We start from the raw sequence: 269,920 nt of genomic DNA, 5'->3' as shown, positions 1-269,920 counted from the left end.
AAGCCAGCTGGATGATCTTGGGCAAGTTACAGTTCTGTTAGAGCTCTCTCAGCCCCACCTACCTCACAGGGTGTCTGTTGTGGGGAGGGGAGGGGAAGGTGATTGTAAGCTGGTTTGAGTCTCCCTTAAGTGGTAGAGAAAGTTGGCATATAAAAAACCAATTCTTCTCAAATCAGAGAGAGAGAGATGGATGGGCCATTCTTCTGCATTTGACTGAGATACAATTCTGACTTAATGGGGAGTGTGCTTGAAGGAGGAGGTGTATGTAAAGATGCCTGAGACCAATTGACTCGCTCAGAGAAATGTCATCATCATTAGGATGCTGCCCAACTAGTTAAAAGCCAAGGTTGGTTCACCACCCAAGCAGATGCTCGTGGGGCCAAACCAGTGGAAGGTGGCTATGTGGGAAGTGGAGGTGTGTGTGATTGGCACCTCCCAGATCTGTGCTACTGCCACTTGGATTCAGAGTGGGAGGAGCATCCTTGGACACAGCAGGGGTGGAACAGGAGAAGGGCACTTGAGGTGGCAAACTGCCTTGACCCAACCCTGGCTGAAATTTGGTATCACCATATCCAAAAGTCCAAATTAATTGTTCAAGAGGGGAATCAAACCCGGTTCTCTAGATTAGAGTCTGCCACTCGTGGAGGAATGGGGAATTAAACCCGGTTCTCCAGATTAGAGACCACTGCTCCAAACCACTACACCACGCTGGATTGGGGGCTTGTCTCTGCATGCATGGGAAGTGATCCTAAACTACCAGTATGCCCAGGAGGTCCTGACCCCACAGCCGGCTCTCCCCAGGCATGGTTCTGCCTAGGTCCCACTCCCCATTCCCAGATTCCCCAGCATTCCTTGCTTCAGCTGTGTAGCCCTCCCATTCACAGTCTTTGTTCAATAGCATCTCACATATAGGGCTGCCCACCTCCAGGTACTGGAAAAAAAATAAGCACCACTGCACTCGTATCAAAAAGATTAAGAAATCAGCACAGGGGCGAAATCCATTTAAAGTGAAAAAATAGACTTTTATATGCTACTAATCTTAAACTAATTCAACAATGTACACACATATATTCAAAACACGACAAACCCAACAACATATGAGACATACAGTGTGATAACTATACACCAAAACGGGGATTAGTATGAAGGAAAAATTAGTAGAGATATAAAAAAATGTCTCTAGAGGAGTTCATACATCTTCAATTTGCTTTTTCTTTTGTAGGTTTGTGCAGGAGAAATCAAGTTGCCAAGGAGGAAAATTCACAAAACATATAGTTATCACACTGTACGTCTCATATGTTGTTGGGTTTGTCGTGTTTTGAATATATGTGTGTACATTGTTGTGTTAGTTTAAGATTAGTAGCATATAAAAGTCTATTTTTGCACTTTAAATGGATTTCGCCCCTGTGCTGATTTCCTAACCTCCAGGTACTAGCTGGAGATCTCCCGCTATTACAGACGATAGAGATCAGTTCCCCTGGAGAAAATAGCCGCTTTAGCCATTGGACTGTGTGGCATTGAAGTCCATCCCCTCGCCACACCCCTCTCTCCTCAGACTCCGCCCCCAAATTCTCCAGGTATTTCCCAACCCGGAGCTGGCAACCCTACTCGCGTATCTGCTCCTGTAGCCGTTTCCTGGCTTGCTCTTTCTTCAGGCCTGTAGCGTGACCGCCGGCGGTGCCATCTCTGTTTGACAATTGCCCAGGTTTCTCTCCTACCCAGGCATCTGGAGCGCCCTTTGCTAGTCCCCTCTGCGGTTTCCAGCCTCTGGCATCTGTTCAGAGGCATTTCGTATTTCCCCTTCTGCCGCTATGAGTCCCATCCTCGGCTAATTTGCTCCCTTTGATCTCTTTAGAAAAACCACGCAACTCTTGTTTGCCATCCCGATCCCCGCCGATTGTGTCGCAGAAACGGGCGGCTTGTTTGCCGTGAATATCAGGAGAGCTCTCTGGAACGGAGGACATTGGGTTGGGCTCTTGGATAACAGGGTGCCCTCTGGACAGAGATAGCTCTAGTCAATAATGCATGTTATCTCTTTCCTCCCCTTTACGATTCAGGCATGTGACAGACAGAGCATTGGGGTCTGGCAACTGGATCCTTGGAACTCCTCCCCTCCGATCTGGCATCTTAACCTATCCCGCCTGATCTGTTTGATTTCGCAACCTTGCTCTAACCGTGGAGCTTACTCGGCGTGGTCTGTTTTCCTTATTGCGAGCTGTCCTGGTTGCACGAGGAAAGGCTGGTTATGCGTATTTTTAAATACAGCAAAACAAATCCCAAGGCAATCTCCTAAGGGTTAAGATTAGTTTTAAAGGGTTTAGAGCAATATGGTCAAACGTACAGCCCTAAGCTGATTAAACCAAGAGAAGAGTGACAGAATTAAAGGGCAGGCAGGCAGCTGAAGTTAAGTACTTTGAAAGTCCTAAAGATGTCAGTGGCAGGACAAAACTCGTGCTTATCTTTGGCTGGATCTGGCTAATTTCATATTCATTTTTGGAATATGAAACATGTGAAGTGCTGTCAAGTCGCAGCCGACTTATGGCGACCCCTTTTTGGGGTTTTCATGGCAAGAGACTAACAGAGGTGGTTTGCCAGTGCCTTCCTCTGCACAGCAACCCTCGTCTTCCTTGGTGGTCCCCCATCCAAATACTACCAGGGCTGACCCTGCTTAGCTTGTGAGATCTGACGAGATCAGGATAGCCTGGGCCACCCAGGTCAGGGCAATATGAAACATGCCCACTCGGAAAGATGAAGTAGAATTGTTCTCTAGGGTGCCAATTATGGTAGAGGCCTGCTTGTCACAGAACTCTTCCTTTGGACAAAAAGTATTTTCCTACTCTGTAAAACTAAAATAAAAAACAGAGTGATGGCAATGTGGTGTAGTGGTTAGAGCGCTGGCCCAGGAGCTGGGAGACCCTGCTTTGAATCTTCACTCTGCCATTGAAGTCTACCGGACGATCATGGGCCAGTCAAAAAACGTCATAAAACTACTCTCCTGTAAAGGGATGCAACTCAGATAGGCACCGCATCCAGAACTTCTAGGCTTGCCATCTCCCGGTTGGAAATTTCCTGGAGATTTAGGGGTATTGCCTGGAGAGGGTGGGGTTTGAGGAGGGGATGGATCACAGTGGGGTATAATGTCATAGACTCCATCCTCCAAAGCAGCTGTGTCTCCAGTAGAACTGATATCTGTCCTCTGGAGATCAGCTGTAATGCTAGGAGATCTCCAGGCCTCAACTGGAGGTTGGCAGCACTAGGAACCTCTCACTGCTCAAGGAGGTGTGAGGCACTTAAACATATTTTTCCTGTGGATTAATTTTTTAAAAATCAAGAACAGATTTGAACGGCTCCCATCCTACTGTTCCTCTTGAGTAATCATATGATGATTTTTGGCTTCCCCAAAAATGTACAGGGGAACTTATAGTACCAATGACCCCTCCCTTTCTAGCATGAGAGCTAGCATGGTGTAGTGGTTAAGAGCGGTGGTTTGGAGTGATGGACTCTGATCTGGAGAACCGGGTTTGATTCCCCACTCTTCCACATGAGTGGTGGACGCTAATCTGGTGAACTGGATTTGTTTCCTTGCTCCTACACATGAAGCCAGCTGGGTGACTTTGGACTAGTCACAGCTCTCTTCGAGCTCTCTCAGCCCCACCTACCTCACAGGGTGTCTGTTGTGGGGAGAGGAAGGGAAGGTGATCGTAAGCCAGTTTGATTCTCTCTTAAGTGGTAGAGAAAGTTGGCATATAAAAACCAACTCTTCTTCTCCCCACTCCCCTCCCGGTAGATGGAAATGATCCGCATATCATTTTTGCATAGTGTTGTGGTGTGACTGAACTAATTAATGTACATCACAGTTGAGAATGACTCAGAAAAAGGCGCGACTTTGTTGAATCATGAACGCTGAGCTCTTGAAATAGCTGTGCATTCCTCGGAGATGTCCCATCCAGAAATCATTTCAGGCCTCATTTTGCCCTACATGCAAACAACTTATTTATGTCGGCGATGAAGCGGAGGTATATCTCCTCAAGGAGTCCAGCGAGGCTGAATATATCAAGGCAACAACCTTAATGTCTTCCAGTTGCGGCATGATAAGTCGCAAAGCCAGATTGTAAAGAAGTTTTGGATATGAATAGCCGAGTAGTCTTTAGTTTTCCCCTTTGTATTGATCCAGAAGAGTGGCGCAGAGTGGTAAGCTGCCGTACTGCCGTCCGAGCTCTGCTCACGACCTGAGTTCGATCCCAACGGAAGTCGGTTTCAGGTAGCCGGCTCAAGGTTGACTCAGCCTTCCATCCTTCCCAGGTCAGTAAAGTGAGTACCCAGCTTGCTGGGGGTAAAGGGAAGATGACTGGGGAAGGCACTGGCAAACCACCCCGCAAACAAAGTCTGCCTAGGAAACGTCGGGATGTGACGTCACCCCATGGGTCAGGAATGACCCAGTACTTGCACAGGGGACCTTTACCTGTTATAGATCCAGAAGTATATATATGGAACACATGAGTGTCACTCACGTACCTACTACCACCACTTCATAATTTGATGGGACTGAACATTATTGTAGTGCTTTGGGAAAGCATCAATTGTTCAAGGCTTAGTATGTCAGTAAGAACATAAGAAGAGCCCTGCAGGATCAGACCAGTGAGAATCCATCTAGTCCAGCATCTTTTCTCACACAGTGGCCAACCGGTTCCTCTGGAGGTCCAACAACAGGGCATGGAGGCCGAGGCCTCCCCCTGGTGTTGCCTCCTGGCACTGGGATTCAAAGGTTGACTGCCTCTGAAAGTGGAAGCTCCCTTCAGTGACCATGCCTAGTAGCCACTGATAGACCTATCCGTAGTAACTGGATATGTATATCCCAACTGCAGAGCTGTGACTAGCCCAAGATCACCCAGCTGGCTTCGTGTGGAGGAGTGGGGAAACAGATCCAGTTCACCAGATTAGCCTCCGCCGCTCATGTGGAGGAGTGGGGAATCAAACCTGGTTCTTCAGATCAGAGTCCACCGCTCCAAACCACCGCTCTTAACCACGCTGGCTCTTAACCACTACACCACGCTGGAAGGGACGTTGGTGCTTTCATCTCTCTCCATATTGCCAGGGCACAGATTCAAATTTTTGATGCAATAAAGCTTCCCTGTGTACATTTTCATGTGATCACTAGTACCCCAATTGGGAGATTTGGGGGTGGAGCCAAGAAGGGCAGGGTTTGGGGAAGGAGCTCAGTATGGTTTTGGTTTTTGGTTTTTTTATATGCCGACTTTCTCTACCACTTAAGGAAGAATCAAGCCGGCTTATAATCACCTTTCCTTCCCCTCCCCACAACAGAGATAGGTGAGGCTGAGAGAGTGTGACTGGCCCACAGTCACCCAGCTGGCTTCATGTGTTGGAGTGGGGAAACAAATCCAGTTCACTAGATTAGCCTCCGCAGCTCCTGTGGAGGAGTGGGGAATCAAACCCGGGTCTCCATTTTCTCCTGGATCTCTGTAGTTTGGAGATCAACTGAAATTCCAAGAGATCTCCAATCCCCACCTGGAGGTTGGCAACCCTATCTATCAGTCAGTCTTTTCTATTCATTTGGTGCCCTTGCAATTCATGAGCCCAGACTGTTAAAAATAATAATCTACTTTCAGATTTGGAAGAGTTTAGGAAGAAAGTTGCTAAAGAGACTTTCACCCTGCTCCCATTGACTTGTGGAACTCACTGCTACATGATGTTGTGATAGCCACTGGTATGGTGGCTGTAAAAGGTGCCTGAAAACATTTATGGATGCATCTCTCCCTGGTTATTAGATATGATAGCTAAATAGGACCTTTGAACACCAAAGAGGCAGAATGCCTGATTGTCAAATGTTGGCCAACAGTCAGCAGGTCAGGCATCTGACTGGCATCTGACTGGTTGGAAACAAAATGCTGGACTGGATGGGATATTGGTCTGACCCAGCATGGCTTCTCTTATGTTCTTAGGAGGGATAACCAAGACGACTGTTTTAACAAATGGAGGCCTCTGCACCCAGTGTGGTGTAGTAGTTAAGAGAGGTGGAGAGGTGGACTCTGATCTGGAGAACTAGGTTCAATTCCCCACTCCTCCACATGAGCGGCGGATGCTAATCTGATAAACTGGGTTGGTTTCCCCACTCCTACACATGAAGCCACTGGGTGACGTTGGGCCAGTCACACTCCCTCAGCCCCACCGACCTCACAGGGTGTCTGTTGTGGGGAGGGGAAGGGAAGGAGATTGTAAGCTGGTTTGATTCTTCCTTAAATGGTAGAGAAAGTCGGCATACAAAAACCAACTCTTCTTCTTATATTGGATCCACCTGCCAGAGGCTGAGAAATGCCATGATTGAAGTCTGCAATAATTCCCCCTGTACTACAACTTTAGTGTCTTTCCGGTGAGTCACTTTTTTATTTTTGTGAAGGACATTTCATGTTATTGCCCCTTAGAGGAGCTGTTTGACACAACAACAAACAATTAAAAAGAGGAGGAAAAATGAGACTCTTTCCCCAAAAAGAAAAAGAGAGAAACCCCCCACGGAACGTACAAGCAATAAAATGTCCCCAGTAATGAAAGTTTGCAAAAGTTCTCAAATCCCTAGAGATGCTTCCAAGAACCAGTACAGGCAAGTGAATGAGGCAGGAGCTGGATGGATTTTATCAACTTTCAGCGCTGGAAGGTCCTTACGGTTTGCTTAGCTCAACCCCACTTCAGCTGGACAGTCTCCCTCAATGTATGGAGCCTGGATCCCCTTCTAACCTACCTTTCAGGGTTGTCATGAGGACAAAATGGAGGAGCAGGAAAGGTACCCTGACGTCCTCGGAAGAAAGGCGGGATGAAAATGACCGAAACACAAATTCTAAAATTTACTACACCGTCAGCATGCCGATTCCAGTTAAGCACCACTTCGGCGCATGAGCACATGAGGAATCCTCGCATGCCGTGATGCGTGATTATCTGTAGATCAAGAAAAAGGTAATCATTACTCTCACTCGTGGCAATGCTGAAATTAATAGGATAATTTCATATGACCTAGAATTAGGGTTGCCAGCCTACCCACCAAACAGCTGTTGGCAAGCAGGGGCAGGAATCGCTGGGAGATTGCCCACCATTAGTTGGCACTAGAGTTGCCAACCTCCAGGTACTAGCTGAAGATCTCCTGCAATTACAACTGACCTCCAGCCGATAGAGATCAGTTCCCCTGGAGAAAATGGCTGCTTTGGCAATTGGACTCTATGGCACTGAAGTTCCTCCCCTCCCCAAACCCCGCCCTCCTCAGGCTCCGCCCCCAAAACCTCCTTTTAAAACTATCAATGTGTATGGCCATCACTACATCCCCTGGCAATGCATTCCACAGTTTAATTGCTTGTTGAGAAAAGAAGTACAGTACGTCCAAATGAAACCTTTACAACTTGGAATCACAATAAAAGTTGAACAAAAACACGTATAGTAGTGAAGCTTGCTTTATTGAAGAGAACACATCTATAACTTTATTTTTACATACAGTGATCCAAATTCCACTTCGACATGAGCTCCCCCCCTTGTCACGTGGAGGATATCAAGTCGATATTCTAACTCTCTCCAGCTTCAGTCACACGTGCTTGCATCTGCTGTTGCCACAGCATCAATGATCTTCTGTGGTAGCATTGTTCACTTATCTCCAGTCACCTAGAACACTAAACATGCTGCTGTAATAAACCTTGTGAGTTACTTTACCATATGCAAAATAACTGTTATGTTATGTGACCCCAGAAGTTCTACTTATTCAAAGTTGTAATGGTTTCATGTGGACACCCTGCATTTCCATTTGTCTACCCTGAATCTATTGCCCATAAGTTATGCTCCTAGGTTCTACGGAGATGGAGAAAATGTTCTTCCTATCTACTTTTTTCTGCCCCATGCATGTGAAGGTTGCAGCAACCTAGCTCTCCCTGGTTCTTTGAGAAGCTTGTTCTTTGGGGGAAGAAACTTCAAAACAGAGCAGGCTGCTAAGTTAGGGTTGCCAGGTTCCCCCTCTACTCCAGCAGGAGGTTTTTGGGGGAGCACGCAGCTTCATGTTTAGGGGAGGGGCTGTGGCTCAGTGGTAGAGAATCTGCTTTGCATGCAGAAAGTCCCAGGTTCAATCCCCGGCATCTCCAGTTAAACAGACCAGGCAAGTAGGTGATGTGAAAGACCTCTGCATGAGACCCTGGAGAGCCGCTGCCAGTATGAGTAGACAATACTGACTTTGATGGACCAAGGGTCTGATTCCGTATAAGGCAGCTTCATGTGTTCATGTGACAGGGGTACAATGCCACAGAGTCCACCCTCCACATCATCCATTTTCTCCAGGGGAACTGCTCTCGGTAGTCTGGAGATGACCTGTAATTCTGGGGGATCTCCAGGTTCCGCCTGGAGGCTGGCATCCTTCCCCCAGAAGTCCACAATGTAAAATGTAGTGTAAGATCTCCCTTCTGTGTTTGTGCACCTTTTGATCTACCCTTGCTGCTATTTCAACAGCACTGCCTCGATAATGATGCAAACACCATTAATTGCTTGTACATCCCTTCACTGCGGTCGCCGCATTGAGGGTGAGTTATAATTGTCTAACCTTTCGTTTTCTCAAAGGGTTCTACACCACAGAGGCTTCAAATGCGAGCGCCCTACTGTCTGGATTTCCGTATGTCGCGCTAATTGCTCATAACCCCAAGTGCAAAAATAGTTACCAGCAAATTACTCGTCATGTATGCTAATAAGATCTGGGTTCACCATCCCCTCGAGGGATAAAAAAGAAACACTGTCAACAGATCCCCAAAAGCGCTGTTGGGTACACCCAAAACCTTGGGCATGCTCAAGGGGATTTTTGACTTTGTTTCTCTGAAGTGTAAGCTCCAAGTCATATCACAAACTGCAGGTAAAAGGCCCCCTCGGATTCAAAAGCAGTTTGCCACGTGGAAGTGGGGACTGTTACTCAAGAAGCGCAAGTCCAATGCACGCAGGGCAGTGCCATCAAGTTACAATTGATTTATGGTGGTCTCAGCAAAAGGCTTTCAAGGCAAGTGAGAAATGGAGGTGGTTGGCCATTGCTTTCCTCTGCCAGAGTCTTCCTTGGTGGTCTCCCATCTAACTACCAACCCCACTTAGCTTCTGAGATCTGATGAGACAGGGCTATATCGAGCTGCCTTCCTTCCCACACGTCCTATCCCCCTTGAAATTGCTCGTAATTGAATGTAAAAGGAGCCTGATCTGGAGAACTGGGTTCAATTCGCTGCTCTTCCACATGAGCAGCAGAGGCTAATCTGGTGAACTGGATTTGTTGCCTCACCGATCTCACAGGGTGTCTGTTGTGGGGAGGGGGAGGGAAGGTGATTGTAAGCTGGTTTGATTCTTCCTTAAGTGGTAGAGAAAGTCGGCATATAAAAACCGACTCTTCTTCTGCTGTTGCCTGATAGACTGGATCAAACATAGCTTCTTGTTCTCCAGTGGCCAACAAGATGCCCCAGGAAGGCCTGCAAGCTTCCTTTCTGTTATTGACCACATGAACATGTGAAGCTGCCGTATACTGAATCAGACCATTGGTCTATCAAGGTAAGTACTGTCTGCTGTGTCTGACAGAGTAGATTATTACTGTTGTTTTACTTCATTTATACCCTGCCTTTCTACCCAGTCAGGACCTAATGCCACTTACCAGCATGGTGTAGACAGAGTCAGTCTGATGTAGTGGTTAAGAGCGGTGGACTCTAATCTGGAAATCCGGGTTTGATTCTCTACTCCTCCACATGAGCGGTGGTCTCTCATCTGGTGAACCTGGTTGGTTTCCCCACTCCTTAACATGAAGCCTGCTGGGTGACCTTGGGTTAGTCACAGTTCTCTGAACTCTCTCAGCCCCACCTACTTTACAAGGTGTCTGTTATGGGGAAGGCAAGGTGATTGTAAGCCAGTTTGATTCTTCCTTAAGTGGTAGAGAAAGTCAGCATATAAAAACCAACTCCTCTTCCACCTCCTCCACCTCCTCCTCCTCTTCTTCTCTTCTACATTTTATCCTCAGAGCAACCCTATGAGGTAGGTAGCATCGGGGTCCCATGCTCCTGGCAGTCTAGCCGCAGGGCTGTACACTAGCTGCAGCCTCTGAATGCTCTTCAAGTAGAGCATGTTGTAGTAGTCCAGCCTAGATGTAACTAAGGCATGGATCCCTGTGGCTAGGGAGGAGATTGTACCACAACATTAGGGTTCCTTGCAGAACCCTATATCATACCTGTTGTGCGGATTTGCCTATCCGCACGAAGCCCAGCCCTTGGGTATTAGATATATAGATAGCAAAGTCTCATTTTCCCCTTCCTGAATTTCTTTTATAGATTATCCTGTATACTTATACCAGATATTTGCATGAACTGGCATTTGCCTTCCAACGCATGGCTCTTTTATAAGGATCATGATATCCTGTTGACTTGGTAACTGTATCATCGGGATGACATGCCCCAGAGACCATGAAAGCATATTAAGCGAGCCGTGTTTCGCCTTGGCTTTTGAAAGGAAAACAGCTCAGAAGAAAGAACCAGTTTGCTCTAATGCTGATGAGCTGGCTGCCTTTATCAGGGGAGGACTCCACAGTGAAACAAATGTAATCCAGGTATGTTAGTGAAAACACATCTTGAGTTACCCAGCAAACCTGCCCAGCCTGCCTTCTTGAATTAGCTAATGCAAAATAAAGTTTCCAAAACAATCTAGCAAAAGGACACCTATTGATATATGATCTAATGACAGGGCTGAACAAAAGTCTGCTACACATGGCAACTGGCACAGATTTTAGATTCCTGGCCTAGCTACACAATACGTTTTTCCTTGAGTCTTCCCTAGGGTTGCCAACCTCCAGGAACTAGCTGGAGATCTCCTGCTATTACAACTGATCTCTAGAGTCCCCTGCATGTTTATACTCAAAACACAAGACCCATGGAAAAATTGGGATAGTTCAGTCTGACGTATATATGGCTCCCAGTTTTGGCATAGTAACTCTCAGACAAAGGAAGGACGACAGGTAGACAAAGCACTTAACCGGCATGTAACTTTATTACCTTAACAAGATACCAGACTAGAAATAGGAAAGCAGCGTGGGAGACTGAGATAGTAAGTAGTTGCATCATGAAAACCAAAAGAAACCAGTCGATTCCCACAAACCTAATGAGTTGTTGTGTTACGTTAAGCCAAATACCCGCTTAAAATTACTTTCAGTCTGGATGAGGTCCTTCCCACTCGCCTAGTCCAGAGGAAACCAAACTGCAGAGAAGAGTCGGGTGATCGGCTGCCCAAATTGGGACCAGAAGGTGTGGTGGGGGTATATAGGAACAGAGCGAAGGACGGAAGAAGAAAGTCCCTAACCAATAGGGTTGCCAACCTCCAGGTACTAGCTGGAGATCTCTTGCTGTTACAACTGATCTCCAGCCGACAGAGATCAGTTCCCCTGGAGAAAATGGCCACTTGGACTCTATGGCATTGAAGTCCCTCCCCTCCCCAACCCCCGCCCTCCTCAGGCCCTGCCCCAAAAACCTCCTGCAGGTGGTGAAGAGGGACCTGGCAACCCTACTAACCAGGATACAGTGGGGCAGAGCCAGCTGTAAGTAGGACAAGCCAGGAAGAGCCGGAAGAGGGGGACTGGGAAGAAGAACATGATATAAATTTGGGAAGGCAAGCAGAATGGGAGAGAATAAATCATACTCTGCTTGTTTCAAAGAGAAAGGGTCCAATTTTGTTGTGTTTATAGTGATGGGAAAAGGTTCTGGTTGGGATCCATCTACAAAGGATGAAGGGTTTGGGAAACCCTCCTTATGCACCTGAATTTACATTAGTGGGGAAGAATTGCTATTGGCCCCATTTGGTGTAGAATTGAGAGCCAGCATGGTGTTGTGGGTAAGAGCGGTGGACTCTAATCTGGAGAACTGGGTTTGATTCCCTATACCTCCACATGAGCGGCGGACTCTAATCTGGTGAACCAGGTTGGTTTCCCCACTCTTACGCATGAAGCCAGTTGGGTGACCTTGGGCAAGTCACAGTTGTCTCCAAACTCTCTCAGCCTCACCTACCTCACAGGGTGTCTGTTGTGGGGACAGGATCCTCCTCCTCCTCCTCCTTCTCCTCCTCCTTCTTCTTCTTCGACATTTTAGTGCACTGAAGAATTACTGACTTGGAAACTGCCAAGAGGATCACCGTTTTTATATGTTGACTCAAAGAAACAGGTTCGGTCAGTTGATTTTGGAATACAGTGAGGTATTAAATGTAAAGGCGATGGGTAGTTTTAGGATATGGGAGGAGAGGTAAAAAGTTACACTGCCATTTTAGGAGAAGAGTTCGACTATAGGTCAAAGGCTGTGGTTAACCACAACAATATTTACATGAATTGGTTCACAAGCTCAAGGATTCCTTCGTTTCCCTTCCTTAGGGTGGAGCAGCACAATCTGACAATTGCTGTTTCTTTTCACGTGCGGCTTGTGTATATGAAAGGATGAAATCAGCTTAGTTCTGGCAATGTGTCTCTAGATGCCCATGCAGAGCAGCCCAGCATAGTGAACATGGACCCAACGCAGATGGAAACAGAATGTGTGAATCTGCCCGAGGCTGGAATCACACGGTTCATTTCCCTTCTGTGCTAGGGTTGCCAACCTCCAAGTGGGGGCTGGAGATCTCCTGGAATTACAACTGATCTCCGGACTGCGTGAATCGCTTATTTATTTGTTTAAAACATTTGTTCCACATCTCCGGTAGAAATCGGCTGCTTTTGAAGATGGACTGCAGGACATTATACCCTACCAAGGTCCCTCCCCTCTCTAAACACCACTCTCCCAGAATCCACCCTCAAATCTCCAGGTATTTCCGAACATGGAGTTGGCAACCCTACTCTGTGCACATCTTTGGAACCTTTGCCAGGTATGAACCCACTTGCACAAATGTAATGTGTGCATCAACAGAGGCATAACATCCAAATCGCAAGATCTCATCGTTCCGCTGTACACTGCATTGGTCAGGCTGCACCTGGAGTCCTGTGTGCAGATCTGGAGGCCTCACTTCAAAAAGGATGTGGACAGAATGGAGCGGGTGCAGAGGAGGGCGATGAAGATGATCAGGGGCCTGGAGGCCAAGCCCTGCGAGGAAAGGCTGAGGGAGTTGGGAATGCTCAGTCTGGAGGAGAGGAGGTTTGGGGGGGGGGAACCTGATTGCTCTCTTGAAGTATTTGAAGGGCTGTCCCTTAGAGGAGGTCAGGGAGCTGTTCCTGTCGGCAGCAGAGGATAGGACTCGCAATAATGGGTTTAAATTGCAGGCGGAAATGTACCGGCTGGATAGTAGGATTTTTTTTTTTTACAGTATACTCCTAGAAAGGGAAGGTAGAACTCATAGCAAAATAGTACCAATGGGGGTAAAAATCCACTTTTGTTTCAAATAGCAATCATTACATTTTTGATCATCAGTTTTTAAAGTACCTCTTAATATTAACTTTAAAATTAAGATGACTTTCGGTACAAGGTTGAGTATCCTTTCTCCAGACTGCTTAGGACCAGAAGTGAATTCAAGCTAGTACCTGGAGGTTGGCAACCCTAGCTGCTTCCCTCCAATTCATCCTTTCAAGGGTGCTTCCCGAAGGAGATGGGTGTTGGCTTCTTATCCTTGGCCTCAATTTGTGCTTGCCCCAGGGCATCCAGATCGGCTGTTTGCTTTCCTCCGTCTCTGTTTCACTAGGTTATTGGGTCAGCTTCCTAGACTAAGAACAAAAGTGATCCAGCCCGAGCCAGTTCAATCACTTGTTCGGTTTTCTGGCTATGCAGAGACAGATGAAGGTTGACCTTAGCTGGTTCACACAGAATCAGGGTTCGACTGGGTGACTCCCGAAAAGAAAACTCCCAAAAGAGAGGAGGCCAAGACAAACGTGTATTCATGAACTGCTCCCCCACCTTGTACATTAAGGAGGGAAGTCTGCCAAAATCAACGCAGCACCAGAAATCCTGGTTAACCCCCAAAAGTAATAAAAATAGATGTGGGTTATTGTACTGCAAAGGGGAAATTGAGGAAATAATCAAGTTGAACCAAATGAGAGTTATTATTTATTTATTTATTTATTTATTTTAAAAAAATGTATGCTGCCTTTCCACCCAATCAGGGCCCACAAGGCGGCAAACCTAAAAAACATTAAAACATTTAAACAATTAAAAATACAGTTAAAACCATAAAATAACTCAGTTGAAACACATGGGCCATTAATCTATGTACTGTTGTTTTATTGGTGTATTTATGAACTACTGTATCTGTGGCAAAGGTTCTGCGTTCTGCAATGAGATAGCATAAAGTGTATAATTTACTGAGATTCTAACTTTGAACCTTTTAGACATATTAGGATAGGTAATGTATACAGAAATTTTATGTAGATAATTATTTTATATTAGTGTTTTTATTTATCTGTTTCACTCTGCTTTTGAATGGCCCTTAGGCTGTAATAAAGACTGACTGACTGACATAGGCCATTTATGCATGGCGGTTTCCTTGCGGTCACCCCGCTGACTACTTCGGGGCTTTGCTTTGATTATGCTTGCATTTTCCGACTGTCAGAAGTCGCCTCGCTCTCCCCCTGTGTTTCCCTGCGTTTTGAAGGACCCGTTTTATCTCGAATTTGAAAATGCAGGCAAAGTTCTCTCCAAACTCTCTCAGCCCCGCCGGCCTCACAAGGTGTCTGTTGTGGGGAGAGGAAGGGAAGGCGACTGTAAGCCAGTTTGAGACTCCTTAAAGGTAGAGAAAAGTGGGGTATAAAAACCAACTCCTCCTCCTCCAGTGGCCCAATCACCTCCCTATCCCATTTCCGGCTCCTGATATATTTAAAGAAATCCTTATCGTTTGTCCGAATGTTTTCATCAATAGGTTACTCCAATTTCTCTTTTTCCGTGCCTTATTGCCCGCTTTCATTTGTTTGGCCAGAACCTGTGCTCCTTTCCGGATGCCGTATTTTTTTGTTATCACCAATGCAGTCCGTATTTCAACTGTCTTTCTCGTCTGCTGCCACGCACAATATGAATGATGTCGTCTCTGTAACAACTGGGCATGCTGAACGCTGCATGTTTGAGCGAAGAAGAAAAACAACCCACCACCCTGCTCTCTTTCCACCTGTGTTTCCCTTCCAAAACAAACAAATTAAGACAATGTTAGGAATGGTTTAATTACTTAGGATCCTCAAAGGATCATCTCTTATCTCCCCTCCGGGAAGACTTCCCCTCGTGGAGTGCTTTGAGGATTGTGTAGGGATAGAAGTGTGCAGTCCTAACCTATAATTACCGGGTGGAAGCTTTGCCAACATGCGTTGGAATTGACGTGGACAATTATATTTTAAATAGTTATAAAAACAGTTGGGAGCAGGTGGCTCTTTGGCTGCGTCTGTTACCAGACATTTCATCTTGGCGTGCTGGTTGGTTGAAGGGCTCGGTGGCCAAGTGATGTCATCCAATTTTGCCCAAAGTAACATCCAAGGCACGTTTCGAAGTGCTGGATCAGGTGAAACATCTGTTGGAATATCTGAAGGATATGAACCTCCTCATTCATTAATAGCTGCAGGGGAAGGCTTTATTCATGTTCCTTTCCTTCGATTTCTTTCTAGGAATCACCAAGAACTCTTATGCTTTTACTATAGTTTTGGCCATTTCCTAGAAAGGTGTGACCAGTTCCGTGTGATGGATAGGGTTGCCAGCTCCGGGTTGGGAAATACCTGGAGATTTGGGGGGGGCGGAGCCTGAGGAAGGTGGGGTTTGGGATTTGGTGAGAGGAGGCACTTCAATGCCATAGAGTCCAATTGCCAAAGCAGATAGCAAATTGCCAATATGTACATATGCTAGTGCTGTTAGGTCGCAAACGACTTATGGCAGTACCAGCAAAGGGCTTTGAAGGCAAGTGAGAAGCAGAGGTGGTTTTCCATTGCTTTCCTCTGCACAGCCTTCCTTGGTGGTCTCCCATCCAAGCAGCAACCCTGCTTAGCTTCTGAAATCTGACAAGATCGGGCTATACCATGCTGCCTTCCCTCCAGTGTGGTGTAGTGGTTAAGAACAGGGTTTGGAGAGGTGGACTCTGATCCGGAGAACCTGGTTTGATTCCCCACTCCTCCACATGAATGGTGGACCCTAATCTGGTGAACTGGATTTGTTTCCCTGCTCCTCCACATGAAGCCAGCTGGGTGAGCTTGGACTAGTCAGAGCTCTCTTAGCCCCACCTACCTCACAGGGTGTCTGTTGTGGGGAAGGGAAGGGAAGGTGATTGTAAGCCGGTTTGATTCTTCCTTAAGTGGTAGAGAAAGTTGGCATATAAAAACCAACTCTTCTTCTTCTTCCCCAAACTGCCAGCAGTGCAGTTTATTATGATATTTTTGTACCATGTAGATGGCATCTGGGATTTCTTCCTCAGGAACCAAGATGTTATGGAGCTGCTGCTGCTCCAAAGATGGGCTTGCAGATGTTAACAGCCGCAGATAACATCTGGAGTTCTAGGACCTCACCGTGGCTAAACTGTTTGAGTCACTTGAGACTGCATAAGAAGTGGCAAAGCTGAAGCGCTCAACACTGCGCCGTGTCCCTCGCACATCTGGCAAGCATCTGAATAAGCACCGAGTGATATTTTTCAGCTGTGCTATTATTACCAAGTCTATATTATTTGCTCTCCCTTTCCTATTGCAGCTTAGCATTCCATTTTCTGTTTTGGCTGCTTGGGCATGCTGAACAGATGGTTTCAGTGAGTTTACCTACCATGACACTCAAATCTTTTTCCTGAAGTAGTAACGGTTAATTATAACCCAGCAATGTCTGTCTGTGTGTCTGTGTTTCTGTCTATTTATTAGGGTTAACTTGGAGCCGCTTCCCACGTTATGATTATTCAGTCACCCAGGATGACTCCTGAGAGACACGCCTTGGCCAAAAGAGTACCCTAAACCTACACCTATATCCTATTTTTTTTGGCCATAAAGTCACAACTGACTTCGTAGAATCATAGAGTTGGAAGGGGCCAGACAGGCCATCTAGTCCAACCCCCTGCTTAATGAAGGATCACCCTAGAGCATCCCTGACAAGCATTTGTCCAGCCTCTGCTTGATGACTGCCAGGGAGGGGGAGGTTCACCGCCTCCCTAGGTAGCCCATTCCACTGTCAAATAACTCTCACTGGAACAAAATTTCCCCCTAATATCCAGCCGGTACCTTTCCCCCCTCAATTTAAACCCATTATTGTGAGTCCTATCCTCTGCTGCCAACAGGAACAGCTCCCTGCCCTCCTCTAAGTGACAGCCCTTCAAATACTAAAAGAGAGCAATCAGGTCCCCCCTCAACCTCTTCTTCATAGAATCATAGAATCGTAGAGTTGGAAGGGACCACCAAGACCATCTAGTCCAACCACCTGCACAATGCAGGAAATTCACAACTACCTCCCCTCCCCAGTGACCCCTACTCCATGCCCAGAAGATGCCAAGATGCCCTCCTTCTCATGATCTGCCTGAGGTCATAGAATCAGCATTGCTTCTCCAGACTAAACATTCCCAACTCCCTCAGCCTTATGGCGACCCTGGTAGGGTATTCAAGGCAAGAGGCATTCAGAGATGGTTGGCGATTCCCTGTCTCTGCATCACACCCCTGGTAATCCTTGGAGTTCTCCCATCCAAATACTAGCCAGGGCTGGGTCTGTGTGACTGGCTCGAGGTTACCTATATCTACACCTATACTCTGTACCTATACTTAAAGGTAAAGGTCCCCTGTGCAAACACCAGGTCGTTCCTAACCCATGGGGTGACATCACATACTGACATTTTACTAGGCAGACTTTTGTTTACGGGGTGGTTTGCCAGTGCCTTCCCCAGTCATCTTCCCTTTTCCCCCAGCAAGCTGGGTACTCATTTCACTGACCACGGAAGGATGGAAGGCTGAGTCAACCTTGAGCCGGCTACCTGAAACCAACTCCCGTCGGGATCTAACTCAGGTCGTGAGCAGAGCTTGGACTGCAGTACTGCAGCTTACCACTCTGTGCCACGGGGCTCACTAGTACCTATACTTACACCTATTTTTTTTGCCATCAAGTCACAGCTGACTTATGGCTGGGGGGGGGGGAGCAAAGAAAGAAGCAAAGCAACCTCTGCTCCTTGTCTGGGCAAGTTCCCTGGAGAGGCAGCGCAGACATTTTCTAAATACATAAATTCTCCCTGAGAACTTCTTAATTGGACTTGTCAAGCAGATTGGGCAGCAGAAGCACCAGTTGTCTCTTGCATCCAAAAACCTCCAATGTACGCACCAGGCAGGGTTTTCTTTGCTAGCATACTGGTGTCTCCACTATGCAAAGGGGGGGGGGGGGAGATTCCCTGAAGATTTAGATCCGTCCTTTGTTAATATTTTGATGCAATTTAAAAAATCCTCGTTTTATCAGGTTTAAGCTCCGCAGAATTCAGCTGCTCTTTACTCGCGCTTTTATGTGCCTTTTTCAAGTGGAGCAACAAGTGACTCACAGAGGGGAGGGGGCCGTGGCTCAGTGGCAGAGCATCTGCTCGACATGCAGAAGGTCCCAAGTTCAATCCCCAGTATCTCTAGTTCAAGGGACTATGCAAGGAGGTGATGAGAAAGACCTCTCTGCCTGAGACCCCAGAGAGCCGCTGCCAGTCTGAGTAGACAATATTGACTTTGATGGACCAGCGGTCTGATTCAGTAGAAGGCAGCTTCATGTGTTCATGTGTTTGACCCACACTTACTCTCACTCTGCCTGCCTATCTTGTGCTGGCACAGACTCGTTGCACAATATAGTTAAATCATTTGCCTAATTGGACCAAGACTAGGGTTGCCAACTGTAGGTTGGAAAATTGTATTGGTGGCGGTGGTAGTAATAGTTAAGGTTGCCAGTTCTGGGTTAGGAAATACCTGGAGATTTTGGGGGTGGAGCTTGAGGTGGGTGGGGTTTGGGGAGGGGAGGAACTTCAATGCCATAGAGTCCAATTGCCAAAGCGGCCATTTTCTCCAGGGGAACTGATCTCTGTTGGCTGGAGATAGGGTTGCTAGTTCTGGGGAAATACCTGGAGATTTTGGGGGTGGAGCTTGAGGAGGGTGGGATTTGGGGAGGGGAGTGTCACTTCAATGCTGTAGAATTGCCAGAGCGGCCATTTTCTCCAGGGGAACTGATCTCTGACACCTGGAGATCAGTTGTAATAGCAGGAGATCTCCAGCCACCACCTGGAGGTTGGCAACCCGAGTAGTAATAATATTAAAATAACAATATCGAATGCATATGCTGTTATTTTGAAACCCTTAAGGTGGTCTATCTGGATTTCCTTTTATCTGTTAATTAACTTGTCTCCCAGATCCTAGTCCAACACTCCAACCACTACGCAACACTGGCTCTGTAACCACCCCATCCTCAAAAAGTGCATTGTGGGAACAACTCAGCTGCCATCCACTTTCACTGTGGCCAATAAAGAGAAGTCCGTGGCTGTCAAAAGGGAAGCTCGGACGCAGCGCTTTGCGGGCGAGAGGAATCGAGAGCCACCCCAGATGTGGACAATCAATGCACATTTCCGACCAGCCCCAAATGATGTGTGAGATCTTCCAAAGGAAATATTTTTTCCCTGGTGCTTTGAGAACCTGCGATGAACGCCTGCCCTTTGACAGCGCAAATGTTTTCGTACAGCATGGGAGCCCGGAACACTCTGTCTTCTCTCCGCACGCCTGCCTCCCGCAGCTCCTTGTTCAAACCCCGTCAAGGCGACAGAACTGAGCCGCTGCTCCAAGACAACGGTCCCCCATTGCTATGTGAACCCGGAGGTGAAGCCTGGTGTTGATTCTTCTGAAAAAGGAGGAGACTCTAGGCCTGCAGCTCATAAAAATGCATACGTGTTTGCTGTTATGCCAGCAGACGGTGGTGGCCTTTAAATCAATGTGTTTTGTTAAAAGATACTGGCATAACTACTTCCAGATGTTTGCGGTGACGGAGAACGTGTTGCAAACTTTTGCATATGTCAATCTTACCAAAGATGATCGTACTCAACAATAGGTAGAGTTGCCAGCTCTGGGTTGGGAAATACCTGGAGATTTTTGGGGTGGAGCCTGAGGAGGGCGGGGTTTGGGGAGGAAAGGGCCTTCAATGCCATACAGTCCAATTGCCAAAGTGGCCATTTTCTCCAGGTGAACTGCTCTCTATCGGCTGGACATCAGTTGTAATAGCAGGAGATCTCAGCCACCACCTGGAGGTTGGCAACCCAATCCATAGGATTGTCTGTGTAAGAACATTGCCTCAAAACCAAACTGTGCTACTGAAGAAGAAGAAGAGTTGGTTTTTTATATGCTGACTTTCTCTACCACTTAAGGGAGAATCAAACCAGCTTACAATCGCCTTCCCTCCCCCTCTCCACAACAGACACCCTGTGAGGTTGGTGGTGCTGAGAGAGCTGTGACTAGCCCAAGGTCACTCAGCTGGCTTCATGTGTAGGAGTGGGGAAACAAATCCAGTTCACCAGATTAGAGTCCACCACTCCAGACCACCACTCTTAACTGTTACACCATGCTGGCTACTGGGGAAGGAGTGTGTGTGGGAGGACGACACATACCCCTATTTTTAGACGTTATTTATAGTCCGCCTTTCTCACAGGGACTCATGGCGAGTTACATATAGGCCTTTTATGCATGGGCTGTTTCCGTCGCCATCACCCCCCGACTACTTGGGGGGTTTGTTTTCATTATGCATGTTTTCTCCCACCTTTAGAAGTCGCCTCGCTCTTGCCTCCCATTCTCCCCATTTTTCTGGATGCAGTTTTATCCCGAGTTTAAAGTCTGCCTCGATCCCAAATCGAAAGCTGATCCTGTGCATACATGTCAGTTTGGGTTTTTCTCCCCATTCTCGCTTCTCCCTCCCACTTGTCTAACCCCAAGTACTCCAGGAATTTGTTAGGGGGGAAAACTCTTTTGCAGAGTGATTTGAGAATTCAATTGCAAATACTGTACATCGAGAGTGCAACATGTTGGGGAGGAGGGGGACTTCAACAGGGTATTATGCCATAGAGTCCATCTTCCAAAGCATCCATTTTATCCAGGGGAAGTAATTTTGGTCATCTGGAGGCCAATTGTAATAGCAGGAGACCTCCAGGTGCCACCTGGAGGTTGGCAACCCTACAAGTAATTTTAGTGTTACTGCTCTCCTGCAACTGCTTGTAAATCTTGGCAATAAGAAGAAGAAGAGTTGGTTTTTATATGCCGACTTTCTCAAACCAGCTTACAATCACCTTCCCTTCCCCTCCCCACAACAGACACCCTGTGAGGTAGGTGAGGCTGAGAGAACTCTAAGAGAGCTGTGATTAGCCCAAGGTCACCCAGCTGGCTTCATGTGCAGGTGTGGGGAAACCAACCCGGTTCACCAGATTAGCGTCCAATGCTCACGTGGAGGAGCGGGGAATCAGACCCGGTTCTCCAGATCAGACTCCACCGCTCCAAACCACCGCTGTTAACCACTGTACCACGCAGGCTCTGCATGCTAGCAAGGGTGGAGAGGCATGAAAATGCCAGAATTTCTCCATCCCTGGAGGTTCTAGATCAACGTCCTTGATACTAAGGCTCCATCTACACACTACAGAATCTTCCTGTTTGTTGGGGAATGACAGGAGGTCTTTGTATCACATGTGCAACGGAAGTTTTGTGCCCTCCCAGATGCTCTGGGGCTCTTTTCCATTTGTGACCACTTGCCCAGCTCCAGTGAGACACGAACGAGAGAAATTCCCAGTGCATCCTACTCAGTATCATTGAATGGGCCCTGGAAATTAAAACATGCATTTCTAAGCTTGTTTATCCTAAGTCTGTTTGGGGAGCGGGGAGACCGGTGTGACCGGCAAGCATCCCCCTGTTTTAAGTGTTGTCTTTAGAACATAGAATGTGCAAGACAGCCAAAAAGAAATGTGAGTGATGCATATGGAAAAAAGGAAACATAAACTATATCGATGCTATTTTCAGCCCTGAAGAAGGAGATAACAAACATCTGAGTGAATACGAGATGGAAACAAGTCCCAGGGAGGTTGACATCAAAGGTGCGCATCGCTGTAATAACCAAAACACAAATGCGGATCCAGCAATCATCCGGCAACGTAGGGCCCCTTGCGTGCAGATCAGCTGCTCCTTGCATGCAAAAACACAAAACGGCGTTCAGCAGAAAAGAGGCAGAAAGAAGCCGATGCAGCAAATGCATGAAGATAATTTGCGATGGTAGCCGTCTTGGTCTGCAGTAGAACAGCTAGAGTTGACTCCAGTAGCACCTTAGAAACCAATGAAGTATGTGACGAAGGGAGCTTTGACTCTAGAAAGCATAGACCCTGAAAATCTTGTCGGTCTCTAAGGTGCTACTGGCCTTGAATCTAGCAAATGCATGGAATCCATGGTTCTCTTCCACTACTAGTGGCACCTTTCCCCCCAGTGGAAGACCCTCTTGTGTTGGGCAAAGGTACCTTGGGCCGAAGTAATGTGATGGAAAGTGCCATTGGTGGTGGAAGGTTGCAGGTAACTTAAAACCCCATAGGGTTTTCAAAGCAAGAGACAAACAGAGGTATACATCAACACATGAAGCAGCCTTATACGGAACCAGACCCTTGGTCCATCAGTATTGCCTACTCGACCAGCAGCAGCTCTCCAGGGTTTCAGGTGGAGGTCTTTCATATCACCTCGACTGGATGCTACCAGAGGTCTTTCACATCATGAGAGGGAGGGCATCTTGAGAGGGATGGCATCTTGGCCATCTTCTGGGCATGGAGTAGGGGTCACTGGGTATGTGTGTGGGAGGTAGTTGTGAATTTCCTGCATTGTGCAGGGGGTTGGACTAGATGACCTGGTGGTCCCTTCCAACTCTATGATTCTATGATTGCCTAGTCCCTTTAACTGGAGATGCCGGGAATTGAACCTGGGACCTTCTGCATGCCAAGCAGAGGCTCTACCACTGAGCCACTGATATTGCCTGCCTTTGCATTGCGACCCTCTGTTTCCTTGGTGGTCTCCCACCTAATTACTAACCAAGGCCAAGCCTGCTTAACTTCCAAGATCTTATGAGATTGAGCAACCCAGGGCAATCCAGGTCAGGGCATGTCACCCTTAGCAGAAGATATGTGGGATCCAACCCATTGAGTGGGATGTGTATACGTGTGGGCTGGATGCTACCATGCATGGGAAAACTGAGCCACCATACCTGTTCCTAGTAGCATTTATATCATCCATGGAAGGGCAAGGTGTTTTCACATCTCCGCCCAACAAAAGATCAAAATAAGTCCTATTCTTGTTAGGGTTAAGGGAGGCAGCTGGTGGGGCAGTTGAAGAAACAGACATTTGGTTGCCATCATATGTTGTAAGTCTGCTCTGTTTCAGAGGAGCTTCCCCTATCTTCAATAAATTCTTCCTTAAACTTCCAGTCTGTTGGTAATTGCCTCTTGATCCGGCCTTGAAAGAATTGGGAAGGTATTTATTAGCTGAGCCACCCATACAAATTGAGAAACAGATGCACAGACCCCACAGAAATAAGACAAGAGGGCACTTTACTGCTGAGTAACAACCAAGTGGCTCTCGAGATTGCTCGGTTACTGCTAAATTTGGGACGTTGGAAGAACAGGAGGGAAACTATTTTCTCCCTGAGTGGAACCGAAGTGTGTGGATCCTACTACAAGCAGAGAGGCTTCAGGATTCTTCCTCCGGGTGGAGATATTGATGACTTTCTCACAACCTACTATTCCCCTTATGTTACTCAGAATGAAGAGATTCCTTGCCTCCTTCAGCATCCGCCCAGTGAGGGTGTTTCGGAGGAAGGGTATGATCCCTTTATTAATGGGGCTTAGCACCAGTTGCTCCCATTTGGCTCTGAACCATGAGAGTCCGGAACATATCGACGATAATCCAGCGAGAATGAAATCTTCCCTAAGTGAAAACATTCCATATGAGATGCATGGTCAGGTGCGTGTTGGCCAACGCATGATAGCTCCCACAAACGATTTACCAACGAGACGGCCGTATTAAAAACGCATTGAAAACATATGATTAGGAACAATGTAAGTATGCACGAAACAACACTAAGGTAAAATCTCAGAACGTGCAAAAAAAAAATTAAAAGCCGAAAAAGAAAGCTCCAGAACAACAAAAATAACAACCTATGCTGAAAGGTAACGAAACTCAAACAAAATACCCAGAACGATGGCCAGGGTTAAATAATGTATCGAAAGCAACGTAGTATGCAAACAAAGTCAAAACAATTGAAAACCCCAAGCCAAAAGAAACTCTTAAGCACTAACAAGCAGCTGGATACATAGTTAATAAGATGCTAGGAAAACGCTCCGCAGAAAAAGGTGTTTGTGTGCTTGTGTGTGGGAGAGTGGTCCTTTTGGAAGCGCTCCAGACATTTCACACAGCACACTGCAGCAGTTCAGAAGCACAAGGAAAAATGGAAAACAGGATGGGCTCCGGGATGCCTACGGGACACAAGCACCTTTGTCGGAAAAGGTAAAAAAAAAAAAAACCCGTTAGCAACCGGATCCTAAAACGGATTATAAGGGCAGTTTGAAATAGGGTTGCCAACCTCCAGGTAGTAACAGGAGATCTCCTGCTATTATAATATTATAGAGATCAGTTCCCCTGGAGAAAATGGTCGCTTTGGCAATTGGGCTCTATGGCATTGAGGTCCCTCCCCTCCCCAATCCCCACCCTCCTCAGGCTCCACCCCCAAAATCTCCCGCAGGTAGTGAAGAGGGACCTGGTAACTCTAGTTTGAAAGGGTCCCCAAAAGGGGGGGGGGGACAAAACAACCCTATAAACAGAATTAAGTACCTCGAAGGTCAAGCAAAAAAAACAGCTAACAAGGCCAACGATATAATTAAAAGTTAAACCAATAAAAAGTTGTCTAAGTACATATAGGTTTATTACAAGCTAAAACCAATGATGCCTTTAACAGACAAAGAAGCTCTGCAGTTCTATATTTATTGAGACCTTGCTAGTACAGCGCCCAAAAGACACAAAGATTTGTAGAAATTTGATATATAATTTACAGTCTGGTGAGCTAGTTTCTTTTAGACCACTGAAGAGGGCAAATCCCCCATAACGCGTGTGGTCTACATGTGATTGTATGTTTATGGTTTGTGTATGATTGTATGTCTTATTGTATATTAAGCCAATTGTGTTATTTTAATACATGTGTTTGGAAGGCTTCTTGCAAGGCCATATAGGAGTCAGTTTGAAATGGGCCAGAGAGAGAGAGAGAGAGAGAGAGAGAGAGAAGACAATTTCTTGTGGGTCCCCAATTGTCTGTATGGATAAGCAGTAGTCAGATTGGGTCCATTTGAGTAAGTTCTGTTAAAATCTTTGGAGCTTGTTTGCAAACTTTCTACACAAAGCAACACTATACAACCCACTTTTTGGGCAGTAGGCTTGGAGTAAGTGGCTTCTCAATGTTTACTCAAGTCCCATTCAGCGTTCTCTTTATTATTTTTAATAGGTAGCATAAAAATAGAGGAGGCATAAACTAAGAGATTAGTTCAAAACATAAAAGATCACCCCCTGATACAATAGAAAGGAAGTATTTCTTCACACAACGCATAGCTAAATGGTGAAGTGCCCTGCCCCAGGATGTGGTGATGGCTGCCAACTTGGAAGGCTTTAAGAGGGGAGTGGACATGTTCATGGAGGAGAGGGCTATACATGGTTACTAGTAAAAATGGATAGTAGTCATGATGCATACCTATTTTCTACAGGATCAGAGGAGCATGCCTATTATATTAGGTGCTGTGGAACACAAATAGGATAATGCTGCTGCAGTCGTCTTGTTTGGGGGCTTCCTAGAGGCCCCTGGTTGGCCACTGTGTGAACAGACTGCTGGGCTTGATGGACCTTCGTCTGATCCAGCATGGCTTCTCTTATGTTCTTATGGAGGACAGGGCTATCCATGGCTACTAGTCAAAATGGATACTAGTCATGATGCATGCCTATTCTCTCCAGGATCAGAGGAGCATGCCTATTACATTAGGTGCTGTGGAACACAGGCAGGATGCTGCTGCTGCAGTCGTCTTGTTTGTGGGCTTCCTAGAGGCCCCTGGTTGGCCTCTGTATGAACAGACTGCTGGACTTGATGGGCCTTGGTCTGATCCAGCCTTTCTTATGTTTAACAGAAGTAATATCAGTAAGACAGATCACAATGGGTAGCCGTGTTAGTCTGTATGTAGCAGTAGAAAAGAGTAAGAGTCCAGTAGCACCTTAAAGACTAACAAAATTTCTGGCAGGGTATGAGCTTTTGTGAGTCACAGCTCACTTCTTCAGATGCCGGCATCTGTGACTCACGAAAGCTCATACCCTGCCAGAAATTGGTTAAACAAGAAAGAAAAAATTAACAACAATTAACTACTGAGTCATTAATTTGCTGAAACGGAATCCAATAACACACCATCATAAATATTATTATATATAACGGAGTGAAAACTCAATATGAGCATAAATAAAGAAACATTATTTTATAACAGGACGCAAATAGTGAGAAAACCACTTTTCTTAGTTATCTTCCCTCCTGTAACCAGAAGGGGGCACTCAGTTCAGATTCAGAAGTAAATGAAGTTTGTAGAAGGACATTCTAATTTTTAGAAGAATTACTGATGTAGGTTCGTTCAAGATTGTCCCAGAACAAAGAGTTATATAGCCGAGTCTTCACATATTTTTGTGGTACTCATGATAACCTGTAGTGGTATCAGATTTCAAGTTTGTAACTTATGGGGACATATCCGGGCAATATTTATACCATCTTTCAATTACTCCAAAAGGGTCTTCAGAAATAGATGGAAGTCATTCTTGGATTGACTGAGAGGTGTATCATAATTTTCAGGATACTCCCCCTGAGGAACTAGCTTGAAATTTGGCACACAGATAGAACATCATGATTATTAGAAAAATCTTTTTTAAAACCCCGAACGTGTATATTTTTCTTTTTAAAAAGGGAGACATGGCATATACCCTAAAACTAGGGTTGTCAGCTCCGGGTTGGGAAATACCTGGAGATTTTGGGGGCGGAGCCTGAGGAGGGCGGGGTTTGGGGAGGGGAGGGACTTCAATGCCACAGAGTCCAATTGCCAAAGCGGCTATTTTCTCCATGGGGACTGATTTCTATCAGCTGCAGATCAGTTGTAATAGTGGGCTGTGGCTCAGTGGTAGAGCATCTGCTTGGCATGCAGAAGGTCCCAGGTTCAATCCCCGGCATCTCCAGTTGAAGGGACCAGGCAGGTAGGTGATGTAAAAGACCTCTAGCTGAGACCCTGGAGAGTTGCTGCCGGTCTGAGTAGACGATACTGACTTTGATGGACCAAGGGTCTGACTCAGTATCAGGCAGCTTCATGTTTTCATGTGTTCATGAGATCTCAAGCTAGTACCTGGAGGTTGGCAACCCCACCTAAAACAAGAGAATCACCTAAAACAAGGTATTTTTCTATTTACTCAAACCTCATAATAGGTTGCTTCATAAATGCCAAAACAAGGAGATAATTTTCACATTAGATGGGCTTCTGAAATATCACAATAGTGTATGTCACTACATCAGATATGGAGTAACGTCATAACTGAGAATGACCCAGAACAAAAACTTTTTTGGGGGGTGGGGAATGGTTTTTCTGTAGTAGCTGGGAACGTTTATCCGCATTGGCAGGACACAATAAAATGTTACTAGTATTTCATATAACGACTGAGTCCTATTAATTAATGTAACTGAACTAATCATGAATACGTAATGATTATCTTTGTTGACATAGATTAACCGCTGATTCCAAGAGGCATTTTACACATTACTGCGCCACGGTGCGGGCTGTGGCTAATCCCCTGAAAGCGATGGATTATCGCTCAGGTCACTAGGGTAGCTTCGGGCCCTTGGAGCTCCTCCCTGCGGAGAGCCTCTGGCACCAAATTCTCAAGCGTCCGGACGCCTTTTATAACCGCCAGGGAATTTAATGGGGATCTCTCAGCCCTTGGCGATCTATGGAAGGTGTTATCATTATGCTGATGGTTTAGCTTTTAAGCCTTTCTCACATGCTTTATCTGATGCCACTTGGACTGTTTTATGGACTCTGCCTTTATCGTGTGTGTGTTTTTTTAATACCTTTTAAATTGCTGATGCAGTTTTTATTGGTTTAGATGGGCCGATTTCCTTTTATATTGCCTTTCCATTGGGGTGGATCCAGCCAGCATTTTCACTCAGCTTCACCTAATTCCCCTGTTTAGTAAAGCTCGTTCTATGTGGTTTTTATCCATGCAAAACCCATGATCCTCAATATATAGAGATGCCAACCTCCAGGTGGTGGCTGGAGATCTCCCGCTATTATAACTGATCTCCAGCCAATAGAGATCAGTTCACCTGGAGAAAATGGCCCCTTTGGCAATTGGACTCCGAGAGATCTCTGTGCCCCACCTGGAGGCTGCCCACCCAAACTCAATCTTTCTTCATTTCCCCCACATATTCTCATCTTTGCTCATACAAATCTTCCTCCTTTTGCCCTTTATGGAGGCACATAATCAACCACCTTGTGATGGGCTATACCACAGCAGGAAAGGGATCACATATTTCGATGCTCCCCCATTTTTTAAAAAAAAATTCTCTGTATGCTTACAAAATGTGTATCAGAGAAAAGGCTAGGTTATGCTGGATTGTATGCAAGCTTTTATAAAACATGCAGCCCCCACCCCCCGAAGTCTGACGTGTTACAGTCCAACAAGAGAGAGTCATGGGATACTGCTGCATTTTCCTGCTTTTGAAGGCAAGATTTGCTTCTGTGTGTTTGGAAACTGGTTTGCTTCCAACCTTAGGCTCACAACCGTTCAGAGCTTGAAGATGGGATTATGGGACAAGCAATTGTTTGGCTGGCGCGATGCAAAAGGTCACGCACAGATTAACATAGCCGAGACCCTCCTGGCATTAATATTTATGAGTTAATGGAAAAAGAGAGCATTTTTCCTGACTCTGAATTGTTTACAATCTGGAGGTGCTGGCGTGGGAAAAATGTCAGCAGCGCAGCTCATTACGTTGGTTGTTTGACTGTTTCAACAGACCGTTCATTTCTCCTTGACTAATGGCCACTTTCTGATATCCGTCAGGTTTTAAATGATGTCACAAATATTTTCATGTGGCTCTTTTTTTGTTAAATTTTTCATTTTGTAAATGTTTAATGGATTGCTTCTTACATGATAACATTTTTGTACAGCACATACTTCAGTGTAAGAACAACTGGACAACTTACATGAAGTTTACATAAGAACATAAGAAAGGCTCTGCTGGATCAGACCAAGGCCCCTCAAGTCCAGCAGTCTGTTCACACAGAGGCCAACCAGGTGCTACCGGGAAGCCCACAAACAAGACGACTGCAGCGGCATAATCCTGCCTGTGTTCCACAGCACCCAATATATTAGGCATGCTCCTCTGGCACTGTAGAGAATAGGTATGCATCATGAGTAGGGTTGCCAACCTCTAGGTGGTGGCTGGAGATCTCCTGCTATTACAACTGATCTTCAGCCGATAGAGATCAGTTCACCTGGAGAAAATGGCTGCTTTGGCAATTAGACTCTATGACATTGAAGTCCCTCCCCTCCTCAAAGCCCACCCTCCTCAGGTTCCACCCCAAAATCTCCAGGTATTTCCCAACCTGGACCTGGCAACCCTAATCATGACTAGTATTAATTTTTTCATTTCATTTTGACTAGTAGCCATGGATAGCCCTAGCCTCCATGAACATGTCCACTCCCCTCTTAAAGCCTTCCAAGTTGGCAGCCATCATCTCATCCTGGGGCAGGGAGTTCCACAATTTAACTATGCAAGGCAAGAGATGAGCAGAAATGGTTAGCCATTGCTTTCCCCTGTGTACCAACCCTTGTCTTCATTGGTGGTTTCCCATCCAAGTGGTCACCATGGGGGGGGGGGGCTCAGTGGCAGAGCATCTGCTTGGCATGCAGAAGGCCCCAGGTTCAATCCCCAGCATCTCCAGTTAAAGGGACTAGGCAAGAAGGGGATGTGGAAGAACATCTCTGCCTGAGACCCTGGAGAGCCGCTGCTGGTCTGAGTGGACAGTGCTGACTTTGATGGACCAGGGGTCTGTTTCAGTATAAGGCAGCTTCATGTGTTCATGTGGTTGACCCCGCTTAACTTTCAAGTTCTGACGAGCTTGGCCAAAACTTGGCTGGTAGTGTTCCAATGCTAAGCATGATGACATGGGTTCTGAGTATCAGATGCAGGTGATAAACAATAATAGATAACTGTTACACATTATGCGTTTTCTAGGGGTACTGGATGGGTCTCTTTTGTAGAGGAGGGGGTCCTTCAGCCTGATCTTGCAAGGTCAGTTTTATGCAGTTTTGTCTAGGCTTTGAACTTCATCACACCATGGCCTTTTATGCAGGGATGTTTCCCTGCGGTCACTCCTGCCGACTGCTTCGAGGCTTCCTTTGGATTATGCATGCCTCTTCCACCCATCAGAGGTCGCCTTGCTCTCCCCACGCATTTTGCCTGCGTTTTCCAGATTCTGGCTAAAACAGTATCTAGAAAACACGGGCAGAATGCGCGGGGAGAGCGAGGCGACCTCTGACTGGCAGAAAAGGCATGCATAATGCAAAGGAAGCCCCAAAGCAGTCGGTGGGGGTGACCGCGGGGAATTGTCCCTGCATAAAAGGCCCATGTTTGCTATACCAGGGATTTTCCATCTGGTGTTGCTGTAAAAAGCGCAAAGGAGGCATCGGCCAGAACGTCTTATTCTAAAGCAAATTGTACTTCGGTGTGAAAATCTGCTGGAAAAAAATGTGCCAATCTTTCCAAACGGGGTCTTTGCTTTAACCAGGAATTGGTTTATCAATACATTCTTTGTGCTGTTCACAGTTGATCCGGTAATAAGATTTGGGATTTGTGTGTTAGATAATTGAATGTGCATAAACCAGGGTGCTTGTTCTCCAGAAGAGGGCTCCAAAATAGCAAAAGCAGAGTCCAGGTAGTAGAGACGCAGTCCTGGCTGTCTCAGGATTGCAAGAGAAGGCTGTAAGGGATTGATCGGTTTGTCCTACTTCAACAGGGAAGAAGTTGCAGGGATAACACTGAGGTTGGCTCACTATGGAGGAGACAGCACAGACTTACAGTCTTTTGGGGGTATTGGCTTTATTTACAAATGCCTGAGGCTGAAGAAGGCAATGGCAAACCACCCCTGTTCGTCTCTTGCCTTGAAAACCTCATTGGGGTCTTTTATGCATGGCTGTTTCACTCACCGTCACCCCTTCGACGACTTCGGGTCTTTGCGTTGATTACACCTGCAGTTTCCGACCGTCAGAGGTCGCTTCGCTCTCCCCCTGCATTTCCCCACGTTTTCAGAGACCTGTTTTATCTCGAATTTGAAAACACGGGCAAAACGCGGGGAAACGCTGGGTGGAGAACAAGGTGACCTCTGATGGTTGGAAACGGCACGCATAATCAACACAAAGATTAGCCTCCCCCGCTCATGGGGAGGAGTGGGGAATCAAACCCGGTTCTCCAGATCAGAGACCACCGCTCTTAACCAATACACCACGCTGGCTGATGGTCAGAAACGGCACGTATAATCAATGCAAAGACCTGAGGTCATCGGAGAGGCGACGGCAAGTGAAACAGCCATGCGTAAAAGACCTGGGTTGCCAGAAGCTGGCTGCGACTTCGCGGCATGTTAGGCACACACACACACAAGCAAAGTGCAGGTGGAAGCAACGAGGAATTCCTTCAGGGCAGCAGATCCTGAGAGAGAGAGATCCTGAATCCTCAGGATACTTCAGCCAACTGACAGCAGTGTCTATCTCAGGGCCCCCCAACCTTTTCGAGCTTAAGGACACCTTTGGAAATCTGATACAGCATGGTGGGAACCGCCACAAAAAGGCTGCCACAGAAGGCGGGGTGTGAGGGTTCCCAACCTCCCTGTGCAAACTCCATAAAATCACTTGCTCAGACGGTCATGCAGAAACAAGGAACTTTATTGGAAGCTTCAGGTTAGTATAGGCCCTACAATGGCAAAGTTGCAAGTGCTAGCAATTTCACAAAGACAGAATTATAACCCCTACAGGGAAGCAGATGTCAAATGCATGTTAAGGGAATCTACGAGATAATTGTGCATGGTTCAGGAACATCAAAGATCTCAGGAAGCTCGTTATTGCTATCTACACACCAAGGCCATAGCTGGTGGGAGGGAGTCGGAGAGAGCAAGGGAGGTGGATGGTGGGAAGAGACATTCCAACCTGGGGCCTGCTGGACGCAGCGCCTGAACCAAAGAAAGGCAAAAGGCCTGGACTGCTTTTATGAGCCCAGGGGGGGAGCACACAAAGCAAAAGCTTATAGACCCTTACACGGGGCTTCCCTCCCCAGGCCTATTTTTTCTGACCGGACATCTTTCAGCGAGCTGCTTATCCCACTCCTAGGGAATAGATGCAAGTCTTGCATCTGAAGGGAGGAGAGAGTTAATTATCTGTGCAATATCAGGCAGATCTTCCTGGATAGGTTACACAACATTACGAATGTAGCAACTGCGGAGTTGGGTGGGGCTGCCTGTCCATCCCATGTCTTGGCCAGCGTCTGCTTGTGGATACCTCAGGAACAAACTGCACCCGGTGGCCGAGGAATAACTTCCAGTCCAGGGTACATTTTCTCCCAGCCGTGTGCAGGTTAAAGTAACAGGAGCATTAATATACGTAATGAAAAATTTATTACCCTTTTCAATGCACGGCCTGTTGTTCTGAGTCGGCTAGTGAACGGCACAAATCTTGGGCGTATAATTAATAGTTTGTGTACATCTTGTCTTGTGGCACCTTAAAGACTAATGCGTTCGTTTGATTTGGATTCTATATCCATTTGCTCGCTGCGTAGGTGCTGAGATACACTCATGGCTCAAGTTGGTCTTTTATGCATGGCTGTTTCACTCACCATCACCCCTCTGACGACTTCAGGTCTTTGTTGTGATTATGCATACCAATTCTGGCCATCAGAGGTCACCTCGCTCTCCCCCTGAGTTTTCCCGTGTTTTGCCTGCGTCTTCAAATTTGAGATAAAACGGGTCTCTGAAAACGCGGGCAAAATGCGGGGAAACGCAGGGGGAGACCGAGGCGACCACTGATGATCAGAAATGGCATACATAATCCACACAAAGACCCAAAGTCGTCGGAGGGGTGACGACGAGTAAAACAGCTATGCATAAAATACCATTATGTAAGAACAACTCTGCAGGATCAGACCAATGGCCTGTTTCTAGGATCCAGCATCCTGTTTCCAACAGTGAATGACTCCAGAAGGCCCAAACCATGTGCGCAAAGACCAGCCTCCTCTTGTTGCTGCGTCCTGAACCTGGCATCCAGAGGTACAAGTGGGAACCCACGATACTCAAGCGCAGGGAGGAATCCCTTCCCTCTCTTACTTTTATCCCCCATCGTGGAGGCTTCTCCCCCGCCACCATCAACGATGATGATGGTGGCGAGCCCCGCATGGATCCTGGCCTCTGCCACCAGACCTGCCAAGGCTTCTTTCCCCTCCCATTAAAAAGAACGGTGACGGTGAACCCCGCATGGCTTTTTAAATGTAGGAGACAAACACAGCTACTCCCTTTGGAATTTGTCCGTTGTACTGTCAGCTATCTTCTCTGTCTCCTTATCATATGATGAGACCAAAGGTGTCTTCTTTAGTGTTTTTAACCAGCGTCCTTCATCGTGAAAGATATCTATTTTCCATTTTTAAAAGTTGGCTGTAGCTTCATTGCTGGGTTGCAGAACTCCCCGAAGAAGGCTGGCAGAACCTTGGTCAGACAGACACACAAGGCCGGGTGGGATATCCCACCTGAGCATGGATTCATCCTACCTAAGCGCCAAAATGGACATTCGTGGAGTATTCTATGCACGTGGAGCAGCAAAAAGAAGGAGTTGGTTTTTATACCCCAATTTTCTCTACCTTTAAGGAGTCTCAGACGGGCTTACAATCTCCTTCCCTTCCTCTGCCCGCAACAGGCACCTTGTGAGGTAGGTGGGTAGGTTCTCTCCCAGAGAGTTTGGAGAGAACTGTGACTAGCCCAAGGTCACCCAGCAGGCTTCATGTGGAGGAGTGGGGACTCAACCCCAGTTCTCCAGATTAGAATCCAGCTCTCTTAACCACTGCACCACACTGGGAAATAACTCCTCTAGAGCTGTTTTGGAGCGTAAAACGGATTGAGGGAATGGCAAGAGCCCGTGTGTTGTAGTGATTAAGGGTGCCAGCCTGGTATTTGGAAAACCCAATTTTGAACCCCACTTGTGCTAAGGAAGCTTGTTGGGGGGCCATGGGCCAGTCATACCCTTTGAGTCTAGCCTACCTCAAAGGGTCGTTGTGCGAACAAAACGGAGGCAAGGAGAGTGATGTAAACCACTCTGGAGAAAGGCTGGGTATAAACGAATGAATTAAATAATCAATAAACTCCTCCCCCCCTGTGGTGGTGTTCTGAGCACAAATGGGCTTTATTTTATAATAGCCACTCCACACAAACACACCACCCGCGCTGCTACAGTCTCCAGCCACCTGACTCCTGCAGCTTTGCCCAACCGTCGCACCCATCCCGCTCGGGGTGAAGGTGAGATAGAAACATTTTAAAAAACAATTTAAAACTTGTTTTATTGCAGCATTAAGCTTTTCTAGGCTCACCAGAAATACGAAGTTCCACAAATGTGTGCATCCCAATCGATCTGTTTTGTCTTTAAATTGCCAAAAGCTGCTTTCTTGTTTCCAGGGGGTCAGGTGTAACTAGGCTTGCCATCCTCCAGGTGGCACCTGGAGATCTCTTGGTATTACAATTCATCACCAGGCTACAAAGACCTGGAGAAAAGGGCTGCTTTTGAGGCCTTTCTTATGTTCTATGGCATTGTATCCTGCTGAGGCCCCTCCCCTCCCCAAATCCCACCCTCCCCAGGCTCCAGCCCCCAAATCTCCACGTATTTCCGAACCTAGAGTTGGCAACCCTAGTACCGTATATCAGCTAGATTAGAGTCCATTAACACTTTAAAGACCAAGACTTTCAGGGTATGAGCTTTCGAGAGTCAAAGCTCCATCCATCAGATATGGGACAGATATGATTACCTTGGGACAAGTATGATTCCTTCAACAACGCCATCCCTGCAAGGGATGCTGTAGTAAGCCTCTTGGACCCTGTGGTACATCTGCTTGTGGTAGCAGACTGTGGTGGGTGTGTCCCAGACGTCTATCAACAAATCTAACATTTGTCACAATTCTGTGCCGCTGTCGGAAACCCGCTATTTCAGCTTTGTAATATTGTCATAGTAGAAGTCTGGTTCCGTCCTCACACCTGCTCTTTACCCGGTAAAAGGTCTTTCCTACAGGTGGAAAAGGGGATTTTGTTTTTAAAGAGGCATCACTGAAAAATGAAAGAAGCTGACAGGAAGAAAGTAGATTCCTATGAAATGTGGTGTCGGAGGAGAGGGTTATGGATACCCTGGACTGCCAAAAAAAAACACACACACAAAAACAAATCAGTGGGTTCTAGATCAAACCAAGCCTGAACTGACCCTAGAAGCTAAAATGACCAGAGGCTGTCGTACTTTGGTCACATTATGAGAAGTCAAGAGTCGCTGGAAAAGACAATCATGCTAGGAAAAGTTGAAGGCAGCAGGAAAAGAGGAAGACCCAACAAGAGATGGATTGACTCTATTAAAGGACACCACGGCCCTCAGTGTGCAAGATCTGAGCAAGGCTGTTAAGGACAGGACACTTTGGAGGACATTGATTCATAGGGTCGCCAAGAGACGGAAGCAACTTGATGGCACTTAAAACACACACACATTGAAAATTATTTTAACAAATGATGGATAGGGGTAAAGGGCATACTCATGAACAAGAGGCTTCTATAACAAGGCGATACTGAGTCTTTGCATTGTGCGTTTTTAAAATGTGGGGCAGGTGACAGGCTATTGTGTTTACAGTGTGGGAGGGATCAGAAATGTAAAACTTTTATGTTAAAAGAATTCTCAAGCTAAGCAAACAAGCAGAAGAGGATTTTTAAAAAGGTTATAGCTTTGTCCCACAATTGTGAATGGATTTGTTGCCACGGCTCAGAGAAGTGACAGAGACGTGCTCCTTTTCTAGGTTAAACCTGGCATTCCAAAATGCACATGTGGGTAGTGGGGTTGCCAACATCCAGGTGGGGCCTGGAGATCCCCCAGAATCACAGATGATCTCCAGTTGACATAGATCAGTTCCTCTGGAGAAAATGGCAGCTTTGGAGGGTGGACTGTATGGTATTATACCCTGCTGAGGTCCCTCCCCTCCCCAGACTCCACCCCCAAATCTCCAGGAATTTCCCAACCCAGAGTTGGCAACCATAGTGGAGGGTGGTGACAAAGCACAGCCTCTACTGAACTAAGTCTCTTGACACTGAAATAAACCAGCGGCTGATAGTTCTCAAGTTACACCGATTTCTGCTGGTGGCTTCTGTATTAAGGTAATCTGAGGACGCTGAAGTAATTTCTAAGACCTTTGTTGGCACAACGCAGGATCAGCAATGAAGAGCTTAAATGTAGTTTTTTTTTAAATGTGTCTAAAAAAAAAAAGTCGCAACCAACTTACGGCAACCCCAGCATGGAGTTTTAAAGGCAAGTGAGAAGCAGAGGTGGTTTGTCATCGCCTTCTTCTGCAGAGCCTTCCTTGGTGGTCTCCCTTCCAAGTACCAACCCTGCTTAGCTTTGAGAGATCTGACAAGATCAGGCTATACCATGTCACCTCCCCTCTTGTTTTTTTTTTTTTTTTTTAAGAAGAGGAGTTGGGTTTTTTATGCCGACTTTCTCTACCTTTTAAGGAGAATCAACCCGGCTTACAATCTCTTCCCTTCCTCTCCCCACAACAGACACCTTGTGAGGTAGGTGAGGCTGAGAGAGTTCGGAGAGAATTGCAACTAGCCCAAGGTCACCCAGCAGGCTTCATGTGGAGGAGTGGGGAAACCAACCCAGTTCACCAGATTAGAGTCCGCTGCTCATGTGGAGGGTGGGGAATCAAACCTGGTTCTCCAGATTAGAGTCCATTGATCTTAACCACTACACCACGCTGGCTCTACACTTTATATTGTATGGATCCCTGACCTGGATAGCTCAGGATAGCCCGATCTAGTCAGATCTCAGAAGCTAAGCTGAGTCAGTACTTGGAAGGGAGACCCCCATGGAAGACACTGCAGAGGAAGGCAATGGCAAACCAACACATAATCACTTGCCTTGAAAACCCCACCAGGGGTCGCTATAAGTCAACTGCGACTTTACAGCACTTTACTTACATACGCACACACACACACACACACACACACAATTGTCAAAAGAATCATGACCAAGAATGTCATTGCAGGATTGTGCTAGACACCAAATCGAAGTGACATCATTTGACACTTGCCATTAAAAAAGTTATGTTGAAATGATGGCATATTTTGGACAAAGTACCAGGAGGTGCATTTCTTCCCATTCTGGCAGACAAACATTTGAGAACTATTTATTCAGATGTGCCCAGGAATGTGTTTATTTATATCTTGACTTTCTTCCATCGTGACGCTCAAGGCAGTATTGGGGGTGGAATCCAAAGCTCATCTTTTTTCTCCAGATTAGAGTCCACCACTCCAAACCACCGCTCTTAACCACTGCACCCAGTTGGCTGGTGATGTTACTGTAGGTTCAATGGAGGATTTTCAGGAGGTCTCCCATCTAGGTACTGATCGGACCTAGATTTAGATGTGGCAAGATTGCTGGGTCATGTGTCCTCCGAAGAAAAAAAGGGAGGGGGATGTGTTGAGGGAACATGATCGCTGTGGTGGTGGTTGCCAACAACCATTGCAGATGATGCCATTCATTAAACCTTTCGGCAAGAAACAATGCAGCTGGAATCACTTTGCTGCTTGTAAAAGCGAAAAATGTAATCTGCGGAGTTCTTCGCACATGTCACTTTCTCCGTGTAGGGAAAACAAAATTAAAAAGATCTCTGAAGAACAGAAGAACTGTTGCTCATAAAAGTGAGATGAATCAGTTGCAGAGCATTTTTAGACCACAAACATCTGGAAATGTGACCTGAGAGTTGTCACAATTGAACGAGCTTTTGATTACCAGTGTAATGCCATGAATTTAGATCCTGTGATTGTTAAAGATAGAATCTTTTTTGTATATGCACATTAAACACAGTTGTCTCTTTGGTTTTAAATGGGAAATCGGTTGGTGTGATTGACTGGCATCGACACTCCGCCCTGCCAGTCAGAAATTCTGATCTTTAAGTAATCCGTGACTTTTAAAAAACCTTCATACGAGTGGATCAGCTTTCTGAGTGAATTGCTCAGCAGGGGGACTTCGCATCGGAGTATTTATGATCTGCTGTTTGAGTCAGCCATAGAGTTGTAGAGTGAAAGCTGAACTGTGTATTGCATCCATTTCCACAGCAAATCGTACACGAAATTTTGAAACTCTCATTGAGGATACATCAAGCCTTGCCGGGAACTCATCCATCACTTAATGGATAGATTTTCATTATTTTGCCTTGGATTCTTGATATAACCTGCATTATTCATGCAATCTGTATTATTCAAACCATAGCCATCAACATAAATGTTTCATATTTTCTTAGCTTTTGGGATGGTAACGTAACATTTTGAGAATGCCCCTCTCAGGGAGAAGCTCGCCATCTGGAATATTTTGGGCAACATCAACAAGAACTGACATGGTTGGAAGAGGTATGCAGTGGAGGTTTGGTGTGTGTGTCGGAAGTATTCCCTTCCAGGTGTTCATAGGTGCCATCTGCATGTGTGGTATACATAAGAAGCCCTGCTGGAGCAGACCGAGGCCCATCAAGTCCAGCAGTCTGTTCACACAGTGGCCAACCAGGGGCCTCTAGGAAGCCCACAAGCAAGACGACTGCAGCAGCATTATCAATCAATCAATCAATTTATCTATCTTTATTAAAAACAGTCATAGACCAGCACAGCTCTTCACAATTTACCATTAAAACCCTTAGTGTTACACTCTACCCACAGGTTAATACAAATAGTAAAAAAAGTTGTTTGGACTCTTTGCAAACTATATAAACTACCCATTAAAATTATTGACACACCAGTGTCCTCAGCAGCAACTGGGGGATTCTACAGGCCGCTGCACAAAACTTAGCAGTTCCTAATGTAACCTGTAAGTTTTCGTCTATAAGCAACATTTTCGCTTGCTCCTGACTTGAATGGCTGGATGCATCAGCATTATCCTGCCTGCGTTCCACAGCCCCTAACATAATGGGCATGCTCCTCTGATCCTGGAGAGAATAGGTGTGCATCATGACTGGTAGCCATTTTGACTAGTAGACATGGATAGCCCCATTCTCCATAAGATCATACGAAAAGCCATGCTGGCTCAGAACAAGGCCCATCAAGTCCAGCAGTCTGTTCACACAGTGGCCAACCAGGGGCCTCTAGGAAGCCCACAAGCAAGACAACTGCAGCAGCATTATCGTGCCTGGTTTCCAAAGCACCTAATATATTCAGCATGCTCCTCTGATCCTGGAGAGAATAGGTGTGCATCACGACTAGTATCCATTTTGATTAGTAGCCATGGGTAGCCCTCTCCTCCATGAACATGTCCACTCCCCTCTTAAAGCCTTCCATGCAACGCTGTGCATCAGTCCTCCGAAAATACCTCTGCTCTTCCTTGAATCCTCTCCTTCAAAGAAAAGCGAGATCTGAATTTAAGTCAAACTTATGGCAGTACTGACAACTCTGTTGCTAGGCCCAACAGGATTGCAACGGGTGACATGCGGAGCCTCCTGAAAACTAGAGAATCCGGTTTTAACTTCTCCAACCGAAAACAGAAAACAAATACTTGAAGATGTCCACGGGCAGGTGGAAGTACGGAAAATAAGACAGCGAGGGGATCACGGGGGCCATGGGCTTGATTTATGGGCTGCTGTGGAAAAGTGCCCTGAGAAACAAAATCGGCAGTTTTGCCAAAGTCGTTCCTTTCTGCTTCAGAATGGACGGCCATTACAAGTGACTGCTTTGAGGATTGCATCAAGGGTTGCCAATTTCCAGCTGAACACAAGAACATAAGAAAAGCCCTGCTGGATCAGACCAAGGCCCATCAAGTCCAGCAGTCTGTTCACACAGTGGCCAACCAGGTGCCTCTAGGAAGCCCCCAAACAAGACGACTGCAGCAGCACCATCCTGCCTGTGTTCCACAGCACCTAATATAATAGGGCAGGGGTATCAAAACTGCGGCTCCAGAGCCGCATGCGGCTCTTTGGCCCATTGAGTGCGGCTCTCCGAACTTGGTTTGGAGCCCCTGCTCTTGCCCCTGCTCTTGCCGGCAGCCGGGCTGCGGAGCCGGCGCTGTCTCTCCCCCCCCCCCCGCCGTGGAGAATGGCCGGGTCCCCCTTTCCCTTGCCCTCAATGGTTGGGAGGCTAAAGCCTCCCCTCCCCTCTAGCCGCATGATTGCTGGGTGGGCAGCTCGGCGGTTCCTGCCCCCCCCGCTTATCAGCTGTTGGGTGGGGCGGGCTTCCTTTGGTAGACGTGGCCTCCGGCTGAGTCCCATTGGGAGGCCATGTCTACCCACTGGCTTTCTTGGCGGTAGACCTGGACTCCGAGGAGGGGAAAAAGTCCCCCTTCAGAGGCCAGGTCTACCAATTGGCTTCTAAGAGCCTCCGGAGGCCAGGTCTAATGCCAAGAAAGCCAATGGGTAGACCTGACCTCCCAGTGGGACTCAGCCGGAGGCCAGGTCTACCAATAGGCTTTTATGGAGGTAGACCAGGCCTCCAGACGAGGACTCTGGATGGGGAGGGGGAAATGGCAGGGACTTACAATTTAATTTTTATCAATAAATAAGATCACTGTTAAGTATGATATCAAGTTTTATTCAGCGTACCTTTAGTTTAATTAAGACTTAAAATTTTAATTAAAGTTTATTAAGTTAATAAACAGTGTACCTACCTATATATAGTTTAAGTTTAAGAAATTTGGCTCTCAAAAGAAATCTCAATCGTTGTACTGTTGATATTTGGCTCTTTTGACTAATGAGTTTGCCGACCCCTGTAATAGGGCATGCTCCTCTGATCCTGGAGAGAATAGGTATGCATCATTAGTATACATTTTTACTAGTAGACATGGATAGCCCCATTCTCCATAAGATCATACGAAAAGCCATGCTGGCTCAGAACAAAGTCCATCAAGTCCAGCAGTCTGTTCACACAGTGGCCAACCAGGTGCCTCCAGGAAGCCCACAAACAAGACAACTGCAGCAGCATTATCCTGCCTGCCTTCCACAGCACCCATTACAATACGCATGCTCCTCTGACCCTGGAGAGAATAGCTATGCATCCTGACTAGTAACCATGGATAGCCCCGTCCTCCATAAGAACAGCCCTGCTGGATCAGACCAAGGCCCATCAAGTCCAGCAGTCTGTTCACACAGTGGCCAACCAGGAGCCTCTAGGAAGCCCACCAACAAGACAACCGCAGCAACATTGTCCTGCCTGTGTTTCACAGCACCTAACAGGCATGCTCCTCTGATCTTGCTTTACCAGGTTGATACTTTCATGCACACTTTGTATGAGAGACCTATATAGCCCAGTGTAGAACAACTAACAGGTATTCTACCTAGAGGGATTTTTAATTTGAAATTTATTATACATCCTATACACTTGCCTGGGCTTGTATAATATTGTCTATCTATATATGGTCATACATTTGTATATTACTTGTGTGTGCATTATAGGTGTTTTTATTTGACCACTGATGAAGGCATGTAGGCCAAAACGTGTATGGTCAGTGTGGTTTAAATCTATCAGCGTGGTGTGGAGCCAGCGTGGTGCAGTGATTAAGAGCGCTGGTTTGGAGCGGTGGAATCTGATCTGGAGAACCGGGTTTGATTCCCCACTCCTCCACATGGGCAGGCAAACGCTAATCTGGTGAACTGGATTTGTTTCCCCGCTCCTACACATGAAGCCAGTTGGGTGACCTTGGGCTAGTCACAGCTGTTAGATCTCCCTCAGCCCCACCAACCTCACAGGGCATCTGTTGTGGGGAGGGGAAGGGAAGGTGGTTGTAAGCTGGTCTGAGTCTCCCTTAAGAGATAAAGTCGGCATATAAAAACCAACTCTTCTTCTTCATCATCATCAACCTTATGAGTTGCCACTGTGCCTTGTTTCATCATTTTTTAATGTTTTTGACCTGATTTAAGCGCCTTAAAATAATTTTTTTCCTATTATATAATTTTACCTTTTCCACCCAACCTTGGGTAGCTAGCTTTCGGTTTTTTAAGGTTTGGTCTCTTCCCCACTTTTTTGTTCAGTGAGAAGGAGATTGTAAGCCGGTTTGATTCTTCTTTAAGTGGTAGAGGAAATCAGCATATAAAAACCCAACTCTTCTTCTTCTTCTTCTTCAGACACTAAACAAGTTATAAAAAAAGTATATCCTTAGAACAGAAGTCACAAAATGGCATGGGGGGGGGGGAAAGTGTGTCTGTGAGGGTCTCTGTCTTTGTGTCTCTGCTTTCCATCACCTGCGGTGTTATCAGTGAACTCGTAAAAGCAGTTCACACCTTCTGGTCTCAGGCGCCAGGCCTGATGGCCCATGTATCTTCCCCCCCGCTGTTCTTCCTGCCAGTACTCCCTCAGGCCGGTGCGGCCTTGGAAGTGTGATAGCCGCACCAGACTTCCTGGGATCCGTCTGATGTTTTGTATTATGCCAAGCTTGTAACTTCCCATAACAATAAGTGTGAACCCCAGTGCCCCAGTGCCCTGGAGTCAATATATTCTGTAAACCCGTATAGCCCCTCACTTGCAACTTTCTACCTGTGCCTGTCTCATCTCCTGAAGGCTTCAATAAATCTATTGTTTCTGTATCAACGTCTGAGCAACTGATTTGGAGAAGCAAACTCAGAGAGGGGGATCTCTCACATTAAGTTGCAAGTTTACTGATGTTTTCGATGTTAGAGAGTGCGACGAACTGCCTCCCCACAGAGAAACGGACTGTGCCATCGAGATTGTAGGGGAAGGCAAACTGTCTAAGGGAAAGGTTTACCCCATGAGCCCTATTGAAAAGACTGTATTGCGAGACTATCTGGATGTCAATCTGGCGAGGGGTTTCATACGCCCCTCCAAGGCTCCTTATTCAGCCCCAGCTTTCTTTGTAAAGAAAAAGACGGGAGATTTAAGACTGTGTATTGACTTTCGCAGACTGAACGCAGTCACCCAGTCTAATGCTTACCCCCTCCCTCTTATTCCTGACCTTCTAGCACAATTAAAGGAGGGCCGAATCTTCACCAAACTGGACTTGGTAGAAGCCTACCACCGCATTCGCATCAAAGAAGGAGACGAACCCAATACGGCCTTTTCCAGTTGTTTTGGGATGTTTGAGTACCTGGTCATGCCGTTCGGACTTTCGGGGGCTCCGAGTGTCTTTATGCAATTAATTAATGAAGTTTTGCATGATTTACTGTTTCGGGGGGTGGTGGTATTTCTCGATGACATTCTTATTTACTCTGAGACCATGGAAGAACATGTGCGCCTAGTGCGAGAAGTGCTCCAGCGGCTGCGGGAGCACAAACTGTATGCTAAGGTGTCCAAGTGTGAATTCCACCAACCTTCTATTACATTTCTGGGGTATGTGATTTCCCACCAAGGGTTGGAAATGGACCCCGCCAAGGTCCAGGCGGTGCGGGACTGGGAAACCCCCACTACCCGCCGCCAACTTCAACAGTTTTTGGGGTTTGCCAACTTTTACCGGAATTTCATTCCCAACTTTGCCCAAGTTGCGCTTCCCCTCACTGCCCTGTTGCGTACCAAGGACAGGGGGGCTAGCGCCGCACTCCCCTCCGCCCGTCTGCAATGGTCTCCCCAGTGCCAGCAAGCTTTTGAACGTTTAAAGCTACTTTTTTCATCCGAACCCGTTTTGGCTCACCCGGATTGCACCAAGCCCTTCGTGGTGCAGGTGGATGCCTCGGATGTAGCCATGGGCGGGGCCCTATTGCAGAGGGATGAGGGGGGACGGTTGAGGCCATGCGCCTACTTCTCCAAGAAGTTTTCCCAGTCCGAAATCAACTGGGCCATTTGGGAGAAGGAGGCAGCAGCGGTCAAACATGCCCTTACCATATGGAGACACTTCTTGGAGGGGGCCGAACTGCCGTTCGAAGTGTGCACAGATCACAAGAATCTTGAGGCTCTCAAGGGAGCTAGAAAACTCAATGCCAAACAAATTCGGTGGGCCCAATTTTTTGCAAAATTCCGGTTCACCCTCAAACATGTCCCTGGCAAAGAAAATGCCCTAGCTGATGCTTTGTCACGACTTCCCCAGTATCGCAACGATTTCGATCGCCCCGTCGACTCCCTGTTCACTCCCGAACAGCGAGGGGAAGTCCCTGGCTTGGCCGTCACCACCCGATCCCAAGCCCGCCAACCGGAGACCCCCCCTACGCTCAAAGGTATCCCGGAAGCATTCCAACAGCGACTCCGGGACGCCTCCTTACAGGAGGAGGAGCACCATCTCCTCCCCGCTGGCTTGGAACGAACCAACACTTGGTGGGTGCAAGGGGGGAAACTATATGTCCCATCTTCCCTTCGCAAAGAAGTATTGGGACTTGTACATGGGGCCAGGCTTGCGGGTCATTTTGGTTTCATAAAGACGCTTCACCTGGTTCGAAGGCAATTCTGGTGGCCCGGTATGAGATCGGATGTAGAGTTGTATGTGCGCAGCTGCCCCACCTGCGCCACAGCCAAGAAACGGATGGGAAAACCCCCGGGGCTTCTCAAACCGCTTGAGAACCCCTCCCGTCCCTGGGAAGTCATCGCCATGGATTTTATCACCGACCTACCTCCAAGTCGGGGGAAAACGGTTCTCTGGGTTATCACAGACCTCTTTTCCAAACAGGTTCATTTCGTTCCATGTGCAGGTCTTCCTTCAGCCCAGGGCTTAGCTAAACTGTTCATCACGCACGTCCTCAGGCTACACTCGATCCCGAGGAAGGTCCTCTCCGACCGGGGGGTCCAGTTTGTTGCCAAATTCTGGCGGGCTTTCCTAAAGTTAATGGGAGTGGAGGAACAGGGCCTTTCTTCCGCCTATCACCCCCAAACGGATGGTCAAACGGAACGAGTAAATGCGGTAGTAGAATGTTATTTGCGTTGCTATGTAAATTTCCACCAGGACGACTGGGTCGACCTGCTGCCATTTGCCGAATATGCGTACAACACTGCGCCTCATTCCTCTACCGGCTTTAGTCCCTTCCAAGTTATATACGGGACGGGTTTTGGCCCTTTCGGTTCTGCCCCCGTCTCGCCAGAGCTCCAGTCTACCCCTGATCTTCAGGAGTGGATTCAGGTGGTTAAATCCACCTGGCCGTGGTTGCTCAAAAATCTGGAAAGGGCAAAAAGCAAGTACAAGGAACAAGCAGACAAACACCGGTCTCCGGGGTGGGAACTCAAGGTGGGGGAGCAAGTTTATCTGTCCACCAAAAACCTCCGCTCTCTTCGCCCCTGCAAAAAACTGAGCGACCGTTATGTAGGACCTTTCCCCATTACCAGAGTAATCAACGAGGTTACCGTGGAACTGAGTCTCCCTAAGACTCTCAAGGGAGTTCATCCAGTCTTCCATATAAGCCTCCTCAAACCTTATGTAGCGGCTCCCCAGTTCCACCCCCCTCCCGCTCATGAGATTCCTACCGTAGTAGGAGGGGATACCCATTTGGAAATATCCAAGGTTTTAGATTCCAAATGGAAGAAAGGGAAACTGTTTTACTTTGTTCGCTGGAAAAACCTTGGCTCCGCTCATGACGAATGGGTGGCCGCACCCCACATGGCAGCCCCTCGCTTGGTCCGAGAATTCCACCTCGCTTATCCCGATAAGCCTCGTCCTCTCGGAGGGGGGCCTTAAGGGGGGCAGAATGTGAGGGTCTCTGTCTTTGTGTCTCTGCTTTCCATCACCTGCGGTGTTATCAGTGAACTCGTAAAAGCAGTTCACACCTTCTGGTCTCAGGCGCCAGGCCTGATGGCCCATGTATCTTCCCCCCCGCTGTTCTTCCTGCCAGTACTCCCTCAGGCCGGTGCGGCCTTGGAAGTGTGATAGCCGCACCAGACTTCCTGGGATCCGTCTGATGTTTTGTATTATGCCAAGCTTGTAACTTCCCATAACAATAAGTGTGAACCCCAGTGCCCCAGTGCCCTGGAGTCAATATATTCTGTAAACCCGTATAGCCCCTCACTTGCAACTTTCTACCTGTGCCTGTCTCATCTCCTGAAGGCTTCAATAAATCTATTGTTTCTGTATCAACGTCTGAGCAACTGATTTGGAGAAGCAAACTCAGAGAGGGGGATCTCTCACAGTGTCATTATCACTGATAATGTCCTAGGCATGGATTAAGAGCATCTTTGACATATGCACAAGGACATTCATGATGCAATCATATTAGCAACTGATATCCAACTGGGGATTTAAAACATAAAAAAGTGCATTTTCCCCAACAACAAGCTACGCATGCTTGAGCATAGGGTGCCACAGCAATGAGAGCTGGGAATGGGGAAAGAAGTTTCAAGGGGTATTGAGGGGGGGGGGAACGAGAGAAGCATTAATTGTGCTTATTCATCTCTTTATTTTAAAATTTGTACCCTGCTTTTCTCCGTTTGGGACCCAAAGTGGCTTATCACGCTGTTCTTCCCTCCTCTAGCTTAGCCTAACAACAACCTTGTGAGGTAGTTGAGGCTGATTGTGAGCAGCTGGACACAATCTCTCAGCCTCACCTACCTCATGAAGTTGTTGTGAAGTGGGTTAGGAGGCAGAGCAGGGATTCAAACCAGGCCTTTCGACGCTCTAAACACTATGACACACTGGCTTTTTATCTAAATATAGATAGCTCTGGAGATAACATTCTTGTTCATATTGAATATACATCCATTTGATAAGAACCAGAATTGGGGTTGCCAGGTCCCTCTTCACCACCGCTGGGAGGTTTTTGGGGCGGAGCCTGAGGAGGACGGGGTTTGGGGAGGGACTTCAATGCCGCAGAGTCCAATTGCTAAAGTGGCCATTTTCTCCAGGTGAACTGATCTCCATCGGCTGGAGATCAGTTGTAATGGCAGATCTCCAGCTAGTACCTGGAGGTTGGCAACCCTAACCAGAATAATGTTATCAGTGCAGCTGAGGGAAGTGCTTTGCATGCGGAAGGGCCAAAGTCCAGTCCTTGGACTTCCACAGAAAGAGGCGGCTGTCAAGGCCAGGAAAGACCTCTCTCTGCTAGAGACTTTGGGGAGGGGCTGAGAGCCAGAGCAGTAGGAGAGGGCTGACTCAGTAAGTAGAAGCCAGCTACTTCTTTAAAGCAGCCAGTGCGGGATAGGGGCTAATGTGACTAAAAGTGGGATATCTGGCTTCAAATCCATTCTCAAAGAGTAGCCTTGGGTTAGTTTTTGTGCCTTTGGCTTACAGACCTATACAGTTATTAGTAACAGTGGATGTTCAATGTGTAGAGATCGCAGAAGAAACAGAAGCGCCCCCAAGGAACAATTCCCTGCAGTCTGGAATGGAGGTTGTTTGTGCTGATATTCTTGCAGGTGTTGCCCTGTGTGAGCACTGGGAAAGCAGAAACGCTTCCTCGAGAGAAGATGCTCAGATCCCCCTTTAACAGATGGAACGTAGCTAGCATTTCTCGCCAGGTTGGGCAGCCCCATTCCAGCCTTTGAGGAAATGGAAGATGACTGATAAGTAACTGGGATGTCCATAGTTGCTGAGGGTAGCCGCATTGGTCTGCGATAGAACAGCTAGATTCAAGTCCGGTAGCACCCGATGAAGGGAGCTTTGATTGTCAACCGCTCATGCCTGGAAAACCTTTTGGGTGTTTACGGTGCCATTGGACTCAAATTTAGCTGTGGAACGTTTTTGACTCACTTAAGAACATAAGAAAGGCCCTGCTGGATCAGACCAAGGCCCATCAAGTCCAGCAGTCTGTTCACACTGAGGGAGCTTACTAATCCCTTTCCCATAATGCTAGAACTTAATGGGGGGGGGGGGAATGAAATAATTAGTAAACAGGTTCAGGACAGACAAAAGGAAATACTTCTTTTCTCAATGAGTAATTACATTGTGGAATTCATTGCCAGTGGAGGTAGTGATGGCCAACAGCACAGATAGCTTTAAAAGGGGTTTAAACAGATTTCTGGAGGAGAGTTCCATCAATGGCTACTAACCATCGAGAGTAAAGGGAACCTTCATATTCAGAGGCAGTCAGCCTCTGAATACCAGTGCCAGGAGGCAACTGGTATCAAGGGAAGGTCGGCCCCTATGCCCTGAGAACCAGCGTGGTTTAGTGGTGAAGAAGAGTTGCCTGATTCAGTAGAAGGGTCTGATTCAGTAGAAGGCAGCATCATGTATCAAGGTGGGCAAAGCTGGGTGGGTTAGATGAAGTTTGGGTCACCCGATGGGTGAAATGTGGGTTTTCTGCTTTTTGGGAAGGTACCAGCTGTGCTTGTCCTTAACTGGAGATTTTCCTGTTCTAAATAGCATTATTTAACTCAAAGCTGTCATGTCATAAATTAATAAGCCTTTAAAAAAATATTAGGCAAGGTGAATCAGTGCTCCAGGTAGGGCGGTACACCAACTTGGCTCTGCCCTGGTCGTGACCCTGTGCCACACATACACAGAGTAAGGGAAAACTACAACCTTGAACTGTCTTTACTTTGTTATAGCCCTGGAGTTTTCCCTTTAACGAAACATCAGGTAGGAATCTTTGGTTAAGGTCTTGTAGAGGAGGGTGTAAAGTTAGTAACAGCCTTGCTCGAACGCATGTCTTTCGGGGAGGGTCTGCAGGAAGGGTCCCCACGTGGTGCCTGTGGGCACCATGGCACCCGTCGACACCTTTTCTGGCGCCCAAGTCTTTTTAGGAAGTGGGCGGGGCCAGGTAGGGCTTTTGCCCAGCAAGGCTTCTGACCGACGACTGGAGATTTGAATTGGCTGTGCAGATTTAAAAAAAATGTTGGTTCGGCAGCAGCTGCCACCACGGCGCAAGGATCTGCACCATGTCAGCGACATGGATTTGATTCCCCACTCCTCCACATGAGCAGCAGATGCTAATCTGGTGAACAGGGTTGGTTTCCCCACTCCTACACATGAAGCCTGCTGGGTGACCTTGGGCCAGTCACAGCTCTCTCAGCCCCACCTACCTCTCAGGGTGTCTGTTGTTGGGAGAAGTTGGGAGAGGACTGGTCCTTGGAACTTGCACGGGGTTTGCCACTCAGCCACAGCTACAGTGAAAGAGACTGGTAGTGAGCTCAGGGCAGATGAAGGGACTCTTTCATGCATAGCTTATGGAACTCACTGACACAAGCCAGAGCGAAAGCTACTGGTTCAGATGGCTTTTTAAGATAAGAGAAGGCAGAACTCTTGATTGCTGTTAACCAAATGGAGCCTCCATGTCCACTGAAGGAAGGCAGCTAGGGTTGCCAACTCGGGTTGGGGGATTCCTGGAGATTTTGGGGGGGGCAGAGCCTGGGGAGGTTTGGGGTTGAAGGGAGGCAGCTAGGGTTGCCAACTCCGGGTTGGGGGATTCCTGGAGATTTGGGGTTGAAGCTTGGGGAGGGTGGGGTTTGGGGTGGGAAGGGACCTCGGTGGGGCACAATGCCATAGAGCCCACCCTGCAAAGCAGCCCTTTACTCCAGATGACCTGATCTCTTTCACCTGGCGATCGGTTGTAATTCCAGATCTCCAGGCCCCACCTGGAGGTTGGCAACCCTCAGGCAGCAGTGTTTTCACACCCTGCTGCTCGCTGCTTTCCTATAGGTGCGGTTGGACTCTATACTATATAGGATAGAGGCTAGTTGGATTTTTGCTCCGATCCTATCCCTTCCGGCATTTTGAGGGATCGCACGTGGATGCATTCAGCTTCCACTTGTAAGAGAGCCAGCGTGGGTGTAGTGGTTAAGAGCAGTGGTTTGGAGCGGTGGAGTCTGATCTGGAGAACCGGGTTTGATTCCCCACTCCTCCACATGAGCTGCGGAGGCTAATCTGGTGAACTGGATTTGTTTCCCCGCTCCTCCACACGAAGCCAGCTGGGTGACCTTGGGCAAGTCACACTCTCTCAGCCCCACCTACCTCACAGGGTGTCTGTGGCGGGGAGGGGAAAGGAAGGTGATTGTAAGCCGGTTTGATTCTCCTTAAAAGGTAGAGAAAGTCGGTATATAAAAACCAACTCTTCCTCTTCTTACCAGACCTGGGCAGCGGAAAAGTTTTAAAAACTTAAGTCGGGAGGTGAGGGCGTGGTGGGAAGAGTCGCCGCCCAGAGGCCCCAACACGGATCTGCCGGCGCACGTCTGAAACCAGACCCGGGCAGCGGAGTTTTTAAAGAAAAACTTAAAGAGGAGGGGGGGGAGGAGAGTCGCCGCCCAGAGGCCCCGACACGGATCTGCCGGCGCACGTCTGAAACCAGACCCGGGCAGTGGAGTTTTTAAAGAAAAACTTAAAGAGGAGGGGGGGGGAGGAGAGTCGCTGCCCAGAGGCCCCAACACGGATCTGCCGCCGCACGTCTGAAACCAGACCCGGGCAGCGGAATTTTTAAAGAAAAACTTAAGGCGGCGGCGTGGGGAGGGGGGGAGAGCCGCCGCCCAGAGGCCCCAACACGGATCTGCCGCCGCACGTCTGAAACCAGACCGGGGCAGCGGAATTTTTAAAGAAAAACTTAAGGCGGCGGCGTGGGGAGGGGGGGAGAGCCGCCGCCCAGAGGCCCCAACACGGGTCTGCCGGCGCACGTCTGAAACGCCAGGCGGGAGAGCGAGCCTGCAACCAGCCACCTGCCCAGGAACAGACGGGGGAGGCAAGGAACGGAGCCGGCTCCCCTCCCCGCGCCGCCCCCGGACCACCTGCCGCGCGGCCCCAGCTGCCTGCGCCCTGACTCCCGAGTAAGCCCAGCGGGGGGGGGGAGAGAGAGGGGAGGGGAGGCGGGCCGGGCCGCCGGGCTCCTCCTCTCCGGCCGGAGCGTCGAGGGGGCGGTCGGGGCGGTCGGTGGGGGCGGGCAGGCGGGGCCACGAGGGGGGCCGGCCCCCGGGCGGCGAGTCACGGCTTTAAATCTTGCACGGGGCCGGGGAGAGGGCTCCGAGCGCCGGAGGAGACAGACAGCCGTCCAGCCAGCCGTCCGGCCGGGCAGGAGGAGGAGAAGAAGGAGGCGGCGGCTGCTTCTGCGGCGAGGGGGTCTCTCCCGCGGCCGCCCCGGAGGGCAGAGGGAGCCCCCCGCGCTCCTCCCGCCCGGAGCTCGCCGCCCTTCTCCTCCCGCGTCGGAAGGAAGACCCCCCCCACCCCAACCCGCCAGCTGCCCCCCAGCCGCGCCGCCCCCGGACGGCGCGCCCGCCCGGCCGCCGCCGCGATGGAAGAGCGCCGCAAGGCGGACCCCCGGAGGTGAGGGCAGCGCCGCGGGGCTTGGGGGGGGGGCGATCGCCGGGGAGGGGGGAGCCGGTCGGCTGGGGGCGGGGGAGCGGCCGGCTGAGCCCCGGCACCTCTTGGACGGGGCTGCCTGCTTTCCACCCGGCGCCCGCCCGCTTCTTGCCTGCCTTCCTTCCTTCTTTCAAATGAGACTTGACTATATTAGTGTGTGTGTGTGTGTGTGTGTGTAAAGTGCTGTCAAGTCGCAGCCGACTTACGGCGACCCCTTTTTGGGGTTTTCATGGCAAGAGGGGGTTTGCCATTGCCTTCCTCTGCACAGCAACCCTGGCATTCCTTGGAGGTCCCCCATCCAAGTACTAACCAGGGCTGACCCTGCTTCGCTTCTGAGATCTGGCCAGATCAGGCTAGCCTGGGCCGTCCATAGCTATGGTTAGTGTGCGTGGAAAGTGCCGTCAAGTCACAGCCCACTTATGGCGACCCCTTTTTGGGGTTTTCGTGGCAAGAGGTGGCTTGCCGGTGCCTTTCTTCGCTGCCACCCTGGTCTTCCTTGGAGGTCCCCCATCCAAATGCTAGCCAGGGCTGACCCTGCTTCGCTTCTGAGATCTGGCCAGATCAGGCTAGCCTGGGCCTTCCATAGCTATGGTTAGTGTGCGTGGAAAGTGCCGTCAAGTCGCAGCCGACTTATGGCGACCCCTTTTTGGGGTTTTCATGGCAAGAGGGGGTTTGCCATTGCCTTCCTCTGCACAGCAACCCTGACATTCCTTGGAGGTCCCCCATCCAAGTACTAACCAGGGCTGACCCTGCTTCGCTTCTGAGATCTGACCAGATCAGGCTAGCCTGGGCCATCCATAGCTATGGTTAGTGTGCGTGTAAAGTGCCGTCAAGTCACAGCCGACTTATGGCGACCCCTTTTTGGGGTTTTCATGGCAAGAGACTAACAGAGGTGGTTTGCCAGCGCCTTCCTCTGCACAGCAACCCTGGCATTCCTTGGTGGTCTCCCATCCAAATACTAACCAGGGCTGACCCTGCTTCGCTTCTGAGATCTGACCAGATCAGGCTAGCCTGGGCCATCCAGGTCAGGGCTGAATATATTAGACACTTAAAGAAAAAACCACACCATTGGATATATGCCTTTAAAAGTTACCCGTTTTCACTGCCGGGGTGTAGAGCCTTGTGCAGGGGCGGTCCAGGACGGTTTCTCTGGGCATGTGCAAAGGGCCCTCGCGCCTGATCTGGTTTCTGTATGTTTGGGGCTGATGTGGGCGTTGTAGAATTGGGTAGCCCTGCTTAAGCTCCTGCCGGAGAGGTTCTGGGGCTCAGGCACGCACCTTTCCATCTGGCCTGTCTCCGTACCAGGCTGGTGGGTTGCACTTTGTACGTGGTCTGAGGAACTCGCGTCTCTCCTGAGGCTCATCCCGAGCACTGAGAATAGGTGCTGGGGCTAAGCCGGGGTCATCTCACATACAGTGCTGCGGAAAGTCAAAATGACACAGAGAATTTGAGGGGTTTGGCTGGGTGGGATAATATTCGTGGGTTGGGGGGAGAATAGGAGCACAGATTAGCTGGGCAGGGGCTGTTTAGAGGCATGGCAGAGTTATGGGACCTACAAGTTAATCTGGACAGAGCTGAAAGGGGTTTTCTAGATTATTATGGTCGTTGCTATTGTTGTTGTTATTATTATTAGGAAAAGGATGCTAAGTGTTTCCCCAACTTTCAGGCTGGATGGTACAGGACACAGCTTGTGGGGCAGGACAAGAGTTGTGGATCAGGAAGCAAATTTCCTCCAGGCCAGATTGGCCAGGGATCTTGGAGGGTCTGCCCCCCCCCCCATCTTCTGGGCATGGAGTAGGGGTCACTGAGTGTGTGTGGGAGATAGATGTGAATTTCTTGCATTTTGCAGGGGGTTGGGCTAGATGACCCTGGTGGTCCCTTCCAACTCTATGATTCTAAAAGAGGTCAGTGGGTAGCGTCTGATGATGGTCAGAGGGCCCGTTTGTCCAGTTAGGACCGGTGGGTGATCTGTGACAGGGTGAAGGCTTTTGAAGTGGGGAAAGAGCGACAAAAATCAAGTCAGATGGTGGAAGCTTTTCGGAGTCTGTGCACAGTTAGGGAAGGATTTTGGGGGCAGAGAAAGGCAAGCATACAGCCCTGGCTAGGCACATCTGTGCAGATGTGCTTCACACATCTTACGAAGCGGGCTTTGGCTCACGAAAGCTTACGCCACCATCTGTGTGTTAGCTTTAAGGCGCTTGTTGGTTGTTGCTGCAAGATGGCTATTCCCTCTGGAACATGTGGACAGAGTACTCTGCAGTGTGAGTGTTTATTTATGGTATTTATAGTCCACCTTTCTGTGGGACTTCAGGTGGATTACACAATCCATTCAGCCAATAGGATGATGCATCTAATACAGAGTCAAGACAAGTCCTTCCCTGCAAGGACAGTTGCGGTCTAAATTCACAAGGTCGGGATCGGTTTTAGGGAAATGAAGATAGTGAGGGAGTCTTTGGGAATTAGTATCTTGCGGGGTTGGGGAGGGGGATTTGGTTCGTTCTTCAAGCAGCCAGAGAGACTGTAGTTCGAAGGCCAAAACAGAAAAGATACGGGCAACTGTAGTATGGAGGAAGTTGTTTATCTTCAGAAATATGGCCGGGGTCGGGGAGCGTTAAGCAGGGGTCACTGGAGGTGTTTGGGCGGGAGGTAGTTGTGAATTTCCTGCATTGTGCTAGGGGGTTGGACTAGATGACCCTGGTGGTCCCTTCCAACTCTATGATTCCCTGGTACTCTAGGCAGTATTACACCTCCCAGGACTGCTTTTCATTTTTTAAAAAAGTTTACAACTGAGCAATCTACAATTTTGGTGTGATCGGAGTAGTTTGGGGGATGTTAGAATCTGGATGGAGGGTTACTTAGATGGGGGACGATTCGGGAAGGAGGAATCGGCTGGGGGTGATATAGATAAAGCGGTTGGGTTGGAGGGGCTGTGGCTCAGTGGTAGAGCCTGTGCTTGGCATGCAGAAGGTCCCTGGTTCAATCCCCGGCATCTCCAGTTAAAGGGACCAGGCAAGCAGGTGATGTGAAAGACCCCCGCCTGAGACCCTGGAGAGCTGCTGCCGGTCTGAGTAGACAATATTGACTTTGATGGACCAAGAGTCTAATTCAGTATGAGGCAGCTTCATGTGTATTCTGGAGCTGGCTTTGGGGTGTGGGGAGATAGCGGTGCTTGTTGTTATCCCCAAATAAGCTCAGTGATGAATATGGGTCAGAATCACTTTCTGGTACTCGGGTCCCATTTTGTCCCTTCTTGTCCATCGCTGTTCGGTTTCACCGCTGTGGCATGCTAGAGCTTCACTGAGGGATTGGTAGAGATTGCAAGCGTTTGGAGTTAACACTGGTGATACAGCAGATTGGCTGGACAAACCAGGGTTTGTCGCTGGTGGGTGGCAATCTGAACTACTGTTTGAAGGGCCGCGTTGGTATTACCATTGGTGCGGAGCAGAAGCAGGTACCCTTCCCGGCTGGAGCGTGCTTTTTGATCACAGCCCTGGAGCATAGGCTTGCCTGTGAGATGCAGCATTGATCATGCGTCTTGTACACAGTTGTGTGGGGCAGAAGAGTACACCTCCAAGCCCCTACATCTATCTGAAGAAGAAGAGTTGTTTTTTATATACTGACTTTCTCTACCACTTAAGGAAGAATCAATCCGGCTTACAACCCCCTTCCCCTCCCCACAACAGACACCCTGTGAGGTAGGTGGGGCGGAGAGAGCTGTGACTAGCCCAAGGTCACCCAGCTGGCTTCATGTGTAGGAGTGGGGAAACAAACCCAGTTCACCAGATTAGCCTCTGCCGCTCATGGGGAGGAGTGGGGAATCAAACCTGGTTCTCCAGATCAGAGTCCACCGTTCCAAACCACCGCTCTTAACCACTACACCACGCTGTCTACACTTTTTCCTATCTGAGTGATTACAACAGTTTGGGAAAGTAAGTCAGAAATTGCTGGCCTTGAAAGGGAAAGAATGATGATAGCTGAATATTCTGCAGTTCTGGTTTTTCAGGGAGAAACTAGTCATTTTGGTGGGGTAGAAAACTCTCTCTTTTGGATAGTTTCGGCTCTGCTCTGGGAAAACCCCGTGGAACTGACACACTTGCTAAGGTGTTACCTGCCCATGGGAAAGTGCGTATGAGTACATATTTATAGGCTCGAAAGTTTGTGTAGGAGCCAGGGGAAAGCAAATATGCATTTCATCTCAGTTTACTCGAGTTTGGGTTTAGCTTTTTTATGTATAGTAGTTACTCAAGGCAACACTTGATTTCCCCCCCAGCGATACTATCCTCCCCCTCCCAAAAAAGAGGGGGGGTCATCTTATATTTGCGCACAAAATACAGTTTTATATGGTAAAAACATATTTTTTTGGTGTGTAACAATTTTTAGGGCACCCTTCCCTTTTGGTTAAATACGGTAGGATCTGCTTCTTACATTACATTTTATGATCATGCACAGATATCCCAGTACAAAGTGTGCACATGCTCCTTCCGATATGAACAGGTCATGCATGTATAAACCAGAGCATTTCCTCCTCCAGATATACATGAATGGCAGCCAGGAATGCACATTGGTGTGTGCTTGTGACCCCTAGTTTGCCCTGGTTCTAGGGCAGATTCACACGGGTTGGAGTCATTCATACCAGACCGTGTGACTTGTCTTCAGGACCCGTAAACCACCACGTGTTGTTTTAAGTGATATGAAACTTGTTTCTTATCTGTCATGGCAGTTTCACCCATGCACAAACTGTTGGCCTGGTGGTTTACTGGTTGAGCGATGGAACTCGTGTATGCGCACCTGCTCTCGGTGTCGCCACTTGGATAGTAGTTGTACGCATTTGTGTTCTGGTTGAGTGCCACGGGGTTTGTGCAGGGCAAGCAGATGGACTTTCATTGCTCTCCATGGGTGCGCAATTCACATCGCACAGGAAGCTGCTTTATAATTTACCCAGACTGGCAGCAGTCCTCTAGGGTCTCAGGCTGAAAGCCAGGGTGGCTTAGTGGTTAAGTGCAGTAGACTGTAATCTGGAGAACTGGGTTTGATTCCCCACTCTTCCACATGAAGCCTGCTGGGTGACCTTGGGCTAGTCACCATTCTATCCAAACTCTCTCTGCCCCATCTACCTCACAAGTTGTCTATTGTGGGGAGGGGAAGGGAAGGTGATTGTAATCCGCTTTGAGACTCTTAAAGGTAGAGAAAAGTGGTGTATAAAAACCAACTACTACTACTTCTTTCACAACCCCTACTGCCTGGTCCTTTTCACTGGAGGTGGCGGGGATTGAACTTGGGACCTTCTGCATGCAAAGCAGATTTTCGCCGTTGCATCACAGCCTTCCACTGATGTTCAGCTCCATGTACAATTGCCTGACCCATAGGTTGCAGTGTGCACAATGGCAACAGAAACCGTTGCTTATTGGAGTGAGGGGAAGGAGGTGGTGGAGGGAGCCTGTGAATCTGGGGCTGCGGGGTGTAATACCACCCTGTGGTTTGGCATTACAAGTAAACCGGCTCTGTGTCGGTTCTCTTGTCAATCCGCCGAATGGATTTCTATGGTGTTCTCAACTCCTTTATTATTTATAACCTGCCTGACGCTGCGCTCTCTTTGGAAAGCATGGCGGCAGGTCAACGCAGCGCAATATCGGAGAAGTTGAAAAAGCACCCATCCAAGAGGCAAGCAGCCCCAAATGAAATCTGGACCCACAAGTGGATTTAATATCCATGCAATCGTAAGCTTTGCTAAGAGGAAATATTCCACACCCATACCATCGTGAAATTAATTTTCTGGTCCGCCTTCTTTGCTTTCTTTGAATGAACTTCCTGCTAACTCCAACACTCGGCTTGTTATTTCTCTCTCTCTCTCACCCGCTAAGCTTTATGTCTAAGCATCCTTTTGTTCCCTATATTTTCCCCCCTCTGTGACATCATTATAATGTTGTAATAAGCCCGTCCTTTGTTCCTAGTCTCTCTCCCCCGCCCCAGCTTTGGTTCCTGTTCATTTTAGGATTCACTGGTGGGTGTGATAGGAGGTAATATATGGGAATGGGTCGATTTGGAAGATCATCGGGGAGGAAATTGAACATCTGGCCATATTTGGAATTAGGGACACATTTTGTATTTGTCTTTTTAAAATTTTTTGTACTGCTGGTGTGGCATAGTGTACTCAACCTGAGACATCTGGTTTTGTGACTTCACAGATGAGAGCCAGCATGGTGTAGTGGTTAAGAGCGGTGGTTTGGAGTGATGGACTCTAATCTGGAGAACCGGGTTTGATTCCACACTCCTCTACGTGAGCGGCGGACGCTAATCTGGTGAACCGGGTTGGTTTCCCCACTCCTACACATGCAGTCTGCTGTGTGACCTTGGGCTAGTCACAGTACTCTTAGAGCTCTCTCAGCCTCACCAACCTCACAAGGCATGTGTTGTGGGGAATGGAAGGGAAGGCAATTGTAAGCCACTTTGAGACTCCTTAAAAAGGTAGAGAAAAGCGGGGTATTAAAAACCCACTCTTCTTCATCTAGAGTGTTACCAGCTCCTCAGTCTTGGCTTGATCTCTTGACACACCATAACATAACATTTGAATAAACATAGACTGCGTCCTTCCATTATGTGGGCCAATCTCAATTTATTTATTTATTCGGTACATCTTCTATCCCGCCCTTCCTCCGGGGAGCTCAGGGCAGCGCACATTGTTTATTTTTCCTTTCTACCCCACTCTTCTCCCTAGTGCGGACCCAGAGCTGCTTCTGACATCATTATCCCCTGTTTTATCCTCGCAACAGCAGCCCTGCAAGGTAGGCTAGGCTGAAAGGGACTGACTGGCCTTGTGAGCTTCCTTGGCAGAGTGGGGATTTGAACCTGGGACGCCCAGATCCTAGTCAAGCACTCTAACCACCACATCCTCCCCTTCCCCTAAGCTGTAGTTTACACTGTCAGGAAATATACCGCTATCCATAGGCTGCCTGGAGGTTTGCCCTCTGGGCTGAAGCGTGGCTCCAAGCGATATTGACTTTGCATAGGAAAAATGGCACATGGAGGAAAGGGTTAACCCACCCCCAACCCTGCACTACAAGACACTGACCCACCCTGTCCCCCCTATTTTTGTATCTAAATCTGTGCATGGATCTCTCACTTCGGCATCTGATTCGGTCCTTAGTATGGAAGTGTAATGCACTGTGCTTGAGGACCTTGATTACTAGGATCCCCCCCCCCGCAATATTGTATGGCCTGACCCCCTCCCTGGACTTCAAAGGCCACAGAAGGCATAGAAGAAGAAGAGGAGTTGGTTTTTATACCCCGATTTTCTCCACCGTTAAGGAGAACCAGAGCGGCTTACAGTCAAACCCGGTTCTCCAGGTTAGGGTCCACAAAGCCACGATTAACCACAAAGCCACGCTGGGAAATAACTCCTCTGGGGCTGTTTGAGAGTGTAAAGCTGAAGCAACGATGGAGCGAAACGGTTAACGGCCGGAGCCGGGCTCCGCGTTAGGCAGGAGACGCGGGGAGTTAAATACCCAGCATACTGTTGCGATGGTGTGTGCAAAGCGTGGCTGTATAGACGCAAAGGCTTATGTGTGTTTTTGTTCAGGGGGCAGCGCCGTTTGGTTTTGTACGCCCAGGACGTGTCTAGAGAATTAATGCCCCTCTGCCTCGGCGGGTCATGTTGCTGGCAGATCCCGTCGGCATTCCATTCAGCTGATAACTCTGGACATTTCCGCACACCCCCCCCCCGGTCTGTACATAGCAGCTTTCAAGATTTAAATCTCCTGTAGGATCAGTGGACTATCCTCACATGCTGCGCTGGCATAATCCGAAGCCGGCTGTAGCATACTGCTGCAGGATATCGGCCTTTGGAGCTGCCCAATGCCACCACTGGCTGGTCTGCTGTGATGTCATGGAAGGTTGTAATTGTTCGGGGTGAAAAGTGTTCGCCACCAAAACACAGCTACTGGGAGGGAAGAGGGAAAAGATGGGCAGGAGGGGACATATGCTGTGGGGAGGAAAGGGATGCTTCTCGGTCGGAAGACTTAGGACTTGTAAAGTTAAGGGACAGGGAAGCTGCCAAGGCGGAGCGATGTCGGCGTGCTGAGAGAAGGGAGTTGGCAGGAAAGTTAGATATCCACTTGGCCCTTGGAAACCAACCACTTGGCCCTTGGAAACCAACAAGGTATAAGCTGGCAAAGGGAGAGTTGGCTCTCGAAATCTCATACCCTGAAAATCTTTTTGGTCTCTAAGGTGCTACTGGAGTCAAATCTAGAGTAAAAACCCAGTATCTGATGAAAATTGGTGGAAGAGGATGGCCAGGTTAACGGAATTTCTGCATGGAAAGGATTTGGGAGAATTAAAAAAAAAACATGGGTTAAGGCCACCTCATATTGGGATAAGTTGGCAAAAAATGGACTTTACTTTATTAATTAATGAGATATAGAAATCAATTTTTTAATAATTGTGATTTATAATATTAATGGATAAGATGACACTGTTAAGACACTTCTGCGGAAGTCGGGTGAAGGGTCACTCTTTAGGTGGGTGGAGGGGAAAGGGTATCTTTGTTAACATTATAAATTAGTAATTATGAATGTATTAATTATGGTATATGAATACCCTTTTACAATTTCTTGTATTTTTTGTATGTTTTTATTTTTTCTTGTTGTATTTGTTTGTATGTTTTTCTTAAAGAAACAAATCTAATAAAAATTATATAAAAAAAGCAGAGGCTCTACCACTGAGCCACAGCTCCTCCCCATAGAGTCAGTTCAGAGGGAAGGAGAGGGCGTACTTTTGGTAATGCAATGGCCTTTTTTCTTTCTGGCGCAAGGCAGACACTTCGCTAAGCGAGAAGCAGTACCTTCAGTCTGAGACAGAGTTTGCTTGTAAAATGCGTTGTTCTCCCGCTCACCTGGCTTCTGGTGAGGGCGCTAGAACCTAATTGGAGAAAGTTTGATCCGGTGTGTCGGTCCGTGAGTGAGCCAGGTTTGCTTCCAAGAGCTTCCTGGCAGCTGTATTTGAATAGACAAATTAATAATAATAGAACCTAACAATGTGTTTGAGGCTTTTTTTGTTTGGCTTTTGTTTTTTGCTGTGGCTTGGTTAGTGCTTATCAAGTGTTTTGAATTCATTGGCCGGCGGGGGTTTGTTTTAAAATAAAATTTAATTTTGTTTTAAAATAAAATGCAATAGACGAAACCGACCAAGCTAAATTAAAAAAGGAGGGAAAGGAGAGCCGAACGCCCAACGCACCCTTTTGTGGGGAAAATAGAGTTTTTATCAAGTGCCTCCTCCATTTAAACCGGGAATTAAGGAGAATAAATCGATGCACGCTTCTTGGCAATCGCTGCCCTCTCGGGTTCTTTTGAATGCAAATTGCTGCAGCTTTTGTAGCCGTTTGCATTGTTTAAAAGAACATGTAAATATTGGTGCAAAATTAATGGTTTGCTTGGTTAAGGCGGTAGCTCCCATGCATGGACATTGGTTGCATCCGGGGGATCTCAGACGTTCAGGCACGGACTATAAAAAATGTAATTCCTAGTTCAGGATCCAGGCTCATCTTCCTTTTTGAATATACAACATCTAGGAAATTCCCAACCGAGTTCGCAGCCGTACATGAGAGGGGCTTGATAACTAGGGTTGCCCACTGCAGCCTGGGAGATTCCTGGAGATTTTGGGGGTGGTGCCTATGGAGAAGGAAGTTTAAGGAGGGATTTCACTTGGAATCTATGGTATACTTATAAAGTCTGCCCTCCGAAGCTGCCATTTCCTCCAGGGGAACTGCACTCTGTAGCCTGGAGATCAGTTGTAATTCCAGCAAAACTCCAGGCCCCACCTGGAGGCTTGTAGCATAATACAAACCCAACTATTCAAACATACAAAATACACAATCGTGTAACAACCAGGTATAAACCTATAAATCCACTATAGGGAAACAACATGAGTCCAACACGACGCTGTAGGATTTCAAAGCTTGTCCGGCGTTGTTCACAATCTTGCCAGGATACAATCAAGTTGTCAAATAGAAGGTGGTAGCATTTCCACTCATGAAAACATAGGCTGTGGAAAGTTCATAAACCCATCAAATCAAAGACAGAGATCCGGTATTCATCCTGTTTCAAAATGCCTCTTCATCAGAGTTCAACACTGACTGCATAATAGCTAGTTCTGTGTTGAATGGAACAGCCAGCAGCGGGTTTGCCAAATTTGCTGGGCTGGGTTTGACATCTTGGGTCACAGGTATTTTACAAGCTTACTGTAGGTTAGCCACACTGGAGTGATCCCTTTTGGGAATAGATTTAGCAATGCTAACAAAGGCTCAGATGGTCATCTATGGAGCAGGTTATACAGTTCATGTTGAACCTTCCTGTAGATATTCTTAGATGACTGTTTGTCTTAACAAACAGCTAAAAGGCATGGGAAAAACTAGCGTACAGCCTGTCTTTGTATTCTGTGGCCAGTGCCAAGATAGAATCATAGAGTTGGAAGGGGCCATACAAACCATCTAGTCCAACGCCCTGCTCAATCAGGATCAGCTTAAAGCAGTGGTTCCTGAAGTGGGCAGTACCACCCCCTGGGGCAGTACCACCTAGGGGGGCACTAAGAGGCAAGGGGGCAGCAGAAGGGGTGCTAGAGATGGGCCCCTTCAACTGTGTTGTTCCCTAATTTACAATAGATCAAGCTTTGGCACCATGATGGCAAATTTGGTGGGAACTATCAGAATTCCCCCCCCCCAGACTTTGAAGAGCTGGTACCACTGGATCAAGTGCAACAGTTTTGGTGAATAACTTTCAACGAAAAAGTTTTAATTTGATTTTGAATAGATGTGCAATTGTTGCTTTTTTGAAATTTTTATCGTTCTTAGCTTCTTCAGTTCGTCATGCGAACCCCTATTTTGAATAATGCTTTTTATAGGATCGGGTAGGGGGCGCTGGGGTGGAGTTTGTGGAACCAAGGGGGAGGTGGCCCGAAAAATTTGGGAACCAGTAGCCTAAAGCATCCCTGACAAGTGCTTGTCCAGCCTCTGCTTAGAGACAGCCAGCGAGGGGGACGGTTGATTCAGAGCTGTGCCATCTTCCTTCAGCTGTAGGCATAACTCTGTGTTGGAAAGTTCCTGGAGATTTGGGGGTGGAGGCTGGGGAGGGTGGGGTTTGGGGAGAGGAGGGTCGGGTCTGTAGAATGGTATAATGCTATGGAGCCCACCCTTTTTCTCCAGGGGGACTGATCTCTGTGGTTGGGTAATTCCGGGAGATCTCCAGACGCCACCTGGAGGTTTCACCGATTCATGTGGTTGTGAATCTATTCTGAATTGGTTTGAGGACTAGTCAACTTTCCACCCTGCAGCAGTTTCCAAAGCCCTTCCCCTTTGCTTTTACGTGGGCTGATTTCTTTTTGTGTTTGTGCCAAGCCGCCAAGGGACTGACAGTGTGTTGTGTATACAGGTAGTTAGGCCAGTTGGGCAAATACGTAGAGTAACTTATGCTCTGTTACATTCTGTGAGTAAACGTGTAGATTGGACTCCACGTCGCTTATTGTTGTTCATTGTTTTCACCGCACCCAAAAGGTCGTAGTTACCCCTGGAGTGGGGATTCAAACCTGGGTTTCCCAGATCCTAGTCTGACAACTTTAACCACTACACAGTTCTGGTTCTCACCCATTGTGTCCTATTGAGTTATTAAAGCAGGGGTGGGGAACCTTTTTTCTGCCAAGGGCCATTTGGATATTTATAACGTCATTCGTGGGCCGCACATTCTGGCCCTGCCCCCTTTAACCCCTCCATTGTCGCCACTTCTGCCCCCAGCCCTCTTGTAGTGCAGAGGAAATAACGTTTCTCCACAGCCCAGGTGGGAAAGGGTTAACATAGTTTCTTGGGTGGTCCTAGCAGCTCCATAGCTAATGACTCTTCTGCAAGGGGGAAAGAAGATTCCTTTTCTCGGCAAAACAAACATCCACCTTGAATAGAGGCTATTCCTGGCCGCGGGAGGGGGCGGATCGCCAGTCTTAGATCCTTAGAGCTAGAGATCTGCCAGGACCCATGAAGGGCCAGACCAAATGATTTCGCGGGCCTTATACGGCCCCCGGGCCTGACGTTCCCCACCCCTGTATTAAAGGGTTTGATAATTCAGTGGATGAAAAATATAGCACAATTTAATTAAAGACCCCTCTGAGAATCAGCGTGGTATAGTGGTTAGAATGTTGGACAGAGCCAGGGAGACGGGTTCAAATGTTTGCTTGCCATGAAACCTCTTGGGTAGGGTTCCCAACACTGCCTTAGCACATGCTGGGGGAGGGTGGAGTTTGAGGAGGATGTGATGTCACTTCTGGGTATTACTGTAGGCTGCCCTCTTCTACTCCATGTTTTTTTTACCATGGAGAATAGGGGAAATTCCTAGAGTGTCACCATGGGGAGGCCATGTTTTCTCCTCAGTTCCTCAGGGATGGGAAATTGGGGCTGGAGACGGGTAATTCCGTCACCTGAATGAGTACATGGGAAGCCTACTCTTGGGTGGCCTTGGGCCAGTCACGCTCACTCATCTTAGCCTACCTCCCAAGCTTGTTGGGAGGGTAAAAACGGAGGAGGATGTTGCCAAGAGCTGTTTGGAGGAAGGGTGGGAGACAGGTGGCACAGGATAAAAGTAATAACAGAAATGCATAACTTAAGTGCCAGTTCAAAGTCTGATTGCGCGCGTCACTAAATCATTTCCTCTCCTAACTTTTCAAAAGTGGGAAGTAGTTCAAAAGTACTCTCACAATAGCTAATCCACATGCGCATCATGGATCTTGAACGAGTTAATGAGTCTAGGTGGGCTCAGAATGGGTTGGGTAACCGATAGAAACCTTTTCCCCCACACTGGGTTAACCTGTGTTGGGTTGATTTAGAAAGCTCCTGCCTAGATTACAGCACTGTTTGCTCACAGTGGCCTGAACATGGGAGAATGCACTCCATTTCTCCTTCGTCTCTGGCTCTTCTTTGTCTTGACATCCCTAAAGAAATTAAATCAGAAGAGCTTCCGTCTAGACATTAAGAAGAATTTTCTAACAGAGCGGTTCCTCAGTGGAACAGGCTTCCTCGGGTGGTGGTGAGCTCTCCTTCCATGGAGGTTTTTAAGCAGAGACTAGATGGCCATCTGTCAGCAGTAGGAGTAAAATTTATTGCGGCGTTTCGCCAATAGAAAGTTACAACAAACAGTACAAAGATATTTCAGAAGGTAACTTAAAAACTATATAGGTTATATCATAGTAGTTTAACAAGAAACATACATTTACACTGTTTTGTAGTAAGATAGAATACAATATCAATTTGCGCCCTATTTGCAGGTGAAATTTAATATTTTCTTTGGGAATTCACTTAACAAGACTTTGACGAACTTTATAAATTATAGCACAGAATTTGGCAGCCTCATTAGTTAGGTATGGATTCTCATCCGAAATAAGCTTTCTGATCTGAAGTTTGTCAGAGTATCCTGAAATTTTATCTGCCAGAGGTCGAATTAATTTAAAACGGGCAATGCTGATTCCATGACCTTAGGCAGATCATGAGAGGGAGGGCATCTTGGCCATCTTTTGGGCATGGAGTAGGGGTCACTGGGTGTGTGTGGGGGAGGTAGTTGTGAATGTCCTGCATTGTGCAGGGGGTTGGACTAGATGACCCTGGTGATCCCTTCCAACTCTATGATTCTAAATCACTATTGGATTTAGGAGCATCAAACAGGTTCTTCTAAACAAAGTTACTGTTTTCTGTATCGCAGTTCTCTTCATGGTAGAAATGAAGATTAAAAACCCTGAAGGGAACTCTCTTCATTGGTTTTTTATCTGCTCTGGGGCTTCCTGGCCTTGGTGTTCTAATTTTAGCCTTTAATGGAAACTTTCTGATCAAGCTATACTGCTTTTATTGGGTTGGTAGCTATCAAGAGTTCCCAGGACCGAGAAGGCCCTCTCCTGGATTGCCAGCCGCCTAATATCAGAAGGTGGGGGACATCTGAAGCACGACCTCCGAAGAGTACCGTTTGCTCCTACGTGGCATTATGGGGTGTGCCATCAGATAAGAGGACACGGGTATCCCGAACAGGCTGAAGCCTGTGATTTCCTTTTATAAATTGGTCTCTGAACTCTGCCGTCTGACTTTCATGGGGTACATAGGTTATGTCTATTACACAAAAGGCCATAAAGATTGAACTGTGGTAACGGTGCCTCTTGGAATATAAGGCAAACGATGGTCGGAAAGATAACAAAATGGGGGGGGGAATGGTGCAGTGTGTCACTGAGATATTTCTATTGGGAAGTTATTTAGTCATGATGGTGGAGAGCTGCAGAGTTTCTGTGAGAAAATGCATGAGCTTTGAAAAAGGTTTGATGATAGAGAAGACGAAGAGTTGGCTTTTACATGCTGACTTTCTCTACCCCTTAAGGAAGAATCGAACCGGCTTACAGTCACCTTCTCTTCCCCTCCCCACAACACACCCTGTGAGGTAGGTGGGGCTGAGAGTGTGTGACTAGCCCAAGGTCACCCAGTTGGCTTCATGCATAGGAGTGGGGAAACCAACCCAGTTCACCAGATTAGCCTCCGCCGCTCATGTGGAGGAGTGGGGAATCAAACCCGGTTCTCCAGGTGAGAGTCCACTGCTCCAAACCACCGTTCTTAACCGCTACACCACGCTGGCTGGTTAAGAGGTGTAACTTATGCTGGTATTGAGGTGGAAGAATGAGTGTTTTGTGCTATCATAAACCCGGTGAAATGTATTAAGGAACTGAGAGTGCTGTGTGTTTTCCCTGGTTTTTGCTTCCACAATTTGAAGCGAATAAAAAATTTCAGCCTTGGGTTTGTTTCGTTCAAGAAGGCTGTCGGTGGCACGTGGGGCCTCGATGAACGGCTGAAGAGGAAATCCGAAACATACGTCCGAGGAAGTAGATGGCCCAGAGGTTTGCTAGGCTTATTGCTAAAACAGGCATGTGGACAAAGGGGTTGCTGGAAGTCTTTGGATTTCTGCACCCTTAACTGTTGGTTTAAAACCCAGTCCTGGGGCAGAATGTTCTATCAATTACAGGTATTTCCATAGCTTGTACAACCTACTGTGCTAGATACAACTAGATTCGACTCCAGCAGCACCTTAGAGACCAGCCAGATTTCCCTTCTGCCAAGGGAACTTTGACTCTTGAAAGCTTATACCCTGAAAATGTTGCTGGTCTCTAAGGTGCCTGGACTTGAATCAAAGCGGTCGACTGCAGACCAATACAGCTGCGCTCTGAAAATATCTGCTAGAAGCGGTGAATGGCAAGGAGATATCTAGAACTGTCAAGCCCCCTTCGGACTTTTGGAAATCCTACTGAGCCCCCTAACCCTTCTGGGTTTGGAGGTTTCCCCTGATATTGTTCCAAACACTTCAAAAAGGATGTGGACAGAATCGAGCAGGTGTAGAGGAGAGCTACAAGGATGATCAGGGGCCTGGAGACCGAGACCAAGCCCTACAAGGAAAGGCTGAGGGAATTGGGAATGTTTGGTCTGGAGAAGAGGCGGTTGAAGGGGGACCTCATTGCTCTCTTGAAGTATTTGAAGGGCTGTCACTTAAAGGAGGGCAGGGAGCTGTTCCTGTTGGCAGCAGAGGACAGGGCTCACAGTAATGGGTTTAAATTGCAGGTGGAAAGGTACTGGCTGGATATTAGGAACATTCTTTTTACAGTAAGGTGTGTTCGACAGTGGAATCAGCTGCCAAGGGAGGTGGTGAGCTCCCCCTCTCTGGCAGTCTTCAAGCAGAGGCTGGACAAACACTTGTCAGGGATGCTCTAGGCCAGTGATGGCGAACCTTTTAGAGACCAAGTGCCCAAACTGCAACCTAAAACCCACTTATTTATCGCAAAGTGCCAACATGGAGCGGTTCAAAGTCCAGGGAAGGGGGGGGGGGCTTTGAACTGCTCCGCACTGCCTGCACGGCTTGAGGGCGGCGAGCCAATCGGGGCTTATTGTACAAAAGATGGATTGACTCACTAAAGGAAGCCACGGCCCTCAGTTTGCAAGTTCTGAGCAAGGCTGTCAAAGATAGGACATTTTGGAGGACATTGATTCATAGGGTCGCCATGAGTCGGAAGCGACTTGACGGCATGTAACACACACACACACAACTCCAAATGCATGCTAGATTCGAGTCCAGCAGCACCTTAGAGAGGAACAAGGTTTTCAGAGTATGAGCGTTCAAGAGTCAAGCTCCTTTCATGTATCTGACAAAGGGAACTTTGACTCTTTAAGGTGTATTACCCCCCCACCCAAATCTTGTTGGTCTCTAAGGTACTCCTGGACTAGGTGTCCTACTGCCGACCAGCATGGTCACCCTCTGAAACTATCTAAATTCCTGTATTGACTTTTACTAGTGGCGTAAGCAGTTTTGGGGAGAGGACAGAAGGGGGAAAGTGCAGAAGAGAGCATTTGGGGTCCTTAAGGGGCATGCTTTGACATGCATGTGTCATGCCAAGCAGATGCTCTGCCACTGAGCCACGGCCCCTCTTTTCTACAGATTCCTATCGACAGGTTGCGAGTTGTGGGGAGGGTGGGGGAAAGACCTGGGAGCCCTGTGCCCATGTGGACACGGGCGGGTCTCGGGGCGGGGGGAGGGGCTGGTCTCAGGGCCGGGCCAGCACCTACCGGTCGTGCCTGGGGGATGCCGGCGAGCCGCGCGCAGGCGTCCCTCTGCTGGGCCACCAGGGTCTTGGTGGGGGCCAGGAAGACGGCGTGGCCGGCGGGGAACCAGAGGTAGAAGTTGCGGAGCACCACGGCCGCCACCAGCGTCTTGCCCAGCAGCGTGTTGGCCGCCAGCGCTGCCCGCGCCACCTGCACCTGGTAGCCCCGCTCCTCCAGGCCGTGGCCCCACGGGAACAGCCACAGCCCGTCCGCTGGGCCCCCCACGAAGCCCGCCGACCAGGAGAGCGCGGCCAGGGACCCGGCGCCGCCCTCGCCTGCCTCCTCCTCCTCAGCCTCCAGCACCGCCCGCAGCTGCGCCTTGTCGTCGCCGTCCCGCCGGCTGCCCGCGGAACTGCATCGCCCTCATGACAGCCCTGCCGTAGCCATTGAAAGCCCCGCCATCGCGCCGCGCCCTGATTGGCTCACCACCCTCAAGCCGACACGCGCATGTGCGCTCCCCTCCAATGGCAGCCTCTCTGGCTGCACCGCCGAGTGCCTGGATTCAAAGCCCCCACCGCCCAGCTGGGTGGCAGGGAGTGCGGGGAAGGGGGCGGGAGCTTTGAAGGGAAGGGGGCGGGAGCCATGCATGCCGGCAGAGGGCTACGCGTGCTGGAGTTGGCACACGTGCCATAGGTTCGCCAACACGGCTCTAGGCTGATACTGCATTAAGCAGGGGGTTGGAATAGATAGGGTTGCCAACCTCCAGGTACTAGCTGGAGATCTCCTGCTATTACAACTGATCTCCTGCCGATAGAGATCAATTCCCCTGGAGAAAATGGCCGCTTTGACAGTTGGACTCTATGGCATTGAAGCCCCTCCCCTCCCCAAACCCTGCCCTCATCAGGCTCCACCCCCCCATCTCCAGGTATGCCCCAACCCAAAGCTGGCAACCCTATGCATTGGGGTTCCAAGCTGTTTGGGCTCTCCTTTATTTTTATAAAGCCATTCCCACAGCTGCTGGGAAGAAACTGGACCTTAAACATCCGAACATGTAGTTTGGCCCTCAGGATGTCAACTTCCACGGTCTGGGCCAGATCCTGTAGCTTTTCCAGATGTGTATGGAAACAGAAAATAGATATGACCTGGACGTGGCTCGTTATTTTTAAAAAGTTTCCTCTGCTTTGTTTCCCTTTCATCCAAACACGTTTAGATGAACTGTCTTCGTTTTCTGCCCACACGCGAGGGAATGGTCAGACCCCCCCAAAATACATTTAAACCAAGTGCCTTCATTTTCTGCTTGAGCGTAAGGGAATGGTTGGACCCCCTCTCTCGGGCCTGGACGGCTTAACCGGACCAGAAATCATATGGGAAAGAGGAAGATGTCTTGTCTCCTCCAGCCTGCATTTTGGCGTGTTAATCCTGACTCTGCTTGGGTGTCCTGAGGGCAGCTTTATTTATATTGTTGAGTGTCTCATGACCCGCTTGGTTTGTAACAGAGGGCTGTAAAAATGTCGAGCGTGAAGGTTTGAGTTCTTGGTGTGTTGCGGACAGGGCGTCTTCCTGTCTGTATGGCCAGCGTTCCCTTTCTCTGTCTGAAGTGACGATGTCGGTTGCCTCGATTAATTCTGGTCATCTCGGCAAACCCTTCCACGTCTACGAGGAATTTCCTACGGCTGATATATTTAAAGAACTTTTTTTATCATTAGTTCTGATCGTTCTAGCAATATTCCCTTGTGGCCTGCCTTTCCCCTGGAAATGCAGTGAACTGGGTTGTGTGCGAAGCGACGAATATCGGATTGATTCAGGAGAAGGCAGTTGCATGTGTGGGTGTTAATTGTGCTCCACTATGTTCTCAATGTGAAGAAGTGAACATAAGGAAGGCCATACTGGATCAGACCCAGGTCCATCAAGTCCAGCAGTCTGTTCACACAGTGGCCAACCAGGGGCCTCTAGGAAGCCCACAAACTACACGACTGCAGCAGCTAGGGTTGCCAGGTTCCTCTTTGCCACCAGCAGGAGGTTTTTAGGGCGGAGCCTGAGGAGGGAGTTTTGGGGGGGAGGGACTTCAATGCCATAGAGTCCAATGGCAAAAGCAGCCATTTTCTCCTGGTGAACTGATCTCTATCACCTGGAAATCAGTTGTAATAGCAGGAGATCTCCAGCTAGTACCTGGAGGTTGGCAACCCAAGCAGCAGCATTATCCTGCCTGTGTTCCAAAGTGGCAGGAAGGTAGGCTGTGTGAGCTCTCCCCTTCTCTCTTGTGTCCGACAGAAACGGGTGGAGAAGAAGAAGAAGAGTTGGTTTTTATATACTACCACACAAGGGAGACTCAAACCGGCTTACAAGCACCTTCCCTTCCCCTCCCCACAACAGACGCCCTGTGAGGTAGGTGGGGCTGAGAGAATTGTGAGTAGCCCAAGGTCACTCAGCTGGCTTCGTGTGTAGGAGTGGGGAAACCAACCTGGTTCACTAGATTAGCGTCCGCAGCTCATGTGGAGGAGTGGGGAATCAAGCCTGGTTCTCCAGATTAAAGTCCACTGCTCGAAACCACCGCTCTTAACCACTACTCCACGCTGGAGGTGGGGACAGGACAAAACAGACAACAGGAGTACAGAGAATCTGCTCCCAACATTTATTTTCAAGGATGCTCTGAAAACTTCATCTTCTTTGCCCTTCAGCTGGCTGATGTAGTATCTTTGGTTAATTTTGCCCAAGGGTAAAAACATGGCTTTTCACACCTTTCTGGGCGCTGATTCCGAACGCTGCCTCTAGCCGAGCCAGAAGCTTTAATTTTAGTGACTGCAGTGCAGAAGGGGAAAAGGTGACTCCGTGCTCTTGTCTTTTTGGCTTGGAAATGGCTTTCTTTAATTAGAGTATTAGCAAAGAGAGGCAGGCTGGCTATTTCTGGTTTAAAGTCGAAAGCTGGTGTAATCCGTTGGAAAGAATGAATCTAAAAAGTGTTTTTTTTGGGGGGTGGGGGGTGGGGCAACGCATCCATTTGAAAAGACAAATTGAATTTTTCTGCATTAGACAGTCAAGTGCACAGTTCGCACGGATCTGTTCCGCTAATGGCGATGCTGTCTGCCAGGACAAGAAGGCTTTCCTCATACAGGTGCATAGAACAGTGTGACAGATCCGTGAGATTTGGCCCTATGCTATAGGGATTCCAGCCTCCATATGGGGCCACGGAGGTCTCCCAGAACTACAGCTGATTCCGGACTACAGCGATCAGTTCCCCTGGAGAAAATGGTTGCGTTGGAGGATGGACTCCAGGGGGTTATACCCCACTGAGGTCCTTCTCCTCCCACTAAACCCTGCCCTCCCCAGGCTCCACCCCGAAATCTCTGAGAATTTCCCCACCTGAATTTGGCAGCCACATCTGGGGTCGCTTCCCATGATGCCACTCTCACCAAAGTGTGCGGTCCAAATAGGGTTGCCAGGTCCCTCTTCGCCACCGGCGGAAGGTTTTTGGGGCAGAGCCTGAGGAGGACGGGGTTTGGGGACAGGAGGGGCTTCAATGCCATAGGGTCTAATTGCCCAAACGGCCATTTTCTCTAGGGGAACTGATCTGTATTGGCTGGAGATCAGTTGTAATAGCAGGAGATCTCCAGCTAGTATCTGGAGGTTGGCATCCCTACACTGGTGGGAGGTTTTTGGGGCAGAGCCTGAAGAGGGTGGGGTTTTGGGGGGAGGGGCTTCAATGCCATAGAGTCCAATTGCCAAAGCCGCCATTTTCTCCAGGGGAACTGATCTCTGTTGGCTGGAGATCAGTTGTAATAGCAGGAGATCTCCAGCTAGTACCTGGAGGTTGGCAACCCTACACTCATCAAATTGTTCTGTCCAAGCAACCGTGTGGGTTGCTCGGGAGGATAAACTAGCCCCGATGGTGCGAGGAGGACAGTTTTGATTGATTAAATTGTACAGGGCTAGAAGGGTTAAACCCTTCCCCCTTACATGCTGGACCCCCGAGTTAATCGGGGCCCTGTACCCTTGCTGTATCGCATCTACTTTGGACCTCCTTGCTAAGTAGGGCACGGCCCTGTTGAGTCAGTTGCAAGATCTTGACTTGTCTACCCAGCATTACGGTTCCTCGGTGCCAGGGTCGTGGTTTTGCTTGCCAAAGCTATAAAGAAATGGCGAGATAATGAGCGTAGATAACTAGGCATTAGCTGCTATTTGCTTCCTGTTACCTTTAAGCAGCTATAGATTGTGCGCAGAAATCAGGAGTAAAGGAACTCTTTGTTAATCTTCTTCTTGCTCAAAACCTGTTTGATCGGCTAGCAGGTTGCGTAGCTCGACGGGGTTTGTCGCCGGCTGGTGGAAAATTTTGTGGCGGTGTGTGTGCGTGTAATTGGAGGCTGATTTATCAGACAGTCGCTCCTGGCGTGCAAAGTCTGTTGTAATCATTTTACCATTTGTCTTTGTGATAAAGCTTGGAGGCAGGACTTTTGCCAGTGGGGGCCTGATGCCCGGAAAGAAATGCTCGGAGGGACGCCCTGTGCAGATTTGGAACTAAATCTCTGATCCATTAGGAAATTCTGATACGACGATGCGGCGGGTTCCGTACGGGCAGCTCTTTGTGCTAAAAAGACAGATGAAAATAATCTGTGCTGAATTTTATTTGCATATTCATTTCCCTTCTGCCTATCGTGGGGGAAGATACAAATCTGTGCAAAACCCTAAAGCCCTGCCCCCCTCCATAGAATCATTCAGAGTTGGAAGGGACCACCAGGGTCATCTAGACCAATTCCCTGCACAATGCAGAAAATTCACAACTACCTCCCCCCCACACCCCCAGTGACCCCCACTCCATGTCTAGAAGATGGCCAAGGTGCCCCCCCTTCCGTGATCTGCCCAAGGTAATAGAATCAGCATTGCTGACAGATGGCCATCTAGCCTCTGCTTAAAAACCTCCAGGGAAGGAGAGCCCACCACCTCCCGAGGAAGCCTGCCCACTGAGGAACTGCCCTAACAGTTAGAAAAGTCTTCCTAATGTCTAGACTTCATCAGTCTCCTGCCTCGACCTTCTGAGATTTCGCAAGGCAATTTTGTCTTGCACTCTTACCCCTATTTTTGTGCAGGTGGTTTGAAAACATAACCAGATTGCCAATATTGATATTTTCCGCATGCGATGCACATTTTGAATGCCCGCCTTATGGATCTTGGAGCTGGTTCTTGAGATACACCGAGACGGGTGCTTTTCTAAAAGAAAGCTCAGACAAGAGATTTATTCACGGGAGTTGTAAAATGTGGGAGTCGTGAACTTTCTCATGATCACCCTCCCTCTGGCAGCCATCCTTGCAATGGCGGGAGGAAAAAACTACCCGTCAGTGCCTCGTGCACTGTTATGACATTTTCAGGTTTTACCACAGAGTTTCCGCCCACTCCTAGAGCCACCCTCCATCACTTCTGGGTTCTCCCCAGAAGTGACGTAGCTTTGCACAGGGTGTTACCCCCCCCATTTCCCTGTCCCCAAAACTCCCCTCCTTATAAGAAGAAAATCACACACACTCCCTCAACTTGCAATCCTTCAGGTTGCGGAAACAATTGAGGCCCACTTGCCATGAGTTTTCTGTCCCCATGTCATAGTGCTTGCATGAGTCAGCTGTTGGTGTGAACAGATGTTGGTGCAACAGATGTTGGTGCAAGATGGCTTACGACTAGGGTTGCCAAGCATGGGAGATGGGGGAGAAGAAGAGTTGGTTTTTTTAATATGCCAACTTTCTCTACCACTTAAGGAAAAATCAAACCAGCTTAGTCACCTTCCCTTCCCCTCCCCACAACAGACACCCTGTGAGGTAGGTGGGGCTGAGAGAGCTGTGACTAGCCCAAGGTCACCCAGCTGGCTTCATGTGGAGGAGTGGGGAAACAAATCCGATTCACCAGATCAGAGTCCACCGCTCCAAACCACCGTTCTTAACCACTATACCATGCTGGTTCCCCAGGTGGGTACTTACTGCTGCTGGGGGCGGGGTGGTGATCTTCGTTGCTGCTCAGCGATGTCACTTCCGGTGCGACCCAAAAGTGCTGGCACTGCACTGGTGTGACGGTCTAGCTGTTACCTGGTATGACGGTCTAGCTGTTACCTGTTTCTGAGCGAGTACTAGAGCGTCACCCCAGTGCAATGCTGCCGCTTCTGGGTAGTGCCAGAAGTGATGTCATTGCACACCAATGAGTGCCCCCCCCCAAATTTGCCAGCCTGCTTCCGCCTGCCGACCAGATGGTCGGTGGGCATCGAAAAGAATTAACTGGAATTTGCCTGCCATTAGTGGGCATCTGGTAAGCCTATGTGATGCTTTCCGCAGAACTGCCTGACAGTTGTCTGAAAGAAAAAGTTACTGCCCTGGTGTAAACATCTGTCAAGTGACGCTACATCCCACCAGCTATGATGTGGCTGTTAAAACTTTTTTTTTTTGAACCGTCAGCTCATCTCTGCTTTTAAAGCCAAAGTACCGGTTCTGCTGAAGCCGTTTCTCAGAGAGATGTCTAAACACACATATCAACAAGGGCTTAAATAGACGTTTTTGTCTAAAGGCTCTTTGTCTTAGGTTAGCATCTAAAAGCCTCTTTTAACAGTCGGAAAGCAGCGAACAGAGCACTAGGAGATGGGCCACTTCCCCTTTTCTGTTTATACAGTCTTAGATTTGTTTTCCAAGAAATGCAACTTTCCAAGACGTGACTTCGAGGCCGATTGTCAAAGTGAGTATTTGAGGGTGAAGAGTACTCAAGACTTACCTATCAATGGTTCCCGTGAAAGCAGCTCTTCTAGGGTATCTCAGTGGGTTATAATGCCATAGAGTTTATCCTCTAAAGCAGCTGCTTTCCCCACAAGAGCTGATCTCTGTAGTCCAGAGATCAGATGTAATTCTAGGAGATCTCCAGGCCCCACCTGGAGGTTGGCAACCTTATGTTCTGTGGGGGCATCTATAAAGTTATCAGCAGTACTTGATTTGAGAGCCAGCATGGTGTAGTGGTTAAGAGCGATGGTTTGGAGCGGTGGAGTCTGATCTGGAGAACTGGATTCGATTCCCCACTTCTCCACACGAAGCCTGCTGGGTGACCTTGGGCCAGTCACAGCTCTCTCCAAACTCTCTCAGCCCCATCTACCTCGCAAGGTGCCTGTTGTGGGAAGAGGAAGGGAAGGCGATTGTAAGCTGGTTTGAGACTCCTTAAAGGTAGAGAAAATGGGGTGTAAAAACCAACTCTTCTTCTTCACACTGGAAGCCTGCTCCAGATTCCTTGATGGATAGAGAGCAAAGTATGGGTTGAATTTATAATCCCACTAATGCAAAATCCATGAGAATGAGCCCACCTTGACCCATACTTGAAATACATTTTGAAGGATTAGCCTGGAAACAAACAAACAAACACATTTATAAGTGTTATGGGGAAAAAGACCACCTGTTTTTACTGTCTAAATTGCTTCCTGCTTAGTTTATCACTCCGGATTTGCTCAGCCCTCGTATGCATTGGTCAAAGAACCTGTTTTAAAGTAAGCCTCTCGTTTGTGCTCAAAATTAGTCTTCAATCAGCTAATTCCCCCATTAATTGTTGGAGACCGCCAGCATTCCCCTTAACATAAGGGCACGCTTTAAAAACTTTAAATACGTTCCTGCCACTACCTTGCTAACCTGATGTAAACACATGCAATATAAGAGCTAATTTTTATCCTGCCCTTCTATGCAGCGGCATAGTTTGCGGGATTAAAGGAATGTGACTTCTATGAAAACAAAGCAGAGAAGATCTTTTTAAATGTTCAAAATAGCAATTACAATTTAAAAAAAATTGTCCAAAAGGGCATAGCTGGAGGATAGGAGGCATATGATCTGGAATAAAGGGATTCTTTGTAACTGTGGTCTGTAAGGGAAACCGTTCCCTTGAAAACAGTCGGCTTTTCTCTGTGCCTGCCTCTTTTCTTGATCCTGGTTGCCCCATTATTTGAGAACAATGGTGAGTTCCCTCCCGTACGGCTTGTTTGATTGCCTTTTTGTCTATCCATGATTTCAACTCTGTCTTTTCATATGATCCTGGAGCCAGTATGGTGTGAGAACCACAGTGGGTGCAGTGGTTAGTGTTCTAGGAACTAGGGTTGCCAATCTCCGGGTGGGGGATGCAGATCTCCTGAAACTACGACTGGTCTCCAGACTACATGAACCACTTATTTATTTATTTATTTATTTAAAACATTTATTCCACTTCTCTTGGAGACGATGGCTGCTTGGGAAGGTGGACTGCAAGGCATTATACCCTACCAAGGTCCCTCCCCTTCCTAAACCCAACTTTAGAGCATAAGAAAGGCCATGTCGGATCAGACCAAGGCCCATCCAGTCCAGCAGTCTGTTCACACAGTGGCCAACCAGGGGCCTCTAGGAAGCTCACAAGCAAGATAACTGCAGCAGTATTGCCCCGCCTGTGTTTTAAAACACCTAATATGTTAGGCATGCTTCTCTGATCCTGGAGAGAATAGGGATGCATCATGACTAGTATCCATTTTGACTAGTAGCCATGAATTGCCCTCTCCTCCATGAACATATCCACTCCCCTCTTAAAGCCTTCCAAGTTGGCAGCCATCACCACATACATCCTGGGGCAGGAAGTTCCACAATTTAACGATGCAGTGAAGTAATGTGAAGAAACACTTCCTTTTCTCTGCTTTGAATCTCTCTCCCTCCAGCTTCAGAAGATGACCCCATGTTCTAGTATTATGAGAGAGGGAGAAAAGCTCATCCCTGTCCACTCTCTCCATTCCATGCATCATTTTGTAGAGCTTTTATCGAACTTTCCCAGGCTCCACCCTCAAATCTCTAGGTTCTTCCAAACATAGAGTTGGCAACCCTATTAGGAACTGGGAGACCCAGGTTCAGATACTCTATCATGGAAGCTCCCTGGAAGGTCTAGGCTTGCAAACTCTGGGTTAAGACATTCCTAGAGATTTGGGGATGGAGCCTGGGGAGGGCAGGGTCCTCAGCAGAGTATAATGCCATAGAGTCCACTCTCCAAAGCATCCATTTTCTCCAGGAGGAACTGACCTCGGTACTGAGCCTGGAGATCTGTTGCAATTCTGAGAGATCTCCCTGCCACACCTGGAGGTTGACAACCTGACCTGTCACTTACTCTCAGCCTAATCTACCTTGTGGGGTTGTTGTGAGGATAAACAAGAGACTGATGTAAGCCGCTTTGGGAGAGCCAGCGTGGTGTAGTGGTTAAGAGCGGTGGTTTGGAGTGGTGGACTCTAATCTGGAGAACCGGGTTTGATTCCCCACTCCTCCACATGAACGGTGGAGGCTAATCTGGTGAACGGGATGTGTTTCCCCACTCCTACACATGAAGCCAGCTGGGTGACCTAGGGCTAGTCACAGCTCTCTTAGAGCTCTCTCAGCCCCACCCACCTCACAAGGTGTCTGTTGTGGGGAAGGGAAGGTGATTGTAAGCCAGTTTGATTCTCCCTCAAGTCATAGAGAAAGTTGGCATATAAAAACCAACTCTTCTCCTTCTCCTCCTCCTTAGAAAAAGGCAAGGAAGGCAGGACAGGTGGAAACTCTCCTCTCTTCAAAGGGACATTGAGAATTCCCTGAGCTATCAGAGCCAGTGTGTTTTGGTTATAGAGTTGCCAACCTCCAGGTGGTGGCTGAAGATCTCCCGCTATTACCACTGACCTCCAGGCGACAGATCAGTTCACCTGGAAGGTGGACTCTATGGCATTATACCCCATTGAAGTCCCTCCCCCTCCCCAAACTCTGCCCTCCTTGGCTGCACCCCCAAAATCTCCAGGTATTTCCCAACCCAGGTCTGTCAACCCCTTTTTGGTTAGAAAGTTGGTCTAGGATCTGGGAGGCCCAGTTTCGAAACCCTACTCTGCCATGAAAGCTGGCTGACCTTGGGCCAATCACACCTTCCCACCCTAACCTCCCTCACTGGGTTGTTGTGAGGATAAAATGGAACAGAGGTCAGCGGAGACCCATGTGAACTGCTTTGTGGGGAAAGGTGGGGTATAAACGAAGTAAATAATAATTAAAAAAACTAAAATGGTTGGTAGTGCTACTTTGCCAAGCAAACAGGAAGATGTTTCAGTGGAATGTGTGCAGGCTCACACTCCCTTTTTTGGGTTGAGGAAATGTTTGGGTTGAGGAAATGGCTGAGGAAACGTTTGATGCCCTGCGAACCCCCTAATCTCTCCCTACTTTTTTCTCAGTAAAAAAAAAAAGAGGAAGTGAGAAGTAGTTTGTGTGTGTAAAGTGCCGTCAAGTCGCCGCTGACTTATGGCAACCCCTTTTTGGGGTTTTCATGGCAAGAGACGAACAGAGGTGGTTTGCCAGGGCCTTCCTCTGCACAGCAACCCTGGTCTTCCTGGGTGGTCTCCCATCCAAATACTAACCAGGGCGGACCCTGCTTCGCTTCTGAGATCTGACCAGATCAGGCTAGCCTGGGCCATCCAGGTCAGGGCGAGAAGTAGTTTAACAGTTACAAAATTAGGTGGCTAAAAATTGGACTACTTAAAGTGTGAAGTGCTTGAGGTGGGAGGTTGAAAAAGTTCACCGGACCCACAGAACTCTGGCTGAAAACTCTGCACTGGTGTATCCTTGTTGAAACAAGGGCCTGCTACCTGGTGGACAGGTAGCAAAGGATTCAGAGAGGAACACAGTGGCTGATGACCCCAGTGTTTTGGGATTTTGAACCAGAACTTTAATTATTGTTCCCTAACCAAGGGAAAGGTCTGTAAAACCATTCTAAATATAAATAGATAAGGAATAATATTTAGTGTTTCTGTAGCGCTTCTCCTGTATGCTCAAAGCATCTCTCAATGCATTATTTCAGCAGTCCTTATGATGACACTTTATTCTTATTATTCTTATTATTTTCGTTTCACAACCCTGCTCTCCACCCCGCTACCAAGGCGGGGCTCAGAGAAGCTATCAACAAGTTAAAAATATACATAATACATCCAAAGAAAAACAGTACATAATAATGGGATGTAGAATAATAATAAAACCAGATTATAGAAACCAGTTTTGATTGAGCCACTACAATAGCAGACTCTACAGCTAGTCTGAATAGCGCAGGTGAGAGCAGCCTTCAATTAAACCAATTCCGCTCCCCAATGATTGAGAAAACAATGAATTGGGAGAAGGGAAAGAAAAAAGACACAGTTACCAACCATAGTGTTAGGGGTTGCCAGGTCCCCTCTCTCCACCGGCGGGAGGTTTTTTGGGGCGCGGTTGGGGCGGCGATCGTGTGCAACGTGATTATGTCACTTCTGGGGGTAAACCCGGAAGCACCACATTGTGGAGGGATGCTTTAGCACTCAACCCCCCAAAACGCAGTTACTCGGGAGGGTCAAAAAACTAAGCATAGAGGCCAAGACCTTCCCCTGATGTTGTCTCCCAGCACTGGCATTCAGGGGTTTGCTACCTCTGAAAGTGGAGGTTCCCTTTAGCCAACATGGCTAGTGGCCACTGATGGAATGGCCCGAGTCCTCTATTGAGAGGGTGCAGGTTATAAATCACACGAACACATGAAGCTGCCTTATACTGAATCAGACCCTTGGTCCATCAAAATCAGTATTGCCTACTCAGATCGGCAGCGGCTCTCCAGGGTCTCAGACAGAGGTCTTTCACATCACCTACTTGCCTGATCCTTTAACCGGAGATGCTGGGGGATTGAACCTGGGACCTTCTGCATGCCAAGCAGATACTCTACCACCGAGCCACAGCCCCTCCCCAACAGATGAACACATGAAGCTGCCTTATACTGAATCAGACCCTTGGACCATCAAAGTCAGTATTGTCTGCTCCCGTGGTTCCCAAAGTGGGCAGTACCACCCCCTGGGGGGCGGTGGGATTACCTAGGGGAGCACTAAGAGGCAAGGGGGCAGCAGGGGTGTGTTAGAGGTGGGCCCCTTCAACTGTGTTGTTGGATAGGGTAGGGGACGCTGAGGTTGAATTTGTGGAACCAAGGGGGCAGTGGCCCGAAAGGTTTGGGAACCACTGGTCTACTCATACTGGCAGCGGTTCTCCGGAGTCTCAGGCAGAAGTCTTTCCCATCACCTACCTGCCTAGTCCCGTTAACTGGAGAGGCCGGGGACTGAACCTGGGACCTTCTGCATGCCAAGCAGATGCTCTGCCACTGAGCCACAGCCCCTCAAAATCGAACCAATAAACATGACCTCTGCTCCATGGATCTGTCTAACCCCCTTTTAAAGCCACCCACGAATCGCGGTGGTTCCCAAATAAAGCCGGGAGCTTGAGAACCAGATCCTGGAATAATCTATCACATGTGGCGCTGGAAACTGAGACTTGTGCCAAACGAAAAGGCGTTAAGCAGGTAGCAAAGTCTGAATTCTAGCGTCAGCTTGTTCCTGTTGAAAGGGAAACTCTTCATGGAGATAGCGGTGTGCTTGTAAGTGCCAGTGATAAAATTCTGGAGGCAGTGTAATATCTCGCTTTTTAGCCGCCTCTTTCTTTCCTGCAGCTGTATCTGTCATTTTCGTAGCCAGGAGATCTAATTTCGCAGCTGGGAGGGCCTAAGCAAACTTCCTTTCTGTGCAATTGTTGCATTTTGCCTCCCCTGTTGAGCAACCAGGCGCGGGTCTCGATTGCACGCTTGTCTTCTTACCCTTCCTTCCCTCCCCGCCCCTTCCTTGCTCTTTTCGGACCGCTCTGACTTGGCTGGCTGCGAAGGGAGTGGTGTTTCAGCCGGGCTCTCCCATTGGATGGGCCCCGCACGGCCCATATAGGCTCCTCGACGGGCTGACGTCCCTTTCGGTGTGTTTGGCGCAAGGAGCGCGAGGACCTTCCGGCAGGTTTCGAAAGCCAGCATTGAAGCGACAGGAGTCAAGGATTGCTGCTTTCTCAGCCAGCTGGATTTTTCAGGCCAGAGATTTCTAGGAGTGTGGCAGAGGGCTGCATGTAGGTTTTGACACAGAAAAAACCTATAAACATCTTGCGTAAAAGCTTTCCCAAGGGGGCATATAGTAAACTCCTGTGTGCGTGATAAGAAAGAGCGAGGGGGGGGGGAACAGCTGATGAGGAAGCCAGGAAGGAAGCATAATCAGATGTGCTCTGTCAAGTCACAGCCCACTTATGGGGATTCTGTAGGGTTTTCAAGGCAGCAGATACTCAGAGGTGGTTTGCCATTGCCTGCCTCTGTGTAGCAACCCTGGACTTCCTTGGTGATCGCCCATCCAAGTACTAACCAGGACTGACCCTGCTCAATTTCCAGGATGTGACAAGATCAGTCTAGCCTGGGCCATTCAGGCCAGGGCATATCAGATTTACAAGAAACCAGGTGTTTCGAGCGAACGCCAGAGCAAAAATTATATTTTGAATTAAATAACTCTGATAAGATGAAGAGTTGGTTTTTATATGCCAACTTTCTCTACCGCTTAAGGAAGGATCAAATCGGCTTACAATCACCTTCCCTTCCCCTCAACAGATACCCTGTGAGGTAGGTGGGACTGAGGGAGCTCTAAGAGAACTGTGGCTAGCCCAGGGTTACCCAGCTGGCTTCATGTGGAGGAGTGGGGAAACAACCTGGATCACCAGATCAGAGTCCGCCGCTCATGTGGAGGTGTGGGGAATCAAACCCTGTGGTCCAGATTAGAGTCCACCACTCCAAACCACGGCTGTTGACCACTACACCACGCTGGCTCTTGGCAAAGCTCCTTCATTGCACACACTGGTCCTTGCTTCTGCGAAAACATTCGCAGCGTTGCTGCTCAATCCTTTGCTCACCTGTTTCTAAGTAAACATACATAGGTCCGAGTTGTAAAGATGGGATCTTCACTTTTCCGGTGGGAGTGAGACCTGTTGAAATCAGTGGGGGAACTGGGCTAGGGTTGCCAACCTCCAGGTGGGGACTGAAGATCTCCTGGAATTACAACTGATTTCCAGGTCAGTTCCCCTAGAAAAAATAGCCGCTTTGGAAGGTGGACTCTATGGCATTATACCTCCTCTCCCCAGGCTCCACCTCCAGATCTCCAGGAATTTCCTAATCCGAAGTTGGCAACAAGTAAAGTTGCCAAATCCAGCTTGGGAAATTCCTGGAGATTGGGGGGGGGGAGGCTTAGGGAAGGGCAGCCTTTGGGGAGGTGAGGGAGCTAGGGAAGGGCAGCCATTTTCTTCAAGGGGATCCTATCTCTGTAGTCTGGGGATCAATTGTAATTTCAGGAGATCAATTGTAATTTCTTCGCCTCACCTGGAGATTGGCAGTCTTAGCAGCATGTTGTAGAAGAGCACAAGAGCTAGAGGCTGCTGCCTGAAGAGAGGAAAGGATCAGTCCAGGCGCGAGAGAGGAAAGGCAGTTGAGTGTCATGGGAGCCACCAAAGATACAGCTGGGACGCCATGGTAAAACCTTCAGAAGAAGAAGAGTTAGTTTTTATATGCTGATTTTCTGCCTTTTAAGGAGAATCAAGCTGCTTTACAATCACTTTCCCTTCTCCTCCCCACAACAGACACCCTGTGAGGTAGGTGTGTCTGTGAGAGCTCTAAGAGAGCTGTGACTAACCCAAGGTCACCCAGCTGGCTTAGGGTTGCCAAGCTCCAGGTACTAGCTGGAGACCTCCTGCTATTACAACTGCTCTCCAGCCAATAGAGATCAGTTCCTCTGGAGAAAATGGCCACTTTGGCAATTGGACTCTATGGCATTGAAGCCCCACCCCAACCCCCCCTCCTTAGGCTCTGCCCCCAAAACCTCCTGCCAGTGGCGAAGAGGGACCTGGCAACCCTAACCTGGCTTCATATGTAGGAATGGGGAAACCAACCCCGTTCACTAGATCAGAGCCTGCTGCTCATGTGGAGGAGTGGGGATTCAAACCCGGTTCTCCAGATTAGAGTCCACCGCTCTTAACCACTGCACCACGCTGGCTCAGTGGGGGTTTATGGTTGGTATCGCAAGATAGAGGGTATTCTGGGTATGATTCTTCTTGCAGGAACTGAGGTCCAGGTCGGTTAGGATTTCAAGAAAGCAATGTGGGCCTTGAATCGAGCACTTTAGGATTGCTATCTCCTGGTTGGAAAATTATTGGAAATTTGAGGGTGGAGCCTGGGGAAAGCAGAGTTTTGGGGAGGGGAGCGAGATCAGGCGTGTGATGCTATAGAGTCCTCCAACTGGAGGTGCCATTTCCTCCAGGGGAACGGATCACTGCAGCTGGAGATGATTTGTCATTCCAGGAGATCATTTGTTGTTCCAGGAGAACTCCCAGCCCTGCCTGGAGGTTGGCAACCCTAGGTGGGAGTTATTTGACCCAGAAGCTTTATGAGTCTGCACCCCACTTGTCCTGAAAGGCATTTTAGCCAGCGAGGTGTAGTGGGTTAAGAGCGGTGGTTTGGAGCGGTGGACTCAGATCTGGAGAACCGGGTTTGCTTCCCCACCTCCTCCACATGAGCGGCGGAGGCTAATCCGGGGAACTGGGTTTGTTTCCCCCCTCCTCCACATGAAGCCAGCTAGTCACAGCTCTCTTAGAGCTCCCTCAGCCCCACCTACCTCACAGGGTGTCTGTAGTGGGGAAGGGGAGGGAAGGCGGTTGAAAGCCAGTTTGATTCTTCCTTAAGTGGCAGAGAAAGTCGGCATATAAAAACCAACTCTTCTTTTTCACTGTGAACTTTCCGCAGGAGAGGCTTGCCAAGGTTGTAATGCAGCTGCATGGCCAAGAGGTGACAGCACTTCCCATATGTTTGGAAACTCTTGGTTGGGTAGAAGCAACATCTCGGTTTCTCTTAAACTCCAGTTTGAAACATGGGCCTTGAAACCAGGACCCTCTTATGACTGCTGTATAGGGGTGCCTGCCTCCAGCTGGGACCTAGGGATCCCCCGGAATTGCAGCTCACTTGCAATCTACAGAGATCGGTTCCTCTGAAGACAATGGATGCTTTGGAGTGTGGCATCTTTGGCATTGTGTTCCACTGAGGTTCCTGTCCTCCCCAGACTCCATCCCCAAACCTCGAGGAGTAGCCCAACCTGGATCTGGCATGGGGTAGATTCCAGAGGGTAGCCATGCTATGGATGCCATCCTAGGGATTTCCCAGAATCGCAGTGTATCCCCAGACTTTATCCACACAACAACCCCATGAAATAGATTAGGCTGCGAGTAAGTGACGGATTGGGTTGTCAACCTCCAGGTGCAGCAGGGAGATCTCTAATAATTACAACAGATCTCCAGGCTCAGTACCGAGGTCAGTTCCTCCTGGAGAAAATGGGTGCTTTGGAGGGTGGACTCTCTAGTATAATACCATAGAGTCCACCCCCCAAAGCATCAATTTTCTCCAGGAGGAACTGACCTCGGTACTGAGCCTGGAGATCTGTTGTAATTATGAGAGATCTCCCTGCTGCACCTGGAGGTTGACAACCCAATCCGTCCCTTACTCGCAGCCTAATCTATTTCATGGGGTTATTGTGTGGATAAAAAAAGCGGAGACTGATGTAAGCTGCTTTGGGAGAGCCAGTGTGGTGTAGTGGTTAAGAGCGGTGGTTTGGAGCGGTGGACTCTAATCTGGAGAACCGGGTATGAGTCCCCACTGCTCCACATGAGGGGTGGATGCTAATCTGGTGAACTGGATTGGTGCCCCCACTCTTACACATGAAACCAGCTGGGTGACCTTGGGCTAGTCACAGCTCTTAGAGCTCTCTCAACCTCACCTACCTCACAGGGTGTCTGTTGTGGGGAAGGGAAGGTGATTGCAAGCCAGTTTGAGTCTCCCTGAAGTCGTAGAGAAAAAACCAACTCTTCTCCTTCTCCTGCCTCACAGGGTGTCTGTAGTGGGGAGGGGAAGGGAAAGTGATAGTAAGCCGGTTTCATTCTCCCTTAAGTGGCAGAGAAAGCTGGCATATAAAAACTAACTCCTCCTCCTTCTGTCAAAGATCTTTGTGAAACAGATTTTTAAAAAAGAAAACCTTTAGGAAAATTGTTTCTGTGTTTCTTTTCCCTGTCCCCTTTCCCCTCGCAAACAAGCAGTTTCGAAATACTTTTTTTTAAAAATTTTTTTATTATTTTCACAATTTTTTTACTGTTGGGTAACCTTTCAGCAACACATTCATTTCACAGATAACACAAATAGAAAAATTTAACGGCGTCGTCGAAAAGCATTTTCATCTATTAATAAAAAGACGTTAAAATAAAAGACTTCCCCCTCATCTTCCTCCATCTTACTATAAATTTATCTACTCTTTTGTGTAGAAGTTGTAATCCAAGAAAATACATCAAGCTTGGTGAAAGGGCAGTTTCGAAATACTTGATGGTTTTAAAGGAGAGAAGCTTTTGCCGCACAGACAAATTGAATATCCCGACAGATTTCGGGTAGTAATCAAGGGGGTGGCATGCACGCGCCTAAGACTTCTGTGCATGCTACAAATTCCATACCATCTGCTCCTGCTGTCGTTCAGCTGCATTAGTAGCAAGTAACCCCTTCGCTGCTTCGAATGAATTGCATGTCTTCTCGGACACAATGCCTGTGGACAGACAGTAACCATCCCTGAACCCGTTGCTTGGTGAGCATAACAAAAGTCACCTAAAAGGTGAATCACTTAACGGAGGCTGTGAACTCTAAGAGGAGTACTTGTACGTATCCATAAGGGATTGCCACCGTAAGCCGCCTTGAACCATAAGGAATGGAGGGATAGAAATGTTTTAATGCATAATAAATGAATAAATTGTGCAGTTGGCAATGCTGTCTTGGGGAGGGGCTGTGGCTCTGTGGTGGAGCATCTGCTCGGCATGCAGAAGGTCCCAGGTTCAATCCCTGGCGTCTGCCTTATACTGAACCAGACCCTTGGTCCATCAAAGTCAGTATTGTCTACTCAGACCAGCAGCGGCTCTCCAGGGTCTCAGGCAGGGGTCTTTCACATCACCTTTTTGCCTAGTCCGTTTAACTGGAGATGCCAGGGATTGAACCTGGGACCTTCTGCATACCAAGCAGAGGCTCTGCCACTGAGCTTCAGCCCCTTAAATCCATGGGGGATCCCTGCGTGTGTGTGTGTGAGAGAGGGAGACAGAGAAGGGAAGGAAACTGTACACCAGGGACCATATGACACTTATGCAAATAAGGCTCTGATGGCCTGACTTGCCAGAGCCCAGAGTCTCTGGATAATCCCCCGATGTCAGATTTCTCTAAGGCCAACATGTGACGCGCCGCTTTGCCTTGCAGCAAAGAAGTGTGCCCTGCCGGTATTAAGGGGGCCGGCTGGAGCCTCGGCCGTCTCCGTGGAGCCAGGATGCTTGCCCACTTTGGCTGCCGAGTTCGGGATGCGCTTCTACTCTGCCTGCGGGCGGCCACCTTGTCCAGAGACCTCTGAAGCGCAAGCCGCCCCACCTCAATGCCGAGACCCCTTGCGTGCTGGCCTGCGTCTCCCTCCGGGGCCTCTCTCTGAGGAAAGGAAAAGACACCAGCCGTCGTTACCTTTCTCTCCCCGGCGGACTCTGCTGCGATGTCCTCCCGAGGCTAGCGGCCGAGCACCGTGGCACCGCCTGACGGGGTGGTCACCTTGGTGTGAAAAGCGACTCTCGGCTCTCTTGTATCATGAACAATAACCTGCAAGTGAACCTCCCCAGGAGCTGGGCCAATTCGAGCAGCTCCCTCCAGGAGAGGTCTGAACACTCTTTCTTTCTTTTCTACTACTACAGGATGGAGGATGAGGCGGTGCTGGACCGGGGGGCATCGTTCCTGAAACATGTGTGCGACGATGAGGAGGTGGAAGGTAAGCAATCTCCTGCTCTGGGGCGGAGGCGTGGCTGGGTGGGCTTCTTTCCGACGGTGCGAATCCTTCTCGCTCCCAATTTTCGCCTGGCCCGAATTACGCGCCAAATCAGCAGCACCTGAGATGCGTCTTTAAAGAAAGGTCTTGCAATGTTCTGGCCCGCGGGACGTTTGCATACCCTCTGGGTGCCGCGGTGTGTTTTTGAAATACCCTTCCTCGTCTAGTTTGGTTTTGAGAGGGCCTTTGGGTTCGTATGACGCTTAGCGATAAAAGCGGGGCAGGGATAAAGCGGCCAGTGACACATACGGAGAACCTGACGCTAAACAAGGCCGACAGAGGTGGTGTCGAGAGGAGGCTGCCGAGGGTTAGGGGTGGGGCCCGCCCTCTAAGAGGATCTCTTTTTTCTGTGGGATTCCTTTCGGAAGCAGGTCACGGCTTTCTATGACGAGAGGGCCTTTTTCTCTCCGTCCCTCAACCCCCCCAAGTGAGCACACCAAAGGAGAAGTTTCTTTTGTCTTCATTCCTGCAATCATCCATGAAAGAACAGTTTTGTCCCGCATACGAGTCAGTTTCTTTTGTCCCCATAGAATGGTGGATAAGTACCTGGAAAGAGCAGGAACGTATTTCAGATTCTCACATCGAGGCTTCAGGTTTCCATGGATTATACTAGGACTGCAGATTTACATGGGTGTAAGTAAGCCCATGGAGGTCACAAGAGGCCTTGCTCACCCCGGATGTTCTTGCAGGAAAAAAAAGTTAGCATTCTTCCTCCTTCATCTGCTAAAAATAACAACCATGAAGTGATATATGTTTTCTTGAAGAAAGTTTTGGGACCTAACAATGAAACTTTATTTTTTGGTATGTATAACCCCCCACCCCAGAAGAGAGTGTACAAACACAGCAATCTTGCAAGCAGCATAGGACAAACTTTATGTTATAATTGTAAGGTGGGCCTTGTACCAGAACTCCCAGCAACCGTGCTCCTGAGCCTGTGTGTGACAGCGCTGACATCGCTGTGTCAGTTCTGGGGACAACCAGGAAGTTACACTGGGGTACCTCTAGTAACCAGCAGAAACTCTATGGTAAAACAATAGACTTTCTGGTGATTCCTAGAGCTACCCACGGTCACTTCCAGGTACAACCTGACATCATTGCGTCAGTTCTGGGTACAACCAGGAAGTGACACTGGGGTACCTCTAGTAATCTGCACAAACTCTATGGTAAAACAATAGAATTTCTGGTGATTCCTAAAGCTACCCACTGTCACTTCCAGGAAGTGATATACTGAAGTGATATACAACCTGGAAATGATATACTGAAGCAGAGGCTGGTGGTGATTTATTTATTTTTTCGCCTCCCACTGCTGTTTTAAGGGGTGGCGGGCAACAGAGATGATCGGTGCGAAGCCAGGCAACCCTACCTGCGATCCTGTCCTAGCCTTGACAAGGTCGCCGGTGTTCTGGAGTAAGCTGTTCAGAGACGTTCCTTGCTTCTTTCCACCTGCCCCCGGTTGTTCTTGATAGGGAATGCGGTGACGGGAGCAGGATCTTCGACTGAGGCTGCCTGGTACATTCTTGTCTTGGTTGGCAAAATGCCTAACCAGATGTGCGCGATGAGAGAACCCAGTTTTGCAAGGAGAAAAATGCTAGCGCTCCACCTTTATCCTTTCGAGATAAGGATTTGGCTCGGTGAATATGAATTCCTGAGAAACTTGTGGCGGCCCCTATGACTTCATAGGGGAGTGGAGGGCAGCGGATTTCTTGGTTTGTTGTCTCAGTTACTGGAAACGTTAAAGGAAGCTGGTTGGTTTCATGTAGGGGGGGCGAGACTTGGCCTGTTTTTTTGGTTCCTGCTGTAGAGCGATGGGAAATTAGCGCTTGCTTAGACTGTGTGGTGTAGACAGCTAATTAGAGCCCTCTCCAGAATAAGCAGTAGATTGACATGGCTATCAGGAGGAGATGGAAGCAAACCACAATTTTTTTGGGGTAATAATTGATGTGTCTTGTTCATCAGACTGAGTGCTTTCGAGTCTTTCAGAGAATTGCTCGTTCCCTTGGCAGTTCAAAGAGGTTCTGGAGAGTCTCCAGGTTTAAAGATGCTTGATTTAATCTACAAACCCTTGTATGGTTCAGGATGCAGCCTGGTTACCTTCTAGCTACCAGCTCCATCTTTGGAGATCAGCGTAATACATAGGGTTGCCAACCTCCAGGTACTAGCTGGAGCTCTCCTGCTAATACAACTGACCTCCAGCCGATAGAGATCAGTTCCCCTGGAGAAAACAGTTGCTTTGGCCAATTGGACTCTATGGCATTGAAGTCCCTCCCCCCCAACCCCGCCCTCCTCAGGCTCCGCTCCCAAAACCTCCCGCCAGTGGCAAAGAGGGACCTGGCAACCCTAGTAATACAGGAATCAACAATTCAAGGCTACTGCACTAAAATCTGTCTTTGGAGGAGAAGTAGCTAAGGAAGTTGAGGCTCATCCTCCCTTTCGTCAGAGTAAGAGCAGGGATTTCACTCCTTCCAGTTTCATTCACCCTCGGTGACATTGTTTGGCAGACAGATCTGATTGGCTGTGTGACGTCATGACCTCATCACGTTTTCTATGTCATTTCTGAATGGCTATGATTATGCCGTGAAGATGAAGCTCTTTCAAGCATGCAGAGGGTGTGAACGAGCATGAAAAATGCATTTTAAAATAGTATTTATTTTGTGAATTCTTTTTCTCTTCCCCACACCTTCATGGGGTAACTTTCATAACTGAAAATCAAACCTTGCCAATATTTGGCAGAGTTATTCAAATGATCTGACCTGGATCGCATGTCTAGCCATGCTGTTTTAACTCTGTTCCATTTTTCGAGCCTTTCCTTGGTTTTTCAGATTTTTTTGAGCTTTTCCAGATTCCCTGCCCCTGTCAGGAAACTGACAACCAATGGCTAGTAGCCATTGATTAGGGTTGCCAACCTCCAGGTGAGGCCAGGAGATCTCCTGGAATTACAACTGATATCCAGACTACTGAGATCAGTTCCCCAACCTCCAGGTACTAGCTGGAAGTCTCCTGCTATTACAATTGATCTCCAGCTGATAGAGATCAGTTCACCTGGAGAAAATGGCCGCTTTGGCCATTGGACTCTATGACATTGAAGTCCCTCCCCTCCCCAAACCCTCCCCTCCTCAGAATCCGCCCCCAAAACCTCCCACCGGTGGTGAAGGGGGGCCTGGCAGGCCTAGGAGAGCCGCTGCCAGTCTGTGTAGACCAGTGGTTCCCAACTTTTTTTTGTCCAGGGACCACTAGGACTTTTTTGTCCGGTGCAGGGACCCCAAGGTTCAAAATAAAAATTCAGAGAATTTGAAAATAAACTTTAATCATAACTGTTAAACATTAAACTTAGAATAATATTTGAATATATTTTTATAATAGAGAATTTTTAATTGAAATTATTAATTTATTATGGGTTTATAACTTTGTTTCGCGGACCCCCCGGTTGGGAACCAGTGGTGTAGACAATGCTATCTTTGATGGACCAGTGGTCTGATTCAGTATAAGGTGGCTTCCATGTGTATATTCAGATTTAGTTGCGTTAGATGTGGGTGTCTCTCATGGTCTTGATAACTGCTGCGTTGAATGTGTGCAGTTATAACTGCTCTGAGAGGAGAAACACCGTGAGCAGATAACAGGTTCTTCCCCACCCGCAGTCTAATCTTCCAATGTTACCGCCCCTATCAAGAACATCAAGCAAGAGAAAATAACTTTTAATTTGCTTTCCCTTCCTACTGTGCCCGACTTTTTGAATTCCTTTTGGGCTGCTCTGCCTGTTCAGCTGTTTAACTAGAGGGATCTCTGGTCCCACCGTGACAACTTGCAGTCTGTCGGCTTGTGCTCTTTGGCTGCTTAGAAGAAGGAGGAGTTGGTTTTTATTCCCCGCTTTTCTCTTCCGAAAGGAGTCTCAAAGTGGTTTACAATCACCTCTCTCCTCATCCCCCACAACAGGCACCTTGTGAGGTAGGTTGGGCTAAGAAAGTTCGGAGAGAACTGTGACTAGCCTAAGGTCACCCAGCAGGATTCATGTGAAGGAGTGGGAAATCGAACCCGGTTCTCCAGATTAGAGTTTGCTGCTCTTAATCACTACACCACACTGGCTTATCATGGGTGGCATGATTTGGTTCCAATGCTTCTCTGCCAGCCATCCTCTTGGGCAACCCCGAGAGCCAGCATGGTGGTGTAGTTAAGAGCGGTGGACTCTGATCTGGAGAACTGGGTTTATTTCCCCACTCCTACACATGAAGCCAGCTGGGTGACCTTGGGCTAGTCACACTCTCTCAGCCCCACCCACCTCACCTACTTCAGGTGAACTGATCTCTATTGGATGGAGATCGGTTGTAATAGCAGGAGATCTCCAGCTAGTACCTGGAGGTTACTACAACAAAAAGCAGGCACTTATGGCAAAGAAAGCACGTACTGCTGTTGCTTGAACAAAGGAAGTCAATGTAATCACAAACACATAAGCATAGTATCTGGAGGTTGGCAACCCTGGCGGGAAGCCTCCTGCCAATTCCCTTGGGAGGGGGGAGGCCTAATGTGCTGGTCACACCAGCGTAAAGCCATGGCAAAACCATGGAGTTTTTGTGCAATGCTAGAGCATTCCCTTGTTTCACTTCAGGTTTAAACCAGAGGTGACCTAGGCATGCCAGCATGAGGCAGTCGCGCCAGGCCCCTGCTCCAATTGCTCCCAGGGGTTGCACACTACAGCCGGGCAACTCTAAATCCACCTCTTACTTTTCACTGAAGTTAAACCTTAATGTGTAATTCCAATTGAATAGTGCCATCGTTCTCTTCCTTTCCATTTATTTGTCTCTTCCACTAATCAGTATTTATTTGTATGCTCTTTTTCTCTTTTTCTCTTTCTCTCTCTCTCCCTCTCTCTCGTTCTGTCTCTTTCTCTCTCTCTCTCTCTCTCTCTCTCTCTCTCTCTCTCTCTCTCTCTCTCTCTCTCTCTCTCTCTCTCTCTCTCTCCCTCCCTCTCTCCCTCTCTCCCTCTCTCCCTCTCTCCCTCTCTCCCTCTCCAGCCAGCCAGCCAGCCAGGTGGAGTGGTAAAGAACAGTGGTTTGGAGCGGTGGACTCTAATCTGGAGAACCGGGTTTGATTTCCCACTCCTCCACATGAGCAGCGGAGGCTAATCTGGAGAACTGGGTTGGTTTCCTCACGAAGCCAACTGGGTGACCTTGGGCTAGTCACAGCTCTCTTAGAGCTCTCTCAGCCCCACCTACCTCACAGGGTGTGTGTTGTGGGGAGGGGAAAGGGATTGTAAACCGGCATTTAAAAACCAGCTCCTCCTCCTTCTTCTGCTGCTGCTTGTTTTTCTCTCTCTTTCTTCTTCTGCTTCTTCTGCTTCTTCTGCTTCTGCTTCTTCTTCTGCTTCTTCTTCTGCTTCTTCTTCTGCTGCTGCTGCTTGTTTTTCTCTCTTTCTCTTTCTTCTTCTTCTCCTCCTCCTCCTCCTTTCTCTCCCTCTCTTTCTCTCTCTCATGTTACTCAAGGGAGTATCACACATACATTGATAGCCCTCAAGGCGTGCACAGTGTGGCACTTCTCGAGGCAGCAGAACCCCACGACAACAAGTGACAGGTGAGGCCAAGATGGTTCTTGTGGCAGCTATGATGCCTGCTTAGGGCAAAAGTCTTCGCCCAGCTCAGACTGGCAAGGCCCATTCAGGGCACCCCTAGGCAGCAGCTGCCAGCCGCCGCCTCTCGCTTTAATTCTGTGGTCATCTGCTGGCTAATGGCAACACATCATCATAACAGAAACACCCCAGAGTGTAATCTTCATAGTTTAATATGCTGACCATGGAACTAAACGGTCTCTGTAATCTTTTCATTGCATGCACGCAGTGCAGCTTTTAGTAACATGAAATGAAAGTTCTGTGTGTGCGTGCGCGCCGCGCACATCAAAACCCATCTGCATTTCTTTCCTGCTGGTTCCACAGGGTTGCCAACCTCCAGAGAGCCAGCGTGGTGTAGTGGCTAAGAGTGGTGGACTCTAATCTGGAGAACCGGGTTTGGTTCCCCGCTCCTGCACATGAGCGGCAGACTCTAATCTGGAGAACCAGGTGGGTTTCCCCACTCCTACTCATGAAGCCCTCTGGGTGACCGTGGGCTAGTCACAGCTCTCTTAAAGCTCTCTCAGCCTCACCTACCTCACAGGGTGTCTGTGGAGGGGAGGGGAAGGGAAGGTGATTGTAAGCTGGTTTGATTCTTCCTTAAGTGGTAGAGAAATTCGGCGTATAGAACCCAACTCTTCTTCTGGTGGGGCCTGGAGATAGCCTGGAAACACAACTGACCTCCAGACTACAGAGATCAGTTCCCCTGGAGAAAATGGCTGCTTTGGAGGGTGGGCTCTATGGCCTTATATTTCGGGGTGGTCCCTCCCTTCCCCAGGGCCCACTCCTCTAATCTCCAGGAATTTCCCAACCTGGGGTTGGTAACCCTAAGGCCAACCATTCTTGAAAATTTGCGTAAAGCTGGAACATGAGAGTAGGGCTGTCTCCCCCTACCCGGGCAGTTCTTCCCCTCCCACCTCCCTCTGCGATTTGCTTAAAGGAAATGGTTGGCATTTGTTTAAAAGGTTAAGATAAACTTCTGGACTTTCCTCCCAGAAGTGCCTGAACAGGAAATACTTGACACAGTTTCTCAATGCGACTTTGTGTTCGTTGCCTTTTCCTACTGACTCGTACAAGCGAGCTTTCCCATGAGAACAGCACCATAAATGGCTACTGTCCTCACGTGGCGGACGGTCACCTTTGGCAGGTGTTGGGTTGCCAGGTCCCTCTTCGCCATCGGCAGGGTTTTTGGGAGCGGAGCCTGAGGAGGGTGGGGTTTGGGGAGGGGAGGGACTTCAATGCCATAGAGTCCAATTGCCAAAGCAGCCATTTTCTCCAGGTGAACTGATCCCTATCGACTGGAGATCAGTAGTAATAGCAGGAGATCTTCTGCTATTACCTGGAGGTTGTCATCCCTAGGCAGGTGTTGTTGCTGACATTGCCTCAGGCTCAGTTTCCCTGGAAGTGTGGCTTTCCCCAGAGATAGGGAGTGGTCACCATAGTTCGCTTGTGGAAATCCCTCGCCTCGGGAACCTAGAAATGCAGTGGAAGTCATTATCTTTGAGAGCCAGCGTGGCGGAGTGGTTAAGAGCGGCGGACTCTAATCTGGAGAACCGGGTTTGACTCTAATCTGGTGAACTGGATTCGTTTCCCCACTCCTCCACATGAAGCCAGCTGGGTGACCTTGGGCTAGTCACAATTCACTTAGAGCTCTCTCAGCCCCACCTACCTCACAAGGTGTCTGTTGTGGGGAGGGGGAGGCGCTTATGAACTGCTTTGAGACTCCTTAAAGGTACAGAAAAGCGGGGTATAAAAACCAACTCTTCTTCATCATCAAGTCTCAGAGGCTCTGTGGACAACTGCTAAACAACAGCACCTTACGTTGTTATTAACCTGCAGTGGAAAATGCTGTTATTATCCCTGTTTGTCTTTCTTCTCTTCTGGAGGTCGGAGAGCCAGCGTGGTGTAGTGGTTAAGAGCTGCGGACTCTAATCTGGAGAGCCGGGTTCGATTCCCCACTCCTCCACATGAAGCCTGCTGGATGACCTTGGGCTAGTCACAGTTCTCTCTCGCAGCCCCACCTACCTCACAAGGTGTCTGTTGTGGAGATGAGAAGGGAAGGAGATTGTAAGCCGGTTTGATTCTTCCTTAAGAGGTAGAGGAGGTCGGCATATAAAAACCAACTCTTCTTCTTCTACACATGAAGCTGCCTTATACTGAATCAGACCCTTGGTCCATCAAGTTCAGTGTTGTCTACTCAGATGGGCAGTGGCTCTCCAGAGGTCTTTCACATCACCTACTTGCCTGGTCCCTTTAACTGGAGACGCCGGGGATTGACCCTGGGTCCTTCTACATGCCAAGCAGAGGCTCCACCATTGAGATGCAGCCACTTTCCCTCCCTTTGGCAAATCACTCTCACTGCCATTCTGAGCGGTGACAAAAAAAGATGGTAAAAAGCCCAAACCACCCACCTGCGATGGTCCAGGAAATATCCAAAAGTGACACTAGGCCTCTCTAGGGATCACTGGAAACTGTATCATAAAACCATAGATTTTCCAGAGATTCCTAGAAAGGATTGGTGTCTTTTCTGGGAAGACCCAGAAGTGCTACCAGTGCTCTCTAGAAATTTTGGTGATTCCTAGAAAGAGGTGGTGTCACACTGTTGCTGATGGGTGTTTCCCATGTCCCTCCCTTCCCTGGGTCTCCTGCTAGTTGGTAGTCTGGGCTCAGCTGGGCTCAGGGCTTCTTAAAAAGGAAAATATGGTACACATGAACACATGAAGCTGCCTTCTACTGAATCAGACCCTTGGTCCATCAAAGTCAGCATTGTCAACTCAGACTGGCAGCAGCTCTCCAGGGTCTCAGGCAGGGGTCTTCCACAACACCTGCTTGCCTAGTCCCTTTAACTGGATATGCTGAGAATTGAACCTGGGACCTTCTGCATGCTGAGCAGATGCTCTACCACTGAGCCACAGCCTCTCCCCTACATTTGTAATTCACTCATAGCACTTGCTGCTATAGCACACCTGTACATTTTCCTTGTATGCGTGCACATGCTTTGCTGCTTAGAATCCTATTCCATGACGATTGCTAAGCAGAGTCACGCCTTTGTGAGTCTGTTGACTTCACACAGAGTGGGAAAAAATCCTCAGAAATGTGCATTTGACCATACTAGTGCAGATCTGAATGTTGGAACTGCACAAGTGTTCTGATGGAACTGCAGTTTGTCTCCAGAACCGTATATTGTGTACATTTTATAAAAATCCTGGGTGGGCTGTGGCTTGGAGGCAGAGCGTGTGTTTTGCAAGCTGGGAAGCCAAAATCCCTTTCTCAATTTGCCTTCTAGGATTATAGAGAAATTATTCTTGTGCAGCACAGACGGGAAAGTGCTTAGGGGATTTCACTTCCTTGTGACCTTGTAGGTGAGCCTGATAACTATCAGGATCTGCAGGTATCACACCCTTCATTTCTCCCTCACTCTGTGCGTGTTAGGTAGAGTCATAGGCCTCAACGCAAACACCACCTATTTCTCACTGTTGGCTTTTTTTTGCTCTCCTTGGAGTCTTTTTACTCCTGCTTACAAAGAGAGAAAGAGAGTGTAGTTGAAGAAGAAGAGTTGGCTTTCATACCCTGCTTTTCTCTACCTTTAAGGAGTCTCAAAGCGGCTTACAATCGCTTTCCCTCCCCCTTCCCACAACAGACACCTTGTGAGGTAGGTGGGGCTGTGACTGGCCCAAGGTCTGTGGCACAGTGGAAGAGTCTCTGCTTTGCATGCAGAAGGTCCCAGGTTCGATCCCCAGTGTCTCCAGTTAAAAAGACCAGGCAGTAGGTGATGTGAAAGACCTCTACCTGAGACCCTGGAGAGCCAATGCCAGTCTGATTAGGCAATACAGACCCAGGGTCTGATTCAGTATAAGGCAGCTTCATGTGTTCAGGTGTTCAACCTTACAAATCATAAACTTCCTGTCACGGGGAGAGGGAGGGTGAAATCATTTTAAGGGGAGGGGCTGTGGCTCAGTGGTAGAGCGTCTGCTTGCAGTGCTTAAGGTTCCAGGTTCGATCCCCGGCATCTCCAGTTAAAGGGACTAGGCAAGTAGGTGATGTGAAAGACCCCTGCCTGAGATCCTGGAGAGCTGCGGCTGGTCAGAGTAGACAATACTGACTTTGATGGACCAAAGACCTGGTTCAGTAGAAGGCAGCTTCACATGTCACCCAGCTGGCTTCATGTGTAGAAGTGGAGAAACCAACCTGGTTCACCAGATTAGAGTCCGCCGCTCATGTGGAGGAGTGGGGAATCAAACCCGGTTCTCCAGATTAGAGTCTGCTGCTCTTAACCACTACACCACGCAGTGGGGGCGAACCTATGGCACTGCTATAGGTATATGATGCACCTTTCTCACTCTACCACACTCCACAACATCTCTCTCTCTCAGGTTCAGGGTTGCAGGTAAGTCAGTCCCTCACACATCTACCTGTCTAATAATCGTCCAGCACTCACACAGAACTATTGGACTCTATGACATTGAAGTCCCTCCCCTCCCCAAACCCTGCCCTCCTCTGGCTCCGCCCCTTAAATCTCCAGGTATTTCCCATCCTAGAGCTGGCAACCCTAACCAGGATTGTAGCTTGTGTGGTTGTGAGGGGGGTTCGTTCCCCGAAACCGCCAGCCCACTGAGTTAACCAAACAAGGAGTTAACTTCTGATACCTTAAAATACCCATCTGCTCCTGAGTATCGTCTGCATGTGCACGATACATACGATTGCTCTGTTGCTGTAATTTGTTGAATTATTTGCAACATGAGTCTGGCTGTGGGTGGGCATTCTAAGCACAAAAGTTTGTTTCGGTTTGAAGGAAAAGCTGCTGACCTCGCATGGATATAATGCATGTTCTCTCTGGTTTATGGGAAGCTCACCTTTGAATGAGTGCATTTCTCTCTTCGGTGGAGTATGTATGCTCAGCTGTGGCTCCCCACCTGACTCCTTTGAGAAACGAGTGGGTAAAACCACATGTGTTTGACCACATCAAAGGCACCTGTTTATGCTCTGTGGGAAAGTCAGGAGAGCCGATTCACTGTTTAAAAAAAATCAGAAACATGATGGGTTATCAGATTGTGCAGTAAACATCTGACTCATTCTTTCAGGTGTCCTGTGCTGTTTTGCATTTCCCTAATCAGTAAAGCTGTCATCTGCCAGCATGTGCGTGCCCTCAGCTTAGGAAATAGCCCTCTTTCCTTATCTACCTGCGTTAACAAAACTCATGCATCATTGTAGCTTGGTAAATTCTCTTGGATTCTTGACTATAATTTTGTTATTATTTTCTAGTCATTATTATTTTAGAGAGAAGGCGGCCATATGCAGAGCTAGCGTGGGTGTAGTGGTTAGGAGTGGTGGACTCTAATCTGGAGAACTGGGTTTGATTCCCCACGCCTCCTCATGCGTGGCGGACTCTAATCTAGTGAACTGGGTTGGTTTCCCCACTCCTCCACATGAAGCCAGCTGCGGTGACCTTGGGCTAGTCACAGCTCTCTCTGAACTTTCTCAGCTCCCCCTACCTCACAATGTGTCTGTTGTGGGGAGAGGAAGGGAAGGTGATTGTAAGCCGGAATGAGTCTCCTTAAAAAGGTAGGGAAATCAGGGTATAAAAACCAGCTCCGGCTCCTCTTCTTCTTCTTCATATGGAGCAGCAAAAATGGAGAAATAACTGCTCCTCAGCACTATTTTGACAAAGAAAAACAGTTTTTTTAAAAAAAATTGTAATACTGCATTAACATAAATAATACTTATATATAAAATCATAATGGAATAATCGGGAGACATCATTCCCAGATGGCTAACATATTTCGGAAGGGCAAACAGTTTGTAGGGGAAGGCAGGAACCCTTCATCCCTTGTGGCAGTGTTCACAGCTGTTTCGGCCTCTCCTTAATTGTGTTAAACAACCATTCCCCATAGCTGCTGTGTGGCTGCAGAGAACCTGAAATAGGTCTGGGAACCTGGACCTGGCGCTTTGAAAACCTGCATGTCGAGTTTGGCCCTTAGTTCAGCCTGTATCGATGGCACTTTGTCATCCACTGTGTTTTTCTGAGGTAGAACTTTGTATTAATGAAATGATTGATGAAACAAGTATTGAGTTCAGTTTTGAGCACCGCAATTTAAGAAGGATGTAGACAAGCTGGAATGTGTCCAGAGGAGGGCAACCAAGATGGTGAGGGGTCTGGAGACCAAGTCCTGTGAGGAAAGGTTGAAGGAGCTGGGAGAAGACTGAGAGGGGATATGAGAACCATCTTCAAGTACTTGAAGGGCTGTCATATAGAGGAGGGTGCTGAGTTGTTTTCTGTTGCCCCAGAAGGTCAGACCAGAACCAACGGGTTGAAATTAAATCAAAAGAGTTTCCTTCTAGACATCAGGAAGAATTTTCTATCAGTTAGAAAAGTTCCTCAGTGGAACAGGCTTCCTCGGGAGGTGGTGAGCTCTCCTTCCCTGGGGTTTTTAAAGTGGAGGCTAGATGGCCATCTGTCAGCAATGCTGATTCTATGACCTTAGGCAGATCATGGAGGGGGGACATCTTCACCATCTTCGGGGCATGGACTATGGGTCACTGAGGATGTAGGGGGGAGGTAGTTTGGAGTTTCCTGCATTGTGGTGGGGGTTGGACTAGATGACCCTGGTGGTCCCTTCTAACTCTATGATTCTATGATCCATCTATGCGAATGTCGCTTGGCACAATCGGCAGGTTCTCACCAAGCCGGCTTTCCATTTATGTTTCCCAGGTCATCATACGGTCTACATCGGGGTACACGTGCCTAAGAGTTATAGGAGGAGGAGACGCCACAGAAGACGGCCCAAGGAGAAGAAAGAAAAGGAGAAACTCACCGAATACTACTCGGACAAATCCGATGTGGAAAATGCAGACGAGACCAGCAGCAGCATCCTCAAACCACTCAGTGAGTAATGAATAGCATACTCTGTCTCCCGCTGCTGCTTTAAGCCGTGGCGGGCAATGGGATCTGGGGGCGGCAGAACCCCTGCCCCACACCAGGGGACTGGCAGCCCTAGTCCAGAAGAATAAAAGAATTAAAGACTTGTCGGCCGGTACTATCCTGTAATTTAAATCATTCAAAACCGTAGTGAAGACTGTGGTCAAAAACGCATGATCGCTGTAGCCTCCTTTATTCCCTGTTTCAGCCAGGATCAAATTTTTGCGAATGGACGTTACCTTATTGATTGTCGGCTCAGCCCTGTTTCGAGGCAAAATGAACCTGGCTTTTCCCATTCTTCTTCTGGCCCGAGTCAAACCGTTCTTTCTGACTCGTCATTGGTCAATTTGAAACGACCAATCACTGGGGGTGGGGCAAACTAAACAGGAACTCCATGTCTCCCGCATTTTCTGTTTTCATGGATCGATTTGCACACAGTTTCGTCCCTGCTCATTCAAGGTAATGCGTCCAGTTTCCCCCCAGCCCAGGTTACTTTGATCCTGGCTGAAACGGGGAATAAAGGAGGTTCAGTGACCATGCATTTTATACCTGTGTTTAATAAAGCAACCTGGTTTTGGTTCCTGGTTTGGTAAAACCTAACTTACCTCCATTGAAACCATCACCATAATCATAAACTGTGGTTTTGCATGATGTCTGCACTGAACTGTAAAATAATTGTATGCAAGGAGGTGTAAAAGTTGCTTTTATTTTCAGAATGGTTGGGAATGCTGCTGTTTTGGGTTCTCATGAGCTTTGAAGTGTTTTGGCAATGACTGGGATGGCTTATCTGTGAGCCAGAGGGCTCCGTCTCCCAAGATGTCAGTCATGGATAGATTAATGGTGCTGAAATTGGGATTGCAGAGATTCCAGAGTCTCTTCATTTTATTGGTATGTACGTTGACGTTTTGGTGCGCCCAGCTCTCGTAACTATAGTGATGTGTCTAGGCATCTCACAGATAAATTTTCGGGCTGCCTGGTTGTCGAGTGAGCTAATGAGGTGCTTTTCTATCCAGAGTGTGATGTGATTCCCTATGACATGAGTCAACCTGGGATAATGTCCTAATTTAGTTATGTTTTCCAGTTACTGTGGTGCAAACAAAGCATTATCTTCCCTAGTAATGCAGGAAGGTGTAAACAAAATGGCATCTACCAATAGGCTCTCTGTGATAGAAACCAACTACAATAGGAATTCACCAAGAAAAAAACCTATGCATGTAAAGAGTTCTTTTAAAAAATTAATTGTTCAGTGCAATCTAACCTTTTATGTGTATGCTATATGCTGCTAGCAGCACGTTTCGTTGAATTCTTTAGTCATGCTAGTTACTAAACTTTAATGCTGATTCCTAAAATATCATTGTTGGTTCCTGCAAGTTTGAAATATTTTTACCAGCCTAGGTCTAACTGGTTTCCTTTTTTGTGATGTACAGAGAGGAAAATCAGGCTTCCTCAGGAGGTGGTGAGCTCTCCTTCCCTGGAGGTTTTTAAGCAGAGGCTAGATGGCCATCTGTCAGCAATGCTGATTCTGTGACCTCAGGCAGATCATAAGAGGGAGGGCATCTTGGGCATCTTCTGGGCATAGAGTAGGGGTCACTGGGATTGTGTGGGGGAGGTAGTTGTGAATTTCCTGTATTGTGCCAGGGGTTGGACTAGATGACCCTGGTGGTATCTTCCAACTCTATGATGCTATGAAAATTCGTTAGAGAGGAATTTGCGGCGCCAGAGAATGAAATGTAGGGGGCAATCCTAAGCAGATGTGCTCAGAAGTCAGTTGCATTTATTCAACGGGGCTTACTCCCAGGAAAGTGTTCTCAGCCATTGCTGAGTTGCATTCAGTATATTTATTTAATTTTAATAATTTCTCCCAGGCAAATGGAACCCAAGGCACGCAACATTAAAAACCATATGAATTGCAGAAAGTTGAAAATGTCACACTATTAAAGCAGAAGGAACCTTATAAATAAGAAGTTTGTGCTGCCTAGTTTCAGAGTACAAGATTGTTAGAAGGCTGCAGCTGGTGGTTGGTTGCCTGGAACCTAGACCTTGGCCCCTGTGCTGGCACAGCTGAAGTCATGGTTCGAGCTGGGATGCGTGTCCTTTGATTACGCTGTGACTGACTTTCAACTGGACAAGTGTTCTCGTTTCAGCATTGTGCTCTCTTAGGTTATTTATGCATGGATACTTGGATTCACGTTTGCCCCCTGTCTGACTCGGTTGTTCCTTGGAGTTCTGCATGAATTTGCCATGCATTAGAAATGACCTTGCTGCCAACCCTCGCAATGTCCGGGTCTTCCCATGCCTCTGTTAACCCGACTCTCCCCTCTCCCCTGAGCTCAGCCCGGCTCAAAACTCTGTGCCTAAGGCAAAGCAGGGGAAGCAGAAGCTGGTTTTCTCTCGCAGCCAACCACAAAGCAGCGTGTAAAGAGGCAGGGATTCAAATACTTCCTGCTTCCTCTGAGCACTTTCTGAGCAAAAGAAAGGCTTTTTAAAACTGAGGCTTGGAGTTCTCCCCCCCGCCCTTTAAGATTGCTCTGTTTTTTGTTTTTGTTCTTAAAATGCTTTTTTATGCGGCAAATGGCTTTTTTGGGGGGAATCTTCTCTTACAGTGAGCACTGTGAAGTAAGTCAATTACAAAGCAACATGTCAAGGGGCGGGGACTTGATTTGAGCTTGGAGGCTGCTGTTGCATAGATTCCCAACTGGAAAGTGTGGGTCCAGCCAGCAACTAACCTTAGGTAAAACTTTCATGCATAAATGACCTTAGACACTGGGTTCCATGCAAAATTCTGTTTTATGGTTGCTGGTCTGTTCACACATGCCGTTCACCCCTGGATTCTGAAATCAATGTACGAAATATAACCCTCTGACACTCTGTGGCTTTAGCAACGCCCTCCTTCTTTGCAACGTAGCAGCGCAAGCAGAGGGCAATGGGTAGGGATGTGTTGGGACCTTTTGCCTCGAGAGAGGCTGTGGCTCAGTGGTAGAGCATCTGCTTGGTATGCAGAAGGCCCCAGGTTCAATCCCCGGCATCTCTGATTAAATGTGCCAGGCAGTAGGTGATGGGAAAGACCTCAGCTTGAGACCTTGGTGAGCTTCTGCCAGTCTGAGTAGACAGTACTGACCTTGATGGACCAAGGGTCTGATTCAGTATAACATAGCTTCATGTGTGTTCATGTATAACATTCAGCACATCTTTCAGGCCACTTAGAGCTTCCAGCAACACATGAACACATGAAGCTGCCTTATACTGAATCAGACCCTTGGTCCATCAAAGTCAGTATTGTCTACTCAAATGGGCAGCGGATCGCCAGGGTCTCAGGTGGAGGTCTTTCACATCACCTCCTTGCCTGGTCCCTTTAACTTGAGATGCTGGGGATTGAACCTGGGATCTTCTGCATGCCAAGCAGATGCTCTGCCACTTAGCCATAGCCCCTCCCCCAAAATTGGGGTGCATGCCTAAAATGAGAACTTTGTTATAGGTGGTGCCTAAGCTTGATACCTGACTTAGGTTGCCAACATGAGCACGTGAAGCTGCCTTATTCTGAATCAGACCCTTGGTCCATCAAAGTCAGTATTGTCTACTCAGACCGGCAGCAGATCTTCAGGGTCTCAGGTGGAGGTCTTTCACATCACCTTCTTGCCTAGTCCCTTGAACTGGAGATGCCGGGGATCGAACCTGGGACCTTCTGCATGCTAAGCAGATGCTGCACCTCTGAGCCACGGCCCCTACCATGGTAATAAGATCCTGGAGTAGGGCTTTCCTGGCAAAAAGACCTTGCTTTTTTCTCCTTGGGATCTTCCTTACTTTGCCGAGATAGGAAGTCATAGTAGCCGCAGTGGGAAAGCAAACTTGTAGTCAGCGTGGTGTAGAGGTTAGTGTCTGACTAGGATCTGGGTGACCCAGATTCAAATCCCTACTCTGCTACGGAAGCTTGGGCCTATCACACACTCTTAGCCCAACCTACCTCACATGGCTGTTGAGAGGATAAAATGGAGGAGAGGGTGATGTAAGCTGCATTTGGGGAGAAAGGCAGTGTGAAAATGAAGTAAATGGCCCTGACCTGGATGGCCCAGGCTAGCCCTATCTCATCAGATCTCAGAAGCTGAACAGGGTTGGCCCTGGTTAGTACTTGGATGGGAGACCACCAAGGAAGTCCAGGGTTGCCACAGGGAGGCAGGCAATGGCAAACCCACCTATGTTCTGTCTGTTGCCTACAGGGTTACCAGAAGTCAGTTATGACTTGATGGTACTTAATTATTGCCCTGACCTTGATGGCCCAAGATAGTGAGATCTCATCAGATCTCAGAAGCTTAATAGGGTTGGCTATGGTTAGTACTTGGATGGGAGACCATCAAGGAAGTCCACGGTCACTATGCAGAGGCAGGAAATGGCAAACCACCTCTGTTCATCTCTTGCCTTGAAAGCCCTACGAGACTGCCATAAATCAGTTGCAATCGGTTAGCACTTTCCACCACAAATGCAGAAAATAAGTCCCCAGAAACCAGCTTCATGTTCACAGAATAGAGTCAAGTGGAACTTCTGCGTGTAGAGAAGGGTTGCTAGTTTCCAGGTACTAGCTGGAGATCTGCTATTACAACTGATCTCCAGCCGACAGAGGTCAGTTGCCCTGGAGAAAATGGCCACTTTGGCAATAGGACTCTATGGCATTGAAGTCCCTCCCCTCCCCAAACCCTGCCCTCCTCAGGCTCCGCCCCAAAAACCGAAGAGGGGCCTGGCAACCCTAAGCCTCAAACCAAATAACTGCTTAAAATCCTTGCTTGCCAGCATCCAGATATAAGGAACTTGAGCGCCTGGCTGCCTAGCTCTTTTTGCCAGCCCGCAGGCCGGTATTTGGCATCTGTCGGGAAGCACGCATCAGCGCCCCCGGGAGAACTGCGGAGGCTCTTAACTAAAAGCGCTTCTTCACCTCCGATAGTGTGCAATTTTCTTTTAAAACACATCTGCCTTATTCCTTAAGAGGTCTAGGAATAGACCGGCAGGGGCTGTTTCAGTTCACAAGATTAAGGGGGCGGGACATCGGCGCATGCGGAGCCTTGCATAAGACTGATTTGCTGTGCGGCCGGCCGCAGCCAGTGCCGATTTAACGAGCACTAAAACATCTCTTGAGTGAAGGCTCTGACGCTGCTGGGATCCTTGCCCAGATTTCCAAAGGCTTTAGTGGTTTGTAGTTCACGATGTGGTGACCTGTACTTTGGCACATTATGTTTTTATTATTACAGATGTCACGAACCAGCTTTTCTGTTGTGGTTCCGTCGAGGAAATGGTTTAAAGAAGAGGTTCTCAAACAATGGCCATTTATGCCTAGGAGGTTTTGCCTTGGATTTGCCGCTCTCTAGATGCACATTTCCCCCATCCATATTCTCAAAACTCAACAATAAACCCCCATGTGGAGTTTTGAGAATTTGGATTGGGTAAATATGCATCTAGTGGCAAATCCAAGGCAAAACCTCCCATGCATAAGAAGAAGAGTTGGTTTTTATATGCCGACTTTCCCTACCACTTAAGAAAGAATCAAACCAGCTAACAATCACCTTCCCTTCCCCTCCCCACAAACAGACACCCTGTGAGGTAGGTGGGGCCGAGAGAGCTCTAAGAGAGCTGTGACTAGTCCACGGTCACCCAGCTGGGCTCATGTGTAGGAGTGGGGAAACCAACCCGGTTCACCAGATTAGCATCAGCCACTCATGTGGAGGAGTGGGGTATCAAACCCTGTTCTCCAGATCAGAGTCCACCTCTCCAAACCACCGCTCTTAACCACTACACCAAGCTGGCTCTTGGCCCAAGTTACTGTGACTTTACTCCATTAGGGAGTGGAAACAATAGCCTGGTATCTGAGCACCCACTCTGCATGCAGAAGGTCCTAGTCCCTGGTGTTTCCAGTTAGTGTTTCTCAAGTACCAGGTATTGGGAAAGACCCTGACACTTTCTGAGACCTTGGAGAGCCAGTGGCTCCCAGTGCAGAAAATACTGGGCTCGAGGTATAAAGTAGCTTCTGAAAATTTATCCTCCCTAATTCTTCTGAATAGCCCTGACTTGCCTGATCTCACCAGATCTCAGAAGCTAAGCAGGGTGGACCCTGTTTAGTACTTGGGTGGGAGACCACTAAGGAATACCAGGGTTGCTATGCAGAGGCAGGCAATGGTGGACCACCTCTGAACATCTCTTTCATTGAAAACCCCGTGGTTCAGTGGTAGAGCATCTGCTTTGCATGCAGAAGGTCCTAGGTTCAATCCCTGGCATCTCCAGTTAAAGGGACCAGGCAAGCAGGGGATATGAAAGACCTCTGCCTGAGACCCTGGAGGGCTGCTGCCAGTCTGAGTAGACAATACTGACTTTGATGGACCAAGAGTCTGGTTCAGTAGAAGGCAACTTCATGTATTCATGTGTGCTCTGGGGTCACCATGAATTGGTTGTGACTTGATGGCCCATTATCATCATCATACACACACACATGAACTCATGAAGCTGCCTTATACTGAATCAGACCATCAGTCCATCAAGGTTGGTATTGTTTACTCAGACTGGCAGAGGCTCTCCAGGATCTCGGAGTTCTTTCACATCACCTACTATTTGACCCTTTCAACTGGAGATGCCAGGGATTGAGCTTGGGACCTTCTGCATGCTAAGCAGATGCTTTACGACTGAGCCTTATTATTATTATTCCACTTTACCATTTGCGGAGTGCAACCAATGCACTAGGTTCTGTACAGGTGAGATGGTAGCCTTGCCCAGAGATTGTTTCTATTGTTTCTGTTACTAGCCATTGAAGGCCAAAATGCCTACATAAGTTTTTTTTTGCCAGTTTTACTTTTATGAAAACAAAGTCCATACATAGAAGAACAAATTCACTAAGTCCCACCTATCTCACAGGGTGTCTGTTATGGGGGAGGGAAGGTGATTGTAAACCGGTTTGATACTTCCCTAAGTGGTAGAGAAATTCGGCATATAAAAACCAATTCCTCCTCCTCCTCTTCCTCCAACTAACATGGTTGTCGACCTGGATTAAGCTACTGAAGAACATTCTGAAGACATTATAGGAGAGATGTAAGAGGAAAGGGGCTCACAATATTGGTGAACACATCTTTCACAACCGGACTAGTGGTTGCGTTGCCAACTCCGGGTTGGGAAATTCCTGGAGATTTGGGGGTGGAGCCTGGGGAGGGTGGGCTTTCGGGAAGGCTGGAACAGAGTATGATACCATACAGTCCATCCTCCAAAGTAGCCATTTTATCCCGGGGAACTGATCTGTCTGTATAAGCCTTATTGCTGCTGTTATTTTTTATTTTTTGTTTGAAACATTGCTTATCTGCATGTTTATTTAAGTGTGATTAATTTAACCTCTATAATGTTTAAATGAGCTGTGGTGCTGTTTATTCTTCTTAACTAACGTTATCCAGCGTATTTATCAATTTTTTAGTACCACCTGGAGATTGGCAACCCTAAGTCTCCAAAGTTTGGTCTAGCAAATTATCTTTTTGTAGGTAGGATTGAGGACTGGGAGGGGTTTACCCTTTTGGCATATATAACCACTTCCTTAGAAATCGCGCACAGATGCCTTGTCTCTTTGCCAAGACACACCAGTTTAGGGAGAAGAAGCCCAAATTATCTGTCCATTAATCACATTTTTTATCCTGCCCGGGAACCCAGGGTGACGTACATGGGTGTCTCCTCCAGGTTCGTCTTTAGGCTGCATATCTGGAACGTTCAAGTCAGCTCTCTGAGAAGGTGGTTACCATTTCAGCTCTTAGCTCCTGCCTCTGCATAGCAACCTTGGACTTCTGTAGTGGTCCCCCATCCAAAAGACTAACCAGGGAGGAGCTGTGGCTCAGTGTTAGAGCATCTGCTTGGCATGCAGAAGGTCCCAGGTTCAATCCCCGGCGTCTCCAGTTCAAGGGAATAGGCAAGTAGGTGATGTGAAAGACCTCTCTGCCTGAGAACCTGGAGAGCCGCTGCCTGTCTGAGTAGACAATACTGACTTTGATGGACGTAGGGTCTGATTCAGTATAAGGCAGCTTCATGTGTTCATGTGTTTTATTGTGACCCTGCTTAGATTCAGAGATCTGACGAGATCGGGCTAGCCTGGGCCAGCCAGGTCAGGGGTAGCTCACTTCACCTAAAAGAAAGATAGCTGAATTCAGTGACGATCTCCCTGTGGGAAATTATTAATTGTCCTGCTTCTCTGTGCGAAGATATGCAAAATGGGGCACAGTAAAAGAAAAAGAAAAAGAAAAAAAAAGCAAATTGTAGAATATAAAAACGTATTTATTAAAATATATTTATTTAAAATATATTTATTTAAAATATAATGTATATTTATTTAAAATATATTTATTTAAAATCCTCTACAGTAGCTGCTGATTTGCAAAGGAAAAGTAGCTTGGAAACAGACCCACTCCCACCCCTGAAACTACAAACCCAAAGTTTGGAGGGATAAGGGTGTCTGAAAAAGCAGCCTAAAAGAACCCAGTGGTACACCTGCATCCATCTTGTAGGGTTGCCGACTCCGGGTTGGGTAGGGTTGCCAGGTCCCTCTTCACCACCGGCGGGAGGTTTTTGGGGCGGAGCCTGAGGAGGGCGGGGTTTGGGGGGGAGGGACTTCAATGCCATAGAGTCCAATGGCCGAAGCGGCCATTTTCTCCAGGGGAACTATCAGCTGGAGATTAATGGTAAAAGAGGAGATCTCCAGCTAGTACCTGGAGGGAGGCAACCCTAGGGTTGGGAAATACTTGGAGATTTTGAGGGTGGAGCTTGAAGAGTCGAGGTTTGGGGAGATACTTCAGTGGGGTATAGAGGACACTTTCCAACGGAGGAGGAGGAGGAGGAAGAACTGCTTTTCTCTACTAAAAGGAGTCTCAAAGAGGCTTGGTCACCTCCCCACTACCACAACAGGCACCTTGTGAGGTAGTTTGGGCTGAGAGAGTTCAGAGAGAACTGTGACTAGCCCAAGGTCACCCAGCTGGCTTCATGTGTTGGAGTGGGGAATCGAACCCGGCTCTCTAGATAAGAGTTCAGCGCTCCGAACCACCGTTCTTAACCACTCCACCACGCTGGCAGTTCTTAAGGTATGCAGGACCCAGATCATGTAGGGCCTTAAAGCGCCTTGTACTGAATCGAGGAGCAAGCTGGCAGCCAGTGCGAATCAACCAAAATAGGAGTCGTGTGGGCATGCTGCCCAGCTCCTGTCAGCAAGAGGATGGCTGAAATGTTTACTAGCTGCAATTTTTGAACTGTCTTCAAGGGAAGTCCCATGTAGGGCATGAATGCGATGCGTGTGCTTCGCTGAGATCAGCTCAGATATCTCCCATGAGACAAATACGCAACTCCTTTCCATTTTACATGTTGCAGTATTAGGGTTGCCAACCTCCGGGTACTAGCTGGAGATCTCCTGCTATTACAACTGACCTCCAGCCAATCGAGATCAGGCTGCTTTGGCAATTGGACTCTATGGCACTGAAGTCCCTCCCTTCCCCAAACCCCGCCCTCCTCAGGCTCCGCCCCAAAACCCCGCTGGTGGTGAAGAGGGACCTGGCAACCCTATGCAGCATAGATTTTTTAAAAAGTTGCTCCTGTTTCCTAGTCCATTACTATTTGAAGCATTTAAATCTTGTTTCACTTCACGTCCAAAGTGCCTCTAAAGGGGGGGATCTCAGGATATCTGAACTTATTTGTGTGGTTTAGGGGGCCTAGCCTGGTAACCATCTGGGGACCCAGGGGGTCAGGGGCATGGGGGAGCGGCCATTGGCTGACCGTGGGACGTCGCATCCAGGAAAAAACCCAGACGTGATGTCAGTCCTCTCTAGGAATTGGCCAAAACTCTGTGGTAAAACCACAAAGTTTTAGTGGTTCCTAGAAAGGCGTGACATCACTTCTGGGTTTTCCCGTAAGTGATGCCGCACCATCACCTGGCAGCCATTTAATTTTTTTTATTCTCCCACCACTGCTCAGTTCCCATTGAAGGTAGGGGATCCCCCACTGGCAACTCTGGTGTGGCACATTGAGTGTTTGAACCAAAACACCGCTCATCTAGTGTGGGTTTCATTTTTAAAAAAGGTCATTAACGTGGGCCTGTTTTAGCTTCCAGTCCTTAATCTATGGCTTTCTACTCTCTCTGTCACTGGTTCCCAACCAGGGGTCCACGCGAACTAAATTAAGGTCCGCGAAACAAAGTTATACACCCATAATAAATTAATATTTTCAATTAAAAGTTCTCTATTATAAAAATATATATTCAAATATTATTCTAAGTTAAATGTTTAACTAACAGTTATGATTAAAGTTTATTTTCAAATTCTCGGAATTTTTATTTTGACCCTTGGGGTCCCTGCACCGAACAAAAAAGTCCTAGTGGTCCCTGGTCAAAAAAAGGTTGGGAACCAGTCTCTGTAGTTCTTGCAGGGTGTGTAGTCTGCTATGCCCTCTCTCCACTATGCAGCCTGATTGTAGTCGCTGTCTCAGTTGTTGCCGGCCACCCGTGGCTTTAGGTTAAAGTGCGGCTTTTAATGTTCCTGACTCAAAACGCAGCTCTCCCTGAAAAGTAAATTCTGTATAATCTGATTAGGCAGAGAGCTGGGATGGGTCCGACGCCTGCTTTCGGGAAGGGAGGCCGTCTGTTCGTCCTATGCGGTCCTTTGGTGCTCGACAGTACCTGCCTGTAGGGAACATGCTATAAAATGAGCCACGGAAGATCAGTAATGATTTAAGCACTTGGAATGGACTGTAGGGAGGAGATGCCAGGCAGTCCATTATCAGGTATGAAAAAAGGGGAAGAACCACAGGGCCAGACGTAGGCGTAATGGATGGATTTGGAATGAAAGCAATTTAAATTGCCAAGAAATGAAGAGACTGATTTAAATAATTGATTTAGCTGGAAAATGCCCATTGATTGTTCTTGTGAGCACATGAAGCTGCCTTATAGTGAATCAGACCTTTGGCATGTCAAAGTCAGTATTGTCTACTCAGACCGGCAGCGGCTCTCCAGGGTCTCAGGCAGGGGTCTTTCACATCACCTACTTGCCTAGTCCCTTTAACTGGAGATGCTGGGGACTGAACCTGGGGCCTTCTGCATGCCAAGCAGATGCTCTAACACTGGGCAGGACAAAAATGTAATTAATGGGCAGATAATTTGGTGATCTTCTCCCTAAACCGGTATGTTTTGGCAAAGAGACAAGGCATCTGTGAGCGATTTCCAAGGAAGTGGTTATATGTGCCAAAAGGGTAAACCCCTCCCAGTCCTCGATCCTACCTACAAAAAGATAATTTGCTAGACATAATGTGGCCAAACTTTGGAGACTTAGGGTTGCCAACCTCCAGGTGGTGCCTGGAGACCCCTCAGAATTACAGCTGCTCTTCAAACTGCAGAGATCAGTTCCCCGGGATAAAATGGCTGCTTTGGAGGGTGGACTGTGCGGCATCATACTCTGTTCCAGCCTTCCCCAAACCGGCAGCGGCTCTCCAGGGTCTCAGGCAGCAGGTCTTTCACATCACCTGTTACCTGGTCCTTACTGGAGATGACGGGGGATTGAACCTGGGACCTTCGGCATGCCAAGCAGATGCTGTACCTCTGAGCTCTTCTTCTAAATTCGTGATGCACTGGTTATTGAATGTCCCATTTTGTTGATTGTACTGACTCACTATATGCGATCCGCCTTGAGTCCTTGTGAGAAAGGCAGACTATAAGTAACGTAAATAAATAAAATAAAACCGTATCACACATCACATGCAAAAAACCCCAGTCTTTGGTTGTCTGATATTATGTGGACTTGCACTGGACAAAACCCTGCGTGTAGCACTGGTAATTTCACCTTTGGTATCAGGTTGTGAACTTGGGAACTCTGTTGCGTTCTGAGATCTTCTTGGTCGTTTGTGTCTCCTGGCTTTGTTGTGTCATAGGCAATAGAGCTGTGATATTTGGAAAGATGTGTCACATGACTGAATTTCTAAATTTATCAGTTAATGGTCAGTATGGTGTGGTGGCTAGAGCATTGATCTACTCTTGCCATGGATACCTGCTGGGTGACCTCGGGCCAGTCACACACACGCAGCCTAACCTACCTCACAGGGTTCTTGTGAGGGTAACATGGAGGTGAATGATATAAGTCACTTGGAGTCCACATTGGGGAGAAAGACAGGGTATAAATGAAGAAAGTAAATCAAGAAGTAAGATAGGAAGTGGGCCTTGCTGGTGTCTGTTTATTAGGGTTGCCAGGTCCCTCTTCGCCATCGGTGGGAGGTTTTTGGGGAGGAGTCTCAGGAGGGCGGGGTTCGGGGAGGTACTTTGATGCCATAGAGTCCAATTGCCAAAGCAGCCATTTTCTCCCGGTGAAGTGATCTCTGTCAGCTGGAGATCAGTGGTAATAGCAGGAGATCTCCAGCTCATACCTGGAGGTTGGCAACCCTACTCTTTATACAAGCTGTCCAAGGGCAGAGCTTAGCTCCCCAAGTTAAATTGTAGGTATGGGAGCTTAATCGAGGAGAAAGCAACTATTAGTTCTTAGCACTAACCATAGTTAATTGTTGTGTCTACAACAGGCCTTTGTGGTCCTTGTACATTTCCAGGGTTAGAGCAAGAGTCCAGTAGCACCTTAAAGACTAACAAAAATATTTTCTGGCAGGGTATGAGCTTTCGTGAGCCACAGCTCACTTCTTCAGTGGCTCACGAAAGCTCATACCCTGCCAGAAAATATTTTTGTTAGTCTTTAAGGTGCTACCGGACTCTTGCTCTTTTCTACTACTGCAGACAGACTAACACGGCTACCCACTGTGAATTATTTCCAGGGTTGTAGAAGATTGCTATGGTTAACTGAGTACTACTAAAGGCTGAATAATTTTCTTCTCCCTTTTGATGCAAGTACATTCTATGTGCCTTGACTGTGATCCAGCAACATGTCATCTTTAAAGGACCAATGTGGGTATTCAGAGCATCCGTTCCAAGAAATTACCAGGAAGCGATGTGTCTAATTGGCTTCGGTCATCTTGACCTCGTGCTCGGTTTCTCCTCATTCAGTGTCAGAGGGTTGGTTGACCTGTCTGGCATCGTGCATAAATATAAATGATGGAGTATTTATCAGGCTGTTGCCTTTGTTTGTTTTAAAGTTTTGTAGTACTGAGATTATTATTTTTGTTCGTTTTTTGATTTTTGTTTTTGTCTTGCTTTAAAAAGGAAAAATGTGACTTCTAGATTTTAAAGCCACACTGAAAACATTAAAACAGAAGCAGCGGCAGTTCAACATAAATCACAAAACCAGCTAAAAGGATATTTTCTCCAAAAGTTAAGGTGGAAAAAGTTAGTTTTAACCTGGCATCTAAATGATGTTACGTCTCTAGGGAGGGCGTTCTACACTTGAGCGGGGGGGGGGGGGGGGCACGGCAGGGCAGGGGCAGACAGGTCGCCTCTTTCTCCCTCCCTGTCTTGTGGGGTTCTTAATATGTTGGTTGCTGTTTAATACTAGTCCTGGCTGTGGTTTCAGGAGTAATGACTGACCGAGTATTCACGGAGTGGCTGTTATCTGCCGTAGGTACATTTGAAATGCTTGTAAATCGGTCAAATTGCTTACATTTGCTGGAACGTGTCCAGAGAAGGGCAACGAAGATGGTGAGGGATCTGGAGACCAACTCGTATGAGGAAAGTTTGTTGGAGCTCAGTATGTTTAGCCTGGAGAGAAGACTCAGATATGATAACCATCATAGAGGACGGTGCAGAGTTGTTTTCTATTGCCCCAGAAGGTTGGACGAGAACCAACGGGTTGAAATTAAAATCAAAAGAGTTTCCGGCTAAATATTAGGAACAACTTTCTGACAGTTAGAGGGGTTCCTCAGTGGAACAGGCTTCCTCGGGAGGTGGTGGGCTCTTCTTCTGTGGGGGTTTTTAAGTTGAGGCTAAATGGCCATCTGTCAGCAATGCTGATTCTGTGGACTTAGGCAGATCCTGAGAGGGAGGGCAGGAAGGTTTGCATCAGTGTTTGGCTCTCGTGGCCCTTTCTTACATGCCCAGGGTAATGCTGGTCGCCACTTCGGGGTCAGGAAGCAATTTTCCTCCAGGCCAGATTGGCCAGGGATCCTGGAGGATTTTTTTACCATCTTCTGGTCACTGGTGGTGTGTATGTGTGTGGGGAGGTAGCTGTGAATTTCCTGTCTTGTACAGGGGGTTGGACTAGATGACTAGGATTGCCAGGTCCCTCTTCGCCACCAGTGGGAGGTTTTTGGGGCGGAGCCTGAGAAGGGCGGGGTTTGGGGGAGGGGAGGGACTTCAATGCCATAGAGTCCAATTGCCAAAGTGGCCATTTTCTCCAGGGGAACTGATCTCTGTTGGCTGGAGATTAGTTGTAATAGCAGGAGATCTCCAGCTATTACCTGGAGGTTGGCAACCCTATAGATGACTCTGGCAGTCCCTTCCGACTCTATGATTCTATAACTCCATAGAGACACTGGCATGTCCAAAAAGCAGCAATTTCTGTTTAATTCCAGGGATCTTGTTTGGTTTTAGCTGGGGCATGAAACAGATCCAGGGGGTGCCCAAGGAACGGCTTAGCTCTTATTTGGACACAGCATAAGGCCATCTAGGGAGGCTGTGGCTAAATTGGGATTTGAACGGAGGGCTTGCTGGCTCAGTGTGGTACTTCCATATCCATCTCTTTCTGTGCATGCAGGAGAACGTGCTGTAATGCTTTGCTGAGTAGGGAGGTGTTCCTACTAGCTCCTGCTGCCAACTCTTAGCAAAGGTCTTGGTGTGTCTTTTTGCTCTGGGCAGCATTCTATGCGCTTCTATATGAACTCTGCCTTCTGGTTCTGGCTTACCTTGAATGAACTTGGAGAAGCTGTTATGGAAAAATACCACTTATGATCTTGTATGTGTGTGTGTTTGTGTGTGTGAGAGAGACCCTCATAAACACTCCCTTCAGAATTTCTGAGGCCTTGTGTACATATGTCTGCAGTAAGGTTGCCAACCTTCAGGTGGCGGCTGGAGATCTCCCGCTATTACAACTGATCTCCAGGTGATAGAAATCAGTTCACCTGGAGAAAATGACCGCTTTGGGAAGTGGCCCCTATGGCATTATACCCCATTGAAGTCCCTCCCCTCACCAAACCCCACCCTCCTAAGGCTCCACCCTCAAAATCTCCAGGTATTTCCCAACCTAGAACTGGCAACCCTATTCTACAGGATGATTGCTGCGTCCAAAGTGTTTATTTGTGGCGTCTTCCCATGCTGACCTTTAACTGCTGCTTGACATGCTACTTAGGGCCTTTCTGGGAAGGGGCCCCAGTGTAGTGGGAGGGTTGGGGGCGGGGACGTGGTGTTTGTGTGTGTAACGTCGGCATGTAAATAGCATCACTACGTCACTTCTGGGTACAAGCTGGAAGTGACAGTGGGTAGCTATAGGAATCACCGGAAGCTTCATGGTTTTATCATAGAGTTTCCGGCGATTCTTAGAGCGGCCCATTGTCATGTGTGGGTTTTGCCCAGAAGTGAGGTACCAGCAGAGAGGCTGGTGGTATTTTAAAATTTTTCTCTTGCTGCTAATCAGAGTGGCGGCGGGCAATAGCGATGATCGACGGGATGCCTCCTGCAACCTCAGGCTGACGCCATCATCCCCAGTTCTGTGGCTGTGTGATACATGCCAAAGGTCTTTCTGGTTCAATCTCTGGTATCTCCATCTAAAGGATCTTAGGTAGCAGGTATTGGGGGAGACCCTTTTCTGTCTGACGTCCTGAAGAGCTTCTGCACTGAGGTAGAGGTACCGTTGGTCAGATGGTATAAGCTAGATGGTGTAGTGGTTAAGAGTGGTGGTTTGGAGCGGCGGACTCTGGAGAACCGGGTTTGATTCCCCACTCCTCCACGTGAGCGGTGGAGGCCAATCTGGTGAACTGGGTTGGTTTCCCCACTCCTCCACATGAAGCCTGCTGGGTGAGCTTGGGCTAGTCACAGGTCTCTTAGGGTTCTCTCAGCCCCGCCTACCTCACAGGGTGTCTGTTATGGGGAGGGGAAGGGAAGGTGATTGTAAGCCAGTTTGAGTCTCCCTTAAGTGGTAAAGAAAGTCGGCATATAAAAACCAACTCCCCTCCTCCTCCCCCCCGGGTGTCCTAGTCCCACGAAAGAGTCAGGAAAGTTGTTGAGGGTCCAGCGATGCTATAATGCTAGCCAGACATTGCGTATGTATTCCAGTGAAAATCCCATAAATTAATCAGCACTCCCTGTTTGCAGTCTGCTAGGCCGATTGTTTTGTGGGTTGGGACCGCTCGGCACTCCACCAGAAGGAAATTATTTCACTCGTGCAGCTCGATTCATTGGCTCGGTTCTTGTCCACCACTTCCTTTTTTTTTTGGCACTCAGCGCAGCTTCTGTTGCCGAGGATCAGCAAGGATCCTGTGATGAAGAGGAAACCCAAAAGCCGCAGCGGCCGAGCCAGGCAGCTTTTCAGCCGCAGTTCAATGTGCTCCCATAGCTGTGATGGTGGCTCCCGTGGGCGATGCCATCGTCATCTTCACTATCTTGGAATGCCAAGGAGAGCGGGGGGAGAGAGAGAGGTTGCTTCTCGAGTTCTGTCTTGGCTGCTTTGGCAATTGGACTCTATGGCATTAAGAACATAAGAAAAGCCCTGCTGGATCAGACCAAGGCCCATCAAGTCCAGCAGTCTGTTCACACAGTAGCCAACCAGGTGCCTCTAGGAAGCCCACAAGCAAGAGAACTGCAGCAGCATTATAGTGCCTGGCTTCCAAAGCACCTAATATATTCGGCATGCTCCTCTGATCCTGGAGAGAATAGGTATGCATCATGACTAGTATCCATTTTAACTAGTAGCCATGGATAGCCCTCTCCTCCATGAACATGTCCACTCCCCTCTTAAAGCCTTCCAAGTTGGCAGCCATCATCGCATTGAAGTCCCTCCCCTCCCCAAACCCCGCCGTCCTCAGGCTCTGCCCCCAAAACCTCCCGCCGTTGGCGAAGAGGGACCTGGCAACCCTGAGGCTGGGGCAGCAGTCGCATTCTCTCCCGTTTTCGCGATTCCCAGCCATCATTATCACCTCCGTTGGCCAAGGACTCTGGTCCAAAGCATTACAGCTGACAGCATCTCATGCGCGTGTGAATGGGCAAGGATCTCCTTGAGAACAGATCTCCAGTGAGTGACGGTGAAAGAGGATCTCCACTGGCAGGGCCCTCGTGTGGGTGAAAATAAGTGTCGTCTTGGTCTTAAACTTGTCCTCTGCACTAGTTGCTTTTTATAGGCTGACCGCACTCTCCTGGAGTGACCCTTTCATCCTGGGGTACTTCATCTTCCTGACAGCAGGTCAAGATGTGTGGGAAAACAGTCGTCGATAACCAATCCCCTCTCTCCCCGAGGCTACACCCCCTTCCCCAGGGTAGACTGTCTTCCTAACAATTCTCCACTTTTAAACTGTACGAGTGCCATTTTATTTATCTGCAGAATTTATATCCCACCTTTCTACTCTCACAAAGGCCAACAAAGCGGCGAACAATTTGAAGCATGCATGATAAAAGTCCCGTTTTAAAACCCTTAAAGTAAAAACAAACAAACACCCCTCCTCCAAAACACACATCATTTAAACAAATTAAAAACAGAATTGAAATGCATACAAAGACAAAGAGCGATTGAAACATTGGCCAGGAAGGAAGGATCGCTGAGGGAAGGCCGTTTCATTTGTACCCCGCTTTTCTCCCCTGTGGGGACCCTAAGGGGCTGATGTCGTTCCCCTCTCCTCCATTTTATCCTTGCAACAACCCTGTGAGGTAGGTTAGACTGAGAGTATGTGACTGGCCCAAGGTCACCCAGTGAGCTTCCATGGCAGACTGGGGATTTGAACCTGGGTCTCCCAGATCCTGGTCCAATACTACACCACTAGTGAGGGTCTCGAAGTTTACAGAGCATTCATTCTAGGCTCGAATTCTGGGTGCGCCTGGCCTACCTTGCGGTTTAACATCCAGTCCCTTTCAAACAATAACGTGGCGTTTCCAGAAGAGCTTTCAGGCACGCTACCATGCCACTGTTCCTGGTTTTTAGGGGTGCACGTGTTGCTCATTATCACATAGGAACATGCTCACCTGAAACACGCGTCATGTCAAAGAATCATACTTCAAGGTGACCTGAAACTGCAAATCCAGCATTTATTTATTTATTTATTTATTTAAAATTTATTCATTCGTTTGTTTATTGTCTGCCTTTCTCACTTGGACTCAAGGCGGACTATGCGGAGTGAGTCAGTTCAATTGACGGCTGGGCCGTTCCATAAACAGTACAAAGGGGAGGGGCCGTGTCTCAGCGGTAGAGCATCTGCTTGGCATGCAGAAGGTCCCAGGTTCAATCCCCGGCATCTCCAGTTAAAGGGACTAGGCAAGTAGGGGATGTGGAAGAACATCTCTGCCTGAGACCGTGGAGAGCCGCTGCCGGTCTGCGTAGGCAATGCTGACTTTGATGGACCGAGGGTTTGATGCAGTAGAAGGCAGCTTCATGTGTACAATAGGGTTAGGGTTGTAGAACCAGCCAGAAGTCTGAAAACCGAAATGAAGCACAGCATAAGTATTAACATGACATATTAAAGGATGCAAAATTAGAAGAAGAAGAAGAGTTGGTTTTTATATGCTGACTTTCTCTACCACTTGAGGGAGATTCAAACCGGCTTGCAGTCACCTTCCTTCCCCCTCCCCACAACAGACACCCTGTGAGGTAGGTGGGGCTGAGAGAGTTCTGAGAGCGGTGACTAGCGCAAGGTCCCCCAGCTGGCTTCATGTGGAGGAGAGGGGAAACTAACCTGGTTCATCAGATTAGCCTCCGCCCCTCATGTGGAGGAGTGGGGAATCAAATCCGGTTCTCCAAATCAGACTCCACCGCTCCAAACCACCGCTCTTAACCACTACACCACACTGGCTCATTTCAGCAAGCTATACACAGTAGTGTAGACCACAGTCCCTACTAATATAGACTGTCACATATCTGAAGTGATCGTCCACTTGAATAAAGATGGGATGAGTTCCCTCCTCTCAGCATGTGGGAAGACCTCTTAACCGGCAATTCCCTCTTTTAATCTTCCGTCTCGGATCACTGGCATGTGTGGCTATAATTACCTAAGCCACCTTAATGCTTCGCCTAATTCTGCTCCGTGTGTGTTCACGTGAAACTGCTGAGGGACAGAAAATGTCCAAAGAATTTGCTGTGCTGGGAAGAAGGTGGTTAAAACAAAACAAAACCCTCCAAAAAAAAAAAAAATCCCATTTATAAGCCAGAGAATTTTTACATGTACCCAGAAACGACTGGGTCGCATAGCTGATACCTAGCGCTGAAGTGTTGCCTTTTGGAGGGATTAAACATTCTCTCTCCAAATCTCTTGAGAAGTGTGGGAAAGTTTTTTGGAAACGAATTGCTTGGGCATGGCAGCTGCTGAACCAGCAAATAGGTGTTGGGTTGGTGAATGGATGGAACTAACTTGTAACAAGAAACTCAGGGATACTCCTGAAAATGGCAGCCCTGTGCTGATTTTCCCTTTCCTTTCTTTAATGTACAGTGCATCCTTCCCCTTGTTCTGCTGTTTCCTTGTTGGCTGCCACTTAGGGGAGGGGCTGTGGCTCAGTGGTAGAGCCTCTGCTTGGCATGCAGAGGGTTCCAGGTTCAATCCCCGGCATCTCCAGTTAAAGGGCAAGTAGGCGATGTGAAAGGCCTCTGCCTGAGACCCTGGAGAGCTGCTGCTGGTCAGAGTAGACAATACTGACTTGGCTGGACCAAGGGTCTGATTCAGTATAGGGCAGCTTCATGTGTTCACTTGAAGGAACTTGGAAATGTGCAGTGTAACAATGTCACAGCCCTGACCTGGATGGCCCAGGCTAGCCTGATCTCATCAGATCTGGGAAGCTAAGCAGGGTCGACTCTGGTTAGTACTTGGATGGGAGACCACCAAGGGAGTCCAGGGTTGCTACGCAGAGGCAGAGAATGGCAAACCACCTCAGTATGTCTTTTGTCCTGGCTTGGATGGCCCAGGCTAGCCCGATCTCATTAGATCTAGGAAGCTAAGCAGGGTCTGCCCTGGTTAGTATTTGGATGGGAGTCCACCAAGGAAGTCCAGGGTTGCTATGCAGAGGCAGGGAATGGCAAACCGCCTCTGTATATCTTTTGCCCTGACCTGGTTGGCCCAGGCTAGCCTGATCTCATCAGGCCTGGGAAGCTAAGCAGGGTCAGCCCTGGTTAGTACTTGGATGGGAGACCACCAAGGAAGACTACAGTCGCTACAGAGAGGCAGACAATGGCAAACCACCTCTGAATGTCCCTTGCCTTGAAAACCCTACAGGGTCACCATAAATCGGCTGTGGCTTGATGGCATATTACATGCACACTCAGCAATGTCACAACAGGGGGGTTAAGAAAATGAAGATGTTCTGGAGGAGGTCAGCCTCTCTTAGGGCTGCCGATTTTTGCATAGGCTTCCGGGTTGCTTGTGACATGGAGCTGTGCCCACAGTTTCACAACTTGGGAGAGAAAATGCTGCGGTGACAGATTGACTCGATGCTTGTTTGAACAGGAGGTCCACCGTTGCCCAGTGCGGCATTGTCACGAGCACAAAGCCCTTATGCAACTCAGCAGTGGTGTAAGACGTGGGAGCAGGAATGGGGACAACTTGCATCTGTAAAAGTCTTCTGGTAACCAGAGAAGCGACTATGACTGGTGGAGACCAGTTGCCCAATGTAATGCTGCGTTGCAAACCATGAGTAGTAGGCTAGGTTACCTTGCTTGCAAATGGTGTGTTGGCGCAAGAAGTTCCATGTAGTGTTGCAAACTTACATTGTTGACCAGATCAGTGAAGATAGGCTATTGCAGGTTGTGTGGTCTGGTAGTTAGCCTATTGCATTGGGACTGTCCTTGAGCCATATGAAGGACAGATGGAGGTTGGTTCACTGGTCTGTGTAGGTAGTCCCAACTTGGGGGGGGGGTCATCTTCTTTGACTCTTGCCTGCAAAGTGAGTCTGATCTTCCTGCTACAACCTCAGCGTATTCTGGTTGTGTTACCTTACGCCCTTCCTTGGTAGACCCTACTGGTCCATGTGAAACTAGAGAAGCTGCCAGGGAGAACTTTCATGCCGGGCCCCCAGGAATTCTTGCTAGGCTTCCTAGCCCTGTTCCTAGCACTAGATGTCGTAGGGATACCGGGCCCCTGGTCTCATCGTTGGATACCAGGAACAAGGTGAGGCTGAGGGGCTGAGGCTCAGTGATAGAACATCTGTTTGGCATGCAGAAGGTTCCAGGTTCAATCCCCGACATCTCCAGTTAAAGGGACTAGGCAAGTATGTGATGTGAAAGACCTCTGCCTGAGACCCTGGAGAGCCGCTGCTGGTTGGAGTAGACAGTGCTGACTTTGATGGACCAAGGGTCTGATTCATGTGTTCGTGTGTAAAGGGTAGGGGGAAAGGACTGAGCACTGATGTCCAATCAGTGCACTGACATCATTTCTGGCAAAACCAGAAGTGACATGGCAGACACATCTTGGCCATCTTCTGGGCATGGAGTAGGGGTCATTGGGGATCTGGGGGGGAGAAGGTAATTGGGAATTTCCTGCATTGTGCAGGGGGTTGGACTAGATGACCCTGGTGACCCCTTCCAACTCTATGATTCTATGACGCACTAGCATTTTGCAAAAACCCTGTGTTAATACCATAGAGTTTGTGTAAAATGCTAGAGCGTCCTCCATTATAACTTCTGTCTTTTTTAACCGGAAATGACATAAGCACGCCAGTGCAATGCCAGCATGGCAGGCCCTGCCCCTGTTTCCTCTCCGGGGTTGTTGACTGCAGCCTAGCAACCCTATGACTTCATTTTGTTTCTCCACTTTGCTTGGGTATTGGGTGGTTTGGGAGAACTGTAGTGCGAACCTGCCTGCCTCAGATCCCTTGGCAAGAACCGTTTGAGGGGTTATGAAAGTTACATAATCTCTCTCTCTCTCTCAGCACTTAAAGTGTGCAGTCAGGTGGGAAAACGCTGCCTTCTGCTACTCATACACGCTTGGGACAAGTCTGAGAAGTCTTTGCCCATTTGTCACTGTGTAAAACATGGCAAATCAGTGACCCGCCATGGCATTGCTGTGGAGATGATTAGGAGAGGTGCTGTTAACTGCTTTGCGGTTAAATTAACCGTGCAAAATGATAAATCATACCAGCAAAGTAGTACTTGGCAGTGCTTTCTTAAAACGGGGCAAATTGTTGTCGCCATGAGAATTCATGGAATTCCTGCAGCCCGAAGGATTTGTTTCTCTGTGTAAAACTTCTGGGAACCCTCTATGTAACCCTCTTTTTTTGTGAATTGAGAATTAGGTAACTGGCTCAAGGGTGGCATCCTTATTTTATTTTATTGATAGAGAATCACAGTGCCATCCTAAGCAGAGATACACACTTCTAAGTCTCCTTCTGTATGTCCCCGTGCACCAGCTACGGTCATCAGGCAGCCATCGGTTGGTTGTCCCACCATGTAGGGTGGCCTGTCTGGCATTGTCCAGAGCCCAGGGCCTTTTCTGTCGTGGCTCCCGCTCTGTGGAATGGGCGCCCTGAAGAAGTGAGGAGGGCCCCCTCCCTGGAGATCTTGAGGAGGCGCTGCAAGGCCCTGCCAGTTTACCAGGTCTTTTCCGGAGGTTTGACTTAGCAGGAATCTTTTAAGGGAGAGAAGGGAGAAATTTGGGGTTTGTTGTTTTATTTTGGTTTTCACTGAACATGTTTTTAACTAAGCTGCCTTGAACCCAAGAGGAAAGGCGCGAGTGGTTAAGAGGTGGTTAAGAGTGGTGGACTCTAGAGATGGAGAACCGAGTTTGATTCCCTGCTCCTACACATGAAGCCAGCTGGGTGACCTAGGGCTAGTCACAGTTCTCTTCAAACTCAGCTCCATCTACCTCACAAGGTGTCTGTTGTGGGGAGAGGAAGGGAAAGAGATTGTAAGCCAGTTTGATTCTCCTTAAAAGGTAGTGAAAGTTGGCATATAAAAACCAACTCTTCTTCTTCTTCTTACATTTAGATTCTGTTTTATTTATTTAATCTAACGTCACAATAAAATGTGCCATCGGCAGTTTTATTGTGAGCCGCCTTGAACCACAAGGAAAGGTGGGATATAAATGCTTTAATAAATAACTATAAATAAATTGAAGTCAGTAGGCTTAGAAGGGTGTAACTGTAATTCGGATAGTTAGATTTGACTCCAGTGGCACCTTAGAAACCAAAAATATTTGCTCATTTTCACTGTTAGTGGTCAGTCGTGGTCAGTTTGTTCACTTTAAAACACTTGTCCAAACCCAGTATTATTATGGATATTATTCATAACCTATACAAAGAAGTTTGTTTTCATGTTTATCCAGAGCAGCGAGGCATATTCGTGCAGAAACTACCATATTCTAAATCATGACAAGATCAACATTGTGGACCATCTTTTTGAGAAGCCATAATAAAACCACTTTGGGATTTTGAGGGATAATATATCTAGTGATAAAAAAGGTAAAGGTCCCCTGTGCAAGCACCGGGTCATTCCTGACCCATGGGGTGACGTTTCCTAGGCAGACTTTGTTTATGGGGTGGTTTGCCAGTGCCTTCCCCAGTCATCTTCTCTTTACCCCCAGCAAGCTGGGTACTCACTTTACCGACCTGGGAAGGATGGAAGGCTGAGTTGACCTTGAGCCGGCTACCTGAAACCGACTTCCGTTGGGATCGAACTCAGGTCGTGAGCAGAGCTTGGACTGCAGTACTGCAGCTTACCACTCTGCCCCACGGGGCTCTTTGTTATCTGGTGATATCGTATGTTAAATTCAATACTGAATCCCAGCATTTCTGAATTACAGCCAGTCCCCCAAAATATGATATAAATCTGCAGAAGTAGATTGTCACCTCCAACATATATCAGTTGTTCTATATCATAAATCCTAGAGGGTTGATGAGGAATTAGATACCAGCTGAGTAATATTTTGAAAACATTTTCTTTCCGCTTATTTGAAACCAGTATTATTTGAAACCTTTACAAAGAAGTTTGTTTATCAGGAACAGCCCAATTTCGAACCGCAAACATAGTCCCTGTATGGCTCCTTTGCTAGAAGTAGGAATACCAAGAGTGTTTTGCCACTAATCCTGTGTGGTTAGTCCTTAATATTTCAGTCTTGGGTGTGGAATTGAGGCTGAGACAGGGTTGTGATCTAGACCACCCAGTGAATGAATGATTTGGCGGCAAGACTGAACGGAGGTGTCGGGGGGCAAACCCACCATTTTTGCTTGCTGGAGCCGATGCTAGAGTTCTGAATGCGAGAAAACCTGTACTTCCCCCATTGCGTTTCCTAAAGCGGTCGGCTTAGGGTTGCCAGCCTCCAGGCTACAATCACCTTCCCTCCCCCTCCCCACAACAGACACCCTGTGAGGTAGGTGGGTCTGAGAGAGCTCTAAGAGAGCTGTGACTAGCCCAAGGTCACCTAGCTGGCTTCATGTGTAGAAGTGGTGAAACCAACCCGGTTCGCCAGATTAGTGTCCGCCGCTCCAAACCACCGCTCTTAACCACTACACCATGCTGGCGCTTCTTGAGTGTACAGCATAAATTTTCTCGCTTACTTTGGTATCATCTCTATGCTGCATTGTGGACAGATTGTATACTTCCAGGCTTTCCCACAATTTGCCTTAGGGTTGTTAACTCCAGGCTGAGAAATTCCTAGAGATTTGGTGGTGGAGCCTCTGGAAGATGGTGTTTGGGGAGGGGTCACAGCAGGGTATAATGCCATAGTACCCCCCCTCCAAAGCAGCCATTTTCTCCAGGGGAACTGATCTCTGCAATGTGGAGATCAGTTGTAATTCCATGAGAGCCAGGTCCCACCTGGAGGTTGGCAACCCTGTATCTTGAAGTGTTCCGCAACCCTGATCTTTCCTGGGCCCCTGTGACTTGAATGTATCCTTCATTATTGTTAACCTGCAAACACATCCAGAGTCCAATAGACTAATATGGATTTGTTTGTTAGCTCAACCGAAATATGTGATCTAAACAGATAGATGGGGCTGGAAACAGATTCTAACTTTTTTTGCGGGGGGTGGGGGGAGGAGGGTTTGGCATTGGTACAACAGGAGGCATCAATACCTGTGATGCATGCACTAATTTTTTTTGGCCTACTATTGCCTTTGGTTAAATAGGTTTTGCAGGTTTTTGTAAGCCGCAGAAAAGCCTGCAAAACCTGTTTACTGCAGACGCCGGTGGAAACGAGCGCTTCTTACATACCGCTTTCACCTCTGAAAAGACTGTTGTTGGCCTTCACACTTATTCTGCTCACTGTGAGCTGGCAGGATCAGGATTTCTGGCTTTCTTAATCTTTAATTAAATTGCTCCCTCTGCTTGCAGTGGGGAGGTTTTGCTATTAAAGGGCAAGTTGCGAAGATGTCTTTGCCTCACCACGATGAGCTAATTCTAGGCTTTTCTACTGCAAAATAAAAGTGACTCTAAAATGAACAATGCTCGGCCGACATTCATTCAGTCTCCACATAGGTCTAGAACAGTGGTTCCCAACCTTTTTTTGACCAGGGACCACTAGGACTTTTTTGTTCGGTGCAGGGACCCCAAGGTTCAAAATAAAAATCCCGAGAATTTGAAAATAAACTTTAATCATAACTGCTAGTTAAACATTAAACTTAGAATAATATTTGAATATATATTTTTATAATAGAGAACTTTTAATTGAAAATATTAATTTATTATGGGTTTATAGCTTTGTTTCGCGGACCTTAATTTAGTTCTTGCGGACCCCTGGGGGTCCACGGACCCCCGGTTGGGAACCAGTGATCTAGAAGCATTTTCAGTGTTTCTAAAGCCAGATTCTCCTCTCTAGTGTCGCTGAGGTGGCTTGTTTGTTGGTCTTCCCTGCAAATTCTTCTGATTTGTGCGCGGTCATGAGACCAGCTTCCTCGTTGAGCTGCCGTCTACGAAACGGAAAAGACCGTGGCTTCTTCGGTCGGCCGGCAGGAGCCGTGGAGGGGGAAGTGGGTGGAATTGAGCATGACAGTTTCCATAAGAGCATTGTGTGCCTGTGGCGAAGAGGTGGGGGCAGAATTACCTCCGTGACCCACTAACCTCTTCTGGTCTGCGGCGTCCTTTCTGCATATTGGTGCACCAGATGGCCGCTTCGTCCTAAGAGGCAGGTTGCAGGAGATGTTCAAGCGAAATCGGGCATTTGTATGTGTATCCGGTTTCCAAAAAGACAAGAGGCATAAAACTTCCCTCCCTGAACTGTATAGTACTCATTTTAAAAAATTGTTCATTCTGGTTGTTAGCCGCCCTGAGAATAGAGAATAAAATTGCTGCTTTCATACTGCCCTTGTGAGACTACGCAAGGAATACTGTGTACAGTTCTGCCTAAAAAGGGATATTGCAGAGCTTGAGGATGTGCAGAAAAGAGCAACCAAAATGATCAGGGGACTAGAGCAACTGCCCTATGAGGAGCGGTTAAGACACTTAGGGCTGTTTAGCTGGAAAAGAAGGCGGTTAAGGGGGCTACATGATAGAGGTCTATACAATTATGCATGGTTTGGAGAGATTGGACAGGGAGAAGTATCAAAATACCAGAATGTGGGGTCATCGGCTGAAGCTCAAAAACAGATTAAAGGAAGTATTTCTTCACACAATGCATCGTTAAATCGTGGAACTCCCTGCCCCAGGATGTGGTGATGGCTACCAACTTGGAAGGTTTTAAGAGGGGAGTGGCCATGTTAATGGAGGAGAGGGCTATCCATGGCTACTAGTCAAAATGGAAACTAGTCATGATGCATACCTATTCTCCCTAGTATCAGAGGAGCATGCCTGTTTTATTGGGTGCTGTGGGACACAGGCAGGATAATGCTGCTGCAGTCGTCTTGTTTGTGGGCTTCCTAGGGGCACCTGGTTGGCCACTGTGTGAAAAGACTGCTGGACTTGATGGACCTTGGTCTGATCCAGCCTGGCCTTTCTGATGTTCTTATGAGCCTGACTATAGTCAGGAAAAGGCGGGATATAAATCCAGTAAAATAAAATAAGTAACTAAAACTTACCGCGTATACAGAGCAGCTAGGGTTGCCAGCCTCCAGGTGGGACCTGGGGATCCCCGGAATTACAGCTGACCTCCAGACTACGGAGATCAGTTCCCCTGGAGAAAATTGCTAGTTTGGAGGGTGGACTCTATGGCTTTACCCAGCTGAGGTCCCTCCCCTCCCCAAACTTCACCCTCCTCAGGCTCTGCTCCCAAATTTTCCAATCCACAAACGGCAACCCTAAGAGTAGCACAGTATGCAGAGAGCAGATTGTCAGGTACGAACTAGGGTTGCCAACCTCCAGGTGGGACCTGGAGATCTCACGCTATTACAACCGATCGCCAGACAGCAGAGATCTGTTCCCCTGGAGAAAATGGCTGCTTTCGAGGGTGGACTCTATGGCCTTGTACTCTGCTGAGGTTCCTCCCCTCCCCAAACCCTGCTCTCCCCAGGCTCCACCCCCCACAATCTCCAGGTGTTTCCCAAACCAGATCTGGCACCCCTAGTACAAACCTAACATCATTTCGACATGCTGGGCTTCCTTTCTTAAAAATGGATGTGAACATCGTGCCTTTTATCTAAGCCCAGTTAACTGGAATATTATATTTTACAAGTTATTGAAGCGTTGTGATTGAGCTATGAAAGGGCGTGTTTATAAACGGACTCTTAACATTTATCTGTTTTGCCTTGGCGCTCCGTTATAATTCAGCAAACAAGTTGAGTCAGTCCCTTTTTAGAACTGGAAATAAAAAAAACACAATAATATCAGAAAAAGAATCCGTTCATGTTTTCCTCTGGCTTTTCCTGTTCTCTTATTGTAGTGATAATTCCTCCTATTTTTTTGCAGTGGGTTAATTCTAGGGTTGCCAAACTCCAGGTGGTGGCTGGAGATCTCCCGCTATTACATCTGATCTCCGGGCGAAAGAGATCAGTTCACCTTGAGAAAATGGCCGCTTTGGAAGGTGGCATTATACCCCACTGAAGTCTCTCCCCTCCCCGAAGCCCCACCCTCCCCAGGCTCCACCTCCAAAATCTCCAGGTATTTCCCAACCCATAGCTGGCAACCCTAGTTAAATCCCTGCCAAGGTCATGTGGATTGGATAATGGGGGTGAAATGGTAAAAAGGGAATCAAAAGGATTTGCTGCGGCCTCCTTTTTCCCAGGGGAAATGCAAACTAGTTCTCTTTTTTCCAGTGCTGTGCTTGCGTTCATTATTGCATCTAAATGTTACAGTCCGAGTAGAGTTCCTCTGGCACGTGGGCAGTGCTAAGCTGTTGCCCTGTCGTACCCTTGGGAGCGCCAGCCGCTCTTCTCTCACTTCCACCCAGCCTGAGAAAAAAGGGTGTGAAGGTATTTTGAGCCGTCTGACCCAGCTGTTGCCGCAAACTCCCTGTGTGCCCCCAAAGCCATTCTAGTGATATGACTTTCACATCTGCATGGGGGAGATTTGCCAGCCTCCAGCGGTGTCCTGGAGTTCTCCTGGAATTGCAACTGATCTGCAGAGTACAGATATCCGTTCTCCTGGAGGAACTGGGAGCTTCCGAGGCAGGGTTGCCAACCTCCATGTACTAGCTGGAGATCTCCCACTATTAAAACTGATCTCCAGCCAATGGAGATCAGTTCAGCTGGAGAAAGTGGCCGCTTTGGCAATTGGACTCTATGGCACTGAAGTCCCTCCCCTCCCCTCCCCAAACCCTGCCCTTCTCAGGCTCCACCCCAGAAACCTCCCACTGGAGGTTAAGACGGATCTGGCAACCCTATTCCAAGAGGCAGACTCCAAGATGTCACATCCTCACTGAAAGGGCCCCCAAATCTCCAAGAATTTGCCAAGCTGTAGTTGGCGACTCTACCCTTCCCCCCGAAGGCCATGTGCTAGGGATGCCAACGCTGGGTTGGGAAATTCCTGCAGATTCTAGGGTGGACACTGGGGAGGGGAAGGTTAAGCGTGGTGTAGAGGTTAAGAGCGGTGGTTTGGAGCGGTGGACTCTGATCTGGAGAACCGGGTTTGATTCCCCACTCCTCCACATGAGGGGCGGAGGCTAATCTGGTGAACTAGGTTGGTTTCCCGATTCCTACACGTATAGCCTTGGGTGACCTTGGGCTAGTCACACGCTCTCAGCCCCACCTACCTCACAGGGTGTCTGTTGTGGGGAGGGGAAGGCGATTGTAAACCGGTTTGATTCTTCCTTAAGTGGTAGAGGAAGTTGGCATATAAAACCCAGTTCTTCTTAACAAGGGGAGGGACCTTAGCAGGGTATAATGCCATAGAGCAGGGGTGTTGAACGCAATTGTTTCGAGGGCTGGATATGACATCAGTGTCACTTGGCCAGGCCAGGCCATGCCTCGCCAGCCCAGATTGAGAGTGTGTGTGTGTGTGTGGCTGCCTTGGGTGCTCTCAAGGGGCTGATCCAGCTTCTGGGCCTTATGTTTGACACCCCTGCCTTAAAGTCTGCTCTCCAAAGCTGCCATTTTCTCCAGGAGGACTATTCTCTGTCACCTGGAGATAAGCTGTAATTCTGGGAGATCTCCAGGCCCAACCTGGAGGCTGGCAGCCCTGCCATGTGCTGATTCTGGCAGTGAAGAGGGGGCGGCTGCGGGTGCTTTTATGGAGCCTGGTTCCATGAAAAGGAGAAGTAGATGGAGATTGGTGTAGACCAGAAATCAAAGGTAGAGTTATCTGAGACTCACATGGCCAGCGTGGTGTAGTGGTTAAGAGCGGTGGTTTGGAGCAGTGGACTCTAATTTGGAGAACCGGGTTTGATTCCCCACTCCCCCTCATGAGCGGCGGACACTAATCTGGTGAACTGGGTTGGTTTCCCCACTGCTCCACATGAAACGAGCTGGGTGACCTTGGGCTAGTCACAGCTCTCTTCGAGCTTTCTCAGCCCCACCTACCTCACAGGGTGTCTGTTGTGGGGAAGGGAAGGTGATAGTAAACCGGTTTGATTCTTAAGTGGTAGAGAAAGTTGGCATATAAAAACCAACTCCTCCCCCTCCTCCTCCTCCTCCTCCTCTTCTTCTTCCTCCTCCTCCAGATGCCGAGATTGGCTCTGTCAGAGTAGACTCTCAGCGTTTTGACTTCTTGCTGCATTGTCTCTCTTCTCCGCGGTAGTTCACTTTAGCACTGTGACCCAAGTCTCGAAAAGCAAAATAAATAATAACAGAGGCAGCTCGGTTTTCTGTGCCAAGAAAACCAGAATCCTGTCAGCGAGCTTAGAATAGCTTGCTCCGTTTCTGTGCGATTCGTGGTACACGGTTGCTCCGGATGGCTCCTGGGATCTGCGCTTTAACGCATTGACGCGATGCAGAGGAGCAGTTGCAGGGAAGCGATGTTTTGCAGCGATAGCCTCATCTCGGAGGCGAAGTGTGTTACCCTTGAGTCTTGGCTGCCACATTGGGGATTTGGCAGATAAACAGAGACAATTCTGGTGTCGGGGCACATCCCCTAGGAGTAGGGGAAGGGTTTTTGGGGCCTTCGCCAGCTGAGGCAGGGAGCCCTGCTGAGGTTTCAGCGCCATCTCATTTAAAAACAAACCAATCCTGTGCTCTGGAGGGGTGCTCCCCGCCCAGTGAAAGGGAGGACGTGTGGTACAAAAAGAAACCCGTTTCTCCGAAGCCAAGGAACAATGCAAATAGGGTTTACCGCCCTAGGAAGACCGCCTTGTGGAAATCAACCCTCAGATTGGGGGTTACAAAGGTCTAAATGCTGGATCTGCACAGACTCAGAGAAAGGACGCTATCGTTGAATTTTGAACCAACCTGTCTCAAGAATTTTAAAGAACACGGCGCAAGAAAATTTCCCGTCTCAACTGCCTGTCACAGGTTACTACCAGATACTGCAACATTAATCCAAGAGGGTTACTACCCCACATCTGGAATCATGCCAATATGTCACATCTGCCATCTGGAATCATGCCAATATGTCAGTCAGTCTTGTCAATTAAGTACAATTCCAATCTGATATATACATTATTCGCCAGCAATCAGAGGGAGATAGGGCATATCTCCGGTCATTCTGAATCCCAGACTCCATCTGGAGGGCATTTCCTGCCTGGATCCTGCAGTCTGTGCCCCAGATGGCTGAATTATTCAGAAGCACTCTTTGCTCTGAACACGATCTCCCTCTTGGGAAGAAACCCTCCGAATCCTCACAGCTCATGTGACTGAGAGACGCACCTCCCTGAGCGAGCTTATATCTCTCTTCGACGTTCAGGGGTTTTGTGTCATTGTCCTGTAGTATCCATGGACACCGGAAGGCGTAAGGCTGTCAACTCTGGGTTGGAAAATTCCTGGAGATTTGGGAGGGGCCATGGCTCAGTGGTAGAGCATCTGCTTGGCATGCAGAAAGGTCCCAGGTTCAATCCCCGGCATCTCCAGTTAAAGGGACCAGGCAAGTAGGTGATGTGAAAGACCTGTACCTAAGACCCTGGAGAGGCGCTGCTGGTCTGAGTAGAGAATACTGACTGATGGATCAAGGGTCTGATTCAGTATAAAGCAGCTTCATGTGTTCATGTGTTTTTAGGGGCAGGGGCCATGGCTCAGTGGTAGAGCATCTGCTTGGCATACAGAAGGTCCCAGGTTCAATCCCCGGCATCTCCAGTTAAAGGGACCAGGCGAGTAGGTGATGGGAAAGACCTCTGCCTGAGACCCTGGAGAGCTGCTGCCGGTCTGAGTAGACAATGCTGACTTTGATGGACCAAGCGTCTGATTCAGTATAAGGCAGCTTCATGAGTTCATGGGTTCTGTTAAACTGATTTAAGTCTGTTGATACACACTCTTGTTTGTATTTTTCTCTGTTGTGAGTGGCATTCCTACATGAAAAGGAAAAAGACATAACACGCAGGCTGAACGCATCAGGGCTGGAGGGTTCTGTGGTTTAGGAGGTGATTAATTTGTCATAGTTCTTCCTACTCAGAGGGTGGTAAAGCCCTAGTTGCAATTATTGGACTCTGTCCTGGTGGGTAGTTGGCAGGCTGGCAGGATTAGATCTGTCAGATCTGCAGACATGAAAGACGGAGGGTTTGCCTTTGAGGAAACTCTTTGGTCAAGATCTCTTTCATGGTGACTCCTGAGCCAGCGTGGTGTAGTGGTTAAGAGCGGTGGTTTGGAGTGGTGGAGTCTGATCTGGAGAACCGGGTTTGATTCCCCACTCCTCACATGAGTGGCGGAGGCTAATCTGGTGAACTGGATTTGTTTCCCCCAGTCCTCCACACGAAGCCAGCTGGGTGACCTTGGGCAAGTCATACTCTCTCAGCCCCACCCACCTCACAGGGTGTCTGTTGTGGGGAGAGGAAGGGAAGGTGATTGTAAGCCGGTTTGATTCTGCCTTAAGTGGTACAGAAAGTTGGCATATAAAAACCAACTCTTCTTCTTCCTGGTGCCCTTTATCTCCACATGCCTGCTTTTCTCAGGAAGGAAAAGCTTTTGCAGTTCATTTTGCAGTTCATTTTATTTTTTTAAAGGCACAGTCCCCCGTAACCAGTTTATAAATGTGTAGGGTTGCCAAGCCCATCTTCACCACTGGCAAAAGTTTTTTGGGTGGAGCCTGAGGAGGGAGGGGAGGGACTTCAGTGCCATAGAGCCCAGTTGCCAAAGCAGCCGTTTTCTCCAGGCGAAGTGATCCCTATTGGCTGGAGATCAGTTGTAATAGTGGGAGATCTCCAGCTGGTACCTGGAGGATGGCAACCTTATAAATATGGCCAATAGGAGGAATACTGTGCAGTAGGGAATAGAATTATTATGTAAGAGTGTACTCTGACCAGTGAAGCCTGCAATGTTTGTTTAATATATAATCCTTTTGAATATATAAAAGAGGACAGATAGATAATATTAGTAAGGCAAATATAATGCATATATATTTTGATATGATATCAGCCTAGATCAGTTGGGACTGGTTTTATACTTAAGGTAGTTGAACAAAGAAAAAGTGGTGTGTAAATTAGTAGGTATCGGTAGGCTGAAGTTTTTTTGAATTAGAATTGTTTTGTGTCAGATGTGTGGGTTGTGTTGTTCACTGCTTGTTTTGTATTATTTGTTACGGATTGGAAAATTAAATAAAAATTTAACTAAGGAAAAAGAAATGCGGCCGACGCCAGGTTTCCTGAACGCAGGTGGTTAAAAGTACAATAAATTATGCATTCAGCTGCAGGTCTGTGGACTACTTGAGGCAGCTAATTGATGCTCATTTATTATACGGGATCCAGATGGCTCCCATCAATACAAATGTTGTGCTTCAGGAATAATAGGTTTCCCCCTGTGCTCACAAGCAGAATATATGGTGGCTGGGCTTTCTCCAGCTAGCAGGGCAACTGGAATCGGGCTGCCTCAGCCCCACTATTCAGCTAACATACAGGTTAACATAAGAACATAAGAAAAGCCTTGCTTGATTAGACCCAGGCCCACTAAGTCCAGCAGTCTGTTCACACAGACGCCAAACAGGTGCCTCTAGGAAGCCCACAAGCAAGTCGACTGCAGCAGCATTGTCCTTCCCGTGTTCCACAGCACCTGATATAATAGGGATGCTCCTCTGATCCTGGAGAGAATAGATGTGCATCATGACTAGTATCCATTTTGACTGCCAGCCATGAATAGCCCTCTCCTCCATGAACATGTCCACTCCCCTCTTAAAGCCTTCCAAGTTGGCAGCCATCACCACATCCTGGGGCAGGGAGTGACACAATTTAACTATGCGTTGTGTAAAGAAATACTTCCTTTTATCTGTTTTCATTCTCTTGCCCTCCAGCTTCAGCAGATGACCCCGTGTTCTGGTATTATGAGAGAAGGAGCAAAGTTTCTCCCTGTCCACTCTCTCCATACCATGCACAATTTTATAGACCTCTATCATGTCATCCCTTAACTGCCTTCTTTCCAAGCTAAACAGTCCTAAGCCTTTTAACTGCTCCTCATAGGGCAGTTGCTCTAGGTCCCTCATCATTTTGATTCCTCTTTTCTGCACCTTCTCAAGCTCTGCAATGTCTTTTGAGGTGTGGTGACCAGAACTGTACACAGTATTCCAAGTGTGGTCTCACCATAGATTTGTACAAGGGCAGTATGATAGCAGCAGTTTTATTATCTATTCCTCGTCTAATTATGGCCAGCATGGAATTTGCCTTTTTTACAGCAGCCGCACACTGGGTTGACATCTTCATTGAGCTATCCACTACCACCCCAAGATCCCTTTCTTGGTATGTCGCTACCAGCACAGATCCCATCAGTGTATATGTGAAGCTGCGGTTTTTTTGTCCCAATATGCATCACTTTGCACTTGCTCATTTGCCATTTTAATACCCATTCCTCCAGTTTGAAGAGATCCTTTTGGAGCTCTTCACAGTTCGATTTTGCAAGGTTACTTGCAAGGTAGGTAAAACTAGTGAGTTTCAAAATATAGACTGGAGGTGTCTGTAGGACGGCCAACCCCTCAGTTGAAGTGTGGGATCCCCCACCCTCTGATCTGGTGCCTGCTGCCAGTCTGACTGGCGGTGGGAGAAATGGTGATGCAAGCTACATGTCTCCTCTGGTTAAAAAAAACCAGAAGTGGCATAGGGTAGCTCTAGGAATAACTGGAAACTCTGTGGTTTTACCTTAGAACTTCTGGTTTTCTCAGCCAGCGTGGTGCAGCGGTTAAGAGCGGTGGTTTGGAGCGGTGGGCTCTGATCTGGAGAACCGGGTTTGATTCCCCACTTCTCCACATGAGCCGTGGAGGCTAATCTGGTGAAATGGATTTGTTTCCCCACTCCTACACACGAAGCCAGCTGGGTGACCTTGGGCAAGTTACAACTCTGTTAGAGCTCTCTCTGCCCCACCTACCTCACAGGGTGTCTGTTGTGGGGAGGGGAAGGGAAGGTGATTGTAAGCCGGTTTGAGTCTCCCTTAAGTTGTAGAGAAAGTCGGCATATAAAAACCAACTCCTCCTCCTCCTCATTATTATTGGAGGTAATTTTGGAGGCTGCTGAGATTTTTTTAATGTCTCTGTGTGCATTTCCTCATTGTCTTCAGTTTGGAGTGAGCCTTTCCCAAGAGGTCCTTTGCAGAAGCTACTGTAAGCGGATCTGGGGAAGATGAACGGGTGGAAAGATGAGCGGGGCTCTTTTCATGGGAGAGTCGACGACAAGCTTTATATAGACAGCCTCTTTGATGCTTCTCTCTCCAAGCAGAGTAGTGTTTCAGTGTTTTCCCTCGTGATCCCCTTGTGGCACACTATAATTTCAGTGCTTCCCTCCTTCATTTTCTGTAAACATCTGACCCTGGAAACCTTCTCTGGAGTTTTGCCTTGAAATTCAAGAATGAGTCCGCTTCCTGGCAGAAATTGAATGATTGACACTGGCCCATACAAGGTAGAACCTTTGCACTGGATCAGATTTAAGTTGGGCTGATCATTTCTTTTCCTCCATCATGGCCAAGCCAATGTCCCCACCTGCTGTTAAATAATCCTGTTGGGTAATGGGATTACAGAGAGAGGAGAGCTCTCTTCTCCTCGCAGTGTTTTGATGTGGAGTTGTGGGAGTTTCTTTTGGGTAATGTATCTTACATCTCTAATGGTGACTTTTGAAAATGGTAATTGCACCCTGAATTTAGAAAACTTGTGCTCTGTTTTATTGGCAAGTAACTTCATAGGGCTGCTTCTTTGTAGCAAATCATCAACTAGTCCAACCCCCTGCTTAAAGCAGGATCAGCCTAGAGCATCCCTGACAGGTTTTTGTCCAGCCTCTGCTTAAAGACTGCCAGTGAGGGGGAGCTCGCCACTTCCCAAGGAAGCTGATTTCACTGTCGAACAACTCTTAGGCCATTTATGCAGGGTCAATTTTGATGCTCCCTCAAAGCTCTTTTTTAACGCGACCTTTAAAATGCCTATTCATGGTCCCAAGGCAAAAGGAGAAATTTCACCCCCGCACTCGCCTGCTCCTTTGTTCCTTCCATTAGCAGCCATCATTTGCATAGCTAACATGTGGCTGTGATTTTTCATGCTTCCTTGAAGGGATTCTTCGAGGCGGGGGGGGGAGCAAACACAAAAGGTCGCGTTTAAGGGGCTCTTAAGAAACGCGAAGCAGGTATGTGCCGGCTTTGGAGTCACTTCCTGAATGATGGTTCAGCGTGAAAAACTAAAAAAAAAATATGCTGGGCATTTCAGCCTGGAATGTGCTGCTAATTACCAAGCATAAATGGCCTTACTGTAAAAATGTTTTTCATAATATCCAGCCAGTACCTTTCGTCCCGCAATTAAAACCTATTATTGGGAGTCCTATCCTCTGCTGCCAACAGGAACAGCTGTGGTTCTGTCCTCCTTTTCCCTGTTGCCAGGCGGATATATTTTTGGAGAAAACTAGCTTAAACACCAAACTCACGAAAACAAATTCTACAGGTTTAGTGGAGCGCACAACACATGTGATGCCAAAGATGCCAAAGCTGTTTGATGATCTCTTCTTATAGGTGTTAAGTGTTCTCTGTTCCTGTGCTGTGGAGATGTCTTAAGACCATTTCTCCTGTCTGCTCTTAGAAGGTGCTGTTTAGAATAGGGTTGCCAGGCATGGTGGGAGATGCGGGAGGTGGGTACTTACCGCGGGGTGGTGGTGAAATCTTTGGCACTGCGCGATGACTAGGGTAGCCAGGTCCCTCTTCACCATCGGTGGGAGGTTTTAGGAGTGAGCTTGAGGAGGGGAGGGACTTCAATGCCATAGAGTTCAATTGCCAAAGCAGCCATTTTTTCCAGGTGAACTGATCTCTATCGGCTGGAGATCAGTTGTAATAGCAGGAGATCTCCAGCCACCACCTGGAGGTTGGCAACCCTAGCGATGACCCTTGTTTTGCTGGCCTGCTTCCACCTGTCAGTCAGGTTAGTGCCGGCAGGCATTGCAAAGAATTGCCGGGCATTTGCCCACCATTAGCGGGCACCTGGTAAGCGTACTTTTGGAAGTTCATGGTATAACAGCTGTAAGTGTGGGAGTTTAGTGTCCCTCCCAATAATGATGGATGCTGGAATTCAGATTATACGGTTTCTACACTTGCCTCTAATGCTGCCAGCTGTCTGCCCTTAGGTTTATAAGCCCTTCTGTGACTGCTTAACAATTGAACCTGTGACAGTCCTAGGACAGGCCTGGAAGCTCAGGCATCTGAGCAGAGAGACTGGGATGGAAGTTGCAAGTAGGGTTGGCAGGCAGTGCCTGGCAGGTGGTAGGAGTAAGGTTGCCAGGTCCCTCTTCGCCACCGGCAGGAGGTTTTGGAGGCGGAGCCTGTGGAGGGAGGGGTTTGGGGAGGGATAGAGTCCAATTGCCAAAGCGGCCATTTCCTCCAGGTTAACTGATCTCTATCAGCTGGAGATCCGTTGTAATAGCAGGATCTCTCCAGATACTGCCTGGAGGTTGGCAACAGTATTAGGGGCCCGTTCTTTGGTATGGCACAGAGTCTGCCCTCCTAATTGTGGAACTCCCTGCCCCAGGATGTGGTGATGGCTGCCAAATTGGAAGGCTTTAAGAGGGGAGTGGACATGTTCATGGAGGAGAGGACTATCCATAACTATTTGTCAAAATGAATACTAGTCATGATGCATCCCTGTTCTCTCCAGTGTCAGAGGAGCATGGCGATTCAATTAGGTGCCGTGGAACACAGGCAGGGTAATGCTGCTGCAATAGTTTTGCCAGCTCCAGGTTGGGAAATACCTGGAGATTTTTGAGGCAGAGCCTGAGGAGGGTGGGGTTTAGGGGGGGAGGGACTTCAATGCTGTTGGGAATTAGACAGCGAGTTTTGTCTAAGTCAGGACCACAAAACTAGTTAAATGTATTTATTTGTTTTCATAGTCACAGGGAACAGTGCTGGCCACTTAGCCAGTGTTATTTGGTCAATTGGTCTCGTGACATTCTGCTGCATTCCACGTCTTCCTTAAGTTATGAGCGACATGACAGTTGTTATTTTATATCCCATGTTTACCCTCCCTATAATAAGTAAACATATGTTCAGTTAAAACAGTGGTTCCCAACCTTTTTTTGACCAGGGACCACTAGGACTTTTTTGTTCGGTGCAGGGACCCCAAGGGTTAAAATAAAAATTCCGAGAATTTGAAAATAAACTTTAATCATAACTGTTAGTAAAACATTAAACTTAGAATAATACTTGAATATATATTTTTATAATAGAGAGCTTTTAATTGAAAATATTGATTTATTATGGGTTTATAACTTTGTTTCGCGGACCTTAATTTAGTTCTCATGGACCCCTGGGGGTCCGCGGACCCCTGGTTGGGAACCAGTGAGTTAAAAGAAAGCTACATGTTCAGAGTCCTTTGTTTGTGTGTATGAACCATAATCCACAAGATCACGATCTTTTCGCATCTAAACTCAACAAATGCCATAGAGTCCAATTGCCAAAGTGGCCATTTTCTCCAGGTGAACTGATCTTTATTGGCTGGAGATGCATTGCAATAGCAGGACATCTCCAGCTAATACCTGGAGGGTGGCAACCCTGCTGATAAGCTCCACTTTTGCTGAAAGTAATTTAAAACAGAACCTCTTAAAAGTTTCTTTAAGGTGGGCTTATAGATGTCCTTGTTGATCCAGCTGTTAGCCAGGCACTTAAAAAATCTGCTGGACCTCTGCTCCAGCCAACTCAGTATCGGCTTTGCTGACTGACAGCACAGAGAGATCGTTCCTGCTTTCTGAAATCCTTGAGCTACAGATGGCACCTGGGACCTGCCGCATGCAAAGGGCGTGCTCTAACACAGAGCCACAGCCCCTCCCTACCACTCAGGACTGCTGAAATTGCCCTTGTTCCTGAAAAGTGAAAACGTGTCCAATTAGAGCCACGAGCTGCCATTTCCGATTTAACTTCGAAGCACAGAGACCGCACTCTCTAGGGGGACTTTGGAAAGAAATCGATGCCGAGTTGGTTTCTCTCCCTCTCCTCGTTTTGGAAAGGAGGGTTTAACGAAGCCACGGTTCTGTTTTTCACTGCTTGCTGTCAGAATCTGGCATAAAGAAATGTTGGAAGTGTCGAATGTGTCCTTTTCTACCAAGGTTGTGTGTATTTCCCTCTTTTAGTTAGGCAAAAGCTCTTAGTAAAACCGAATTTGTCAAGGACAGGTTTCAGATGCTCTTTTGGCCTGGAACCAAGTAAGTGGGGCTGCATTCGCTTTAGCTCATCTGGAGCTGTTGGCGGTTCTCAGATGTTTTCCCTGCCCTTCCTTTTGGCAGAAATCAGTGTGGTGCAGTAAAGGTCTGTATTTTGTGGCTTGGTTCCCACCATGGAGCATTTCTGCGGATCATGGCTTTATTGCCTCCCAATGCAGTCCAAAACACCCTCACCAAAGTGCTGCATGCTTCAGTGGCTGGAGATGTGAAGGTTGTGGTCGGCTAACAGAAATCCTATCTATGGAAACACTCTGTAGGATCAAACCTCAAGGGACCATCATTCTTCGCTCAGGTTGCCAGCCCTGCACTAGCAAATACAGCTAGATTTTTGGGGTGGTGCCTGGGGAGGGGCTGTGGCTCAGCGGAAGAGCCTCTGCTTTGTGTGCAGAAGGTCCCAGGTTCGATCCCCGGCATCTCCAGTTAAAAGAACCAGGTGGTAGGTGGTGGGAAAGACCTCTCCCTGAAACCTTGAAGAGCCGCTGCCAGTCTGAGTAGACAGTACTGACTCTGATGGACCAAGGGTCTGATTCAGTATAAGGCAGCTTCGTGTGTTCATGTGAGGATGGCATTTCAGGATGTGACCTCACATTCTCCATGATGCTCTAGAAATTGCCTAATCTTTATGGTAAAAACCATAGAGACAGGAAATTCCTAATCTTTATGGTAAAAACCACAGGGATGGGAAATTCCTAGAGCATCACAGAAGTTGGGATGTCCCCTTCAGGTAGAGCTTTAGAGAATGGGATGTCACTTTCAAGTGACACTGTAGCAATCTCTACAATTTCTATGGTCTTTACCATAGAGATTGGGGAAATTCCTAGAGCATCACCATGGATTCTCTCCTCCACTGTTTTTTACTCCTGCTCCTCAAATTGTCAAGGGTGGGGGATTGGGGCTATGGGCAGGGAAACGGCAAGCCTATTCAGGTAGCGCTCTTCTTCTGCCTCTTCTACTCAGTATATCTGAGATAGTGGGCTGCCGGCTGTATGAAGCTCTCTCCAGTTTTCCAGGCAGGGACTTGCTAGGCAACATGTTTTATCTGGAAAATGGTCACAGCCTGTAGAAAATCAGAGGGGTCTGGCGGTGTTCTTGGGGCCTACCTAATGCATGTCTCCAAGCCTTTGGCTTGGGAAGTGGTAATACACAAAGATGTGGATGTACCTTGTCCACCTTCTACATATTTATCCTGCCTTCTGTCAAGGCTCTCCTCCCATGGAGAAGAAACAGGTCCTCACAGAGATCTGTTCTGAAAGGAGAGATGCCTGAACGGTTCTTCATCATCTAGCACCAGACTCGCACCATCCAAGATACTCCTGGCGATGTTAACAACTGGAATGCCCAGGAATTTTGCAGCTGGGAAGGGTCTAGGGTCTTTTATGCATGGCTGTTTCACTCACCGTTACCCCTCCAATGACTTTGGGTCTTTGTGCTGATTATGCGTGCTGTTTCCAACCGTCAGAGGTCGCCTCGCTCTCTCCCTGCATTTCCCCGCATTTTGGCCGTGCTTTCAGAGACCTGTTTTATCTCGAATTCGAAAACACAGGCAGAACGCGGGGACCTCTGACAGTCAGAAATGGCGTGCATGGTCAGAATAAAGACCCGAGCTCGGTGGAGGAGAGACGGCGAGTAAAACAGCCTTGTGTAAAAAAGGATTGGCTGTGGCTCAGTGGTAGAGCATATGCTTGGCATTCAGAAGGTCCCAGGTTCAATCCCTGGCATCTCCAGTTAAAGGGACCAGGCAAGTAGGTGATGTGAAAGACCTTTGCCTGAGACCCTGGAGAGCCGCTGCCGGTCTGAGTAGACAATACTGATGGACCAAGGGTCGGATTCAGTAGAAGGCAGCTTCATGTGTTCATGTGTTGGTTGTGGGAATGGGATGCTGTTGCTCAAAAGTATTTGCGGTGATCCTGCAATAGCTGCACAGGTGTGGATTTTTTATGGGGCTTTTCACACGCCCTGCTGCGGTTGGGGAAACTCCCATGTCAGAGCGGCGGCTGCATTCTGCCAGGTGTGAAGGTCCACCCAGGTAAAGCAGATAAAATCCAAAACGAAGCCTTGCAACAAAACAACACTTTACCGTTGCCTTAGTCAACCGCTTCAAGCTTTAAGTCAACCGCTTCAAGCTTTTAGTCAACCGCTTCAAGTCTACAGAAGGGTAGGCTTCCCACAGAGGCAGCCTTTAGGATCAAGTTTAAATATATATATATATATATATATATATATATATATATATATATATATATATATATATATATATATATATATATATATATATATATATTAGCCCACTGAAGAAATGATCACTTTGTCCACCCCACAGACTCATGTGTGCCATATTGGCCAGAGTGGCGGGGTGCGGCAAGATATTTGTTTAGGAGGGCTACATCAGAAGAGTCCTGCTGGGTCAGTCCAGTGGTCCATCTAGTCCAGCATCCTGTCTCACACAGTGGCCAACCAGTTCCTCTGGAGGGCCAACATCAGGGCATAGAGGCCTTCATAAGAACATCAGAAGAGCCCTCCTGGATCAGTCCAGTGGTCCATCTAGTCCAGCATCCTCTCTCACACAGTGGCCAACCGGTTCCCTGGAGGCCAAAACCTTCAGAGGCCAAAACCTTCTCCTGATGTCACCTCTTGGGACTGGTTCATGCTTGCTGGCAGTGAATGGCAAACTGCAGGGCTGTATTAGCGTTCAGTGGTTTTATGATAACAAAGAGTCCGTTAAAGATGTACAAATTTTACGAGCCAGAATTGTGCAAATGTCGACATGCGCTCCAGTTCATACCCCCAATACATTTTTTCGTCTTTAAGGTTTGTTGGTTTGGCTACAGCAGACAAACCGTGCGATCCTGTGCCGAGTTCCTCCTGTCCAAACCCCCTGAAATCTGTGGGCTTAGACTGGAGTGGCTGAGCGAAAGATTGTTCTGTCACACAGCTCCCCCTCTGGAATTAGTTTTCATGATGCAGCCTCTGTTGGCAGTGGGAACTGGGGATTAGCCGAAATTCATCATTGACACGGTGGCACGTTGGAACTAGTATCCTGTAAAAATTTGGCGCTGCCAAGTGAGAAGGGTTCTTTTTTTTTTTTTTTTTAGGATATCTTTAGTTGGTGAGTAATACTCTCTTCTGTAATTGTTTTAGTATGCCTTATCTTATAAGGCTATCTTCTCTTTTCGCATTTCAAGGATGTAGCAATGTAGGGCAAGATCAGATAGCTCTTGCAATTCGAGTGCCAGCTCAGCATTGTGTATTTATGTAAAAACAACTGTGCTTACTTTTTGATTATAGTAGCTGTTGATCTTGTACGGTGTAACCTTTACAACAGTGCACCCATCTTTGCCCTGTTTCTTTTGTGCAATGCTCAGGCCAGCTTTCTGTGTTACTGTTGTGCCGCAAGAGTTGTAGAAACATGGTAAGGTGCCCCAGCGTAATGGTAGGTTGGACTAAATGCGGGAAGGGGCAGATGATGGCGGCTTCTTCCACACCAGGCCTGTGCAAAGTAGTACGGGGGTCAGAGCCCACAGAACATTTCTGCATGCACAACAGCCCTTGCAAAAGGATGAAGGAGTGGAGGTTGTGGAGAAGTGGGGAAGTGTTGGAGAGGACAGGCTAGATGGCCATCTGTCAGCAATGCTGATTCTGTGACCTTAGGCAGATCATGAGAGGGAGGGCATCTTGGCCATCTTCTGGGCATGGAGTAGGGGTCAGTAAGGGTGTGTGTGGAGGAGGTAGTTGTGAATTTCCTGCATTGTGCAGAGGGTTGGACTAGATGACCCTGGTGGTCCCTTTATTTTATGGTTCTATGATTCTATACAAACCGTCCACTTCCTACCCTTTGGAACAACCCCACGCTGTGCTCTAGAGTCGCTCGCTGGCTCTCCATGCCACAGCTGTCAGCGAATGCTCAGGGCATGCAGGCTCGAGGATAAAGTGATCTACCCTGTAAAGACCTGTGCGATTTGGGGGCTTGACGTGCTAAGCGTTCTTGTGTCACGGCTCCCCCTGTGCGAAGCTGCCGAATGCAGATTCCATTTGGCCGTTGTAAAATGTGAACTGGCTCCGGTTGTTGTTCTTAAAAAAGCCTGCAGGAGCCTGGAAATGCTGGCTGGTGTCTGCTGGCTTTGGCTGGGGCTCAAGGATACCGATGTAGAGGATTTCACTCTTTCTTGGCCCAAAGAGACTGGATTCAGACTTGTTAAAAGTATGCTTTCAGCATCACAGTATGTTTCTTTTTTAAAAAAATGTAAAAAGTCTATGGCCAGTAGGCTCATTTGGCCTCAGAGAAGGAATTGTCAAGTAGATACTGTGATATAATTGCCAAAGAGAATCCATGCATAATGCACAGTATTGCGGGGGGGGGGGGGTAGAACCTTAAAAAACAAACAAACAAAAAAGAAGCCATGCTGGATCAGACCAAGGCCCATCACGTCCAGCAGTCTGTTCACACAGCGGCCAACCAGGTGCCTATAGGAAGCCCCCAAACAAGCCGACTGCAGCAGCACCGTTCTGCCTGTGTACCACAGCACCTAAGATAATAGCCATGGCTCCTCTGATCCTGGAAAAAACAGGTGCACATCATGACTAGTATCCATTTTGACTAGTAGCCATGGATAGCCCTCTCCTCCATGAACTTGTCCACTCTTCCACGTTGGCAGCCATCACCACATCTTGGGGCAGGGAGTTCTACCGTTTAACTGTGCGTTGTGTGAAGAAATACTTCCTTTCCTCTGTTTTGAATCTCTCACCCTCCAGCTTCAGCAGATGACCCTGCATTGTAGTATTATGAGAGAGGGAGAAAAGCTTCTTCTGTGCGTCAGTACAAACATTTTGGTTGGATTGTGTTCCCCGCCACAATTTAATTGATCTGTGGACTTTAAAAAGGAAATGAAAGCTTCTCTGGCTCATCTATTCAAGCATGTATGGGCTTGGGAAGCCCTGGGTTCAAATGTCACCTTAGCCGCAAACTCATGACAACCAGCATTGTGTTGTGGATAGAATGTTGGACTAGGATCCTGGGAGACCAGGGTCTGAATCTCCACTCCTGTCAAGGAAGCTCACTGGATGATCTTGGGCCCCTCACAAACCCTCAGCCTGGCCTACCTCACAGGGTCATTGTGAGAAAATGGAGGAGGGGAGAATGATGTTCCAAGCTGGTTTGCGTCCTGACTGGGGAGAAAAGCAGGATATAAACAAGTAAGCATGTGAGTAAATAAATAAGATGGGGTGGTCATAGGCAGGGCACTAATCTATCAACCCTAGGGTTGCCAACCTCCAGGTGTGGCTGGAGATCTCCCGCTATTTCAACGGCTCTCCAGGCGACAGAGATCAGTTCCCAGCTGGCCAGCGGGCAGCCTGGTGGATCTGCGGGATTTTACCTGCCACCACCGGGCACTTGGCAATCCTACTCCCTCGGCAGGCTCTCTGCTCGTCGGAGTGCTCCTCATTGGAGCACTTCCAAGCGGGATGGAGGGCTCTGGCAAAAACTCGCACTGATGTGAATTTTGCCTTAGATTCGGGACAACCCATGACCTGGAAACCCCAGGGAAGTTTTGGAGGGAGGTGGGTTGATCTCGCAGGCGGGGTGCAACCAGCGGAGATTTGCTACATTCACGGGAGAAGGGCAGGACAAAAAGCGGCCATGCATTTTCGACCATAGTCTGCCTGGTAAACGTCGTAATGTGACATCCCTTGGGTCCATATTGACCCGGTGCTTGGCCTCTTGTTCTTCTTCCTTGAAGGAAGCCTGCCGCATCATATTTCCTGATGGTTGTGTGTCTCCTTGGATTGTTGCAACTCCAGTGTGTTTTGCTGAATAGGGACTTTTTCTCGGGTGCATTGTGCCTGCCTTTCCTAAAGCAATTATGTGTTGCCGTGCATCAATGAAAGGGCCCTTTGCCTCCTGGCACCTTCATAAGACACTGGAGAAGAAAATTGCCTTTGTCGATCCTCTCCTCACTTTGCTTTCTGGAACGCTCAACAATTCTGACATTGTGTAGCTCGGCCAGTCGTTCAAGTCTTGTTGCTTGATGGTCTCCGTGCTTTGCTGGAACGGAGTTTGAGTGTGTCGGTGACTCTTTCGGTGACCTTAATCCCTTCTCTCTGTCCTTGGCAACGAATCAAGTCCTCATCTTGCATCTTTTGTGTTGTCCTTCTGAAAAATAAGGAACAAGGGGTTATGTCCCTATGGAAGTGTGTGTGTGTGTGTGTGAAAATGTGTTTTTGAATAGGTGACATCCTGGCTGTAAGTTTTTGCACCTTTGACAAAGCAAAGGCCGTTTATGCTTGGTAATTAGCAGCATGTTCCATGCTGAAGTGCCGCACATATCTTTTTGAGGTTTTCACGCTGAACCATAATTCAGGAAGTGACTCCAAAGCCGGTGCATACCTGCTTCGTGTTTCTTAAGAGCCCCTTTAATGCAACCTTTTGTGTTTGCTCCGCCCCCACCTTGAAGAATCCCCTCAAAGAAGCATGCAAAATCACAGCCGCGCGTTAGCTATGTAAACAGTGGTTGCTAATGGAAGGAACGAAGGAGCATGTGAGCGTGTGTGTTTTTGGGGGTGGAATTTCTTTTGCGTTGGGACTGTGAACAGGCATTTTAATGGTCACATTTAAAAAAATAGCTTTGAGTGAGTATCAAAATTGACCTTGCATAAATGGCCAAAGAGTGATGGAGCAAAGATTCAACCAAGAAAAGGCGCTGGGAAGAGATTCTGACTTCTTCAGTATGCTGTTCCAGATGGACTTTCCCCCCTCCTATATAATTAAATGTAGGAATTTCAGCAACTCCAAACTGTTACGGACTCATTTCAGCTTAGATTCTTATTATAGGCAAATTAATGTAAACTCTTGATGGCATGCCAAGGGGAGAAGAAAAAGAGCAATTGACATACGTAGGGCATTTACCGATTTGCTTTTTTTGATAATCTGGATTTTATGGTATTAGCTCAAGAAAATATCCCATGCAATCTCTCATTAAAGATAAAAAAAGACAAGTCATTAGGAGCAATAGAGAGTTGTGTGTCGAGGCTGAAGAGTATTTAAAATATGTCTTGGCTCAAGTAACAGTATAGCTTTTGGGATCCAGTACTGCCAAGTCACTCGGCTTGGTCGCGCCCCTTCAAGCCAGGATTTTCTCGTTTCCCATGTGTTCGGAGGGGGCTGGTAGGGGCGGCCCAAGACAAAGAGACCCTTGTGAGACACCGCAAGTCTCCCGGTAGCGAGACAAAGCCACCCTTGAATGTCTTGCCTTAATTTTGCCCTCTCCTGGTGCTTTGAACTTGTGGCAGAGCAGACAGAGGTTGGACTGTGTAATTCAAGCAGGCCCTGCTGGAAGATTTACAGGCTGATACCAGCCATTGACTGCTTGTTGGTATTCCTCAGTATTCTGTTCCCATTTCATGACAGATAGCTGCCTGGTCCACTGTTTGTGGGTCCTGTTGGTATGGTTTCCTGAGCATGGACTTTGGCTCAGGTGTTTATCGACCTCTGCTGTGGGGACTCATCTCTGGGGCAGAGATGTGTGTGTGTGTGTGTGTTAAGTGCTGTCAAGTCACCTCCGACTCATGGTGACCCTATGAATCAGTGTCCTCCAAAACGTTCTATCCTTAACAGCCTTACTCAGATCTTGCAAACTGAGGGCCGTGACTTCCTTTAGAGAGTCAATCCATCTCTGGTTGGGTCTTCCTCTTTTCCTGCTGCCTTCAACTTTTCCTAGCATGATTGTCTTTCCAGTGACTCTGTCTTCTCAGAATGTGACCAAAGTACTACAGCCTCAGTTTAGTCATTTTAGCTTCTAGGGTCAGTTCAGGCTTGATTTGATCTATAACCCACTGATTTGTTTTTTTTTGGCAGTCCAGGGTATCCGTAACACTCCTCCAACACCACATTTCAAAGGAGTCTACTTTCTTCCTGTCAGCTTTCTTCATTGTCCAGCTTTCACATCTATACATAGCAATAGGGAATACGATGGCGTGAATTAACTTGATCTTGGTTGCCAGTGACACAACCTAACACTTAACCTAACAACCTAACACAACCTAACAACCTAACACAACCTGACACAACCTAACCTAATCTGGAACCTAATTTAGGGGTCCATAATTACTTTGCTGGATTGGACTAAAGTTTGTCTGTTTCTAGCGGTATACAGTTAGATATCTCTTGGAATCATTACGATGGCTTATGAACATCCTCTGTTGGTGGCAGAATCTCATTGCTGCCTTGACAAATGGAAGATTTGGGGAGGGGCTATGGCTCAGTGGTAGAGCATCTGTTTGGCATGCAGAAGGTCCCAGGTTCAATCCCTGGCATCTCCAGTTTAAAGGCTCAGGTAGAAGGTGATGTGAAAGAGCCCTGTCTGAGACCCCGGAGAGCCGCTGCCAGTCTGAGTAGACAGTCTTGGCCTTGATGGAGTGATGGTCTGATTCAGCTTCATGTGTTCATGTGAGGGTTCCATGTAGCTGACATGGCTGTTGATTGACCTACCCACCAAGAATTTGTATAAATGCTTTTAAGCCATGTATTAAGAACATGAGAACTTAAGAAAGGCTATGCTGGATCAGACCAAGATCCATCAAGTCCAGCAGTCTGTTCACGCAGTGCCCATCAAGTGCCTGTAGGAAACCCACAAACAAGACGACTGCAGCAGCATTATCCTGCCTGTGTTCCACAGCACCTAATATAAAAGGCATGTTCCTCTGATCCTGGAAAGAATAGGTATGCATCATGACTAGTAGCCATGTTGACTAGTAGCCATTAATAGCCCTATCTTCCGTGAAAATGTTCACTCCCCTCTTATAGTCTTCCAAGTTGGCAGCCAGGCTAGCCTGACTTCGTCAGATCTCGGAAGCTAAGCAGGGTCGGCCCTGGTTGGATGGGAGACTGCCAAGGAAGTCCAGGGTTGCTATGCTGAGGTAAGCAATGGCAAACCACCTTGAATGACTCTTGCCTTGAAAACCCCATGGGTGATTTGATGGTTAAAAAAATGAAGAAGGATGTGTAGATGTAAGCAAGACCTAGAAGAAGAAGAAGAGTTGGTTTTTATATGCTGACTTTACCACTTAAGGGAGAATCAAACCGGCTTACAATCACCTTCCCTTCCCCTCCCCACAACAGACACCCTGTGAGGAAGGTGGGGCTGACAGAGCTTGAAGAGACTTGTGACTAGTCCAGGGTCACCCAGTTGGCTTTGTGTGTAGGAGCGGGGAAACAAATCCAGTTCACCAGAGTAGCCTCCGCCGCTCATGTGGGGAATCAAACCTGGTTCTCCAGATCAGACTCCACCACTCCAAACCACCGCTCTTAACCACTACACCATGCTGGCTCCGCCTAGTTGGAGAATGAATGAATTATCCTACTGCCTAGTTCTGCAGGAAAATGTTCTCTCACAGCAACCAAAGTTGTACCATAGGAAAGCATCGCAGACATGGCATCAAGGTGATTCTCCTCCAACATCTGAATAGGGATGCTCAGCCATAACTCCGATGGCTAAAAAGAGCCCTCATTGTGTAGAGACACCCATGTTTGCATCCCTATTCTGCCATGGAGGTTTCTTAATGGGGACCCAGCGTGGCTCACATTATTTTCCTTGTCTCCAGTTTATCCTCACAAGAACCCTGCGAGGGAGGTTAGGCCGAGTGTGTGTGACTGGCCCAAGATCCCCCAGCAAGCATGGATTCGAACCTGGGTCTCCCAAGATCCTACTCTGGCGCTGCAACCACTACACCACATTGGTTCTGTCTATTCCAAACCGCATCTATTCCAAAATAGCTTGGATTTCCTGGGGGGAAAAAACCCACTTCTTAGTTAATAAATGATACTCACCAATATGTTTGCGATGATGCAGAATGGTAATGAAAAGTCCATCTTAAGCCTCTTCCTTCATTCCTTCCATTTTTGACGATTGTGTGGCTTGTTGAACGCCTTTCTTTGCGTTCTTCCACTTAGGTTGAGTGCATGGAAATAGCATTAGCTGCAGTTTCTCTCTTTTTCTCCCTGATTCCTTCCTTCATGCATGCATGCATGCTCTAACTGGTAAAAGCCAAGGAATTAATGCCTTGTCTGAGCCCTTTCCTCTGGTTGGGAGCTCATAAACCCAGAAAAGTTATTGCTCTCCTTTTATGACTTACCTCCTTTTACACCCAACTAACGGGCTAATCATGAGGTCTGTTCTTATGCCAGAAAGGACCAGCCTGAAGCTCGGTAATTATAATGAGTTGCTGTACAAGATCCAAATTGCCATTCCGTTATGACCCCCCCTTTCTTCCTTGCAGTCATTGACGAATAGCTAACAAAGTATTTAGTACACCGTCCAAAAAAAAAACCAACAACAGAAAAAAGAACAAAAAATAATTAACCTCCAAAGCATTTAGAAAATGGCACGTAAATGGGTTGTAAAATGTTCCCCTAAATGTTAAATGCCAGACAATTACTTAAAGCAGTAATTGCTACTGTTTTGTTAATAGACCTTGAAGGAAGAAAAGCACTGCTTAGGTATAACTGTAATTAGGAGAGAAGTACTCCTGGCAAGTGGCGTTCCTTTTCGGATATACCTGCTAAGGCAGGGGGTCAAATGTAAGGTCCGTGGGCCCGATCCGGCCCCTTATGAGCTCTTATCTGGCCCGCAAGCCAGCCGAGGTAGACACCCCCTCCACTCTTGATCTGGGCTGGGGAGGCATGGCCCGGCCCGACCAAGTGGCATTTATGTCATATCTGGCCCTTGTAACAATTGAGTTCGACAGCTCTGTGCTAATGTGTGAGTAAGTTGAAGCAGGTTAGGGTAGTTCAAGCTACCTTCTTGGTGTGATGGTTTGAGGATCTGAAGAAAAAGAAGAGTTGGTTGTTATATGCCAACTTTCTCTACCACTTAAGGAAGAAACAAACTGGTTTACAATCTTCGTCCTTTCCTTTCCCCACAACAGACACCCTTTGAGGTAGGTGCGGCTGAGAGAGCTCTAAGATAACTGACTAGCCCAAGGTCACCCAAAAGGCTTCATGTGTAGGGTTGGGGAATCAAACCCAGTTCTCCAGATTAGAGTCCACCTTTCTTTAGCGTTGCCAGGTCCCTCTTCACCACCGACGGGAGGATTTGGGGTGGAGCCTGAGGAGGGCAAGGTTTGGGGAGGGGAGAGATTTCAGTGCCATAGAGTCCAATTGCCAAAGCAGCCATTTTCTCCAGGCGAACTGATCACTATCGGATGGAGATCAGTTGTAATAGAAGGAGATCTCGTGCTACTACCTGGAAGTTGGCAACCCTACCGCTCTTAACCACCACTCTTAACCACTACACCACGCTTGACAGTGCCCAATTATTAATTTAATTAATTGATGTGCAACTTTCCCTTCTGCCATGCGACCTCCCACACCGATTGTGGGGATACTTGGTGTTCATGGATGGAAAATTTGATGGCAGCAGAGAACACTGGAACGAGGCCTACTTTCTTGAGACGACGGAGGAGAGGGAGAGAAAGAGAGAACTGGGAAGGTGCCGTGTGGAAAAAAGGAAATTAATTCTTGAACATGAATTGTTGTTGCTTGTTGACTGACTGAAATGTCACCGTGCCTTTTGAACGCCAGCTGGATGACAAATTTATTTTATTTCATTTGAGACGCCGGCGCTGGGGAGAGTGACACGCAGCGTGGAGCCACTTAAAGCGAAGGTTGCGGCTATTAATTTTTAAGATTGTGTGTCGCAGTCCTAGCTGTGCCTATCTATGACTGCAGGTGTTTGTGTGTGCGTGTGTGTGTGTTTCTTTTTTAAATTTTGGACTGAGTTAGGATTGCAAAACAAACTTTTTTTGTGGGGAAAATTGCATTGACTCACACAAACGTCCCCCACCCGTGACCTCTATTTAACATTTTCATTGATTTTCATGCCCCTGGGCTGCTAGCAAAAGAAGGAAATATAGCAGCAAAAAGCTATTTGAAAAAATAATAAAAACGTAAGAACATAAGAAAACCTCTGCTGGGTCAGACCAAGATCCATCAAGTCCAGTAGTCTGTTCACACAGTGGCCAACCAGGGGCCTCTAGGAAGCTCACAACACAAGACGACTACCGGATCCGGCCCCTTGGGAGCCGTAATCCGGCCCGTGAGCCAGCCGAGGCAGTCGCGCCCCCCCCAGTCCCACTGTATCCATAAAATAAAATAAAATTAGAATGTTATTGTTTTAAGCAGGTTTGTACTTTATTTTTTTTACCTAAAGTAAGAAATAACATCATTCATTGGCTTTGCCTGTGTCTTCTACAAAGTTTGTATCTTTGGCACCTGGCTTTTTATGGTACACATGGCCCCGGCCAAGTGACATTTATGACATATCCGGCCCTCGTAACAAATAAGTTCGACACCCCTGATCTAACCACTGCACCACACCGGCTCAGGTTCATGTCCTAACTAAACCCAGAAGCTTACAGAGCAACTTTGGGCCAGTTGTTATTCTCAGACTAACCTTCCTCACAGGATTGTTGAGAATAAAACTGGAGAGGGGGAAGCCAGGTATGCCAGTGAGATTTGGGAGGAATGCTACGATGTAAACTGTACTAGACAGATAATATATGCCAGGGACTGTCTGCTGTTTCTCATGGTGTTGAGCATGGTGCTGAGCATTCCCCGACAACCGCTGTCATGGGGATGAAAGGCTGTGGCTCAGTGGTAGAGCATCTGCTTGGCATGCAGAAAGTCCCAGGTTCAATCTCCGGCATCTCCAGTTAAAAGGACCAGGCAAGTAGGTGATGTGAAAGACCTCTGCCTGAGACCCTGGAGATCCATGGAGAGGGGCCGTGGCTCAGTGGTAGAGCATCTGCTTGGCATGCAGAAGGTCCCAGGTTCAATCCCTGGCATCTCCAGTTAAAGGGACCAGGCAAGTAGGTGATGTGAAAGACCTCTGCCTGAGACCCTGGAGAGCCACTGCTGGTCAGGGTAGACAATACTGACTTTGATGGACCAGGGGTCTGATTCTGTATAAGGCAGCTTCATGTGTTCATGTGACCGCTAGCCCCCCAAGCACATTGCTTGGTCCATGCTTGCCTTTCCTCTTCCAGTTATCTACCTGTTTTGTGAGAGATCTGGTAGCGAAACCGGTCCTTAGTTGAAACTGGAAGGAAGGATTGTTGGTAAGAAGAGGTTAACAAGTTTGCAATAAAAACCGCTGTGTAGGAGTCATAAATCGCTTATGATAAAATGGTTGTGACTAAGCCGCAAGACCAGTAATTTGTTGGGCCATTGTGGTATTTTCCCCCCTCCTCCTTTGGCAAAGAACTTCAGTGTGTCAAGAACAATCACGTTGAGAAGAGAGAAAGAAGCCCTGCGGCTTCCCAGTTTAAAACCAACAGTGGTTTTATCAAAGCTTTCCTCCAGGAATTTCGCAAATATTTTTTGCCCTAGCTCTTAAGGCCCAGCCTCTGGTGACTGTGGGTCATTCTAGCCTACAGGACAAAATGGGGTGATAATGGGCTAAATGTAGGGTTGCCAACCTCCAGGTACTATTCAGTACGCAGCCACCAATACACTTAATTCTTTACTTCTAAGAGAAAACCTGCACATATCCAAATATATACTACCTTACAAGATAAACCATATGTACTTTTTATACAATATGTTAGAAAGCTGTTTATACAGGGAAATATATATGCACAAATATATCACTGTTCTTATAATCTCAGTGGAACAATGTCCCGTATAAAATTCTAACTATATATAAACCAAACTTGTCAAGATGTCCCGACGGTCCAATGTGGGTGCGTGGATCCTGCGCACGACACAGAAAATGCACTTGCTTCCGAATCAGCTGGTTTGATCCAATCAGAGCATCGCTCCTTCCAAGCCTGTGTTATTCAGCTCGTGCCTTCAATGATGTATATTTCTTTGTAAGATTGATTCAGGCTAATGCCTTGATGTCCAAAATCAGGGCCAACGTCCCAATAATGGAAAATGACAAGATTCCGGCTATATCTTGTTTCGTAGGCTTCCTCAGAATATTAATTTCATTTATCTGGCCGCAGTCTTGCAGCTCCTGGAATGTGACTCTACATATGATGGTTTATCTTGTAAAGTAGTATATATTTGGATATGTGCAAGTTTTCTCTTAGAAGTGAAGATTAAGTGTATTGGTGGCTGCGTACTGAATAACTCCTTAGCCGGTTGCCAAATCTTTCTATTTAGTATGCTCCTATTATTTGTTAACCTCCAGGTACTAGCTGCATATCTCCTGCTATTACAGCTGATCTCCAGCAGATCGAGATCACTTCACCTGGAGAAAATGGCCGCTTTGGCAATTGGACTCTATGGCATTGAAGTCCCTCCCCTCCCCAAACCCTGTCCTCTTCAGGCTTCGCCCCAAAAACCTCTCACCAGTGGCAAAGAGGGACCTGGCAACCCTAGCCTTCAGTGTCAGGAAATGGCCCTGGCCAGTACCTGTCAGGGCTTGGGAGAGATGACCCTCCTTGTCAGCTAAAGGAAGTGGGCAGAGGTGTGTGTGTGTGTGTGAAAAAAACCTAGAACTGAGTTGCTGGAGGAGACACACAGAGAGGCACATAGATTCTACTGGAATTGGCTGAAGCACCTTGAACGCACACAAGAGGCTGCCTCATACTGAATCAGACCCTTGGTCCATCAAGCTCATTATTGTCTACTCTGATTGGCATGATAAGCAGATGCTCTGCCACTGAGCTTCGGCCCCTCCCCTGTCAATAAAACAAATTCCGATTCCTGCTCTAGAGCCCCTTAAGTTGGCAACCTTCGCCACATCTTGTGACAATGGGTACCACAAGTTACATTAAAATATGTTTTTGTCCTGTCAGGAGTTTACTGCCCATAAAGTCTCAGTAAAACCCTAAATGGACCATCTGACAGGCAGCTCTTCAGGCAATGAACTAACCGGGGCTCCAAGGCCTACACATCTCCACTCAGTCCAACAGACTTGAAGAAACTGCCCTATAGTATCTCTCCCCCTTATCTTTGCCCTTTCTCATTGAACATCCTTCACATGAACACAGGAAGCTGCCTTATACTAAATCAGACCCTTGGTCCATCAAAGTCAGTATTGTCTACTCAGACCGGCAGCTCCTCTCGAGGGTTCCAGGTCTTTCACATCACCTACTTGCCGGGTCCCTTTAACTGGAGACGCCGTGGGTTGAAACTGGGACCTTCTGCATGCCAAGCAGATGCTCTGCCACTGAGCCACAGCCCCTTCCCAAGGGAGCTTGCTCAGAAAGTTTTATCAGAAGCATCTCTGTAACTATATAGCTCTAACACTAACCTACCTTAGGGAGTGCAGGATGTCTCCCTGCGGATGTAGGGTAGCCGATCGGCTGTCTTATAGAACTGCCTCTGAGCCTCCTCTTGTCCTGTCCTTGTACGTTTTCAAATAAGGTGAATATTACAAAAATGCCGTAAGTTATTCCCATGAAAACGACTGGGATTTGGATATCTTGGGGGGAACTCCAGTAAAAACCAAGGAAGGGCATGGGAAAAAAAGGAGCAACTCTTAAAAGGACCCCCAGCGCTCCAACAAAATAATAATTTTTAAGTGGGCGGCCATGTTGGTCTGCAGTAGAAGAGCAAGATTTAAGTTGTAGCACCATAAAGACCAACCAGATTTCCAGGATATAAACTTTTGAGAGTCGAAACTCCCTTCCCTTCAGAGCCAGCATGGTGTAGTGGTTAAGAGCGGTGGTTTGGAGCGGTGGACTCTGATTTGGCAATCCGGGTTTGATTCCCCAGTCTTCCACATGAGTGGGGGAGGCTAATCTGGTGAACCGAATTTGTTTCCTCTTTCCTCCACATGAAGCCAGCTGGGTGGCCTTGGTCTAGTCACAGCTCTGTTAGTGCTCTCTCAGCCCCACCTTCCTCACAGGGTGTCTATTGTGGGGAGGGGAAGGGAAGGTGATTGTAAGCCAGTTTGATTCTTCCTTAAGTGGCAGAGAAAGTCGGCATATAGAAACCAGCTCTTCTCCTCCTCCTCCTCCTCCTGACTACATAGATCAATCCCCCTGGAGAAAATGGATGCTTTGGAGGGTGGACTCAATGGCATTGTATCCCACTGAGATCCCTGTCCTCTTCAGACTCCATCCCCAAATCTTCAGGAGTTTCCCAGCCTGGATCTGGCAGCCCTACCCCCCCATGCTCCGCCGGTGGCCAAAGGGAACCTGGCCAACCCTATGTGGAATGCATGCACAAGGGCTGGGCAATTTTGGCTGGGGTGGTTGCGTGTTTATGTCTGTGGCACACAGGTCAATCGATACAGAGCAGGGGGTTGGAGTTCATGACTGCAGGTTAATTGGGCTCTGGTTTTTAGCTGGGGCCTGGGCTGTTAGGTGTGCTCTCAGTACGCACTGTTCCTTCCCCGGCCAAGATGAAAATGTGTTCTTGCTAAAGAGAGCCCGTAAACAATCCTTAAACAGCCCATTAACTGGCGTATGCGGCAGGGCTTGAGCCGTGGCAGGCCCCATGACCCAGCAAATTCCTTATTTGGATTTTGGACCTTGGGTTTAAAATGCATTTGAAAGTTGAAAGAAGGAGAGAGAGAGAGAGAGGACTCTATGCAAAGACAGCATCTGCATGGCTTCTCAGCCAGAACATTAAAACAATCAAGGAGAAATAATTTATAATCCAGAAATGACTGTACCATATTCCGATTGCATTTACATGCAATAGAACTAATGACAGCTTTAAGAACCTAAGGAAGGCCACGCTGGATCAGACCCAGGCCCCTCAAGTCCAGCAGTCTGTTCACACAGAGGCCAACCAGGTTCCTCTAGGAAGCCCACAAACAAGACGACTGCAGCAGCAGCATTCTACCTGTGTTTCAAAGCACCTAACATAATAGGCATGCTCCTCTGAGATTGGAGAGAATAGGTGGGCATCATGACGAGTATCCATTTTTACTAGTAGCCATGAATATCCCTCTCCTCCATGGACAATTCCACTCCCCTCTTAAAGCCTTCAAAGTTGGGCTTTGAACACATGAACACACAAAGCTGCCTTCTACTGAATCAGACCCTCGGTCCATCAAAGTCAATATTGTCTACTCAGACTGGCAGGAGCTCTCCAGGGTCTCAGGCAGGAGGTCTTTCACATCACCTACTTGCCTAGTTCCTTTAACTGGAGATGCTGGGGATTGAACATGGGACCTTCTGCATGCCAAGCAGATGCTCTACAAACTGAGCCACCGCCCCCACCATCTTTTTCGCTGTCCTTTCAAGTCACTGGGTTAGATCCATAACTGCTTAGCTTCAGAAACGTTGCTGTGTCCTGGTCCTTCAGATCTTATGCCAGTATCTCTTCAGAGATCATGTGTGGGACTCTCTGTGTGTGTGTGTGTGTGTGTGTGTGTGTGTGTATATATAACTTATTGACTTCATTACTTTCTCACTGAGGCTCAAGGCGGATTACAAAATGACAAATCAGTCAGGCAGCATAAGATGTCCAATAAACAATGGGTCAGGGCTGCAATTACAGAATTAGAAAACAGTGCAAACACAAAGACGGTCTAAGGCATGGCATCCCATAATGCGGAAAGCGGGTTGTGAAGGTGGAAGACAATACAGTAAAAGGAAGGAGTTACATACAATGAACGTTGCAATAGACTAGAATCCTTTCCCCTTATCTGAATATCTTCCTGATCTGTTCCAGTATACTAATCCCTTTGAACATAAGTATGCATAATGCAATATTAAGAGGGTGACTATCCTTAAAATGGGTTTGTAAACCGGTTTGATTCTTAAGTGGTAGCGAAAGTCGGCATGTAAAAACCAACTCTTCTTCTTCTCCTTGCGGCAGCATGGGCAGACGCCCCACAAGGAACCCGGTGGCGATGGTCATGATGCCATAAAGACATATGAAAACTATTTTTTTGCTTAGTTTTAAAACCCTTCAGTTCCCTAGGTGATTTTTTTGTATAGTCAGGCCACATTGCTGTACTGTCAGCCACTTTTGAGGTTTTAATTAATCAGAAAAGTGGGGTAGAAGGAAGAGGATATCATTTTGCTGAATCAGCCGTCGCTGACAGGAAGCTGTGAGGTGTTTCGGCCACACCCTCCTGGCTTTTGTTATTTTGGCTCCTTCAAAGCCACTACACGGGAAAAGGGTTTGTGTAAGGGAGACGGGTCACTTCCCTGCTGTTTGGCTTCCTCTAGGACGAAAAGGAGGTGAACTGAAAGTGCTTTATTTGACCAGTGACTCTTGTCTTTCTTTTGGCCTCTGATTCATCCCTGGAATGAGGAAACGGTTGGAATGTGTTCTGCATCATCGGAAGGTTTCATAAAGTCCATAAGAACATAAGAAAAGCCATGCTGGCTCAGAACAAGGCCCACCAAGTTGAGCAGTGGCCAACCAGGTGCCTCTAGGAAGCCTACCAACAAGAAAACGGCAGCAGCATTGTCCTGCCTGCGTTCCACAGCACCTAATGTAATAGGCCTGCCCCTCTGATCCTGGATAGAATAGGTATGCATCATGACTAATATCCATTTTGACTAGTAGCCATGGATAGCCCTCTCCTCCATGAACATGTCCACTCCCCTATTAACACCTTTCAACTTGCCAACCATCACCACATCCTTGAACAGGGAGTTCCGCATTTTAACTATGTGTTGTGTGAAGAAAGACTTCTTTGTTTCTGTTTTGAACTGCCATATTAGAAGGGAGATTTAAGAAGATCCCCAGGGTGGAGAGACTTTGCCCTTGTAACACAGGGGAGATGGAAACCATTGAGCATGTATTTTTAGATGTCCCCTTTACAAGTCAGCACGCTTCAATATTATTGACCCTTTGGTTAGGGAAATGGGCTCTGGTGATGAGGGCGAATGGACCAAAAGGTTTCTGCTGGGAGATAGCTCACCAGTCACCCCCAGGTTGCAAAATATAGTGCAGTAGCAATGAAGCTACGTCACCTCAATGTTCCCTAATCTGTGGAAGTGTAAAATTGGGTGATTCCTAATTTTGATGGCCTTGGTTGTAAACATCTACTCTGTATGGTCAGTTTCTGTTTTATCTGGCATATTAGCCGCAAATAATTTTTTAATTTATTTATTTATCTGTTTTGAATCTTTCATCCTCCAGCTTCAGCAGATGATCCCACATTCTGGTATTATGAGAGAGGGAGAAAAGCTTCTCCCTGTCCATTCTGCCCATACCATGCATAATTTTATAGGCCTCTATCATATCTCCCCTTAACCACTCAAGCAAGATCTATATTGGCACAGATTACCAGTGACATCCCTCCATGAATGAAGTGTTACATCTCTGGATGGGGAAGAGTCTCCTGCTCTTGTCTACCAACTCTTGTCTATCACCATGGAGTAGTCATGGCGTGGAAGTGGTTGGGGCCTAGACAGGAATGGACTGCAGAATGCAGGCAGGCAGGTGGTAGAGTGGAACGTGCCATGGAAGTCCAAAGTCAGCACCTTGGTCAGAACCTCCTTCAGCGACTCAACCAGAGTAAACACCAGGACTCTGGTGAGACGACCAATAACCCGGAGTGCTGCTCTAGAACCAATGGAGAACTGAAAAGGCGCTTCAGGGAGATGCCTTGCCGCTGTGCAGGGGATGCTTCCTTCTGTTCCTGTGAGTTCTAGAAGGGTTGTGGTGTCTCCTCCTCCCTCTGGAAGTTTTCAAATGTCTCGTTTTCATTTTATATTTTCAAAAGTAGTACCAGCCTCATTTCATGTGCCAAATACCTATCTGAAGGACCACCAGTCCCCCTGTGTCCTTGTGTGCCGACGAAGGTCTTCTGGTTGCAGCCTTCTAGCTGTTCCCTTCCCTGCTCAGCATCCACTAGAGCCCGTTCCTTCTCTATAATGACTCCTGCTTTGTGGAGAGAGCTCCATAGAATCATAGAATGGTAGAATCATAGAGTTGGAAGGGGCCATCAGGCCAGCTAGTCCAACCTCCTGCTCAATGCAGGATCAACCTAGAGCCTGCGTGGTGTAGTGGTTAAGAGTGGTGGACTCTAATCTGGAGAACTGGGTTTGATTCCCCACTCCTCCTCATGAGTGGCAGATGCTAATCTGGTGAACCGGGTTGGTTTCCCCACTCCTACACATGAAGCCAGCTGGGTGACCTTGGGCTAGTCACAGCTCTCTTAGAGCTCTCTCAGCCCCACCCACCTCACCGGGTGTCTGTTGTGGGGAGGGGAAGGGAAGGTGATTGTAAGCCGGTTTGATTCTTCCTTAAGTGGTAGAGAAAGTCAGCACATAAAAACCAACTCTTCTTCTTCATCCCTGACAAGTGTTTGTCCAGCTGCTGTGGAGATGAAGTGGCCGTTGTCTTTAGAATTTTTTGGGAGGTGCTGTAAGGCTGTTTTACCTGTGAAGGCTTTTAGTTGGGTTTGAGCAGCAGGCAGTTTCTTGGGGGGGGGCGGGGGTTAACTGGATTTTATTTGAGAAGGGATGGTTTTGGTTTAGAATCGTATACCAGTCTGAGCCTCAAGAGGCAGGCAGAGGGCATACACAGAGCCAGCATGGTGTAGTGGTTAAGAGCAATGGACTCTAATCTGGAGAACCGGGTTTGATTCCTTGCTCCTACACATGAAGCCAGCTGCTAAAAAAATGTGGAAAATGATATCACATAAGTAGAAAATGATGCAGTGAGAGCCAGATGATATGTACAGCAAACATAATACATACTGTACACAGTGGTATTGTCCAAATGGTCAAATGTACAGGGGTATTGTCCATACAGACAGTGGTATAGTCCAAACGATCACACATACAGTGGCATAGTCCATACATAAAGTGGTATGGTACATACTGTACACAGTGATATAGTTGCACCCTCGTTGCCCCGACTGGCACTGGAGAAGGTGAAGGAGAAGAAGAGTTAGTTTTTATATTCCGACTTTCTCTACCACTTAAGGAAGAATCAAACCGGCTTACAATCACCTTCCCTTCCCCTCCCCACAACAGACACCCTGTGGGGTAGGTGGGGCTGAGAGAGCTGTGACTTGCCCAAGGTCACCCAGCTGGCTTTATGCGTAGGAGTGGGGAAACCAACCTGGTTCTCCAGATCAGAGTCCACCTCTCCAAACCACCGCTCTTAACCACTACACCAGCAGCCAGTCTTTTAAAGGCATACAGATGAGATGGCACATGAAGTTCCATCTTGAGAAGGAAGCAAATGCTCCCTCCCCTCCATTTGGGCCAACACAGAGGCTCTCTAAGATTCTTCCCCTTTGTCTTGGTTGCTCAGTCTTGTGCATGAGCCAAGATAAAGACAAAGTGGAGGAAGTGCATTTTATTTATCTAGTTACTTCATTTACACCCCAGTCTGCACACCCCCATTTTGGAGTCCTGAAGCATCATTCTTCCCTTCCCTTCAGTTTATCCTCAGAACAACCGTGTTCGCTTAGGCTGAGAGCATGTGACGGGCCCAAGGTCACCCAGCAAGCAGTCTAGGGATTTGAACCTGGTTCTCCCAGATATCCCGGTCTGACACTTTAACCACTACACCTCACTGACTTTCCTATCGGGGTGCTTCTCACAAGTCCTTTCTTGCTGTTTGGGTACAGTGGTGGCGGTAGTGGCGGGAAGGGCCTTTGGCCTCCATCTTGGTTTGTATGGGAGTGAATCAAAGGGTGGAGCCCTTCTTTTTGCATCATTTGTTATTAAATGGTCCCTGTTAGGAATTGGTCCTTTGGAGGGGGAAAGTTCTCTGTTCGTTCTGCTTGCATGCATGCATGCAGTGAGTATCATGCTTTTGGTTGTTTCCATAAAATAAATTGCAGCCCCTCCTCCCTTCATTAAAATGTTAATAGTTTGCTTCCTTTCCTGAAAGGTTGGTTAATATTCCTACCTCCCCTTTCCCCCAAGTAGAACAAATCTTGACCTTGATTTTTTTTCTTTAAATTACATTTGATATTCTTGTCTCATCTGTCTTAAGCTGGGAAATTCCTGTGGTGAACAGGAACACTGTTAACAAAATGGTATTTTGGAAAACTGAGCATTTGAAAGCAGAGTGCTTTTAGTCTAGTATTTTAACTCTTGGTTTATGAACCCTGCTTTAACTCTTTTTCTGCTGCTTAGCTACTTGGCTGATCTTGAATTAGGGTTGCCAACCTCCAGGTGGTACCCTCTGTCTGGGATTATAACTTGTTAATGATTTCTAACCAATCTCTTTAAATGAAATTACCTATATTCAGGTTACTAATTCACCAGGTACAGTTCCAAATCATATACAATTTATATACAATTTAGACTTCAACTGTTTACATTTATAATTGAAACAGAAAACTTACAGATGACACATCACATTTAGAGAGATTTATTAGAAATCATTAACAAGCTATACTCCCAGACAGAGGGTACTACTTGACAGAGGTTAGTTTATTAGACATTTTAGTAGCTTCATTCGCCTTTAGGATTATTGGTTCAACCTCCAGGTGGTGGCTGGAGATCTCCCACTATTACAACTGGTCTCCAGGTGACAGAGATCAGTTCCCCTGGAGAAAATGTCTGCTTTGGAAGGTAGACTGTATGGCATTATACCCTATTGAAGTCCCTCTCCTTCCCAAACCCTACCCTCCGCAGGCTCCACCCCCCAAATCTCCAGGTATTTCTGAATCCAGAGCTGACAAGCCTATGTTGAATACATAAATACCTCTAAGTCATGTTGTGAGAGAAGATGTACAGAGGCTTCAGTGGGTGGCCCAATAAATATGAAAGGTGAGAAGAACACGTAATGTGCCAAAGTCCCAAAGCTAAGGAAGCATTAGAAGTTAAGGGACGCAATCTGGGTTTCCTAATCCTTAGGTGTATGGGGCACCATTTCTTTCTGAGTTTCAAATTCATGGCTCACTTTGTAGCCCCCAAAGTTTCTCTTTTAGAGTAGCAGTTGGCTGTAGATTCAGGCCAGACCAAGAAATGCTGTAACATGAATATAATATTATGAAAATGAGAATTTATTAAGTGGTAAAGGGGATATATGAAGTAAGCAAAGGTATGTAACTGAATTGAAACAACATATGAGACATATTTTCGAGTGGAGTTCTAGCGGGTGTTGGTGTATATAGAAAATGAAATATTATATTTATATATATTTTATTTTATATATATAAAATGATACAGGTTGAGTATCCCTTATCCGGACATCCAAAATACGGAAAGATCCAAAATACGGACATTTTGAGCTGGCATACAGGCATTATTTACAGGCCCTCAGCAGTGTGCCAAGCAGTTTCCTGATGGTTCAATGCGCACAAAATTATTTTAAAATATTGTTTAAAATTACATTCAGAGTATGTGTATAAAGTGTATATCAAACATATATAAAACATAAATGAATTTCGTGTTTAGACTTGGGTCCCATCTTCAAAATGTATATCCAAAAATTCCGAAATACAGAAATATCCAAAATATGGAACACTTCTGGTCCCAAGCATTCTGGATAAGGGATACTCAACTTGTATATAAAAATGAAAAAGGAAATTCCATTGGGGGTGGGGAAAGGAGTTCAAGTCACTTTTGACCTTCTGCACTATTTCATGCAAGGTGTTTTTAAGGTGCCTGCAGAAGACACTTCAAGGGTGTACCTCAACAATGCTAAGTACAAAGGTGAGGAACTTAGTCTCAGAGGGCAGAGGTGTTGGCCTGCAGTAGAATAGCTAGATTCAAGTTCAGTAACCCCTTAGAGACCAACAAGATTTTGGGGGTATGAGCTTTCAAGAGTCAACGCTCATGTATCTGACAAAGGGAGCTTTGAATTCTCAAAGGCTTACACCCCGGAAATCTTGTTGGTGTCTGGGCTCCGCTGGACTCTACTCTAGCTATGGTGAATGCGTGCATCGTAGAAAAGCAGTAAGGGAGAGCCTTGAATGGATGCAACCGAGTTCACAGTCACGGGTCAAACTGGGTATGCTTTGGCGTAATGTGTGAAAGGGCCCTCAGGGCCTGCCTTCTCTCCTTGAGCATAAGAAGCATAACCCACCCTCGAGCTAATTTCTTCCTCTCCCCTTCTTTGGTGCTGTCGATGCTCGCCTAAATGGGCCAGAGCTCACTGCTTCCCCGTGCACAAGACGGAGAGAAGGGCTATTTTGTTAAATATTCCCTTCACACTGGTAATGAGTCTTGGAGGAGGTCTACATGCTGCCTGGCAAGCCAATGAGAGTTCCAGTCTGGTACAAAAGGAGGGGGGGAAGTTGGCACTTGGAAGCCACTTCCTCTCCACGAGGTGCCCCCCAAATAACTTGGCTTAAACTGGTTTGCTGCCTATAAAGAAAAGGACTTTAAAGGACCTCAGCTGATCAGAGTACGAAAGGTCCTGGGCATGTACCATCGAGCGAATTGGTTCTGAGCCCGAAAGTTCTCTTCTCTCTTTCTCTCCCTCTCCCTCTTTTCTTTGAGCTGTGTGGACTTGCTTGCTAACACACAGTTTAAAGAAGTGGGGGCCGAAGACGCCAGCCTTCTTGAACTTTACCCCTGGCTTGAAGTTTTTAGAAGTAAGCGTAACGTAGGCACCCAGGCTGCAAAGAAACAAACAAGCAGCAGCCCACACGTAGAGGGTTTATGATGTCCGATGGACCAGGCGACCCGGAGAAGCAGCTGAATGGCTACGGGGAGCCGGGGAAGGTGAGGAGCCGGACGTCCCTCATCGTCCTCCAGTCCGTTAACCGCAGTATTTTCACCTCTGCAGTCTCCCCTGCCGCCGAGCGCATCCGCTTCATTTTGGGCGAAGACGATGACAGCCCCGCTCCGCCTCAGCTCTTCACGGAACTGGACGAACTGCTGGCCGTTGATGGGCAGGAGATGGAATGGAAGGAGACGGCAAGGTGAGCCAAATTGGGGGTGTGGGGGTGCGTCTTCCGCTTTTGGCTTTTTGCAGCGGCAGGACATCTGCTTGGTACGCAGAAGGTCCCAGATTCGATCCCTGGCATCTCCAGTTAAAAAGGACCAGGCAGTAGATGATGGGAAAGACTTCAGTAGCTCAGTGGGAGAGCATCTGCTTGGCATGCAGAAGGTCCCAGGTTTGATCCCTGGCATCTCCAGTTAAAAGGACTGGGCGCTCGGTGATGGGAAAGACCTCTGCCTGAGACCTTGGAGAGCCGCTACCAGCCTGACTATACAAATACTGACCTTTATAGATCAAGGGTCTGATTCAGTAAAAGGGAGCTCTGTGTGTTTGTGTGACTCTGAAGAAGAGGCAGGACCACTTGTAGAAGAACCCAGGGCAAAGTTGTGAGTGACCTTGGGGAAGCACCTTCTCCCTAAGATAGAGTCATAGAATCATAGAGTTGGAAGGGACCACCAGGGTCATCTAGTTCAACCCCCTGCACAATGCAGGAAATTCAAATTACCTCCCCCCACACCCCCAGTGACCCCTACTCCATGCTCAGAAGATGGCCAAGATGCCCTCCCTCTCACGATCTGCCTAAGGTCCCAGAATCAGCATTGCTGACAGATTGCCATTTAGCCTCTGCTTAAAAACCTCGAGCGAAGGAGAGCTTACCACCTCTCGAGGAAGCCTGTTCCACTGAGGAAGTGCTCTGACTGTTAGAAAGTTCTTCCTAATGTCTAGATGGAAACTCTTTTGTTTTAAGTTCAACCCGTTGGTTCTGGTCCAACCTTTTGGGGCAACAGAAAATAACTCGGCACCATCCTCTATATGACAGCCCTTCAAGTACTTCAAGATGCATGAATGCATTTGCACTTATTTATTTATATCTCTCGTCTCCCCCCAGTTGGGACTCAAAGCAGCTTTAGAACATTGTTCTCCCCTCCTCCGTTTTCTCACAACATCCATGCGAGGTAGTCCTGGCTGAGCGTTTGGGAGAGGCCCAAGGTCACCCAGTGAGCTTGCATGGTAGAAGCCAGGATTCAAACCCCTGGTTGCCCAGGGTCCTAGCCCACCACTCTACCCACCACACCCCACTGGCTCTCGATATGGAGACCCAAGCAAGTTGATGAGTATCTGATGATATTGTGGCACACTTTGCCAGTAAAAGGGTACCTGAGGATTTATTCCAATACTTTTTAACGTTGGCTAATTGACCCAGTAGAGTACAAACACACACATACTGATTTCTTTGAATGCATAGTTAAATTGACACTTTTCCAGAAAAGGATGCTTGAACTGTAACTTCATGAATGCACTTTAAAATCTTCTGGTCTGAAGTTTAAATACAGTTTTGGAACATGTATTTTTGGATATTTATATTTATCTATATTTAGACAGGTATTTCTAAATATAGGATGTAGAAGAAAGACTTAGAGAATGGATCAGTGGTTATTTGCTGTCTGGAAAGCATATTATTTTGTTGTTCGCATTGTGTTTTAACAGGGCTTTTATTTGTAATCCTTTTTGAGTCCTTTGCAGAGAAAGGCAGTCTAAGACAATACATTGTTGCAGGCAAATGAATGAATGAATAAGTAAATAAATGTGTGACCTTGGAGGTCCCTGGTTTAAATCTCACTTCAGCCATTATCTCAGCTAGGTAGTTTTAGGCATGCTACTTTCTATCAGCTTTGGTTCCCATCCACAGTTTGTGGATAATCATGCCAGCCTACCTTAAAGGGTTGTTTTACAAATGGCCGAGCAAATGTACGTGAAGGATTTTGCTCAGAAAGCCAATATGTAAATGTGAAGTGGTGGTGTTGGAGTCCCAGGGCAGAATGCTTGTTCACTGAAATAATTTCGGCACGAGAGAGTAATGCATCCAAACTGGGCTTTATGCAGGCATTTAGTTCTTTCTTTGTGGAAATTAGTCTAGATGAAGATCAGTGTGGGGCAATCCTAAAAACATTTTCCTGGGAGTAAGCCCCTGTGGAGTAGGATTCTGTGTAGATCTTTGTAGGATTACAACAAAGTTCCCAGCAGAAATAACTCAATGTGTTGTTTCGGGGCTAATTGAAACAGGAAAAAAAGACCCTTAAATTTGTTAATAGTTTCAGATAGATTTATTAGCACTTGCGGGAACAAGGCCTATAGATACATTGCGGTAGATTTGAGGACACATTTGGTACCGAGATGCCCATCACTTTAATCAACTCAGTAATAATTAAACTAGCTTTGAGGTTTTCCTTGGACATGACAGTCACATGTCTCTCTCTCAAATCTAGACCTTGGAGGGAAGAAAACAAAAACAGCCAGATCATCCCTCGGAGAGAAGAAATGCTGAGCCAGTCTTTTCTCGTCTCCCTCTTTCCCCAGAGTTTTTAAATATTAGCTTTTCGGTTTTTTTCTTCCATTGGAGCTGTGCTGATCTACCTCACCAGCTTCTATTTTATGGACCTTTTATTGTGTTTGGCTGGATTAATCTCCTGCCTGTGGATATCACCTTGCTGTAGGGTTGCCGACCTCCAGATACTAGCTGGAGACCTCCTGCTATTACAACTGATATCCAGCCGATAGAGATCAATTCCCAGGGAGAAAATGGCCGCTTTGGCCATTGGACTCTATGGCATTGAAGTCCCTCCCCTCCCCAAACCCCATCCTCCTCAGGCTCCGCCCCCAAAACCTCCCACTGGTGGCAAAGAGGGACCTGGGAACCCTACCTTGCCCTCTTCATTTTCAAATACCACCATTGGTGCAGTAATCTTTGGGATTCCACATGTGGATCTCTCTGTCACTCTGTCTCTCTGTCTCTGTCTCTCTCTCTCTCTCTCACACACACACATGTCTACATGCCACTTCCAAGCCTATGCTACACAGGTGTTGTAAAACCAATTTCAGGCAGATTTCCCAGATGTGTATGCAAAGGGGTAAATGTGAACATTTGGGCCCACGTTTTTCTGCACAAAGTACCAGAATAATACCACTAATAACATAAGAACATAAGAAAGGCCAAGCTGGATCAGACCAAGGTCCGTCAAGTCCAGCAGTCTGTTCACACAGTGGCCAACCAGGGGCCTCTAGGAAGCCCACAAACAAGACGACTGCAGCAGCACCATCCTGCCTGTGTCCCACAGCACCTAATAGAATAGGCATGCTCCTGTGATCCTGGAGAGAATAGCTGTGCTTCATGACTGGCATCCGTTTTTACAAGTAGCCATGAATCGCCCTCTCCTCCATGAACAAGTCCACTCCCCTTTTAAAGGCTTCCAAGTTGGCAGCCATCACCACATCCTGGGGCAGAGAGTTCCACAGTTTTAACTATGTGTTGTTTGAAGAAGTACTTCCTGTTATCTGTTTTGAATCTCTCGCCCTCTAGCTTCAGCAGATGACCCCGTGTTCTAGTATTATGAGAGAGGGAGAAAAGCTTCTCCCTGTCCACTCTCTCCATACCATGAATAATTTTATAGACCTCTATCATGTCTCCCCTTAACCGCCTTTTGAGCACCAGCCGTACATTATGATGCCTACCTTAGGGATAGGTAGGACATGTTCAGATGCCCTAGAACCTGCTGGAATCTGGCCGGCTGCTTTGCACCAACTTGTACCCTTCCTGCTTCTCTCTTTTTATTCATGTCCCCTTTACAGCCCTAGAACAACTTTCTAGCCTTTCTAGAAGACCAGCCAATTTGGTTGATGCTGTAAAGGCGATAACAGAGCAGTTCCCTGAAAGGTAGAGCAGTTCCTCAGTGGAACAGGCTTCCTCGGGAGGTGGTGGGCTCTCCTTCTTTGGAAATTTTTAAGCAGAGGCTCAATGGCCATCCGTTAGCAATGCTGATTCTGTGAACTTAGGCAGATCATGAGAGGGAGGGCAGGAAGGGTTGCATCAGTGTTTGGCTCTCGTGGCCCTTTCTTACATGCCCAGGGTGATGCCGATTGCCACTTTGGGGTCAGGAAGCAATTTTCCTTAGGGCAGATTGGCCAGGGATCCTGGAGGTTTTTTTGGCCATCTTCTGCCATGTAGGGGTCACTGGGGTATTCCTGCCTTGTGCAGGGGGTTGGACTAGAATGCCCTGGTGGTCCCTTCCAACTTCTATGATTCTAACAAGAGGCTTGTGCTTGTGTACTGTGCTGTCAAGTCACAGCTGACCTATGGTGACCCCCTACGGTTTTCAAGGCAAGAGGCACTGTCTGATTACCATAGTCGGCGCATAGGGCCGTATCGAAGGAGACGGCCCTTCAAATATTGCTGCTATACAATCTTTAGGCACATTTTGGCGACGTGTTATCCCTTGATGTGTTTTTTAGGGGAGGGGGCATAGATGCGAGCAAAAATTATAGTGCTTTGTATGGTATTTAGGGATGAACGGTGAGTAAACCTCTCAGTATCTGGAAGGCAGGGCAGGGAAATGGTAACTCCGTGTTCAGAGGCAGTTTGCTTCCGATTCCCAGATGCTCTGCTTAAACATAAGACAGTTATCAGCATCACTCCCTGTTTTTTAAACTGTTAGGAACAGATTGCTGGACTGGGTGGGCCTTTGATCTCATCCAGCATGGCTTAAGTTAAACCTGAAATCCCTTAAAGAGTCCACACTGAGTCCTGAAGATTCCAGGTAGACTGATTTCCTGGAGCGGAGAATTCCAGCCTGTGTCCAGTGGTAGGAGTGAATCGGAGCACAACTTCTGTTTACCAGAGCTCTTAAGCACATTTCACCTTCGGGTCTCTTTGATGGACAAATAGCTTAATCTCCCAGGAGTGAATGCATTCCTGGGCCAGCATCTTCATTATATTTCCGTGCTACAGATGTCCTGGAAAAGGCAGCACGGTCTCTTCCTAGCAAACCCTTGGTACATTTGTGCCATTGCGTTGCAATTGAGTTAGCGTGGTGTAGTGGTTAAGAGTGGTGGACTTTGATCTGGAGTGGTGGACTTTGATCTGGAGAACTGGGTTTGATTCCCCACTCTTCCACACGAGCGGTGGATGCTAATCTGGTGAACTGGATTTCTTTCGCCACTCCTCCACATGAAGTCAGCTGGGTGACCTTGGGCTAGTCACACTCAGACCAAGGCCCATCAAGTCCAGCAGTCTGTACACACAGTGGCCAACCAGGTACCTCTAGGAAGCCCTCAAACAAGACAACTGCAGCAGCATTGTCCTGCCCGTGTTCCACAGCACCTAATATAATGGGCATGCTCCTCTGATCCTGGAGAGCATAGGTGTGCCTCATGACAAGTATTCATTTTGACTAGTAGCCATGGATAGCCCTCTCCTCCATGAACATGTCCACTCCCCTCTTGAAGCCTTCCATGTTGGCAGCCATCACCACAACCAACTCTTCTTCTTTTAATGCTCTGGTGCTCGGGCCTAGATCCCTGCCATTCAATAACTTTGGTTTGGACACCCGCTTTATGATAAGGCCACGCAGTGGGATTGTTGCAACGCTCATTTGTGCTGTGCTTCATCTTGCTTCTTGTCGTGGAGCTTGGTAGGGATGCAGAAAAGCTGTTAAGGTTAAGACGAGGGTGAATTTTTCGGTTAGACCTGGCCAGCAGCACTGGCTGAACCAAAGATTTGGTGGTGTATTTAGAAGAAGAAGAAGAAGAGTTGGATTTTATATGCTGACTTTCTCTACCACTTAAGGAAGAATCAAACCGGCTTACAATCACCTTCCCTTCATCTCCCCACAACAGACACCCTGGGAGGTAGGTGGGGCTGAGAGAGTGTGACTGGCCCAAGGTCACTCAGCTAGCTTCATGTGTAGGAGCTGGGAAACAAATCCAGTTCACCAGATTAGCCTCCGCCACTCATGTGGAGGAGTGGGGAATTAAACCCGGTTCTCCAGATCAGAGTCCACCACTCCAAAACCTCCGCTCTTAACCACTACACCATGCTGGCTTTAGGGTGAAAGGGGCCAGCAAGGAGGAGGAGTATGGGTACCGGGTGCTATCCTGTCACTGGAATAGGAAGAGGATCTGTGCCTCTGCTGTGTGTGTGTGTATGCATGTTCAGGCAATAAAATTGGGGAGGGAAGAACCTTTTTGTGCCATGCCGTTTGTTGGAGGAAAGATACTCTCTGTATGTGCGTGTCATCAAGTTGCAAGAGACTCATGGAGACCCCATAGGGTTTCAAGGCAAGAGACGAACAGAGGTGGTTGGCCATTGCCTGCCTCTGCATTGTACCCTGGACTACCTTGTTGGTCTCCCATCCAAATACTAACCAGGGCTGGCCCTGCTTAGCTTCCGAGTTCTAACGAAATCGGGCTAGCCTGGGCCATCCAGGTCAGAGCAAGTTAAACTATAGTAGAAGAAAATAATGCATATACAAAAAAGGATCAGGCAGAAGTAGAGTTACCAACTTTGGGTTGGGACATTCCTGAATATTTGGGAGGGGAACCTGGAGGGGTGGGGTTTGGGGAGGAGAGGGACCTCAGTGGGGTATAATGCCATACAGTTCACCCTTTAAAGCAGCCATTTTATCCAGGGGACTAATTTCTGTACTCTGGAGATCAGTTTAATTTTGGAAATTAGTTAGGGCTGACATATTTACTGGGGCTTCCTAGCCCAGTCTCATCAGAGCTTGGAAGCTAAGTAAGGTTGGTGCTGCTTAGTATTTGGATGGAAGACCACCAAGGAAGTCAGGGTTGCTGTGCAGAGGAAGGCAACGGCAAAACACCTCTGCTCACTTCACCATGAGTCATTTGCAACTGGACGACACACAATTATTATTATTCATATATAAGAAGTTTAAGGACAATAATATGAAAAGCAGTGAGGCAGTGTGAGAAGTGAATTGTGGCCATGGATTGGAAGGCAGTTTTGTGGAACTAAAGTAAGAAATGACCATGTTTAACAAATTCTTTAGCCTTGTTAACAAGAGTGAGCATGGCAAAAGATTAACCGTGGCGTGCGTCAGGGTTTATGCTTGCGATTGTGCCTGGTTGGAAGCATCGTAATGTTTCTCTAACGAGGATGATGAAGATTTTGCAGCATGAAGGAATAAAATTTCTGTTTATAGGGGAAATGCAAGGACTTGGTAAGCACAGTTTCAGGAGGGTAGATGAGCTAGATTCAAGGCCAGTTCACCTTAGAGACCAAGAGATTTTTTTTCCAGGTATAAGCTTTCGAGCATCAGTGCTCCCCTCATGAGATACATGTTGGAATCCAGTTTGTATCTGATGAAGGGAACGTTGACTCTCAGAAGCGTGTACCCCCAAAATCTCGTTGGTCTCTAAGGTGCTACTGGGCTCGAATCTAGTGTGGCGTACCCCCTTCGCTTCCTCCCCCACTTCCCCTCCGCTGTGTAATCGGTCGCCCTTCCTCTGGCCTCAGAATGGGGCCGGACCCGCAACTGGGGGTCTTGGCTTTCCCTGGCTGCCTGGTTCTCTCCTTTTCAGAACCAGCCAGCCAACTTCCTCCTCGGCCATCTGGGTGCCGTCCTTCTTATCCCCTCTTTCCATCACCATCCGTGCCCCCTTCTCCTCAGCTGGGGAAAAGCCCCTTTGAGTTGCCCCTGCTGGCCCACCCGTGAGCTCTAGCTCACGGCTTCTTAAACTTTTCCCACTCGCGACCCCTTTTTGCCTGATAAATTTTTACGTGACCCCGGGTATATAGGCATGGAAAATAGGTATACAAATCAAACATTTACTGATAATAAATCATAAAGAAATTTATTTTAAAAGAATTCTTTGGTATACATATAATTTTACCGTTTCCTGTTGCCAAATTTTTTGTGACCCCCACCTTCAGTTACGTGACCCCCATATGGGGTCGTGACCCACAGTTTAAGAAGCTTTGCTCTAGCTCTTCCTGCCTCCCTGATCCCAGGCGCTGCCATTCTCTGGTGTTGGGCTGTGCCCCCTTCAGCATCCTGCCTCCCCTGCCCCTTGCTCGTCAGGTGGAGCAGACCCCGACCTTGGGCTTCTGCTTCTGTTGGCCCTGAGGCTTCCTGTTTGGTCGAGGTCATCCGACACCTCTTCTCGTACAAGAGCCCGTTCCCTGCTGCACAGCCCTTGGGCGGTGGCCCCTGCCATGGTGGTGCTTCTTCTTCTGCTGCGAGCTGTCCGACCTCCCCCACCCCTCTGATCTCTTACAGGTCATTTGCCTGCTGCCTTTCCACATCTTGCTCAGTGGTAAGTGCAGTGTTGGCCAGCTGGGGCGATCCAGAGCCAACCAGAGGGGAAAGTCTGGGGAGGCCGTCCCCGGACATCTAGTTTTTGATATGCACAGAAGTTATGGGTAAAAAGGTAAAGGGTCATTCCTGACCCATGGGGTGATGTCACATCCCGATGTTTACTAGGCAGACTTTTGTTTACAGGGTGGTTTGCCAGTGCCTTCCCCAGTCATCTTCCCTTTACCCCCAGCAAGCTGGATACTCATTTTACCGACCTCGGAAGGATGGAAGGCTGAGTCAACCTTGAGCCGGCTACCTGAAACCAACTTCCGTTGGGATCGAACTCAGCTCGTGAGCAGAGCTTTGGACTTCAGTACTGCAGCTTACCACTCTGCGCCACGGGGCTCTATATGGGAAATTATGGGAGCTAAGTAAAAAAAAAATCGCAATCTTTTTTACTTAGAACCACTGAGGATCCTGTATGAGATGCAGGGCTTGCTTCAGTCTTTACATACCTGCAGTGTTTACCTATAAAGCTGTGATTCTTCAGTTGAACATGGGTCCTTTCAAAACCCGTACCCCAACACTCAGCATGAACCCAAGGTATATTACTGTATTCCAGGAGGGCTAAGTTTAGGATCTTTGTTTGTTTAAAAGGTCACTTTCTGACAGTCCAGCTTTTCTACATCCCTCAAAGATGTTGAGGTGTGTTTTAAGCCTCGAATGGTCCACCATGGAACACACCAAGTTCTGCAGCAACTCCCATATTTCACCTGTATTGTGATCATCAATCGATTCAAGAAAAATCTGTCCAGACAAATAGGAAGTATTTTTCTCTCTCGCTTTAGTTTAAGGTTAGGACAAAGGGCAAATGCTGGCCTGTGTTGGGGGAAGAAATTCCCCGCTTAAAAGCTGTTTCATAACCACATCCAGGGGCTGTAAATTCCTGACCTTGATGGGAGCTCTTTTACTTAAAATACCTGCATGGAAGGGAGGTGTCTGGCAGGGGCAAAATTAAATCTCCAGTCACAGCGGGGAGGGGCTGTGGCTCCCTCAGTGGAAGAGCATCTGTTCGGCATGCAGAAGGCCCCAGGTTCAATCCCTGGCATCTCCAGTTAAAGGGACTAGGCATGTAGGTGATGTGAAAGACCCCTGCCTGAGACTCTGGAGAGCCGCTGCCGGTCTGAGTAGGCAATACTGACGTTGATGGACCGAGGGTCTGATTCAGTATAAGGCAGCTTCATGTGTTCAATGATGGATGATCCAGTGCCTGCCAGACTCTTCTGATACCCATTCATTTCCAGATTGAAGGGGTAGGAAGATCATGCAAAGCGGAAGATGCCAACATCTGCAGCAGCAAAGTCCAGGCATCTTGACAAGCTATGGTTTTGGAAATTTCATGATGGTTAAGTGTGATATCTGTGATCAGCAAACCCATGTTGAAGGGCCAGCGCAAATCAGAATTAAAAAAACATGGTTTGAAGTGGATTAGCTAACTATACCAGAGGCAGTGTGATATGGTGGTTAGAGTGTTGGGCTACCATCTGAGAGATCCAAGTTTGACTCCTCACTTTGCAATGGAAACTCGATCAGTAACTGTGGACCAGTTTCTGAGGGTAGCTGTGTCGGTCTGCAGTAGAAGAGCTAGATACAAGTCCGGTAGTACTTTAAGGACCAACAAGTTTTTCAGAGTACAAGCTTTCAAGAGAGCCAGCCCTGTGTAGTAGTTAACAGCGATGGTTTGGAGCGGTGGACTCTGACCTGGAGAACCAGGGTTGATTCCCCACTCCTCCCCATGAGTGGTCGAGGCTAATCTGGTGAACTGATTTGTTTCCTTGCTCCTCCACATGAAGCCAGTTGGGTGACCTTGGGCTAGTCACAGTTCTCTTAAGAGCTCTCTCAGCCCCACCTACTTCACCGGGTGTTTGTTGTGGGGAGGGGAAGGGAAGGTGATTGTAAGCCGGTTTGATTCTTCCTTAAGTGGTAGAGAAAGTCGGCATATAAAAACCAACTCCTCCTCCTCCTCAAATCTCCCTTCGTCTAATGAAGAGAGCTTCAAAAGCTCATGCCCTGAAAATCTTGTTGATTTCTAAGGTTGCAACGGGACTCGTATCTAGCTAACCCTGGGCCAGTTACTGTCTTTGACCATAACCTACCTTACATGATTTAACCTATGATGATAAAGTGGAAGAGGTGAGACTGTTGTAAGCTTCTTCCAGTCCCCATGGGGGAGAAATGTGTGACCAACATATTTAAATTAATTTTTAAAAAATAAATCTAATCTAAATTTAATTTTATCTATATTTTAAAGATTTCCTGGTTGTGCTGAAAGTGACATCATCATATCACTGCCCCTCCCCTTTTCTCCCACCACCCAATTGAGCGGCAGTGGTAATGGCCTAGAGTTGCCAGGTCCCTCTTGGCCACTGGTGGGAGGTTTTTGGGGCAGAGCCTGAGGAGGGTGATGTTTGAGGAGGGGAGGGACTTCAATGCCATCTGGTCCAATTGCCAAAGCGGCCATTTTCTCCAGGTGAACTGATCTCTTTCGGCTGGAGACCAATTGTGATAGCAGGAGATCTCCAGCTAGTACCTGGTGGTTTGGAAATTAGCACGGGTGAAAGGTACACAAATGCACAGAGCCAAGTAGCAAAAATGCAAATGTTAATAAGTGCAAAACATCAAAGACAGCAGTGTGAGACAAATAGACCTAACAGCAGTGACTACACAATGTACACTAACAGCAGTGACTACACAATGTACAATATATACATGGATTATAGAATAACCAGGCAAAAAAGTCCTCTCTGCAGATGCTCCACGTTTCTGGAACTGCCTTTCTCCAAATTAGAAACACCGTGCTGGAAAACTGCAATTTTTGTAAGAGTATCCTTGTTACTTAATTTTTTCTCTCTTTCTCTCTCTTGCAGGTGGATAAAGTTTGAAGAAAAAGTGGAACAGGGAGGAGAGAGGTGGAGTAAACCTCACGTTGCCACGTTATCCTTGCACAGTTTGTTTGAACTGAGGACGTGTATGGAGAAAGGGTCGATCCTGTTGGACATGGAGGCCTCATCACTCCCTCAGGTAGTAGGTAAGCGCTCTCGAAGGCTGCACTTTCAGGAAAGAGCAGTTCTGTTTGACAAGAACCTCCTGATGGAATGTTAGAGTTGGTCACAGCAGGCAGGACTTCAAGTCTCTATGCCTCTTTTTTTGCACCTTAGGTGTCCCTAGGCAAGTATCTTGGGCATGCAGGAATGTCCTACAAATTGGAGGCCACAATATAGAATCATAGAGTTGGAAGGGACCACCGGGGTCATCTAGTCCAACCCCCTGCACAATGCAGGAAATTCACAACTACCTCCCCCCCACACCCCCAGTGACCCTGACTCCATGCCCAGAAGATGGCCAAGATGCACTCCCTCTCATCATCTGCCTAAGGTCATAGGATCAGCATTGCTGACAGATGGCCATCTAGCCTCTGCTTAAAAACCTCCAGGGAAGGAGAGCTCACCACCTCCTGAGGAAGCCTGTTCCACTGCGGAACCGCTCTAACTGTTAGAAAATTCTTCCTAATGAAATGTAATAAACCAGTACATCAAAAAGCAAAGTTAACAGTATAGGGAGCATATTGGGGCAATTTGTGGCATATTAGAGGAGGGCATGAAGCTGTTTCTGTCGGCAGCAGAGGTTAGGACTTTTAAATTAAATGGGTTTAAATTATGGGCAGAAAGGTACTGGATGGATATTAGGGATTTTTTTTTTTTTACAGTAGGAGTAGTTCAGCAGTGGAATCTTCTGCCTAGGAGGTGGTGAGCTCCCCTTCACTGGCAGTCTTTAAGCAGAGGCTGGACAAGCACTTGTCAGGGATGCTCTAGGCTGATCCTGCATTGAGCAGGGGGTTAGGACTAGATGGCCTGTATGGCCCCTTCCAACTCTATGATTCTGTGATTCTGTATCTGCTTACTGTGGAAGCACAGTTCCAGGTTTCAGTGGCAAACGTGTGAGTTACAACAGTTTCATTCCAAACATGCTTTAAAAAACAAACAAACCAACCAAAAAAGGGGTAAAGATTCTTAAGAAACAAAATTCTGCACTAGGGGTGTGCGTTTAGCTTTGCTGAACCAAAAAAAACAAAACAAAAAACAAAAAAAATCAAACAAACAAAAAACAACACAAAACAATTCTGCCCTTTAACAATAGCTGAAAAATCCTGAATCTGAAAAAAGCTGGAAAATTCGTATTTTTTTTGACTTTTTGGGATTCCTGATGGGCTTTAATACAAAGATAGAGGTAGTCCCCTATGCAATCACCAGGTCGTTATTGACCCATGGGGTGACGTCACATCCTGACGTTTACTAGACAGACTGTATTTATGGGGTGGTTTGCCATCACCTTCCCCAGTCATCTACACTTTATCTCCAGTAAGCTGGGTACTCGTTTTACTGACCTTGGAAGGACGGAAGGCTGAGTCAACCTTGAGCCAGCTACCTGAAACTGACTTTGGTCGGGATTGAACTCAGGTCGCGAGCAGAGCTTTGACTGTAGTACTGAAGCTTACCACTCTGCGCCACGGGGCTCCTTAAACTTCAACGGGGGCCTTTAAATCCCACTGCTCCATTGTAGTCTATGAGGAATCTTTCCAGGGCTTTTTTGGGGGGGGGGCTGTCTTTAAGTTAGAGGCACCAAATTTGCAGCATAGCTGTTGGTGATTCTCTTTATTAGAACCCCTGAATTTGGTAAAGATTGGGTCAGAGGGTCCAATTTTATTGGGTCCCTGACCCAATCTTTACCAAACTCGGGGGTTCTTGTAAGGAAAGTCACCAGCAGATATGCTATAAATTTGGTGCCTCTACCTTAAAAAACTCCCTCCAGAGCCCCAGAAAGATTCCTCATAGAGTATAATGGAGCCAAAAAAGTTCGGGGTTCACGAAAAAAGCCGGAAAAAAACTCATATTGGTATGGGGATTCGGCTTTTTTCAGAAATACTGAAAATTTGTAGAAGCTGTTCCCTGCAGCTTCTATGTGTGTAGAACGAATTGTGTTTGGGGAACCTGGACCAACACTTTAAAAACAGTAGTGTTTCATTTGTCTCTGTGCATATTGGGTAGAGTGGGAACTTTCTGGCCTAGGCGCATCCTTGTGACCCCTTTTCTTCTTCTCGATTTGTTATTTTTTTTCTCGTCGTCCTCCTCTACCCGCAACCTTTGTTTCCGTGTACCAGAGATGATTGTTGACAATCAGATCGACACGGGGCTGCTGAAGCAAGACATGAAGGATAAAGTCACCTACACACTGCTCAGGAAGCATCGGCACCAGACCAAAAAATCCAACCTGCGCTCGCTGGCCGACATCGGAAAGACCGTCTCCAGTGCAAGTAGGATGTTTACCAACCCCGATAATGGTAATGCAGAGGCCAGTGGGCTGTGGCCTTCCTTTAGAGACCCACCGACAAAAACTAACCCCACCATCATCTCATGGCAATGCATCTAACCTCACGAGTAGATTAGCAGACCATACTGACCAACGCATCAGTTATGGCTTCTGAAGGCTTCTAATGCTGTGGCGCATCGCTCTAACCATCTCTCTGCTGGACTAACAGGGAGAAAAGTTATGGGAGTGTTTTGTGGTTGTCTGTCTTCTAACAGAGCACATGTCTAATGGGGGGGGTAAACAAGTAAAACTTGAGTAAAGCATCTAGCAATACACACATGACATGCCCTTCGAAGGGTGAGGTGACCCCATGCCAAACCTAGGAGGTGAGTGGCGCACTGCTGAGTCTGGTCACCTCCAAGAACAGGTCTACAAAGGTTTTGAATGTGGGTCTGGATGGAATTAAAGATGGCCGACATATCGTACCAAATACTGATTTAGACCTCTGGAGGGCTTTCATTAGACTTTGGAGAATCAATTGGGAAAGGGCACATTAATTCTTCTATCTCTTGTCAGAGGTTTGAAAGGGGGTCGTGTTCCAAAGCTTCACAAATCAAACGGCTGAGCGCTGGCAACCAGAGGGAGTTGTAGGGGGTGGGGACCTACAAAAATAGGTGTAGAGGCAATGCCACAACATCACTTCCAGTGTGAACCCGGAAGTGACATCAGTGTGTTGGCATGATGCTCTAGGATTCCACCAAAACTCTATGGTTTTACTATAGAGTTTGAGTGGAATTCTAGAGCATCACACTGACATCACTTCTTAGTCCATGCCAGAAGAGTCACTTATCTCCCCCCCCCCCCCCGGCTCCAGGGCTGGAGGTCACATGCTACTACTATAATGGGAGACCTGGCTACCTTACCATTAACTGTTTGGGGTGTGAGGGAGAGCTCTGAATTCTCCTGATGTAAGTCCTGGCATGGATGAGAGGGGACTTAACCGTAATTCTTACAAAAATTTAATGCCCTCCCTTTCTGCCCTCACGAGGGCCAGCCATCAAGGTGACTAACAAATTATGTCCCGGGACGAGCCCCTCCCCGAGCCGCCCGGGCCGTACTCAGCCCCCACCAGACCCTGTGGGGGGGTCGCCACTCACCACTGGAGGGAGGGAAGACGAGGGCGGGGTGGCCAGCCCCGCCGACGGCCAGCATGGCAGTGGCCTTTCAGCCCTGTTTTCTTCCCCAGGGCCCCCAGGAGACGACACCGGCGATTGCCCAGCCGCAGCGCCGGCCGCGGCAGAAACGGCGCGCACTCCTGCACCCCGCCCCGCTCAACAGCTGAGCTTCGGACGGGCGCGGGTGGGGCGAGAGAGAGCGGGCCGGCCAGCTGCCTCATGGGCAGCCATGTGACCCGCCCTCGGCCCTTATTTGGGAATGTCTGGGGCGGGTCTAGGGGAGGAAGGGGCGGGACCTCTCTGGCCTGGAGGGGATATAAGGACAGAGAGGAGCCTTGGCCAGGGAGGAGTAGCAGCAGCACTGGGTTGTAGGAGCCGAGCTGGCTCAGAGCAACCTGGCTGCATCCGAGGGGGAGGCCAGCTCTGATTCCCCCTCGGACTGGTCTGAGACCGAGGAGGCTCCTCCGGCCAGACCCTCCTCCAGGGCAGAGACCCCGAGGGTGACGGCGGCGCCAGGGAGGCGTGACAAATTAAAACATTCACAATAAAATCACATTTTAAATCCATTAAAACCAATCCCCCAACATCAATAAAACAATTAAAGCCAGAGCTAAAACACATATGAAAGGCATTAAAAACAAGCATTAAAAACATTGGTCAGGAAGGAGGGATAACTGAGGGAATGCCAAACGAAACAGAAAAGTGTTCACCCACTGGTGGAAGATCGCAATAGAAGAGGACAAATCTCCTAGTAACAAATCTCCTAGTATTGTTCTCACCCCTTTCCCCAGGTGGTGAGAAGTTCTAGGGTCAGCACATCCCTCGATGCTTCCATGTATAAAACTCTCAGTCCCTAGAAAATTAGCTTAGCAGGGTGAAAGCTAATTTGTTCCTGGTTTTCTAAAAGTGATAAAATACCCATGAGGTTTGCAAAAGCTGACTTCCCGCCTAGGACCATCCTAAATGTTATTGTCTTTAAAGACTTGGGTCCGGGTTCCAGGACCCAACTCGTGTTCCCTGCAACTACAAAACAGCTGATCTACCTAACAGGGTCGTTGTGAGCATTATTGACATAATGTACATGAAAGACTTTGAACATTCTAAAGCACTCTGTGAAACTGTGAAGTGTTTTTCTTATCAGCATGGCCGAGTGCCCATATGTAGAGCAGATGTGTGCAGCAACTGCCCTTGATTGCGTCTCTCTGTGCGCGACTTTGTATTTCTGTGAATAAGTGGAAGGAACATACACCAGGACTGTAGAATTCCACAAGCTGAATCTCTCGTCTTGTGCAATAATGTAGGGTACCAAGTAGTTTATATGTGGGAGTGTGCGTGTGGGTGTATTTTTTCCCCTTGGAATTCTACACAGCCTACTCTAGATGCTTTGTCTTGTCCACAGTTCCTTTCAGATATACATCGGCCAAACTACATGGGTCCCTGCCTCCCAAGCTGCTCATAGTCTAAAATAACAATGAAACCATAATAAAATAATATCAGTAAATAAAAATGTCCTTGTGGAACACAGCATAGGATTAAAATTTAAAATCAGCCTTTGTAATTGAGAGTTAGTAGATTCTCTTTCCAGCAAGATGCTTTATTCAGGGTTGTTGTTGTTGTTGTTTTTGTGGGGAAGGCGAATCATTCCATGCAATATGTTCCATCGGTATGTGTTAAGAAATACTATTTTGTGACGCGAATGGTGGCAGTTCTGCATTGGTAACTGTACTGAGTAGGAAAGGATACCAGCCATCCGCTGGTGAGAGTTTTTTGGGAGGGTCCGGGGTGTTTTTTTTTGGTGCCATGGTGTTATGTCAATTCTGGGGGCGACATCATGCTGCTCTAGGAATCCATGGAAACTGTGGTAAAACCATAGTTTCTGCTGATTCCTAGAGCGCTGAAAGGTCACTTCTTGGTTTCCGCCAAAAGTTCTATAATGCCATCACACCAGTGGTGATTAAAAAATAAATAAACTTTTTGTCCCCTCCCCGGCTGCATGACTGGTAGCTGGCAATGGGAGCTGGAGGTGGGAGATCTCGACTTTCTGCTTCAGGCCACTGAGTTCTGTCAAGTTTTGTTGCTGAGGGTCAGGGGATGCTCAAGGACAGAAAAACGAGCGAAGTAGAGGCAGTAAGGAGGGGGGATTGGTTGAAATCACTGCTTGTTCTTCTACAATGGAAATGCCACTCGGTTGATGGAATTCTGTGGTCGGGGCATGCCCACGCCTGTATGTGACCCACCCGGTGCCAAGTAAAAGAGGGAGGCACATTACGTTTTTAATCATGGTGCCACCTGTCATTTTTGTAAGTATTTACACTAAAAATAATAAACTTACAAAAGATGGATTGCCCAGTTAATCAAATGCACCTTCCATTAATTAATCTACAGCCTTTAGAGGAGAATCATAGAGGAGAATCATAGAATCATAGAGTTGGAAGGAACCACCAGGATCATCTAGTCCAACCCCCTGCACAATGTAGGCAACTCCCTCCCCCACACCCCCTCAGGGACCCCTACTCCATGCCCAGAAGATGGCCAAGATGCCCTCCCTCTCGTGATCTGCCTAAGGTCATAGAATCAGCATTGCTGACAGATGGACATCTAGCCTCTGCTTAAAAACCTCCAGGGAAGGAGAGCTCACCACCTCCCAAGGAAGCCGGTTCCACTGAGGAAACGCTCAAACTGTTAGAAAGTTCTTCCTAATGTTTAGACGAAACTCTAAGATTGCTCATGTTCAGAAGCACAGAGAACTGAGAGATTGGGACTTGCTACAGTGCCCTTGGCAGATGCTGGAAAGTGCAGACAACCCCTGTTCTTTGAACACAGTGGTTCTGAAACATTGGTACTTTTTAGGGAAGCTTTCTCTGTTGAGGTTTGAGAATCCCTTCCAAGGGCCCCCCATCTCTATTGCTATCTTTGCTCGACCCTGCTTTATATTTATGCATGCCCAACTTTTCCTGCCAATCTTCTCTTGTTGCTATTTTACACAGCCCGACACCTTGACATGTAAAGGGGTTTTGCGCAAGGGAGCATCTCTTGCACAAACCTCATTCATATCAACCAGGCTCAGGCAGTCTCGCCACAAAATCCCATGAGCATATTGTACATAAGGGAGGATTTGAGAGAGAGCAGTTGAAATTACCAGATGATAACCTGGTAATTGGAACCTTACATGGTGCTGCTAGCTATCCCCAAGGTCACCTTTTCCAGTATGTAAGAAATATTGCATGTGCTGAACCTAGAGACACATGAGGAGGGTATCAGTTCGCTCAGGCGTATCTTCATGCCAGGATTGTATTTGCGGTGTCGTTGGTGCTGCAGTACTCCAGAAAATGAGATGCCCACCAGGCTGACAGAATGACTTGGGTCACATTGTTTATTTAAACTCCCCATTTTGTTTGGAGAATCAAACTTCTTAATACAATTTGGTGAAGTTTGGAACCTGGGCTCCAAGAGAGGAGAACATCATGTCCGAAGGCTGAAGTCTGTGGCTCAAAGCTAGAACCAGGAAACTCGGTGATTTCGGCTATAATTCTCACCGTCGACCCCTGGATGTGAAACAATAGTTTGGAAAAAGAAAGGTTATCATTTATTTATCACGATTATTTATTTAAAGTTGAAGTTGTTAAAAAATACATCAGGGAGGGCAACGGTAGACAATTAGGCACATTGTTGGAGCGAACAATGGAACTGTATTCATTTAAGCGTTCGCTTCCTTCTAAGGGGCTGAATAATGCATTAACTGAGTTTAAATATAATGAGAAGAGAGGGAGAAACATAAAGCATGGTGGTAAAAGTGGAGGTTATTCTCCGGGTGGTATTTAGGATAAGCAAGCGACAAGAGTCATTATCTCAGTATTTTGAAGTGTTACAAAATGAAGCATGTTTTATTCATTGATTCATGTATTGGTTAGGAATAACTGGTAAAATAGAAGTCATCTTTCAGAAAAGCAGGCTATCAGTTGATTTGCTGGTGCACCTATCAGAACGAGGCCATTGCTCAACATGGATTAAAATCCAGTGACTGCAAAGCTTATGGGCCCTCTCTAGGGTTGCCAACCTCTAGGTACTCTCATGAAAATAACCCAAAATATAATGGGAATCAAAATACAATAGTACCATAGATTCAACATCAATATTCCAAAGATGGTGTTTCACTGTTGTGTTACAATCATATATGTTGACAAGGTAAGTATACATTCAATCATAAATTCTTCATCAGTTCCTCTTCAATTACATATATTCTTAGTGTATGATCAATGGCCTGCAGCCTATAGTTTGGTACAGTCTCCTGTTAGGTAGGTACTGATCCTACTGCCTTAACAGGCTAGTTTCCTGCGATATACAGCATACAGGTTCTTGATGAAGACATAAGAACAGAAACGGCCGTCTTCCTCTTCGACCTGACATGTGTTGAATGCAAGGAATGTTGTTCCTGTAAAAAAAGATAAAAGTTGTTTAATGACATTAGCATGAGAATTTATGATTGAATGTATACTTACCTTGTCAACATATATGACTGTAACACAACAGTGAAACACCATCTTTGGAATATTGATGTTGAATCTATGGTACTATTGTATTTTGATTCCCATTATATTTTGGGTTATTTTCATGAGAGTGATTTTCTGTGTGTTTTTGGGTTTAACTAGTTAGTACACAGTCTATTTTGATATAACCTCCAGGTACTAGCTGGAGATTTTCTGCTATTACAACTGATCTCCAGCCAAGAGAGATCAGTTCCCCTGGAGAAAATGGCTGTGTAATGCCCATGGCCAATAAAAACCAATGATTAAATTAGATTTTTAAAAATTGAACCTTTGAAACTTTTTAATTTAGTAATTAATTTATCCTTTAGGTTGCTGACAGAAGTGGGGCAATTTAATTAATTCCTCCCCTCCCCGCTGTAGCCTACTGCACTCCTGAAATGCTGCGCCTGGGGGACAGGGAACCTGGAGAAGCAGAAGCAGGAAACTAGCCGTCTGCAATGGGAGTGGGGAATTGACAAAACTTTGCAGGCCTAACAGCACATTCCTGACTTCTGAGGATGGAAATCCTCAGAAGGCCAGGAAGGGGCTGTGCCGACATTGGGGGGGCCCATGCCAGCGTCCGGGCTACTTACGCTCCCGTAAGTGGCCCCAGCGCTGGCAGAGAGGCCCAGACCGTCCATCGTTTTTTTTTACCCCATCATCCAAATTCACTGCCTTGAACCACAAATCAGAATACTCAGATTGCGGAGGCTTAGTTAAAAAAGCAATTAAAACAAATGTATAAAACAAACAAATTCCTCGAGGACGATAACAGTGTAGCTGGAGCCTCGCCCATCCTAACCGGAAGTCCCCCCAATATATGAGTGGGTTGCTAAGCCAAAGCTTTGCAGACAAAGTCCTACAAATCTTGGCTGAATTTTAGCTGGTTTTACTGGATTGTCTAGGATCAAGCAGCAGTGACAGTCTGTTTGCTCAGTGCATGCACAGCCACTAGGAGTTGACAGAGTCAGATACCTGAATTTTCGCTAACTGTTTTTTCATTCTATGGTGTGTTATCCTGGGCGTCTGAATGCTCTTCTGTCTGTCTGGCTTTTGCGATGGCTTCGGGCTTTTCTCGTTTCTCCTCCTTAATACCGCTGTCTTCCTCCTCCTTCTCGCCACTGCCTCTGACTTCTGCTTCCGCCTTCTGCTTGCAACGCTAAAGCCCGCAACCCGCTAGAGAGTTCAGTGCCCTGCCTAGCAACCCGCACGCTGGATGATGAAATTCGGGTGCAGCGCAGCCCCAGTGTGGGATGGCTAAGTAAGTTGGTGCTTGGCTGGGTTCCTTTTCCGGGGGGATGGTGTGCATGAAGGTGGGTTTACACCGGGGGAAGGAGGAAGGACGGAAAGGTTATTCTGGTGATAATATGCCAAAATGTGGGCCGCGGAGTCTCCTGTCCCAAAATAGATGCTGCGTAATGCCTTCCATTGGGATGAAACCAAATGACACAGGAACACATGAAGCTGCCTTATACTGAATCAGACCCTTGGCCCATCGAGGTCAGTATTGTCTATTCAGATTGGCAGTGGCCTTCCAGGGTTTCAGGTTGAGTTCTTTCACATCGCCTCCTACCGGGTCCTTTTAACTTGTGATGACGGGGATTGAACCTGGGATCTTCTGCATGCCAAGCAAAGGCTCTTCTGCTGAGCCACGGCCCCTCCCTACACAATAATTGGTCCCTATAAAAGGTATTGTGTGGCTTTTGGTCTAGGATTTTGCTTTGACCAGTGTCTGCAACTTCTTTCTACTTCGAGAATTCCTTTAAGGAATTATTTCTTTAAGGAAAAACAATCTCTCTCTCTTGCCGGGGAGGAGGGACTTATGATTTGGAGTTTGAATTGAGCCTGACGAGGCATGGGGGACACTATGTGCTAATCAGAACTCTCTTTAGAGTGGAAAAGAGGTGTGCAACATCAGTCCTTGTGGTTGGCAAATGAGACGGAATCTGGCTCGGCTAAGCCTCGTGTAAATAGAGGAGCGCTGCCGTCTGCCTTTGCTGTGCCAACAAAGGATCCTGATGATTTCTACTAAAGGAAGGATTTCTGTCAACAGAGCACAACTTCCTTGCCTCTTCCCTTCCACTGCCACCCCTAACATCCCCCCAAATGCTGTCCCTGGGGGATGGAGAACCCCCAGAAATAGATTAAGTGGAGAGTGGAAGGTCTGCAGTGAGAGGGGGGAATCAGCGAAAATCCTCCCCTTCCTTCAGCAGAAATCCTTGGAGGGATCCAACCTTACTTCTTCTTCCAAAATGGAACTGGGGCTGTAATCCTAAACAGGGAATATGCTGAGCTCAAGTTTACTTCTGAGTAAACATGCTTGGGATTGCAGCACACAGCTGCTAACTCCTTAGGGCATTTTAGATTAATTCCATTCTTTCCGATCTCATGCTTTATTTTTTATTTGGTAGGCAGTCATTGAGAGCCTGTCATTGCCACCCATTTCTTCCGCCATCTTGGAGATAGCTTTTGACATGTAGCTGTAAAAACTGCAGCATGCCGGGTATGGTGGTCTCTTTTGTTCCCTGCTGCTGGAGATAGGGAGCCATTTAAACAGTGTCCCTCAGGGTATTATTTACTAGTTGTCCATAAGCTATAGCTGATACAAGCTGCTTCCCGCCCAGCGTAATGTTTATTATGTTGTCATTTTGCCGGTCAAAAAGGAAGTATGGTTGACCACAGCCTGTAGCAGTTGATAGAGAACTATTGGTGGATGCCCTCTAAATATATTTTGCAGGTTGTCAGGGTTGGCATTTGTTTGCAGCTAGGGGACGTTTGATATCTTATTCTGGGACTTCAAGCCCCCCCCGCATAATCCCCAAATGGGTCCAGTAGCTATGTAGGCCGAGCCTCTCTGTCCATTCCCTGCAAAAGATGCTTTAACTGGTCTTGATCTCGTCCTTGCAGGCAGCCCGGCCATGACGCATAGAAACCTGACTTCTTCCAGCTTGAACGACATCTCCGACAAACCCGACAAAGAGCAGGTAAGCCAGGATCCCTGACCTTCATTCGTTGGCAGAGCGTGATGCTCGAGCAGGAGAGGAAAGTTTGAGGATGGGGGGAATGAATGAGGCAAGATGGCCACTTGCCACGTTGGAGCATTGGCGATTTCTAAAACTTTTGTATCGCTTCCAGCAATGAGCGGTTTCTGGTTTGGCGGTTTAGTGCTTTGTCTAAGAGATCCGTCAGCTTCAGATTTATCATTCATGCAGTCCCATTTTTTCTTCCTGCTAGGAAAAAAATTCAGCTGAGATTTCTCGCTGTATTTCACTTAAAGGTGAAGTGTGCCGTCAAGTTGTAACCCCAGGGACATGGGGTTTTCAAGGCAAGTGATGAGCAGAGGTGGTTTGCCATTGCCTTCCGCGGCATGGCAGCCCTAATCTTCCTTGGTGGTCTCTCATCCAAGTACTGACCCTGCTGTTTCAACCAGAATCTGGAAAATGTGGGCAAAACGTGCGGGGAGAGTGAGGTGACCTCTGAAAGGTGGGAAAGGCATGCGTAATCAAAAGGAAGCCCCGAAGCAGTGAGCGGGGGTGACCGTGGGGAAACGTTCCTGCATAAAATGCCTATGTTTACACAGTTGTATGCATGTAGGTTATGATCCAGCCTGCATTTGAACACATCTAAGGCAGGAAGTTAGACTTGTACATGCCCCCACCACATGCATTCTAGGGGTTCTATGTGCAATAAGTCTGGGTTATGTTCTTGGGGTAAGTCTGGGTTATGTTCCTGGGGTATATAAAGTTTTTATTCCAGTGCTGGAACAACACTTTCTAGTTACCCCATTATTCATCATTCAGAAAATGGGAAACAAATTGATTTATATCAATTGTTTAAAGATTTTCTTACTTTCTTTCTCTTTCCTGGGTGATTTTAAATCCTTGATTCAGACTGTGTTTCTGTAATTCAGCCCTCCCTGTCAGTCATACTTTCAGTTTGCAGGCTGAGCCAGGGGTGTTTCTTTGCAACAAATAAATTGTGTTTCTGCTCTTTGTGGCCGGCTCATAATCTGGTTGGGGACCGCCCTGCAGGAACGTGGTTTCAAAACAGTGGCCTTAGCTTTGCAATATTATAAATAAGAAGATCACAGTCAGCACTGGCAGTAAACAGATTTGATTTAACCTATATTCTAATACGGTTTTATTAAAAAAAAAAGAGGCAGAGATTTAAAGTTGCTGGAGATGCAGTTTTATTGATGTGTTTTCTGACCTTGCATGTGCCTCTGACATTCTTTTCTACCTTCCATTCCTAAACTAAAAGGTAAAGGTAAAGGTCCCCTGTGCAAGCACTGGGTCATTCCTGACCCATGGGGTGACGTCACATCCCGATGTATACTAGGCAGACTTTGTTTACGGGGTGGTTTGCCAGTGCCTTCCCCAGTCATCTTCCCTTTACCCCTAGCAAGCTGGGTACTGATTTTACCGACCTTGGAAGGATGGAAGGCTGAGTCAACCTTGAGCCGGCTACCTGAAACCGACTTCCGTCAGGATCGAACTCAGGTCGTGAGCAGAGCTTGGACTGCAGTCCTGCAGCTTACCACTCTGCCCCCAGGGCTCATTCCTATACTGCTTTTATCTAAACTTTAGGCCTTCCTAGCCAAGCTGGACATAATAGCATCACATACCTGCTTCAGCTGGATATCGTGCACCAACCACAATGTATTTGTGATGTGAATGAGCCTCACATTCTTAAGCTTATGTGCTTCCTTCCTCCTCTCCCTGTGTTTGGTGCTGCAACTGAAGATTTACTAGTCTTTGGCTGCAATCCTGGGGGGGGAGGGCGAATCTCAGTAGGATCTGGGGTGACCTCCGCACTGGCGTAGGTGCCACTTTATCACGGCGCAAGGGCAAACACGCTGGCATCCGGGAGCGATGGAGCTCCGCTGGCCCCTGCCGCAAGCGCGGGCAATCCGAGAACGAAATCTGGGAAGAGAATGGTCGCCCCGGCGTGGAGGAGATGTTCCCCCTTGAGTGGCGCAGCCTTGCTGTTTTTAGTGGGGCATTTCCCCCATTTCCCCATATTTTATTTTTTAAAAACTTTTTTTCCCTCTGCGGCAGCCAAGAAGCCACTTCCGGCCACCGTGGATCTACCCCCCTTTAGGAATGGGCTGCCCGATCCAATCACAATCATTGCATCTCCCAAACTGGACCATTAAACAAATTAGGGTTTGTTTTCTGCCCACAAAGCAGGATTCTGAACCACAATTTAATTCTGGGAAGAGGGGGTAGCGGATGTGGACTATGAGGCAGGCTTACAACACAATCAAGATATAAGTCCATTAGTGCCATAAAGACCTTTGTCAGATACTAACCCATCAGAAGGGTGCTTTGACTCTCAAAAGCTGATACCCTGGAAAGCTTGTTGGTTTTTAATATTTTTGCCAACTTCCAGGTGGCACCTGGATAGGTTGCTGACCTCCAAGTGGTAGCTGGAGATTTCCCGCTATTACATATAATCTCCAGGCGACCGAGATCAGTTCACCTGGAGAAAATGGCCACTTTGGAAGGTGGACTCTATAGCATTGAAGCCCCTTCTTCCCCAAACCTCACCTTCTTCAGACTCCACCTCCCCAAATCTCGAGGTATTTCCCAACCCAGAGCTGGCAACCCTACACCTGGATATAACCCACTATTGCAGTTGATCTCAAGATAACCAAGATCAGTTCCCCTGGAGAAAATGGCTGCTTTGGTGGGTGAACTCTATGGCATGATACCCTGCTGAGGTCCCTCCCCAAACCCTACCCTTTCCAGGCTCCTCCCCCCAAATCTCCAGGTATTTCCTAATCCAGAGCTGGCAAGCTTAGTCTTTAAGGTGCTACTGGACTCCTCTTGCTCTTCTACTACAGGCCAATGTGGCTACCCACCTGAGTTTTTTGGGCTGCCAGCGACTGATGTAGGTAGGGCTTTTTCCTAATGGGCAGACTTTTCTCAGCCGACCTAAGAATACCTCTTGTCCTCATTTTCCTCTGATTGTGCTTCCTAACAGTGGAGCGTCACTTTCACTTGCAAAAAAGAACCTGTTAAATAACAGTGATTCTTTTCCCCCCCCTTTTTAATCCTTGGCTATTCTACAGTATGTTCAGGAAGGGAAAAAAAGACAGAATTGCAGTGGGAATGTTAATGACTGTTGTTATATTTTCACAACGATTTATGAAGTCAGTAGGTGAGCCCTGCTTTTTTTGTGATCAGGGTTTTTGTAAAACGGTGGAAATGGAGATGTCAAGGCCCAGAAAAGAACCTGAACAACTAGGGGGAAAACCGTTTCCCCCTGTTTCCCAAGGCCTCCCCCACCCCAATTTTTCCAATGGAAAAGTTGGAAATTTTGGGGAGTACTGAAAAAAACAACTCCTGTGAAATATTTTATCTTCTAGAATGAGGGGAATGTTTTTTAAAACAAGGTGGTCATACTGCAAACATATACAGCTCTTGTCCAAGATGCATTTCTGCACCTAGAAGAATTCCAAATCTTCATGAGGGGTGTGCTGGGTAATCTGCTCTCAGGATTTCTAGCATTTAGTCGCATGCCTTTATTGGCATATAAAAAAAGATTGTACATTAGGATGAATGCAAGCAAAATAAATAAAATTAAACAAAACATTCCCAAATCAGCCATTAAGGAATGCTACATACCATTCACGATATCTGATTGCTGACTGTAAAAACCTGGCAACTGATTCAGTTATTTTTGGATTTTGTGTGGCCATAAGGGAAGATGTCCTAATTTCATCAGAAAGATCAATAGGAATTTCTTTAGATTCCCTGTATTGCCTCACAGAAAAGTCAGCATTTGATGTGATCAGGTGCATAGAAATGCTGGAGCTCAGAAGCCATGCAAGTAGTAGATGTTCTCCCTTGAGTTGGGAGTCTTGGCTAAATAGACAATCTCTGTAACATCTCATCCACAAAGCAAAGAGACAATCCTGGCTTTCCTCCACTTTGCTGGAATAGGTGTTTCAGAAGAGCCAAGGAGACATCATCTTTGATTCTGCAGGGAGTACCCATTGAGAAACAGCAGCATCCTCACAGGGGGATGATTGATTTGGAGCCCCTTAATAGTTTGCAGAACCTCCCAATGTTTTGTGATAGGTTCCTCACATACTCACACAACCCCAGCAACCATTTTGTTGTGGCACACACTAATAAAGGAGTTGCGTGCTATCAAGTCGCAACCAAATCATGGCAACCCCAAAACCGTGGCGTTTTCAAGGCGCAGGATGAGCAATGGTGGTTTGCCATTGCCTGCCTCTGCATAGCAACCCTGGACTTTCTTGGTGGTCTCCCATTCAAGTCCTAACCAGGGCTGACCCTGCTTAGCTCCTGAGTTCTGATAAGATTGAGTTAGTCTGGGCTGTTTCAGCTGCCATTGCTCAGTATCAGCCAGCTTCATTCGGCCCCTGGATCAATGATTCTGCCCTGAGTCTTGATTTACCTTCTGCATTCCATTCAGAGAACAATTGCTGGACAACTGGAAGACTAAATGCTATAGATGAAGCAAGTGGGTACCAGGAAATAGATCAATGCACACTACATTGGGGATCACTGTTGTAAGCTGTTCGGATATTTTTTTTTAATGGCCCTGCCTGTTAACTTTAGCCAGCATGGCGTAGTGGTTGAGAGCAGTGGACTCTAATTTGGAGAACCGGGTTTGATTTGCCACTCCCCGCATGAGCGACAAACTCTAATCTGGTGAACCGGGTTTGTTTCCCCACTCCTCCACGTGAAGCCAGCTGGGTGACCTTAGGCTAGTCACAGTTCTCTCCGAATTCTCTCAGCCCCACCTACCTCACAAGGCATCTGTTGGGAGAGGAAGGGAAGCCGATTGTAAGCTGGTTTGATTAGAAAGTCAGCATATAAAAACCAACTCTTCTTCTTCATCATCATCATGACCATCATCATGATCATGATCATGATGATCATCAATTGTAATACCGGGATATCTCCAGGTCACACCTGGAGGTTGGCAACCCTAGCTCTAGTCCAAGCTTTATGCATAGTCCTTGAAGGAATGGATGGCTTTGGAAGCATTTCTCTGTGTGTCTGTGTTAGAGAAAATGGAGTTTGGAATACACATCTTTTTTTTTTTAATTGACTCTTTGACTCTCCTCTCTCATTGTTTGAAAACAGAAACAGACCTCAGATTCTCCCAGCATAAACCCCCCTCCCTGCTCTTCAGAGAGCTCCTCTCATTTGAGGATTATGTGGACACTCCATAGGCAGCTGGGCTCTTATGCACCCTCCCCGCCCTAACAATGTCAGCATTCCCAGGACTCGGCAGAAATCTCTTCGTTCTCTGCCCTTTGTCAAAATGTCCTTGGCAGCCTCCGCAGAGGATGAATCCTAGGGACTTTTCTTCACCCTCGACAGCACTCATTTGAAATACGGAAAGGTTAACGAAATGTTTGCAAAAGCAGTGTCGGCTGGCTGCACTCCTCCATCAGTTTTCATGAAGGGCCGTATGAAAATGATGGAGAATGTGCGTTGACGTTTGCGTGGTCGTTAGAGCATGCCGCAGAGAAATAGGTTCCTCTTTCAGAGCACGTGCTTAAGATGCAGGATGTGTCTCGGTGAGTGTGGCCAGCTGGACTTCTGAATGGACGATGCACACAAGAACCCCCTTCTTATTTGTCCCTGACTCTTGTGTTTCCATATCAACAGGAAAGCGGCTTTTTTGTCATTGCCAAAGCTCGTCCTAAAGTTTAAAAAGAAATTGGCCCGGATAAAGGCCATGCTTGGCCTATCAGAGTGACGTCCAAGACTTCCTGTTGCTCGGAGCTCAGCTCATTGATGGATTGTTGAAGGGCCTTTTTGCTTTTTTTTTCTTAAGTCTGCGATTCTTTAACCTTTTCCAGTTCCTGGAAGAGGCTGGATTCATCCTGCGGTACTCAACGAAAAAGATCTTCCTTTTGCAGAACTGTTCGAGTCTTCCACTTGTTCGAAGTGGTGCTGGTGTACGGATTTCAGGCAACTTTTTTTCGTGAGGCTGAATTTCTGATTTCCACGTCGCTCCTAAAGCAGAGGAGGGCATAGTTTATTGCAACTTTAGATCACTTAACATTTAGATTCTGGTTTTAGTTCCAGTCATTTAAAGCTAGCAGAATCTGGATGGAAGAATCGTTTTGCAATGCTCACTTTGACAGGTTGCTGGAATATCATTGTAATTGGAGAGGGGCCTTATGTCAGTGGAAGACCACGTGCTTTGAAGACACAAGGCCCCAAGTTCCTGTTAAAACATCTCTGGTAGCCAATGTTGGGAAAGATGGTTCTCCATCTGAGACCCTGGAGAGCCAGTCATATTAGACAGTACCGGGCTGGTTAGACCAGTGATCTGATTCTGTAGAATTCAATTTCGTATGTCCAGATTAGCAAGTGGGTTTTAGTTTTGGCCGAGTTGGATGGGTTTTCCCCTTACTTCCACCAGGAACGTAATGCACGGCTTAGCATCCTAATAACTCCAGGATGATCGGGGATGGTAGGAGGCATAAACATTACCTTAGACCAGGGGTGTCAAACAATAAGGCCCAGGGGCCGGATTCGGCCCCTTGAGAGCTCTTATCCGGCCTGTGAGGCAGCCACTCTTGATCTGGGCTGGCGAGGCCTGGCCCATCATGACCAAGTGACATTTATGTCATATCCGGCTCTCTTAGCTGGTTGGGGCAGGGCTTCGCCTTTTGCATCTGTTACAGCGGCTCCTGGCTCTTTCATTAACGCTAGATTTGGAATCCAACATTCGAGCTGTAATCTCAGAAAAGAGCCATTGAAAGTACTAGCACAGCCAAATAAAGAACCGAGGGAAAGAACGATTAAATTCTCAGGTGCCAAACTACGTTTTTTCCTTAATTGCAGTCGGGCAGGAGGAATCAGCATAATTTTTTTTTAAACCATATCTCTATGCAAAGTTTTCCGGATTCCTTGGCACCTGCATCTCATTCGAAGGAATCTGTGCAACCAGAGATTTTTTTCTGGCCCTTCTCCTACAGTGACCCTTTCAGAGAGCCACTGTTGGCTTGCTGCCACAGCAAGGGAGAGCTCGGGGTAGCCTTGCTAGGGGTGTTAACAATTTCTGCCACTCCGGCCTCTCTCCTGGGCCTGGTTGCGTAATCCCACTATGCCGTAATGCGGCCGCCGCTCTGCTGTGATTGGGAGATGCGCAGCTAGTAGCCGTGACTTAAAAGCTTAGCATCTCATTTGTTAGCAGTGTCATGACCTCAGGCGCCCTCCCTGAGTTTTGCCTGGTGGCTTCCCTCCAGCGCTCGTGCTGACACACAAGCTATCGAGGGACAGGAAGACCCAGAGACAGCCTTGCTCTGGATTTTTCATAAACTAATAAAAGAGGTATTTCTTTAAATATCTTATCCCTCTGCATCCTGCAAGCTTGAATCCCGCAACAATGAAAGTGGAGAAATCTAAAGTCTTATTCGATGTGCTAGAGCCTCTGCTTGGCATGCAGAAGGTCCCAGGTTCAATCCCCGGCATCTCCAGTTAAAGGGACTAGGCAAGTAGGTGATGTGAAAGACCTCTGCCCGAGATCCTGGAGAGCCGCTGCCTGTCTGAGAAGACAATACTGACTTTGATGAACCAAGGGTCTGATTCAGTATAGGACAGTTTCATGTGGCTATTCATGGCAACTGGTCAAAATGAACACTAGTCATGATGCATACCTATTATCTGTTTTGAATCTCTCACCCTCCAGCTTTAGCAGATGACCCCGTGTTCTAGTATTATGAGAGAGGGAGAAAAGCTTCTCCCTGTCCACTCTCTCCATAACATGCATAATTTTATAGACCTCTTATCATGTCTCCCCTTAACTGCCTTCTTTCCAAGCTAAACAGCCCTAAGCATCTTAACCGCTCCCCATAGGGCAGTTACTCTAGTCCCCTAATCATTTTGGTTGCTCTTTTCTGCACCTTCCCAAGCTCTGTAATATCCTTTTTTAGGTGTGGTGACCAGAACTGTACACAGTATTCCAAGTGTGGTCTCACCATAGATTTTTTACAAGGGGAGTATGATAGCAGCAGTTTTATTCTCTATTCCTTGCCTAATTAAGGCCAGCATGGCCATAATTTGATCATACCGGTTTTAATCCTTTGGCTTCCACATCGTTCCTTGTCTTTCATTATATCTATTTTTCAAATGACATAACCCTACCTTTCTTCAGGCCCTGACCTGGATGACCCAGGCTAGCCTGATTTCCTCAGATCTTGGAAGCTAAGCAGGGTTGGTCCTGGTTAGTACTTGGATGGGAGACCACCGAGGAATTCCAGGGTTGCTACGCAGAAGCAGGCAATGGCAAACTACCTCTGAACATCTCTTGCCTTGACCTGGATGGCTCAGGCTAGCCCTATCTCGTCAGATCTCGGAAGCTAAGCAGGGTCAGCCCTGATCGGTAGTTGGATGGGAGACCACAGAGGAAGTCCAGGGTTGCTACACAGAAGCAGGCAATGGCAAACCACCTCTGAACATCTTTTGCCTTGAAAATCCTATGGTAGTCACTGTAAATTGGTTGAGACTTGACGACACTTTCCACACAAACCTTTCTTCAAGGCAGCGGTCCACCCAAGTACTGACTAGCTTCAGTTTTTATACACCCGGGAACTTTTGGTGCACTTTTGAGCAAGGAGTACGTTTCAGAAATTTCCAATAAGAAGTGCATACCAAGCCAGCTCTTCTTGACTCTACACAGGATTTCTGGGTCAGCTACAATAGTGCGAGCTTCCGAGCTTCACAGATCTCTTCTTCACATCAGTGCCTTTGTGGCCAACTAGGAGAATATTGATAAGCTTTGAAGGGGAAATGGAAGGGACTGCAGAGAGGTTGGATAGGAAGGTAAGGAGCTCTGTTCTGATAATGCTTATAAGATATTGGCAAAGCATCTTAAGAGGACTTGTCAGAGGAGCTAACAGTGAGGCCGGACGTGATGAAGGCAGGCGTACTGAGAGTGGGGAGTTAATCTGCCAGCGATGAGTGTGTAGATTTTAACTGGAGCTTCTTCATTGGCAAAGGTCACATGGGGACAGTGGGGAGAGGGGAGATCTCCTGTTATTACAACGGATCTCCAGCCGACAGAGATCAGTTCACCTGGAGAAAATGGACCCTTTGGCCATTGGGCTCTATGGTGCTGAAGTCCCTCCCCTCCCCAAACCCCGCACTCCTCAGGCTCTGCCCCAAAAACTTCCTGCCGGTGGCGAAGAGGGACCTGGCAACCCTCCAAAGCAGTCAGTTTTTCCTGGGACACTGATCTCAGTAGTCTGAAGGCTGGTTGTAATTCCAGATGTTCAGGCCCCACTTAGGGAGAAAGGTGATGTGCTCTCGTTGGAGGCGGGAAGAACATCTTACGGGATACTTGCCGTCCACAACATTTGCTCAGATTCATTGTGCTTCCCTCTGAAGCTGTGGGTTCATAATTTATCCTACAGGGATAAACTGCGTTTTTAACAGTGGCTGGAACACCAAGGACAGGATGAATAATTACAGCTGGATTATCCTTCCATCTGTGCGTTTTTAAAAAAATATATAATAAGTTGTGGAAACTTTTTTTCCCCCTTCAGCCATCTGAAATCAATTTATCACGTCAGGTTAAAGTTAAAATTTCCACCCACACTCTGAAGGAACGGTGCGGCTGCATCTCATTTCATGAACGTCTGTCTCCTTCCCCTTTATGTCGACTCTCAACTGAATCAGGTGCTGGTTACAAATGCTGCAAATGTCCACGATTCTCCAGCAGCGCATTCGTTTACAGTTGTGTGATCCCATTGGAACGAGTAGGCCGAGATACAGCTGTCACCACATCTTCAGTTTTGGTGGCTTTTCACACGAGATATAAATCCAATCCCAGATGCATTGTACATATAGCAACCATGTGTTGGCATTAGCATGAGGGATGCTGTGCAACAGTATTGGTTTTGTGACATGCTCTCTTATCCTCTAGAGCAAAGCTGCTTAAATTGTGGGTTGCGACCCCATATGGGGTTGTGTAACTGAATGTGGGGGTCGCGAAAAATTTGGCAACAGTAAAAAGTTTTGTTTTACCTATTTTATATATGGGGTCACATAAAAATTTCCCGGGCAAAAAGGGGTCGCGAGTGGAAAAAGTTGCTGTAGAGCAGGGGTATTGAAATCAGTTGACACGAGGACTGGATATGACATAAATGTCACTTGTTCGGGCCAGGCCATGTCTCACCAGACCAGATCGAGAGTGGGGGAGGGGGAGACTCGCCCGGCTGGCTTGTGGGCCAGATAAGAGTTCTCAAGGGGCCAGATCTGACCCGCAGGCCTTATGGTTGACACCTCTGCTCTAGAGACTGTCCCCTTGGTAGGGTAGCCAACTCTGGGTCAGGAAATGCCTGGAGATTTGGAGGTGGAAAATAAAGGGGGAAACAACAACAAAGGGGAAAAAACTTAATCCTAAAAACAACAGAATTAAGTACCCAAAGGTCAAGAAAAAATCAACATTCAATGCCAAAAGTAATGCAATATAAAGGTTATGTCAATACAAAATATGCATATATTTATTACAGGCTAAAATCAATAATGTCTATGGCCCTGCAATAGTCTATCAAACCAACATGCTCTTGTACACATACAACACTATCTCATTGACAATGAGATTTTGACAATTTTATTTATGGCTGAAATACAGCATCTCCTCTTTTAAGAGGGAAACACACACGGGGATTAGTTTCCCTTTTGTATGGAAGCCTAAAAGGGATGAGAAAGTTTTGCAATTATATGTGTTAATTGTTATCCTCCAAACACAACGTACCTGCAGCCTTTACAGAAAGTTATGTGTATTTGTGGCCTGGAATTATGTTAGTTTTGACCACTGAAGAAGGCCATGCGGTCAAAATGCGTTTGGTTTGGTCTAATTTTGTGATTTTATGTCTATTTGTGTTGTATGTGTACATGCGCATGTTGGTTTGGCGAGCTATTGCAGGGCCTTATATATGTTATTGATTTTAGGCTGAAATAAATATATTCATATGTTGTATTGACATAATCTTTATGTTGTATAACCTTTGACCTTGGATGTTGATTTGGAGGTGGACCCTGGGAGGGTGGGGTTTGGGGAGGGGAGATACTTCAGTGGGGAGTAATGCCATAGAGTCTACCCTCCAGAACGGCCCTTTACCCCCAGCAAGCTGGGTACTCATTTCACCGACCTCGGAAGGATGGAAGGCGAAGTCAACCTTGAGCCAGCTACCTGAAACTGACTTCTGTCGGGATCGAACTCAGGTTGTGAGCAGAGGTTTTGACTGCAGTACTGCCGCTCACCACTCTGCGCCACGGGGCTCTTACCGCAGATGATATGAAAGACCTATAATTGAGTCTCTGGAGAGCCACTGCCTGTCTGAGTAGACAGTACTGACGTTGATGGACTGATGGTCTGATTCAGTACATGGCAGCTCCTTGTGTGTTTGTGTGTGGTTTCGCTTCTTTTGAGACGGTCAGCTTTTGAGATGGGACCAACTATCTGCTCTTAAGGCAGTCTCACAAGAATGGAAGAGGAATGGGAACGATGGTGGGATGGTGTAGGGAAGGAGTACCGAGTGGACCACTTTTCCCAGAGGCTCAGATTCCAATTGGGCCCCCCTTTTGGGAAGAAAGTCAGGTTTATAAGCATTATGAAGAAAGAAATGCAATTCTCAAAGGTTAATCTGTTGCTTCTTTATTGGGCCAATTTTCTGTTGATTGCAAAAAGCATTAAGCAGGGGGTTGGACTAGAAGGCCTGCATGGCCCCTTCCAACTCTATGATTCTATGATTCTGTGCTTCTATAAAATGTGCACGTTTTTTGTACTGGTCAGCCCAATGAAAGCTATCTTACCTATCTTGTGTCACGTAACCAGAAGTCAGACTTTATTTGTGGTAACTGGCCTAACTGGATGTCCTTCTTTTTTTGTGCAGCTGAAGAATAAGTTCATGAAGAAGTTACCTCGGGATGCCGAGGCCTCCAATGTACTGGTCGGAGAGGTCGACTTCTTGGAAAACCCTTTCATTGCCTTCGTTCGGCTACAACAAGCAGTTATGCTCGGTGCTCTAACAGAAGTTCCTGTCCCGACCCGGTAAGAGAGGACTCGAGTGTATTGCTTTACCAGTCATGTCACACGAAAACAAAGGACAAACTTGGTTCACGCTGTAAATAACCATGCCACTAACAAAATCCTCATGGTTTTCCACAGGAAGTTCTGTGGTGTAGTGGTTAAGAGCAGTGGTTTGGAGCGGTGGAGTCTGATCTGGAAAACCGGCTTGATTCCCCACTCCCCCTCATGAGCGGCGGACACTAATCTGGTGAACTGGGTTGGTTTCCCCACTGCTCCACATGAAACGATCTGGGTGACCTTGGGCTAGTCACAGCTCTCTTAGAGCTCTCTCATCCCCACCTACCTCACAGGGTGTCTGTTGAGGGGAGGGGAAGGGAAGGTGATTGTAAGCCAGTTTTAAGTTGGCATATAAAAACCAACTCCTCCTCCTCCTCCTTTGAGGGACCAAAGGTCTGATTCAGTATAAGGCAGCTTCATGTGTTCATGTGTTCCTTCTAGCAGATACACTGGAGCCTGATAGTTTTTCTGGTTTGTACAGATAATGTGGTGTTCAATATAACATTAATATGCATAACCACACATTTGATGTGACGGTAATAGGCTTACCCATCTGGTCAGTATAAAAATAAAACCTCTGTAATTTAATTTCAGGCACCAGACTAATTTTTCATGTCAGGCATGCATTATAAACATACATATTTTTTTGGGTGGGGGGGAAGGGAAGGTGTTTGTATTTTCCTGCTGACTACATGTCTGTGTTCAAACTTTGGGTTTGGAATCAATTAGGGAATTGGAGAGACTGAAGAACTGGAGAGAGAATTTGCTGTCTTCAGAGTTTGAAATTTTGCATTCAAATCTTTCACGAGAGGGAGTGGGACAGTGTTGAAAGAGGACTTGGGGGTAGGAGCTGACGAGGGTCATTGGGGAAAAAGGGGTTATTGACAGAAAGGGAAAAACTGAAAAGAAGAAGAAGAGTTGGTTTTTATATGCCGACTTTCTCTACCACTTAAGGGAGAATCAAACCGGCTTACAATCACCTTCCCTTCCCCTCCGCACACAGATACCCTGTAAGGTAGGTGGGGCTGAGAGAGGGTGACTAGCCCAAGGTCACCCAGCTGGCTTCATGCGGAGAAGTAGGGAAAGCAACCCGGTTCACCAGATTAGAGTCCACCACTCATGTGGAGGAGCGAGGAATCAAACCCGGTTCTTCAGATTAGAGTCCCCCACTCCAAACCACCACTCTGAAGCACTACACCACATTGGCTCTTAGTCTTGAAAGGCCCCCGAGTCTCCTTTTTGTTTTTTGCTCTGCAAGCTGACTAGTACGGCTACTCCACTTGAATTTGTAGAGGAGTCTGAGGCATTGGTTGTAGGGTTGCCAGATCCCTCCTGGAAACCAGTGGAGAGTAGTGGGGGGGACTTATTGGCAGCAAGGAGAGGCCTAGGTCGGTGTTGCTGGCGATGCAGAGACGTCACTTCCAGTGTGCACATGAATATAGGGTGGTGGGCGTAACCACAAAATGGGCATCACGGGAGGCACACACTCACACAGGAAGCCCAAATACAGGGGACAAGAAGAGTAATTAGAAAGAATACACTGGAAAAGGGGAGAGAAAGAATAAAACTAGCACTGCGGTGGCAGTAGTTGCTAAAATGTTATTTTAATCTGCCCAGCCAATCAGTTCTCCAGTGGCCACTCAGAAGCGCTGCCGGGCAGGAATTCCACCTGACTACCTCACTTCCTAAAAACACTTGGCAGGCACCAGGAAAAGTGTCAGTGGATATCACGGCACCTACTGGCACCACATTGGAGACTAGGGTTGCCAGGTTCCTCTTCGCCACCAGTGGGAGATTATGGGAGCTGAGCCTGGGGAGGGCGGGGTTTGGGGAGGGGAGGGGCTTCAATGCTATAGAGTCCAATTGCCAAAGTGGCTATTTTCTCCAGGTGAGCTGATCCCTACATGCTGGAGATCAGTTGTAATAGCAGGAGATCCCCAGCTAGAGGCTGGCAACCCTAGCTATGTAGCTGCAGGGAAAATGAGTCAGATCCAGGAACATGGACCCAACTCCTTAAAAAATCCTCACATCTACTTTGGCCCGCCATTACACAGTCTGAGCATGAGAGACATCTGAACAGAACTGTTCTCACACGGAGGCACTCAACAGAATTAATGCCAAGAGCCATCCTTTGGACTTAAAACCCTAACATCAGAACAAACTAGGGTTGCCAGGTCTCTCTTCACTACCAGTGGGAGGTTTTGGGGGCGGAGCCTGAGGAGGGCAGGGTTTGGGGCGGGGAGGGGCTTCAATGCCATAGAGTCCAATAGCCAAAGCAGCCATTTTCTCTGGGTGAACTGATCTCTATCGGCTGGAGAGCAGTTGTAATAGCGGGAGATCTCCAGCAAGTACCTGGAGGTTGGCAACCCTGTTGAGGACCCCTGGGATAAACCTTCCATTTAACTGGAGCACCCATTGAATCTGTTTGTGATAGTAACCGGTTTTTTAAAAAACTTGGGGAAAAACACCGATTTTTGCAACTTGTCAAGAGATCCTGGCTTCTTAACCTGAAATGACTGTTCGGTCTCCACACACACAAAAAAAGTCACTCTTAATAGCAGACCAGAGAGAGTCTGGGTTGTGGGGAGGAGGCCATAGCCTCCTCAAACCATTCCAGGGCCATTTTTCTCACCGCAGGAGAAATATTCTTATCCAGCAGTTGCCTGGTGCTCTCTGAAACTGAGCCGTCGGTGCTAATCAGGGTAGGGAAACTCATTAAGGCAGCATTGGCGGGTGGTGATGAGCCATTTCCAGCAGCTGCATCCTGTGAAATCCAATCAAGGAAGTCCCAGAAGGGCCGACACTGATTTTGCTGAAGCTTCTCAGCAGACATCTGTTTGTTTGGGCCTCCGTCGCCGCAGGTTCGGTTACACATTTTAATTTGCTTTTAAAAAACATTGGATTCTAACAGCTTCCCCTTCTCTCCTTCGTTAGGCTCTTTCCTTTTTAGAGGCTTTAATTTTTAACATGTCTGGTTGCCAACCTCCAGGTGGTAGTAGCATTCAGATCGCAGCCACTATGGCTAAAGATCCTTGTATGACTTATATATGTATATAACTACATCAGGCTCCAAATTACTTTCAACCACATATATTCAAGGATATATTCCATAACATATAATTACATATAGAATTGTGATAACATTAATCCTAACATCTAACTAATCTAAAACACCATATACAGTAATCACAATGTGTCAGTTTCACCATCCAATAGAGGAATCCAACTATTCTAGTAAGAGTATCTTATATAGAAATTCTCAGCATACAAAGTTATTGAAACATAGGTGAAGAAACTCCAGGTGGTAGCTAGAGATCTTCCTAGGGTTGCCAGCTCCAGGTTGGGAAATACCTGGAGATTTAGGGGCAGAGCCTGAGAAGGGCTGGGTTTGGGAGTGGAGGGACTTCAATGCCATAGAGTCCAATGGCCAAAGCGTCCACTTTCTCCAGGTGAACTGATCTCTATCAGTCGTAATAGCGGAAGATCTCCAGCTACTACCTGGAGGTTAAGCAAAAAAGGGGGTTGATATAACAAGCACACAAGCCACAAATGATAAGAATTAGCAGCATCTATATAAATTTAAATTATATTATGTAAGCAACATACAAAATCACAAGCCATGCATCAAGAAGCATATTACAACATATGCTTAAATAATAAGGTACAAATGTTTCCACAAAACAATTTTGAACCAATGTACAATGTAAGGTAGGAGTCCCAAGATGTACAATAAATTTAAGCCAGAAAGTATCAGCAAACAGTAGCGTGTCCCAAAAGAAAAAAGCGCTATGCGGGGCATGCTCATTGAGAACTATGAAGCTGAATCAAACACCATTCTTGCGTCTTAAAGTAGTGTGTCCCAAAAGAAAGAGCGCTGTGCGGGGCATGCGCACTGAGAACTTTGAAGCTAATCAGTCGCTGTTCCTACATTTCAAAAGAAACTTGTAGATAAAGCGAAATACATTCTGCTTGATGGTAATAAAGTGGAAAACAAATTGTAAATACCGTCCTTAGAACAGACCCGAAGGTTGAAAAGTGTAGAAGGCAGTACTTTGCTCAAAGTAGGATCGGTAATCTCCAGCCATATGCACGGCAGCCGTATGCACGGCATATATGACAAGTACCGGCAATGCTTGTTTTGGTTATTTCCTTCTTCAGAACATTAATTGACATTCATAATCCATCTGAAACAGATAATACATAGCATATACCAATGGTGATATATCTAAGGAAATATAATTCAAAATGAGCCCTTTTAAAAGCACAAAAAAAATTGAAACCTTACCAGACCGCAGCATTTGCAGTTCTCGGAAAGAGACTCATATGTCATCTGTAAAAGCCTCATTGCTAGCATTCTAAATTAAAGGAAGACTGCTTCCTAGATCAGGTGGTAGTAATTAAATGTGTGATCCTAAATTAAAAGTATATAGGGGATATTTCTGAGAGAACAACTAGGGTATAGGACAATTAGATGAAACTTGTAAGATTTAAGGAAGAATTCAGACCATAAGGTTGTTCTGTTTTAAAAAGATGTATGAAGCGAGCCTCTTGCTGACTGAGTACTCTATTTGCATCTGTAATAGAGAAACTGTTCTTTCGTAATTGCCAGATGGCAAAAAATTGAAGATCTGTGTCTTTGTGACCATGGTTAATAAAATGTTGGACCATGGGGGCGTCCAAAACCTTATTGTGTATCCTAGAGGGGTGTTCACCGATCCTATATTTCAAGGACCTGAGGGTTTTACCAACATATAAAAATTTACAAGAACACCTGACAATATAGATAAGTCTTTTGGATTCACAATTTGTGAAGGTACGCAAGGTAAAACGGAAACCAGTGCGGTCACACACAAACTCTTTGACTGGTAATGCCATGGGGCAATTAACACATCTACCACAGCGATGGAATCCAAGTGGGAGCATAGTATTATTATGAGAAGTACTGATATCTGTTCTAGTTAGTATGTCTCCCAAAGACCTGGTTTTTTTTCATACCAATAATTGGTTGTTGTTCACAGCCTGGTATAGATTGCACAATGTGCCAATTGTTGTGAATAATTCGTTTAATGTCGGGAGCCAATGCTGTATACTGCAAAGAGAAGGTTAGAGCTTTACTCTTCTTCTGAGTTTTAATGGACAGTAGTTGTTTTCGGTCTGTTCTTTCACTTTTTGTGATTGCTGATATAATTACCTGCTCAGGATAGCTCTTTTCCCTGAAATTATTACAAAGTGATAATTGGCAACCCTAGTTGGCAACCCTAGATCTTCCGCTATTATAACTGATCTCCAGGTGACAGAGATCTGTTCCTCTGGAGAAATTGGACTCTATGGCATTAAAGCCCCTCCCCAAACCCTGCCCTCCTCAGGCTCCACCCCCAAAATCTCCAGGTATTTCCCATCCCGGAGCTGGCAACCCTACTGGTCTGCCTTCCTGCCCCGAATTGGCTTTGCAGAGACTTAGTTGCTGTAGAATTGCAAAATCACTGTTTTGGCAAAAGCAGTAAAACACACACACACTATAGTTTATGAGACTGCTATAGAGTTGATGCAAGAGATGAAATCAAGATTAATTTAGACTGTCTTAGTCCAGCTGTAGCAACAAGGCCTACAGTAGTTCAAGTCATAAGAATATAAGTCCTTCGGGTACATTTGTTCAATAATCTTTACAAACGCCATGCGACCCAAACCTATACTAAACATTGGCTTGTTCTAACAGTAGTTCAAGTAGCTGCAGAAATGACTACTAAATGCAGTTAACCCTGGGGGTTCTATTCCTTGGCTCCATCATCAACCAAAGGGGAGACTGCTGCCAAGAAATCAGAAGGAGGTTGAGTCTGGGAAGGGCAGCCATGAAGGAGCTAGAAAAGATTCTGAAGTGTAAAGATGTGTCACTGGCCACCAAGATCAAGTTGATTCATGCCATCGTATTCCCTATTATTATGTTTGGGTGTGAAAGCTGGACAGTGAAGAAAGCTGATAGGAAGAAAGTAGATTCCTTTGAAATGTGGTGTTGGAGGAGAGGGTTACAGAATCAGTGGGTTCTAGATCAAATCAATCTCTGTCCCTAGAAGCTAAAATGACTAAACTGAGGCTATCGTACTTTGGTCACATTGTGAGAAGACAAGAGTCACTGGAAAATACAATCACGCTAGGAAAAGTTGAAGGCAGCAGGAAAAGAGGAAGACCCAACCAGAGATGTACTGACTCTATAAAGGAAGCCACGGCCCTCAGTTTGTAAGACCAGAGCAAGGCTGTTAAAGAGGACATTGATTCATAGGGTCGCCATGAATCAGAAGCGACTTGAAGGCACAACACACAAAACCCCAGGAGTGGGGATAGTGCTCCAGAAGAGCGGGGTTGATGGGAAAGGTGTATGCAGTTGCTTAACTCGATTGAGCTGATGGGGGGGGGGGCTATAAGCATTGTGGAGTCCAAGTGCATTATGTAGATTTCAATGGCTGAATCCATTAACCACATGCTTAATGCTCTTGGTCCCTCTGAAGTTGATGGGATGGCTTAGCCACGCTGTATCAGGCCCATCAGGGCTTCGCTGGCCCTCTGTGGGGATATTGAACTGCTTGGTATTTTCCAAAAAATTACTGTGCATAATTTTGTTCTTATGAACCCAGTCAGTGGGTGCTTGTATCTTTCTGGAGTTAATGATATAAGAAGCTCTCTTTCCTTTTTTTGTTTTTTGTTTTAGTTCCAGCGATGCAAATGTGATGACTCTTCGCGCTTCCAGCTATCTAACTTTTAAATTGAGCGGAAGCAAATTAATTTGAGCCGCCAACTTGGAAGGCCAAAATGGATACTAGTCATGATGCATGCCTATTCTCTCCAGGATCAGAGGAGCATGCGTATTGTTAGGTGCTGTGGAACACAGACAGGATGGTGCTGCTGCAGTTGTCTTGTTTGTGGGCTTCCTGGAGGCACCTGGTTGGCCACTGTGTGAACAGACTGGTGCGCTTGATGGGCCTGGGTCTGATCCAGCAGGGCTTTTCTTATGCTCTTATGGAGGATGTGGCTATCCATGGCTACTAGTTGAAATGGATACTAGTCATGATGCATACCTATTATCTCCAGGATCAGGGCTTTTCTTATGTTCTGAAGTCTTCTCCCCCTTTAATATCCTGAGTCACAACTATGTTTGTTTGTTTTTCTCTTTTCTCCCCTTGGCAATCAGGTTTCTCTTCATTTTGCTGGGTCCCAAAGGTAAAGCTAAATCGTACCACGAGATTGGCCGCTCCATTGCCACTTTGATGTCTGATGAGGTATGTGCCTTGCCTTCATGAGGAATTCTATCCAGTCGTGCCATTACATATTTTCTCTACAAAACTACAAAATCTTTTTTTCCTCCCCCCCTTATTTTTTCTCTTTTTAATTTTATTTAAAGGGGATACAGAAAGAAAAAGACGGGAAGGGGGAAAAATACATGATCTTCTGAGCTTCCACATAGAATTGAATTTAAAAAATAAAAAGAGGAAGTTTCCAAATTTTGTATCATTCAAAACTTTACTCTATCTCAACATTCTTTAAACTGAAAAAAAGCTTATTTCATCCAGTAAGCCTCCACATCAACTAAACTTGTCAGAATCTTGGGGAGGGGCCGTGGCTCAGTGGTAGAGCATCTGCTTAGCATGCAGAAGGTCCCAGGTTCAATCCCTGGCGTCTCCAGTTAAAGGGACCAGGCAAGTAGGTGATGTGAAAGACCCCTGCCTGAGACCCTGGAGAGCCGCTGCCGGTCTGAGTAGACAATACTGAATATTGTCGAAGGCTTTCACGGTCAGAGTTCATTGGTTCTTGTAGGTTATCCAGGCTGTGTAACCGTGGTCTTGGAATTTTCTTTCCTGACGTTTCGCCAGCAACTGTGGCAGGCATCTTCAGAGTAGTAACACTGAAGGACAGTGTCTCTCAGTGTCAAGTGTGTAGGAAGATATAGTCAGAAAGGGGTTGGGTTTGAGCTGAGTCATTGTCCTGCAAAAGTAAAAACAGTCTCCCATAGGAAAGGTATTCTTGCCATTTATTAAAGGAGTCACTGATAGGATGGAGAAACTTTTGAAAAAACATAACCTACAAACAGTGTTGAAACCCACCAAGAAAATACAACAAATGTTACGATCAGCAAAAGACAAAAGAGACCCCCTCACCTCTGCAGGAGTATATCGTATACCTTGCAGCTGTGGAGAAGTTTACATCGGGACCTCAAAACGCAGCATACAAACAAGGATAAATGAACATGAAAGATACTGCAGACTTGGCCAACCTGAGAAATCAGCAGTGGCTGAACATGGACTGACACAAACAGGACACAGGGTCTTATTCCAAGACACTGAAAGACTGGACAATTCTACCAACTATTTTGTCAGATTGCACAGAGAAGCCATTGAAATTCATAAACATCAGCACAACTTTAACAGAAAAGAAGAGAGTTTAAGAATGAATAAGGCTTGGCTTCCTGTCCTAAAAAACCTCCAGACTAACAAAGACTATAGTCAGCAATAGCCATGGAGATTAGCTTTGGACTTCACACATTAACAGATCACTTCAGGATACAATGGTTCCATATTAACATACCACACCGTCATTAGCACATTATCTTGATACTTACAGGACAATGATTAGCACATTACTTTTGCAGGACAATGACTCAGCTCAAACCCAACCCCTTTCTGACTATATCTTCCTACACACTTGACACTGAGAGACACTGTCCTTCAGTGTTACTACTCTGAAGATGCCTGCCACAGTTGCTGGCGAAACGTCAGGAAAGAAAATTCCAAGACCACGGTTACACAGCCCGGATAACCTACAAGAACCAGACAATACTGACTTTGATGGACCAGGAGTCTGAGTCAGTATAAGGCAGCTTCGTGTGTTCATGTGTGTTCAGTCTAATACCATATCTTCTATTGCATATCTTAAACGTATAAGTGTATCTTGTATTTCTCTGTACTTTTCCTTCTATATTACATTCAACCTTATTAAATAGTCTATTTGCCATCTAAATAATACTCCTAGAAAGGTTGCAAAACTACAAAATCTTAACAGTGCATCCAGGAAAGCTTCACTACTTAGGAATTTGGCAAGTCTCCTGAAGAAGGGTTTTGAAGATGGTTGTACATGTTATATTGCTAGGGTTGTCATTTTCCAGGCAGGTCCTGGAGATCTCCTGGAATGACAGCTAATCCCCAGATGACAGAGATCAGTTCCCCTGAAAAAAATGGCAGCTTTGGCTATGGCATTAGTGCTTTACTGAGGTCCCTCTCCTCCTCAAACTCTGCCCTCCCCAATGCTCCGCCCTCAAATCTCCAGGAATTTCCCAACCCAGAGTTGGCAACATATATATTACAGCATGCTTACCTTCCGAGTTCTGACAAGATCTGGCTAGCCTGTGTTACCCAGGTCAGACAATCTTAGATTTACGCTTTAAAAAGTTATAGTTTGTGAAGCAAAGCTGTGGATTCTGAGGTCAATGCAATGAATTTGGTTCTGGCTGCACAGTGGAGTAGGCTTCCTTGGGAGGTAGTGAGCTCTCCTTCCCTGGGAGGTTTTTAAGCAGAGGCTAGATGACCATCTGTCAGCAATGCTGATTCTGTGTCCTCAGGCAGATCATGAGAGGGAGGGCATCTTGGCCATCTTCTGGGCGTGGAGTGGGGGTCACTGGGGGTGTGGGGGGGAGGTAGTTTTGAATTTCCTGCATTGTGACCCTTGTGGTCCCTTCTAACTCTATGATTCTGTGATTCTGTGATGTTCCAGCTTCATGTGCTGGTCATATCACCCAGATAATATGAGAAGCTGTGATGTAAGAATCAAGGGGGATGGGGGGACTTTGTAAAAGAAAGGCTATCTCTTGGTTTCCGGGCATGGATTTGCTGAATGGGTGTCTCTCTCCTTTGTTTCTCCCCTTTCCAGGTGTTCCACGACATTGCCTACAAAGCCAAAGACCGGCAGGACCTGATCGCTGGCATCGATGAGTTCCTGGACGAAGTCATTGTGCTTCCCCCTGGGGAGTGGGACCCCGCCATCAGGATAGAGCCCCCCAAGTCCCTCCCATCCTCTGACAAAAGGTAACAGAGTCCAAAGCTGGATTCTGTAAAGTGTTGGCATTGATCTGGACTGGCGAGGTATGGCCTGGCCCAACCAAGTGAGATTTATTTAATATCAATCCATCAATATTTATTTTGATACAGAATCAGCTCCATATATAAGTAATAAGCAATGAAATTAAAGTTGCATTCAGAATATGAATTCTTAATTTCTTACCTTCTATTATTTTTATTGGTTAACAGCTATACAGTCAAGGAATGCTTTCCATTTTTCATAGAACTTAGAGGTTGATCTGCCATGCACTGAAGACGTTAATTTAGCCATAGTTGCATATTCTGCTACTTTGTTTGTATTATGTTGCTAGTCTTTACTACCCATGTAATAGGCATTTTTGTATTATGTTGCAAGTCTTTACTACCCATGTAATAGGCATTTTTGTATTATGTTGCTAGTCTTTACTACCCATGTAATAGGCATTGTGTCTAATTGCATGGGGAGAGCCCCGTGGTGCAGCGTGGTAAGCTGCAGTCCTGCAGTCCAAAGCTCTGCCCACGACCTGAGTTCGATCCCGACAGAAGTCGGTTTCAGATAGCCGGCTCAAGGTTGACTAGGCTTTCCATCCTTCCCAGGTCGGTAAAATGAGTACCCAGCTTGCTGGGGGTAAAGTGTAGACGACTGGGGAAGGCAATGGCAAACCACCCCATAAACATAGTCTGCCTAGTAAAGTTGGGATGAGACATCACCCCATGGGTCAGTAATGTCCCGGTGCTTGCACAGGGGACTACCTTTACCTTTTACCAGAGAGCCAGCGTGGTGTAGTGGTTAAGAGGGGTGGTTTGGAGTGGTGGACTCTGGTCTGGAGAACCGGGCTTGATTCCCCACACCTCCACATGAGCGGTGGATGCTAATCTGGTGAACTGGATTAGTTTCCCCACTCCTACACATGAAGCCAGCTGGGTGACCTTGGGCTAGTCACGCTCTCTCAGCCCCACCTACCTCACAGGGGGTCTGTTGTGGGGAGGGGAAGGGAAGGTGATTGTAAGCCAGTTTGATTCTTCCTTAAGTGGTCGAGAAAGTCGGCATGTAAAAACCAACTATTCTACATGACCTTCCAGTGCGCTGTCCCGAATGGCTCCTCATTCTTTCCTCTCTGCATAGGAAAAACATGTACGCCGGCGGTGAGAATATGCAGATGAACGGAGACACGCCTCATGACGGGGGCCAAGGCAGTGGGGGCCATGGTGATGGTGAAGAATTGCAACGGACCGGCAAGTGAGTGTTGTCAGAGGGAGGTCCTTTTGCCTTTGTGTAACAAACTTCAGGGGACATGCTTGATTCCCAATGTCTTTTTGGGTACCCCGATCTCATGCCTACAGTGACGTGTCCTTCTCTTGCCCAGATTTTTCGGTGGCCTAATCAAAGATATCAAGCGGAAAGCGCCTTTCTTTGCCAGCGACTTCTACGATGCTCTTAACATCCAAGCCCTTTCTGCCATTCTCTTCATTTATCTGGCGACGGTAACCAACGCCATCACCTTCGGGGGGCTGCTGGGCGACGCGACGGACAACATGCAGGTTAGCCATGGCGCCAGATTCTGCCTCAGACTATCACTGCAGATGCAACAGGGTAGATACGATAACCAAGGTGATATGATAACCCTCTTCAAGTACTTGAAGGGCTGTCATACAGAGGATGGTGCTCAGTTGTTTTCCGTTTTCCCAGAAGATCGGACCTGAACCAACAGATTGAAATTAAATCCAAAGAGTTTCCGTCTACATATTAGGAAGAACTTTCTAACAGTTAGAGCAGTTCCTCAGTAGAACAGGTTTCTTCGGGAGGTGGTAAGCTCTCCTTCCCTGGAGGTTTTTAAGAAGAGGTTAGATGGCCATCTGTCAGCAATGCTGATCCTATGACCTTAGGCAGATCGTGAGAGGGAGCCATCTTGGCCATCTTCTGGACATGGAGTCGGGGTCACTGGGTGTGTGTGGGGGAGGTAGTTGAGAATTTCCTGCATTGTTCAAGGGGTTGGACTAGATGACCCTGGTGGTCCCTTCCAACTCTATGATTTTATTATTCTGGGTTCTAAACCCTGGCAGGCCTCAGTTTTTTAGATTCTCTAGACAGAGTTTTTTGATGTAGATTTAATTAAGTGTAATATTCCCTTCCCCCCAGAAAGTAACCAAAGGATGTTGTCCATGAACAGTTATTTAACTTTGAGAAGGGAACTTCCTATTCGCCAAGCGTAGGGAAAGAAAAGTACGCTGTGTCTGCAGAATACCCAAACAATAATCAGTCTATTGATAATGAAGCTCCAGAAGATGGGGAGATAAAGCATTATCACAGTCTGTGAATCATTCTCTCTAACTCTTGCTGGTCAAATATTTGTTCTTGAAAAGAAGGAACTTAGCATAACAAAGACTGGTCTCATTCCTTTCCTGCTTCCTGGTTCACATGGCGGTGCCACAGGGGAGGCGAAACGTCTGGTAAAAAACAACAACGGAAGTGACATTGGTAGTTCTAAGAATCGCTGGAAACTCTATGGTAAAACCACAGCATCGCCTGTGGCACAATGTCACTTCTGGTAAAAAGCCAGAGGCGACATAGGGCCGCTCTAGGAACCGCCGATTCCTAGAGCTATCCTATGTCGCTTCCGGCTTTTTACCAGAATTGACATTGTGCATAGGCGATGCTGTGGATTTTAATAATCTTTCTCATGCTGTCACTCCAAGCAGCAGAAAGCAACGGGAGTGTGGAGAGGGGCAGGGAATTCTCTACCTCCACCGGGGGAATGGGACCCCCTAGGTAGATCTGCCCCCCATAAATGTGGCTTCTGTTGCCACAGAACGTTTCCTGCAGTGGGCCGCTGTCATTTGTAAAGCTGTGCATTCATCTGTTAGTTCAATGGAACGATCCTGATTGCAATCGCTGATGCGCTGGTGTAGTGGTTAAGAGCGGTGGAGTCTGATCTGGAGAACCGGGGTTGATTCCCCACTCCTCCACATGAGTGGTGGAGGCTAATCTGGTGAACTGGGTTGGGTTCCCCACTCCTCTACACACACACACACACACACACACACAACACACGAAGCCAAGTGGATGACCTTGGGCAAGTTACAGCTCTCTTAGAGCTCTCCCAGCCCCACCTAACTCACAGGGTGTCTGTTGTGGGGAGGGGAAGGGAAGGTGATTGTAAGCCGGTTTGATTCTGCCTTAAGTGGTAAAGTTGGCATATCAAAACCAGCTCTTCTTCTTCTTCTTCTTCTTCTTCTTCTTCTTCTTCTTCTTCTTCTTCTTCTTCTTCTTCTTCTGCTGCTGCTGCTGCTGCTGCTGCTGCTGCTGCTGCTGCTGCTGCTGCTGCTGCTGTAGTGGCAGCTGCTGCTGCTGCTGTAGTGGCAGCTGCTGCCAAAGCAATATTTTAAAAAATCTACACAACCTTGTTTGCAATTGCTGATGCACTGGAATTTCATCCTCTCTCCCCCTTCAAAGCTCCTCTTTATCTCTGCAAACACTAATTTTGAGGAAAGTGGAATCCTGGAAACTGTATTACAGGCCTGTGTGCCTTGGACTTTATGCAGCAGTTAGTTCAATATTAGCACTGAGCTCAGGGATGCTTCAGGCACTTAACCATCTTTGCCTCCGATATTTTGACTCTGAGTTGCAGAGAGAGGATGTTTGTTGCTGGAAGGGAGTGGTAGTTTAGGTTTTTTTCGAGGCCTTGCGCCAAGGCTTACCGTTTCTAAGAAGACAAGATTCTGTTCAGCCGTAGGATATTTTACAACCCTGTGGAGCAGATGCTCTTGGGGTGTGTGTTGAGGGTCAAACACTCTCTGGGTCCGGGCGGCGAACTAACGTAATCCTCTCTTTTATTGTTTCAGTAAAGCAATAACTTCTGTAGTTAAGAATTTTGCTTCTATTTACTTTTTGTAAAAAAAAAATATATGGCTGATCCCGGCTTTGCATTCCAGCTTTTCGCCCTTAAGCACGACCGTTGTTTGGAAGTCTCCATGAAATATCTTTTGTTTTTCATTCCTGGCATTGCCAAACAGCCAACGGAAATGGCTGTGTCCGCAGAACGTGGAGTTTATGGCATGCCATCAAGGGCACCCAATGAACGCTGTTCAGGCTTGAGGTTTTTTTTTTTTACTTTTCACAAAAAGATTCTGTATTTGGAGAGATCAACCTTCAAGCAGAGTACTTGGGCTACATCAGAATCCTCCTCTGATGGGTAAACTCTCTGCCCTAACACATTTGGAATGCCAACATTTAAAGGCTTACAAATTTATTGTGGTAACATAAGAACATAAGAACATAAGAAAGGCCCTGCTGGATCAGACCAAGGTCCATCAAGTCCAGCAGTCTGTTCACACAGCGGCCAACCAGGTGCCTCTAGGAAGGCCACAAACAAGACGACTGCAGCAGCACCATCCTGCCTGTGTTCCACAGCACCTAATAGAATAGGCATGCTCCTCTGATCCTGGAGAGAATAGGTATGCATCATGACTAGTATTCATTTTAGAATAAAAGAAAAGCCATGCTTCCAAGTTGGCAGAGTTTGGGAAGGGGAGGGACCTCAGCAGGGTATATAGTCCACCCTCCAAAGCAGTCTTTTTCTCCAGGGTAACTCATTTCTGTCATCTGGAGATAACTTATAATTCCTGGAGATTTTGTGGAAGTTGGCACCTTTAGTTTTCACATACATATTTTTACCATCTGATAAACTTGACAAAGTGGATTCTGGTTCATGCATGCTTGTCCAGGATCAGAGGAAGTCGTCTGCTGAAGCTGGAAGGTGAGAGATTCAAAACAGATCAAAGGAAGTATTTCTTCACACAACGCAGAGTTAAATGGTGAAACGCCCTGCCCCAGGATGTGGTGATGGCTGCCAACTTGGAAGGCTTTAAGAGGGGAGTGGACACGTTCATGGAGGATAGGGCTATCCATGGCTACTATTCAAAATGAATACTAGTCATGATGCAGACCTATTCTCTCCAGGATCAGAGGAGCAGGCCTATTCTATTAGGAGCTGTGGAATGCAGGCAGGATGCTGCTGCAGTCATCTTGTTTGTGGGCTTCCTAGAGGCCCCTGGTTGGCCACTTGGACTGATCTAGCTTGGCCTTTCTTATGTTCTTATGGTTTGCCGTTCCCTTCCTCTGCATAACAACCCTGGTATTCCTCTGTGGTCTCCCATCCAAGTACTAACCAGGGCTGACCCTGCTTAGCTTCTGAGATCTGACCAGAGCTGGCTTGGGGGCCCCATTCTTAGGAACCAGTTTCATATGCATAGATTCACAGGAATCTTCTAAAAGTCCTCTCATGGGCCAAAAATATGAAGCAGTAAAGTATCATGTAAACCTGACGACAATGAAACAGTTGGTTAAAAGTAGCTTCCTGCTGAACAGAGAAATGCTCTGCCTTCTAAAACTCGGTGAGACCTGAACATTCATAAGGTTTATCCAATTGTGTGGTCATAGGTAAAGCAGCCAAGATATGATCTTGGAGTCCCCAAATGATAACTAAACAGCCCAGGGGCCCTTGGGAAGAATCTTGGGTATGACAAATTCAATTTTGGAAAATATGTTGCTGGCCCTCAGGGTTACAGAGAGACATTTTCAGATCACCCAGCTGATATGTTTTCATAAAGCCCAGAAACTGTAACCTAGACAAAAGCAATCTTACACATATTACTTTTTCCAGTCGAAGTTAATCTCCTGAAGTTTTTGGTTGGCTTCTTTTGATTTACAAACTTCCAGAGGGAAGTACTGCTAAGAATGTATTTGCCGGTAGGGTTGCCAATTCCAGACTGGGAAATATTTGGAGATTTTTGGGGTAGAGCCTGGGGAGGGTGGGGTTTGGGGAAGGGAGGGACTCCGGTGGGGTAAAATGCCATGGAGCGCCCCCTCCAAAGCACCCATTTTTTTCCAGAGGAACTAATTTCTGATGGGAGATCTCCAGGCCCTACCTGGAGGTTGTCAACCCTATTTGCCAGACTTTCCTACTGTTACAATGATCTGTTTTTAATATTTTAAAAAATCTTTCACATGGCACAGGTATATGGGAATGCGAGTTTTTCACAGATCTAGGATATCCAGGCAGGAAAAGAAATTCACCTATAGTGGCATGGAAGTTTCCCATACGGGCCATATGTTATTCCCATCTGAGAAGAAAACATAAGAATAGCCTGCTGGATCAGAGCAGTGGTCCATCCTGTTCAGCCAAACAAACAGAGCATAGAGGCCGAGGCCTTCCTCTAATGTTGCTTCCCAGAACTGGTATCCAGATGTTTCTCACCTCTATAGATGGAGGTTTCCTTCAGACACCGTGGCTAGTAGCCACTGAAAGGCCTATCCTCCATGAGTCTGTCTAATCCAGGGGTTCCCAACCTTTTTGAGATAGTGAGTACATTTGGGATGGTGGGCGGAGAAACAGAATGGCTGCCACAGAATGGCTGCTGCAGAAGGCGGAACCAGCCACAAAATGATTGCTTAAGGAGATCCAGCGTGTTATACTGGTTAAGATCGGTGCTTTGGACCAGCGGACGCTGATCTGGAGAACCGGGTTTGATTCCCCACTCCTACATATGAAGCCAGCTGGGACTTTGGGCCAGTCACAGCTCTCTTAGAGCTGTCTCAGCCCCACCTACCCCACTGGGTGTCTGTGGTGGGGAGGGGAAAGGAAGATGATTGTAAGCCAGTTTGAGTCTTCCTTAAGTGGTAGAGAAAGTCGGCATATACAAACTAGCTCTTCCTCTTCTTCCTCTTCCTCTTTTTCTTCTCCTTCTCCTCCTTCTTCTTCTCCTTCTCCTCCTCCTCCTCCTCCTCTCCTTCTCCTTCTCCTTCTCCTTCTCCTTCTCCTTCTCCTTCTCCTTCTTCTCCTTCTCCCTCTCCTCCTTTTCCTCCTTCTCCTTCTCCTCCTCCTCCTCCTCCTTTTCCTCCTTCTCATCCTTCTCCTTCTCCTTCTCCTTCTCCTTCTCCTTCTCCTCCTTCTCCTTCTCCTTCTCCTTCTCCTTCTCCTTCTCTTTCTCCTCCTTCTCCTTCTCCTTCTCCTTCTCCTTCTCCTTTTCCTTCTCCTTCTTGTGCTGTGGTGGCAGCTGCTGCCAAAGCAACATTTTAAAAAATCTACACAGCCAGTCCCAATCGTTGCTGGACAAAAGACCTATCTTACCCCACCCACTTCCTGAAAACACTGGCAGGCATCTGAAAAGATGTCAGCGGGTGCCATGGCGACCACAGACCCCAAGTTGGGGACCCCTGGGTCTAACCCCCTTTTAAAGCTCTGTGTGCTCGTGGCCATCTCGACCTCCACCGGCAGTGAATTCCACAGCTCCAGAAGGATGCCAGCTGAAACGATTCGTTTGCCCCTCTGCTCCTAGGGCGTGTTGGAAAGCTTTCTGGGCACAGCAGTGACGGGGACCGTCTTCTGCTTTCTCGCTGGACAGCCGCTCACAATCCTGAGCAGCACCGGGCCAGTCTTGGTCTTCGAGCGGCTTTTATTTAACTTCAGCAAGTAAGTTGGGCGACGGGGAGGAAGAGGGGCAACCAGGCTCAGTAGCCCTGCAGTTGGTGCCTGTGGGATGTTGTAAGTTGCTGGTGTAGTGGTTAAGAATGGTGGTTAGGAGCGGTCCCCACTCCTCCACATGAGCGGCGGATAGGGTTTTCAGGTCCCTCTTCGCCACCGGCGGGAGATTTTCGGGGCAGAGCCTGAGAAAGGTGGGGTTTGGGGAGGAGAGGGACTCCTCTCCTCGAGTCCATTTGCCAAAGCGGCCATTTTCTCCAGGGGAACGGATCTCTTTTGGCTGGAGAATAGTTGAAATAGCAGGAGATCTCCAGCAACCACCTGGAAGTTGCCAACCCCAGCGGCAGACACTAATCTGGAGAACCGGGTTGGTTTCCCCACTCCTACACATGGAGCCAGCTGGGTGACCTTGGGCTAGTCACAGCTCTCTCCGCCTCACCTACCTCACAGGATGTCTGTTTTGGGGAGGGGAAGGGAAGAAGATTGTAAACCGGTTTCATTCTTCCTTAAGTTGGCACATAAAAACCAGCTCTTCTTCATGTTCTTCTGTGCAATTATTCCGTACCCTCTCACTGCTCCTGTTTTAACCAGGGTTATCTCTTTTTACGTGCAGAGAAAACGGTTTCGATTATCTGGAGTTCCGGCTCTGGATCGGCCTGTGGTCGGCCTTCCTGTGTCTCATCCTGGTGGCCACGGACGCCAGCTTCTTGGTCCAGTACTTCACCCGCTTCACGGAGGAAGGTTTTTCTTCCCTCATCAGCTTCATCTTCATCTACGACGCGTTCAAGAAGATGATCAAGCTCGCCGAGTATTACCCCATCAATTCCCATTTTAAAGTGGGTTACATCACTCTTTATACCTGTACCTGCATGCCACCGGGTCCAGGTAAGAGTGAGCCCATCTCTGTGTTTTTCATCCGACTGTCTGTAACCTTGGGCTAGTCACGCTCTCTCAGCCCCACCTACCTCACAAGGTGTCTGTTGAAGGGAATGGAAGGTGATTGTAAGCCAGATTGATTCTTCCTTAAGTGGTAGAGAAAGTCAGCATGTAAAAACCACCACCACCACCACCACCACCACCACCACCACCACCACCACCACCACCACTACTACTACTACTACAACAACTTCTTCTACTACTACTACTACTACTACTACTACTACTACTACTACTACTACTAAAACGACGACGGGGTTAAACCTTGCCATGATGGAAACTAGGGATGCCAACTCCAATTTGGGAAATTCCCAGAGATTTGGCGATAGTACCAGGGGAAGGCAGGGTTTGGGGAGGGGAGGGATCTTACAAGGGTACAATGCCATAGAGTCCAGCCACCAAAGCAGCCATTTTCTCCAGAGGAGCTGATCTCTGTCTGCTGGAGATCGGCTGTGATTCCGGGAGATCGCCAGGCCCCACCTGGAGGTTGGCAACCCTAACGGAAACCCACAGCGGGGCGAAGCCAGGCTTTCACAGCGTAGAGATTAACATGGAGGAAGCTAAAACATCCAAAGGTAATGATGCGTCTAATGTGAGATAACTTTTCAGCAGACTGGAATGAGTCACAAATTTGGCACGCAGCAAAGCAAACCGGTGCATTGGGCCCGCTTGCCAGACAGGAAACGGCTCCGTATCTTGCCTGTTTGTCTGTGGTGGAGGCTGAGATTCCTTTCAGTTTTGTTTTAGGTATTCTTCATTTCTCACAAGGTACTTTTTCTGTCTTAGAAGCCCCATATTCAGACTTGAAAGCGCAACTTGCTGAATTGGCTCATTTGAGTATCGGCCTGTATGTACATTTTTATCACGCCTCTCCCCCAGCAAGCGCAGGGAAGAAGAAGAAGGTTGGTTTTTATATGCAGACTTTCTCTACCACTTAAGGGAGAATCAAACCGGCTTACAATTGCCTTCCCTCCCCCTCCCCACAGCAGACACCCTGTGAGGTAGGTGGGGCTGAGACAGTTCAGAGAGAACTGTGACTAGCCCAAGGCCACCCAGCTGGCTTCATGTAGAGGAGCAGGGAAACCAACCCGGGTCACCAGATTAGTGTCCTCCGCTCATGTCGAAGAGTGGGGAATCATCCCTGGTTCACCACCGCTATACCGCTCTGGCTCTTTCAAGTCCAGTAGCTCCTTAGAGACCCACAAGATTTTCGAGGTATGAGCTCCTGAGAGTCAAAGCTCCTTCCATCAGATATCTGATGAAGGGAGCTTTGACTCTCGAAAGCTTATACCTGTCAGTCTCTAAGGTGCTGCTGGCCTCAGATCTAGCCACCACACACATGTGACTCTCATTTTTAATCCATTTTTTCTCCAAGGAGCTCCTCACTACCCATTGACCCTCACAACAACCCTACGAGGTAGGGCTGTCTGGGAGATGGTGGTTCTCCCAGAGTTACCCAGTAGAGTTCTCCCAGAGTTACTTCAGGGCGGAGCATGGATTTGAGCCTGGAACTCCCCAACTGACATCCAGTACTCTGGCTATTGCGCCACATAGTTTAGTTTAGTTTATTTATTTACAAAACTGCAATGCTGCCTTTCTGCCCAAGGCGGCAAACAGTTGGAACAAAACATTTGTGCAGAGCCTTTACCTGTAGCGATAGTTTGATTTGAAAACAAGGCATTATAAAAACATACCATAAAAACAGTTTAAACCAAAACTAAAATACATGTTAAAAGCATATAAAAGTGTTGTGGGAGCCAGTGTGGTGTAGTGGTTAAGAGCAGTGGTTTGAAGCGGTGGACTCTGATCTGGAGCAGTGGGTTTGATCCTCCACCTCCTGCACATGAGTGGATGAGGTTAATCTGTTGAACCAGGTGGATTTACCCTCTCCTCCACACGAAGCCAGGTGGGCTAGTCGCAGCTCTCTTAGAGCTCTCTCAGCCCCACATACCTCACAGGGTGTCTGTTGTGGGGAGGGGAAGGGAAGGAGATTGTAAGCCGGTTTGATTCTTCCTTAAGTGGTAGAGAAAGTCAGCATATAAAAATCACTCCTCCTCCTTCATCTTCTTCTGCTTCTGCTTCATCTGCGTCTGCTTCTTTTGCTTCTTCTGCTTCTTCTGCTTCTCCTTCTCATTCTTCTTCCTCCTCCTCCTCAAATAAAATTATCTGTACTCTGCTTTCCGACCCCACAAATACATTTTCCAGATTAGGAAAGAGACAAGACTTGAACAAAGTCTCTTGGCGGAATGGTTTATGCCCTTAATCCTGTTGACTTGAACAGAATTTTGCAAGTTTTCAGTGCTGCAGCCAGATACAGAAGTTCAAATACCAAGTCTGGAATAACCTGAAAAGGAGAAAAGGTCATACATTTGTCTGTTTTGCTTAGAAGTTTCTTGCTGTAGAAGGGGGTTATTTATAGTACAGCTGGGGACAATTTCTGCTTGTTATTTCGTAGCTGCTGCTAATTCATAATACTGACTGTGAAACTTTCGTGGATGTGTAATTTTCTTTATCTCCACTCAGCAACAGCCCTTAAGCGAAAGCTAGATTTGAGTCCAGAAGCTCCTTAGTGACCAACATTTTCAGGGAGTAAGTTTTTGAGAGTCAAACAATGGGAGCTTTGATTCTCGAAAGCCAGCGTGGTGTAGTGGTTAAGAGCAGGTGGTTTGGAGCAGTGGACTTTGATCTGGAGAACCAGGTTTGATTGCCCATTCCTCCACATTTGTTCCCCTACTCCTACACACGAAGCCAGCTTGGTGACCTTGGGCTAGTCACAGTCTCTCAGCCCCACCTACTTCCCAGGGTGTCTGTTGTGGGGAGGGGATGGGAAGGTGATTGTAAGCCGGTTTGAGTCTCCTTTAAGTGGTAGAGAAAGTCGGCATATAAAAACGAACCCTCCTCCTCCTCCTCTTCTTCTCCTTCTCCTTCTCCTTCTTCTTCTCCTTCTTCTCCTCCTTCTCCTTCTCCTTCTCCTTCTCCTTCTCCACCTTTTCCTCCTTCTTTTCCTTCTTCTTCTAATCTGAAAATAGGGTTGCCAGCCTCCAGATACTAGCTGGAGATCCCCTACTATTACAACAGATCTCCAGCTGATAGAGATCAGTTCCCCTGGAGAAAATGCCCACCTTGGTAATTGACTCTATGGCAATGAAGTCCCTCCCCTCCCCAAACCCCGCCCTCCTTGGACTCCACCCCCAAAAACCTCCCACCGGTGGCGAAAAGGGACCTGGCAACCCTACCCGAAAATCGTGCTCCCCGAATCGAGCTCTTCTACTGCAGACCAACGCAGCTACCCTCCCAAAGCTATCTTAATGAAAGCTGTATCCTGAATTCCTTTACACGCACCCACAAAGCCAAACAGCATTCATGCCGCTGAGAAAATCTAACACTGGAGGAAGATTTCCATTGGAAGGAACAGTTTTTGGGCTTCTGGTAGACATACTGGTCTTCGTTGTCCAAACGAGAAGGGTCTTTGCTCCTCCTGCTGTTCAGCACATGGTACTGCGGCAACAGGAGCTCGCAAGAGGGGGAGAACGGTCCCCCTAAGAGGCCACAAAGCTGCCTGACAGGTTCCAAACAAAAGGTATGTGACCTTTTTCACACCACTCCACGAGAGGTTGCTGCTGACAGCTAGTTGGATTGGGAGCGCTTTAAAAAGCCAGAGCACGGCTGCTCGAGAGGTTTGTTAGCAGTGCAAAAGAAGATCTGGCTCGTTCCCACTGTGCGCAACATTCACAGAGCTGCATGCGTCAGCCTGAGACTGAGCGGGCCCTCTTTAGTGCTATTTTTATAAGCACCTGCACTTTTCCATTCAAGGTTTCTGGGATCCGAATGAATAAGGCAGGAAGCTTACAGATGTCTTGGTTTTTATCCAGGCTTCCGTCCCCCATTGTTGACTCTGGCGGTCCACTTTGTTATCTGTTTATTTAGTCCCTTTTTAAAATTCTGCCCTTCCTCCAAGGACCTCAGGGTGGCATATGTCATTCTCCCCTTCTCCGAACGATCCTCGCAACAGCCCTGCATGGTAGGTTAGGCTGCGAGAGAGCAACCGACCCAAAGTCACCAAGTGAGTTTTGTAACTAGGAAGGGATTTGAAGAAGAAGAGTTGGTTTTTATATGCCGACTTTCTCTACCACTTAAGAATCAAACAAGCTTCCAATCACCTTCCCTTCCCCACAACAGACACCTTGTGAGGTAGATGGGGCTGAGAGAGCTCTAAAAAAGCTGTGACTAGCCCAAGGTGACCCAACTGGCTTCATGTGGAGGAGTGGGGAAACAAATCCAGTTTACCACATTAGCCTCTGCCGCTCATGTGGAGGAGTGGGGAATCAAACCCGGTTCTCCAGATCAGAGTCCACCACTCTTAACTACTACACCACGCTGGCTCTCTTGAACCTGAGTCTCCTAGATCCTAGGCCAAGACTCTAATCACTGGGCAGATTGATTCCACTGCTCGGGCAATTCATTTTAGTCCATTGCTACAGTGGTGAAGCCGCCACTCTCCCTGAGCCTATGTGCTTCACACGATGTGCTTCACACAATGCATAGTTAAATTGTGGAACTCCCTTCCCCAGGATGTGGTGATGGCTGCCAACTTGGAAGGCTTGAAGAGGGGAGTGGACATATTCATGGAGGAGAGGGGTATTCATGGCTACTAGTCAAAATGGATACTGGTCATGATGCATACCTATTCTCTCCAGGATCAGAGGAGCATGCCTACTATATGAAGTGCTGTGGAACACAGGCAGGATAATGCTGCTGCAGTCGTATTGTTTGTGGATCAGACCAAGGCCCATCAAGTCCAGCAATCTGTTCACACAGTGGCCAGCCAGGTGCCTCTAGGAAGCCCACAAACAAGACAACTGCAGCAGCATTGTCCTGCCTGTGTTCCACAGCACCTAAGATAACAGGCATGTTCCTCTGATCCTGGAGAGAATAGGCATGCATCATGAGTAGTATCCACTTCGACTAGTCACCATGAATAGCCCTCTCCTCCATGAACATGTCCACTCCCCTCTTCAAGCCTTCCATGTTGGCAGCCATCACCACATCCTGGGGCAGGGACTTCCACAATTTAACTAATTGTTGTGTAAAGAAATACTTCCTTTTATCTGTTTATCACGTTCCAACCTCTAGTCATTCAGGAACAGAAATAAATCCCTGGCAGTTATCATCCAATGATGAGAGGCGCAGGTTTTCTAAGGAATTGTTGCCTAGTGTTTTTGAAACTTGGGGGTAATTCAGAACCATCTTTTGTGCTTGTTCATCACTTGAAGCTAACAAGGTTAAAGATTGCTTTTTGTAAAAAAAAAAAAAAGTAGATACAAATGCTTTTTTAAATCACTCTGTTTCCCACTGCCCTATAAGTGGTCCTTTCAAAACTCTGCATTTTTTTCTTTTGTCTCTTGCAGTTAATAGCTCCTTATTCAATGAGACCACCGCAACATCAGCGAATTGGCTTGCGAGCAACTCAACAGAGATGGTAAGCAAACCAGATGGGAGAAATGGACACTTGAACTGTTCGTGTTCCCACCTTTCCCCGTGGTTCAAAGGTGGCTTACAATAATAATTTAAAGCATTTTCAGTAAGAATAAAAAAATAAGATAGCAAACTCCAATCTCTTCCCCCCTTCTCTCACCTTAGTGGCAACAGCATAATTCTGTGCCTGATTTCACCAGGGTGTGTTTTGGGATGAGAAATATGACAGTAAAGCTCACCTAAACTCAGGGGTAAAGACAGATACTAGAGGAGGAAGAAGAAGAGTTGGTTTTTATATACTGACTTTCTCTCCCACTTAAGAAAGAATCAAACCGACTTACAATCACGTTCCCTTCCCCTCCCAGCAACAGACACCCTGTGAGGTAGGTGGGGCTGAGAGAGCTCTAAGAGAGCTGTGACTAGCCCAAGGTCACCCAGCTGGCTTCGTGTGGAGGAGTGGGGAAACAAACCACCTTGGGAGGTGGTAAGCTATCCTTCCCTGGAGGTTTTTAAGCAGAGGCTAATGGCCATCTGTCAGCAATGCTGATTCTATGACCTTAAGCAGATGATGAGAGGGAGGGCATCTTGGCCATCTTCTGGGCATGGAATATGGGTCACTGGGGATGTGGGGGGGAGGTAGTTGTGAATTTTTTGCATTGTGCAGGGGGTTGGACTAGATGACCCTTGTGGTCCCTTCCAACTCTATGATTCTATGATTGTATGATTCTATGAAATCCAGTTCACCAGATTAGCCTCCGCCGCTCATGTGGAGGAGTGGGAATCAAACCCGGTTCTCCCGATCAGAGTCCACTTCTCCAAACCACCACATCAGGAAGCTGGGGGTGATGTGTGAAGAGTGAGTGGCCGAAGAAGGAGGACGCCCCACCTCGCTGGGATCACATGAAGCTTCCTTATCCTCAATCAGACCCTCGGTCCGTCAAAGTCAGTATTGTCTACTCAGACCGGCAGTGGCTCTCCAGGGTCTCTGGCAGGGGTCTTTCACATCACCTACCTGCCTAGTCCCTTTAACTGGAGATGCCAGGGATTGAACCTGGGACCTTCTGCATGCCAAGCAGATGCTCTACCACTGGGCCATGGCCCCTGCCTTGTGAGGGGCAGGAAGGAGGGGCAGGAAGGGATCCTGGTGTGATCATACAGAGTCACGTTGTCCAGGGTAAGGAATATGCGACGCCTGGGCCCGTCTCCCCCTTGCTCTCAAGCGACCTGCAAGCCGTGCAGATTGTTCGGTCTATTTCACGAGGCCGTTAAGAACAGGAAGGGTAGCCTATTAGAAATTCTGCTGGACAGCTCGGCAAATGTGCTGACCGTTGCAGTGCGCGGTGACAAAGTGTAGTAGCCTTGTGTGATGCTTCATGTAAGTGACATCCCTCTTGGGTTGGCAATACTGTGCGCCATCAGTTATGAAGGCAGGAGTCTGTGCCTCCTCCAGCCTGACTTTCTTTCTGCCCCCTCTTTTTATTATAGCTGTACAATGCATACAGATTAAAAATATTAAAATGGGTTCTTACAGTCAACACACATAATAAAATGTATAGTAAACGAGTAAGCGGGGGATGGGGAACCCATTTATCATATCATGACAGTTTCAAACTTACTTTCAGGGCACATCTGCATTTCACTGTCCTTTTTAAGTATTAGGGTTGCTGATCTCCAGGTACTAGGTGGAGATCTCCCGCTATTACAACTGATCTCCAGCCAATAGAGATCAGTTCTCCTGGAGAAAATGGGCACTTTGGCAATTGGGTTTTATGGCATTGAAGTCCCTTCCCTCCCCAAACCCCGCTCTCCTCAGGCTCCGCCCCAAAAACCTCCCGTCAGTGGTGAAGAGGGACCTGGCAACCCTAAAGGTCACCCAGCTGGCTTCATGTGGAGGAGTGGGGAAACCAACCCGGTTCACCAGATTAGTGTCCACCGCTCATGTGGAGGAGTGGGGAATCAAACTCGGTTCTCCAGACCAGAGTCCACCGCTCCAAACCACTGCTCTTAACCACTACACCACGCTTGAGGAGGGGCTGTGGCTCAGTGGTAGAGCCTCTGCTTGGCATGCAGAAGGTCCCAGGTTCAGTCCCCGGCATCTCCAGTTAAAGGGACCAGGCAAGTAGATGATGTGAAAGCCCTCTGCCTGAGACCCTGGAGAGCCGCTGCCGGTCTGAGTAGACAATACTGACTTTGACGGACCAAGAGTCTGATTCAGAATAAGGCAGCTTTGTGTGTTCATGTGATCTTTGAGGGGAGGGGCCATGGCTCAGTGGTAGAGCATCAGATTGGCATGCAGAAAGTCTCAGGTTCAATCCCTGGCATCGCCAGTTAAAGGGACTAGGCCAGTAGGTGATGTGAAAGACCTCAGCCTGAGACCCTGGAGAGCCGCTGCTGGTCTGAGCAGTCAGTGCTGACTTTGATGGACCCAAGGGTCTGATTCAGTAGAAGGCAGCTTCATATGTTCATCTGTTGTGAAGGAGCTATGGCTCAATGTTAGAGCACCTGGCAAGCAGAAGGTCCCAGGTTCAATCACCAACATCTCCAGTTCAAGGGACTAGGCAAGTAGGTGATGTGAAAGACCCCTGCCTGAGACCCTGGAGAGCTGCTGCTGGTTTGCATAGACCAGGGGTCCTCAAACCTTTTAAACGGGGCCAGTTCACTGTCCCTCAAACACTGTTTGGGGCCGGACTATAGTTCGAAAAAAATATGAACAAATCCCTATTCACACTGCACATACTGCTCAGTAGTAACGCACAAGCTCTCTCACTAGCAAACACACACACAAGCCCACTCACTAGCAGGCACACACACAAGCTCTTTAATTAACAGGAATTTATACTATTAAAGGTGAAGGTTTCCCCTACACCATGCTCAGCTCTGCAGCGTAGCAAAGATATAGTTAGTATTTTGCTCTGGCTGGGTTTTATAGAGCCAGGATTGCACTGTTACAGGAACCGCCGGAACTGAAAGGGCACACAAAATCTCTCATGGTCGTCATCTGACTACAAAACCCCACTGATGTCACCCAGCAAAGAGAAACCGGCTATTCTTTTCCTATAGAAGAAAAGTGGGCAACTGGCCACCCTATGCCACCAGATGTAGCATATATGTCTACCTCTCGTCAGGCACACTACCGATGCCCAGGGAAGGGGCCAGCTGCCTGCTTAGGCTCAGTCCCCCCACTTAGGCTTTCTGCAAAATCTTCATTTCTGCAAAAGATGCTGTGCAGTTTTCAGCGAGACACCAAGAAAGGAGGACGGGGGGGGGGGAGGGGGGGAGAGAGGTAAAATTAGGACCGATTTAAAAAGGGAGAGGGAAAATAAGGATAAAAAAGAGGTAAATTTAGGAGGGGAAGTGGGAAAGGTCAGTTTGAAGGAGAGGGCTGCAGGGCGGGTCACTAGTCTTGCAGGAGGTCGGCTTGATGCTTCCTGGGCATGCTGCTATATGGGGCTTATTTATTTTAAAAAAAATTCTATCTCAGTGCGATCCTAGGGCCGCTCTCTAAATGCACATTTTCCCCAGCCAAATCCTTAAAAGTCAAAAATAAGCCCCTATGCAGAGTTTTTGAGAATTCAGATGGGGGGAAATGTTTATGCGTGGAAGGTTTTGCCTTGGATTTGCCGCTCTCTAGATACACCTTTTCCCTAGCCAAATCCTCAAAAGTCAAAAATAAGCCCCTATGCAGAGTTTTTGAGAATTCAGATGGGGGGAAATGTTTATGCGTGGAAGGTTTTGCCTTGGATTTGCCGCTCTCTAGATACACCTTTTCCCTAGCCAAATCCTCAAAAGTCAAAAATAAGCCCCTATGCAGAGTTTTTGAGAATTCAGATGGGGAAAATGTTTATGCGTGGAAGGTTTTGCCTTGGATTTGCCGCTCTCTAGATGCACATTTCCCCTATCTGAATTCTCAAAACTCTGCATGGGGGCTTATTTTTGGCCATTTATGCACGGGAGGTTTTTCCTTGGATTTGCCCCTCTCTAGAGGCACATTTTTCCCATCTGAATGCTCAAAGCTCAACAATAAACCCCCCCTTAATTCAGAGTTTTGAGAATGCAAGATGGCGAAAATGTGCCTCTAGAGGACGGCAAATCCAAGGCAAAACCTCCCGTGCATAATTGGCCGAATTCGGCTTAGACAGGAGCAACTCCAGACAGGAGGCGGCGGGCTAAGCTCTACCCGGAGTCAATGCGGTTTACTCCTGAGTAGGCGCACTCGGGACCAGGCGAAGGAGGGAGGAGGCTAGACGGAGGGGAAGGGGTGGGGGGGAAAGAGAGGAAGGTGGGTTGCCCCAGAGGCGAGCCGTTGCCCCCCTTACAGGCTTGAGGTCCGGGTCGGCTGCCTCCGGCTTCTTCCCAAACCACCGGCGGCGGCTGCAGTTGGCGGCAGCCTCCTCAACTCCCTCTTTTGGAGGGCTGGACGCAGGCAGGCAGGGAGGGAGGGGGAAAGGAGGAGGAGACGGTGACGGCCACCTCAGGTCACAAGATAGCGCCCAAGCGGAGCCGGTCGGAGGCCATCCCCACGCGGAGGGCCGCTTTGAACTACCGCTCCCGGCATGCAGCGGGAGGGGGAACGGGCTTTCTCCCCCTCCTGTTTCCATCCAGAGGCGGGCCGCGCTGCATCATGGGGCTCGTAGTTCCCGGTGGGGAGGCGTGGCGCTGGTTTTGGGCCAGGCCTGAGGGGCCGGGTTCAGGACCCTGAGGGGCCGGATCCGGCCCGCGGGCCGTAGTTTGAGGACCCCTGGTCCTCAGTACTGACTTCAATGGACCAAGACTCTGATTCAGTATAAGGCAGCTTCATATGAGGCGGCTCCTCCTTAACAACAACCACGTTTGGCTTTCTTTGCAGCACAACGGCACAATGGACTGGCCCTCTCTGGCAAAGAAGGAGTGTCTGAAATATGGAGGCACCTTGGTGGGGAACAACTGCAAGTATGTCCCCGACATCACCCTCATGTCTTGTATCCTATTTCTGGGCACCTACACCTGCTCCATGGCCTTGAAGAAATTCAAGACCAGCCGCTATTTCCCAACCATCGTAAGTATCTCCGTTGCTCTCTCTGGTTCTCAACATGCCTAGGGTATACTGGAGCTTTTCAGAACCCGCCCCCCCCCCACGAACGATTACATGATAAAGTTATGTATGTTGTGGAGAAAGTGGACAGAGAGGAACATGAGAAAAGCCCTGCTGGATCAGACCAAGGCCCATCAAGCCCAGCAGTCTGTTCACACAGGGGCCAACCAGGTGCCTCAAGGAAGCCCCCAAACAAGACAACTGCAGCAGCACCATCCTGCCTGTCTTCCACAGCACCTAATATAATAGGTATTCTCCTCTGATCCTGGAGAGAATAGGAATTTTCTCCCTTTCCCGTAATACTAGAATTTGGTGTGTCCAGTGAATGGTGGGCGGTAAATTCAGAAGGCAGCAGGAAAAGATGAAGACCCAACAAGAGATGGATTGACTGAATCAAGGAAGCCACGGCCCTCAGTTTGCAAGATCTGAGCAAGGCTGTTAAGGATAGAACGTTTTGGAGGATATTGATTCATAGGGTCGTCATGAGTCGGAAGCGACTTGACAGCACTTAACACACAAATTCAGTAGAGATCAAAGGAACTGCTTTCACACACAGCACAAAATTAACTTGTGGGACTCTCTGCCACTGGATGTAGCAGTGGCCAATGGCATAGAGGGCTTTAAAAGTTAGGTAGAGTCATGGAGGATAGGACTGTCAGTTGTGAACAGCCACACTGGACTCCCTCATAAGGATGTGTAGCTGAAAAAAAATCAGTATTTTCGGATTTGGATTTCAGGAATGGGTTCTATACCAATATTCTGGAGTATTATGGTTCCTTCATGCAGTTTCAGCATTCTAAATGGTTTTTTCCCCCAGAATTTGAAACTTTTAAGGTCTTTTATTCCCTGCGTGGACTCTTTCTGGGGGACTAGAGTGGCTGTTTTTAAAGCAAATGACACCAAAATGGCAGGGAACCTAGTTCCACTAAAGACCCCCAAGTTTTAAAGTAGCAAACTTTTTAAATAGATGGCTACCTTTTCTAGAATATGAGAAGGGAGCATCATAAAATATACGATGCCCATGAACTGTCACATGGTTTGCATTTAAGTTCCACTAAGTGGCATTATGAGAAGACAAGAGTCACTGGAAACGACCATCATGCTAAGAAAAGTTGAGGGCAGCAGGAAAAGAGGAAGACCCAACAAGAGATGGATTGACTCAATAAAGGAAGCCACAGCCCTCAATTTGCAAGATCTGAGCAAGGCTGTCAAAGATAGGACATTTTGGAGGACACTGATTCATAGGGTCGCCATGAGTTGGAGGCATTCATGGCACTTAACACACACACAAGTGAACGAAACAAATTGTATGATCTCTGTAAAAAACACTAATGTATAGTAGAGCAAGTATTAGAACATATCTCAACTGTACTGGTATGTTTAACCTACTGTTGTTGAATTTTTAATTTTGCTGTTGTTATTATAAGCTAAACTTAAAATAACGAGTTATATCTTAAAAAGACCCCCAAATTTCTAGCAAATTGGATTAAGGGATCCAATTCTACGGATCCTTGAACAAGGTACCCCAGCCATCCTTCTTGTCTTCGTTGTTTCCTATGGGGAAAATGTCATGCTTTCTCCAGGGTAAAGAATCATAGAATCATAGAGTTGGAAGGGAGCACCAGGGTCATCTAGTCCAACCCCCTGCACAATGCAGGAAATTCAGAAGTACCTCCCCCACACACTCCCAGTGACCTCTACTCCATGCCCAGAAGATGGCCAAGATGCCCTCCCTCTCACGATCCTCTAGGAAGCCCACAAGCAAGATGACTGAAGCAGCATTATCCTGCCTATGTTCCACAGCACCTAATTTAATAGGCTTGCTCCTCTGATCATGGAGAGAATAGGTGTGCAGCATGACTAGTATTCATTTTAGAACACAAGAAAAGCCACTCTGGATCAGATCAAGGTCCATCAAATCCAGCATTTTGTTCACACAGGGGCCAACCAGGTGCCTAGAATCATAGAGTCGGAAGGACCACCAGGGTCACCTAGTCCAGTGGTTGGCAAACTCATTAGTCAACAGAGCCAAATATCAACAGTACAGCGATTGAGATTTCTTTTGAGAGCCAATAGATAAAGATGCTCCACCACCACCTAAAAAAAAGGCCTTCAAACTGAGATAATGGGGCTTGCTGATCGCATGGACATTTCGGCCTGAATGCCCCATCTGCACAAGGGGGGGGGGGGGGACGGAGGCGACGGCCGACTTAAGGAAGCATCAAACCGGCTTACAATCACCTTCCCTTCTCAACAACAGACACCCTGCGAGGTAGATGGGGCTGAGAGAGCTGTGACTATTCCGGCCGTTACGCTGCCCCATGAGCCCCTCCCTCTGCCGTGGACCGGGCGCAGCAGGGCGCACGAGTCAGCGGCACCTGTGGAAGCACCCTGAGTCCCCGAGCACACAGAAGGCACTTCCTGCCAGGCAAACGCGCCCAGTGGCTTCACGGGCGGGAAGGGGCGGGGGGCCGTGGCCGGGACAGCGCGCGTGCAAGGGAAACCAAGCCGCCCGCCTCCGCCACACGGCGCTGCAGACCTGGCGCGGCTCGGGATGAGGCCAAGTCGATGGGCGAGTGCCGCGGCCTTCTGCCGGCCCCACACTCAGCTGGAACGCCCGGGGAATGGGCAAGAGGGCTCCGGAGCCTCCCACCACATGCAGCTCAGGCGCTGGTGGGTCCCGGCGGTAGGAGGAACCCAGGCACGGCGAGAAACGCCCAGCCAGGCGGAGAGGCGAGAAGCTGCCCTGCGCCGAGGCAGGAGCAGAGTGGCTTGGGAGCCCACACTCAAGAGCCGCACTCAAGGGGCCAAAGAGCCGCATGCGGCCCGCAAGCCGCGGTTTGCCGACCACTGACCTAGTCCAACCCCCTGCACAATGCAGGAAATTCACAACTACCTCCCCCACACTCCCACAGTGACTCCTACTTCATGCCCAGAAGATGGCCAAGTTCCCCTCCCTCTCATGATCTGAAGCCAATAGCCAAACACACAAGAGCTACCATGGGCCAAAAGCCTCCAAATGCCAAAAGAACCAACATCAAACTAGAGAATTTCAGTAAAACCCCAGGGGCCAGTGTGAACCAAATGCACCACAGGGCAAGGAGTCGCAGGGAGGAAGGGAATCTGTGTCCACTTCCCCAAAGCCCCTGAATGCACAGCGAAGAACCTGCCTTAGCTAAACTGCTGGCAAAGTAAAATGGTTTTTGACAATAGTCTGGTGTCACTTGATTTTTTTCCCCCAGGCACGGAAGTTGATCAGTGACTTTGCCATCATCCTTTCTATCCTGATATTCTGTGGGATCGATGCCCTAGTAGGTGTGGATACACCAAAGCTCATTGTGCCAAGTGAATTCAAGGTACGTTAAAGAACATAAGAACATAAAGAAAGGCCATGCTGGATCAAACCATCAAGTCCAGCAGTCTGTTCGCACAGTGGCCAACCAGGTTCCTCTAGGAAGCCCACAAGCAAGATGACTGCAGCAGCATTGTCCTGCCTGTGTTCCACAGCACCTAATATATTCGGCATGCTCCTCTGATCCTGGAGAGAATAGGCATGCATCATGACTAGTATCCATTTTGGCTAGTAGCCACGGATAGCCCTCTCCTCCACAATCATGTCCACTCCCCTGTTAAAGCCTTTCAAGTTGGCAGCCATCACCACATCCTTGGGCAAGGAGTTCCACAATTTAACTATACCTTAAAGTCTTGCATGGAGACAGAATCTCTTCCAGGTACCCTAGGCCATCTTTCACCGGTTCTCACCCATTATCAGTATTTATGATTGCCTGGAAAGAACTGTGCAGTTTGGAGCAGAGGTTAGAAGGAGTACAGCTTCCGAGAGCCTTTAAGCGTCGCCATGTCAGTTGGGTCCACTTTGTCATGGCCCCCTCTGTGCGGATCTCCATTAACTGCTCTCTGGAGATTTGGTGTTTCGGCAGTTAACGCCGATTGGGATTAAGTTTCCGCAGTGATGCCATGTTTGTCTCTTCTTTTCTTCAAGCCAACGAGCCCCCACAGAGGCTGGTTCGTCCCACCGTTTGGAGGGAACCCCTGGTGGGTGTACCTGGCGTCAGCCATCCCTGCGTTGCTGGTGACCATCCTCATCTTCATGGACCAGCAAATCACGGCCGTCATCGTCAACCGGAAAGAGCACAAACTCAAGGTCGGTAGATACGTTAATTTTGTAGATATGCTGAAGTTGGTCACAAGATGTTAGGTCGCTGGGGCATCCAGTGTCTCTCAGCTCCAGGGCATGTGGTAGAATTTTAAGAACCCCAGGGTAACACGGGGTAATTTCCCAACTTTCAGAGTTGCATGGGAAAATCTTAGAACGGGCTGACCTAATTTTCGGATGTAGTCCTCAGTATCAATTTGTTGGCGAAAACAAACATTCAAGATGACATCCTGTTGACTTCTCCATTTTGCGTGGGCTTCAGCAGTTCTGTCTGTCTCTCTCTCAGTGGAGGAAGGCCTTCTTCCCCTTTTGCCTGCTGTCGAGGTCTGGTCTTGCCATGAGACAGCTTTGGCAACGGGCAGGGTGGTGGAGAGGAGTGGAGAACAAGAAGAAGAAGAGGTGGTTTTTATATGCCGGCTTTCTCTACCGCTTAAGGCAGAATCAACCTGGCTTACAATCACCTTCCCTCCCGCTCCCCACAACGGACACCCTGTGAGGCAGGTGGGGCTGAGAGAGTGTGACTAGCCCAAGGTCACCCAGCTGGCTTCGTTTGTAGGAGTGGAGAAACAAATCCAGTTTCCAGATTAGCCTCTGCTGCTCATGTGGAAGAGTGGGGAATCAAACCCAATTCTCCAGATCAGAGTCTACTGCCCCAAAGCACTGCTCTTAACCACTACACCATGCTGGCTCTAGTCTGGAGTACAGACTAGAGTGTTTTCCATTAGTTAAGAGGGTCCCATCATAAAACAGAACCTCATTATAAATTATTTCCCCCCAACAATGGTCCCTATGGTGATTGACACCATAGGCTGACACCTCAGGTTCTCACAGAAGTAAACACACAGCTGACCAGACAGTGTTTGCTTCTGTATGTGCTGATACCCCTGGGGGATATTTTCAGCTGGTTTCTTAAGTATGGCTAGAGGATCCAGTACCCTAGGCATTTGGTGTGGTATCGTGGCTGGAGTGTTGGACTAGGGCCTGGGAGACCCCAGTTCGCATCCCTGCTCTGCTGAGAAGTTGGCTGAGTGAACTTGGGTCAGCCTAACCTCCCTCACAGGGTTGTTGTGAGGATAAAATGGTAAAGGGAGAACCGGGTATGCCACTCAGAGCTATCTGGAGGAAGGGTAGGATGAAATGTAATAAGACATAATGCTCAAGTTCTTCAAGGCCCTGGAGTTTCTCTTTACCCAGGGTAGAATCATAGAGTTGGAAGGGTCATCTAGTCCAACCCCCTGCACAATGCAGGGAATTCACAACTACCTCCCCCAGAATGACCTTCCCTCTCATCATCTGCCCAAGGTCATAGAATCAGCATTGCTGACAGATGGCCATCTAACCTTTTCTTAAAAACCTCCAGAGAAGGAGAGCTCCCCACCTCCCGAGGAAGCCTGTTCCACCGAGGAATCGCTCTAACTGTTAGAAAATCCTTCCTAATGTCTAGATGGAAACTCTTTTGATTTAATTTCAACCCGTTGGTTCTGGTCCAACTTTCTGGAGCAACAGAGAACACCTCAGCACCCTCCTCTATATGACAGTCCTTCAAGTACTTCAAGTACCTTGTTCAGGAAATACCTTCCACAAAGCACCCCTGTTTTTTTTTGGCAAAACTGTCTGTGTGTTTGTGTGTGTATGAGAGAATCTTTGAAAGGTATTCCAGGTTCATTCTTTGATGTTATTTGGCTTGCAGAACAAATTGTATTTATTACATTGGTCCCTTTTCAACAGGGCCTCCCCCCCCCTTTGGTTTAGACAGGGAAGTGTGTGAAGTAAGAAACACTGAGTATTTTATAACAAGAATGGTGTCATAATGGAAGCGTTTGCTTTCCTTTACAGTGTAACCCTACACAGAGTTACCTCCTTCGAAGTCCATTGACTTGGGTGGATTTAGAAGGCAGTAACTCTGCTTAGGATCGAACTGTCAGTAACACAGCAAGCAATTCGCAGCCAAGGTTGAAGCAAGAAAGACTGTCTATTTTTAAATACCGTGCCATGCTTCGTTTTAATTAAGACTGTGCTGTGGAACTTATTTGTCCTCAGTTTGATGCGGTTGTTACAGGCTAAACTGATAGCCAGTCACAGCGGCTTTATCTCAGATCTTCCCTGTTCACATGTGAGGAGAGGCAGGGGTAGCAGGTCTGATCAGGACATTAGAAGGGAAGAAGATTTGAACATTAGAAGGGAAGAAGAAGAAGGGTTGAACCCTGCATTTCTCTACCTTCAAGGAGTCTCAAATTTACTTACAATCGCCTTCCCTTCCTCTCCCCGCAACAGACACCCTGTGAGGTAGGTGGGGCTGAGAGAGTTCTGAGAGAACTGTGACTAGCCCAAGGTCACCCAGCTGGCTTCATGTGGAGGAGTGGGGAATATACTCTCTGCCCTGACCCTGGCTAGTATTTGGATGGGAGACCTCCAAGGAATACCAGGTCATGACTCTGAGGCAGGCAATGGAAAACTACCTCCGAATGTCTCTTGCCTTGAAAACCCTATGGGGTCACCATGAGTTAGCTGTGACTTGATGGGAAAAAAGAAAAAGAAAAAAGGACTGGCCAGAAAGGTTACACTTGCAAAAGCTTTTCTCCAGTCCCTTGACTATTGAAAGCCTCAGAGACAACTTGTAGCAACGAACCCTATATGATCCTCCTTAATCATCTTGGCTAAGTTGAGGTGGACATCTGGGTTTGATCCAAGAGCATGTTCCTACATAACTTCACCATTTTCCTGGTCCTTAAGATGCATGCGAGGAGATAAAACTGAATTCACAATATTAATAGTGGCTAGGAGGACAGCCCTGCTGATCAAATAGAAATACAGATTGAGTGTCCCTTATCCGGACTGCCTGGGACCAGAAGCAGTCCGTATTTTGGATCTTTCCGTATTTGGGAATATTGGCATATACATAATGAGACATCTTGGGGATGGGACCCAAGTCTAAACGTGAAATTCGTTTATGTTTTATATATGTTTTATATACACTTTGTACACATAGCCTTAATGTAATTTTCAACAACATTTTAAATAATTTTGTGTACATTGAACCATCAGAAAGCGAATTGGCATACTGCTGAGGGCCTGTGAGTCATGCCTGCTGGCTCAAAAAGTCTGGTTTTCGAGACAGCCCGGATATCAGATGTCCGGATAAGGGATACTAAACCTGTAGTACCTTGGGCCGCAGAGTTCTCACCTCTGGCATCTTATTTTAGTGCAATTCCCATTTTCCTTGAATTTTGACAGTATTCAAACATAATCATGTTTAATAGGATGATATTTTATGTAGATATTTAGATGAGCGGGACGCTAGTTCAATGCTTAACAGCAGTGAGTGGGTTGCTTGCTGCCAGACATCCAGGCTTTGTGCTGTCTTTTCAAGGAAGGCTTCCAACTTTGCTTAGGGGCGTGGTAGGATATAGACCAGGGGTGTCGAACTCATTTGTTACGAGGGCCAGATATGACTTGGTCTGGCCAGGCCATGTGTACCATCAAATTTAATGCCAGGTGCCGGAGATACAAACTTTATAAAAGACAAAGCCAATTAGAAAAATAGAATCATAGGGTTGGAAGGGACTACCAGGGTCATCTAGTCCAACCTCCTGCACAATGCAGGAAATTCACAACTACCTCCCCCCACCACCACACCCCCAGTGACCCCTACATGCCCAGAAGATGGCCAAGATGCCCCCCTTTCATTATCTGCCTAAGGTCATAGAATCAGCATTGCTGACAGATGGCCATCTAACCTCTTCTTAAAATCCTCCAGGGAAGGAGAGCTCACCACCTCCCGAGGAAGCCTGTTCCACTGAGGGGCTGCTCTAACTGTTAGAAAATTCTTCCTAATGTCTAGATGGAAAATCTTTTGATTGAATTTCAACCCGCTGGTTCTGGTCCAACCTTCCGGGGCAACAGAAGACAACTCGGCACCATCCTCTATATGACAGCCCTTCAAGAATTAATGTTACAATTTTTTACTTAAAATACAAACATGCTTAAAACAATAACACTCTTACAGTGTTTTATTTAACAGTCTTTGATCATTGACACCTCGGGACTGGGGTGTGTGTGGCTGCCTTGGGTGGGATCAGGAGCAGGGGGGTGGGGCTGCCTCGGCTGGCTCGCGGGCCAGATAGGAGCTCTCAAGGGGCTGGATCCAGCCCCCGGGCCATATATTTGACACCCTGATATAGATCCTTTTCTTTACTTCCTCAAAGTTCCTCAAAATTGGATGGAAAACTTCAGTGCAAATCTACAGGGGACAGAGACAGACAGACAGACAGACAGACAGACAGACAAAAGTTCAAATGGGGCAGAGCTGAGGCAGTCTGATCCCCACTAATAATTGTGATGTATTATTGCTATAAAGAAAAAAGTTTCTCTACCCACTGCATCCCAAAACGTTTCCGTGCTTTCCAGATGTGCTTGTGCCATGGAAGTAATCCTTTCCATTTGCACATAGACGGTGGGCACATTTTTTTTAACCAAAAGTTTACCCCGTCTTTCTGCTCTCATAAAAGCCACCAAGGTGGCTAAACAAATTAAACTGTATATAACAAAACCTTGTCTTAAAAACTATTCAAACTGACCAACAAAAAACACACAATTAAAATAATTCCAACCGGAACCAAAATAAATGGGAAAAAAGTTAAAAACAACAATTAAAACCTGATCGATAACCTGAAATGACATATTAACATAGGAAACTGTGTCGTATCTAAAAGTGAAACAGTAGGTTACCCATAAACAATCTATGTTTGAATGCTAATGTGTTAATTAGCTTTGATTTATATTTGCACTGCCTTTGGCGTTGTAACTTTTCAAAGTTATTTCTGGCCTTTTCGCTGACTTGATGAATCATTTTGAAGCTGTCGTTCCTTTCACTTTAGGTAGGCCTGAATATTCTTTAACATCCTTCTATACATCGAAGGGTGAAGACACAGATAACAGTTTAAACGTGTTCCTCACTTGACTGTGTTGTGTCACCTTGGCTGCTTTGCTCTGCACCCATATGTCTTATCAAGTAGAAGGCTGGTTCAGCTTAATTGAGCTGCTTCTTGAGTTTTCAAAGTGTTTGAGCAATATAGGTATATTTATTCATGTACGTTCTCATTCTTTGCCTAGTGCAAAAAGCAATTGTGGCTTACTTTAAATATAGTCTAGGGATAGGGATCAAGGTTGTCGGCATAGAATTTGGCCGCTTGGTGCTGTTCACGGCTGCCTTTACCTATTCACTGCCTACTCCCTTATGAACCTACCCGATCACCACGGTCATCTTCTGAGACCCTGCTGCGGGTGCTCCTGCATTATGAGATTAGGTGGATGACAACCCAGGAAAGGGCCTACTCAGTTGTGGCACCCAGACCCTCTACCCAGGGAGATTTGCCTGTCCCCTTCTGTTGCCATCTTCTGCCAGCGCGGGAGGATGTTCTTGTTTCGTTTGACGTTCCCTCAGTGATCCCTCCTTCCTCCCCAATTGTTGTTTTTATCTTCTGTATTTATGTTAAACCCTGGTTTTAAATTGTTTTAATGATGTATTTGTGTGTTGGTTTGGATGGCTTTTAAGATGAGATTTTAATTTGTATATTTTAATTTGCCAGCTGCCTTAGTGGCCCTATGAGGGTAGAAAGGCTGGTAAAAATCTTGTTATATAAACGAATAATGAACACTCTGTTTTTCTCAATCTCTCCTTTGCAGAAAGGTGCTGGCTATCATCTGGATCTCTTCTGGGTGGCCGTTTTAATGATTATATGTTCCTTCATGGGCCTGCCCTGGTACGTTGCTGCTACCGTGATCTCCATTGCGCACATCGACAGCTTGAAGATGGAGACGGAGACTTCAGCGCCAGGAGAGCAGCCCAAATTCCTAGGAGTCAGGTATGCCCACACAGCCGGTTTTTAAACGAGGCCAACCAGGACAAGCTGTTGAGACTGGCACTTTTCACAGGGTGGAAGGCAAGGCCTGGGTCTCTCGCAGAGCATGGAAGCTGGGTGACCTTGGGCTAGTCACAGTTCTTGGAACTCTCTCAGTCCCACCTACATTACAGGGTGTCTGTTGTGGGGAGAGGAAGGGAAGGAGATTGTAAGCTGGTTTGATTCTCCCTTAAGTGGTAGACAAAGACGGCATATAAACACCAATTCTTCTTCTTCTTCTTCTTCTTCTTCTTCTTCTTCTTCTTCTTCTTCTTCTTCTTCTTCTTTTCTTCTTCTTCTTCTTCTTCTTCTTCTTCTTCTTCTTCTTATTATTATTATTATTATTGGATTTGATTTCAGGGAACAGAGAGTGACAGGAGTGCTTGTGTTCATTCTGACTGGCGTTTCAGTCTTCATGGCTCCAATCTTGAAGGTAAGGACTGGAATTTATGTTTTGCCTTTTTGTCATCTGCTGCTAAACATTGGAAAAATAAGCGAGCATGTCCACAGTTGGGAGTTGGATTTTTAAATACATTAAAAAGACTGTAAAAATTGTAGAAGCAGTATTACAGAGCGTTATTGAAAACTTTAAAAAGCACTTCTGATTTCAGAACCAATGTTTGGTTGTTGTTTTTTAATGCAAATGTTGCCTGAATATTTGCAGGAAATGCATCTCCCTGTGTTGTTTTCACATGGTTTTACATTTGTGCTTTTCTTTTTTACATTTAAATTGGCAATATTCTTAATTGACATTAAGAATTAATGTCTTAAGCATGTGTTTCTTATGAGTAAAAGAAGGTAAAGAAAATTGGTGAAATAACCCCCCCTTGGTGATAATACCAAATCCCCCTATTTTCCAAAATTAAAATGGATTGCTTGTTGCCCTTGAGTTTTATGACATACGCATTTTGCTGAACTAAAACTTGAGATTCGCTCATGGTGTAATCCTGATCAGGGGAAATGCTGCATTAAAAGCAGCGGGCTCCTACTGGAGTAACTCTGCTCAGGGCAGGGTTGTCAGCTGTGGTTTGGGAAATGCCTACAAACTTGGGGGTGGAGCCTGGGAAGGGCGGGGTTTTGGGAGGGGAGGGGCCTCAGTGCAGTATAATGCCATAGAGCCCACCCTCCAAAGCAGCCATTTTCTCCAGGGGAACTGATCTCTGTTGCCTGGAGCTCAGTTGTAATTCTGGGAGATCTCCAGGCCCCACCTGTAGGTTGGCAACACTAGCGTAGGCTTATATGGCCAAGCTACTAAAGCCCAAATTTCATGCTCTGGATGGAGTTCTGTGACAGGTTTTTCCACACTCGAGCAGTGCTCGTAGAAGAAGTAGCCCTCCTCAAAGCTGTTGGCGGAAATTCAACGCTCAAGGAATTCGTTGAGTTGGAGATGAAAAATGCAGTATCGTAATGTTGTCTTTCTTGCCTGACAAGATGGTCAGGGGTGAAGGGACTCAGCCTGGATCCTCTTCAAGTGTCCTTTTTAGTTTCCTTAAATTAAAAAAAAAAAAGCATTCTTCGCCCCCTCCGCCCCCTCCACCTCTTAGGTTGTTTATTAACAGTCCAGTTAGAATCACCGCTAGGTATTATGTGTCAGTGGTAACTAAATCCTCAGGCATGGAACGTAACCGGGACGTCCGGCTAGGTATCGGTGAAACAGGAAAGGTTTTTATTTGCCCTGAGGGAAGTATGTGTGTGTTAAGTTCAGTTTGTATACAGATGACGGGGTCCGTCCCAAGAGTTACAGAACTAAACAGAAGCACAAGCCTCGGACCGTGTATAGCTTCCTGACAGAGCGGTTCCTCAGTGGAACAGGCTTCCTCGGGAGGTGGTGGGCTCCCCTTCCTTGGAGGCTTTTAAGCAGAGGCTGGATGGCCATCTGTCAGCAATGCTGGTTCTGTGACCGTAGGCAGATCATGAGAGGGAGGGCAGGAAGGGTTGCATCAGTGTTTCACAGAGATCAGGGGCTGCAGCCAGGGGGCAGGGAAGCAGGAAAGTTACGTTCTTCTCAAATTTCCATTAGCGAAACATTTAGCCCAGATCTAACCCCTAGTCTGAAGTAAAGTTCAGGAGAACTCAAAAGCTTGCACACCGTTTTATGAAACTTTGATTGGCCATAATCTAAAAGGCATTACACAACTTTTGCTTTTACGAAGTTTTCATAGGAAGGAAAGAAAGAGCCCTGCCGTCTTAGACCAAGTCTTGCGTACGCTGGATTCAGTCTCTAGAAAGAGGCTTTCATAGAATGAAAGCTCCCATCAGGACTTTCCTCCTTGTAGGGTTGCTAACTCCAGATTGGGAACTTTAGGGAGATCTGGGGATAGAGCCTGGGGAGGGTGAGGTTTGTGGAAGGGTGGGACTTCAGTGGGGTATAATGCCATAGAGTCTACCCTCCATTTTCTCCAGGGGAACTGATCTCTGTAGCCTGGAGATCAGCTGTAATCCCAGGAGATTTCCAGGCCCCACATGGAGGTTGGCAACCCTACTCCTAAAAAGTGGTGCAGGAGGCATTTCTGAGAGCCCAAAACTGATAAAATCTGAACATGCATAATGTATGCTGAGATGGTATAATTACAGAGAGAAGCTTGTCTGCCTCTCTTTTTTTTAAAATTGCCCTCAGGACGTTGAAACAGAAATAGCAACGAGAGTCGTTTTGCCAGTGCAGGTGGCGAGAGAACTATTGGGCTGGGGGAGAGCCAAAGAGGTCAATCCGAGTTCCGGTCACGCATCCCCAAAGGGGAATTGCTGCAGGGGAGCAGCTCAAGAGGCATGCACAAGGTCACAAACGAAGCAGGCCGCAGTTCCCAAGGCTCTGCGCGTTTGCTCCCCCGGGGGTGAACGACCTTCCAAACTGGTATTGGAGTCCCTGATTGCCACGGATCAGTTGCCCTGCCCCGTTTTGGGGCACGGTCTTGGGTGGAGGCTATGCTGTGGGAATAGGGTTGCCAGGAGAAATGGGGGGGGGGGCAAAGCCTAGCGCACTGGCTCACTTACATCACTTCTGGTTTTTACTGGACATCTGTGGGTGCTCTAGCCCTTACAGGAACTCTGTGGTTTTACCATAGAGTTTTTGTAAAATGATAGAGCATCCCTGTGTCGCTTCCGGTAAAAACCGGAAGCGACACAGGGATGCTCTATCATTTTAGATGTAAGCATGCCGGTGCACAAGCCATCCCCCTGCTGTAGTGGGAGGCCTGGTATCCCTATGTGAGAATCTTCTGAACAGGAAGTCAAACCCTCAAGCGTTGGGTTAGATCCTGCCAACTTCGCTGCTGGTGAAAGAGGATCCCTTTAGTGACTACCAAAAAGATCGTGCTGGGGGAATCATGGGAGGATGCAGAGACAAAAGCTATGCAGGGCAGGCGGCTTCAGGGAGGAGGAGAACCAGGCAAGACGAAGCTCAATAGCTGGTGCAATACAACCCATTGACTTTGACTTTATAGACATGGCCTGTTGCATTTCCTTCAATGCCAGAAAGCTCGCTTGCCTTGACGTTAGGGTTGCCATCTCCGGGCTGGGAAATACCTGGAGATTTTGGGGGTGGAGCCTGAGGAGGGTGGGGTTTGGGGAGGGGAGGGACTTCAATGCCGTAGAGTCCAACTGCCAAAGTGGCCATTTTCTCCAGGGGAACTGATCTCTATCGGCTGGAGATCAGTTGTAATAGCGGGAGATCCAGCCACCACCTGGAGGTTACAATACAAAATAGGCACCTCCGTGCGAATACTAATGGTTAGAAAATCTGCAACGGAGTCTCCAGTACAAAAGTAGCAAAAAATTCTTATTGGTGCTTACACATGTAACATCAACAATACAAGAGTGAAAGATACATATAAGAACAATCAAAGTTATATACAGTATGTACAATCTAAGTAAGGTGCAGTCTCAATGCACCAATTGCCATGTTCTTTCAAGTAAATGTTGTATTTTCTTCAAAAAGTAGTAGGTACTATCCCAAAAGCACACTTTTTGGGAAAGAACATGGCAATTGGTGCATTGAGACTGCACCTTACTTAGATTGTACATACTGTATATAACTTTGATTGTTCTTATATGTATCTTTCACTCTTGTATTGTTGATGTTACATGTGTAAGCACCAATAAGAATTTTTTGCTACTTTTGTACTGGAGACTCCGTTGCAGATTTTCTAACCACCTGGAGGTTGGCAACCCTACTTGACGTGATGTTTATCTGAATTCAAGAGAGGCCCCCAAAAGTATATGTGAACCACCATGGGCTGTTGCATGGTGGAGAAGGGGTAGGTAATGTGCTGTTAGAATATCCATGCAGCAGAGAATAAATCCAGCCTTGCGGATGTTGCCGCCTCCCTCGGTTTCTTCAGAGTTGGCTGCCACATAGTGGCTGCTGCAGGGTACTGCACTGTGTGTACCGTATTTATTCAAAACGTATTTATTCAAAACGTATTTATTACTGTATTTATTCAAAACGAAGGCAACCCTGATTGTAAAAGGACTCCCCCGCTCCCCTTTAAATTTGGTATATACACAAAATAAATTATTACTGGACATACCGGTAAGTGTAACTTTTATGGGAATGTGATATGGAGGGTTTTACGGGAACCGTGGACTGCCAAAAAGACAAATCAGTGGGATGTAGATCAAACCAAGCCTGAACTGACACTAACAAGCTAAGATGACCAAACTGAGGCTATCGATACTTTGGTCACATTATGAGAAAACAGGAGTCACTGGAAAAGACAATCATGCTAGGACAAGTTGAAGGCAGCAGGAAAAGAGGAAGACCCAACATGGGATGGGTTGGCTCTATAAAAGAAGCCACGGCCCTCAATTTGCAAGACCTGAGCAAGGCTGTTTACGATAGGACCTTTTGAAGGACACTGATTCATAGGGTCGCCATGAGTTGGAAGTGACATGACGGCACTTAACACAACAAGATGACCTCCTTTTTTATGGCATACCTGGGGAAATATCTTGCCTTCCTTAAATTCCAGCAAGCAACACTCAGAAAGCAAACTTTCTGTTTGCCGTGCCCAGTGATTTTCCATGAGCCTAACTTTGTGTTTGGTCTGTGCAAGGGGAAGTTTAAATTCATGGTTGGTGACGTTGTAGACCCCGTAAGACCCTCAACAAGTCACTCTTCTGCACTACTTGCTTAAATAGTTTGAATATGGTGAGGGTTGTCTGACTTCTGTGATACCATGCAGAAGTTTTTTTTTGGGGGGGTTGGGGTTGGCGAAGCAGATTTCTAGTCCCTGTATCTGTGCGGGCTTTGTGTGGCAATGCATGTCAAAATCTTGGGAGCTGCTGCTGGGGAAGGGAGACACTTTGTGAGGTAGGTGAGGCTGAGAGAGCTCTAAGAGAGCTGTGACTAGCCCAAGGTCACCCAGCTGGCTTCATGCGGAGGAGTGGGGAAACAAATCCAGTTCACCAGATTAGCCTCCGCTGCTCATGTGGAGGAGTGGGGAATCATACCCTGTTCTCCAGATCAGGCTCCACTGCTCCAAACCACCGCTCTTAACCACTACACCACGCTGGCTCTCAGAATTTACATTATCTTCTCAGGTCATGGAAAGGCATTTATTCAGCCCCTTATCTACCTTGAATTACTTCCCTTACATTAAGATGGTCCTTTTCTAGGGCCTGATTTGATGCCTTTCCATCAGTTATTCTTTCGGAAGGCTTCTTCATTGCCTAAGAGAGACACTCAAATGCTTTTGCTCTGTGGACGCTGTGGAGACGCTAGTATATATACTGTTTCATTGGGAATATTATGATGATGCCAGAAATCGTTTAATCACTCCCCTGCTATCTCGGTTTGTACACTCTTACACCTCTGAGGCCTCTTTGGTGGAATATATACTGGGAGATAGGGTGACTTTTATTTTGCACTCTGTAGCAAAATTTTGCTTTTATGTCTGTTGGAAACGGAAGGAACAAATGTTCTGTGGGTTAATCTTCAGGTTAATCATCATGGGATGAGATGCTGTAAGCAGGAACTGTATAGTTTTATAATAGGATGCATATTTTATATTTTACGCTGGCCTTTGGCTGTAATAAAGATGAATGAATGACATTATCTTCTCTTCTTTCAAAGCACAGAATTTAGCTGATGTGATTATGTTTTGACACATAGGTAATTTTAAAGAGCACTGGAGAGCAATTATGGGCGATGAGAAGAAGACCTGGAAGCCACCTGCTTCCTTGTCTTTCTCCATGAATATGTAATGGTGGTGGAGGGAAGGCCGCATGGTATAGCCCGATCTTGTCAGATCTCAGAAACTAAGCAGGGTCAGCCCTGGTTAGTATCTGGATGGAAGACTGCCAAGGAAGTCCGGAGTTGCTATGCAGAGGAAGGCACTGGCAAACCACCTTTGTTAGGCAGGGGTGTTAAACATACAGCCCGCGGGCTGCATCCGGCCCATTGAGTGCTCTTATTCGGCCCGTGAACCAGCTGAGGCAGTCACCCCCGCCCCCGTCCCGATCTGAGCTGGCGAGGCCTGGCCTGGCCCGAACAAGTGACATTTATGTCAAATCCAGCCCTCATAACAAATGAGTTTGACACCCCTGGTGAAGTATTTGTGCCGGGCTTGTGATACACCTCCACGTGATGGTTATGTCCCCAAGGAGGCTTGCCAACCTCCAGAACTAGCTGGAGATCTCCTGCTGTTACAACTGATCTCCAGCCGATAGAGATCAGTTCCCCTGGAGAAAATGACAATTGGACTCTATGGCATTGAAATCCCTGCCCTCCCCAAACCCCATCCTCCTCCGGCTCCACCCAAAAAAACCTCCCACCAGTGGCAAAGAGGGACCTGGCAACCCAATCCCCAAGCTCCGAGGTTGAAAAAGAATGGAAGTTCTTATTGAGGCAGGGCCCCTAAGGAGTCAACCTCTGGAGCAGGGCTACCAAGCCCCCAGTCTGAGCGGGAGATCCCCTGCCCCGCTCCCGTTGCCCATCACCACACAAAGTGGCAACAGGAGAAAAATGAAAAGACCCCCCCCCAAAAAAAGACCTCAGCGCCAGTTGCAATGTCGCATTCACCTCCGTCAAAACACTTATTGACACAGGTTAGCTCTAGGAATCGCAGGAAACTCTATGGGTTTATCATAATGCTTCTGGGGATTCCTAGAGTTGCCTATGTCATTTCTTATTTGTACCACAAGTGATGTGACACCACAGTCAGCATCCCACCCACCCCATATCCCCACCTACAGCCCTCCAGCTCAGTATAGTGTCTTGCATGAATTAATCCTTGTCCTGACCAAGAGGATCCGGTTGATACCAGAACTGTGCTTGGTAAAGCCAGAAGAGGTGCTGTGGCTCAGTGGTAGAGCATCTGCTTGGCATGCAGAAGGTCCCGGGTTCAATCCCCGGCATCTCCAGTTAAAGGGACCAGGCAAGTAGGTGATGTGAAAGACCTCTCTGCCTGAGACCCTGGAGAGTCGCTGCCGGTCTTAGTAGACAATACTGACTTTGATGGACCAAGGGTCTGATTCAGTAGAAGGCAGCTTCGTGTGTGTTCATGCCTCCTCTCCAAGGCTACCCAAACATCCCATAGTCCTCAGCAGAGAGATGGGCGCCTTTGCCTGCATGGCACACGGCCACTGTTTCGACTCCAAGAGGAGACAGCAAACAGCATTTCTGAGATGTTCCTTGGTTACAGACAGAACGATAAAAGAGGCAATAGCAGATTCTGCCCATGGGTTTGCCTGGTTGGGAATTCTCGCTTTAGTGTATTCCCAGTTCTTTTAGGAGAAGGGGGGAAAAGTAAATACCCTTTGAATAGAGCCGCTTTGTTTCTTAATTCTTCCAAAGTCAGGAGCTGCTTGATTGTAAGCATCTGTTGTCTGAGATCTTATTAGGGAATGTTTGACCTATTTTTCTTCTTCATGGTTCTCTAAGGGACTGTTTAAGAAGTCACTTAGAGTGGTGTTGGTGGAGCTGTTGGGAGCTACCGCCACTGACTGATCGTCTCTCAGCCTGTGTCTGGCTTATTCTGGCTTCTTTAGTAGAGAGTTTTCTGTTTTGGAATGGTCTGAAGCAGGGGTGTCAAACATAAGGCCCGTAGGCTGGATCCGGCCCCTGAGAGCTCTGGCTGTCACCTGTAGGTAATAAGGTTGCCAGGTCCCTCTTTACCACTGGCAGGAGGTTTTTGGGGCAGAGCCTGAGGAGGGCGGGGTTTGGGGAGGAGAGGGACTTCAATGCCATAGAGTCCAATGGCCAAAGCTGCCATTTTCTGCAAGTGAACTGATCTCTATCAGCTGGAGATCAGTTGTAATAGCGGGAGAACTCCAGTTAGTACCTGGAGGTTGGCAACCCTACGTACAACATTCAGCTCTGGAGGGTGTAACAAATGTGCATATATGAGTCAGCCAGCTCTGAAATGTTTAGCTGTGGGCGATCTCTGTCTGCCGCCATTGCTTGCTTCAGTTTCTTCTATTTTCCTTCCTCTCTTCTAGTTTATTCCCATGCCTGTGCTCTATGGAGTGTTTCTTTACATGGGCGTCGCTTCCCTTAATGGAGTGCAGGTAAGTTTTCTCCATGGCAACCAAGGCCCTTCTGATAGGTGCAATGGGAATTTCAAAGGCTGTTGCCAAGAAGGGGGTAAACATTAACCAATACCCTCTTTCTCATGCATGTGAAGCAGGTCATTCGTGGCCCGACAGGAGCATGTGGGTGCTATTAAATACTTAGCTGTTAAGAGGACAGAAGCAAATTTTGAGTCATTTTCTTGCTAGGCACTAACACAGCTATTTATCTGGAATAATTTTTCTAAAATGATTCCCCCTCCGTCCATTCCTCCTTTCCCACAATTTCATGCAAAGAAATGTTTCAGGTAGGTAGAAAAGCAAAATTTGAGTCCAATGGCACCTTAAAAGACCAACAAGATTACCAGGGTTTCTCAAAAACAGGTCGTGCCAAACTAATCTCATATTTTTTTTTGAAAGAGTGACAAGTATGGTAGATGAAGGGAATGCTGTAGATGTAGTGTACCTTGATTTCAGTAAAGCCTTTGATAAAGTCCCCCATGATCTTCTTGAAACAAACTAGTAAAATGGGGGCTGGACGCTGCTACTGTTAGGTGGATTGGTAATTGGTTGACCAACCGAACCCAAAAGGTGCTCATTAATGACACAAGTTCATCCTAGAGAGGAGTGACCAGTGGGGTACCACAGGGGTCTGTCCTGGGACCGGTACTATTTAATATTTTTATAAATGACTTGGATAATGGAATAGAGAGCATGCTAATCAAATTTGCAGATGACACCAAGTTAGGAGGGGTAGTTAATACCCTGGAGGGTAGGGTCAGAGTTCAGAAAGACCTCGATAGACTGAGAACTGGGCCATAAGCAATAAAATGGATTTCAATATGGAGAAGTGTAAAGTACTTCACCTAGGCAGAAACAACATAAGGCACAGGTACAGGATGGGAGAGAGTTGACTTGACAACAGTACATGTGAAAGAGATATAGGAGTCTTAGTGGACCACAAACTGAACATGAGTCAACAGTGTAATATGGCGGCTAAGAAGGCCAATGCAATTCTGGGCTGCATCAATCGGAGTATTGTGTCTAGATCAAGGGAAGTAATACTACCACTGTATTCTGCATTCTGTCAGACCTCACTTGGAATACTGTGTCTAGTTTTGGGCTCCACAATTTAAGAAGTATGTTGACAAGCTGGAGCGTGTCCAGAGGAGGGCGACCAGAATGGTCAAAGGTCTGGAATCCATGCCCTATGAGGAGAGACTTAGGGAGTTGGGTTTGTTTCGTTTGGAGAAGGTTGAGGGGAGACATGATAGCCATGTTTAAATATTTGAAGGGATGTCATGTTGATGAGGGAACTAGCTTGTTCTCTGTTGCTTCAGAGATTAGGACACGGAGTAATGGATTTAAACTAATAGAAAAGCGATTCCACATAAACATTAGGAAGAACTTCCTGATGGTGAGAGCTGTTCGATGGTGGAATGCACTGCCTCGGAGGGTGGTGGAATGCACTGCCTCGGAGGGTCTTTAAGCAGAGGCTAGATGGCCATCTATCGGGAGTGCTTTGATTGTGGGATCCTGCATGGTGGGGGGAGGGTTGGGGTCACTGGGGATGTAGTGGGGGGAGGTAGTTGTTAATTTCCTGTATTGGGCAGGGGGTTGGACTAGATGGCCCTGGTGGTCCCTTCCAACTCTATGATTCTATGATTCTAGGGTACAAGATTGTGAGAGTCATAAGAACATAAGAAAAGCCAAGCTAGATCAGACCGAGATCCATCAAGTCCAGGAGTCTGTTCACACAGTGGCCAACCAGGTGCCTCTAGGAAGTCCACAAAAAAGACGACGGCAGCAGCATTGTCCTGCCTGTGTTCCACTGCACCTAACATAACAGGCATGCTCCTCTGATCCTGGAGAGAACATAAGAACATAAGAAAGGCCATGCTGGATCAGACCAAGGTCCATCAAGCGCAGCAGTCTGTTCACACAGGGGCCAACCAGGGGCCTCTAGGAAGCCCACAAACAAGATAACTGGAGCTGCATTATCCTGCCTGTGTTCCACAGCACCTCATAGAATAGGCAATCTCCTCTGATCCTGGAGATAATAGGTATGCATCATGACTAGTATCCATTTTGATTAGTAGCCATGGCTAGCCCTCTCCTCCATGAAGATGTCCACTCCCCTCTTAAAGCCTTCCAAGTGGGCAGCCATCACCACATCCTGATGCAGGGAGTTCCACAATTTAACTATTGGCCATTTAACTTTGGCCATTTATGCATGGCTGTTTCCTCATGGTCACCTCGCCGACTACTTCAGGGCTTTGCTTTGATTATGCTTGCATTTTCCGACTGTCAGAGGTTGCCTCGCTCTCCCTGTGTATTTCTGCGCATTTTGCCCGCATTTTCTGAATTCATTCCAGAAAACACGAGGAAAATGCACAGAAAACATGCGGGGAGAACAAGACGACCTCTGACGGTTGGAAAATGCAAGCATAATCAAAGCAAAGCCCCAAAGTAGTTGGCGGGGTGACTGCGAGGAAACAACCATGCATAAATTGCCTTTGTGTCTTGTATCTGAAGAAGGGAGCGTCAACTCTAGAATGCAGTCACCCTGAAGTTCTTGTTGATCTTTAAGACATTACTGGACTGAAATCATGCAAAGAAACATCAGGTTTCGCCACCATTTAAATGCATTGTTTGCACTTCATTCACCCCATTTAAAAAAAAAGAATTAAAAAAGGAAAAGTCATGGTGAGGTGGGGCCCAGGTATACAGCCACGGATGTCAACTTCAAACCTGTTCAGAACGTCAGTGCAGTGGCTCTCGCTCTGAGACAATCCTCTTCTCCTTTCTCTTCTCTATATAACAAAGAATCCGTCACCTTTCCACAACTTGTGGCCCTGGGAACAGAATAATCTCACAGCACCTCAATTAAAACAAAGTCTATAAAACAACACAAACACATAAAAGTTCAGAAAACTGCAAGAGCATAATGAAAACCAAACACTGAAAGCCTGATAAAAATGGTTTAATTTGCTGCTGAAAACTCAGCAAAGAGGAGACCCAGCCAGTCCCTTAGAAAGCATGCATTGTAGGAGGTTTTTTTTTTTTTGTGTGTGTGTGTGTGTATGTAGAGCTGTCTCCAACAATGAAATGAAGGGAGCTCCACGCGTACACTGGAGACCCAGTATTTCACAGTGAAGCTGCAGAAGTAGGGACCAATGCTCTGGATATCTGCACAATAGAAAGGATTGTTTGCTTTGCACAGATTGGGGCACCATACAGTTCAATGCAATGCCATTCAATACCATTCAATTCATCCCGTCCCCCTCCCCAGTTCATGGATCGTCTGAAGCTGCTCCTGATGCCTCTCAAGCACCAGCCGGACTTCATCTATCTGCGCCATGTCCCGCTCCGCCGGGTGCACCTCTTCACTTTCCTCCAGGCAGTTTGCCTGGCTCTCCTTTGGATCCTCAAATCTACGGTGGCTGCGATCGTATTCCCAGTCATGGTAGGTTGGCTCTCTTCCTTTGTGTTTTCTCTTCCTCGTAGGGACACCCGAGGTGCCATCAGCAACCTGGGGAGAAAGCAGCCAGAACAGCCTAGCATCACATTCCCCATAATTCCTCACCCCATTCTTGGCGACCAAACTTCCTGAGCGCATAGGAACTTGTACATTCTTATTTCTCAGAATGTAAATTGAATCGGGCAGTGTGAGATACCGGATAAGGGAAAAAATAAGGTATTTCTTCTTCTGTATTAGATACCTGCTTTATACACCATATTCGGCAGTCCCCCAAAGTGTCTGTCCTTAGCCTGCATGGTGGTCATTTGTAATATATAAGTGAATAATCTTGCAAGAACCTGAAGACCAAGCCCTACGAGAAAAGGCTGAGGGACTTGGGAATGTTCAGTCTGGAGAAGAGGAGGTTGAGGGAGGACATAATTGGTCTCTTTAAGTATTTGAAGGGCTGTCACTTAGAGACGGCAGGGAGCTGTTTCTTTTGGCAGCAGGGGATAGGACTTGCAATAATGGGTTTAAATTATGGGTGGAAAGGTACCTGCTGGATATTAGGATTATTTTTTTTTTTACAGTGGGCATAGTTCAGCAATGGAATTGGCTGCCTAAGGAGGTGGTGAGCTCCCCCTCTCTAGCAGTTTTCAAGCAGCGGCTGGACAAACACTCATCAGGGATGCTCTAGGCTGATCCTGCATTGAGCAAGCAAAATCAAAAGGAAGCCCCAAAGCAATCAGCAGGGGTGACCACGGGGAAATGTCCCTGCATAAAAGGCCTTTGTCTCCGCTCAGTGTATGAAATGCTCACAATACACTTAAGACTCCGGTCTTAAATATAATAAGTTGGGTCCAGCCAGCTTTTTCACTCCATCTCCCCTAGTTCTCCTCCTTCCTGTAGCCCCCACCCCACATGTATTTTGTCCATGCAAGTCCCCTCATCCCAGTCAAAGGGACTTCGATGTATTTAGGGTCAGGGTTCCTGGAGCAGTGCATTCCACTAGGGAACCCCTAAGATTCAACTTGGTTGCAGGGAATATCTCATAATGGATGTAATAAAACATATTTACATTTGAGGTATAAGACTTTAACGGCCTTACAAAGGTCGCGATCCCATTTCGCAGTTGCACAAAGATACAACTCCCGCAACCCCCTCTTCTCCAGTTGCAACGGCTCCCTTCTCAGGTTCTCACAATATCTAATAATAAAGTAGCTGGCCTGTGCCTATCATCACAGCACCGAAACTACCTCCGACATAGATGAAGTTTCTCCATACTTGGGGAGGAAATCCCTGAGCTGGCACCAAAATATGACTATAAATTAACAAAAAGTAAAAGGAAAAAAAAGGGGGGGGAAACCAGATGGTTTGATGAGTTTTGAACATGTTCCAGGAGGCACAGCAGTAAACAGTGCAAAAAATAGTGTAACAACAATATAATGCATATAGAAATCCTTGTGTCTGCCATTCCTTTTGTCCTGTTTTATTCCCCTGGAGATTTTCAACAAGGTAGATCACTTTTGCACTGATACAGGTTAGCTATGGCAGGTTAAAGTTATCCTCCTGGAGACCCATACCCATTTACCTATGGAGACTCGAGAAACACAAAGCTGGAATCTGAGTGGGGGAGCTTTCCAACCCAACCCTGATTTTGTTCCTAACAGCTGCTCAGATTTTGGATGTATTATTAACTCTCTCTTTGCCACTGGAGAAGGCAAAGGAAAGGGCCAGATGCGCCGAATCAGGGAAGCAAAGCAGGTAAGCTTGAACGACTGGAGGGAGAACAGCTGCATGCCAGTTTAAGGGAGTTCTGAATTCTGCCCTGTTAGATCCTGGCGCTGGTGGCGGTCCGAAAGGCCATGGACTACTTCTTCTCCCAGCATGACCTCAGTTTCCTTGACGACGTCATTCCAGAGAAGGATAAGAAAAAGAAAGAAGATGAGAAGAAGAAGAAGAAGAAGAAGAGCAGCCTGGACAGCGACAATGATGATGTAAGGCTATTTTCACCCTCTTTGGCCTGGTGTAGCTTGGGTTGGGTTGGGGATACCCCAGCCGAAGGGTTTCAAGCTCCACCTTTCTCCTCGGGGCACCCAATGAGGTTGATAGGCAATCAATTCAGGACAGAGAAAAGGAAATACTTCCTTGACTCAATATGTAATTAAACTGAAATCCACCGCCAGTGGACATAGTGATGGCCATGAGAATGGATGGGTTTAAAAAGGGTTTTGCCAGATTCTTGGATGAGAGGTCCATCAATGGCTACCAGCCATGGTGATTGAAGGGAGCCTCCATATACAGAGGCAGGAGAGCTCTGATTACCAGGTAGGAAGCGGCAGTATCAGGAAAAGGCCTTGGCCTCTTAGGCCATGTTTGTTGGCCCCTCCAGGCCAATGCTTGGCTATTGTATGAGACTGGATGCTGGACTAGATGGACCACTGGTTTGATCCACCCTTGGCTGTACATATGTTCTTGTGTACATACATCTGTGACACCAGAGACAAGGTGCTGGGCTGGTGGGACTTTTGGCCTTGACCAAGCGTGGCATCCCTTCTGCTCAGGGACATGTGTGTTTCATGATTCTGCTGGGGTGGGCGGATAGTAGGGGGCCCGACGCCTGCTAACATTTCCAAAGTGAGATTTCTGGGGATTGGCTCTGGAGCTCCGTGCCCTGTATATTCCCATGCCCCTCCCCAGTCCATTACGCAGTTGGGGAGACTCTGCAGATGTGGTCAGTTTGTATCATTTGTAGGAGCTGCGGGATCCCGAAGTTCTCGGCACAGAATTTGGAGCGCATGGAATTTTCCTTTTTACAATTTTTTAGCCCAAAGGATACATGGCCTTGCTGGATGCAGCTCTGGGGGGTTGCTTTTCACAGTGCCTGCCTTTCCTGTTCCCTAAGCATCTTCATCTGCCCCCTTGCCACAGAAAAGCAAACTTCTTCAGGCGAGGCACTCCCGTTGCAGCCGCTCGAAAGCTTGGCTGGTGGGGCAGGGTCATCACACCCAAAAGAAAACTTCTAAAGGGGGAAGGTGTGCAGGCTGTAGCTGTGCCCACTGCCTGTTCTGGTTGCCTGTGGAACTTACCCCCTCTGGATATGTCTATGTTGGGCCTCCAGCCAGACGTGAAGACTTGTCTCACATTTGTCTGACTGCGCCGGGATCATCGCGCCCAAAGCCATCTGTTGTTTCTCGATCTTAAGGGGAATAATTGCCCCAGCTGTGGGACGCTGCTCCCAAGCTCTCTCCTGTGATCCCCAATTCAAAAGGGACCATCGCACAAGATAGTCACCAATGTTCCTGGTTACAGGCTGCAGTGGGAAACATAAATCATGTGACTAGGGGTTCACAAATCCCCAGGGCGTGACACTTCCTCCTCGTGCTGTCTCAATCCCAGAATTCCTGCTGCCAGGTCCCACAATCACTTGCTTGATGCATTGCATGTGTGTTAAGGGCCGTCAAGTTGCTTCCAACTCATGGCGACCCTATGAATCAGTGTCCTCCAAAACGTCCTGTTGTTAACAGCCTTGCTCAGATCTTGCAAACTGAGGACCGTGGATTTCTTTAGTGAGTCAATCCATCTCCTGTGGGTCTTCCTCTTTTCCTGCTGCCTTCAGCTTCTCCTAGCATGATTGTCTTTTCCAGTGATTCTTGTCTTCTCATGACGTGACCAAAGTATGATAGCCTTGGAAATATCCATAACATTGTCTTCCAGCACCACATTTCAAAGGAGTTTCCCACATTAGGGTTTTCCATATCAGTGTCTCCTCTGCGGCGATGTTATGGGAGCAGTTCCGTCGGCCGTGCAACTCCCGGCTTTTCTGCCTCCCCATTCTTAAGTTACAGTCCTGAACTTGGTTTGGAGGAGGGAGGGAGGCTCAGTTTCTAAGAACCTTATCTCGGCTCCCTTATCAATGTCTGCCGAAACACGACACTCTGTCCTCCTCCTTGCCTATGAAGTCACTCTCCTTTGTTTACTTTGACCAGCTTTTGACTTTCTTCTTGTTTTCTTCTTACTCTGCTTTTCAGGACATAAGAGCACCTTGGCAGGGGTATTCGCCACCAGAAAAAAAAAATCTTTCTGAGTATTTTTTTATTCCCTTCCTATTCCCCCCACTTCCAAAATCTCACAGAAAGGTTTACATGCAGTGACATTCTACAGTACATTGGTTGTTGACAATCCTGATCTGAAAAACAGAAGAGGGCATGTCTGTCATGGTGATTCCTGAGGAACTCTAGCCTTGAGCTTTGTAATGTTGCGTGCGTGCTAACCTGACTTTGTGCCTTACAGTTTGCTAAATTGTTTTTTTTGTCCTTTCATATTCTGGAGGAAAATGGATCACATGGTGCCTTCAGATAATCCCCCCCCCCCAGGGTTCAGTATGGCGCCATCATGTATATGGGGCATGAAAGCAGAAAGGTACCCTGTCTGAGTTTTACACATTCAGCTCAAACGAGGCTCTAAATCTAGGGGGTTGGCAACCGGCAGCCTATGGGCAGAATCCGGCTTGAAAAAGGCCGTTTTCCAGAGACAGGGGAGCAAGATGGGGGTTTCCCACCATCACTGCCTCTGCATATTAAGGCACGAGGAGACATTTTATTTTTTTTCCCAGTGTCATCCATGTGGCTTGTTTCCAGAAGCATTAAAGGAGGGGAAGAGAAACCATGTTGCTGGGCGGCTATGAAAACGTTACCCATTGCTTTCAGATCACCTTGAAGTTTGAGGAGATGCTTGTGCGGTTGCTGAGCTATTACCTTCTGCCTTTGCATTTCCAGGTCAATAAGTCTAGAATCTGGTAGGAACCAGGGCCAGCCGGAAAGATCTTAGTTTAAAGTGAAAGTTCGTCTAGCACAGGGTTCCCCAACATGGTGCTTGTGGGCACCATGTAGGGTTGCCAGCTGCGGGTTGGGAAATAATTGTTGCTTTGGCAGCAGCTGCCACCATAGCACAAAGATCTACACTGTGTGACTGACGTTGAGATGTGGCAATCATTTTGCGGCTGGCTCTGCCTCCTGCGGCAGCCATTTTGTGGCAGCCATTTTGTTGCTGCACCCACCAAGCTGTGTCACAATTCTAAAGGGTACCCGCCAGCTCAAAAAGGTTGGGGAGGGGGCTGTTCTAGCTCTGCCTCAGACCACTGGTCCATGTAGCTTTTCTACTGTTGACGATCAGTGGCTCTTCGGGGCCACTGAAGAAAAAGGTCTTGGCAAATGCCTGTTCTCCAAGATCCTTGCATTGGTGGTGGCAGGCATTGAACCCACCACCTTTTGAATGCAAAGCAGGTGAACTACCAGTGAGCCACGGCTTCTCCCCACGGTCAGTCTTACTAATAAACAAAGCACCAGAGGCTTAGGGGATTGGAAGCAGGAAGGAAAGGAGAAGGGAGATTGTAGGTTTTTGTTATCTTGGAAGAGGGCAGTGTGGTTGTGGATTTTCTGCCTCAGTTCCCAGTGTGACTGGTTGGCTTTGGCCATCTCCCCCGTTAATAGCCTTGAGGGGCACGGCTTATCACCAGAGGAAACAGGGGCACAGGACGAGAAGTATGGAGGGAGTTGAGGAAGAGGCCTTCGCTATCACTAAATTGGCCCCATGGTCACCCCAGTTGCCAATGAAGGCATTGTGTCCCCCCCAATAAAACTGCGGAGATGCTTCACAAGCGGATTGAAGACCTTGAGGCTGCTGTGCTGCCACCACCCTTTGTGCTGCAGAGATGCGTAATGGACAACCGAACGAAGAGATTGCCTTTTATCATCTGCTCTAGAATCCTTCTGGAGCACTGCTGAAGGCCCTTCTAGAAGCCTGTTACTTCAGCTTAATTAGCAGGATATTATCCCCTTCTAGCAACCGTAGATAGCTCCTCTAGAGCCCTTAGAAGCTTTTTTTGGTTTATTTATTACATTTCAGCCAATGCGCTCAAGGTAATATATAATGAAAAATAACGGGGAGAAACCTAATAGGCTGCTGTGAAAGGAAAATGGGGTGGGAAGGGAAAAAAAATAAGCTAGTTCGGGGATGAATTCTTCCCTACAGTAACCCCCTTGAGCTCCTTGGAGTGAGAAATGTGGTAAATAATAAAACATCAGTGTGCATCCCCACACCCTGAAGATTTTGAGACTTCCTTCAAAGAGTACATTTGCTGACCGTAAAGAGCATTGAAGTGCATTGTGCGGTTATTTCTTTAACTGCCAGCAGTTGCCTCTTCAGCTGGAGCTGCCGCTTCAGCTAAAACCATGGCAAGCTGGTGCTGAATCCCTCAAATGCCAGAGTTGGGCTGGTATGTTCTGTGGATAGACTGTGGGGAGAGTGAGAAAGAGAGAAAGCGCGAGCAAGGCAGAAGCATTCTAAGCGTTTTTGTGCACATTTCTTTCACAGTCTGACTGCCCCTACTCAGAAAATGTCCCAAGTATTAAAATCCCAATGGACATCATGGAACAAGAGCCTTTCCTAAGTGATAGCAAACCTTCTGACAGTGAGTAGAACTAACCTCTTGCATGCCTGCTTCAGTCTGAATTTGCACCACCAAAAAGCAGATATAACATGATATATATAGATATATATTCATATATCTATACATACATATATTTATCTATCTTTTTTTTGAAAAAAAATATTACTCATTTGGTAGATGTTTTTGTCTATTTTTTTCCCATTTCCATGTTTATTTTTTACCCAGCCTTTTTCCGCAGCATGTGAAATTTTTGTCAGCTTTTCAAACATTATTTTGACACTCGTTTCATTCGTGAGGGTTTCCCCCCGCTATTTTCCCCTTCCTCTTTTTCTTTGTGCCTCCACTTTTAATTGCTTTAATCCAGCTGCTAACGGGCCAATGGCTAGCTCTCTTTCTCTCTTTCTTTGTGCCTAACTTTCCAAAATCAGCCAGTTCATTTCTGGTACAATATTGATTCCCTCTCCCATCCACATGTGGCTGCATGTATCCGTCTAACTCTTTTTAATGATTTCCTTTAGTTTTACCCTGCTGCTAATCTTCTGGTTTGCTGTCTCTAGAAGCCGCACCACTGTCTATTGCTGTTTGTTTCCTTAGGATCCAATCAGTCATCACCAATCCAATCTTAAGTGTCACAGTTCTCCTTTGTGCTGTTCCTTAATTTTGAAAAGGACATCATCTTGTGAATCATACCGCAGCATTAACACGCTTGTCTTCTTCTAGGTGGCTTTGGGTTACGTTGGCTTCCTTCTCCTTCAACCTTAAATTTGTGCTAATACCCACGACGTGATTGTCATTTTCATTTGTGAAAAATCCTCCATCACCACTGTTCATTTCTCCCTGTTGCTTCCCCCCGCGCGTTTTCTGTTCTTTAAACTTTCTTGATAAGAATGGGATCCCGGAGCGCTTGCATACGACGGCTCTCCTGTAGTTTGGTGTGTATTTTCCCAACGAGGAAAAATCACGCCAAGTCGCAGAGATGAATGTTTTGCTTTGAAAGAGAAGAATGAAAAGATTAACTCTCTAGAAATGTGATGGATATTTTAAAAACCAGTGTCAACATTGAATGGCTGAATTGTTTTAGCTTTGCTTTAGTGCCCCCCCCCCCCCGCTCAATCTTGAGGTTGATTTCTTTCCAAAATCTAACTTAATTGCCACAACTGATTCCCATCTTTAGGTGGACTTGCAAAGATTTTGGGGGTGCGTGGATGGGTATAGCTTGTCCTAAGGCAAGCCTACAATAGGAGAGGTAGTTTAAAACCAAGGTTATGAGTATGAACTGTAATCCCAGAAGTTCCATGTTTTGTATTTGTGTGGCAAAATACACTTCTGGGCACAACCTAGGGTTGCCAGGTGACTTGGCATGGTGGGCAATGGTCCGCCAATCCATCTGCTGGCTGACAGCAAGGATTGCGTGCGTGCTCATGGCCGTGAGCATCACGATCCCCTCATTTCTGGAAAGTTGTAGCATGACGGGATGATTTACCACTCAAATTGTGGTTTGAGTGGTAAATTGTCCAGTTGCGCTGCAGTGTTTCTAGAAGTAAACCAGAAGTGACAGGAGTGCATTTATCATGGCCCTATGCATGTGATCCCTACCCCCAAAATCTCCCGCTGGAGGAGAAGGGGGACTGGGCAACCCTAGTGCAACCAGATGTTGGTATGACAGTTCTGTCGAGCCTCTGGGACTCTGCCTTTGCCTGGGTCAAATGGTCTCTGGCACCAGCCATGCAGATTCAGTAGGGAACACCTACTGAAAGGGTTGCACTTGCAGGTATGAGCCAGGGTGGTGTAGTGGTTAAGAGTGGTGGTTTGGAGCGGTGGACTCTGATCTGGAGAACTGGGTTTGATTCCCCATTCCCTCCACATGAGCAGCGGAGGCAAATCTGGAGAACTCGATTTGTTTCCCCACTCCTATGCACAAAGCCTGCTGTGTGACCTTGGGCTAGTCACAGTTCTCTCCGAACTCTCTCAGCCCCACCTACCTCACAGGGTGTCTGTTGTGGGGAGGAGACGGGAAGGCGATTGTAAGCCAGTCTGATTCTTCCTTAAGTGGTAGAGAAAGTTGGCATATAAAAACCAACTCTTCTTCTTCTATATTGAGCTTCAAACTGGCCAACAAGTCAATAGAATTTCCCTGGCATCTTAAATTGGCTGTGCAGTTTCCACAAGTTATGTCACGCCGTACTTCCCAAGTTCACAGCATTTTCCCAAATCCGTTTTACATCTGTCCTGTCACACTGAACCTGGCTGTTTTCCTAGTGCAGTTTTATGACTTCATGCCTCAGCTGTTTTTCTGGAGTCATCATCCAATCCTCCAGCAGTTGCAATATGGCCCATACTACACTGCCCATTTTGTGGGGCAAACCGTTAGGTACATTCTTACTGTGAGGACAAGATTGGTTGGACAGGTAGATAGCAAGCAGGGGTAGGGTAAGACTCAAACATGGTGAAGGATTCACTCACAAATTACATTGCAGGGCTGGAAGACAAGGACAGGGTTGTGGGGCCTTGTTGTGGGGCAACCTTAGGTCTCAGACGTGCCAGCAGAAATCTTAAGAAGATCTTGCATCTTCAGTATGAAGGATTGGATCTCACATATCTGTTCCACTAATGGTATGTGCTTTCCTCCATCACAAGGAACCTTCCCCTGATGCACCCTGTCTTCTTCTTGAGCCACAGGAAAGCACCACCATTAGTGGAACAGATCTGCGGAATCCAAATTGCAAATTCGTATTGCTATCTGATGGCTTCCTCCTTGAAAATTTGTATTGCTATCTGACATCTTCCTTCTCGAAAATTTGTATTGCTACCTGGCATCTTCTCCCTTGAAAATTCGTATTGCTACCTGACATCTTCTCGATAATTTGTATTGCTATCTGACCTCCTCCTGCCCCAGATGGGAGAGGATTATCTCCACCTGCCTTCTCTTTCTGAGGAAAAGTGAGTAGTTAAGGCTAACTTCTTTGAAGCCATTCCAGTTTGGCCCCATAGGAATGTTTTAGGAATGGTTTCCATGTACTTGGAAAAAAAACATAGCAAAGAATTGTGGGCAGGATACCAGGTCACCTACCTGCTGTATGCAGGAAACCCATTCTGGTGTCAGAGTTTTTCCTGCATTTTGCAAGCAGGATAGATTGGCTGAGGCCCTCTCAGATGACTTTCTCTGGTGTGTTGCTTCACTGCTGGTCCGCTGGCTATCCTCTCCTTCCTTTTGGTTCGGGCTCGATGGTGGCATGTGAGTGACGCCAGGGAATTTGTAGCTGTTACCTGGCAGTGACAATTATCTATTTGTTTGTTTTTTAAAAGGAGAAAAATCACCAACATTCCTTGAACGACATACATCATGCTGATAATTTTCCTTACCTCCACTCCCACACGATGCCAAGGTAAGGCTCTTTGATGTGTGTTGTGATAGAATCATAGAATAGGAAGGGACCTCAAAGGTCATCTAGTCCATCCCCCTGCACAATGCAGGAAATTCACAACTACCACCCCCCACACACCCCCAATGACTTTTAGTCCATGCTCAGAATATGGCAAACAAAACCCCAAACCTCCAGAATCCCTGGCCATAATCCCACAGTTACGTACAACAGTTAGTGGCTTTGGATGGAGATGCACATTGCCACCCACATCAAAAGATGTATCCAGCCAGGGCCACAAAAGCATCACCATGTTGATGGGTGCGCAGACGCATATTGGTTTTTGCACATGGAATTACAGAATTGGAAGGGACCACCAGGGTAATCTAGTCCAACCCCCTGCACAATGCAGGAAATTCACAACTACCTCCCCCCCACACCCCCAGTGACCCTTAGTCCATGCTCAGAATATGCCCCCCCCAAAAAAAAACCCCTCCAGGATCCCTGGCCAATCTGGAAGAAAACTGTTTCCTGATGTGATGTTATTTATAATGCAGCTGCGGCTTTGGGAGTGGACCGGTGGATTGTGGTTTCAGTGCAGAGGATGAACCACCTCTACGTGGTTGGTTACTTTGCATTCTGGCTACCAATGGAAGAAATACAATTGTTCCAGAATCAAGAGCAATTCCTTTTACAGAAAAAAATGACTAATTCAGTGAAGCTTGCTATTAAGCATATGTTCCTTCCCTTCTGAGAATAAATTCTTCTTTAAAATTTTTAGACTCCCCCCCACCCATAGAAGTGATATTTTCTGAAACTGGTAGAACCAAATCCTAGTTCAGTGGAGTCAGGAAAGTTTAAGTGATTTTAAGAGCGTTACAATAGAATTCATCCTCTGAAAAAGGAATTACATCCAGAAAAATTGACAGCGTACATAAGAAAGGCCATGCTGGATCAGACCAAGACCCATCAAGTCCAGCAGTCTGTTCACACAGTGGCCAACCAGGGGCCTCTAGGAAGCCCACAAACAAGACCTCAGCAGCATTGTGCTGCCCATGTTCCACAGCACCTGAATCAGGTGTGATATGCAGAGGGGTAGTAGGTGTGGAGAAATCAGCATTGGTAATGAGACAGGAATCCCGAGTCCCTATTCAATCCATCCTGGGTCCCTATTCAATGCATTGTCTTGAGCTTCATTATTAGTTGTAGTTCAGCAGTCTCTCTTTCTAATCTCCCTTTGAAATCCCTTTGTAAGAGAACTGGTGGTTGGCCACTGTGTGAGAGAGGAGGGTGGACTAGTCTGATCCAGCTGTTCTTACGTTCTCAAGTCCCCCCAACCCCAACCCCCATCAATGGGGGTATATGGTCCCCTGGAATCTTCCCAGCAGACTTAAAAGGTAGCTTCCCCAACTCTTCAATCCTAATCAAAGCAGCGCCAAAACTAATTCAGTGAAGAAGAGAGTAGGATGTGGATTTGTGGGTGGAGAACACACAAACAACACCATTTGAACAGATAGATTCATAGATTCAACTCTGTGATTCTATGAGTCCAGGAGCATCTTAGAGACCCTCAAGATTTTCAGAGTTTGAGCTTTCAAGAGTCAAATCTCTCTTTGTCAGACCCAAGCAGGAATGGAGATCTTTTTATCACAGTCAGAATGTGGGAAGGGTGTTGTAAAGAATGCTTGTAAAGGATGCAAAGGTACAATAAAAATCTTAATCAGCTTGATTAGAGCAGTGGGGAAATGCTTGGGGGTAGAACATTAGCATCTGTAGCGAGATAAGTATCCTGGGTCCCTATTCAGCTGGGGGGCGGGGGGCGGGGTGGAGTCCATTGTTCTAAACTTGCGAATGAACTCATGTTGGAATTTCCCCTTGAAGCTTCTTTGTTTGGGGATTGCCACTCTTTGTTCAGAGGGAGGGCAGGAAGGGTTGCGTCAGTGCTTGGCTCTCCTGGCCCTTTCTTACATTACCAGGGCAATGCTGATTTCCACTTTGGGGTCAGGAAGCAATTAGGGGTTGAATTAGATGAGAGGGAGAAGCCTTTCTCCTTCTTTTGTAATACAAAAACACGGGGGGGGGAGGTCATCTGCTGAAACTGGAGAATGAAAGATTCAAAACGGATAAAAGGAAGTATTTCGTCATACAACACATAGTCAAATTGTGGAACCCACTGCCCCAGGATGTGGTGAAGTAAGCTGTGGCTCATGAAAGCTGATATCCTGCCAGAAATTTTAAGGTGCTACTGGACTCTTGCTTTTTTCTACTGCTACAGACAGACTAACATGGCTACCCATCATGTTCCCTGTAATTTGTGAACAAGGCTTCAGTTTGGGGTGGGGGGAGGTTCAGTTGTCAATCATGGCATCTCTCCGAACAGTCAGATCTTAAATTGGTGGTTTGCCATTGCCTGCCTCTGCATAGCAACTCTGGACTTCCCTGGTGGTCTCTCATCCAAGTATTAACCAGGGTCGACCCTGCTTAGCTTCTGAGATCTGACGAGATCCGGCTACCCGAGTCAAGGTGGCCACTGCTCTACATCTTAGAGATGTGATAACCATCATCAAGTACTTGAAGGGCTGTCGTATAGAGGATGGTGTCGAGTTGTTTTCTGTTGCCACAGAAGGTCGGACCAGAACCAACGGGTTGAAATTAAATCAAAAGAGTTTCCGTCTACACATTAGGATGAATTTTCTAACAGTTAGAGCGGTTCCTCAGTGGAACAGGCTTCCTCGGGAGGTGGTGAGCTCTCCTTCCCTGGAGGTTCTTAAGCAGAGGCTAGATGGCCATCTGTCAGCAATGCTAATTCTATAACCTTAGGCAGATCATGAGACGGAGGGCATCTTAAGAACATAAGAACATAGGAAAGGCCCTACTGGATCAGACCAAGGCCCATCAAGTCCAGCAGTCTGCTCACACAGCGGCCAACCAGGTGCCTCTAGGAAGCCACAAACAAGACGACTGCAGCAGCTCCATCCTGCCTGTGTTCCACAGCACCTAATATATTTGGCATTCTCCTCTGATATTAGAGAGAATAGGCATGCAGCATGACTAGTATCCATTTTAACTAATAGCCATGAATACCCCTTTCCTCCATGAATATGTCCATCTTGTGGGCATGGAGTAGGGGTCACTGGGGGTGTGGTGGGGAGGTAGTTGTAAATTTCCTGCATTGTGCAGGTTGTTGGACTAGATGACCCTGGTGGTCCCTTCCAACTCTGTGATTCTCTGATCTTCCCTAACATAATGGTTAATCCAGACCTGATAGCTCCATATCGATTCTCATTTATGATTTTTTGTTTGTTTTCTTCCTCTTCTCTCTCTTTTCTTTTCAGCCCTCCACGAACTCCAGTGAAAGTTGTGCCTCAAATTAGAATAGAGCTCGATCCTGAAGACGGTGGCTTTTTCTGGCGGAGCAAGGGAACAGAAACAACTTTGTAACTTGGTTGCTAACCTCCTGCTGAACCGGCATTTTTACTTTTTCACTGTTGTCGATTTTCTCGCGTTACTAGCCAAATATTCAGTTGCTCTCTGCCTAGGAAAAACCAGGACTTATCGCCCTCCCTTTCGCTCTAAGCTTTCTCCCGTTTCTTTCTTTCATTCTGACCAAGACAATTTTCGTTTGCCTTTTCAGTCACATCCATACCTATACCTCTCTCGAGGAGAGGGCAGAAGTATTAAGGATATATTATCTCAGCTTCGTAAGATGAGCGAAAAACTGACTGTTGATTTTTTTTTAAAAGCTGCAAATCAGTGTTTTTCTCTAGCAGAACAAACCTGACATCGGGGCTAATTTAGCACCCCTTAGTACTCCACTCCTGCGAAATGCTGCTAATCTTAACATGCTCTTAACACCAGTCATTTCTGCTTCGGGTAATTTCGAGGAAAGGAGATGGAATGGTACATCCCCACACAGAAAGGACTTTTTTTTGCCATCATGGTAGTGAGTGTGTGGAATTGGCCCCTCTCCTATGCAACTTTTATTCTGTAATATTTTAATGGACTTTTTAATCTGTCGGCTACTTTGACGAGTGTTACTTTTTTTCCCCTAGATTTTTTTTTTGTTTTAAATTATGGGGGCCTAACTTGCGACTTAATATTTTTTTTGTCAATTTTTTTAACCTTTTTTTAAAAATTATTGTAAAGAAAATGAATTTTTTTCCTGCAGCAGGAAATGTATAGTTTTGTGTAGTTCTACCTCTTATTTCTAGATGTTGGACTTTTCTCTTTAAAAAGGTAAAAAAAAAATAAGAAGAAAGATTTAATAATAATAATTGTATAGTATTGTTATATAATGTGATTTTTACAAAAACAAAATCCAGAAAACAAAAACAAAAAAAGACACAATCTCAAGGGTGTGGCATAGAACTGAAATCAGCTATCTTAACTCCTTACTTTGAAAATGTCTCTCTTCTTTCCTTTATTTTCTCTCTTCTGTTTTTATGTCCTCTTAACAATCTGATCCCAAGGTGAAGGAATCGGGGCACGAGTGTAATGGTCACATGATTGGGGGTGGAGTCTGTTTGGCACAGCTGGCACAATCTGCCCCAGGTCGTTGCCACTGTGCTGCCTCTTCCTACAGGAGAATCATCTAAATATGCAGGGAGAGTGTTGCAGCAGCCAACCATATGCAAGTTGCTCTCCAAGGATTCATGTCAAATGAACAGACACAGGTCTGTCTGTCTCGCTCGCTCCTCTGACAACTTCGGGCCTTTGTGTTGATTATGCATGTCGATTCGTAGAGAGGTCGTCTCGCTCTTCCCCAGCCTTTCCCCACGTTTTGTCCGTGTTTTCAAATTAGTGATAAAACAGGTCTCTGAAAACGTGGGCAAAACGCAGGGAAAGGCAGGGGGAGAGCGAGGCTACCTCGCTAAGAAATGACTTGCATAATCAACACAAAGACCCGAAATCGTCGGAGGGGTGACGGCGAGTGAAACAGCCATGTATAAAACACTACAGAGAACAGCCATATATATCGATCTCTGATCCAGTATCGTTAGTGTTACTTCATTCCCCAAATATACCTCGCTTTTTCACTCTGTCTCAGTGTGTGCATACATGTAGCTGTCCTTGCAGATCCCAAACCAACTCTGATGCGTCCGTTTCCGGGACGCATCCTGTCCCTTTGCAGGCCGAAGAGACCACATGCTCAAATGTTTCCCCTGCAAAAAAGCCTAGGAAACTAATATGTCAGGGAGAAACATTCCAGTCATCTCCTGAGCATCCTAGTTTTCCATGCCCAGGAATACTTTTTTTGCATGTGGGGAAGAATTTAAAAGATGACACCTTCCGCTTGTGGTGTGCGGCTGTATAATCCTGGGAAAGCTTCACCACTCAGTCCTCCTGCGGGTGGAGATCAGGTTTGAATCTCTGCTTGTAAGTGTGCAAAGTTTAGAACAGAGAGTCAGAAGTGTTGTCTTTAAAAGAAACAATCAGGAATGTATCTCCAGCAGAAGGCTCTTTAGCCATGCTTTCAGGAGAGCATTACAGACAAGGACCACAACTCAAGATGTCCCTCGTTCGGAGCTAGCAACAACTAAGGTACATGTGCTGGGCTTTTCATCTCCCACCTCCCAATAGCAACTAAGTGATCTGCCCCAGACAGAGTCTCTAAAGCTGCCCTAATGTATCTGAGAGGCTTGGGTGTTGCAGGAACCCAAAACATGCTGTTCCAGAGAGGCAGGCTGCAGATGTGTTGGCGCCTGCACTCTCAAACAACCGCCCTCTATTTTAACAGTGCAGATGTGTGTGAGGAAAGGGTGTGTGCACACCTATGCTCTTGAACAGCTGTCTACAGCAACACAGAAGTACTTCCCTTTGGTACCATCCTCACTGCCGGTTCCTCAAGATTTGCTGTGCATGAAATACTATGACGTACATTGGGTTTCACAATGTATCGGCAGTGTTGACTGGCACAGAAGTGCTGCTCTGCCGTTCCAGAGCGCCGATGTGAGCAGACCCCTCGTTGAACTTTGGACACATCTAGGAGGTTGAAGTGTTCATGGAAAGCGCCATCAGGCCGCAGCCAACGAATGGTGACCCCATAAGGTTTTCAAGGCATTGCCTGCCTCTGCGTGGCAACCCTGGACTTCCTTGGTGGTTTCCCATCCAAGTACTAACCATAGCCAACCCTGCTTAGCTTCCAAGATCTGATGTGATCGGGTTAGCCTGAGAGCACCTCAGAACAAGCAGAAATGGAGACTGGGAATTTTGAAACCAGACAGATTGTGTCTCACACACAAGATCACACACATTCTCCTTCTCTTGTAGTTCCCCGAATCGCTCCCAGTAAGGTCTTCCATTGTTGAACCGTGTGATGGCTACTTGAATTCATGGTGGTGCCGTTTGTTTGTTGAAAAAGGACATTCAGTGCAATGCTTTGTTGTACAGATCATGTTGTGATGTAGTTTCGGGACAAGATGAATATTTCTGTTATAATAATTTATACCACTTAATGTTTGGGAGGAGGGGGAGCTGAGGGACAAAAACCTGGGGCGTAAAATTTCATGTGTTCCCGGGATTAATAGCACTTGGCCGCACAATTTTTTAAAAAAAACAAACAACCAGCACTAAGGATGTATCTATACTGCGCATTTATTGGGTTTTATATCAGTTTAACTGGCATGGCTTTGTCCCTTCCCCACCCAAAGAATCTTGGGAATTGTAATCTGGCGAGCATGCCGAGAATTCTCTTCGAGGGATCCCAGCCTCGCCCATCCCAGAACTACAACCCCCCAAATTCCTTGGAGTGATGGAACGACTGTAAGATGACCAGTGTGGAGACTCCCTAAACAACTGTGTTTGCTTCGCATCTGGCTTTTGTAAAGAGATGTGCTGGAAAAGTTTGGCTCCATGGTGATAAGAGTCGTTGCCACCTCCCTCTCCAAAGAGACAGATGCCCTCTTTTTTTAGGCTCGGAAATTGTTGGGACATTTCTTGCTAACAGAACCAAGTTTGTCGTATGAACTGAATTAGGAAAACAGCTGCTTGGAATATCATCTTGTGCATGGTGGCCTTTCTTAGACCACAGGTTGGTGCACCGTAAAATTGCTAAGCCTACTCATCTGCTTCCCCTCCAAATTAGAAAATCCAGAGTACTTCAGACTTCTGAAGATACTAGACCGCCTTTAATGGGGAGGGGAGAATAGCAAGTTTTCAGGTGGCATAAAACTATTCTGATTCATTCATGAAGAAAGTTTCAGAGAGTAGCCGTGTTGGTCTGCAATAGAACCGCTAGATTAGAGTCCAGTAGCACCTTAGAGACCCACAAGATTTTCGAGGTATGATCATTCAAGAGTCAAAGCTTCCTTTGTCACCCCTCCTATCTTCAGACTGAGATATAAAGACTCATGGTGAAGAACAGTGGTTTGGAGCGGTGGACTCTGATCAGGAGAACCGGGTTTGATTCCTCACTCTTCCACGTGAGCGGCCGAGGCTAATCTGGTGAACCTGGTTGGTTTCCCCACTCCTACACATGAAGCCAGCTAGGTGACATTGGGCTAGTCACAGCTCCCTTAGAGCTCTTTCAGCCCCACCTACCTCACAATGGTAGGGGAAGGGAAGGGAATTGTTGTGGGGAGGGGAAGTTGAGTGTAAGCCAGTTTGATTCTTCCTTAAGTGGTAGTGAAAGTTGGCATATAAACACCAAGTCATCTTCTTTTATATGACAAAGGGAGCTGTGACTCTCCAAAGCTCATACCCTGAAAATCTTGCTGGCCTCTAAGGTGCTGCTGGACTTGAATCTAGCTCTTCTTGAAGAAAGTTTCCACGCAGCTTGGAAGTTTGCTACAATACCCAACTAGTGGCCTGACTGTAGGTCCCCCCACCATGGAACAAAGAACAGCTGATGGGATGGAAACAAATCTCGATTGGGAAAAGGCCATGAGGGAAAAGGTGAAGCACTTCTCCTTTGGGCACCACTTTCCCAGATTGATTCATTCCCCCAACTGCTTTGCAGTTACAGACAAAGAACTGTGGAGGTGAACTTAATTTTGGATTTCTTACCTTGCATTTAGGTTGAACCTTAACCATGATGTTTGTGATCCTTTAGCTCTTGTGTATGATCCTGACCCACGTTAATAATTTCACCACTGACTTCCGTGGGATGTGGGTTGAAGTCTCTAGAGCACCAAAGCACTTTCATGTAATTTCACACACTCTCTCTATTTATATTTATGATCAGAATCTTTTTTTTAAAAAACCCATTGGAGGCGTAGAGCTTTGTGGCGCAGAGTGTTAAGTTGCCGTACTGCAGTCAAAAGCTCTGCTCACGACCCGAGTTTGATCCCGACGGAAGTCGGTTTCAGGTAGTCGGCTCAAGGTCAACTCAGCCTTCCATCCTTATGAGGTCGGTCAAATGAGTACCCAGCTTACTGGGGATAAAGTGTAGATGACCAGGGAAGGCATTGGCTAACTACCCTGTAAACATAGTCTGCCTAGTAAAGTCGGGATGTGACGTCACCCCATGGGTCAGGAATGACTTGGTGCTTGCACAGAGGACTACCTTTACCTTTTTACCTTTATTGGAGGTACAAGTGTACATATTCTCTTGGATTTCCACTGACGAGCTAAGCTACAGTCATGGAATCCTTGAAACAGTAAATTGTGTGATGCACCAGCTTCCCCTGGTGCTAGGGTTGCCAGCCTCCAGGTGGGGCCTGGAGATCTCCCGGAATTATAACTCATCTCCAGGCTGCAGAGATCAGTTCCCCTGGAGAAAATTGCTGTTTTGGAGGAGCAGACTCTATGACAGCTGTTCCCAAACTTTTTGAGTCACTGAGCACTTTTCAGGAGAAAAATTCATCACAGAGCACTAATTTTCACCTAGCACCTATATACTAAACCGAATGACAGTAGTATTTTTCTTCATGGAGCACTAGGAGATGCTTCCCAGAGCACAGTTTGGGAACCGCTGCTCTATGGCATTGGATCCTGCTGGGGAGATCTCCCGCTGGTGGCTGGAGATCTCCCGCTATTACAACTGATCTCCAGCCGACAGAGATCAGTTGGCCTGGAGAAAATGGCCACTTTGGCAGTTGGACTCTATGTCATTGAAGTCCCTCCCCTCTGCAAACCCTGCCCTCCTCAGGCTCCTCCCCCAAATTCTCCAGGTATTTCCCAACCCAGAACTGGCAACCCTAACAGTGGGCCTTTTGTGACCCGCAAGTAACCTCACTGAGGACTAGGATCTTAGAATGAGGCGCTGTTTGGACCAGCTTCCTAGTCAAACTGCAAAAAGATTTCTGCTCAGGGCCAATGTTGAGTGAAACTTTAAAAGAGCTGGAGATAACTTTTGTCCCATATCCTACAATGTGAACACATGAACACATGAAGCTGCCTTATATTGAATAAGACCATTGGTTCCTCAAGGTCAGTATTGTCCACTTAGACTGGCAGTGGCTCTCCAGGTTCTCGAATAGAGGTCCATCACATCATCTACCACCTGATCCTTTACACTGGAGAATACAGGGATTGAACCTGGGACCTTCAGCATGCCAAGCAGATGCTCTACCGCTGAGCCACGGCCCCTCCCCAAACTTCCTCTTGTCTGTCCCTCTTTACCTCCTTTCCTTCTGTAGGCCTCGCGATTAAAGTATGCATATGTGATATATTTTTTTGGGAAATCAACATGCACTTTCAGATACTTCTATTGTTTGGTTGTTGTTGTTATTATTATGTTCATTTTGAAACTATTAAAAAGTCTGTATTTGGTTTGGAGGAATGATAGATAATAAAAAAAAACACAGCCACTTTATTTTGAAATGAAGTAGATCAACACAGCGGAACAAACAGGATGTTTTTTAATTCTAAAAAGAGAAGAAAACATTTCAATGTTTAGAATGATTTTTTCCCAATAATATGAAAAGTTAAAACAAGAAATTCCTTATAAACATGATAGGATTTTACAGTTTTATGAGGCTTTTTATTGTGACTTTTATGGATTCAAGAAACGAAGAAGATGAGATATTTTAGCATTTATATTTTTCAAAATTAAATGTATACTGAAAATAAAAAGTAACTTTATTCACTTCTCTGTGTGGGCTGTTTTTTCTGTTTGTTTCCATGGCTTGGCAATCTAAAGTCTGGAAATTATTTTATATAATTGGACATATGAAATTGCCCTATACTGAATTGGAACTTTGGTCCATCGAGGTCAGTATTGTCTACTCAGTGGCTCTTTAGGGTCTCAGGCAGAGGTCTTTCGCATCACCAATCCCTGAAGATGCTGGGGATTGAACCTGGGACCTTATACTAGATCAGACCCTTGGTCCATCAGAGTCAGTATTCTCCACATGGCCTGGCAGCATCTCTCCAGGGTCTCAGACAGAGGTCGTTCACATTGCCTACTGCCAAATCCTTTAACTGGAGAAGCCAGGGATTGAACCTGGGGCTTTCTGCATGCCAAACAGAGGCTTTACCACTGAGCCACAACCCCGCTTTATGGATTTCAATATGGAGAAGTGTAAGGTACATCACCTAGGCAGAAATAACATAAGGCACAGGTACAAGATGGGAGATAGTTTGCTTGACAACAGTACATGTGAAAGAGATCTGGGAGTCTTAGTGGACCACAAACTTAATATGAGTCAACAGTGTGATATGGCGACTAAGAAGGCCAATGCAATTCTGGGCTGCATCAATAGGAGTATTTTGTCTAGATCAAGGGAAGTAATACTACCACTGTATTCAGCATTGGTCAGACCTCACTTGGAATACTGTGTCCAGTTTTGGGCTCCACAATTTAATAAGGATGTTGACAAGTTGGAGCGTGTCCAGACAAGGGCGACCAGAATGGTCAAAAAGGACTGGAATCCATGCCCTTTGAGGAGAGACTTAGGGAGCTGGGTTTGTTTAGTCTGGAGAAGAGAAGGTTGAGGGGTGACATGATAGCCATGTTTAAATATTTGAAGGGATGCCATATTGATGAGGGACCTAGCTTGTACTCTGTTGCTCCAGAGACTAGGACACGGAGTAATGGATTTAAACTAAGAGAAAAGCGATTCCACCTAAACATTAGGAAGAACTTCCTGATGGTGAGGACTGTTCGATGCTGGAATGCACTGCCTGGGAGGGTGGTGGAGTCCCCGTCTTTGGAGGTCTTTAAGCAGAGGTTGGATGGCCATCTGTTGGGAGTGCTTTGATTGTGGTCTCTTGCATGGCAGGGGGTTGGACTCAATGGCCCTTGTGGTCTCTTCCAACCTTATGTGATATTGTGATTTGTGAACCTTGTGATTTGTGAACCTTTGTGATTTGTGCACCTTGTGAACTCTGCAGGAAAACATACTATTGCAGCAGGCACTTGAATGGAACAAGATGCCCATCCTTGGCTGTTGCTTCTGTCTCTGCCTACAAAAACGGGGGGGGAGGGGCTCTTCTGCAGACCTCCGTGCCTTCTTCTGAGGAGTCAGCTGTGCTGTTCTCACCTTAGAGAGCCAGCGTGCTGTAGTGGTCAAGAGCGGTGGTTTGGAGCGGCAGACTCTAATCTGGAGAACTGGGTTTGATTCCCCATTCCTCCACATGAGCTGCGGACTCTAATCTTGTGAACCATGTTGGTTTCCCCACTCCTCCACATGAAGCCTGCTGGGTTACCTTGGGCTAGTCACAGTTCTCTCTAAACTCTCTCAGCCCCACC

General features: G+C 47.2%; 1 protein-coding gene and 3 non-coding genes across 4 annotated transcripts; all 4 read left to right on the top strand.

Annotated features, from left to right (window-relative positions):
• The first annotated feature begins 51,328 nt into the window (after nucleotides 1-51,328).
• On the top strand, nucleotides 51,329-261,734 carry SLC4A4 (solute carrier family 4 member 4). The gene is made up of 25 exons (XM_056855929.1): nucleotides 51,329-51,367; nucleotides 86,603-86,676; nucleotides 99,036-99,209; nucleotides 162,988-163,123; nucleotides 174,161-174,321; nucleotides 176,452-176,631; nucleotides 185,209-185,285; nucleotides 197,201-197,358; nucleotides 204,578-204,665; nucleotides 207,307-207,461; nucleotides 208,600-208,713; nucleotides 208,841-209,015; nucleotides 214,812-214,945; nucleotides 215,568-215,839; nucleotides 221,299-221,369; nucleotides 226,212-226,400; nucleotides 229,679-229,792; nucleotides 230,437-230,598; nucleotides 236,296-236,474; nucleotides 236,871-236,943; nucleotides 244,947-245,015; nucleotides 248,308-248,481; nucleotides 250,311-250,472; nucleotides 258,233-258,312; nucleotides 261,624-261,734. The coding sequence occupies exons 1-25, from the start codon at nucleotides 51,336-51,338 to the stop codon at nucleotides 261,727-261,729; spliced, it is 3,309 nt and encodes a 1,102-aa protein (XP_056711907.1). The 5' UTR covers nucleotides 51,329-51,335; the 3' UTR covers nucleotides 261,730-261,734.
• On the top strand, nucleotides 96,270-96,341 carry TRNAC-GCA (transfer RNA cysteine (anticodon GCA)). Its single transcript has one exon. It is a non-coding gene; the product is annotated as a tRNA-Cys (tRNA).
• Nucleotides 138,719-138,790, top strand: TRNAT-UGU (transfer RNA threonine (anticodon UGU)). Its single transcript has one exon. It is a non-coding gene; the product is annotated as a tRNA-Thr (tRNA).
• On the top strand, nucleotides 204,997-205,068 carry TRNAA-AGC (transfer RNA alanine (anticodon AGC)). The gene has a single exon. It is a non-coding gene; the product is annotated as a tRNA-Ala (tRNA).
• Nucleotides 261,735-269,920: the final 8,186 nt, after the last annotated feature.

Source organism: Euleptes europaea, chromosome 9 (genome assembly GCF_029931775.1).
Source record: "Euleptes europaea isolate rEulEur1 chromosome 9, rEulEur1.hap1, whole genome shotgun sequence".
NCBI lineage: Eukaryota > Metazoa > Chordata > Lepidosauria > Squamata > Sphaerodactylidae > Euleptes > Euleptes europaea.
The sequence above is the reverse complement of the archived record's forward strand: the minus strand, read 5'-3'. Positions and strand labels throughout refer to the sequence as shown.

What these genes read in the sequence shown, in the direction of transcription:
- SLC4A4 (XM_056855929.1), top strand. Translation starts at nt 51,336, where the DNA reads ATGGAAGAGCGCCGCAAGGCGGACCCCCGGAG. An exon ending in TCATGGCTCCAATCTTGAAG is followed by an intron (nt 236,944 to 244,946) that starts GTAAGGACTGGA and finishes CCTCTCTTCTAG; the next exon opens with TTTATTCCCATGCCTGTGCT. An exon ending in TGGACAGCGACAATGATGAT is followed by an intron (nt 250,473 to 258,232) that starts GTAAGGCTATTT and finishes GTTTTTTAAAAG; the next exon opens with GAGAAAAATCACCAACATTC.